We start from the raw sequence: 256,432 nt of genomic DNA, 5'->3' as shown, positions 1-256,432 counted from the left end.
GCTGAGTCCTTGCCATTATGCATCAATGAATACAAGTGCCATGATTCCCAAGATGAGACGGTTCAATTTCTGGGATATAAGACTCACTATTGCCCAATCTTGGTGAATGACACTATAATAGTTTTCCCCCCTAGAGACGTTTGTATCACCAAGAGTGTCTCCTAAATGTTAAGTTTTTGCCAAAATTCTAATATCTGTGCCCTTTCCAGTCATTGTTTTGTATTAGTGGCTATCACCACAATATGAGTGCTTTACATAGGCCAGTTCATTTGCATCCACGATAGAGCAGCTGCTATGAGAACTAACAGAGCCACAAATTATCTTGTACAGTGTACTCAGATCCTCAACCCTAAGACGCATTTACCAGATGCCCTAGTGTGATGGAATTTCAAAGCCTATTTGAGAAAATACACCAAAATAAGCAAATCTTAAATCAATGGCAACCTTCCACTAATAAACATTAATATGTTTTAGGCACTCCATTTGGTTTTTTATACAAATATTTTGTGAGAACTCTTAGACAATACAGAGCATAGTCTACACTCAAGCCACACTTCAGAACTGAAGATTTCTTCTGCACCCTTCATTTGTGAGCAACTGCATGGATTTGGCTGCAGAATTAGGTCCTCCCTTTATAAATGGGATGAGTAATAGTCTGAGAATTTTAGGTCTACATATTCAAATTTAATCACTACTCCTATCTTTGAAGAAAGTAGCTCCATGGCTGATGGTAATTAATAAATGAAAACGCTAAGGACTTCTATCACCCTTTCACTGCTGCTCCAAAGTTTCAATAATGTCTTTATAATCCAAAGTAAGTCCACAAAGAGCATAGGAAATGCATCTCTCAATTCTCATTGTCTCTGGTGCCCTTGTTCCTTCCAGACAGTTGGTGTGGCTTGCTTTCAACAAGAGGAAGAAACTGGACCAGTCTGCAGGAGTTTCCTGAAGGACAGGAGAACTAACCTATCCAATACTCTTATGTCATTCAATCAAATAACTAGAGCATTGCCCAATAAATTAGGGGAAGACAGTGTGGTCTAGTGGCCTGAACATAGGGCTGGAAGATGGGAACTTGTTTTCAACCTTGATCTGCTAATAGCTTGGGACATGAGTCTGTTTCACCCTCTTTAAAATGGGCATAATACCTCTTCCAGGTAGTGAGGACAATTTGTAATGCAGTTTTAAACAAGTACTATAGAAGTTCAGGAATATGAATTCAAGATTTCTTCCCCTGCCTCTCAAACTAACTAGGTAAAATCCAACTGGGATTTAAGGGGAAATTGTTTTGTTAAAATATTTGTTTTTAAAATTATTAGTTTCTTTACCACCCCAATGGAGGAAGAAAGAGAGCAAAAATATCTGTTTGTCTATGTCCCCTTCAAGCATTTGCAAAAAGCAGAGCACCATGAAGGTGCTCTAGGTCAACTGGCTGATCATAAGACTTACAGTTCTAAATTCAATAAGTTAAATCTTCCTAAATTTTCCTCGCTCAGGTGCGGTTGAGTGGGAGTACTTCTGACATCTCTGTATTTTTATTCTAAATCTCACCTCAGTTTAATTCTTCTATAAACCCTAGCACCAGTTCACATTAAATCTCTGGATGAACTGTTAATGCTATAATCCCACTCATACTGACTGTACAGTGTCAGTTGCCCACTCAAATACCCTCACTCAACCTCCTCCTAATTAGCTGAGCTAGTGGCTTTACCACCCACACGGGCAAACAGGTTGGGAGTAAGGGTGTGGTTTTGTGTATCTTCTCAAAATCCAGTAAGGGAATAGCTTTATGTCACTTCCAAAGTCTCTGGACCTCTACTGAGATTGCTCCAATTTTTCTAGCAGTTCCATCCTACCAGCTTTGAGGAGTTTAACATTATAAAACACAAAGATCCCTAATCAATTATTTTCCCAATATATCTAGTGGCTTTATGACCATATGAGAATCCTGTTTAAAAACTACTGTCCTAGTTTTCAATACACTGCATCTTGCCTTGTCTCTCCTCCTAACTCTTCTAGAGTGAGTCTCTCTGTTGTCCTAACTTGCCTGTTGCTACACGTGCTTTCTCTGAAGCTCACCTTAAACAGCCTCCCTGTATCCAGCTCATTTCAAATCACACCTGAGAATCTTTAATTTGTGTTATATTTGTATCTTTTTACTTTCTCTGTCCAACTCTTCACCTACTGTAGACAATTCAGTGACTTAAGTAGCTGGTCATCTAAGGCTCACAAAGTGAATGAGACTTAAGTGCTTGTCACTTTTGAAAATGGGGCCTAGGCACTTTTGAAAACTCTTACCATCTAGTGCTGTAAAATATAATTCAGTAATGCATTTTGTGATATATTGGGATAGAAAGTGGTATCAATTAGCTTACTATTGATTGACAAAGCTACCATTATCCAAGCTGTGGAGCACAATACAAATGAGCTGTTTATTGTCCAAGAGATGGAGTTTAACCTATAACTAGGGACACTAAATGGTTAAAATAGGGGTACACTTTAACTTTATTGGAAAAGATTTGTAGGTCAATTGTTTTAGGCAGACTGCTGGTTTGATGTGGCATGTGCTTCCTGTGTGCCTATATACACAGACAGGTAGCCAAGTGTCATATTATCAGATACAATAATTGTATTGACTCTGTAGAAATTAATTATAAGTTACTGATGTGCATAGGTGTTCTAAAGGGAAATAGGATTTCTGCCCCAATCAAAGAGAGCTTTCAAATTAGCTCTGAATAGTAAACCAGTGAGAGACTGCTACGGGGTTTAGAAAGTGGGATGTGAGAGAGAATAGTGGTGGGGAGAGTATGTGCTCTGAGAGGGGATTATCCTTCCCATTGTAGCTACTACTGCTTTTACAGAAGGGTATAGTTTTAAATGGCCCAATTTGAAGGAATGGGGTCTGGCTGAGCTCTTTCCTTGTCTTCAGTAATCATTCATACTCCTTTTTTCCCCTGGGCTTGTGGTCTGAACTAAAGTTGTCTAGATTTTCCTCTGACTGTGGCTGCCTCAGAGGACTAGTCTAAATGAGTGGTTTTCAAACTGTGGGTCACAACCCAGTACTGGGTCACGTAATGAAAGGCACTGGGTCACGGCGGCTCTGGTCGGCACTGCTGACCCGTCTGTTAAAAGTCCTGTCAGCAGTGCCGCCCGGCTAAGGCAGGCTAGTCCCTACCTGTTTCGACACGGTGCTGCGGCCCGGAAGCAGCCAGCAGCAGGTCCACAGGGGATGGGTCACTGGATGATTCCCTGTTCTGTTCATTCCCTCTGGGGCACCTGGCATTGGCCGCTGTCGGCAGACAGGACACTGGGCTGGATGGGCCTTGGTCTGAGCCCGTCGGACGGTTCTGATGTTCTTGAAGGCAGCAGTTGTGCTGTGGGTTTTGGTGAGTGGGCCGGGCTCGAGGGCGGGTAGGCCTTGCCCTGAGGAGGGGAAGCGGCCGGCGGGCTGTAGTGGTGGGGATGGCGCCGAAGAGCCCAGCTCTGGGCATGGGGCAGCAATGGGGCCCGAGGAAGGGGGAGCGAGGCCGCCCTGTCCCATGGATGCTATTGGGTGCTTCCATAGCCTGATGCCAACTTTTCCCAGACTGGCGCTACCGACTTCCCAAATCCGGTGACAAATTCCCAGGCGAGGGGTTTCACAGTGCTGCTCTCGCCTGGGCCATTTCCCCACCCCTGGGACTCTGTGAGTGAAATGTTACAAGTTGGGAAACGGGGAATTTTCATTCAAAACATTTTACTCACAAATGCCCAGGAGACAGAGGCACTGATGCTATTGGGCACGTGACCCTGTGCTGCCCCGCCCCCTCACCTCAGCCGGGGTTTCCAGTCTCCGCCCACAGGGCAGGCTCAGCGTCCCCCCCCCGCCCCCAGCGCGCATGCTCCCGGCCCGAGGGGGCGGGCCTGTATGCCCTCAGGGTGTCCGCGCGGAGGCGACCGTCAGAAGGGGGCGTGGTTTCCTGTGCGGCGCAGGCGAAGCAGCAGGTTTCCGGGGGCGTGGCCCCGGCATGAGGTACCTACCTTGAGGGCGCAAGCGTGGGAGCCCGTAACGGTCTGGTGGGGCGGCGGTGGGCGTGGCCCCGCGAGTGGGCGGGGCCCCGATCCGAGCGCCGCCCTGGCCCGTTGGCTGCTGCCGGCGGAAGATGGCGGCGGCCGCGGCGGCGCTGCTCTCGGCCTGGTTCTGGAACGAGCGCTTCTGGCTGCCGCACAACGTGACCTGGGCGGACTTGGCGGGGGAGCCGGGCCCGGAGGGCGGCAGCGGCACCCAGTACCCCCAGGCCGGGCACGTCCTCTCCGCCTTCCCGCTCGCGCTGGGCATCTTCGCCGTCAGGCTGCTGTTCGAGAGGTGAGAGCGCGGCCCGGGGTCGGGGTCCGCCCCCGCCACCGCCCCCGGCCGGTCCGGGCACAGGGCTGGGCAGCGCTCTGCCGAGCATCCCCAGGGGTGAGGGGCCCGCCCCCAGCGCCCCCCGGCCGGTCCGGGCACGGGGCTGGGCAGCGCTCTGCCGAGCATCCCCAGGGGTGAGGGGCCCGCCCCCAGCGCCCCCCCGGCCGGTCCGGGTCCAGGGCTGGGCACCACTCTCCTGAGCATCCCCAGGGATGGGAGCTGAGGAGCCAGGACCCCCAGGCACACCCACCCACAACCTCTAGAGCAGTGGCTCTCAAACTTCGTTTTACTGGTGACCCCTTCCATCCAGTAAGCCTCTGAGTGCGCCCCCCCCCCTTATAAATTAAAAACACTTTTTATATATTTAACACCACTATAAATGCTGGAGGCAAAACAGGGTTTGGGGTGGAGGTTCACAGTTCGTGACCCTCCATGTAATAACCTCGTGACCCCCTGAGGGGTCCTGACCCCCAGTTTGAGAACTCCTGCTCTAGAGAACTGTCCCTATCTCCAAGAACATCCCTAGGGACTAGAGCTGAGGAATTGGCCCCGCAGTGTACTCCCTCCCCTGCAGAAAGGGCTAGGGAGAACTCTCCATAGAATTTTCCAGCACCCCACAGGGTATGCTCCCAGCTGGCCAGGGGATGCTTTCCAGAGCCCACATAGGGTCTAGACCTGAGTGCCCCACAGGATATGCCTAGAGCACCCTAGGAGCAGGGTTGCAGAGAGGTTTCCAGAGCGTCTTCCAGCCCCACAGGAACCAGAGCTGTGCATCTCCCGCCCTTGGGGGTTCCACCACTCATCTATGCAGGGGACATCTTCCCCACTAAACTCAGGTACAGCTCGGGCTCCCAAATCCTCAGGATCAGAGACCTGCATCTTTAGATGTTGTATATCAGGGAATGGGAGAGGTACCTCTAGGTGTGGTACCTGGGGAAAATCTGCCTATCAATAAGGGCCAGACAGTGATATTTCCTTATGTACTAGAAATGTTGTGACAGTTCATAGCCATGAGACATTGGGAGATTTTCAGCTATATGATAGTATTCAAGCCTTATTTGTGTGTGAATTGCTGCCTTCTGACCAGCCAGTTTATATCTAATGCCTTCTGCAGTTCAGAAATACTGTTATGATTCTGAGCAGGGTGACAGAATGACATTGATAGAAATCGAAGTCCCCTTTATCCACTGGAAAAATATAGCATGGGCAATAGCAGGGCAAGCTTCCTCCACTCTGCTCTTCCAGTGTATCTCAAATCTGAACATAGGCAGGTTTCATTCAGTCCTAGGCCCCTTTTCTCAGACTGCCAACGAGGGAGCCAGGTAGTCCCAACTGTGGCACTAGTTTTTGTGATGGGGGACACCTATCCATGAGAGAGCTGATGGATACCCACCAAACTCACTTTGCACAGGTCACCACACACCCTTCAGGTACCTGTGGGTACATCTACACAGCAAAAAAAGACCTGGAGTAATGAGTCTCATAGCCTGAGTCCGCTGACTCAGACTTGCCTGTGGGACTAAAAATAGCAGGAGTAGCATGTTGGGGCTGGAGCCCAGGCCCCGAAATCCAGTGAGGAGATAGGTCTCGGCGTGTGGGCTCCAGCCCGAGCCCAAATGTCTACATTTCTATTTTTAGCCCTGCAGCATAAGCCCTGTGAGCCTGGGTCAGGTGACACAGACTCTGAGGTTTGGTGCCTCAGGGTTTGGTTTGGTTTGTTTGTTTTTGCTATGTAGAGATGTACCCCACGAATCTCGATCATTGACAACATGGCCGCAGTTTGTGACAATATCTATCCCTTAACCCTTTCATCCTCTCTTTAAAATACGCTTATTTGCTGCAGATGTGCTCTTGTGCAGTGCTCCGAGCACAGCACGTATGTATTTGGAATAATCTCTTGTTTTCACTACTTCTTTCATAGTTTTGATGATCTGAGAAGATGTAGTTTTGACCCTTGTGTTATAACAGGGGTTCTCAAACTGGGGGTCGGGACCCCTCAGGGGGTCGCGAGGCTATTACGTGGGGGGGTCATGAACTGTCAGCCTCCACCCCAAACCCCGCTTTGCCTTCAGCATTTATAATGGTGCTAAATATATAAAAAAGTGTTTTTAATGTATAAGGGGGGTTGCACTCAGAGGCTTGCTATGTGAAAGGGGTCACCAGTACAAAAGTCTGAGAACCCCTTTGTTATCAAGAGCGTACTCTGACGTGTGTGAAGACAAATGGAGATCATTAAGAATCTTCTCATCCTAATGTCTTGTTGGAGCTGCCAGGTTAGCCGTGTCGGGGACATACTCTATGAAATGTTCAGTCCACACTCGCTAATAAAACACATTTGAAATTGTGTGATATCATCTCTGGATTCTGGATGTGCAAATTAATTTTTTTGCTAATGCTCTGTGAATTTGCCATTCTGTGATGCACTTCCTAGATTTTGGATCTTCTTTACATGCAGTTCAAAGATGGATGTGGGACTTGTGGGGGTTAATTCAAAACATTTATGCTCATATCTGCACATCTCAGTGTGTGATTTAGGATATAGAGACTTCAATTGCTTTTACCACTTGGCCTGCACAACTGTTGGCCAGGCTGAACTGCTTCTTCTGTGTTACAGTTGCTAATAGTGAAACTCTTGTATAGGTTGATACTATTTAGCAATTCTCTTGTTCATTCTCACAGCTCTTTGTTACAGCTTTATCTAGACTGAAGAAAGGGAGAACCGTGGGTGTAGGAATAGCATCCTGTGTAAAAACACACAAAACCTGAAAGCATAGAATCTTATTCATATTAGAGTCAACTGCATGAAGAAAGGGAAATGTACTGAACAGTATCCTAAAGCAATTCTTTGAGGTAGCACCCAGTTAGGATTTAAAAAAATTACACACTACACTGTTACCATGTGAGGCTTTCTCACTGAAAGATGTGGGGAGTTTTGTCCAATCCCATTTACTCTATAAAACATGAAGCTTAGTCATTTCTCTTGATGCTTGCTTCATGTACAGTAAACCTTAGTTAAGTATGCATGAAAATAAAATGGAATATTACATAACACTAGAAAATGTACTGCAGGGAGCAGCTTTGAATTTGCAGGGAAATGCACAACATGATCTAGGGCTTTTCCACCTTTGAAGTCTGACATCCAGATCTGTTGATGCTTCAGGCTTGCGATGCTTCAGCAAAGTACTCTGAGAATTCAATTTTCTTTTATTTCAGTGCCTGTAAAGCTAGAAAAATGGTGATTGTAGGCTAACCCAGGATAGTTTCTTCAGACAAGTGAAATGCAATTGCTTGCTGCTGTCCTGCACTTGAATATTTTGAGTGCTTTGTCCATCACTGCATCTGACCAAAGCTAAAGTTAAAAAGTGGTTAGCTCTGCCACAGTTTCCTTGTAAAACTCACCAGAGGGCAGAAAAATAGATGACTTGCCCACCTGGTCTGTTACTTTAGTTAAACTCCTCCTAGTTCCAAGCAAATAATTGCACCCTATGTTGCATCTTGATGATGAGGGACCTGCATATGGCTTAAAAAAATTGGAGTCTTTCTCTTCTCATTAGGGATTCTGATTATTCACAAATAATAGACTTGAAAATGTTCGTTCTTCTCGTCTGGTGCATGAGTTTCCCTGATTGTTTCTCATTGTACAGCCAAGTGCAGGTCAGATTTTATTGCATAGGTGACACAGAAGGGGGGTGTTTGGCATTGTTTCCCAAAGGGCTTTTACACAGGGAGACAACAGGGGGGCACTAACCAGGTCGCTTTGGTTCTTTCAGTAAATAGTTTGATAGAAGACTGATTTGTGGTAGTTAATTTCTCTGTGCAACAATGACAAAACCTTTTATTTATGAAAAGGGCTGTAGAAGGTAACTGACTAGGGAACGAGTCAGTTTCCTTTTGTAGGCTTTATATGTAAAGTGCTATGGGTGTTGAGCTTACATAAGTAATCTAGGACATCAAAGAAGGGGGGTGGGTGAAGGAGAGAAGCAGAAAAAGGAAAAATATAGAAGAAAAGGTAGAGGAAAGTAGAAAATAGAACAAAACAATAACACAAAAAGCAACTGTTTTCCCTTCTGTCTCTCCCCCCCGCCCTTCATCCTGCCCTCAAAAAAAAAAGGGGGGGACGGACGGACAGACAGACACAAGCATTCCAGAATTCCTTTGCTCTGCCTTCTGAGGCTCCTCTTCTGAAGCATCATGCCATCCAATGCAAAGGACCTGGGGGCACAGTTCCCATCTTAGAGTGCCAGGGCTGGTCCTGGTCAAGTGTCCACACTCAGTAGCAAACAATGACAGGAAATTGTGTGATGGAATGTTCCCTGTTGCAGGGGTCAGGATGGAATCCCTCCTCCTCTTCCCGCGTACAGCACTGAATAACTGGCCCAGGGATATTGGTTTTGGGAAGAAGTGCAGAAGATTATAATTATCCTTTGAAGCATCAGGTATTAGCTACTGGCAGAGACAGGGTACCACACTTGATCTAGTACAGGAGCTTCCATGTTAACACTTCTTTCATCGTCACTATAACTTCTGGGTTATGTTTCCTGGCTTTGTGGTTCATCTACATCTGAGAGCTTTTCTATATTTTTAATGAATGTTTTCATACCTCTACCCCACTATAGGTCAGGTTTTGTTTGTATTTTGCAAAAGCATATTGTCAGAGACACCGGTCATGCTGATGCCTGGCTTGTTTTTCTAAACTTGCTGCTTATTAATTTCATTGGGTGATCCCAGGTCCTTGTGTTGTGAAGGGGTAAACAACACTGCCTTATTCACTTTCTTCACACCATTCATGATCTTATAGCTCTCTATTATATCCCCCCTTAGTAGTCTCTTATTTAAGATGAACAGTTCCAGTCTTTAATCTCTTCTCATGTGGAAGTTGTTCCACACTCCCAATAACTTTTTGTTGCCCTTCTCTATATTTTTCCAATTCTAATGTCCCTTTTTTTTGAGATGGGGTGATCAGAACTGCAGTGACTATTCAAGGTATGGGTGTACCGTGGCTTTATATAATGGCATTATAATATTTATTGTTTTATCTATCCCTTTTCTAATGGTTCCTAACATTGTTTTTTGACTGCTGCTGCAAATTAAGCAGCTGTTTTCAGAGAATATCTACAATGACTCCAAGAACTCTTTCTTGAGCTAACAGCCAATTCAGATCCTCATCATTAGTATAGTTGGGACTGTTTTCCAATGTACATTACTTTGCATTTATCAACCCTTCCCTCCTCTTCCTCCTCCTAGCTCACCACTTTGAACATATCATAAATGTTCACATTTATCTAATAAAATCCCTTTGTGCACATACCACCTTCCAGGCCTTGGGAATTATTAAATCAAATGGCTTCCTTGACACATAATTGGCAGTAACACTGATGACTCAGAGATTGAACTGTATTTGCAGTTCTTTTGCTTTCTGTGGCTTTCTCCTTCCTCCTCTCATTCCCCCATTCTTTCTTCAGTACTATGAGGAAGTGTGGGTTTTCTTCCTTGAATGGTTTGTTACAGCAACACACAAGTTTCTCTTCTAACTGAATGTCATCTTGATGCAGAGAGCAGTTTACAAAGAGATCTGTGAAACTTTAAGTTGAGTGTAAACAGGGAGGTGTCCCTAGCGAGCTGGGGAGACCTGCAATGTAGTCTTCCTATAATTTGCTCACGCTGATTACTTCAGAATGCGTGTAAACTCATAGGTGCTCTTTCAGTTCCTCCAGGGAGCTAAGGGAGATCTGCAGTGTGTTCCTGTCTGGCTAAGAAACCTCCCTGGATTTTTGCTTCCCATAAGGCAGTGTTGAAAATTAGTGTCTTGTAAATCATTTACATATCTAATACAGTGAGATTATGAAGGAGAGAGTCTACACAGAGGCTCAGCCTCTTATCTTGAGAGTGCAATTTGGTAATTGGATCCCAACTGCTGAAAGGTGCATCGGTCATAAATTTTATCTAGGGAAAGTTTTTTGTGTGTATGTCTTTTCTTTCAAGCTGGGGTGGGGACTCAGCAGGCAAAATAGAATGCTGCCCTGTGGGAGGTTGGATTTGGGAAGGAGAGCTCTCCAAAGAAGATATTTGTGCTCTTCAGGAGGAAGAAAAGACAGAATGCAGAACACTCAGACTTCCCAACATCCATTTTGTCTCCATTTTCTGCCTTGGTTGTCCATCAGACAGACAGGGAAGGTGGTTGTCTGGATATTTTGGGGAGAGTAGAAAGTTAGACTGGGCATTTGGGTGAGAATTGAGTGAACAAAATACATCTCCAATGGGATGAATCACAATGGCTTGTTAATTCTGAGAATGCTGCCCTGGCAGGTTGCAGAGTCGGTAGGACAGCTCATTGAGGTATTTTGACTTGCCATTGACTTTAAAGGGCTATATTGATACCCCCATCTCTGGAATCCAGAGCACCTGGATTGCTGCTGACTGACCTGACCTAGTCTGCATTCACCTTGTGATAGGTCTCCTGTAGCGTTAGGGTAAGTTCAGGGTTAGTAGAACTTGAGTTAGCAGACACTGGGTTTGTTAGCATTGGGCTTGAGTGTCTACACTCATTTGTAACCCCAGGTTAGGAGTAGTTGAACTCTGGGTCCCAAACTGGGGTCCAACCACCCATATCCTAGACTTCCTAGTGCCCTCCCAATATGTGGTCACTCTAGCCTTTTGTTCGAGGGAAAACTTGACTGTCCAGCAGATGAAAATAGCCAGCCTGTGGGATTGTGGAATACTTTTAGTGGACTCCCAGAGCATGAATCTAGTGGGGCTAGGTCTACACTGCAAAGCAACAGGGTTTGAACCCTGGACATCAGCTTGACTCAGGCTCAGACCTTCCACTCCTGTGGAGTCCTAGGATCTGGATTAGCATGATTTGTGCATAGATGGAAGGAGAGGTTAGGCTTGAGCCGGAGTTCAAATCCTGGGCTTACGTTGCAGTGTAGACATACTCTTAGAGAGAGAGACAGAATAGTTGTTCAGATATTTTTCCACATGCTGAAACTTCAGGCCCCTGGAATGCTTTTTGCCAGTTTTGGGCAAGTTACTAACATCTAAGTTTCCCTGTCTCTAAAATGGGGTTAATGATACTTGGTATGCTTTGTAATGTACTTTGAAATCCTCTAATGAAAAGTGCTGTTCAAGTTCAAAGTATGAAGATCACTGCACTTGTGCTCTGCAGTGACCTGTTATTGATGCCCTCTCTAGCTGTGGGTTGAGTTTACTGCAGATTGTAGTATGGATCTTGTAATGTACAGTTTGCTAGCATTTGTCAACAATAAATGCATTGTACAGAATTTGACAACCCAATTCACAAGTACAGATTCCTGATATCTGACCTAAAATATAAGTTGCATTGCTCTCTCCATAGTGAGAGTTGATTGCGTATTAGATTTATTGCTTTTGTGTTCAGCCTTCAAAGCAATCATGCTCAAATGAGTGATAAGTAATTCAACTCAGGGAATGTTCTGTGGATTGTAAGCAGACAGGAGTTCTTTGGGAATGGCGGGCAAGAGGACCAGGGGCATTTCTAAAACATTTAGTCTTGATCTTTCACCCAGTCAAACATGATGATGATTTTACTTAAGTTTCCTCCACTTTACAGCTGTGCAGCAGAATTAACAACACAGTTAATACATACAAACAGAGAAACACCTCCATTAAAACTCAAATAATCAGTTGACTGGACCTGTAAATGGTGAGAGGATAAATAACAAATATGGGACAAACAATAGTTAAATTAAAAATCAATATTTGTAGTAGAGCATCATCTTGAGGTATTTAAGAGTGGAAAGTTGGACTGAGACAGGTCTCAGAGGGGGTGGGTGGGAAAGAGTCACACATCCACCACAGCAAAGGTGCATCTGCTTGCCAACCTGAGATGCAATGGCGAGAAAAGTGAAATGCAGGCCTTTCAAGAGTGACGAGTGATTTTGGGTGTCCAACTTGAGGTGCCTTAAAAGAATTTCAGAAAGTGCTGAGCTCCTGCCCTCTAATAATCAGCTGCCTTAAAGGTGTCTCAAGATGTGTGCACAAAATCACTAGTCTCTCTTAAAAAAAATCTTGGCCGTTATTTGACTCCCTGGATCAAGATTCCAGGAGAAAGTCTTTAATGTATCTGAGGCCTATGAAGTTTAGTGCTGTAAAAATGAAACAAAAAGAAAACGAGTGTCAAATTACAATCATTCTCTCCACCTTTATAGGCACCCATTGTAAAGAATGCAGGCCCAGTATTGCTTAAACTAATGAGCAGACATGTTGCTACCTTTTGAGCAAGCTGCAGGTGGTGGAGGTTCCTTGCTGAGAGTTGCAGTAATCGTCTTGAAGCTACATGCTGCTGTTACAAGGTTGTAATGGGATATAGTGCTAAGGTTGTGCAAATTGTGAATCTGAAAATCCACTCTTGGCGCCCAGGGAACATTCTAAAGTGACATCAAGATTTTTGAGCTTGCTCCCCCAGAGTCCCCTTAAGTGGGAACGTACGAGGATGTTCTCTTTATCTTGACAACCTCTACCCAGTAGCAAGACTGGTTTTCTCAGGGTTGAGAGAAACTTATCCAACTGGCAAAACAGAAACCGTACTTTGAGCCATAGATCAAGAAAAATATAACAGCCTGCGGATAATATTTATTCTACTTTTTAATTATGGTTACGCATCAAATATGCCCACCCTGGACAGGAAATTGCTAGCAATAGCCATGTCGGAAGACGGTTGTCGGTCGCAGTTCTGGTTGAAAATGCTGTTGCTAGCAGAGTTAATAAAGATATAATATAGACAGAGCCCAAATACACTCTCTTAAAAGTGATGATGAATTCCACAGCTGTCACTGAGTCTCCCACCTGTTTCTTAGGCTTTGTCTACACTACTTTGCTTTTAGCGACACGGCTGTGCCGCCATAGCGATGCTGCTAAAAGGCACACAATGTAGCTGCTGTTTGTCAGCAGGAGAAAGCTCTCCTGCAGACAAAAGTCCACCACCACCCCACGAATGGCAGCGGCTTTGTCGGCAGGAGAGTGCTGCTGCCAACAAAGCTCTGTTCACACCGGCACTTTTCATTGGTAACACATTTGTCGTTCAGGGGGGATGATTTTTAATACCCCTGAACGACAAAAGTTTTGCTGACAAAGTTCCAATGTAGACAAAGCCTTAGACACAGCCTGCCTCTACTGCTGTCTGTACCCCATTTGCTTGTGTTGCTTCTTATCCATGTGCGTTTTGCTATGCACCCGGCATTCCTTTACTGCTGCTATGTACGTTTTCTGTGTGCTTGTCTGAGCAAGCCAAGGTCTGTTACATTCATAGCCTGGAGCAACCTTTTATTACTTCTAAAGAGTCATCTTGCCTTCTGATATATATATATTTTTAATCAGCTGTGTTTTTCCTAGGCCATTTGGGGAAAAAATTACCTTTGTTTTCAAAGAATTCAACTATCCAGGAATATCCTGGTATGAAGTTTTGGTAACAAAAGAATAACATGGCTGTCAGCTTAAAGTTATCACCATCAAAACTTTTTTTATGTCCCAAGAAATAATTTTTATCTCTTATCTATGCATCTTTCTATTAAGAGGTAGTTAGTAATTTAACGGTTTGATTTCTCTGCCCCCCCCCCCCAATGCGTCAGATCGAGTTTTAAAATAATTCCACGATGACAGTGGTGAAAATATTTGAGACCCATGTAAGATTGAAACCAATATTTGTCTCCACTTATTTGAGCCCACCTACCCAAATGTTTGTTGATAGACAATGAACTGAGGAGGAATCAAGATCTTTAACCTTAGCTTTGGCTTAGTTCTAATCAAAGATCTGCAGGTAACATACCACAAAATGAAATAAAAACACTTGAGATCTTAAGGTTCCATGTATATGCTATATAGCCACAGTTGTAACTAGCTCGTTATTTGTCTAACATCTCTTCATCCCACTGAAGAGGACAGCTGAGGACAATCAGATCAAAAGGTTGGTATGTTCCAGCAGGAAACATTGTTTTTCCATAAGAATTTGATATAGATCATGACTGCTCTGCTGGAGCCATTCTAAACTGGGCAAATACAAATGGCATGTATTTGCCCTAATGCAGCTGTTGCTGTTTGTTTTGTTCCATCCTAGAATACTCAAGGAGCTGACTGAGGAGATATTTGAGTCATTAGCAATTGTCTTTGAAAAGTCATAGAAGACAGGAGACATTCCAGAAGCCTGGAAAAGGGCAAATCTAGTGCCCATATATAAAAAAGGGAAAGAAGGACAACCCGGGGAATTACAGGCCAGTCAGTTCTGTACCTGGAAAGATAATGGAGCAAATAATCAAGCAATCAATTTGCAAACACCAAGAAGATAATAAGGTCATAAGTAACAGTCAGCTTGGATTTGTCAAGAACAAATTGTGTCAAACCAACCTGATAGCTTTCTTTGACAGGGTAACAAGCCTTGTGGATAGGAGGGAAGCGGTAGATGTGGTATATCTTGACTTTTGTAAGGCTTTCGATACTGTCTCGCATGACCTTCTCATAAAAAAACTAGGGAAATACAACCTAGGTGGAGCTACTATAAGGTGGGTGCATAACTGGTTGGAAAATCTTTTCCAGAGAGTAGTTATCAGTAGTTCACAGTCATGCTGGAAGGGCATAATGAGTGAGGTACCACAGGAATCAGTTCTGGGTCACCGAAGTATCCACAGTGACCTTTCAACTGGAGGTGCGGTCACCACTGAGTATCATGTCCAGTTCTTTGTAGAACCAGCAGCTCGTGGGCGCAGCAGTGGAGCAGCGGTTTGCCTCCTATGCCTTGTGGTAGGCGTTCCACAGCTCCTTCACTTTGACCCTGCACTGCAGTGTGTCCCAATCACGGCCCCTTTCTGTCATGCATCGTGAAATCTGTCTGTAGGTATCATAATTCCTATGGCTAGAGCGCAGCTGGGATTGGACAGCCTTCTCTCCCCAAATGCTGACAAGGTGGGACACCTCCTGGAGGCCAATCGCAGCATTGCAATTGACCAGGGTGTCTACAGTGGCACTGCGGCGCTGTAGCCCCGGCACAGAAAGCGGTACGCCTCTCATTGGGGTGGTTTTTTTACTGCACAGTTTCTGCGCACTAAGTGGCTTGGCAGTGTGTACAGCTCAGGAGTTGCACTGCAGAAAGCTGCTTTACTGCACAGAAACTTGCCAGTGTAAACAAGGCCCAGGTATTTTCAAAAGCAATGGCACTACAAAGGCTTCAGCACTTAGACATTCACACCTATGTGAGCTTTTGTTTTTCAGGCCCTCCTTTGTGAGTGACATACACTGACTAAGGCAATGTCTATGCTATGAGTGCTACAATGGCACTGCAGTGGCGCCATAGTGTAGACTCTTCATACGATGATGGAAGGGGTTTTTGCAGCGCTGCACAAATTCCACCTCCCTGAATGGTGGTAACTAGGTCAACAGAAGCATTCTGCAGCAGGGGTAGGTTGGCATGATTTTGCTCGGGGTGAATTTTCCACACCTCTGAGCATCATAGCTATGTCAACCTAACTTCTAAGCATAGACCAGGCCTAATGTTCGTATTTAGTAGCTCAGCTGGTGTCGACAATGATGAGGATTGTAGTGTATGCCAGGGTTTGTCTTCACTGTCATGTTAACTCTAGTTATAATTAGTGTTGCCCCCAACTTGAATCTTATCAACGTACAAAAACCCTTAACCTGAGTGTGGTGATGCTTTTAACTAGAGTTTGCTGACCCATCGGGGTACAGAGTACAACTTAAGTCAGCACAGCGTGTCATCTGCCAATACAGTCACTGTGCCACTTGAGTTTTATTTAGCAGTGTTGCTGGTCTCACTTGTTATCTACACTTGAGTTAACTCTGCAGTGAAAAGGTACCCTATGGCTTCAACATCACTTAAGAATTTGCCCCATTCAATTAATTTGAATATTTACATTGGTGTTTTTATTGCGCTCTGTTTTTGCTTAGGGTTATTATCTGTTTATCTGGGTAAAAAATGAGCATCGTCATAATCTCTGGACCAGAGGAAATACTGCATTTTAGGCTTTATTTATAAAATAGGGGCAGTGTTTATTAATAGTCAACTCTCCTTAGACTCTGCAGAGACTCTTAGACTGTAGGGAGGGAGCAACCTTTTAGCGCCCATATCTAGAGTTCTTTAATTCAGTGACAATTCTACACACCTCTTCCAGCCAGGAAGCAGCAGAGGCTCAGGGACTGTTTACTTTTCCTGGTGCTTGAGCTGAAAGGGAGAGTCACGAATAACCCCTCTTCCTGTTGTGAAAGCTATTGTTCCATTTACTGTGATAGTTCAGAATCTTCTCCAGATTATCTGCGGAGTTTCAATGCATGTTTTCAAACTGACTTTCTCTAGAGCAGTGTATGGAGAAGAACGGGAAAGATCATAGAAAATAAAACTGGAAGGGACCTCGAGAAGTCATCAAGTCTAGCCTCTTGCTCTGAGTCAGGATCAAGTAACTCTAGAACCATCCCTGACAAGTGTGTGTCCAACGTGCTCTTAAAAACCTTCAGTGATGGGGATTCCACAACCTTCCTTGGAAGCCTATTCCAGAGCTTAACTATCCTTATAGATAGTTAAAAAGCTTTTCCTAATATCTAACCTAAATCTCCCTTTCTGCCGGTTAAGCCCTTTACTTCTCATCTTACCTTCAGTGGACATGAAGAACAATTGATTAGTCCTCTTTATAAAAGCCTAACATATTTGAAGACTGTTGTCAGGTCTGCCCTGTTAGAAGTTACCATTTAAGTAATGAAGAAACCCTGTGTTTTGTTTACACTTGGTGACCTGTTGTCATATGTTAGAAATAAAACCTCTTATCTATCAATAAAACTAAATTATTTTGGTTGATTGGAATCTCCACATTGGACAGGAACAACCTGAAATTAATACAGTACTCTTCCCTGTTTATGACAAGCTCTCTCTGGGATTGTTTAAGACTCTTCTCAGTCATCTTTTTTCCTCTGGAGCAAGACCACCTCTAAACTGGAAATCTTGTTCCTAGAGGAAGGGTGGTATTAAATAGACCAGAACTGAAGTGGATATTAATTGAACTGGGACAATACCCCTGCATGGGGGCGGGAGGGGGGAGAGGAGAGGTTAAATTCAGTAGTGTCTGTAAAGTACTTGGAGGCCTGTGCTGGCAGGCACTGTATTGATGCATGCATATTTTGGTCAGAGTCTACATAATAATATTCTACAAGAATGATGTTCTGAAGGATGCCTTGCTTCTTTGGGCACCAATTGCAGCATCTTCATCTGAAAAAGTAGTGTGTCTGCACTCCTCTTGCAGACCAGAAGGTGCTTTTCAGAGTGTCACAGCAACGGAAAGGAGAGTGCTCAGAGTTGTGAGGGACCTACTCAAGTTTTCAAGATTAACTACATGCCTCTCCCTCTCTTCATGACCTTTTAGGTATATACTTCTACCCCAGACTTTATGAGCAACTTCTTCCATTTCTTTCTTCCTATCATTTTCCAGGATTATGTGGCTTCTGTTCTAGAGAGTTATGGATTATTGGGTGTTGGTTTTAAAATGGTGGTGATGTATACCTTTATTCACTGGACTCCAGGCTCTTTACAAACTTTAATTCGAGCCTCACTACATCCATGGCAGGCAGAGCTGGGGAAATGAGGCAGTTTGGCAGAGCTGGGAATAGAAACCAGGTTTCCCAATTCCCAATCCTATGGCTTAATCACAAGGCCATCTTTACCCTCTTCTTCCTTAAGGAGTACTCTCAAATTCTCTAACACTTGTCCCATATGTTACAATTATGTAGCCATTCAGAAGCATTTAAAACTCTAAAATTTAAATAAAAAAACTCTAGTTCAAATAAATTGTATGCTCCCTCCATTTCTAGAGGTGCTTCTTCCAGATCGCAGGTGAGAAACATTAGTGAGGAAGCTTGTCCTGCTGCAGCTGCACTAGTTCTGTGAATGTACAGCAAACCTCGGTCTGCAGGGCTCCATCTAGCATCTCTCATAAGCACTAAAACCCTCTGCTGACAAGGATAAAAATGCTATAATACAAACTCACCAAAGAGACTATCCCGTAACCCTCTGCCTCATGTGTTCTCACTGCATTACTCTGTTCCTTGGCATTGGCAGAAGGAAATCCTGGGGCCGGTGATTATAAAATACCAGCTTGAAAAAGGTTGCATTGGGCAAAAGGGGTGCATCTCTTGAAAAGTGTGTTTGGGGTATTTGGACTATTTGTGACCATTCAGAGCCAAGATAATTTAGTCACAGAGAAGGGGAATTAATTTCTTATTTTAATTGGACTCTTCCTTTTGGACTTTCAGGTTTATTGCCAAACCATGTGCCATAAAGCTTGGCATTCAAGACAATGGACCTCACAGAGCTCAGCCCAATGCAATTCTAGAGAAAGTGTTTACATCCATCACTAAGGTAAGCCACTCTTCAGGTTCTCTGAGAGGTTCAGGCACATAAATGAGAACTGGGCCTCTTTTTTCTTTTGTCGCCTTAGGGAAATACACTTCGCAGCTCACATAACTCTGATTGGAATTTGTGTACAAAAAATACCGGTTTCTCTTAGTAACTTTTGCTCCTTGCTTTAGTTCACATATGTCCACCTCCTTTCCTGTTTCCTGCAGTGACTTTAGTTCTGTCTGTGCTTGAGCCACAGTATTGCAAGCAGAAGAGTGGTTTGAAGTGAACAAAGTGAGAACGTGAGTTCTTTCAGGCCCCTGAATTTCTGCACAGAGTGTAACTCTCAAATTTCCAATATTCACTAAGAGATTCCCCTGTATTTTTCATGCTCTCCTTAGAAGTTACCACTCTCTTCCTTGGGGACCATTCTTGTGCTGGTCTTGCTGGTCAGTCCCACAGATTCCTTCTTCAGATTACTTCTGCAGACTTGGATAGCTTATCACTACAGAAATCTAGTTGTAGAAAGAAAGCAGTTCAATAATAAATGCTAACAGAAGAGTCCTGTTGAGGGATAGACTATTGAATGTTGGCAGTAGATTTACTTCTGGTTATTCTGTTGCAAAAAAGGCGAACATCATTCTGGGATGTATTAGCAAGAGTGTTGTAAGCAAGACACGAGAAATAATTGTTCCACTCTATCCTGCGCTGATTAGGCCTCAACTGGAGTACTGTGTCCAGTTTTGTACACCACGTTTCAGGAACGATGTGGACAAATTGGAGTGAATCCAGAGAAGAGCAACAAAAACGATTAAAGGTCTAGACCTCGTGACCTATGAGGGAAGATAGGAAAAAAATAGGTTTGTTTAGCCTGGAAAAGAGAAGACCAAGGGGGGACATAACAGTTTTCAAGTACATAAAAGGTTGTTACAAGGAGGAGGGAGAAAATTTTTTGTTCTTAACCTCTGAGGATAGGACAAGAAGCAATGGGCTTAAATTGCAGCAAGGGTGGGTTAGGTTGGGCATTAGGAAAAACTTCTTAACTGTCAGCTTGGTTAAGTGCTGGAATAAATTGCCTAGGGAGGTTGTAGAATCTCTATCATTGGAGATTTTTAAGAGCAGGTTAGGCCAACACCTGTCAGGAATGGTCTAGATAATACGTAGTCCTGCCACGAGTGCAGGAGACTGGACTAGATGACCTCTCAAGGTCACTTCCAGTCCTGTGGCTGAGAGGAATCATAGAATCACTCTTTCATTTGAATATCTGCCTGTTATACTGTTTCACTATTGAATGACTGAATCCTGCAGGTTGTCCATAATTTCTTGAATACTGACTGTTAAACTGATAAAATTCCAGACTCCCGTGTAAGGAAATAAAACAGAGACTTCTATATTCAGATATGGTAACATTGCCAGGTGTTCTGAGAGAGAATCCTCTTAGTGAGTGCAATGGAAGATGTTAGTGTCCCCAGTAAAAGCTAGTCTCATTGGAGCTTAATGTGGTCTGTTATGCAGCCTGAGTTGCAGATAAGTAGAAGGAGATTTGTGGTTTACCAGTGTTGAGGAGGAAGCTCGTGTATCAGTGTCTTTGAAAGTAATGTTGAAAATGAAACACGCACCCAAGAGCGGGGACTGCGCTGTTCAGAACTTAAACAAAACTTCATTTGCCTGGACTACTGTAGCTACTTACTTGCTATTGGCTTAGATCTGAGGAATCAGCATAGAGGATGACATTGATGTGGAAAAAATTTACCACCTCTTCTGAAACTAGTGTTCTATAAAACAAACCTTATGACTTTTCCTTTTAGATGAGGGCATCTGCACTCCCAACGCAGAAACATCCTTTCCAGGTAGCCCAAGCCCCTAAAGCCTACATGAAAGAGAAAATGGGTGTGATGGAATTGCGGGAAGGTGGCAGTGGTTCTAGCACTTCACCCTTAGAGCAAAGATTTTTCTGTCATTCAAATTATATTGAACAATGTGCGGTGGTCCTCTTGGCTAGTTCAGCACTCTGCATAGCAGACCTGTTTTGTAGGTAAACGTAAGTTGTGAAACCTGTTTAGCTTCTTTCGGTTGTAGCAATTCCCTGGCAGAGCTTATTAAAAGGACTAAAACTAACTTGACCTACCTCAGCAGTGGTCATTTGTAAAGGTTTAGTTCATTTTGTCTGCTCTTCTATACTAACTCATGTCACTATTTAAAAAAACAAAATCTATACCAGTGAAGACCCCAGTCAGAGATTGGGCTATTAAGTATCATATTGTACCTATGAGAGAATTCTGTTATATTTGTGAAGTTACAAACAGCAATCTACAGAAATGTCAACATCTGTGTATTATGCCTATGGAATTCATAAACACTTAAGATTGGCCAAATCTGAGCCCTTATTTCAAATCAAGAGACGTTGTCATGTCATGACTATGCACTCCTGCTACCCTAGGGGGATTCAACTCTGACTGTTCATATCAGTGGAATGCTCAAGCTTTTATGCAGATTTCTGCTGATAGACCAGACCAGCTTGCTAAAAATTCCCTATATACTATACTGTGGAATGCTAGTTAGCTGGTAAATTGTTTCCTGTGTATCAGTGCTACTGTTCTTTGTTGCTGTTGGGAGAATTGGAGGAAAAATAGGGGAGGAAACGTTGAACCCACTTACTTTTAAATACTGTATCTGAATTCTTGTTATGGTGGGTAATGTGTGTGAAGGCTAAACGTGACTATAATAATTATTTTTTACTGGTTAGAGTTCAACAGATTTCTCCTTCTAAAATTGAATTTTTAGCAGATTACACCTTTCCTAGCATGATTTTTCATTCTCTGTCTCTACATCTCAATTTTGTGACAAAGGTCAGGTTTAGAGGGGAAGTGTCTCAGACAGAAGATTTGGGAGAGAAAGAAGTCTCTGTGGAAGATTGGGGAGGCAGAAGAAATGTCTGACTTTTGTTTTATTTCTTCTCAGTGTCCAGATGGAAGAAGGTTAGAAGGTTTGTCAAAGCAGCTAGACTGGGATATTCGAAAGATCCAGCGCTGGTTTCGCCATCGTAGGAACCAGGACAAACCCACCATCCTCACTAAGTTTTGTGAGAGCATGTAGGTTTGTGCAGAGCCCAAAATATGGCCTCAATTCAAGCTCCAGTTGTGTGTTGTATTTTAACTGAAATTTTTGAATTTTTAATGTAATTTGGTATCTTCCGGTGCTATGGGAAGTGTAAAGATGTGCACGCATCTCCTTGTCAGGATACAATGTTGCATGGGTTTTTGTCCCTGGTGTCCCCTGCAGGTTGTCTGTCTTTGGATGCCACTCAGTCTTCCGTCTGAGAAGCAGCAAGGTCAGCCTCCTTTCAGGCGAACAAAATGTCCAACTGTAGTTCAAAGTCCAAAAAACCCCCCAGCCTGTGGGCCCTGTGCTCAACTTTTCCTGGAGTTCCACTGCCTTTACTTGGCTCTGGTATGAAGTACACGAGCCTCCCGCAGTCTCTGGCCCTTCAGCATTTCCCAGGATCCCCCTTTCCTGTCTGCTCTCTGCAGCTTCTCTCTAGACTGAATCCTCTCCGCCTATTGATAACTGAACAGTCACCCAGGTCTTATCACCTGATTCTTCTTTAGTCCAACCCTCTCTTGCTGAGAAGTAACTAATTAGTGCCCAGGTGGAGTGACTGTGCCTAACTGGCCTTTAACTCTTTCTCACAGGTGATGGGGGTTCACTCCATCACAGGGAGAAAAATGCCAACCTAACAAGTTTCCACCCAGACCAATAGAGAGAAAATTAGACTGGCTTTTAGCATGCTGTTATATCAATTGATATGTGTGCCATGAGAGACCAGGACAGCTCTACGGGAATATTTATGGTCTCAATGGCCAATGATCCCTTTCTAAGAGAGGCTTGCATAGTGGACCATATCTCTCATGCAGATGGTAACGCTTTACCTTGTGTATTCAACTGAGTAACTCCCCTCAAGACAAGGGTGAGCTGTCTGGACAGTCTGATTTCCTAGACAAGACCCTTTCCTGAACTAACTTCATGGCTTAGGCAATGGCACATGTTGTATGGACACTTTCTGGATTCTTGTTCCATCTCATTCTCATTTCAGTTCATTATCTTGCTCTTTGCTTCTTTCTGTCCAGGTCAGGGGTCAGCAGCCTTTGGCACGCGGCCCATCAGGGTAATCCGCTGGCGGGCCGCGAGACATTTTGTTTACGTTGACTGTCTGCAGGCACGGCTCCCCGCAGCTCCCAGTGGCTGTGGTTCACTGTTCCCGGCCAATGGGAGCTGCGGGCAGCAGCAGCCAGCATGTCCTTGCGGCTCGCGCCACTTCCCATAGCTCCCATTGCCCAGGAATGGCAAACCGCGGTCCCTGGGAGCTGCGGGGGGCCATGCCTGCGGACAGTCAACGTAAACAAAATGTCTCGCGGCCCGTCAGCGGATTACCCTGATGGGCCACGTGCCAAAGGTTGCCGACATCTGGTCTAGGTACTTACATGATTCCCCCCCCCCCCCCATTGCTGTAGTTTCTGAACACCTTTCCCTGCTCCTTCTGTGGTGGTTTCTCTTTCCCAATCACTTCCTTAATATCCTCATGTAATTCTTACCCAACATTCCCTCTCCTCCCCCCTGCAAGTAAACCTTTATATACTTAGAGGCACCCGATAAGATGAACAAATAGGAATGGGAGGAGGACTATATCTGTCTTAATTGGCTTGCAAGTGTAGTTTGAAACATGTTATGTGTACTAGGGCATCTGCTATGTGCCTACTGTCACATTTCAGGGCAACTGCACCTGTATTTCCCCTTAGTTGTCCAGCAGTGGCACCCACTGTCAGGCTTCTGGCCCTCTAGCCATTGCCTTTCTTGGGTGGAGATCCTCATCTGTCACCTCCTTGACCAGAATATTTCCAGGCTGAAGAGTTCCCTGCCTTCACTGTGTTTTTTTCCAGCCTAAGCAGGCCCGCCTAGTTTCTCCCTTTAGAGTTGATACACAGTATAATTGCAGACAGTTATAAGTTACCACACAGGACTTCCTCTGCAGGTCTATTTAATTCTTAGGTTAAAAGCACTACAGAGAAAGCATTAAAATCAATAGAACTACCTACAGTCATGCTAATAAGCTTACCAGAGATCACCCCAACTGGCTCTAACATGGCGTCTGGCAGGTGAATCCTTCAGACCCCAAAGGGCTCTCTCATGTTCCTAAGTTCATAACAGCTTTAGCTCAGAACTAGCACTCAGTCTTATGGGGCCTCAGTAGGCCAAGTGCTTCCAACCCTTTCCTAGCTCCCAGAGGTCCTGTCCAGTTTTTGGATCACAAGGAAGGCCCTGAGTGAGGTTCAATTCAGGCTCCTTATTGAAAAATCTATGTTTTGTCTGTTGGTCCCTGGAGAATCCAGATTGGGTCTTTGACCTGTCCTCCTATAACAAGGGATCATCAGACAGAAGGTCCCTTCCCTCAGGGTGAAGCCTCAAAGGCTGTGTCTGTACAATTCCACATCACACACATTGTCCCAGGAAGTGTCTGAAGTTACAATCTCTGGGAAGGGTTAGGATTAGTCAGTCCCCTAGAGAAGTTCCATACAATTCCACAATAACACACACATAATTTCATTTTAAATACAGTGGACCCCAAAGTATTTAACTTAATTCAATAATGTTAATCTCTAATTCCATAAGGTTTGTCCAGGGTATTGTCATATATATTGCACTAGATCACAATGGTTTCTTCAGAGTTGGTGCCTTAGCATATGTACATACTGAGATATATAACTTGGCATTAACCTTGGTATGTATTTCCAAGACAATCTGTAGACTTTTTTGGAGCTATGCTGTTTAATATATTTATTTTGATGGACAGATATTCCAAAGGGCAATATCAGTCAATTTGTTATGTATGGAGAATTACACAGTAGTGGGTGAAAACTCCACTCCTGTAACTGCCAAATTCGGTTCCATTTATAATTATTCCAGTTTTTGCTACACAAACATTAACCATACAATGCTCATTTAACTTCAAACGCTTAATTTTTTCCCTTTTCTCATTTCCATTCACAGGTGGAGGTTTACGTTTTATTTAAGTATATTTTCTTATGGACTCAAATTTATCTGGTCGGTAAGTTCAGTTTGTGTGTTTTTTCTTTCTCTGCTTGCTCTGAGTGACATAATATGGGACTAAAATAGCAAGAGTTCAGTGGCCTTAGATCTTCCTTATGCTTCCTAGTCAGGACCCTTGTGTATTTGAATTTAGAGTCATGCCTTCACAAAACAGGAAAGGCTGTCAGAAATGCTAGATGACTCTCTTCTCTGATGCCAAAACAGGATGGGCCTGTCCACTCTTAAGCAGACTCTGTTTTCTCACTTGCAAGGACATAAATCCAGCTCTCTGGACTGTCTTCGCACAGAGCTCTGCAAAGCTCTACATTTCCACTTTGAATTTTTATGTGATTGCATGCAAAAAAAAAGGCTTTCATCTCTGTGAAACCCCAGAATAAATGTAGCTTGGACCAAAGAAGCAAGGTTGAAGACCTTTGAAATAGTATTGTGGTTGGGAGGGAGTGATTTAATTGGCCAAAACCAGAGCATATGGGGAGAAAAATGCTAGTAGGATAATCTCTTCTTTTCACTCTAGTCACCCTGGTTTTGGGACACACGACAATGCTGGTACAACTACCCTTTTCAAGTAAGATATATATATATATTTACTAATTCATGGAGGATAGGTCCATCAATGGATATTAGCCAGGATGGGTAGGGATGGCATTCCTAGCCTCTGTTTGTCAGAAGCTGGGAATGGGCGATGGGGATGGATCACTTGATGATTCCCTGTTCTGTTCATTCACTCTGGGGCACCTGGCATTGGTCACGGTTGGAAGACAGGATATTGGGCTAGATGGACTTTTGGTCTGACCTAGTTTGGCCGTTTTTATGTTCTTATGTGTGATGCTCCTGTTTTCTGAAGTCCCTCAGTTTTGAGAACTGATCCCTTTGCGTGTCTCCAATGTTGTTCCATGTGAATGGTGTCACATTAAATTTGTGAGATCTAAATGCCTCTCACTGCCCATAGAGCAGATGCAGTACAGGCTGCAACAAGGTAAACTTCTAGTCCATGAGTTACTGCTCTGCTCAGGAAATTTCACCTCTGAGTGTGGGGGCAAAGTTCTTCCCTGGCCCATGCAGTTCTTGGCCTTTGAGCTCAGACTGCTCACAAGGGGGTAGTTGTGATGTGGTATTTTTCATGGTGTAGACACTGGTTCATCAAACTGGACTGATCACCAGCTCATATATTTTAAAACAAATTTCCCTATCTGGTACCTAGATTATTAAAAGTAGAGCAATTTTACAAATGTAATTATATCCATCACCATTAATTGCAGTTTTCTTTTTGCCCTTCATTCAGCTCAGATAATTGTAGACAGCCAATCAGGTTCCCCTCCTTGTTCCTCTACTCCAACAGGAGGCCACAGCTCTTAGGTTGCAAACACTGAAAGGGAATTTTATTCCTTTAAAAATAAATCTAAACCATAGACTTCTGTTGATTAAACCTGTTTTTTACAAAACTTAAATTTGGGACCTTTAACTTACCCCCCCCCCCCCCACCTCCACTCCTCCAGAAGGCTGGGGCCACAGGAGAGGTGGGTTGGTTGTTAGGGGTGGGGGGGAAAGTCTTTTAATGCAAATTTTGGAGTACTTTGCCTTTTAATCAAGTGTTCTGTTTTGTGTTTTTTCCAGCCCCTAACATCCAGTCTTTACTATTATTATATCATGGAGCTGGCCTTCTATTGGTCTCTCATGTTTTCTCAGTTTACAGACATTAAACGGAAGGTAAGAGAAGCCAGAATTTCACTAAACACATGAACAGACAGGGCTAACGGAGTAATTATGTCTCTCTGGCTAGTAAAAACTGCTTAAATATAGCTATAACTGCGTTTTCCTGTCACTCGTCTCTTTTCACATTCCACTTTCTTTTGTAGACCATACACAGACAGGCCTTTGGGGACTATCCTGATAAGCAACCTGGCAGCCCATCCCTATCACTCTGCAGAGGGAAGAGGGGGGAATCTATCCATATATCCCAATAGAACAGTTGATTCAATCTTTGTATAAAAATATATTTTAATTAGGAGACTTACAGGAAAATATAGAAATAAAATGCTCTAAACATTTTCTAAACATGGGTGATGAGGCTAGAATAAAGCTTTTTAGTTTTGGCAAAATAAAGAGGACTAATACTTTATGTATTATTCTATAGGGAGCATGGCTTCCCTCTGTGACTGAGCTAACCTACTTCTCACATGCTCTAGAAATTTTTATATGTAGTGCTAAGTGATTTAGGAGCATAAGCCCCATTTTAAAAGTTACTTGGGTGTGTAGGAACCTAAGTCCCACTGAAAGTAACTTAAGCACTTCAGAAGATGTTACCCTGCACCTCTTCTTTTGGGCTTGGCAAGTGATTTTGGAAATTCCTTGAGTCTCAGTTCATATGGGGAAGAGTCTCCTTGCTGTTCCTACGGAACATTGTGTGTCTTCCAAAACACCAATGATCTTTCATTCAAATACATTTAAAATAGACTTCTCTTTCCTAAGCTCCAATGTCTATATCTGTTAGTCACACATACATACAGTCCTCTGTTTAGTTACAAAAAAATAGAGGAGCTTAGTGAATTTTTTTTGGTTTTGTTTATGTGATCAAGCAAGGCTTTCTTAACTTGATATAGTTTTACTCCCTTCTGAAGAGAGAACTTCCCATCCCCAGTGAAGAAGTGAGATTCCAAGTTATTCCTCCAACCCCATAAAGCAGGTTGATATACATCTTCCCAGCCAGTTTCAGGAAGTACTGTGTTACAAAGCTAGTCACACCTTTGTCTGGGTGGCACTTATCTCACAGGTTAAATTTTGGGTATGATTTCCTGTTTTTAGTACAGTAAACAACCCATAGAGATGTAACATTAGTTGTGATTATCCGCCTGAGTAATCCCATCTTCAACAGTCTCTCGATACCCACCAAATACTCCTAGAAGATGAAGCACTGCTAGCAAGTCAGTATTGGTCTAGATAAAATGCAGAATCTGATTAGAAATTAAATCCAAACAGTTGAACCAAACAGACACTGAAAAGTACAAAGCTGAGAAGGACATAGCACAAACTGGAGACAACTTCCTTACACATTATGGTCATTGTCAAGTAACAATTCAAATTGGGAGCTTGTCAGTTAAAACCCCATCAGTCCAGATACATTATGCAGTCTTGGGAGAAATAAACAGGGATTGGCCACTGTAAAATATTACCCAGGATTTATTAAGCAGTGGAATTGAATTCAGGGGATTATGGTGAAGGAGAAAAAGTAGAACATTACTGAGCAATTATCAAGAAAATAGTCATGAGACAGCAAATGTGTAAGGTAGGAAATGAATCTTGTAAGATGTTATTTAAATGCTATCAAATCTGTGCTTGAGTGCCAACCTGGAGTTTCACTCTTAACTGTAATCTTTTAAAATTTTGCTTATGGATTTTTACTCTTATTGAAATCTGGCTGTGTGTAAATAAATTGCTGTTTATTGTCACATCACTTACCGCTTATGCACAAGAAACCTGTCTCACAGGCTCCATCCAAGCTGGATGAAACACCATAATTTGTGAATGTCAGTATGAAATGTGGTACTGTATCTAAGGGGACGCTATCAGGTTGAAATTAATAACTTCTTAAATTAAGATTTCCTGTTGCTAATAACTTTACTTTTACTGTCATCTAATTTACTTTTGGCTATTAACACTAATTAGTCTTTGTATTTCACACAGTGAAAATAGAGTGGTCAGTTTCACATGTTGTTTAGTCAGTTTCACTTACCTGTTCTTACTCTTTATGTAGCATTTTGGGCCCAGTCACTTAAACTGGGAGTGGACTGACCAATCTCTGATCAGTGTGTGCTAACAAAGTCCCTATCAGACACTTTCCTCGGAGGGCCAGAAGCTTCATCTGACAATGGGGGAAATCAAGCAATTGCTGCTGGGAGTATTATAGGGAGGGAGACAGAGTTACACAGCTGCAGGCAACAGTGTGAGTTCAGTCTTAATGTTAAGTTTGGTGGCTAGGGAAAGGGGGAAGAATGAAGGATGTGAATGAACAGCCCCACTGCTGTTCAGCTGTACTGGAGTGAGGACGATCTGTACTGAAGTAGGGAAGAGATGAGGACAGCATGGGACCATGCATACCTGGCAGTGCTGGTGCCCACCTTCACTCTCGCAGTGGGACAAATGGGCTGTCCCCCAGAGGAAGAGAAGCTGACAGCCAGGTACTGTTGAAATGAGGGACAGTGCAAGAAGAATCTTGAGCTCCTGGAGTACGTTCCCAACGTAGTGTGATGGCGCATGGGTCATTGTAGTGAGTGTCTTCTAGTCTCCAGCATGTCCCTGGGTGTTACTTTAATTCAACTGAAGAACTCAGGGAGAGCCCTAAGAAATACTTTAATTCCTCACCCCTTCCCACTTTCACTCTGGTCATGGGGCAATAGGAAATTCAGGCAGGGAGACAAGAGTCTGAAAAAAATATCTCAACTTTAAATTTTCTTGACACTATTTTTTAAATCCTTAAAATTAATTATGTAAATGGTGGTACTATAAAAGTGTAGAATGGAGCCATAAAAGGTTCCACAAGTACAAGGACTGTTGATTAGAGAAATAAATGAGAAGATATTTACTTGAAGGATCTAAGCCTCTTTGGGTAACTTGTTTAAACAGTGAAGTTTGATTTAGCAGCAATCATGTTTAACTAAACCTGGTCTTGATCCATTAGAGGGGCTTATACAGAAGAGCCTTGCTAAGGTTTGATTTGGGCAATCCCGGGTTTTATTGTTAAGTGAGAGAAAATATTGTGTGGAGGTTAAAACCCAGGAGAGAGAGATCTATTCCTAGGTCTGCCACTGACTAATTTGTGTTTCATTGGGCGAGGTATTTTACCTCTGAACTTCATTTTCCTCATCTCTAACATGACATAGATAATGCTGTTGTGGGTGGTGTGAAGCTATGCTCATTAACGTTTGTAAAATGCTTTGAGAGCTTTGGATAATAAAAGGTCTCATGAGCTACTATATTTACATTGACTGGTCATTAGTATCCATAAAATAGTGACAATCCCAAATGAGGTATGTATAGAAGTCAAATCTCCATATTGTAAATTCAGAGCAAGTCCTCATGGGTACCTTAATGCCAAAGCAGGTCAGTTGAATAAAAGTTGGTGCTAACTGGCATTTCCAGGAGCTGTGACATTCACTTGCAGTTGAGCAGCAATCCAAAAGATGTGGGAATTATTTCTACCTTAGAATCAATGACAAGATTTCCAGTCTCTTTACAACTGAATGCCTCGCTGAACAGGATGAGCAAGGGGCAGAGACGGGAGCAATGATATAAAAAAATGATCCATGTGAATAGCTGAGTGATGGCTGGTCATGATCACTAAAATCTAATTCCACTCTGCTGAGTTTTAGGCATTGGCTTAGTGTTTGTCCTTGGAAAACAAACTCACAGTTCAGAGGAAACCAGCGGTTTATCACTCTTGCTCTATAAAGTGCAAAGTAGCAAATTGTCCCAATTCTTGTATTGACTTTGTTGCCCCCCAAAAAAATTAGTCTGTAATTTCTGGATTTGTTCTGTCCTGAAATACAAAGTCAAGCATGCTACAGTAGATCTTGCAGCTGCAGAAATGGAGAGAGAAGCAATTGGGGCACTGTGTTTTATTCATTTTAATAAAGAATTCAGCACTACAAAATTGGATTAATTCCCCACTTGAAATGCCTTTACAAAGATGCAAATACAGGATGTAGATATTGGGGGGAGCTATGTCAGAAAATTGGGCCCATTTTTTGTGCTGTAGAATTTTAATGGACTGAGTTGCTGTTACTGTATTGCCAGGCATGCCCTGGTGTATGGATCATGCATTGCCTCTGCTTGCCATACTTCAGGTGGACTTTTCCCAGTTGATAGCAGTAATATCAGGTCTATTATTTCTTACTCATGTCAGTGATTTCTAGAGTGGACCTTAGGGGTACATCTGCACGGCAATCAGAAACCTGGAGCAGCAAGTCTACAGACTACGGCAGTAAAAACAGCCATGTAGGTGTTTTGTCTTGGGCTGAAGCTCGGCCTGTGAAGCCCACCCCCCTCCTTGGATTTCAGGGCTCAAGCCTGAACACAGCTATTTATGGTGCCACATCTCAAGTCTGTAGACCCAGGCTCTGATACTCACTGCTGCTTGCCGTGTAGACATAAGCTAGCAATGCAGTCATCACAAAGCAGGGAGAGTCAAAGTGCAGGCCGGATGTTGGCCTCTGGAGTTTTACAGTGAGGCCTGCAGATGTACTGATCTTTGCTACAGAGCTGCAGCCCAAGGAGACTACTGTAGACCCCAGCATGCAATGTTCCATCTTGATTGAAGCAAAACTGTTAATCACGATGCAGCATGCTGGGACCTGTAGTCTCTGTGGTCTGCACCTCCTAAGTAAAGATGATTGTGGATGAAATCTGCTCTGCTTTTTGCAAACAAGGAGCTTGAGAGTCTGACCTAAAATTACCATATGGCCATTTTTTGTCAGTCCTGGTGCCCCTGTTCTAAGCCTCTGTGGTCATTTGGCTGCCAAAGATCCCTCACATTTCATCTTCCCCTTTCAGGATTTCCTGATCATGTTTGTCCATCACTTGGCTACAATTGGACTCATTACATTTTCCTATATGAATAACATGGTGCGGGTGGGAACTCTGGTGCTATGTCTACATGATGCCTCAGACTTCCTCTTAGAGGTAAGTTTGCCTGCTGCTTCCTGTCTGAGCTTTGCATCCCTAATGACAAAGGAGCACACTCTTGAGGCAAGAGGATAAAACCTAGCCTCTCCTCTTTCACCCCTCACCTCCCCACACAATCCAGGCTGGATGGCCCATAAACACGCACTGCTGACTCCACTCTGTTGGCTTTTCCCCCATGACATCTCCCAAGTTGATAATAGTCCTTAAATGTTCCAAACTCCTTGGTGACTTAGTGGCTTGAGTGCTCCAGAACTGTTTTCCATGTGATCAAATGATTGTGTCGGGTGAATGCTGTTTTAACACTTCGTGTTTTTCTCAGGCTGCAAAGCTGGCCAATTATGCCAAGTACCAGCGCCTGTGTGATGCCACCTTCATGCTCTTTGGTGTTGTGTTCATAATCACTCGACTGGGTATTTACCCTTTCTGGTAAGTACCTGGATCTTTCTGAATAGGGTCAAGTATTTGTTCCCTCCCTCCTCTAAAGGCAGCCTTTGTATTAGGGATCCTCTCACTCATTACAGCCAGCCCCTGAGGGCAGCATGAAGCTGCAGCCCTCCCAAATGTTGCTCAGGAGCAGCGCTTTGAGGTTTTGTCAGAGCGGTTTCTTCATGTTTTGTCATCTACTTGTAGGAGCACCCCTAGGGTGAGCAGAGAGTCCAAAAGTGCAGCTGAACGCCACCCCCAGCTGCAGGGTGAGAACAATGCTGATCAATTGCAGCCTACTCTCCCAGACAGTAACTGCCAGATATTCTACAAATCAGGCTTGTCTACACAGGAAACTAAGATGAATAAAATAAAGGTCTGAAGTTAAAGCACCCCTAAAACCGTTGTGGATTTGGAGGGTTAAGCTTCAGTAAAAGCCACTTTACTTCTGACTGAGAGCATTCACCTAGCAATTTAGTGTGGATTAACTTCATAACATTAGTAAATTTGTGAGTGTCCCTGTGTAGACGAACCCATAGAACCAAAGGTGGTTTGTGTCTTGTGATTTTAAGATCTTGTAAAAGTTGAGATGCCAGTGAGGCACACCCTCCCTGAGGCAAGGTTCAGTTTGTGACCCTCTGCTTTATGGTCATCCAAAGTACCTAGCTGGTCTCAGAAGACTGTCTGCCCTGACTCCATGTTCTAGCTGTGTAGAGCTTGAAATAGGTATTGGGGTATTTTTGGATTTAGAAATTTTAGCTAAGATGTTTGTAATCAATCATTCCGTAATGAGATTCCCTTCCCGTACACACACACACGGACAGTCAGACTTGGTGGGATTTTTTTTGCTGATGATTGTATTTGTCCATGTCTTGTTTTCCTTGGGAAGGTGTCTTGTAAGGTCTGCTACACCTGGGTTTGTCATTGTCCTACATCCTTATTTTGTAAACAGCAGAGGCCTACTTCCCGTCTCTTAGGGATGTATTTCTGGGGTAGGATAAGCTCCTATTTAGTTTTGTCCCTGTGGCAGAGGCACCAAGGGCCCTTGGATAAGCATCCCTATTTATTTTTGTATAGCTCCAAACAAATATAAAGGGGTCTAGATAGGGGAAATGTTGGTCACCTCTGCCTGCCACAAATTATGCTCCCTTCAGAGGGCGGGAGTTACTGTTTTACACTGACAAAGGAGACAATTCTCTCTGTGCTCTTCACCCCATTGTCTCACATGATGCAATGTGCTCTCTGGCACCACCCTGACACTCAGTGTGTCTTATAAATCTTTAATGTGGTTTCCACTGGCTATAATGTAATTCCTCAGCTCCATAGGGAGAACTTGTGAGTCTCCGGTTGCATCTGAAGGTGCTATTCCACTCAGTACAGGTTCCCTTCCATGATCAGTGATGTAATGACATGAAACTGCATGCTGACTCCACCACAAGCTGTTTCCTAGGTAACCATTATTTTTTAACTGCAACTAAGGCTCTGGATTCGCTCCCTGAAAAGTTAATTTCTCACTTTTTCAATAAATGCTGAAAGCAAAGTGATCTTTCAAAAAATCTCTCTGCAATCTCCCCTAGTGACTACTTTATAAACAGTCATCAAACTGCTCTATTAAATTTCTTAAGTACTGCCAATAAATCCCAGTGAAGAGAACAATGCCATAGCCATCTTCAAGGAGGCACCTGGCTTTGACCCACTAGTTGGTTTTCAATTCCTTTGACTTGAGAGAAGGGACAGAGGAAAAGGCTAGGAGCAAGGGAACAGCAGCTTCACTGTCACAAATTCTTCAAAGCTCCCTGGTGGCAAAATTCCTTCCTGACCTTTACATGTGGTCAAGATCATCCATGCATGTGAATAAGGCTCATCTCTCCACTCAAAGCCATGCATACATCCCAAACAGCATTGGTGATCCAAGCAATTGCCTTCCATTCCTCTGATGCCATTGTGAATGCTGATCGTACCCTGGAGAAGAGGATGGGGAGTGGAGTTTTATATTTAACCTAAATTCTGAGTCTCCACATCTTCTCCTATTGCTGCTTAATTCAAGTGACTTTAACCCAAGTCCAGCTTCAGGCCTTTCTCTACAGTGCAAGGGACAGTATATCAGGGGCATCACACTATGAAAAGAGGAAAGCAATAGAAGCTTAAATGGGACAGAAACTTATTGTTTATCTGTCCAGTCAGCTCAGTTCAGAGTTGGAAACTGGGAATTCTAGTCAAGCAGCAAAGCAGCCAATCTAACGAGCGCCTTGATTTTCTTTCAGGATCTTGAATACTACCTTGTTTGAGAGCTGGGAGCTGATTGGCCCTTATCCTTCATGGTGGCTGTTCAATGGACTGTTGGTAACCCTGCAGGTTCTGCACATCATCTGGTCCTGTCTCATCATTCGCATTGCCTACAAGGCCCTGATGCGAGGAAAGGTAAGGGCGCCTGTGGCTGGGCTGGCTCCTCTCTCACATAAGTGCTGAGGGGATCAGAGCATCTGTTTGAAAATCAGAGGGAGCCTTCTGCATTGTTCAGTGAGGCCAGTGCTGGCTCCAAGGTAAGGGGTAGCATGTTTGCTGCTTCTGTGATTGACACACTTCCTCTAGGGATGTCCTGGTCAGTTAGGCTTGACAGGCTCTAGCACCCACGTGGCCCAAGTGTATACATAGGGAAGCACACACTCCTTGATGGTCTGGCCATACAAGTGAATAGTGCTGTCTGGCCTGCTTGAATGACATCATGCACTTCAGTTTAGTTTGTGCATTGCTCTGCTTGTTCTGGTAACTTGATCAAGGCTTTTGCCTTCCCTCTTGTGCAGCTTGAAGACCAGATGCTCTGGAGTAAGAGGCGGGGAAGGTTGTGCTCCCTGGTTTAATCTGGAGCTGGCTAGGAGCCTCTAACTATCTTGGGGAAATTGTTCATGTTACAAAATCCAACCTTACCGACATCTAGGGTGACATGAGCTCAATATCTGGATTCAGAGTAGCAGTCGTGTTAGTCTGTATCTGCAAAAAGAATAGGAGTACTTGTGGCACCTTAGAGACTAAGGCCTGGTCCCCACTAACGCCCCACTTCAGACTAAGGTATGCAAATTCAGCTACGTTAATAACGTAGCTGAATTCGAAGTACCTTAGTCTGAACTTACCGCGGGTCCAGACGCGGCAGGGAGGCTCCCCCGTCGATGCCGCGTACTCCTCTCGCATAGCTGGAGTACCGGCGTCGACAGCGAGCACTTCAGGATCGATCCCAGAACATAGATTGCCTGCCGCCAGACCCTCCGGTAAGTATAGACGTACCTTAACAAATTTATTTGAGCATAAGCTTTCATGGGCTACAGCCCACTTCTTTGGTTGTACAGAATGGAACATATATTGAGATGTGTATATACACATACAGAGAGTATGAAAAGGTGGGAGTTGTCTTACCAACTCTGAGAGGCCAATTTAAGTAAGAGAAAAAACTTTTGAAGTGATAATCAAGGTAGTCCAGTACAGTTTGATAAGAAGTGTGAGAATACTTACATGTAGGAGAACACTTTAACCTGTCTGGTTACTCAGTAACAGACCTGAGGGTGGCAATTTTGCAACAGAAAAGCTTCAAAAACAGACTCCATCGAGAAACTGCTGAACTTCAATTGATATGCAAACTATATACAATCAACTTAGGCTTGAATAGAGACTGGGAATGGCTGAGCCATTACAAACATTGAATCTATCTCTCCATGTAAGTATTCTCCCACCTTTTCATGCTCTCTGTATGTGTGTGTATATATATCTTTTCAATATATGTTCCATTCTATGCATCCGAAGAAGTGGGCTGTAGCCCACGAAAGCTTATGCTCAAATAAATTTGTTAGTCTCTAAGGTGCCACAAGTACTCCTGTTCTTTCAATATCTGGAGCTCACTACAGTAGTAACCCAGGACTAGGGCTGCCTGTGCATATCCCAACAGTGCAACAAGGTAATCCAGGTGAGGTTGGCATGGTAGGCTACTGGAAACGTAGTGGGACCTGCTGACAGTGGGCTAGTGGGATTCTGTTTATAGTGTCCAGTTTCAGTGTGCAGAACGTTCTGGTTAGAATGAATTCCTGATGGATAAGGGGTGTGGACGGCAGCTCTTCCTGTAAGAGGGAAAGATGCTGCTCTCTGCTGCAGGCCCAGTTGCCTCAGCAAGAAGGTACGTGTAAGTGTAGTTGTTAGTGCTTGTCCTAGGAGCATACTGTGCTCTCCCACTTGGAGCTTGTGCCTGTCGCGCCACTTCACTCAAAGATAAGCATTTCTTGGCCTGTCTACCACTCCAGCCAACTCGTAGAATAAAAATAAAAGGCCTTGGAGCTTGGCTCTTGGAGCTGCCGCCCTATCCCCAGCACATCAAAGCCTAGATGAGCTGTTACTGGCATGGACTCTGATGCTAGTACTGCTTTTTTGGGTTATACTGGAGTTCCCAGGATTCTTGCCTGGTCTGCTTATGGAGGGGCGACTCTGCTTCATCAAAGACATGTTCTTGGAACAGAGTGCTGCGAAGTCCTTCCATATGCCTTGAAAGACATGACAGGGAGGCAGCCTGAACTACCCCCTACTGTCTCTGATGGACATCCAGGGAACAGAAGGAAAATTTCAAATTGTGGCTTTTAGGTAAATGTTCTGTGAAGAGGGATGCTTGTACCAGACACAATCCATGGGCTTCTAGCACAGTTTCTTTCCCCTGCTGCCTGTTGCTGAGGATTTCCAGGCATCCGGGGGGGGGGGGGGGGTGTGTGTGGAAGAGACCAATCCACAGGCATTTGACTAGTAATAGGCCCTGAGTAGCTTGCTGTCAAGTTCTTCCCCATTGAATCAGTGGTTTTCAGGCCAGTGGCTGTAGTACTTTAACTTCGCTCCTGCTCCCCATTTGTGTCATGGCTGGAACAGCTTCCTTCAGAGCCAGGGAGTGCTGTTTGATCCTCTACCAGAAGGGATAGCTAGACAGTAACATGTTTGTGCCACCCTAGCTATTTGGGAACTAAGCCTGAATCCCACTTGTGGCTGCATTTTCACTATTAGACTATTGGGCTGGTCTATTTGTAGGGAACTTGTTTAGCCTAAAGGAATATTTGAAGCAGAGTTCTCTGGCAATGTGTGTTGCGGGGACGGCCTTCTGAGGGTTGGGGAAGGAGCATGTTGCAAGGTGTGTGTGTGTGTGTGTGTGTGGTCTATTATCATTTGTTACTGTCTTTCATGGCTGCTGCTAGTTTCCTAGTACAGTATCTGTCTGTGTAGCTGTCCCCACACCTGGAGGTCTATATCTCTCTCCTCTCCTTGCTTTTCTCTCCTGACCAGGTGACCTAGCCAGGAAAGGACTAGACCCTGCCTCTGTACTCTCCACTCTTTTCTCACTCCTTTTCTCTGTGCCAGATTGGAGCTGGACAGTTTCATCCCTTGCATGTAAGTGTAATCTGTGCTTTTGCTTGTAGAGTGGACCATATGTGTGTGTCTTTCTTTCTGAGCTTTAAGACATAAATACAAAACTGAGTCTGAAAAGCTGTTTGGCTTCAGATGGGCTGCATTTTGCAGCTTCCTTTAAACTGCCTGCCTCACTGTGAGTTGCTCCCAGGTTAACAAGGTGTGGTTACAGATCACAGGAAGCTAAGGTGCTGGTTTGTCTAGTGGCTAGAACAAGGGACTGAGAGCCTGTTCCCAACTCTGCCATAGTCTGGCTGTGTGACTGTCATTGGCCAGTGTATAAAAAGGTGATTCTGCACCTCCTAGATTAAGCTTGCACATGCAGCTGGCCTGTCGAAACCCAGCCTGGAAATCATTAACTGGTACTGGCTTTCTGCCAAATTTTTCCATTTGTCGGGAAACTTGCTCTCAGAGTCTGTTTTGAGTCTGTTTGCCCAACTCAGAGTAGGCAGGGCTGAGCCTGATCCTGTACTTTGCTGGCATGTTAGTCACTGAGAAACTGCTTTGCCCGCTGTATACCTGGGGCTGTTAGTTCCAGACTCCCAGGTACAGGGAGCTTCCCTTGGGCTGTGCAAGAGTAGGGCAGTGCTATACAGGCAATGGGGAAATAAGGAGACAGCTCACCTCTTTCAGCACCAGTGGCTTTATAGCTGTGGCATTTAGCCAGTTACTGGGATACTCATGTGTGATTAAATTTGAGGTGGTGACCTTTTCGCATTGTTGTTTGCAGTGTTGTAGCTGTGTTGGTACCAGGATGTATGAGATTAATCCCTTATTGGACCAACTACTGTTGGTGAAAAAGACAAGCGTTTGAGCTCCTCAGAGCTGCTCATCAGGTCTGGTCATTTCTGTGGAGCTCGAAAGCTTGTTTCTTTCACCAACAGAAGTTGGTCCAATAAAAGATATTTCATTACACACCTTGTCTTTCACATTGTCGTGCATCGTTTGGCATTATGCTGATAATACACTGCCCCCTTGTGGTAAACTTTAAGGAGCGATTACCAAGAAAGTGCATGGTTGACTTCTCCAGTCTTCAGACTTTGTTCTGAAATTGTACATCAGACTCTCTCCCCGGCCAATACCCTGTAAAGCATGGAAAGAGATTTTGGAGGATTCTAAGCTTCACACGCAAACTAGATAGATCGTATGATCATAAGACCTAAGAGTGGCTGTCTGTAGAGATGTAAATTATAGAGCCTCTCTGATTATAGATGCTTTCTGCATTCCTAGTGTCATTTGCAGGACTATGAATTAACCTTTCCCTTCTACAGACCACCATTCAAATGTACCTTGGCTCACAAATTAAGAGTTTGATGTGTACACCCATTCCTGAAAACAGGGGTTCCCAAAATGTGGTAAAGATACCATCGGTGGAACATGTGCTTGACATTTCATCAATGCACTTCACAATAACTTTTTACAAAGGTGGTACATGAATCAATAAAGTTTGGGAACTGATGCCCTAGATAACTAACCCACTGTGTAGTTCTCTGTAAACAGAGGCTCTAAAGAGGGAGGCATCTTATGCAAATGGTGATGTGCTAAATGGGGCCAGTTCCTTTTTGAAATAAAACATCAGTACTTACGATTAAACCTTAAAAACAAACACAAACTCATCCCTTTAGCAACTAAAACCGATGCTTCTTCCCACCTCCTGCTGATTACCAAAAGGTGTCTGAACAAGCTGGTAACTCATAATTTAGTATTAGAAATATGTTTTAATTTGCCATTTGGAAAGGCACCCTTTATAATCTGTGCTAGAATTTAGCTACCTGAAGAAGGATCAAACAGCGATATATTGCTATGGGCTCCTTCCATGGATCTGAAAGCACTTCAACAACACACCCATGTGAGGAGAGCAATAATACTGAATTGGAAGTGCAAAAGTTAGGTTGGCCAAGGCTGTACAACAAATCAGAGTGCTGGAAAATAACACATCTCCTGACTCGGTCCCCTATTCTGAATTCTGTACCTTGCTCCCTATATGTGGTTGGAAGGTCCTGCTTGTGAGGTTCAACTTTAAATAATTCAAAGAATATAATATAGGGGGCAACTCTGCACTGGTTGATCAGATAGACAAGACCTCTCTAATGGCTGTTTCCTGTGAATTTGTAATCTTTCCTCCACCCCTACCTTTTGATTTTAAACTTTCAGGTATCAAAAGATGATCGCAGTGATGTAGAGAGCAGCTCTGAAGAGGACGACATGACTTCAAATAGCACAAAAGGAATCTTCAGCACTTCAAGCAATGGTGCCAATCGGATTAATGGTCATGTGGCTAGTGCCCAATGGGCAGAAGAGGAGTAAGGCCGGAGGAGGTCTCCAGCAAACACGGACTTGTCTCTAAATATCTAGATGTGTTGCACTCCACATTCCTAAGTGATCTTTAATCAAGATACCCCTTCCCTCAAAAAACATCCATCAAATTGGAGATGGGAACACTCCAGACCAGTCTAAGGTTTCACACCACAGAAGGGACCGAGCCAATTACTAGTGCAAAAATGAAGATGCAAATTTCACTTTTTAAAGAAAATAAGCCATTTTGTATTTAATAGTCTCCTAGTCCCATCTCTAATATTATTTGCAGAAGTATTTTTGTGTGTGACAAACTGGTTTTTACTAAGATCAACTCAAGCTTGATGGGATGGACATTGACTGTGGACTGGTTACGGTACCATTCCAAAAATGTTTCTTGACCCAGTGCACGTTCAGTATGTTTTCTTGATGCACTCCAGGATCCATTTAGATTGTGTGGTCTAGTATCTCTCAGATCCATCATGCTGTAAGCTGCCCAGGCTGTAGCACAGAAGTTTTTTTAAATCATGTTTAAATTATCAGTCCTGCTGTGACTGTGTTACAGCCATGCATTGAATCAGATTGTGATGGACAAAGCATGTTTTAACTTGCCATTTGGATGCTATGTGCTAAAGAGATTATAGTTTATAATCTGTGCTGTTAAGATGGACCAAGTGGTATTTGCTGCCTGTTGTGGTGCTGAAATGCCCCTCCAAAGTCTTAAAAATGTTGCACTCCTGCCCCTAATTAAGAAAACTATCACAGCACATGCATACCTGCAACTCATGTGAATTTAAAGGAGTTACGGGATGTGGTTGGTTAGATTTATAAGACAGGCCATTAGCCACAGATGGAGCAATGCTGGTGGGTTATATTAACTTTCCACACAGGCAGAGTTTGCAGCCCTGCCTGTGTATTTTTTAAGACAGAAGTGAGCATTGCTGCAGCTGCCTTTCCAGCCCACTGACTTCGGAAATCAGGACAGCAGAGGCTTCACTTCTTTCTTTACTCAATGGTACTTCAGGGGCAATGGAAGACACCTGAATGTGTCATAATCATGTGCAGGACTTCAGAAATTTCTTGAGTTATTTTATACAATTGTTTACTCTTATCTGATTAAAAAAAGCTTCAGAAACTGGTTTGACTTGCATTTTTACTGCATTTCTCTAAGAAGGCAGCTGCCCCTGCTTTGTAAACATCTCACCTTGACATATTGAGCAAGTTTGGCATATAAATAAGAACTCCTATACATTGCAGAAAGTTGTAGTATTGCTCTTCTTGTTGAGTTGCTTCTAAACTAGTGAACCCCCTAATACGCTAGGCAGAATGGTGCTGGTAGGAACAGCTGAATCAAATGAGAGAATACTGTTTAAGATTCTGTGCTTCACTTAAGTGCCAGTTAGGATGCTTGGACCACAGGTCAAATGAGCTTTAATCAAGTGTCATGCTCTTCATACACATTTAGAAAATTATTCACTGTGTGCAAAGTTTAACAAATTACCTTCATGAATATTTTCATTAGCCCTAGCTCTAATGACTTTTATTCAGTGTACCTCACTGAACTCCCTTCTTGTGCTGAACTTTCACTATGCATTCTACTCAAGTATATCTATGGCAGGAGAACCTTGTGTGTACTGGGTATCAAGCTTACATTTATCAATGTAGAGTTCAAATTTGAGGTTTTTTTTAAAGCAGATACCTAATACCACTTTATTTTCTTGGAATAGACTTAGTAATCTAGCTTTAATTTTCTTTGACTCTTTAGACAAGTATACAGGATAAAACTTGTATGAAGCCTCATCTTCTTAGTTGTTCCACTCAACCAAAGTAAGATGTTTTCTTTCTAGAAGATGGTCTCTGCTGCATTTCCATTACCATGTCTAGTATGGCCAAATGCTTTCCCAAGTAGCCTTTACCAAATCTACTTCCACTTCATACTATCTTTAGAGAAATACTTACACATACTTCAATTAAGGAAATTCTAAAGTTAATAAGAGGAACTGGCAGCTGCTACTTCACCTGTTTTATAGCACTGTTACTCTAGTAGCATTGAGATAAAACAGCCCAAAGTCTTAGTGTTCAGACCAGAAACTACAGCAAACTCCACCATCCACAATTTTTTTCCAAATAAAGGAAAGTTCTTGTAAGAATTTGCCACTTTTAATCTCAGAACTGTCTAACATTGAAATGAAACTCTACAAATTAAGCTTGTGGAAGTGAGTGTCTGGCAATAGGGAGGAGGACTCATGACTATCAAATTCATGCATTTCTGGACGGTTTGGTGACTGGAAGACTTTACTGTGGCTGTCAAACCATTGGTTACAAAATCTAATTTGCTCTCCACTTCCTCAGTTTGAGTCTACACTAGGAAATTAGGTCAGTATAACTATCACTCAGCAGTGTGAAAAATCCACAGCCCTGAGCAATGCAGTTAAACTGTCTACACCAGGAGTTAAGTCAATGGGAGAATTCTACTAGACTACATCTACATTACAGCTGGGATCCACACTCTGACATCAATCCACTGGCAGTCGATTTAATGGGTCTAGTGAAGACCCACCAAATCTACAGCAGATTCCTCTACAGTCAACCCCTGTACTTTGCCGGATGAGAAGAGTAAGGTAAGTCAACGAGGGAGTTTCTCGTGTAGACCCCATGGTAACTCAACCTACCCAAACATCTGTTGGGAAAATAACACAGCAGGGCACAGATTATCCAACAAGTTCTTAGAATGTATTGGAGACAATTTTTTATTTCACAAGGTGGAGAAAACTACTGGGGGGGAGGATGTACTAGATTTGATTTTTGACAAATAATGAGGAACTGGTTGAGAATTTGAAAGTGGAAGACAACTTGGGTGAAAATTATCATGATTCTAAGGAATGGTAGGAGGGAGAACAGCACACTAAAGACAATGGATTTCAAGAAAGGAGACTTTAGCAAACTCCAGGAGTTGGTAGGTAAAATCCCATGAGAAGCAAGTCTAAGGGGAAAAAACAATTGAAGACAGTTGGCAGTTTTTCAAAGAGACATTATTAAGGGCACAAGAGCAAACTATCCCATTACATAGGAAAGAGAGGAAGTAGGGCAAGAGACCACACTGGTTTAACCAGGAGATCTTCAATGATCTAAAACTCAAATAAAGAGTCCTACAAAAAGTGGAAACTTGGTCAAATTACAAAGGATGAATATAAACAAATAACATGAGTATGTAGGGACAAAATTAGAAAAGCTCAAGGCACAAAACAAGATCAAACTAGCTTGGGACTTAGAAGGAAACAAAAAAACATTCTACAAATACATTAGAAGCAAGAGGAAGACTAGGGACAGTAGACCTGAGGGGGGGAAAAGACAACAGAAAATGTAGAAATGGCAGAAGGCTTAAGTACTTCTGTGTTTCAATTTTCACCAAGAAGGTTGGTGGTGATTGGATGTCTAACATAGTGAATGCCAATAAAAATGAGGTAGGATCAGAGTCTAAAATAGGGAAAGAACAAGTTCGATGTCTTCAAATTACCAGGGCCTGATGAAATGCATCCTAGAATACTCAAGGAGCAGACTGAGGAGATATATCTGAGCCATTCGAAATTATCTTTGAAAAGTTTCAGAATAGCAGCTGTGTTAGTCTGTATCCGCAAAAAGAACTGGAGTACTTAGAGACTAACAAATTTATTTGAGCATAAGCTTATGCAAATAAATTTGTTAGTCTCTAAGGTGCCACAAGTACTCCTGTTATCTTTGAAAAGTCATGAAAGACAGGAGACATTCCAGAAGACTGGAAAAGGGAAAATATAGTGCCCATCTATAAAAAGGGAAATAAGAACAACCCAGGGAATTACAGAGAAGTCATCTTAAACTTCTGTACCCAGAAAGATAATGGAGCAAATAATTAAGCAATCAATTTGCAAACACCTAGAAGATAAGGTGATAAATAACAGCATGGATTTGTCAAGAACAAATAGTGTCAAACCAACCTGATAGCTTTCTTTGACAGGATAACAAGCTTTGTGGATTGGGGGAAGCGGTATATCTTAACTTTAGTAAGGCTTTCAATACTGTCTTGCATGACCACCTCATAAACAACCTAGATGGAGCTACTATAATGTGGGTGCATAACTGGTTGGAAACGCATTCCCCAAGAGTAGTTATCAGTGGTTCACAGTCATGCTGGAAGGGCATGAGTGGGGACCTCCACGGATCAGTTCTGGGTCTGGTTCTGTTCAATATCTTCATCAATGCTTAGGATAATGGCATAGAGAGTACACTTATAAAGTTTGCAGATGATACCAAGCAGGGAGGGGTTGCAAATACTTTGGAGGATAGGATCAAAATGATCTGGACAAACTGGAGAAATGGTCTGAATAGGATGAAATTCAATAAAGACAAATGCAAAGTCCTCCACTTCGGAAGGAACAATCAGTTGCACACATACAAAAGGGGAAATGATTGCCTTGGAAAGGGATCTGGGGGGTCATAGTGGATCACAAACTAAATGAGTCAACAGTGTAATGCTGTTGCAAAAAAAACATACATCCCAAAATGATGATTTAGCAGGAATGTTGTAAGCAAGACACCAGAAGTAATTCTTCCGCACTGATTAGGCCTTAACTGGAGTATTGTGTCCAGTTCTGGGCGCCACATTTCAGGAAAGATGTGGACAAATTGGAGAGAAGATTAAAGGTCTAGAAAACATGATCTATGAGGGAAGATTGAAAAAAATTGTTTAGTCTGGAGAAGACAGAGGGGACATAACAGTTTTCAAGTACATAAAAGGTTGTTACAAGGAGAAGGGAGAAAAATTATTGTTTTTAACCTCTGAGAATAGGACAAGAAGCAATGGGATTAAACTGCAACAAGGGTGGGTTAGGTTGGACATTAGGAAAAACTTCCTAACTGTCAGAGTGGTTAAGCATTGGAATAAATTGCCCAGGGAGGTTGTGGAATCTCCATCATTGGGGATTTTTAAGAGCAGGTTGGACAAACACCTGGCAGGGATGGTCTAGATAATACTTAGTCCTGCTTTGAATGCAGGGGACTGGACTAGATGATCTCTTGAGGTCCCTTCCAGTTCTATGATTCTATGTTGACTCCCGCTACATTATTTGCATAGCATAGGTCAACTTACCACGGTAGTGTAGACATAGCCTTATTGACCTAGCTACCGCCTCTCAGGTAGGTGGATTACCTACGCTGCCTGGAGAACCCCTCCAATCCGTGTAGGTAAAGTCTCCATTGAAGCATTACAGGGGGGCAGCTACAGTCTCCCTCAACCTGCAGCTATTCAGTTTGCTGGCTTGGGAGAGGAGAATTTTAGAAGAACAGGTCAAGGCAGACATCCCCACTGTGAAGGGTTTTGAGTAAAATTGTGTATTGGTGTTGATTTAAATGACTTGCTCCTTCACCCAGGTGGTTCTAGTCACATATTGACAAGAGGATAAATAAGTAAAATATTTAATTATCACATGATCAAAACATGCTTACACAGAGTTACTTTGTAACCTCTCGCTAGTGCAGAGAAACAAGACACCGTCGTGTGCGGGAGGAAAACCCCGGATGATCTAAGCTAGCCCTCATCTGTGATCTGGAAGGGTTGCACTTGCTACCTGATTACTGCAGCAGAAGTAATCCCAACACAGCCTCCGCGCTGCCCATTAAATGTCTCTCAGCAGGCGGTCAGCCAGGGAGCAGCATTCAGTCTTCCATGGCCCCCGGGTTTAGCGGGTTCTGTTCAAGCTGCTTCAGGGCTTTTTGGCGCTGGAAGTAACGGTAAACTCTGGCGCTGCAGAGATAGCCCCCGTAGACGGTCAGAAGCATCATGGAGCCGGAGAAGGCCTTGTACCCGAAGTCCGCTAGCTGCTTGGCGGAGACCATCCTTGCCCCTGCAAAGCACAAGGCCGGTCTCAGGCACGCGGGGCCGGCAGGGAGCACGGGGCGCTGCTGGCCAGAGCACGCGGAGTCTGTGACCGCCCGAGGCCCCCGGGCTGCCCCTGGCCGCGGGCCCCCGAGTCGCGGCGGTCACGCCCGGCGCGCAGCCGAGGGCCCGTCCAGGGCGGACACTGAGCGCGGCTTCCCACCGCCGCACGGAGCGAGCGACGCCCCCCGTCCCCGCGAGACGCTGCCGGCGGCGCCACGAGCGGCAGGGCGGGGCCAGCTCCCCGCGCGACCCTCACCTGCTGCCGGGGCCGTCTCAGAGACGTCGGGGTCAGTTGCTGTTCCGGGTCGGACGCCTCGCGCTCACCCCGCCCTCAGCCCCCTACCTACCCCAGTGACCTTTCCCAAGAGGCGAGGCCCTTCCGGTCACGTGTTCCGAGCCTGACGGCGGAAGTCAAATGCCGTAGCGCTGCATGCTGGGAGCTGTAGTCTCTATGCGTGTCTGCCCCCCCTCAGGCTGGGCGGCACGAGCGGCGATGCGGGAGCCAATGGCGGTTGCGGGATGGCGCCCCCTGTGCGTGTCTCTGCGCTGGTAATTAGCCTAGCCAGCCCCAGGGCGCCTGGCACGTGACCTGGCCCGCCAGGCTGTGACCCCAAGTCATGCGCGCGCTCCCGCCCCCTCCGGCAGCGCGCAGCCCGCGGTCCCCACGCGGCCCCTGAGGCGCCAGGCCGGGGGGGGCCGAGAGCCAGTGAACCAAACTCTAACCCCGCCCCTGAGGGAAACCACGTCACGCCGGGGGGGCGGGGAGCACCCCCAGTTCAGCACCTGCGGCCCAAGTGACGCCCCCCCCGCCCCCCCGCTATTTATAGCCCCGCTGACCCCGCCGCCAGCCGCACTGGGGCTATTCGATACCGCGGGAGTCTGGCGCCAAACCCGGGGGGGGAGAATCTCCTCCGAACTGCTCAGCTTGTGCCCCAGCCCCTCTCGGGGGGGGGGGCGCTGCGCTCCTGCTCCCCCCCGCACTAGGCTCCGCTCCTGCCCCCCCACCCCAGGCTCCGCGGCTGCGCTCCTGCCCCCCCCCCACGCCCCACCCCGCACTAGGCTCCGCGGCTGCGCTCCTGCGGGCAGGGGCAGGCCTGGGAACCTGCCCGCCTGGGCTCCCAGCCACCCCCAACAGCAGAGCCTGGCAGATGCATGTAGGAGATTTTCTCTCTGCTCCAGGCAGCAGGGGCTCCGGCTGGGCTTTCAGCTCCAGCGCCTCCCCCTTCACTCCGCCAGCTCCCACTCAGCTCCGGTCTCCACCATCTCTCCACAGGCTCTTTTCCCCACTCACCTCCCACCGTGACGCTACTCCCTGCCCCCCCCAGCGAGAGCTGAGCTGCTGGCCTGTCTCTCACCCAGTAGTGTACCCTGCTTTCCCCGGGGTCTGCAACCCTCCCAGACTCACCCTCCACTCCTTTCTGTTGTTCAGTGAGCCCCTCACAGCACTCGCATTAGATGTACGGGGGCGGGGGGACAAGGGACTTATAGTCTCCTGCCCTAAGGTAAGTTTGCACAGCACAGTAGCAGGGCTGCTGCTGGAGGAGTTGAGGTGGCTGCAGCCTGCTTAACAGGTGTCCCTAATCACAGTAACACAGCACAGGTGGCATCCACAGTTGCCATGCTGCCCAGGATGCCAGCGGCAAGGAAATCTGCGCACTGCTGCTAGCCCTGCAGCCGGAGGGCTAGCATGCTAGTGCTGGCTTCACAAAAGTTTGCTCCACCCTGAAAGTCCCTCGCAGCCACAGACAAACTAAGAGTGGCTTCCTTGCTGGGTCTGCTGGTGAGTAAAGGTCTCCTCCTGCACCTGGGATCAGAACAGATGCACCTCTTGGAGCCACACTGACATCCAGCGTGCCCTTTGATGTGTGCTGTGTCTGCAGAACATAACTCCAAATGGCAAAGGGGAGACTTTTTATAGCCAGCGCCTGGGCAGGGTGGGGGAGCTTTTCCTCAAGAACAGTGAGGCTCTCAGAGACAAGCTCTGCCCATCCTTGCCCCAGGGGATCTGGGCTCTGTCACACCTGCAGAGCTGCCCAGAGGATTCAGGGGGCCCGGGGTAAAGCAAGTTGGGGGGGCCCCTTCCATAAAAAAAAAGTTGCAATACTATATTCTCGTAGGGGGCCTGTGGGGCTCGGGGCCTGCGGCAAATTGCCCCACTTTCCCCCCCCCCCCCCCCCCCCCCCGGCCAGCCCTGCACACCTGCAGTGACGTCTGATGGTAGGACCAAGCTAGCCACATCCCAGGTACTGGTAAAGCTGCTCAGTGCTTGCACATCAAGTTCAACCCTCACTACTAAAAAGAAACCCCCCACCACTAGCTGCGACCAGGTGACCTGGGGAACACAGGAAGCGCCTACCTGTGAAAGATGCTGCTGCAGCCACATCCTTCCACACACCCTGCCAGCCTGGCATCAGGCACTGCAGTAGCTGGACCGCTGGGATCTGGGGCATGCAAGGCCAGGGTGTAAGGAGAAACCATGATGGGAACTGGAGTGCAGCTTATGGGGTGGGGTGAGAAGCATTTCAGAAACACTCCCCCCCCCCAAAAAAAGGGCCTAGGCTGGAGCAATTCAGAGATTGCTCTGGGGGAGAAGCTGGGATTCAGCTGTGGCTGAGTGGGAGAGGCCCCCTGCATATTAATGGGCGGGGAGGGTCTCTGACAGAAGCAGCTCATGCAAAAGGATCTGGGCTTCTCGGATCTCCAAGGCAATAGGAGCAGAAAGCCACCCCCAGCATCAGGGCTGAGGTCAGGGTGTGGGAGTAAGGTTCTCTCTTCTCGGTAGCCCCAGCAGGATCAGGGAGGGGGCGCATGAGGAGACTGAAGCTGGCAGCCTGCTGTACAGTCAGTTCAATCTAAAGGTCAGAGGGTATCTGGAGATAATGAGCATCTAATAAAAGGCACAACAGTGACTAGTATCAGCAGATTAAGGTCCCCTGGCTGAAGCTTGGTGGGAGGGGGACCGGAAAGGTCACTTAGGACAAGGTGTGTTTTATAGGGAGGCAACCCAGCTGGAGGTACTTGGACAAGTTTTGCTAAGAGGACCCAGTGGTCCTGGGGGAGAATGGCATGGAGAATAATGCCACAAGGAACACACCAGGAAGAGAGCATGTCAGGGGAGCCTGGGGGAATAGGCTCTGGGGTTACAGCTGCACAAGCTTCTTACTGCAGGGTCCCAGCCCTATTCCCCCTCCCCACCCATGGGTCCCACTTATGGAGAGACTCAGAAACAGGATCCTAGTACTCTGCCCAATCCCTTCCAGGCAGCAAGATCTCAATTGCCCCAGCTCCTTTGGGTCCACCCCATCCAGCGTCTGAAGTGGAATCTCAGCAGTCAGCCAAGGCACCAGTTAGAAACCAGGCCCCGCAGCCAGCCCTGTCTCTCCTCTGGGCTCTATGCCTTCCCTCTGGGATACAGCACAGAGATTTTAAGGCCAGAAGGGACTCTGGGGGATGCACTAGTCTGGCCTCGCACCGGCCCTAGGTCCAGCCAGCACCAGCAAAAACAGAATGAAGCTGCAGAAACTGGGGGCTGAGGATTTTCCCCCCGTCCATATATTATTTTAATTAAACATTCACAATCTAAGTACTTTCATGTTCAGCCATCCAGAGACACCAGGCAAGTCCGGCGCTGGGGGGTGGGGGTGGGAGAGCATTTTGCTCACTCACACCCATGAGCCCAGCCTGGGTCATTGGGCAGCCACAACCTTGTGAAGATGTAGCAAGGAATTATCCGGCTTTGTGACAGGGTTCAGACAGGCATGTAAGAGGTTTGCTACTGAGGGGCCATTTTCAAAGGCACATAGGGCAGCCAGGTGCCTGATGCCCACTGAAAGTCAACAGGGACCCCACGTCCTCTTTGTGCTGGTGAATGTCTCCCCTCCCACAGCCTCCAGGTCAGGGGTTACGCCAGGGAAATGCAGCTCAGTTGGCCCCTATTATAGTGGACAGTTTCAGCCTCCCCAGCTGGGCCCGGCAAGAGCCCACAGGCACGAGCGAGAGGAACACCAGGAAGGGTGCAGCCTCCAAGGCACACAAGTAAAAGCAGAGACAGGCCCAAGGCACAGAATCCAGATGCTCTGGGGGCCAGGAGGCTGCCCAGGTCCAGCCCATTTCTTGATTAAAAGCAGCTTGGCCCAATTGCTTAGGAAGGCGCAATGCTAACAAGATTCACAGCCAGCACCCCACCCAGGTAGGGGAGCCCGCTGCAGTTCTGACTCGGGGACATGAGTCCCTGGGTTGCAATAGCCAGACAGGAGCAGCACAAAGCTCAGAAGGGAGGAAAAGCTACATGGGCCACAACAGGGAGCTGCGAGGCAGTGTGGCCCAACAGTCACAGGGGACAGGAGCGGATTCAGGAATCTGTGTATCCAATGGGGTTTGCTTTGAGCTGCAGAGTAAAAGGCCAAAGAACTTCCTTTGGCTGCATCTAACAATCTGCAGTGGACATAGCCCTGGGAAGCTGCCTTTTGACACCTGTGGAGTTACCCTGGCACAAAAATAAGACATCACCCTCACCAGTTTGATGGGGTCCTGGCACTCTGCCAGTCAGGGCTGGGCTGGAACCAAGGCACTGGAAGAGACTTTGGGGAGCAGGGTTTCATGTGCGGGTGCTCCCTACGCCCTGGCGCTGATTATAAAAATGGGGATCATTGACCCCTTTTAAAATCATGAAGAGTTTGGCTGTGGACAGATAAAATCTGGCAGGTATCCACACATGTTCTCAGTCCCTCGCCACGGGGAGGGTAAGCTAAAAAAAAAAATAGTAAGAAACTACCACTGCAGCAGACAACAAAGGAGGTTTGCCCTGCCAGGCAGTCCCCTGTCAGGGATGCAGCACGCAAAAGCAGACTGTCCTCACAGCCAAAGCAACCTCCACATGCTTCATCTACAGACAACTCACAAAGGAAGCCCAGAAGAGCCGCACATGAACAGGACCAGCCGCATCACTGATGCCATGTCCTCCCCAAGGAGGATATCCTGGGGACCAGCAAATTTTAGACACCCCAGAGAAGGAGGGAGTTTAATTTGTTGCTTCCATATAGAATCAAGAAAGCATCGACAGGCTGAGGGCTAGCCAGCCCCAGGGCCATGGAAGGGACCTCCCTTACCCATGGTCTGCCATGGCTCATGGAGGATCCAGTGTCTCTGTACGTGAAGGCTCATGCTGCACCAGTGGCTCTCTCCTCATCTCAGCGGATGGGGCCCAGTTACATGTGGGCAGGATGGTTCTGGAGGCACTTGATGAATTCAGCGACAGGTTTGTCCTCGTAGCAGATCTGATACACAGCAGTGAAGAGGGGGAACCTATGGGCAGATGGACAAAGTGACGTGCTAGTTTCAACCTCTGTAGCCTTAGCTGCAGGACGAATAGGGATCCCTGCACCCGACATCTTTTGCTTAGCAGCACACAGCAGTTTAGGGCAGGAAATTAAGACTGGTGTAACCAGCCGAGACTAGAGGGGGTACGCAGCGGCAGAACAGACCTGCCATTGATAGAGCACAGCCCCCATCCTGACAGCACACTAACACAAGATCTTAACACCACAGACATTTGGTGCTTCATTCAACAGGTGACACCTCCCACAGCACAGCACCCGTTACCCCTCTGCTAGGCATTGGGCTCAACACCAATCCAGGGGGAAGTGTGTCTCCTACTGAACCAGAAATGTAACACGTTGGTTTTCCCACAGGTCTCCCCTCCAAGTTCTGAGCCAAGATGGCCCTGCTTAGCTTACAAGATCTGCACAGGTACATGCACTGGCTTTATTTATGCAGGAATCAAAACCTTGCGGTTGCGGCAAGTCACTGCTGCACCAAGATGGTCTCTTCTGGGTTTAGCAGTTCTACCTGGCTTGACATGTGAGAAGAGCAGCATCACCTGCTCTTATTAACCACCATGGCCGGGGTGGTTGGAGGATACTGGAGCACCTGTCCCCACATCAGACAAGGAGGGTGCAGTTTTGGAATCCAGCATGCAGAGCAGATAATGTGCAGCCCCAAGGCAGGCCGGTCCTCACATGCACCAGGCACCTACCCAGACAACTCATAAATGAGGAACCAGACTGGAAGGCAGGAGCTGGTGACAATGGCAGACACTGCCCATAGGGCCTGACAACATTGCGGCCAGGGAGCCTCAGAAAGGCGAACTCCAAGAGATAAATGGGCAACAAGAGAGACACTGACACAGGGACAAAGCTCCAGATCAGCTAACGAGGAACGAGCTGCTGCCACCATCCAGCTGCCCAACCAGAGTTAGCAGATTGACCCTCTGTCTCCACCAAGGACCGTGATCTCTGGGGCAGACAATCCAGGCTCTGGGGCAGGTCCCCTTCTACTACACATGTGGGTGCAGAGCTAAGGCTTGGGATGTGCCAGAGACCCCGACTCACTTGTAGGTGGGGCTCCAAGGGAGACCATGGGCAAAGCCGAGGGAGGGGCAACAGAACTCACTTCTCCACCAGGTTCTTCTGTTTGAGGATGTGGTTCAGCTCGGCGGCCGTCTGGGGACCCTGCAGCTTCTGACCATTCAGCATCTCCTTCTCCAACTGCTCAATGGACTAAACAAGCCAAATACAACCCAACCGCAAGGTGAGCTGGGCCCATTCACCTGCAGCCCCCGACCCCCAGCCTGTCCTTTCTTCCCCAGGTCAGAAGGCTTCATCACAGGGGAGGATCAAATGGGCTGCAGAGAGCAGCAGCTGCCTGGATCTGACCTATGGGCTCACAGCTGTGCACCAGGGCTGTGTCAGGGCAGAGCTCTGTCCAGTTATGGGTGTGGAGGGGTTACACCTTCCTCTGCAGCATCCAGCACTGGCTGAGCCAATGCAGCAGAGATAGTGAGTGCTGATCTCATTCACCAGGGAAGTTAGGCCACCAGGCTCTGACCCACCAGGACAGGGCACCTCTTGCTACGGCCCATTTACTGCCCAGCCCCATCCCTCCTTCCCCCACGAAAGACCAGAAGGCTCAGGTCCATGGTGCCACCAACATTCCCCACCCTGGCACGCACCTTCCCGGTCCTGGCAAAGGCCTCGGCCACCCTGCGGTTCCTGCCACCATAGCAGGTGGTGATAAGGTCGGCGATCCCACAGCTCTCCAGGAAGGTGGCCGAAGTGACAGGGCCTTTGCAGAAGAGCTTGGCAAAGGTGATCATCTCCATCAGCCCGAGGCGAATCACAGCAGCCTTGGTGTTGTCCCCAAAGCTCAGGCCATCACAGAAACCAGCCCCTACAGCTACAACGTTCTGGGGGGATGACAGCCCACAGGGGCCTGTTACCAGCAGGGATCACTCTCTGTCAGTGTCTGCATGTTCCTGGAGCATCAAGGCACCTCCCTGAGGGCCCATACCTGCTCCTCCTGCTCAGCGCCTGTCAGCTAAGCAGGGCTGGATCAGGCCAGCACTTGGATGGGAGACCTAGATGGCATCCTTCCCACTATGTCCACTTGCCTCAGCATGGGCAAGCTGCTGGACTTGGTGTAACACTGAGGCACCCCCATTGCTCCCATGATGCTTTGTGCGAGTGATGACCCAGCCAATGTCCAACTTGGGCCTCTCCACTTAGTCTCCCTGAACGCCCTGCAGAGATAGCAGGCCAGGCCTGTTGCTAACCCGACGCCCTGCCCTTTCGTGCACCTTGAGGGCCCCGCAGATCTCCACGGTGTCAGCCTCCGGTACCACGGTGATCCGGAAGTTGCACGTCTGCATCAGCTCCTTCAGGATTTGCCCATGCTCCAGGTTCTTGCAGCCTAAAGGGTGTGTGTTGGGGGGGCAGCGTTACTGGCAGAGACCCTGGAGAAGGATTGTGCCCACCTCCAACCTGCCCAATAGGGGAGATGAACTCATGCCTCCACACGCCTGACAGCTCAGCCCCTCTTGCCCGGTGTTAGAGCTGGGGCCTTGCCGAGCAGTGGGGAGGGATCTGGTTTTTATCTACACTAGGGCAGCAGAGATGGCACACGGACGGTCCAGCCCATGTGCCTAGGCCCCACAAAAGGACTCCAGGGTCCTACTGGCAAAAGGAAGCAGAGGTGCCTTTTCTGGAGCAGGATTCTCTCCTCTGGGACACAGCATTAGTACAGGAACACAACTCCAGCTGCTACACACGCCATCTCACCCTGATCAGCTAAATGCAGGGCCTAACAGCCAAGACGCCTGGTTTCCGTTCCCAGCAACCCAGTTTGACACATCATAGTCACAGCCAGATGGGGCAGATGGGGAAACTGACCCACAGTGGGGACAACAGTGACCTCTGTAGGATGCGCCGGGAGTGGAGGGGCTTAATGCTTGTGAAGTGCTCTGCGACTCGCTGAGTGGACAGGGCAGAAGGGCAATGCCTGAGCCCTACCCTCCAACTATAAATTAAATCCAAGCCTTGCCAGGCCAACAGGCAGAGCGAGCCAACCCCACCGGGGTCCCTCTGAATTTCATCCAGCGCCCCTGAACATACACAGACAGTGCCCACATGGAAAGTCCTCAAAGTGTTGACCTAGGAAAGCCTTGTCAGGCAAGGAGAGAGAAACCTGCTGCCATGCTCCTGCATGGATGCTGGACAAACACAGACTGGATCAGTCGTTAGCCTTGGTGGCCTTGGGATATCATGGAAGACAGATGGTCTATCAAGGGCTGACAGCAGCGAGAAGCGTGGAGCCTTCAGCTGTTGCAGTGATAAAGAGAACCACAGCCTGGCTGTTTGACATTACAAAACCCTAAGCGCTGCCCGCCCCGTCCCAACCTATGCCCCTTGTCCCTCTGCTCCAGGCTTCGACTCTTACCCTCATAGTGGATTGACGAGTGTTACTGAAACATAAAGCATTTGCAGAGCCCTGCTGCTAATTCAACTGGAGACAGAATCACAATTTTGACTTAATAAGGAGCCTTTACCCAGAGCACGTCTGGCATGACTTTAACACGCTGAAACCTAATTAGGGACAACGTGTGCTTGGCTTTCCCTGCCTGCTGGTGAGTTGAATAAATGCCACCTTTATGTGTGAGTCACTCATCTCCTTGCGGGACCAACAAACATGAACACACATGACAGACCCCCAAGAGGCAAAGCACCTGCACTGGGTCGCTGCTTCTCCGCTCTAATCCCCCAACAGCTCCCCAGGAAAGCGCAATGGAGGCTTTGATCTCTACAGCCATAACGGCAGTTGGACCCAAGCTGCTCTTAATATGCTGTGACAGAAGCTGCAGGAAACAATCCTGCCCTGACCGAACGCTTGGTATTTGTACGACCATAACCCCCACACTGCCTCTCCAGCTCTTGGGAGGTCCCTGGTGCTGGGCACTATACAAATGCAGGGTGAGCCACAGGTGCAGCCTGGGTGTCTGGAGGGAGCTGTTATAAACAGAACAGCTCTGGTCTGTATGAGTGAGGCATATTTCTTTGTAATTAAAACAACACATTTAGCCGGGGTGGAGACTCTGAACACAGCAAATAAGCCAGGGGAAGAGATGTTACTGTAAAACATAGCTAGTAGCAGGCAAAGACCCAGGACTGGAGGAGTGTCCCAGAGGGACAGTGCCCACTTTAATAATGGTCCAGGAGAGGCTGTGATTTTCAGACATGGGGCCAGGCTCCTACATCAACATTTAGGCATGGGCAGGACCTGGCTCCATAGTCAGCAGCGCCAATTGCCTTCAACGGGGCTTGGCCCCTCTGAAAGCCAGGCCAGTGCAGGGCTCAGAGACCCTGACTCCAAGCATCCAGCTTTGAAATTTTTGCCCTAAATTAATAAATACCCATGAAGGTAACATGGTACAAGACCCATCCCAGCTCAGCCTTTTGGTTTTCATGCTGCAACACTGCTCCTCTGCTGCCTGCATTTTGCCTGAGTGGACAAGGACATGGCTGCTATGCATGGCTGGAAAGTGCCACGTTCAGGCTGTGCTGCTAGATTGATAAAGTAATAACCCCAAAATAGTTCCCAGGAGACCTGACCAATTCCAAGCCTCTCTGGTGTATCCACCAAGATATAACTGACATGCACCCATGCCATGAAAAAGGTCCTCAGTCCTGCCAGCTCTTGGATTGATACCGTCTGTGTGATTGTGTAGCACCCAGTACAACGGGGCTTTGGCTGCGAGGCACCAGCGTGATTAGCACTAAGAGCGTGATGGGTTTATAACGTTCTAGTCCGCCCCTCCCCCGCCCCCCACCCTTTGCAGTGTCTCCTCTGCTTTTAAAGCCAAAGCCACCTTTGAATCTCATGACAGAAGAGGTGCCCAAGCCAGCCAGCCACTCTGTTGATCTTGGCTGCTTTCTGTGTTTAACAAACAGGCCATACAGATGGCCTGTCATCAGCTGAGCTTTCCAGCTGCCCTACTGATAATAGAAGACTGGGAGAGTGTCACCAAAAGGTCCCTTAACATGATACCACAAGGCCTCTGCTCAGTTCTCTCTCTAGGGCTCCAGCCCCCTTGGCATCAAGAGGCTTGTCCCCCTTGCCAATGGTGCAAAGCCAGAAAATCCAGAGAGCTGGAACCCAGCAGATGTCTGTCTCCAGCACCAGGAATAAAGGGCCTGACACTGGACCTGAGATGAGGGTTCTGTCACCAATGCCCAGGGATGACATGCCCCCAGCCTGCTCCTCACACACCAGAGGAGCTGGGCTCTGTGTGGCCAACAGGCCCACACATACAGTCATGCTGGTGAAGCTGGCTGATGCTCAAAGACCCACCCCGATGGTGCAGGGATGGGTGTGGGAGGAAGAGTCACTTTTCTAATGCCACCCAACTAAGCAATGGCATCAGATCCCTCAGCATCTGACACCTGCTGAGGTTCCCTCCCTACCCCCACCCCAAGCCCTGTGCCTGGGGTGGGCAGCAGGCAGGACCCCTGCCCTGGGAGGGAAGACTGGTAGGGCCCCTGAGTAGGGTGGGGTATTTTAACCCCTTGTAACCCTGCCCCCTCCCCGGCTCCAGGCTGAGGGGGCAACAGTGGGGGGTGGCTCATTACCAATGGTCGTTTCGCAGAACTTCTCCTCTGCCACTTCGTTGGCAATGTTGGCCCCCATCAAGACGCTCATCTCGATGCCCAGCCATTCATGGATAACGTGCGAGATCAGCTTCAGCCCCTCTGGGCCCTCATCCACCCCCTGCGATGCAACCGGGCGCAGTGGTTATTCCCCAGGGGGTCAGATGCCCGGTAACTCCCAAGCTCCCTCAGTTGCATTGCACTCTGTGTCCCTTGTGCCCCATCTGCATTAAACCCTGGCCCATGGCCCACCGTCATGCCTCAGTCACCCACCTGATGATCTCTATTGTCTCCATAGTGCCCTAACCCCCACGCCCAAGGTCTATTTTCTCTCCACCAATCCCAAGGCCCGCCCTCAATCTCAATGCTTGGCCCATAGTCTCCCCTCATCCCACACGCCGTCCCTAAATGCCGTAGCAGTATACACCCCCCCACCCCAGTCAAGTACCCTGTTCCTATTCCTTCCGAGTTACTCCACTTGCTGCTCTCCCCTCCGCACCGTGGCCTGCACATGCCTGTTATACCCATGAAACTCAGTTTCCAGGTGAAAAATCCCTTAGACTCTTCCTCCCCAGCTCCTTGTCCACCTAGAGACCTGGCCCCCTCCTGCCACCACCCAGTCCCCTTCCCTACCCAGCTCATGCCCTGCCAACCAGTGCGCAGAGCCACCCCAGTGAGCCAGGCTCAGCATCTAGATGCTGCTCTTCCGCTCACACCTTGATGAGCGATACCCCGATGGTCTCCTTCTTCACATGGTCTTTGAGCTGCTCACAGAGTTTGCCGATGAACTGGTGGGGCACCACAAAGATGAGGATGTCTGCCCCAGCTGAGGCCTTCAGCAGGTCTGGCACTGCCACCTGTAGGGGAATGGGCCCATCACCAAGAAGCTGTGTCCATTGTCACCAAGCTGCTACCTAGTGCCAAGAGGGGCCTGTAAAATCCTGGGTAATGTGGTGGGAAATGGGGCTGCCAGAGGCTCCCCGTGGAGGCATGTTCTGCAAGTACACGGCCCACCTGAAGTCAGGAGCCACGCGAGTTTCTCCCCTCAACACTGGAGTTCAAGTGGGGTCTTTGGGGCAGGGTCCAGTGAGGCAGCTGGGGCTTGAAGATGGCAGAGCACCACCTGGAGGAAGGCTCAGCCCATGGCCAGGACAGGAAGAGAGAGGCCACCCAAGAGGCCAGGGAGGTTGGGGTGCGGACAGGAGATGAGGCTGATGGATGGGGAGATCACACACCTATCTGGGGGTCTTAGTTGGGTTTAACCCCGCTCCCCTGCTGGCACGTGGTTCTGTAATGGAGGTCATTGCCCCTAAAACACCACAGATCCTTGGAGAGAAGGGGTTCTTTGCAGGCCTGACACCCTGAAGCACAACCAGACATGCAGCGCCGTTCCCATCCAGTATGGTGTGAGGAGCGACTAGGGTGCCCATTGCCTCAGTCAAGGCTGCAGTAGAGCGAGCACCGTGGGTGAGAAACAGGGTCAGGCAAACAGCAAGGAGGGTAAGGGGGGCTCCATGGGGGAAGAGCAGCCAGGGATCACAGCGCAGGGCGCACAGGGCAAGCTCACTGCATGAATGAGTAACTGAGCACGCAAGCCAGCCCCGCAGCGGTTGCACAAGCCATTCCCTGCATGTCCTGGCCTCAGGGAACCAGATCAGTTAGCCGACTCTGGAGCAGATAGTTATTTATTACCTCCGTCACCAAGGAGACAAGGCTTTGAAAACAGGCCTTGCCCCCCTTGATCTTCACTCTGCTGGGAGAGAAAGAAGCCAGCTCCTCTATCCACAGCTGCATTTCAGGGCTCTGCAGTGGCGTGGCAGGAGAGGGAAGCATTTGCCCCAAGCTCTCCCCCCCCCGAAAAAAATCCTCCCGGCAGTTTCAACAGGAGACATGCCTCTGCCCAGCCTGTGAGGTCATGTGACATTGCTAGGTGCTGGTGAAAAGCTGCTGGGTCCCACCCCAGCACTGACTGCATTTCAGTGACCCATGAAGATGTTCCTGGGGTATCGGTTGGCATGTGCTTTGGGCAGTGGAAAGGGATGGCTTAGCAGTCTAAGCATCAGGCATGGAATCACTTCATTCCAATAGGGTTAGCATGTGCTTCCCAGGGAGCTGAGTGGGAGATCCAGTCAGCTTTGGAACCTGAGAATAGCTGCTCATCAGGACTTTGCTCAACTGCAGTGTTGTGCAATGTTCAGTTGCTGCCCTCCAGGGATGCTCATCAGGGGTGGCTGCAACACCACAGCCTCCGTGTGCTTGGGAGCAAAAGGTGCTAGTGAAACACCAGGAACCTTCTGTGCATCTCCCCAGCCTATCCCTGATGTGACTACAGAGCCTGCCCACTGGTGAAATAGCTTCTGCTCAACCTTGCCCTGCCCCCCCGGAAAAAATATTGGACTCACCACATTAGGTGGCAGCTTGTGCCCTGGCAGGTATTTGACGTTCTCATGTTGCATGTTGATGATTTCGGTGAGCTTCTTCCCACTCACCTCCTCCTCAAATACCCACATGTTCACTGTGGTGTCAAACTGCTCCAGCTTGGCCGCATTGTTGCCCACGATCTTGGCGATGGCTGAGCCCCTGCAGGGAGCAGAGGAGGCAGATGCATTTGGGGAGGGGGGGGTCACAGAGGGGGAGCCCAGTCAGGCACCGGAAGGGGCAATGGGTCCGAAGCAGCAGAATCTCTGAGCAGGCTCTCTCCCACATGGCCCCTGCAGAGCAAGGCCCCCTGCTTTGGCCACGCTCACAGAAAGAGGACTGGATGCCTGGAAGGAAACCTGGTGGTGGGGAGGGCTGGCAGTCTTGCTGGGGACTGGTCCCAGAGCCCCCGGCATGGTCACAGGGCACCCCACTGCGGGGGGCGGGGGCTGTCAAAGAAGGAGGCCGAAGGAGCCGGGGGTTAACAGGGCTAAGGACGCTTGGGGGACAGTGCACGGGGCTGGGCCGCTGGCTGTGTGCAGGGATAACCCCGAGCCCAGGGACACGCAGCAGGCGGAGCTGGGCAGAGCAGAGGGGACAGGCTGGCTCCGGCGGGGCAGAGCTCGGGGAGGCGCATTCAAGCCGGGCTCCGAGGCAGCTGCAGCGGGGCGCAAAGCCCCCAACGCCGGCCAGGGGGCGGCACCGGGACAGCCAGGGCACGGCGGGACCCCCCGGCCCGGACGGGAAGCCCGGCTTCGCCCACGGCCGCACCAGGCTGCAGGACTTGGCTCCATGGGCGGCAGGAGCCGGGGAGCTGCCCCGGGGCAAGCGGGCTGCAGGGGACGCGGCTCCGGGCGACGCTCACCAGTTCCCGGAGCCCACGATACAGACTTTCCGGCCGCCCATGGTCGGCGAAGCGGGGGGCGGGCGGCGACTGCGCTGCACCACCAGGACGGGGGGCATTTAACGCCCCAACATGCAGGGTGGGCCCCGCCCCTAGCCAGGGAACCACGCCCACCGAGGCCGCAAGCCACACCTCTCGCCTGGCCAGCTTCTTGGGGGGGGGGGGGGGGGGGCGGGAAGGAGGGGGCAGTGGAGACACAACGTGGGAGAGAGGAGGGTCATTTTCTTCCCCCTCAACACACCTTGTTCTTCCCCAGCTCTGCCCATTTCTCACCTTTGCAAAGCACTTTGAGGGCTATGGGAGACAAGCAGGGAGGATCATTAAGAACAGCCGTACTGGGTCAGACCAAAGGTCCATCTAGTCCAGTATCCTGTCTACCGACAGTGGCCAATGCCAGGTGCCCCAGACGGAGTGAACCTAACAGGCAATGATCAACTGATCTCTCTCCTGCCATCCATCTCCACCCTCTGTCAGACAGAGGCTAGGGACACCATTCCTTACCCATCCTGGCTAATAGCCATTAATGGACTTAACCACCATGAATTTATCTAGTTCTCTTTTAAACTCTGTTATAGTCCTAGCCTTCACAACCTCCTCAGGTAAGGAGTTCCACAAGTTGACTGTGCGCTGCGTGAAGAAGAACTTCCTTTTATTTGTTTTAAACCTGTTGCCTATTAATTTCATTTGATGACCCCTAGTTCTTGTATTATGGGACTAAGTAAATAACTTTATGTAAAAATCATTACTGCTGTGGGCCCTGGAGCAGCACAGGCCAGTCGGAGAGAAGCACAGCACTTACACTGAAGGGACAAACTGTGGAGGAGGCAGGGCTTTGCCATTCAGAGGACAAGGCTGATCCTGGAGCCAGCAAATGCACTGGGGATGCAGAGGGACAAAGGCCTTTGTGGGTTGGAACATTTCATTTTAAAGCCCAGAGACTGACGGTTGCCCCAAGACAAGCTAATAAGGTTGAACAGCAGTGCAAGGTTATGGATGAGCTATTTGGGGCAGAGGCCTGGGAGGGTTAGTTAGAAGCACATGGGCTTTGATAGCTAAGGCAGCCTGCAGGCATCTGAGAACTAAGCTGCTAGGACTCAGAGACAGGAACACTTATTATTAAAAAAAAAAAAAAGTAACAGGTGTTTCTCTCAAGCCTGAGGATCATTTTTCCTTTATCAAAGTGAAGTAACTTGCACCCAAGGTCCCAGGTGGCAGAACCAGGAAGAGCACCTCGCAGTCTTGACTTTCTCGCTCTGACCAATAAGCCACATGTCCATTTACATTTTCTTCAGCAAACATTTATACTTTGCTGGAAGGGATCAACATAGTGACTCTGAGAATTGGGCTGAGGACAGGACTTGGACACAAGAACTTTACACTAATTCCAGTGCTGCCATTCATAAATGTTTGAAGTAGAAGAAGGTTGCCTTTGGGCAAGGCAGTTTCCCTACCCTGGGGCCAGGGAGGATCTCTCCCTTACAGGAATGATGTGGGGATTCTCTCTAAAGCCCTATATAACCTGTCATACAAATGTGTACTGCTCAGACAATTTTAGTTAGTTGCAGCTTCCTAGCAGCAGTGAGAGTGATTTCATGTGTCATGCCAAATCCACGTATGCAGTGTTAGTCCCAGGCTATTAGCAAGACGAGGGTGAAAATATCTTACTGGACCATCTTTTGTGTGTGTGTGTGTGTGTGTGTGTGTGTGTGTGTGAGAGAGAGAGAGAGAGAGAGAGAGAGAGAGAGCGCAGTTTCAAGCTTACACAGAGCTCTTCTTCAGGTCTGGCAGACTCAGCTGGAGCCTGTTGGTAGCCCAAACAAATTCTGGAGACCCAGACCTGAAGAGCTCTGTGCAAGCTGAAAAGCTTGTCTCTCTCACCAACAGAGGATGGTACAATAAGTGATATTATCTCATCCACTTTGTCTAACGCCCATTTCATGGCTTTTTAGGTAGTTTTATAAAACTCAATGTAAATAACTAGGGCCCTACCAAATTCATGTTCCATTTTTGTCAATTTCACAGTCATAGGATTTTAAAAATCAGAAAGTTTGTGATTTCAGCTATTTAAATCTGAAATTTCAGTGTTGTAATTGTAGGGGTCCTGACCCAAAAGGGTGTGTGTGTGGTGGTGGTGGTGGGGGGGGGGGGCAGGTTGCAGTACGGGGGTGCTGTGGTTGGAGCTGGGCAGCTGGAGAGTGGCAATTGCTGGCTGGGAGCCCAGCTCTGAAGGCAGAGCCACTGCCAGCAGCAGTGCAGAAGTAAGGATAGCCTGGTATGGTACTGCCACCCTTACTTCTATGCTGCTGTCTGCAGAGCTGGGCCCTCAGTTAGCAGCTGCCACTCTCCAGCCACCCAGCTCTGAAGGAAGCACTGCCACCAGCAGCAGCGCAGAAGGGTAGCAGTACTGCAACCCCCCCTACAATAACCTTGTGACACCCCCCGCAACTCCCTTTTGGGTCAAGACCCCCAATTTGAGAAACGCTGGTCTCACCTGTGAAAGCTGTATGGTCCGCGGACAGAATAGATCAAAACCATGGGTCACAAATGAAATACTACAAATGTGTGACATCAGAAGAGAACGTGAGAGAGACAAGAACAGCACTGAGGAAGCTGATAAATACAGAGCAATTGGCAGAAAGATCAAGAAAGGAATGAAGGTAGCCAAGGAGATATGGATGAAAAACAATGCTCTAAAATTGAAGAGTGTATCAATAATAATATAGCAAACGAGCCTTCCAGGTTGTAAAAGATCTGACGAAGGAAAGATGGACCAAAGCTAATGCAATTCAAGACGAAGAAGGGAACAGTCTTACAGAAGAAAGGGACATCATCAATAGGTGGACAAATTACTGCTCTGATCTATACAACCACCAGCCAAATGGAGATCCTAGTGTCTTAGACAGCCCAGATTCAACAGAGGAGGATGACTTTCCAATATTATGTGAAGAAATGGATACAGCTGTGAAATCACTAAGAATGGAAAGGCTACAGGTATTGACAACATCCCAGCCAAACTGATGAAATTGGAGGAGAAATAGTAATAGATGTAGTCCCCAAGATCTGCAACAAGATCTGGCAGACTGGTGAGTGGCCCTCCATGTGGACACAGTCACTAATCATCACTCTGCCAAAGAAAGGCAACCTGCAATCGTGTCAAAATTACCGGACCATAAGCTTCATTAGCCATCCCAGCAAAGCGATGTTGAAAGTCATCTTGAACAGATTGAAGCCACAAGCAGAGAACATCATCGCTGAAGAATAGGCTGGCTTTCATGCTGGAAGAAGTACCACAGAACAGACTTTCAACCTTCGTGTTCTATATGAGAAGTACAGTATATTACACCAGCAGGATATCTACATCTTTGTTGACTTCAAGAAGGCGTTTGACAGAGTATGGCACGAAGCTCTCTGGGCAACCATGAAGTAGTACAATGTTGGTCGTAAGTTTATTCTTACCATTAAACAACTGTATGCCAAGGCCAGCAGTGCAGTTCTCATCAATGGCACAACAGAAGAGCGGTTTCGCACCACTGTTGGAGTCCGGCAAGGCTACGTTCTTTTGCCCACACTGTTCAACATCTACTTGGAGCCCATAATGACTGATTCCCTAGAAGATCTCACTGCACAGTCAGCATTGGGGGAGCAAACAATCTCAAATCTTTGGTTCGCTGATGACATTGATGGCCTGGCAGGTAGCAAAGATGAACTTGCCAACCTTGTGAAATGATTGGATGAAATCTCTGCAAAATACGGCATGGAAATCAGTGCAGAAAAAAACAAGCTGATGACAAACAAACATGATGGTATCAGCTCACATATCCCTGTCAGTGGACAAGAGCTGGAGATCGTGAAACAGTTCAAGTATCTGGGGACAATCATCACTGATGAAGGATCCAAGGCAGAAATTCAGGCAAGAACTGCGCAAACAACAGCAGCGGCAAAGCTAAAGCCATTTGGAGGAATAAGAACATCTCCCTGGAATCCAAACAAACTACTGCACACATTGGTCATCTCCATTTTTCTGTATGCGTCCGAGACATGGACCCTTACAGCAGAACTTGAACGGAAAATACAGATAGTAGAGATGAGATACTTCTGTAAAATCCTGAGCATCTCCTACTTCGACCACGTCACTAATGAAGAGGTCTGCAACATCATCACCCAATGCGCTGGGTCATATGAAGACCTCCTGGTGACCGTGAAGAAGCGCAAGCTGAAGTGGTACAGCCATGTAACAAGATCTGGCCTATCCAAGATCATCCTCCAAGGGACAGTTCAGGGGAAGAGAAGAAGAGGTAGACAGAAGAGATGGATTGACAACATAAAAGAGTGGACAGGAATGGACTTCGCGGAGACTCAAGCACTGACAAACAATTATCGGGGGGTGGAGACAATGGGTTGATTGTTCATCAGTGATGGTGTCCCAACGACCAAAGCGGTTATGGGAGTGATGATTATCATAGGATAAAAGCAGACAAAAGACCAGATTTCGGGGGGGGGGGGGGGGAGGGGGGAGTAGGAGACCAGTTTTCACAGTCCATGACGTATTTTTCATGGCCATAAATTTGGTAGGGCCCTATAAATAATGTAGCACCCTCCAAATTCCACACAATTTTAAGGTGAGTCAAATTTAGACCATATAAACAAGCTGTCTTCCTTTTAAAAGGGAGTGGAGTCTAGTGTTCCTGCTTGCCCTCCCTCAATGAGCAGAGCTCCCACTACACGGGGGTTTTGCAGGTGCAAGCAGGAAGTCATTTCACCCCTTCCACAGCAGTTATATGACAGGAGCTGTCTGTTACACAACTGCAAACTGCCATTCGCCAGCACAGAAGGAGGACAAGCGGCTTCCTTCACAGGAGGCTTTTATTAAAATTGTGTGACATCTACAAGGATACAGTACAAAAAAAATTTTGGTCCATGAAAAACCATAATCAGTTAATAAAAACAGTATTTCTGCAACAGCTACACTTGCCTAGGCAATATCCAAGCATCCTTCACTATTACTTGCCCCGAGGAGCCGGTAGTCTGCATTAACCGGCACCGGGACTTCAGCCCCTGGTGCTATAAAGGGGCAATTCTTTAAGGGTCCAAAGACAGAAGGGAGGGAAGGTTGGAAAGTGTATTACTCGCAGACAAGCAGTCTCTCTCTCACACACACAGGCTTACAGGGGCTCCCAATTTCATAGCAGCCCCTCAACCACACTCCAGGGTAGTTGAGGCTGTTTGTCAGTAACATGATTTTACAGCTAACATGAGGAGAGCACAACCAACTGGGTTCTGAGTCCGCTCATTTTACAGTCCCAAAAAGGAATCTGAGCAGAAAATTTAGCCCCAGGTGAAGAGAGCCCTCACCTCCCAACACGACCTGCTGCACACACATGGTCCTGAGGGCAAAGAGCACAAGAGTGCCACTAAATTAATTCATTAGCAATTCATTCCATGTCTAGGCTGCTACTCTCCCAGCTGGAGATAACCCATCTGCACATACTCGATCACCGGCCCTGTGACAGCCCCAGAGCCTACTCTATGCCCAAACATGGAAGACAACAAAGCAGAGGAGCCCTGACTTCTACTAATTTGCTTATTTGTTTGGGGCTGTTTGGTAGAGGCCCAGGCTGCCTCCTCACATCATACGCAAGGGAGCATTCAAGTCACCAAAGGCAGAGACGCAGGATCATCATCAGCCTGGTCCAAGAAATGACCCTAAGGCTTTATGCTCCGCATAATCCCACTGCAAGGAGGAGCAGCAGTTGGTGCGTTCCCCACTCCCTGCAGCAGGAAGAACAAGCAGCTTTTGGCAAGACTGCATTGCTGCTCAATCCTGCATGTTAGAGCTACACTTGCAGCTCCCTTGGCATGCAGTAGAGTTACCTCTTCATAGCTCCTTCATCTCTGTGCTGAACCAGTGTCTCCCTTGTGCTCCAGGGCTGAAACAGCCTCCTAGGGAACACGAAGGGAGCTTTAACTAAGGAGACAGAGACATGATGGGAAAAGCAATTCTCTACATAGCACAGAAACCCTCTCTTAGGAGAGGAGAGTCCTACAAGGAGGGATGATGCAAGAGCACCCCCATAGGGGGAGAGTGTGTGCCAACATGCAGGAGCTCTGGCCGCTGTCTCTCATGGGACCTTGGGAAGTGAATGGCCACAGGCCTCTGTCTGCATGGCAGATCCAGAAGGGCCCATGCTGAGAGGCTTTCCAGCCCCACATTCTCTGGGGTGCAAGAACTAGAGCCCAGTTTTGGAGAAGGGGCTGTGGTAAGTTTCTGAACTCAAGAGAAGTTCTGAACCTGCAGAAACACTGGATATTGGGGGCATTACAGGCAAAGCGGAGACAAGGTCAGCTCGCAGGAGCTCTGAGACTGACAGGGCCTCAGTGAGGGAGGAAACCAGGTAGAAGTGTGTGATCCTTTGAGCCTGTCTGCTTGCTACATCCCCAAAGCCCCGCGGGGCTCTGGAGTCACATTGATACAGACACTGCCAGAGGTGAGTAATGGCTGCAGGTCTCTACGCCGGAGTGGGGGTTGTGTGGGCCTAAACAGTGAACTCTGCAGCACTCCGTCTCCACAAGTAGCTGTGATGCCTTCTGACCAGGGAAGGAGTGGGGCAGCTTATGTGTTGCGGATTCCCAGTGCCTGCTCCAGCTCCTGCCGTCTCTGCTGCACCTGTGGGAGGAGAAGCCAGATCCCAGTGAATGGTCAGTCAGAGTCCGAATAACAAATGCTCCAAGCCTGGAGGAGTGAAGGAACGAGGAGTCCAAACCCATTCACAGCCCCTAGGAAAGAAACAGGACTCCTTCCTCAGCCTGGCTATGTCTTTCCTGTTGGCTCCCTGTCCCCGCCTCCTAAATCCTGTCCGTAGTACAGCCCACAGGTTACAATGTGTTCCACAGGCTAGTGAAGGATGCACTGTCTAGTGGTTAGATGAAGGGAATGGAAGTCAGGACTCCAGGTTCTAATGCCAGCTCTACCAATCATTCATTGCATGAGCTGGGGCAAGTCTGTGCTCCGATGTCCCCATTTTGAAGTGCAGCCAATACAGGGCTATGAGGGAATTAGCGCAGGTGCAAAGCACTTCAGCCTCTGACACAAAAGGCTAAGAAAAGGGCAAAGAATTTTTTTTTTTTTTAACAGTTTGCTTAACAAGAAGCCTGTGATGGGGCAGTTTCAATTCCATGCAGGGGATTTTGGGGCGTGGCTCCAGTTCTCTGCCAGGGCCCACTTCAGCTCTGCACTAGCCTGTGGGTTGCTCCCGTGCAGAGATCTGAAAGCAAAGGCCAAGCCAGCATGCATCCCATGAGAGGGGGATGGCCTCTCCTCACAGCTACATTGCACAAGGAACTCCTAGGAAGCACCAAGCTCAAGGACCATGGTTCTGGCTGCGATTTAAAAGGGATGTCTGTGTAACAACCATGGATTTAAACGGGAAGAGGCTGGCTACGTGGTGGTGAGGGCTAACACTAGTATCACCTCTGCATGACCTAGTTTCAATCCTAACTGGCCCTAAACCAGCAAATAGTGTGATGGGGTCTTTCCAGCCCTGATGAATGTTTACTGGCAGTTACTCCTGGGGGGGAATTCTGTGCCACTGTGCCTCTGCATTTATTTATTGACAAATAAAACTTGCAGAATTTTAAAGTATTGTGCTCAGAATTCTTAGGTGCAGAATGCCCTCAGGAGTAGGCAGTACAAGACCACGCCACAAAGTTGCAGCACTGTATCTGAAGCAATAGGACTTGGAACAGATGGGCTGTGGCAAATCCAGGTCCAAGGTGCACTGGTCAAGTTATGTGTGGGTATCCAGGATTGGAACAGAAGGGTGCTGGAGATCAGGGGGGGAATATATGGGGGAGGGATAGCTCCCTGTGGTTTGAGCACTGGCCTGCTAAACCCAGGGTTGTGAGTTCAATCCTTGAGGGGGCCACTTAGGGATCTGGGGCAAAATCAGTACTTGGTCCTGCTAGTGAAGGCAGGGGGCTGGACTCAATGACCTTCAAGGTCCCTTCCAGTTCTAGGAGATAGGATATCTCCATTAATTTATTTATTTTATTTTAGGACTGAGATGCATCAGCAGAACTAGGTGGTTGAAACGCCGTATGCCTGGCTGCACTACGCCCAGCTTTAGCGAACAGCATCTCCCTACAAGCAGAATAGCAGCTGCCAGGTGTGGATGGATTCCCTCAAATGGGAACGCTCACCTTGGAGTAGAAGTATCTGCACACGGCTTCCTGAGCCCAGGGCTGGAAGTAGAATTCAGCTCTACGCTCCTCTTCTGGATTCCCAACAACATCAGTCATGGTCTGGAGGCACCAAAGAGAGCAGCTTACAACCCAGAGTCATGCAGCTGCCCAAATTACTCTCACAACCCTCCCCATGTCCTGGGCTACCCACAAGCACTGTCCCCAAGCAGACTCCAGCAAGACCTGGCCCAGCCAGCGCCGTCAGATTGAAATCCTGGCACTCAATTCCAATTTTCAGTGTGACTACAGTCCTGCAAATTGTGCCCCTGCATGTGTCTCAGCTGCTAACTGAACAAGAAGAGTCTGATTGGATGGACTGAGCCTCTGTTTGCCTTCCACACAAAAGGGAAAAATCCTTTTACCTTTAGATCTCGGCACTGTGACTGGAGCCAGTCATTGATGAAGCCTTGGGGGTCACGGGCAAAACTCAGCATGAACTCGCGTTGTGTCTTCAGCTGATTAATGGTTTCTATTGTCTCATGGATCTGAGAGAGAAAAATGTAGTAATGGCGTATTGCTGAACCAGGTTATGAGGCCAACCCGACAGAGAGGCAAGACAAACCAAAGGGTCCAGCATGTTAAGATGAAAACTCATATTTCCTGGTTGACCCAGATGTGTAACATACACCCCACCCTACATCCCTCTTCCTATAGGGACAGGGTGGTAGGTTCAGACATGCACTGACATGCAGACTCAGGACATTCAGCACCTTTCATCCAAAGATCTCACTGGGCTTTAACTACCAGGAACTACTGGCAAACCCCCCCAAGATGTAGCTTCACGTTACTGCATTGTAACGAGATAGGCAAGTCACTTCATCTGTGCCTCTAAGGTCTCAGGTAGACGAGCTGGGAAGAGGATCCAGCAGCCCTGACTCCCAGTCCCCAGATCTAACCACTAAGCCAGTTTCCCTTTAATCACTCACTTTCAAATCTATTTTTTTGGTAAGTAAAAAGATTGTCACTATCTGATTTGGTTTCATAGAAATGGTGCCACCCTGGCAGAAATTTTGCCCTCACTGTTCTAGATCCCAAATATAAAGCCACTAGATGAATCCATATTGAAAGCTGCAAAAAAGCTCTCTCCTGCAACACTGTGCCAGTCAACCTCATCCCAGCACACAAACTCTAGCTGGAAGGGCAGGATCCAGCTCCTACCTTGTTATCCAGGGCAGCGATTTCCTGCTGGCTGGCTGTGGACAGCAAGAAAGAATTCATCTGAGTTTTAAGAGTATCATCCACTTCCACATCGATGTCATAGCAGGCGGTTTTTTTCTGGTCGTTTGGGTCAACACTGTGGACATCAGCAAGAGAACACCCAGAAAAAGCGAGAAGCCTGAGTCAGTGTATGAGTGCATCCTTACTAGCACCTCTAAGCTCCATAGGTTGAGGGGTGGGGGTAGGGAAGACAGGATTAACGTATGCATTACATTTGGTTTTCTGTAACAGAAGAAAGGGGTCAGTAACACTGAGGAGCAGGAAAACACTTTACTTCCCTAGTCGCACATCATACATGCAGCACAAGGGACCAGGAGCTTACAGTCTAGACAAGCGCAGTGCAAAGGGTCAACATAAGCGTGCGGATACACAGTGTGGAGGTCAGTGTTGGCAGGAGGAAAGAAAGCAGGGATTTACAGAAGGGGTGCTTGGTGAACGGGAAAAAGAGGCTGTTGAATCCACACAGGGCAGAGTGAATAAAGACATGGAAAGATGGAGAGGTGCAGAAAGGTCAGCAGCTACTGAAACGGACTGTAACAGGGAGCATCTCCCCATACAAGTCTCTCTAGCTCACTTATCCGCCCTTCCCATCAAACAGTGCCTCAGGGGCCAGTCTCACCTGATCACATGGTTAATGATGATTGGTTCTGGGGGCATGAGCAAAGCATGCAGCCTTTGAGGAATCTCAGAGAACTTCATCCGCTGAGACTCAAATATCTGCAAGAGAAAGAGGGAGTGGGGTGGAAAGCAGCACAGTGCTGGGAAAGGGGCAGCCTGGAGAATCTCTGGTTCCTGGCAACAGAAGCCAAAGCTGTCTCCTGCCCCAGACACACTGCCCCACCCTAAGTTGGAGACACTTTTACCTGCTGGAGATACTTGTCGCAGATGACATACTCCCGCTCATGGGGATCCTGTAGCTTGTGGGTCTTGATGTACTGCCACAGTGCCTGGATGATCACTGGGCGGGTCTGGGTATGAATCCCCAAGAGACGAGCCAGGCGGGGGTCCAGTTTGAACTGTGGTGGCTGAGGAGACAAGAGCATGACAAAGGTGGGGGTAAAGATGATGCAGCAGCTACAGATAGGGTTCATCCAAGTCACAACTCAGAGGCTAAGGCACTGCTCACTCCCCATCTGCATCGTACCAGCCTGCCTACCTGATAGTCCAGCATCAGGAGGACAGTACAGCGCACATTCACGTCCCCAGGCCTCTTCACCTGGAAGCCATCTGTCTCCTGGGTAGTAGCAGTTCTGTGCCACTGGAAAAAAGAAAACAGCAGGGGAGGTGGTTTAGGGACACAGACTGCCAAGTCATTCCCTCTGCTCCTGCTGTTTGCCAGGCACAACATTTACCCGTAATTGCCCTTTACTGATGACACAAACTCCTCCCCAGAAAGATCCTGCCCATTTGACAGGATGTGATCTCTGCCATGTGCCCCTGGACTCTACAGACAGTTGTGGTGGCTCTGACAACCCCTCTGAAAGGAGGCTGGAACTCCTGCGGTGAATAGTGTTAGGAGAGTTCATCAGAGGAGCACGCAGCTCACCAGTTTTAAAGTTCAAGATTACTATCATGGAGCATCCGGGGAGAATGACACGGATGAAATGTGAACTCACAAGAGTCAAGTGGCTGCAAAGGGGCTTGATTTATTTGGCATGGATCACGTTGCTGTCCCCAACACAATGGGCTTGGATGCAACAATTGTTCAATACACCTAGAAACAGCTGATAGCTAATGCCTCTGTCTTACACCTGCCTTAACAGAGAGGCTGTCTTAGACTCTCCTTTCAAATAAGTGTGTAAGTGTATTCGCGTCCTCGAAATTCCAGCTGTGCTGCAAACAGGTAGAACATAGAATTGATAGGCTTTATCATGAATGATTCCCAACAGCATGGCCAAGTTATGCATCCACCTCTGCTACATTCCCAACGCTACCAGACTTGCTCCAAGTACGGGGAACAGAGGAGACAGGCATTTGTTGTCTGTGTCTTTGCACTTCACAGGAGCATCTTTTGCCTAGAGTTTCACATACACTAATTGTGCAAAGCTAAGGGACTCTGATACTGTTCTTATTCATCAGAATGGAGCAGAAAGGGCACAAACAAAAGTTATCTTCTTACCCAACAAGCTTCAACCCCTCTGAGGGAGGTTAGCATTATCCCCATTTCACAGACTGAGAGGTGAAGCTTTTTGCCCCAGGGCTCCTAGCAAGTCAGTAGCAGTGCTGGTCTCAGCACTCAAGAGTTCCTAGCTCCCAGAATGACATGGTTGCCAAGATTCTGAACTCCATTTGGAGATGAAATAAAAGTATAGCTCACCTCCACCAGGTGATTGTCTGGGCCATACAGGTCCTTATCCAGCTCGATCACCAGAGACTTGAAGAAGGATGAGAATTTCCTTTTCTGTTTGGTGGCATCATATTTGGACAGAGCAGCCTGCAGCAGCACAGACAGGAGAAGTGTTAGGGCAGTCAAGGCCAGCAATGGAGCACACCCAGCACATACAAAAGCACTGATGGGAACTGAACCCTCCAACTCCCATTTACTTATACTAAACCCACCCCTCCTTCCAAAACCCCAACATGGAGACAATGGCATGTTTGCTGGTTGCCTTGGCTTCTTTGCTGTCTGTTCTATCCCTTCCCCCCCACATCCTCTGTCATTCATCCATTTGCCTTTCCACTAGGGGCAGGGACTGTGTCTTTCTAGGGAATCCAGGGTTATCAGAAGCTGTTCTCCTTAACACAGTATGCCTGCCAATCAGTCCGGCAGGCTATCCCCCACAGGCTAGAGTAAATAGGTCCCTCAAGGACACACACCAGATCAGCTGTCCAGCACAAAGGGGAAGAAGCCCAACAGCACAGGACAGTCCAGAGATGAAAAGTAAAGGGATTAAGTTCTGAAGTACTGGGGCAGATTTTACATCCAATACGGATGTTCCATGGGAATCCCTTGCCAATAACCATAGCACAATACCAGGTTTGACTAGCTTCCTGTGAGGCGGACTCAAGGCCTCCTCCAGGCCCAGGGCAGTCACATTAATGCAGGACGATTAAAGTCCAGGAAGCCCTATTCCAAAATTGCACTACAGTTACTGGCCCAAGAGCTAAGAAGGAACCAAACTACCCATAATAAACCCTGATCCTTCCCTTGTGTTTGCAAATCCAGTCTCGAGGCCAATTCCTCACGGCAAACTAGAGACTTTTTTGGGGGGGAAACGAACTCACAAACTTGTTATGTGCAATCTTTGTGTCTGCTTTCAGAGGTAGGGAAGGCAAGTGCCACAAATCTTCTCCCACCATCGATCCTCTTAGCTATAAAGAGCTAAGTATTATTATTGTAGTATCCTACCTCATGGAGTGGCCAACTGGTTTGGCCCTCTTACCCTCTCCCCCTTCTCATCAGACTCCTGGGCAGGTACGAGCGAGAGAGGATACATTCATAGAGTCCAAGGCCAGAAAGGACCATTGTGATCATCTAGGATAGAGGGCCCCTAGTTCCATTCTCAGACATTAAGCAGTTGGTCTTCACCTCCAACTCCAGACCTTTGAAAGCATCTTCTTTGGTCACAACCCAACAGGGTTTAGCTCCCACACCCATTCAGCTCATCTTATCTGGAGAATTAATGCTGCTCCCTCGCCCTTCCCAGAGGGGCTGGGTGCCTCACACTCACGTCCTCGAGCAGCCGCCCTTCCACCCGGAGCTCCCACGAGGCAACAGTCCCTTCGCCATCTTCCGCGTCCGACTTGGCTGGATTGAAGGTGTTGGAGATAAAAATGCGCAGCTTTCGCTTTTGCTAAGAGGAAAAGTATCAGCTAAACGTTAACAGCAAAATGCAGAAGCCAATAAACATGCTCAGGCCACAGCCACAATAAAAAAAAAACCACAGGATCTGGACTCACTTTCACCTCCTGCAGCTGAGAAACAGAGTGCCAGACCAGAGAGCAAGCCAGGCAAAGAGAGGGTCAGCAAGCACCCCTGACTGCCCTCTGAGGCTAAAGTCCAGGATAGGACATTGACCCTCAATACATCGCACTCTCAAGAGCCTTTACAGACCCACCCAAATGCCATAGAAGTCAGTCCTGTTTTCTCAGTTCAGTCACAGGTCTCTAGGCACCCCAGCAAGAAACCTGAGCACTATCCTCCCTTACCTTAATGGGTCGTTTCAAGGCCTCCTGGATATCCAGACGTTTCCTCATGATCGTCTGGTCCAGTTTCCTTTCAAATGCCAACAGATCCATGTAGGCCTGAGACTCTGGTACCAGTTCACGAATCTACGGCAAAGCACAAGCCAATCAAGAACGCTGCTTCTCTCCCCCTGAAACTGCTTAGAACTCAGAACTACAGCAGCGGAGGCAGGAAAAGTAAAAAACCTCACTCACCCTCTGAGGTAGAATTTTGTCAGCCATTTTCTTTTTCTTAGCACTGTTTAAAGAAGGATACACACATTAAGATGGCAACCATTTTTTCTCTCAACCAGTCAGAATACAAGAAAAAGGAGCAAGGATGTGGGTTTATTCTCAGATTTGGGACCCTGCTATGAGGGGCACTTGCTCCTCAACATCTGTCTCAGTCCAGTCCTCCTCTCTTTCAAAGGCTGTTTATTGTGACTGTCAGTCTCTGTACAGAAACTTTCCTTACCCACCCTTCCTCTCCATGGCCACAGCAGGATTGAAACGCCAATACTGCAGAGCTCAAAAGCACCTGCAAGACCTGAGACCACCTGATTATTTGAACATTTCAAGTCTCCCAAGAGATATGGATAGCTGGGGTTGCCCTGAGTTTGGAGAGGTGTTTGGTTAAATTTTATTTTGATACAAAGTGACTCCCAGGCTTGATTGAATATTAAGTTGGATTTTCTAACAGATAAGTTTTTTTAAGCCAGGAGATACTGTTGAGTAGTATCAAGTGACAATGACATAGAGTTAAGAAATTAAAAAAAAAAACCTTGCTCTTGCATAGGAGCTGAGTATTATTATCTGAAGCTCCCATCACTCAGTGAAATAGGTGCACAAAAAGTTTAAGTCAGTTTGAGCCATCCACGCAAAACAATTAAAGAAGAAAGTCCAAGAACGTGCTGGCAGCAAAAGAGAGACAGAAGTCCTAGATGTAGTGACCCAAACAACAAAGCATTGTGCTGATCTCTGACATCAGCAGCAAGTGTCCGAATTACTGAATATTGGCTAATCCATTTTTGCAACGTAGCCAACTAGCATCCAAAGGGGTTTATTTTGATACGATGGATAAGAATTTATGATATGATACCTATTTTCTGGAGGGTTATAAATAGCCTATTTCAATTTAGATAGTGCTTTCTCTATGAGCATTTTTCTTCCTTAACCACCTCAGATCAGGTCTGCTTGATGTGAACATTAGAATCTGCCTGGCACTTTTGTAAGGGTGGGTGGGAGGATGCGCTGGTGTTTTGGACAAAATCTGCCTGACCCTGAATGTCTATTTAGCAATGTGCTGTGTACTGGTTCGCTCCAGCCTTCCACCTCAGAGGTGGCTGAATTTTGGTGGTATTATAGTTCTACAACTTGTGAAGGACTTTGGTGTCCTTCATGAAGAGGCACTAAGTGGTCATAGAAAAGATAATCAACCTCAGAATGAGGCAAGAAATCTGGCCTCTTACTTGTGATTACGATTCTGGACCGCTTGCTGCTGGACCTGCTGGATTTGCTGAGGAGCTGGCCTCTTGCGGGACTGATCCATACCAGACTGGGCCATTCCAGGCCGGACTGAGGGACTCCCACCATATCCTGGGGGACCCATGGAGGGTCCCTGAGGTGTCATGCGGCTGCCTGGCAACATACCAGGGCGCTGAGGAGAGAAACACAGGGATCTGGTCTCCATCCGAACCAAACTCTGAAAAGATGGAGACTCCCCAATAAAGGGCAGTTAAGTCCTAAGCACAAGTGGGCTACCAAGCCACATCTGCTAAGCTAAGTGTGACCCCTGCTAGCACAGGGCCACGTGACTCATGGGCTTCCTTGGGATGGACTCAGATGGATCACTACAGGGCTAACAGCTCCAGAAGCGGATGCTTCCAACCAAGAATGAATGGGACTGTAACACAGAAACCATAACCCGCAAAGCTGGCTATGAGAGAGTTTTCTTAATGTCACACACCTCTCCTCACTGCAGGCCTTGGGCCCTAACCGCTGCCTACAATTTTCCTCCATGCATTGAATCACCACTGCAACTGCCATCCCCACAAAATACTCCCACTCTCCCCTTTCCTACCCCTAATCCCCACCTCACTCATTTCCTCTAGGCTGCCTCTCCTCTCCCTTTCCCATAGTTCAGATCCCAGCTTCTCCCTTCCCAATCAATAGTCTCTTTAGGGTCACCTTTTTAACTGAGAGTAACCCTTACTCAGGGCACCCCTGATTTCACTGCAGGGTGACCTCTTTCACTCCCACCCCGTGGAACCCCCAATTTCACCCAAACATTTCCTCCTCATCCTCAAATACACCCCCCCATAGTTTGCCAATTCCTCTCACCATGAACCTAGGCCCCATTTCCTCCCCACGTCTCCCTCGCCCTGAGCCCCAGCTTGCTGTCATACCACCCCCAGAGTATGAACCCTCGTTCACCCCAGAGCCACCGAGACAAGAGCGCGCTCAGATACATCCCACCCCATGTACTGCCCCCGCCCCGGACAAAGGCAGGTCCCGGCCCCTCCCCCACCTGACTCCCACTATCAGAAACGCCTCCTCCCCTTGTATCGTTCCCAAGGGGGCGCCCGAGCACGGAACCCCCCCTCCCCCCGCTCCTGCCTCCGAGCCCGCCCCGCCCCCTCCCCGGCCTTACCGGGTAGGCGGCGCCCGGCAGGGGGGAGCGGTAGAGGCCTTGGCCGGGAGCCGGGCCCATGCGGACGGGGGGCCCCGGGGGGCCCGGCCCCAGCGCTCCGGCTCCCCCGCCGCCGCCGCTCGGAGTCACCGACTGGAAACCCGCCCGCGCCGCCATCTTCTCCCAGCACAAAGCGGGGGAGGGGGAGCGGGACCGGAACCGGACATCGATCATAGAGCGCGTGGGGCAGAGCGGCGCCAGAGGTACCATAGAGTGCTCGGGTAGGGCACAGAGAGATGCTGGGGACGCAGGTTGCCTCCCCCTGCCGCATGGAGGCCGGCACTGCAAGGCTCTGCAGGCAGCCTAGAGCCCCGGGGAGGGACTGGGGCAGTGTCAGGGGGAAGAGCACGGGTGTGGGGTGTGGGCAGTGCAGACGGGGAGTAATGTCCAGGGGTGAGGGCGGCTGTGACCATGAGGAAGGGGCAGGGACACACAAGCAGCCTTCAGGAGGCTGCCAAAAATTAGAGCACTGCCTGGCTTAAAGCATCTCCCTAGGATGCCCAGTTGTGCTGTGATGCCCAGAACCCCCTGGCTGCACCATAGGGAGCATCAACCGCTGCTTTTAAAAATATCCTAATAAATGTTGAATGAAAATAGAGTGATTCCATCAGAACCCAGCTCCGGCCCTGCTTCAGGCATTTCTGGCTAGGGTCGAATTTTGGTGAATGATTTAAAATACTTTTTGTCTCCAAATAGCTTTGATGCAAATACTTGCTCCAAAAGGTTTGGGTAACATGTCTGGGCTATTGAACCAAACCTCCCAAGCAGCAAGGCTTAGCTCTGCTGGAAAGCACTGCTCTGCTGAAGCTTCAGGGGCTGTTTCCAAGCCAGTTAGTTAAACAGTCCACCTGCAGTGTCTGGCTGGATTGATCATCTGAGGGTATCAATTTTCTGTTTGCTCACACAAGTGTAAATCAGGAGTATCCCCATTGAAATCTATGGCGCTAGACTTGTTAGGAGGATCAGCCCCTTGGTGTCTGGTGTATGAACACTGGGGTGTGACCACCCATAGGTAAAATTGATTTTTTTAAATATCTGGTCCTGCTTGCAAGGCTGCAGGGTAAATTCCTTGCCAGACAGAAGACACCTTCTAGCTGGCGACTAAGATTTAGCTGCATTTTCCTCTGACTGGCACAAGATTTACTGCAAAATATTGTGGTTGGCTAATGTATTGTGCTTTGTTTAATGAGGTAGCTGCAGCACGTGTCAGGTGAAACAGCGCAGTGCACACTAGGGGGCTTTAGTAATGTCAGTGCAAAGTCACCTGTAAGAGTCTCTTTAGTTTGGAACAAAACTCTCTCTTTCGCTGGTTTGTTATGATGTTGGCTGTTCAGTTCTTTCCAGGTGTGTGCAGGGTCTGAGTTAGAGCTGCTGGGCCTAAATCTGATCTCTTGTACAATGATCTAACTCCATTGACTGGATTTCAGACCAACCCCCGGTTGGAAGTGCAGTGTGGAGGTATACGAGCGAGGGCCAAGCTCAGACTTTGAGAGACAGAGATACAGTTACCAGAGAGACCGAAAACAGCAAAATTCAGAGAGCGAATGATAGCTGCAGAGCTCTCTGATGTTGAACATGGACAGGAAGGGTTGGGGGAGGGAGAAAGATCAGGTCACACAGGGGTGCTTTGTTGTCTCCATCCATCGTCTCTGTAGTCCCAAGTCACTGCAGCCCAGCTAGCACCAGGCCCACGTGTTTGTGGGCATCATGGCAGAAGCACATTAGCGGGAGGGCAGAGAACCAAAATCTGTGAGTTTTTAAACTATGAGGGGGGGTCACTGAACTAGCTGCTGAAGGGAACGGGGTGATGGGGGAGCTGTTTGGAGATGGGGCTTCTCTGCATGTGAGGAAAGAGATAGGCAGCAGCATTCTGCCCATGGCAGGGGCTGCAGAGCCAAGCGTGGAGGGTGCAGGCCCCACAGCTGCAGCAGCCGGCGTGGGGGTGGGGGAATAGAGGCTGGATGAAGAGCTGAACATTGGTTGCCAGGAAATTCAGTAACCCATCCACCCCAAAACCTAGCCACTTGTTTTTGTAGGACCTGCACTATTTGGTGCTGTGCTGGCAAGTTCCAGCCCTGCTCCTAGCACAGTGCTGATGTGATTGATAGGCCTGGCCCACAGAGCAGCACAGCACAGAAAGCAGCAACAATTCTCATGAGCCTTAAAACAAAGCAATGCTTGTCAAACCAGGAGAGACCAAACACTGCCAGGGATGAGGTTTCATTTCCAAGTGTCTGGTGGGATGGGGTGGTGGTGGGAGGGAGACCCACAAAGGAACACAGGCTACACCAAACACATGTGGCCACAAATACACAGCAGTGCATGGACCATACTGTCCTTCCTGACTGGCCCAGCCCCAGCCTGTAATTACACCAGAGAAATCCCACATGGGTCAGTCTGCCCGGCTCAGGTCCTGGCCCCTCAGTGTGGTTGGGATGTGCACCTCACAGAGGACAGGGTGATTAGCCCAAAGGACCGTCATTGCCACTTGGGCCCCAGCCCATGTCAGGGCACCCGGCTGCACAGCACAGCTCTCTCCTACCTGTATGGCGCTCACTTCAGGGCTGTATCACAGCTCCTGTGTCTGCTGGCAGCACCAGCGGTGAGCGAATGGTAACCATGAATTACTGCGCGCGGGGGGGGGGGGGGGGGGGGGGGGGGGGGGGGGGGAGGAACGCAGAGGTGATGCTATCTCTGGCTGTGTTTATACACTCAGCATGATTAATCCTCACGCTGCAGGTTCACGGAGGCCACACAATCCCCAGGGTGAAAGCGCCAGAGTGCTAGCAGGGGTGGCATGGCTTGTGCCCCCTGCGCTGCAGCCAAAGTTGGCTGCATGCAGGTCCCACAGTCCCTAACAGGGATAAATCAGCTAATGCCTTCTAATCCACTCTGCCTCTCTGGCTGCCGCAGTAATGGAGCTGTAGCCTGTTTCTCTCCTGAGATGAACAGCTGGACGTGTCCACAGCGGAGTCTTAACTGAATGAGATGGGCCCCAGGAAGCCAAACTCCATTAGTGCCAGAGAGCCTCTTGAAGGGACACTTGGGACTCTCTAATCTGATTGGCTCCAAGCCTGGAGTATCCGGTGGCAAGTTTGCCGAGTACTATTTAATTAGGTAGGAGGCTAATGCAATGCTGTTCTGTAGGGGCAGGAATTCCTCTGTGGATGAAGTGTCCTGGGCTTGGTGGGCCTGTTTCCATACTCAACTCAGTGCCCTGGTGTGGGACTGCAGAGCCACACCATGGGAGGTGCCATAACCCGAGGTCCTAATCCTTGTGGTTGTGAAAGGCCCTATGATGCCATACATGAGAGACAAGGTATCAGCACCTGGCCAAATTCCCTGCTGTCTCCCTAACTGCCCATTGCAGTATTCACTGATCACTGACTTCCTCTTCACTTCCTGTGCTAAGCTGCTGTGTGGCAGCTATGTTCTAACCCAGAGGAGGCCAGGTCTTAGCAGTGGGCAGCCCATCCCTGCATAGCGACTGAGTATCTGGGGCCTTGTGGTGAAGAGTGCCCTTTTATCAGGCCTGGAGCTTTTATGTCAGCACATCAGAGCGGTGTTGGCCTCAAGGCCATTTCACAGCACCTCATGTATGTCAGCAGCAGCCTGAGCTTCCCACACACACCTGACCCCACCAACATGCCACAGCCCTACCCTGGAGGGACCGGCCTAGGAGTCAGAGGAGAGGGAAATTCCTCTGGCCCATTCACCCCTTGGCCTCTCATGGAGCTACCAACAAGAGGGCTAAGGAGGGCCCATCTTGGTGGTTTTTGTGATGTCAAAACTAGGCTGCAACCCAGTAAACTCATTCCACGGCACTGGGTAGCGCTAGGCAAGCAGGCTGAGACAGAGGGCTCACCAGCTGCCCAAGTCAGCCATTTGTGACCTGTGCACCATTACATGTCACAGACAGGCTGGGACCAAACCCCAGATCCCTTGAAGTCTGAGGATATTTAGCTCCAGAACTGGCCTTTGCAGCTGGCCAGACTCCCACGCCCAGCCCTCCCGAGCCCTGGCTATGTTGAGGCCTGAGAACAGGATGAGGTGCAAAGGGTGCATTCTCACTGCATCAGTACCCCACCACCACCCAGACGTGCCCTACCCCAGCCACGGCCCCGTGGTGGTGGTTCAGCCATTGGGCACCAGGTGCTGGGGAAGCAGGCTGGCTTCAAACGTCATGCAGAAGCCGTGAATGCCAGCAGCACATTGCTGAAGGCTGCAGCACTGGGAACATTTATTCCTTTGCTGCTAGCAAGGCCCTGTAACTGTAGAGGCCGTGTTTTCCAGCCATTTAGCTCTAGACAGTGACACTGGGTTTGTTTTGTCACCACCTGGCTGCTAGGAGGCAGCAGTGCCCACTCCGAGGGTGCACATCACCACAGCAAACCCAGGCTGGAGCCCTCCCTATGGTGCCCTGTGCTGGAAGGCAGGAGGCTCAACGCCTGGCTAGTGTGGGAAGGGAGGAGCCTAGGATTTCACTGCACTGGGCTCTAACTCCTGCCCTAAACCTCAGTGTCCCAGCCCCATGCCTGCCCATTGCTGGAATGCAGGGCCCCTGCACTTACCCCCACTCAAAGTCAGGTCCCAGGATCCATCCTTGCCTGCTCCATGCTGAAATGCAGAAATGTGTCAGAGGCCTCGTAACAGGATTCCCACTCACCACTAGTGTGCCTGCTCATGGCTACATCTGGGAAAGTAGTTCTTGTGGCACTGGGTGCCCGCTTCTGCTTTCTGCTCACTCTGCAATAGCCTATCCTGGTCCCTCTGGCCAGGCCCCTCCCGGGGTTGCAAAGTCCACCAGCACTAGTGGCTAGCAGTGGAACCCGGGCCTGCCTGCTACACCGGATTGTAGCCTAGGGGCCCTATAACCAGCAATCCAGGACTGCTCAGTCCCTGTCCCTTGGCTCATTCCTACCCAGCCTCTCTCTCTCTTCCCTTGCCTGTTTGTGGGTTTACCACAGGAGCTATACTACTCCCTGGCTATTTCACCCCCTTCTAGCCTCTTGCTAGCTAGACTCTTACTCCAGGGCAGGATTTTAGGGCTTACTCGCTCCCTGGACTTCCTGCTTGTCCCTAACAAGCTCCCTCATCCCAGAGAGCGATGGCAGATTCCTTCCCCTGCCATCCCCTTCTTGCTTTATAGCACTGCCCTAGCCTTTCCACAGCTGGGCTTCACTTGTAATTAACCCGTGTCCTTCTTCTTGCTGGTGACGCCAGGTAACCTGTCTGGCTTCTGGGGCCCTCGTTGGCCTATCAGGGCTGCAAATCCCTTTATAGGCCTGAAGCCACATTCAGTGCCAGTGAATGCTGTCACACAGTATGCACTATGGCCTTTAGTAAGTATGTACTTAAGTCATTCCAATTCAGGGCCAACACTTTGTTCTGCAGCAAGTCCCCTCTTTGGTCCTCAGTTTGAGATGCACAATGTGAGCCCTGTGGGGAGGGAGAAGCTGCCTGGGGTGCTTCTGATTTCCTACCCACAAGTATAGAGTCCTGCAGCCCAGCTGGGGAGAAAAAGGCTCAGTCTCTATCCTCTATCTCATCCATTTATAGTATCCTTTATATCATTGTTAAGGGTAGCAGGTATTGATATACAATGCATTTGTCATCTTATTGTGCTTCCTATGAAAATGTGTGTACATAGTACAGATACCAGAGATAATTCAACACTTTATACACTTGAAGGCATTCAGAGATCGGTAACAGAAAAATGGCACAATATCAAGGCCTAAATGCTACTGGATGGGTATCTACACTGATATGCCGCATACAGATATATATATATGTACACACATATATATATATAGTAATATATATTATATATTATATATAAGAAATATAAAATGAGGATGATATAGTAAAAACAGACAAATAAAAAATGATAAGTTTCAACGGGTAAGCATCAAGGTCAAATCCAAATCCAAGCCCCATCTTTAAAAGCTTTAGAGCGCGAGAGTGAAAATAAGAAAGGAAGAAAGAAAGAAAAGAAAAGAACCCGCACTAAGGAGCCATAAGACAATCTCTGGACGTGTCTGACCCGTTTGTCTTTGGGCAAGTGCTAGATACAAAGGCCTGACCCCGGTTCCTAATTTTGGTCAGGAAGTAAAATAATAATAATCATAAAGTAAATAAAGATTAGAAAAATAATAAAAATGACATTGCAAAAGCTCTTTAAGCTAAGTAGCACTTCAGCCCTGCAGAGCTGTCACTTGGTGGAGGGTGCAGGGTGGGCACGAGAATTCTGGGGCTGGCCCTGACAGTGGAACAAAAGGATGGAGGCAACCCAGGCAAGGTCTGGCTCTGGAGTTCCTGGCCTGGCTGCGGAGGGGGTTGGGTTTGTTACACACAAGTCAAACTGACCTCACAGCTCCTCTCCTCTATGTACCAGCATCCCATGGAGGGGCTATGACTGGGCTGGCTCCGCCCACACAGCCCAGCCTATGGGCACTAGTAGCAGAGACTCTGGGACACAAAGGGCCAAGGGTGGCTGTGAACAACAGGCACCGCTGAAAAACCAAGCCCAGGGCCTGCCATTTTCAGTAGCTGCCGGTGATTTGGGAATTTCATCTGGAGAAGTTGTGGGGGCGGGGGAGGGTCTGTGGGTCATTTCGAAAGGGTGGGTGTCTGTGAGTCCCCAGAGGGTTCTGCTTGGTGGAGGGCTTGGCTCAGCTGATATTGGCAGAGCTGAGGGCACAAGCAGGATCGTGTGGACAGGATCTGTCCTGCTGGAAGCCTCCTTCCGTGGGAAGTTAGCTCAGCCCATGGGCATCAGCTTCCGCAGCCAGCTCTGAGCCACGGGCTTCCCTGGCGCCAGACTGTTCCAGAGGATGCCTGGCTTCTGGCTGACTCCATGGCAGATGGGAATGCAAAGCCCTACATTTCCTGGGACAGCACCTGCCTGAAGGACATGTGACCGGCCTGGGAAAGGCATGGCTCCCCCCAGAAAACCCCTGTGTCTGACTATCATAGTGCAGCTCTGGAGTGTGTGCTGTCTTGGGCAGGCTCCCCTTCCTGGCCGATCCCACCTGCATGGGAAGTGGCAGCACGATCAGTGTGAGCTTCATCCATCAGCATTTCCGTTGCCTGTCATGCTGACCCTAGTGCTCCCCATAGCACATCCAGCCCCAGCTGCCTGGCTTGGCAGGCTTATCTGGAAAGGACTGTGCAACAGCGGGGGCTTATGGGCCTGAGGGGGATTCTCCCCTTTACGTGCCCCATTAGCTATGAGGCTTCTGCCTTAGGGGAAAAGGAGGCTGAGGCCTCTTAGGGTTTTTGGAAAATCCTCCTTGACCCTGCAGCATGGCTACTGTACGGGCCTCATTCCCCTCCCCCACCCCAAGTTGCAGTCTTTGGCGCTGTCCACACACAGGGGCCTTTCTGGACGCCTCTGGATTGTGTAGGTTCCAGATGTGAGAGTTTGGGCAGGAGACTTCTCTGGGGGTGAGGCATGTGGAGGAGGGTGGTGGTGAAGGAAGGAAGAAGGCTGTGCTTGATCACAGGTGGGGCTATCATTACCCCAGCTCAGTCCACAGAGCACCAATCGTGGTCATGTTGGAGGGGACAGGAGCCAGGGGAGACCTGGGGGCATCTGCCCTTGAGCTGAACCCACAGCCAGGGAAGGCTCCCAGGGACCATCATGCTCAGAGACTCAGTGCCAGGGGCAGGGGACTAAGTTCAGAGCAAGACTGTGGCTGCTGAATCGGCTGCAGTGCACCTGCAGTGTAGACACACAGCAGAAGCTTCTGGGATCCAGCTCTCTCCATCAGCCTCTCCCATCCACACTGGGGGTGAAATGCTGAAAGAGGGGCCCAGGCAAACATGCTGCCATAGCAATGGGGCCCCTGGCTCAGAGGACAGGCCCCGGGGGCTCCCATCTTTGTGGAGGTGATGCTCCAGTACTAACAGATTCCCCTGCTCTGTGGAGAGCTGGCTCAAGCTGAGCGCAGGGACCAGGCCTCCCCGTGCTCACTCATAACCCTCCCCCCCACCAAGTCTCTCTCCAGTGCGATGTGTGGATGCGGGATAGACATGGAAACCAGGTAAATGGACAGGAATGTGGAACATGGGAGAGGGGTTACTTCCCTCAGTGTGACTGCAGCCAAAGAGCTGATTCTTCTGGGCTCCTTCCTCTTTTTAGTTAAAAACAAATTGAGGAGCCAAGGAGGAGCAGGCCAGGTCCTGTGGCCCAGCCCGGTCCGTGTGTAGCTCCAGCACAGGCTGCAGAGTCAGAGCTGTGTGTGTGGGGGTGGGACCGGAATGTCCAAAAGTCTCTAAACTATGGGGGTGTGGGGGAGCAGCTGGCGCTGAGTCTGTATCCAGGGTCAGAAACCAACCCAAATGCCTGCCACCTGGGCCTAAACCTGAGGCCATCACTCTTGTTAATGTCCCACTGTGGCGAGGAGCAAGGGCCCCTAGGTGTGTCCCCTCCACGGACGCCCCCCAGGGACAGGGGCCGCTCTCCGGAGGGCTTTGGTAGTGTACGTTGTACATCTGGACGTCAGTTAGCAGGTGAAGTCCTCAAACGTGCCCCGGGCCGGGTGATGAGGTAGGATGTTGGCTGCATATGTCATCCCGGCTGGGTGGCCCCTTAGGCTCTCGCAGGGATTCTGGGGGCAAGGGAGATGAGGGAAGGAGAGTTAAGCACGGCAGGTGCCGAGCGCAGGGAGAAGAGCAGATGATACAGCAACAGCATCATGCAATCCCTGATAGAGGCAAGAGTCTAGCCCTCTGGTAATCACAGAGACCAGAGGCTCTGGCAATATTTGGGGAGCCTGGCAGCTCCAGGGATGCCCCAAAACCACTTAGTGCCCTTGCCCAGGGAGCCCCAGAGCATAGGAGATCTCCATAGATCTGGCTGAGTGACACCACCTCCCGTGAACAAAGACCCTGTTTAGAGATGGGCTGCAAGGTTTGTGGCTCTTCTGTAATGAGTGAACCAGCTCCCTAGGCCCAATGCCCTGGAGCTTGGCGGATCTGTGCATCTGGGTCAGAACTTTCTGGCTTGGGGCCATGGCCCTAAGAGAACCACAGTTTTCAGCGATTTTCAGCAAGTCAGTCGGCACTGAACTCCGGTGCCTAAATACCATGGTGACTGGCACTCTAGCAAGACCTGGGCGGTTTTCTATCCTCTCCCTCTCCAAAGGCTGCTAGCTACCACTCCAGGCAGTCCCAGAGGACAGGGGTACTGGGCACTGGAGCATGGGGTCCCAAGCTGGCATGCTCAATGCCCTGCTGTGGATCCCAGCCATGTCCTTTCACTGCAGGTTGCTCCCCAGCAATCCCCACAGCACAAAGGTCGTTCCCACAAGCCACTTTCTCAGCAGCCTACAGGCTTGGGGGTTCCTAACTTTGATTTTCAAGGCAGCCAGTCCTCTCTTAGCCCTCCTTGCTAGCTCAGAAGTGAAGGAGCAGGAAGAGACCAGGACAGCAAGGATGCTAAAGGGAAGGACTGAGATGCATGCCCTATGCGTGGGGACCTTGCACAGTCCCTGGCTACCCTGCAGCAGGCTCTGAACAGTGATATGGGTCTGCCTCTCTCACTAGTACTCAGCAACCTCCAAGAGAACCCCCAGCCCCAGAGGGCTCGCTGAGCGGTATGGGGGGCACTGCAGGGCAGTGTGCTGCCCTCCCCCCAATGTAGGGGTCAATGGGGATGTCAGGGAGTCTAACTGAGGCGTGGCCCAGGCCACAAGGAGAAGGGCAGGTTCAGGCACTTACATGGCGTTTCACATCGTCCATGCTCAGGGCGACGCCCTTGTCTGTGTTGTTCCTTTTGTGATTCTTTTGGCACTTGGCCCGGCGACACAGCTTGTACTTTATGACCTGAAAGTGAAAGCAGCTCCTGGGTGGGATGGCTCCCTCAGTGACCCAAAGCATCCTGCGCGCTGCTGGGGGCACATCAGGGGCACCAGTTACCGGGGGGCAGTGCTGAGGTAAGTCACATGACGAGGGACTGGTGGAAACTGCACAGGCCAGATCCTGCTCCCAGCCACAGCACAGGTAAATCCAGAGTGATTCCCCATTCTGCACTGGATGCAGAGTAGCTGAGATCAGAAACTCACCCCCAACGTATGAAGCGGCTCACAGCTCCCATGGGCAGGAGGGATTTGGGTCCCAGGGGATTGGCAGGAGGCGCCTGAGGCTGGCAGCAGCCTGGGGGAGATTTCATGATGAGTGGGAAGGGACTGGGAGGGCAGAGGGGGGCTAGCAGGTGAGACCAGGCAGGGAGCAGGCAGTGAAGTGACATGCAGAGGTGAAGGGGAGGAAGGAGCTGTGGGGGAAGCAGTGTGATAAGGGTTGACCTTAGGGGAGCATCTTGGTGCATCATGGGGGATGGTTCTCAACCCTCACAGCAGAGTGGGGTTCCTGGTGATCCCTCCTTCACTCACCTCATAGGCATAATCGAACAGCTCCAGCACGGTCAGGATGCTGGCCCCAATGAACAGCCCCATCTGCCCACCAATGTCGCCTGGAGATGAGAGGGATGAGAGCCATCAGGGCGGGCTGGCTGGGAGTGGGCGGCCCGTGTGATGAGCCTGTGACACAGACACCCCCCACCCCTCGGCCAACCAAAGCCGGAGGCCTCAGGTGATCCTTGGTCCTGACCCCAGGCTGCAGCTTGGTGAGCTCTGATCTGCTGGGCTGGTGAACCTACGAGCTCAGCGACTCTCCACATGGGCTCAGGGCATGGGTTCTGCACCCTCTGCTCAGTGGAAGTAGGGGAGCAAGTCCTGCCGCCTGCGATGAATGGACTCACCAGTGGCCAGGGCTCTGTCCTCCAATGTGAGATTCACTAGGAAGCCCCAGGGATGAGGCCAAGAAGCCAGGGAGCCTGCAGCCATGCCGGGATTTTCCCGAAGCACCAGGGTTCTGGGCTGCAGGTTTTGGCTCTGTGCCTCCAATAAACACCCCTCAGTATGGAGCCAGCAAAGCCCCCGGCCCTTGGGGATGGCTACGCCGAGAGGCCAAGTACTCACGGCACCCATTGACCCTCAGTCCCTCTAGGAATCGAGCCTTGACTCTCCCTTGGCCTCTCGAGAAGGGCCTGGGACTGGCTGTCAGGCTCTGCAGACCTGCCCCACTGACTCATACAAGCAGCTAGACCAAGTGGGATCTGCTCCATCTTTGGAGTACCGAGGCCCAAGAGTTTCTCCAACCAACGCAAGGGAAAGCTGGAGCAGGGCGGTTCTGGAGGAAAAAGCCTCGGAAAAGCCAAGTCAGGAGGGATAAGGTGTGTGAGTGTGGGCAGTGATCTGCTACTTGGAATGGGGACTCCACCCACTTCCAGGGGTACTTCCATTCCCCAGTCAGCCCAGAGGCAATGTTGACCTTTCCAAGCTACTCTCATTGGCTCACCTGCCTGCCATATAACCTTATAAACCAATCTCTCATTGGCTCACTAATCTTCCCCGAGTTTGATAAGCTTCTGTCGTTGGCTCACCCACCTGCCCTACCAGGGCCTGTCAATCGGGACCTCAGACCATCTTCTACCAGTGACAAATTGGATGACTCAATGCACATGCACCCAGGGAATCCTATATAATTTCTGCACCCCATGAGCCCTATTCCCTCAGCCGGCTAGACCAAACCCCAAAGGCTCTACACTGAGATGAAATCTGCTCATTAAATGGATCCATTACTATTTTCCAATTAGTTTATTCAAAAAGCCCTTAAACATCTGCACTTGGGTCTGCAGGAAGGAGTCTGCTGCAGAGAAAACAGATCAGGATAGGAGCTTTGGGGAAGGACTGGTAGAGATAATGCTACTTCCCGCTCACTGAAATCTGGTTCACCTGCCAGACACGGATCACATGGTTCCCCCCATCTGCCTGGGGTGGGGTGGGAGGTAAATCGCTGAGCTGAACCAGCTGCCACGGGCTAGGTTCAGAGGTGAGGTGTGCAAAGGGGCGTGAGTTCCATGCTGAAGTGGGCACACAGCCATCTGAGCTGGGGGCGATCACGCTCCCACTCATCCCATGTGATGTTCTGGGACAGGTGCACCAGATTTATCCCAGTGCCGCTCACAGCCGGGTCTGTCCCCAAGGGGGCAGCAGGAGAAGCAACAGCCCTGTGTACAAACAGCTCCCACCAACCCCCACACTGAGCCTCATCCTGGTCCCACAGAAGCCAGCGGGAGTTTTCCAATTCACAGCAGTGGGATCCGGACTCAGCTACCGCACTCAAATGTGCAGTGTCTCTGGGCTCCTTGGTGTGCGATGCCTCCCACAGCACACATCACCATGAGCCATGGAATTACCATCTGGCCCACCACTCCCCTGCACTCAGCACCAAAGACTCTGCCCTCCCAGGGGGCTCCACAGCTCATGCCCACTGGGCTGCTGCAGAACCAGGGTCTCTGACTGCCCTCCCTGCTTCAGCTTACCTCCAGGCATCACCGACAGGTGGGAGGGAGAGCCACAGCCCACTGGAGGTGACAGGCTTCTGGGGTTAGTGCTGGGGGAATCATTGGAGCTGAATGGACCCCTACCCCAAGCACTCAGCTAGCGTTGCTCAGCAGTGACCACAAGGTCTGGCTCCCTGCCTGCCCCTGAGTATGGAGGGGAAACATGGCTCACCCAGCAAGCCAGCCACCTCGTAGGCCTTCTTCTGCTCAATTGTCTCATAGTTCAGGGCTTCAAAGAAGATATCCAGCACCAGAAAGTTCTCCCTGCAAGAGAGGAAGGGAGTGTCACTGGATGGGGCTGGCTCTGTGTGACAGCCTGGAGTCGCTGAAGCAAATCCAGCATGGACAAAATCAGCAGGAAGCCACGAGACCAGGGAAAGGAGGCCAGGGATTAAGAACTGGCACCCGGCATCCCATAGATCTGGAGACTGGGCAGGTGCCCAGGGGGCCAATGGGGAATGAAACTCTTGTGGCACTGGCAATACGTGCAGCATCCTGGTTCCAATGGCTCTGCCCCCAGGGCTGTGGCGCAAGCCTCCTCCCCAATTACCCGATGTACTGCTCCGACTTGTTGTATTTCTTGGCCAGGTACTTGGCTGAGGCCTTGCTGGGGATTTTCACCATGGATAGCTCCTTGCCAAAGCGGGTGACGTTGCAGGGCATCTCACAGACACAGTAATCGTTGTCCTTCTCCAGCAGGAAATCTGGGGGGTGGGAGTGGGGGGGGGGGGGAAGGGAGATGGGCGGAAAGGAGGCGAACGGAGAGAGAGAACAAAATAAAACAATAGCAGCTCATACTCTAAAGGGGTCTCTCGACATTCCCCAGACTTCAAAGCCGCCCCTGGAAAGTGCCACTCAAGTCACTTAACAGGAGAAGAAAGAGGGGGACAATTTCTGGAAGATTTCTAGGACCCTCTCCTCCCAGTTCCCACTTGTAAGCCATTCCTCTGCCCTAGCTAAGGCTCTTGGGAGGTCAATGGCAACAAAACAAACACAAGGCGCTAACAGAGCCAAATCAAAGTAGGAGAAAGAAAATCACCATCTGAAAATGATGCAAATAGAAACAAATGAAGGGGGTGGGGCAATCAGCGCAGGGATCAGAGGGAGGGACAGGGGAAGAGAGAGGTGAGAAATATGGCACTCGCAGTCACATGTTACAGAAGAGTCTTTGGAGTCTGAAGGATGAATGTCAAGGGGGTGCAGGGTCTGCTGCAGCCAAGCCACCATCATTGCCAGCCATTGGCACGGCCCCATGGCCGAGCCTCCATCATCGTCAGCCATTGGCAAGGCCCCATGGCCAAGTCTGATGTGGCAGTAGGGTCCTTGACAGGTGTGCAATAGGAGTGTAAACCACAGTAGCAGAGTGTGAGTCTTTCTTCTCTAGTGGGTAGTCCATATATGAGAATAAGGGTCTACTGCAGCTGCCAGCTAATGGAGCTACTCCCTAAGTTCAAGCAGTAAAAGCGTGTGCTTTTAGCAGTGAATGGCCAGGGTTCAACCCTGAAGACAGCTGCTGGTGATGGTCACAGGAGCACAGATACCATCAGGATGAAGACCCAGGAGGAGTCTCAAATATAGCCAGAGTCGTCTTTGTCCTTTAGGGCTTAAAAAACTAGTTGCACCCCGGAGAGATTGCTCCATCTATGCATAGAGAGCCTGACAGGACCATGGCTCTGAGCTTCTGTAGTAGCAGGTGTGGTGCTGGACCCCAGGGGCAGTGGAAATGCACGCCTAGATGGATTGAAGGGCCTGATTCAGAGGTGGATAGAATCCTTTGGTGCTACACCCCTTCCTGATGTCTAGGGACCTGCATGGGGTTGCTGGCCTCCCCCTTAGAAACTGGAATGAGGTATGAGTTACAGTAGGGATGGGGACCTTCCTTCACACACCCCACTGCTGCTGGGTGCTCTCCTTGCCCCTTGATATGCGTGGCACAGCGAGAGCCCTGTCATCCTGGAATGGAGTGGGCCCCAATGCCCCGCTCTGGGCCAGTGGCCAAACCTGCAAAGGGAGAGAGGGGCAAGGCAGTCTCACCTAAGGCCGGGTCCGCGCACTCCTTGTACTGCTCGGGGGTGCAATAGGGGGCATCGCCTGCAGGGAGACAGAAGAGCAAAGTTTCAGTTGAACCTCTGTGCTGGGGCTGGATTTAAGGTGAAGAGGCTGATCCAGTGGGTGTGGGAGGGGGAGTGGGTGGATGACACCAGACTACACGGGCCATTGGTCTGATTTGGTATGGGTGTGTGTGTGTGGAGGGAGGATAGTGAGCTAGATGAACCTTTGCTCTGGTCCAGCATGGGTGTGGAGGAGAGGGGTACAGGAACAGCTAGACCAGCAATCTTATCCTGTGTGGCAGCCTGAGTATTTATTTTGCTGCTCCTTGAATTTGTGTGTTGTTTCCTAGCCTGCACCTATCCCCCACCCCCCCTGGACCAGGAAACCTCTCATTGATCTCAAACCCCTCCCCATAACATCCCATCAGGATCCTGAGCACACAGACAGTCTTGACTTTAACACCTCACCTCGACTGTGTACAGAATCCCCGCCCCAGATAAAGCAAGCAGCCAGAATAATGTAGGGTCTGTGATTCTGTACGTTAATTTCCATGCCTTACTTGCTACGGCCTGTTTGCAAGTGACTAGTCCCATCAGTGTAAGACCAGTGCTAAAGCCCTTGGAATAAAGGGCTAGTTCCATGAGAGGGGAAGTGGCTCCCAGCGGTGGGGGAACAGAGTAGAAGGTTCAATCCGCAGCCCCCGGGGAGACTGCTGCCTGGTCCCCCCGCCTGCCCGGAGCAGCACATGCCTGCCTCGGGATTTATGCTGCCTTATTTATTTCCTCCAAGCTGGCTTTGGCTCTTAGACAAATACTGGGCCTGCCTCAATCTTGGTAGTGCAACTGCTACCATTCAAATGCTGATCAGTCTGGTCTGGTCTGATCTTCAGAGATGGGCTTAGTGAGGGGTCTGTGGGCAGCATGCTCCAGAGTCAGCACCCTCCACGGAGACCCCCAAACCCACTGGGGAAGTACCTTCAGGGGCACTCTGGGGACCCAGCATTACCTGCCTGCACACCCCAGAGGCGTAAGTTTAACCCCCAACTGCACTGCCAGAGCCCACGTGTCTGCCCATCACCCATGGTATCCTGGCTCCAGCACTGCCCGGATATGTTTCTTGATAGGCTGAGAATTGAGAGGAATTTGGGGGATTAAATTGGAATCCAGCCTGGAGCGATAGAGCTGTGCTGGAAGTGCCAGAATAGCTGGGATTTAGGGGAGGGGGCTGCAGCAGACTCAGGCCAGAGCTGCATTAATTGCAAAGGCTGTGCTCTGAGAGCAGTGGGTCTCAGCTCATGCACTGTGAGGTGCTGTTCACCCTCAGGTATTGTTTGCCCCAAAGCAGGACATGGAACAAGACAGAGCAGTGTCCTGTTGGGGCAGGAATCCTGGAGCAAGGGAAGGGGGAGGAGGGCACTGGACTAGATGGGTCACTGGTCAGCTCTGGTACAAGAAGCAAGATAATGGACTAGATCTACTAGCAGTGTGTGGGCACCTGTCGAAATGAACCCTTGGTCTGATCCACGGCAACAATGAAGTGGAGGGTTACTGGGCTAAGTGGCCCATTGGTCTGATCTGGGGCAGGGAGGCATTGGGGGAATACTGGGCTAGATGGGCCCATTGGTCTGATCTGGGGCAGGGAGATGCTCTGAGCTGCACAGGGAGTGTCCTACCCGGGGCTGGTTTGGGCCTGTCCCTGTCCCCATTTGGGCTCACCTCGCATGTGCACCATGCGGCAGTTGCAGTTCTCCACCAAGTAGCGGGTCTCACAGTCAATGCGACAGGCCGCGATGCTGTAGGTGTCGTAGAACTCAGAGTCTCTGGTTATGGACTGGCAGTTACCCCAGGGCGGGGGAAGGTAGATCAGCTGGGGCAGAGCAGGGAGGAATGAGAACAGGTGCCCCACCCCTTCTCTCCCCAGGGAATGCTCCCAGAAGGCTCTTGTTGAGCACCAAGGTGGACCAGGCACCGATCAGATTAGGCGCAAGCTGAGAATTTCAGAGTATTGATTAACTAGGCCCCACAAGCCCCTGTGTCAGGCTCACTTTTCCCCATTCTACTGATTTTAAAATGTCTAATTTTAGCTGTTTAACATCCTCCTGAGATATCAGTGGAATGGAAAAGGTGTTATCATCTGATATGATTATTTCATGTTTTTTCCCCAAATACAGAACAGAAACATTTATTGAACGCTTCTGCCTTTTCTGCATTATTATTGATAAGTCTACCATTTCCATCTAATAACAGACCAATACCATTGTTAGGAGTCTTTTTGTTCCTAATATATTTTAAAAACTCCTTATTTTCCTTAACTCTGCTGGCCACAGTTTTCTCCTTAAAAAGAACAGGAGTACTGGTGGCACCTTAGAGACTAACAAATTTATTAGAGCATAAGCTTTCGTGGGCTACAACCCACTTCTTCGGATGCAGTGGGTTGTAGCCCACGAAAGCTTATGCTCTAATAAATTTGTTAGTCTCTAAGGTGCCACCAGTACTCCTGTTCTTTTTGAGGATACAGACTAACACGGCTGCTACTCTGAAACCAGTTTTCTCCTTGTGTCCCTTTGCTTTCCTTATCAATTTTCTACAATTTCTAGCATCTGATCTGTATTAATATCAACTGCCCCTTTGTTATATATTATTTTTAATTTTTTCATAGCTGGCTTTGCTTCCCCTCTAAACCAGGTCTTTTTTTAATAATACAGCCTTCTTCCTCGAGTGTGGGATGGTGGCTTTTGGGGCATCTAGTGGAAGTGCTGTTAAACAATTCCCAATTATCCTTAATGCTTTTCTGATTAAATTCTTTCTCCCAGCTGATTTGGCTCATGATTGTTTGTTATAATTGTCAAGAAGGGCAATGACATAAGAACGGCCGGACTGGGTCAGACCTATGGTCCATCTGGCCCAGAATCGTGTCTTCTGACAGTGCCAATGCCAGAAGCTTCAGAGGGAACAAGGCAATAATCCAGTGATCCATCCCCTGTCATTCAGTCCCAGATCTGGCAGTCAGAGGCTTAGGGACACAAAGCATGGGGTTGCGTCCCTGACCATCCTGGATAATTGTCATTGATGGATCTACCCTCCAGGAACTTATCTAATTCTTTTTTGAACCCAGTTATAGTTTTGACCTTCACAACATCCCATGGCAGCGAGTTCCACAGGCTGACTGTGTGTTGTGTGAAGAAGTACTTCCTTTTGTTTGTTTTAAACCTGCTGCCTATTAATTTCATTGGGTGACCCCTGGTTCACGTGTTATGTGAAAGGATAAATAACACTTCCTTATTCACTTTCTCTACACCATTCAGGATTTTATAGACCTCTATCATATCCCCCCCCGTAACCCTCCAGGCTCCCGGAATGCTGCATCCACCCCTTCCCCCCGCTTAGTATTTCTTCTCTGTCTGTGTCAGGCAGAGGCAGCTCAGGGGCTGCCAGCACAGAGTGCCCAGCCCAGTGCTCTCCTGCCCCTCACCCGCTGCTCCTGGCAGGACACAAAGGTTTGGAATCCAGGCGCCACCCCAAAGCCCAGCTGGTCAATTAAGGGAGGTTCATCCTGGCTGTGAATCTGCACTTTGATCCCAGCTTCAAACGAGGTCTCATCTGCAACAACAAAAAAAGTGGGAGCTGAGTATCTGAGAGGGCTGGGGAACCCAGGCATCCTGTGGTGAGAACTCCCTGGAGCCCATTTCATATCCGGAGGATACACCTATTCTGCTCTCCCTCAGGGCATATGTTAACCTAGCTTCAGAGAGGTTGTCCTGTCTGTAATGGAGCCTGGTGCGGAATTAACCCTGTCCCTGCCAGTGTGAAGAGCCCTTTCAGGCCTGGACGCGTACAGAGCCATGGGACCGTCTCAGAGGGCACCAGAAGTTCCAAGGATGAGGGGTCCAACTCCACACAGGTGTCACCTTGTTGCCATCTACAGCTGTGCAATGCAGGCATGTGACACACACAGTGGCGAAGTGAGGGGAGGGATCTCATTTGGTCACATCTCGCAGTCGCTTTGCACAGGTGAGAATGGCGCCACCAGGTCAGGGTAAGCCAGGCCCTCTCTTATATCCCTGCACGGATGAACAAAGTCAGGATTCCCCTTTTAACACTGAATATACCCTGAGCTCGCTCCACGGGCTTCAGTGGGGTTACTCCTGATTTACACCAGCGTGAGAGCAGAACTGGCCCATTCTTGGTGCCTTTCACACAGGGACCTCTAACTGCCTTGGAAAGATTAACGAACAGAGACTCAGACCACCCTGGGAAGTGGGTATTATTCATCCCATTTTATAGATGGAGAAACACCACAGAGAGGGGGAGTGACTCACCCAAGATGATAGAGGTGGGAACAGAACCTAGGAGTCCTGACTCCCAATCTCCTGCTCTAGCCTCTAGAAAACCCTGCCTCTTAGATCTGGGACACAACCCAGGAGTTCTGACACCTGGTCTAACACGTTCACTCTCATCCTACCTTCCCCAGTGGGTTTCAAAGCAACAGATGGCAGAGGCGGGTTTCTGTCTGGGCAAGTCCCTCCTGCCCAGCTGCCTGTGTAACTGTTCTGGAAGGATGCTGAGATTGGGTGAATGTTTCACTGATGGGGCAGCCGGTCATGCCCATCGCCACATGCGTGTGGCCAGATCTGCTCAGGTCTGGGGCTGTTCTCAGACATACCTTCTCCTCCACCCAGCTTTGCTCTGTGTGTGTGTGTGTGTGTGTGTGTGTGTGTGTGTGTGTGTGTGTGTGTGTGTGTGTGTGTGTGTGTGTGTGTGTGTGTGTGTGTGTGTGTGTGTGTGTGTGTGTGTGTGTGTGTGTCACCTACATGACAATCTCTCCAGTGTCTGTCTTGGGGAAGAATTCAGTGCCCGTTCCCTCTCCACTAGTCCACAGCCTCAACCCTGCTCTATATGCCCCTCCCTTCCCCACCTGCTCACTGCACCCCTCCCTTCCCCCCACCATACAGGAAGTGTTGTTTCAGGCTAGGTGGGGGTAGGGGCTGGGGCTCCTTAGGTTTATTGCATGTGCCACCCTCCCACCCGCATGCATTCCTTCCTTCCGTCTGCTTTCCCTCCCTCCTAGCCCCTCCGCTCCCATTCTCTTCTTCCCCACCACCCTCCCACTCCATGGCCCTGGGAGAGCAGCAGGGAAGTGGGTGGAACTATTTATAGACAAGTGCTGCTTAATTTAAACTGGCAGGCAGTTGCCATGGCAAATAATAGAGGTAAGAAAAAAGGAGGAGAAAAATAGATTGACAGCAAGAAAAATGGGAGGACCTGAGAAGATGGGAGCCTAGGGGTAGGGTCATGGGGGTTGGGGCTGCTGGAGACAGGGCATGGCAAGGGCCCAGCTCCAGGGAGACAACGCATGGGCCTTTATGGGGCTAGGGCTACCTCATGGGAACCGGCTGCAAGCAGCCCCAAGTGACTGCGCCTGTCCCTTCTCCAGGCCCGTCTGACCCTCCGCCCCAGGCATTATTATTGCTACTGTGGTGGTACTCAGAGGGTTCAGCTGGACACTGCTGTGCCAAGCTGGGCCCCCCAAACCAGGCCAAACCAGGCCCCCACACACTATAAACAACAAGCCATGAAGAGCTGTCATGGAAATACAGCTTGTCAGGAGACAGAGACGGGGAGGTGTTGGCAGAGTGAGGTCTGGCTGAGAGGCAGGTGGTTGAATGGATAGGTATCAAGGGAGTGGTGATGGCCTGCCACTGGACTAGGGCAAAGTGCTCTGGGTGTGGAAGCAGAGGTGCCCATCTCCGCATGGGGCAGGGAGGGAGCTGCAGACACAGCTGCTCCAGCCAGTGCTGCTGCTGCTGGAGGCCAAGGGACAGTGGTCCTGTTACCTGTCTCCCCCCAGACAGGCAGGTACTCGTCTTGCTGAATGTCCAGCATGATCTCCAGGCCATTGCCGGTGCCACCCTTCATGGTGATGCGCCGGGGCTTCCCATCCTGTCCGGAGTTGAATGTGTAACACTTGCCATAGCGTGTGAAGACCTGAGGGGGACAGAGATGGGAGGGGATAGTTAGACACAGAGCTGGCAGGCCCAGACCCTACCACCAGGCTGGGTGCTAAGCGGGGACCAAACCCATTGACTTGTGCCCAGCCAGTCAGTACATCAGGGAGTGACAAACACAGGGTGTCCCTGATTGGAGCTCAACACCCCCACCTCCTGCATGCTCACTTCCCATTGCAAGGTCACCAACCGGGGACACTGCCCCACCCCCATGCATACTCATCCCTCATTGCAGGGTCACCAGTTGGGGATATTCCCCCCATCACAGAGTCACCAACCTACCCCCCACATACCCCCCCATTGCAGGGTCACCAATCGGGTATACCTCCTGGATACTCACCCCATATCATGGGGTCACTGATTGGGGACTCCCCCACCCCCACTGCAGGGGCACCATTCAGGATCTGTTGTAATAACTGGGGCCTGATAATTCTACCCCAGTTGTGAGCTCAACTGTGGGAAAGTTATAAACTGGTCCCATCGCTAATATCCAACATTAATGGGAAAAGGGGCAAAAGGAGACAACAAACTGGATTAGTGCAAACCAAAAGGTCAACTGAGATTGCCCCAGGAGGGTGTTAAAAGCACATGTGCTAAACAAGAGATGTGTGGGACTGGAAATCAATGGACAAAATTGGTGTGTCAGAAATTAGGCTTAACTGGTGAACAAAGTAATGAGGGGATGGGCTATTCCACTCATTATTCCCTTTTGGGGGTCCTTAAAAAACCTTTGTGGTGATTATCAAGCTGGCTGCCTTGCTGCAAGATGGGTGGACTGCAAGAGGGACCTTTACCATTATGGCTACCATCCTCACCATCTCCTAGGACCTCAACATCAACCATGACACTCTTGGGTCTTTGCCATCCTGACCCAATGATGTCCTGACCAGAGAAGGGGACCCAGATGGCAGCGCCACCTCCACCAGCTCTGGCTAACTCTCCACCCGGGCTGTGAGATTTTGGTTCCTGCTGGCACCCTTTCCCCGTGTCTGTTTGTTTTGTCAAAGCAGGGAAAGTCTGTAACTCAGAATTGGACAGCAGACCTAGCCCTTTCTTTCCCACCAAGGACTGTCCGACAAAATAAAAAGATTCTAACCAATATCTCTCTCTGAGAAAGGGACTGGATAGGTTTTGATTATGTTTGTTCTGCATAACCACTCAGTTGTGATTCCAAAAATACTTGTATCTCGTTCTGATACCTTTTCTCTTGTGAACACTGATACATTTTTTTCCAAATTTTGGCATGAATTTTCCAGTATGTTTGGCCACGGGACTAAGCAGGTTGAGGTCTCTACACTTAAAATCCTGGAAGCAGTGATGAGGGGCAGTCTCCAGGCTGAACTGTCTCACTCGGCCCCTGAGCCCTATTAACTTCAGTGGGAATTCAGTGCCTCGCAGTATCAGGCCTTTGTGGGTCAGCTTTTGTCCCAGTCACTTCAGCATCACAGTCCAGGGTATTCCCTGGGGACCCTCTGCTCCCTCCTTGGTATGCATTTGCCATAACCCCTATTTATCTCCCCAGGGCTCCTCTCCTCTTCCCACCACCATTGCATTCATCTCTTCCTCAGCAGCTGGGCACTCCCCATCTCCCTTCCTGTCACCTCCCAGGTGGGACTCTTTCACTCCTGGGACTCATGGCTTTCCTCCCCTGCCAGCCCTGTCCCCAGGGAGCAAGGAAGCAGAGACGAAGCCAGTACCATTCTTCAGCTAATATCACCAGGAGCGTCCAGAAGGGGCGGCAGAGCTCCCATCAAAACCGAGATGTGGAGCAAGAGGAGTGGCAATGTGTTGAGATCAATTCAAAGCTAAGGGGCTTCCAAGGAAGGGAGTTAATCAGTCATGGACAAGACCTGTGAGACCCCACAATGGTGCAGGACAGGCCCTGCTAGGTCCTTCTCCAGCCTTCATTTCCAACGTGCCAAGTGATGGGGCTCCCCCGTGAGAGACTAGCTGTGACTGGGATGTCCCAGTAGGGGCCAGCTATGATCACTCAGTTAGGGTGAACTGCAAAGAATGGGGGCAGACAATCCCCATAAAACTGGTGGATATTCCAGTGCTTAGATTTACCAAGCCAGCTTCTTTATTACCTTACTGGTTACTCAAAAGTCCAAACAACACAGTTCCCTTAAAGTGATCCAGACTCAGGCCTCCACCCAGGTACCTAAGTCAAATATGATGATTCCTGAAAATCTTATTTCATCATATAAAAGAAAAGTTTCTACCAATCCCAAGGGATTGGACACATTACCTCCCAGGTTACTGAATAATCCAGATCTTACCCAAATACACGCTACAGCCAATTCTTATTAACTAAACTAAAATTTATTAAAAAACAAAAGAGAGAGAGTATGGTTAAAAGATCAATATACATACAGACATGCGTTCAATTCTTAAGATTCAGATTCATAGTGATGGTGAGCTTTATAGTTGCAAAGAGGTCTTTCAGAAATAGTTCATAGGTTATAGTCCAATGTCAATGCAGGGTGTTTCTGCTTAGGACTGGGATCTCAGACCTTATGGCCTAAGCTTCCCCTGAATGAAGCCTCAGGCAGAGCTGAGATGAACAGGATCAGGACCCAAGGATTTTTTATACAATTTCATGTCGTCTTTGACAAGTGGGGATTTCCTCCGGGAACAAAAGATAATTAGGATGACTTTGAAGGAGATCCATCACCAATACTTAGCTATAGAATTAACATAAAACGATTTGCTTGTTCTTCCACCATTCACAGATTATTTGCCATACATTTCAAAGAGAGATGAATACAGAGATATCCCATGTTTACAGTTCATTTAAGTGCTAGAATGTTCTTTGATCTTTGAATTAGCAGAATACAGCATAGACAGGGACTGTTGATTCCACTGTCGACCCTACTCATACATATGTAAATATAAACAAACACAAACATTATCCCTCCACATGTCTTTTGAGGATTGTTTCTTTTGCAGGATGTTTAACCTTTTCTAGCCATGTGTCACAGTAGCCCTCCCTGATATTCCCCTCCCCCACTAGCCCAACAACCCCTTTCTGCCAGTCTCTATCTTGCTATGCAGCCCGTGTCCATTTGCCCTCCCCCCCAATCCTCTAGGGCAGGTCCTCCATGTCTCGAGGTGGGATGGGAGGGCGGGGGCTCAGCTTTGCCAGTCATAGAATTCAAGGATGGGAAAAGCCCCAGAGATCCAGCCGCATTAGACTCTAAGCAATATGTAATCGCAGCAATGGCCCTGGAACAAGCATGGAACAGACGAAATAACAAATCCACTGAAACCTGCTCAAACCCAGGCACTGCAGGCAGGACCCCTGTCCAGAGGGGACATGCCCCAGCCAGTTCTCAGTTACATTTGGCTTTTTCATGTTTCCTTTGCAGACACTTGGCTAATGGCCCCATTAGAGGTGTGGGCAGATAATGAATATAAAGAGGAACACAGGGAAGGAGACTGAGGCTCTCTCTCCAGTGGCTTTTATGGAAGGAACGAAAAGTGGTTTGCAAACATTTAGGAGTCTCACTGCCCTCCCTTCCTGCACAGAGCAGGGCACACCTGTCCCCATCGCTCAGAGGGGAAACAGGCCCAGGGAAGGGAGGGGACATTTCTAAAGTTACACAGAAAAGGAGGCAGAGCCAGGAATAGAATCACGTCTCCTAACCCATAGCCCCATCCAGAACTGGACCCCAGCCCCCTATGCTCTAACCATTAGACCCCCAGACCCCTCCAGCGGTTGGGATAGAAACAGGGGTCTGGGCTCCCAGTACCTCATGCTCTAACCACTATTCCCCACTCCCTTCCATCAATGCTGGACCACTACACCAACCTGCCCTTTCAGTGCTGGATCCCATGCTGTGAGCTGTGAGACTTTCCTTTGTTCTTCGTTCGTGTTCCTGAACTTCCTGGTGTTCATGGGCAACAAGAGCAGGTAGCGGATGTGGTTAGACGACTAGGTGAGCAGCAGGGCCAATGAGGCTAGGAAAGCCAGCACCCAGCGCAGACATGATAACTGCCCCGAGAAGATGTACCATAGCCCATGATGGAAATTGGGTCTGGTCCAGGAAGATGGTGGGAAAGTCCCACAGGGAGCCTCTGTCCCTGACAGCTGGAAGCATGCTATGTCCACCCCAGCCTGGCTCCCATACTCCCTGGGAGCCCCTCAGGGAAAGGAGAGAATGTGAAAAAGGCAGGAAGGTGGAGAGGAACCAGAGGCAATGTTTGGGGTTGGGAAAGTCAAAACCTGAAGCAGGATCTCCCCTCCTTTCCTCTCCTATGCCTGGCTTTGCCTTTCCTGTGATTTGCCTTTCCAGCATCCCTCTTTCTGTGTTCCTGCCGCACTTGCTCTCTGCAGATGGCTCACTGCTTTGCTCCCAGGCAAAGTGCAGAAGGAGCCCCTGGAGCATGGGGTCTGGAGGCAGCTGTGTCTCCAGGGAACCCTGCTGTCATGTCACTCCCACTACTCCAGAGCAAGCCCCTGTCTCCCTTTCTCTGGGAGAGGCAGAGACTTGGGATCCTGCCTGCAGCCTCCTTGGGCAGCAGCTTCCACCATGCTGGCTCGGGGTGCCACAGGCAGCAGAGATGCATCACAACAAGTGACTGCAGCTCTCCTAGCTTCCCTACATCCACCTGGGAAGGCAGAGAGGGAGGGAGGGACTGGCGCGGCTCCTTGCCTCTGACCTGGGTAAGTGTGTGTGTGGGAGAAAGATGATGTCTCAGCGAGAGAGAGAGAAGCACACATGCACACAGACTCTGTATGATAGTGATACAGAGATAGACGGGGGCGTGGGGAAACAAGACCAAACAAAACCCTGCCCTGAGCAGAGCAGACTTGCTGCTCGCTTACTCCAGGGCTGCATCTGTGCCCTAAACAAAGCCAAGCAGCGATAGGGATCAGGGCACAGTAAGTGCAAGAGACCCCAAGACAGGGCTCCCTGCCCTCTGCCCCACATCAATCTCCAGGAGATGCCCAACTTTCCCATAGCTTGAGTGGCCCTCACCTCCAGCCTCCCGGTGCCATGGTTGTCAGCGCTATGCTCCAGCTTTAGTGGCCTGCCTCATCAGGCCTATCCTGTTCATGAAGCGAGGTTTCTGCTGGCTCGCAGAGGCTCATAGGGAAGGGGGTTTGATGCATAGATGTCACAGACGGGGGTCCAGGTCGTAGTAGTGCAGACAATGAAGGACGAACACTGCGCTCGCCATGGTGACAATGTCCTTGAGAAGATGGAAATGGCTTAGTCCATCGCTGTCCTGCCAGAGCTCTGCTGACCCATCTCTGTTCTCAGATTCCTTCCCAGGCTCTGTGAACGGCTCCAAGAGCTCTTCATATCTTCTGGCTTGGTGGTGGTGGGGCTGGCTTTTAGGACAGTGCTACCACCTGGTGATCTCAGAGGGTACATGCAGTTTCTGCAGCCCAGGGATCCAGAGAGATGTTGAGGGCCTGATTGGTAGGTGAAGGACGGTTTTGTGCATACAACAGAACCAACCCCATTCCCTGTGAAGCTCAATTTCACCAGGACTTGCTCCCACAGTCTGGGAGTTGTATGTATGCAGGATTTCTACAAATACAGTGGCCAGGCAGGGCTCTCTGGGAGCCCAGCATGGGGTCAGCAATTCCAGGGAGGAAGGAGGGATCCTGCCTGCAGCCTCCTTGGGCAGCAACTTCCAGCCCCTGGCTCCGGGGTGCCTCATGAAGGAGGGATCATCATAGGGAGTTTAGCCTTCAGTCTCAGATGTGAGTCCCACAAATGCAAAGTAACACACACTGGCGGGGAGATTTGAACGCCTCAGGAAACCCAGGGCTCTAAAAGGATCTGGGTATTGCTGAGGGCAACTCTGCTGAGACCTTTGCTCAGCGCATAGTTGGAGCCAGGAAAGCTCTAATCCCTGTTCCCAAATCCCCACCTCAATCCAGCACCCTTGCTCTAATCCCTGCTCCTCCAACACCCCCACCTCAATCCAGTGCCCCTGCTCTAATCCCTGCTCCCAGATGCCGGACTCTCCAGCACCCCCCGCACATACCATATCTGCAACTGGCACTTGCAGCCAAATTCCCCCTGCATTCCCTGGGATAACACCAGTCCCAAGTCCCTGCTTTCCTGGTCCCCCATCTCCAAAAGGGGCCACAAGGACCATGCTTCATAGGATCACACTAACACAGATGGAACACACAGGATGTTCTACTGCCATCTAGTGAACTCCCACTGTAACTTGCATCAAGCCACAGATGCCCCCTAAAACGTGTAAGTGCAGAGTGCCCCCTCTCCCTCCAGCTTCCAGACTGCGTAACTCTTAGGTTCGCCCACTGAGGACTGCCGGGAAAAGCTGCCCTCAAAACTCCCCTCCCTCATCCTCTTTGTCTCTGCCTGAATTCCTAGCGAGTGTATCAGTGTCTGCCTCTCCCGGCCACGTCCGACCTTGCCCAGGAGGCTGAGCTATCGACCAGCCATCTCAAGTGTCTGCTTGGCCCATGGAAGGGGAGCGTTCGGGCACGTGCAGCGTGGCTAAATGGGAAGCAATTTGTAAGAGGTGAACAGGGAGGCAAAGGCATTTAAAAAACTATTCCAGATGACAAGGAGCAGGTTCATAGCCAGGACAGAGACATGTAGGGCCCTCCACGGATGAGTAAATCCAAACCAAAGTCAAGCAACATGCCTCAGTGGCAATGGCTCTGAGTGCTGAGACCCCATGTCTCTGCTCACTGTCCCCACAAGACCTGCCACGCCCAGAATTTGCCTGGCTTTGAGAATCTAAGATTTCACTGTTTAAAAACAACAACAATAAAAGTGTTTCTAGCCTTTCTGGTTGGAAAGGAATCGATGCGGTGACATGTGCTGGAGCCTGCAAAGAGAACAGCAGCACTGAGAGGCGTGAGCGATCCCATTCAGCGCAATAGGTGGGTTAACTCTGAAACGTAATGATTTCTGCTGAAATGGCAGCATGGTTAACCATTTAATTGCTGGTAGATTTAGTAGCAACATTTAGCTAATGTGGTAATCCCACAATTCCAAACTGCCCCACCCCAGTCTCCCTATGCCAAACCCCCCAACTGCCCCCTCCTTGGATCCCAAGACCTCTGGCTTCCCCATCCCAACAACGTCTGTGATGCAGTTACATGCAGTCAGTGCATGGGGAGAAGGGTAAAATTAATGGAAATTAACAGACACATAAATCCCCAAGGGGCTGTGCGGAGCCTGTTGCCCAGGGCAGGGGTGGGGCGTGCTGCCTGGGCTGTGGGAGGGTAGGGATTGTTGCACTGAGTGTGACATTTATGACCCTACAACCCTGAATCTCCCATCTTAGCCAGAGAAGCCAGGCTCTGTGGTAGGATTTCGGACCCATGAACTGCCCAGCACATGGAGCCCTGGCTGCATCCCACAGCCCGACCAAGAAGTTAATTGTGGTTGTTGGCAGGGATAGAATCTTAGGATCTTCTTCTTTAAAAGCACAGACCTGGGCACCCGAGCTAAAGGGGACTCTCCAGTCACTGTTATTAACATAGGGACTATGAGACACAGCTGAGCTGCTCTGATTCCAGCCAGCAGAGGGCAGTGGGGTGCAGAGACACTCACATTCTCTGATTTTTTCCAGGACTGAGTCCCAGTTTCCCAGTCCCTCTGTGGGTGGGGCCATCTTAGCACACCCCAGAGCTGGGCGCCCATGAGACCCCGAGGCTGATGCAAAGACAGAGCTTCCATACGCTGAAATATCCAACTGTCCCCGACGAAGCAAGTGAGAAAGTGCCTCTCATCCACGCCACTGATTGTGTTTGGACATGGCCTAGCCTGTTACTGCTGATTGTACCTGCACTGGCACAAGAACGCGCTGAAGGAACCCGGCCCCCGTGCTGCAGCCATGGGAGGAAGCCTGACTCCAATGGGAGCCTGAGGGGCTGAGATGCTGTATCCCCCATGGACGGTCTATAGAAAGGTGGGAGGAAGGAGATGTTTCTCCCTGGCACTCCTATAGAGAGATGACAGGAGATAGCCCTGTAGGCACTCCCTCCATAGAGAGATGGGCAGGGGGTGGCTTCCAGTCCCCGTCAGCCTGTGGGGATGGGGCCCAGGAATCCCCGGGGAAAGGCTCTGCGTATCTTCCGATACCAGTTGGTCCTTCTGAACTTCTGCCTTTGGAAACAGTAAGTGTGGTGATTCTCAGGGCATAGGCTCCCCACTTCTACAGGGCCCCCTACAAGATGTTCCCTGCCAGCCACCACTGGGACATCAATAGCCCTGCTCCTATAGGGCCCTGGACCCAATGCTCCCTGCCATCCACCATTGGGGCATTAACAGCCCTGCTCCTATAGGGCCCTGGACCCAACACTCCCTGCCAGCCACCACTGAACCCTGCTCCTATAGGGTCCCGGACCCAGCGCTCCCTGTCTGCTACCTCTGGGGCATCAACACTGGGGCATTCTATGGGGCTGCCTCCCTGCCAGCTGACATCTGCCAGCTGATAAAGAGAAATAACATTTCAGTCATTGAACTCGCCCCAGGTGGGCAGCTGACAATCACTCTCTGCCTTCACTTCTCCTGCATCCCTCCCCCACCTCTCCAACCCATTTACTGTTAGTTCAGGTCATGATTTCTGCCTGTTACACATGGAGCATTTTAATTACAGCAAGCAGTTTGCCTGCCACGCAGGGAGCCTGCAGGCCCAGCTGGCACGAGTCACAGCACCAAGGGAGTGGCATGAGACATATGAAGGGCCAACCTGAGCCAGGGCCCTTGGCTGCCAGAGTTGAGAACTAGATGCTCATCCTAGCAGCTAGTACATCTGTCTCAGCAGACCCCACACTCTGGGGCAGACAGTCCCTCCTCCTCACCAGTCCTGATGGAACTGGTAGTGGTGGAGGGGGAATGGGGCCTCAGTCCCCAATGAGGGAGCTACAGCAAAGGCACATGGGCTCCAGTAGAGGCAGGGGAAAGAGCAAAACAGCTGTAACAGTCCTCTACATTGCAGAGAGCCATTTATGGGGCCACAAGCACTGAGAACCAGGTCTCCGCGTGGTGCATGAGCTCCTTAATGGTGGAAATTAAGCAAAGAGCAAGCTTGGGATATTTGAGCCCTATAAACATAGTGGGTCCCAATCACCATTCTGCAAACACCACTCAGCCAGATCCCTGTGTCTGCTCAGGTTCCCCAGGTGGCAAGGTTCCTGCTGGAGCCCAATGGCACTGCCTTGCCCCAGAATGGCCTGGTCTGTGCCCATGGTAACAGTGCCCAGTGCTGTTATCACCACGTGGACCCTGCCGTACTGGCACAGCTGAGAGACCAACAGGCTAGCCAGGACGGGCCCAAGGACAGAGACCAGCTGTGGGACCAAGCTGCCCAGCTATAGGGGGAGGGATAGCTCAGTGGTTTAAGCATTGACCTGCTAAACCCAGAGTTGTGAGTTCAATCCTTGAGGGGGCCATTTAGGGATTGGGGGCAAAAATCTGTCTGGGGATTGGTCCTGCTTTAAGCAGGGGGTTGGACTAGAGGACCTCCTGAGGTCCCTTCCAACCCCGATAATCTATGTCTATGAGGGACCCCTTGGCTTCCTGCTGGGTTTATCCTTCCCCACATTACTGAGGGGGACAAAAGCTCCTGGCAGGAGTGGGGCTTACTCACCACGGAGAAGTCCTCTGGCCCACACTCAGCCCCTTGGTAGCTGCAGCTCAGCAGCATGTCCTCCAGCTGGTGGCAAGTGCGGTTGTAGAAGTTGTACATGTTCAGGGGCTGCTCAAAGGTCTCGGGACTGAGCTGGGCCAGGGGGAAGCCTGGCTCTGTCAAGTTCACAGACATCAGGCGTGCAATGTAGAGCAGGTCCTCCTGGCTGAGCTGTGAAATCCGCAGGAGGTTGATATTGCAGAAGGTGATGGCTGGAAAGGTCATCTCAGGGCTATTCTGCTCATCCAGCAGCGTGACATGGTGGTACTCCAGGTAGGAGATGATGCGGTCAGCCACCTGGTAGAGGAACATGGAGAGGGAGAGCAGGAAGGCCAGTGCCCAGAGCATCTGCCGCACCTTGAAGCCGCCCTCCGTGAAGATGTGGCTGGCTCCGTGCAGCGTGCAGCTGCTGGCAAAAGCCACAAGGTCAGTGGCCGTCCTCTCCTCCTCCTCTTCATCCTCCTCCTGACCGTAAAGGAACTCGTCCACGCTGTCTTCTCCTCTCCCCATGGTCCCGTTGTCTCCACGGCCCTCCTCACTGGAGAAGGAGATGGTGCAGAATATCTGGATGGGCATCCTGCAGGAGGGGGGTCCTACCCCTCCTTGTTCTGCTGCTGCCCAGGGGATCCTCAAAGGCTTTGGTCTGACCCTCTTGAGGGACAAAGGAGGGAGAGCGAGCTAGGGAGGACAGAGGGAGAGGAAAGTTGAGGAAAAAAGCTAGGGAGGAGAGGGGGAGAGGGAGAGGAAATTAGAGTGACCAGATGGAGACAGGGGGTGGCAGAGGGAGAAGTGGAGACACAGAGAGAAAAAGGGAAGAGAGCAGAGACTGGAGGAGAGAAAGGGACAAATGAGGCATTATCGGAGGAGCGAGAGAGAAGGGGATGGGAGGCAGATGAGTGAGCAGGAGTTCTGCAGGGCTCCCACCCAGCCCAACAAGGAGCCTGGTCCGGATTGTGGCTGGCAGGGCAAAGAAAAAAAGTGTTGCTGGCTCCAAAAGCTTCGCTGCTCAATTTGCTAACAAGTTGGGAGCTCCCAACCCGCTGAGCTCTGAGCCGAGTTGCAGCACTCCTGTGTGGCTGCGCGCTCCGGACGATCGTACGCGTGTGTGTGAGCGCAGAGCCTACAGCCCAGTGCTGCAAGCAGCCCGGCCAGCAGAGACCGGGCCTGCTGAATAATTGATCAGCATTCCCTATCCTCGGAGCCGGTGGAGGAGGTGATGAGGGCTGGGGGGAGGGACACAGTCCAGCCTGGCAGCCCCTGAGGGCCCGATGCACCCAGGCCCCGTCTTCCCAGTGGCAGGTTGTTTCCCGAACTCACCATGTCTCAGCCTGTTCTAACACCTCACAACTGTTTATCAAAAAGTGTCCAGAGCCAGAGAGAATACGGGACCCAGAGACCCCAAACCACAGTGTGTGGGGTTCATACCGCAGAGAATCCTCTGGCCATAAACCGATCAAGTTGGAGCCTTGTGCTGGGAAGCTGGATTTCTGCTGCCCTTGCAGGACACAGACCATTTCAACCATGCCCTGGACCTTCCCTGTGTACAGGGGCTTCCCAAATCTGCTACAGTCTCAGGGTGTGGGGCAGGAAGATGCTGTTAGGTGAGCCGAGGGGGCAGCTGGCATGAGTCTTGGAGGGCAATTTTAAAGTGGATCCTAAAACGAATGGGGAAGAAAGTGCTGGAGCTGCTAGGACTGAGGTGCTTGTGCTGTAAGTGGGTGGCAGCAGGGCCTGGAGAGCTGGCACCAGGGAAGCTGCAATAGCCCAGTTGAGAAAGAAGCTCCTTTTATTCTGATCTGCAACCTACCTCATGGCAGTGCCTCCCCCCATGCAGAGCCTCACCGGTGGTTTGCCTTCCCTGCACTCAGACCATTAGAAGGGGAGTCTGATGTGGCCACAGAGTAATTTCCAGCCCATTTCTTGCACCGCAGTTGCTGCTTCCTAACCCAAGAGGGACGGGAAATGTTTAAATAGGCAGCACTTGCAGGCCTGAGCGAGCAGGCCGGGAAACTGGCCGTTTGGGTGATGCCAACTCAGCATAAAGTGGACACAGCTCATCCCTCTGGCTTCACTGCTTGTGGGCTGCCTCCCCTCCTTAGCATCTGGGTAAGAGGGTCAAGTCCTCAGCACATCCCCTGGGAGGCCTGCACCTGGAAATGCAGTCCTGCTTTCAACTCCAGCCCCGGGGCAAGGGGGAAAATGGCGACGAAAGCCTTGGCTCTGGTATAACCTGAACACGCACCTGGTCAGTGCTGCCATTCTCTGAGCTGGGCCAAAGAGAGGGCTCGTCTCAGCCAAGGGGAATGTGGGGCTGCACCCTCAAGCACTGTCTATGAAAAGAGAAGTCTCCTTCTGTGCCTTACTTTCCCCAACGGTGACACGTAGAACATTAAGGTGGGAGTTGGGGGAGCTGGGCTAGAGCTCAGCTCTGCCGTGGACTAGCCTAGGGCCAGACTCTCAAGAGAGCGCAGCACTCGACATCTCCCCTGTTCTCAGTGATGGGTGTGAGGATTCCCCATTGTTCAGTGATGCATGTGGAGGGGATTCCCCCTTGTGTCCGGTTTACCCTGAGCAGGTTGCACCATTGCTGGAGCCAGTTCAGCAGCCACTGCTCATGGGGAGGCCCTACCTGGGGATGACCTAACCAGGCACTGGCAGTGCTAGAGGGGGTCAGCAGGGGGAGATAGGGGGGATCCAGACTGGCTGGGCATGGTCCTCTGAGTAGCTTTGAGCCAGGTTCCATAGATTCATAGATTCATAGATTCATAGATTATAGGACTGGAAGGGACCTCGAGAGGTCATCGAGTCCAGTCCCCTGCCCGCATGGCAGGACCAAATACTGTCTAGACCATCCCTGATAGACATTTATCTAACCTACTCTTAAATATCTCCAGAGATGGAGATTCCACAACCTCCCTAGGCAATTTGTTCCAGTGTTTAACCACCCTGACAGTTAGGAACTTTTTCCTAATGTCCAACCTAGACCTCCCTTGCTGCAGTTTAAACCCATTGTTTCTGGTTCTATCCTTACAGGCTAAGGTGAACAAGTTCTCTCCCTCCTCCTTATGACACCCTTTTAGATACCTGAAAACTGCTATCATGTCCCCTCTCAGTCTTCTCTTTTCCAAACTAAACAAACCCAATTCTTTCAGCCTTCCTTCATAGGTCATGTTCTCAAGACCTTTAATCATTCTTGTTGCTCTTCTTTGGACCCTTTCCAATTTCTCCACATCTTTTTTAAAATGCGGCGCCCAGAACTGGACACAATACTCCAGCTGAGGCCTAACCAGAGCAGAGTAGAGCGGAAGAATGACTTCTCGTGTCTTGCTCACAACACACCTGTTAATGCATCCCAGAATCATGTTTGCTTTTTTTGCAACAGCATCACACTGTTGACTCATATTTAGCTTGTGGTCCACTATAACCCCTAGATCCCTTTCTGCCGTACTCCTTTCTAGACAGTCTTTTCCCGTTCCAGTTTGCCCCACTCCCAAGGACAGGATTCCTCCCCTCAAAGCATAGCTGCCACGGCGTAGAGATGGGAAAGGAGGTACTAGCAACCCATTCCCTTTCCTTACCAGCCTGGGACTGTGGCCTGGGGGTCGTGGTGGTATGCACATGTTGGGGGGAGAAAGGATGGCTCAGTGATGACAGCATTGGCCAGGAAGACCCAAGTTCAATTCCCAGCTCTGCCATAGACTCTCTGTGCCCCACTCCCCTAGCTGTACCATAGCCTTACTTTGCCTCCCCAGGGAGCATGAGAATAAATCTGTTACAGACTGTGCAGCACTTGGACACCACAGTAATCAGGGCTTAGTAAGTACCAGAGATAAGGGCTTTACCATGCCAAAGGTAGGTGTCTGCTCAGGGGGTGGGGCATGTTCTTTATCTAGCAGCCATGCCTTGCTCAAAGCACTGAGCTCATTACAGTGAGACACTGATGCCTTAGCAGGACAGCACCTTAAAGGCCTGTTGGAGGAGTGCTGCAGAGGATGGAACAATCCAACACCTGCAGACAGGGCAGGGGTGGGGATTTAATACTTCTTCTTGTAAATAATTGAAAGGAGGACTCCCTTAAGAGGACTGGAAGAGCCAACGCTGTAATGAAAGCACTCCATCATCAGTGGGAGCCAGAAACCAGACTTTCTACTCAGCTTAAACAACTCACGGAGATTTACTGCTTCCTTGTGCAGCGCTGGAGTTACTGCCCCCACCCCCCTTCTGCTCACGGAGGGAGGGAGGGAGAGAGAGAAGGCGGTCACTGGTCCTGCAGGTAGCTCAGCCCAAACAGTCCCCAGTCCTATGCCTTTCAAGCACTGGGCACAATCCCAGCACAATGTGCCAAATTCTCCTCTGGCAAATGCCACCCCCACCCCACTGATTCCACTGGGCGCTGCAGGGGAGTGAGCGACCTTCTTCTGCGAGTCCCAACAGGCCCAGTTCACCCCAGGGTAACCTCACTGACGACTTTGCCCCAGTGAGTCAAGTCCCTCAGACTCTGCATAGAGCTTCCACTGTCTACTAAAAGCTGCTCTGAGAGAGGCAGGTTTCATGGCCCACCCCTGACACTCCTTGATTTATTCTTTAACCCTTCTCCATCCCCTTGCCCTCCCTTTGCTCACTTAGCGCTTAGGCTCAGGTTACCCCAGACAAGAGGAGTGCTGACACCTAAGCCGAGCAGGAAGGCGAGTGCCTGCAGCACTAAGGTGACCCTTGAAACCTTAGCCAGGCTTTATGGCAGAAATATTCTGAAGGCAGGTTCCAGCAATTAAAAGCTCTTAGCACTAACGAGCCAGGCAGAGCAGCAGGGCAGGGCTTGTGCCCCCTTGCCTAATTAGTGTCCCCATTCCAGGTGGGGTGGGAGCAATGTCAGCTCCTGCATTAACCTTGGCGCAACTTGTCAGCTGGGAGACGACACTTCAACAGCATCTGTCTCTTGGGTGACTCCTGACGAAGCTAGGTGCAGAGTGTGTCCATTGCAGCTCCTCACTGAATGTATCTACACTGAGTGCAAACGCCCCTGGCTGGCCTGCACCAGCTGACTGGGCTCATGGGCTACAAAGGTGCAATATAGACATTCGGACTGGGCTGGAGCCCGGCTCTGGGCCCCAAGCCGGAACGTCCACATTGTAATTGTAGAGCCCCGCAGCCCACATCAGCTGACAGGGGCCAGCTGTGCATTTTATTGAAGTGTAGACACCTTGTGAGGCCTGGCTCTGTGGTGTACTGAGCACCCTTGACTCCCATGCAGAAGGCAGTGGAGGGCTCTGGCTGCCACACAGAATTGGGCCCTCAGTGAGGCGCTCTGTCTTGAACTAACCACTCCAAGGCCTCTTTCAGCTATGCGTTTGCCAGGAACTAAATGATGCCAGGCTGCCGCCCACATCCACACACTGGGCCGCAGCCCAGATCTAAAGACCCATGAATCCTTGTCTTGAATCACACGCCCCAGACCAGTTCACTGACAATACCATTATCTACTATGTGCTGCGTTACACTATTTCTGCCTGGGTGTTCTGGGCACGTGCACATGTGCTGTACAACGTGGCGCAGCAGGTAATTACTAGGGCCTGTGTAGCAAGAGTTGCATAGCCTGCAGCAGGGAGGGTGTTGCTGCAAACCCGAGTCTGTGTTATCCATGAGCCTTGGGCTGCACGTGTGTCTGAGTTCCTAAGTTAAGCTGCAGAAGCCTGGATCTCTGGATCCTTCCAACTCTTCCCTTATCAGGAATTATTTTTACCCTTTTTCAGGTAAGGCATTTGGGGAGGGGTAGAGGCATGTGGGAGGTGTTAAAAATAGACATGGAAACAGAACCAGTGCAGAACTTGGGTGCTGCACCAGCCAGTGCTTGTGCCAGCCAAGCGCCAGCGTCTGCACCTCTAGAGCCACTTCCATTCCAAGGTGCAGATCACTGAGCCAGTGCCCTGCGGGAGCGGGGGGAGGAGGCATATCAGGGGAATCACTGAGCCAGCCCCCTGTGGGTCCTTTGGGGCCAGGAAAGAAGCAGGCCAGCTCGGTACAAGGACAACTGCTGCTTAGGAATACGCAGAGCGGATGCTGGTTCGGAAAGGCTCCAGGAGCTGATGGGACAGGAGAGAAGCAGCAAAGTGTGGGAGCCAGAGGAGGCTTTTGTACCTCAACTTCAGCTTGAAAAGGCTGAATCCCTGCCTTTATCAACAGACTTCCAGTTCTCAGAGCCTTGGGTGAGTCCTGGGGGGGTGAGAAGCCTGCAGGCTTTCTTAGAGTCCCCAGGGTGGATGGGAGAAGCCTGGGACCAAGAGTCCCCAGGGAAGGTGGCAGATGGAAGGGGCCTGGAGTCCCCCTGGGTGGGTGGGAAGAATCTGAGGGCCTGGAGTCCCCAGGATGGAAGGGAGCCTGGATCCATGGCTGAAGTAGCCTCAGGTGAAGAGCTCCAATGACCTGCACGCACTTTCATTGCTTGTCACTGAGCAGCCAGCAAGGAGCTGGATCGAGCTCATGAATCTCCACGGCACCTCCTTAACCCAGCCACTATCTGCCCCAAGGAGGGAGGATGGTCCAGTGGTTGCAGCACTAGTCTGGGGCTCAGGAGATCTGGGTTCAATTATTTGCTTTGCTACAGATTCCCTGTGTGATCCTGGGCAAGTCCCTTAGTCTCTCCGTGCCTCAGTTTCCCCTGTATATGTGACAGAGGTGAGTAAAGAATTGCAAAGACTTTTGTTATTAGGGGACATAGAGGCCCCACACCTAGAAAGAGAATCTTGGTCCCTTCTCCTGTCCATGCCAGGCCTGCATCTCTGCCGGGCCCCTCCTCAAGCTAGCTGGGATTTCAGTCACGATGTCTCCCTCCAGGACTTGGAGTGGCTCTGGTCATGGGCCAGCTTTGTCTTCTTTGCCAGCACGATGACGATCAAGAGCCACCGAGAACTTTGCCTGGCCCCAGCTCTGACATGGCCCTGTTGCTATCATGTCACCAGCTGCTGGGCTCCATCCCCCTGCAGCTGAGAGCATCAGTAACATGAGTTAATAAGATGTTTCTCTCCCCTCCGGGTTGGAGTATGGGAAGGTAACTACCAGCAGCTGCTCAATTCATGCACAGCCTTGCTGGGAGACTGAACAGGAAACAAGCCCTCAAGGAGTGAGTGATGGGAGAGACTGGGAGGAGAGCAGGGCTCTGGAGCCACCTAGACCTAATACACTCTGCTCTGTGCAGAACAGGCCGGGCACTGGGGCACCAAACCAGCTATGTTTGCCTAGGGAAACCTCCCCAATGCTGCGGTTCCTTATCTGCCACACTTGTCCAGGGGTGCCCCCAGACATTTCCCCCAGGGTACGCAGCTCCAATCCCTGCTGCAGCTGCTGGCCCCACTGCCTCTTCTGCTGAGTCCATGGCACACTCAACCCCACCTTGCAGCCTGCCCCCTCCAGGTGCAATGTCATCCCCTTTCCTGAGAGGAGAGACAGGCTGTTGGGAAGGGGGAGAGGCCAGACCAGGTCCTGGTGCAGGAGTTGGTCCCATGCCAGTAGCAAGGAGGGGCAGCGCTGGCCACCCCACTGCCCAGTATGCCCACTTAGGTTTGGCCCTGTGGCCCTTCTAATGTGATGGAGGACCACAAGCCAAACCTGAGCAGCGCTGCAACCTTTCCCCGTGTGCCCAGGGATCACAACGCCACTCACTCAATTGGAGGAAACTGAGGCACAAGGGCAGGCAGTGATTTGCCCAAGGTTACACAGAGAGTCAGCAGCTGATTTGGAATGAGGACCCAAGAGTGCTGGCTCCCAGGCTCCTGTTTTAATCATTAGACCCCACTGTCCTCCCAAAGTTGGATAGAGAACACAGGAGTCCTGGCTCCCAGACTTCTGCTTTCCCTGTATTCTGCTCCAGGTGGGGGCTGATGGGAGAAGGGCTGTTTCCTGGCCAGAATAAGCAGTAATGGGGTATGAGGGTTCAGCCTCTGGTCCCTGCATGCTCTGAGTTTGCTCCCAGTGTAATCGGTTGTGTGGAGCAGCTGGTCTCTCTCATCCCCCGAGGAGCTGGAATCGATCAGGATTCAAGTGAACAGCTGTCCAGAGTAATCAGGAGTGGAATCCAGGGAATGAATATCTGATGGAGCAGCACGATGACACGAGGAGTCGATGGAGTCCTGCCTTCTCAGGGGGTCTCTGCCACACCACCCTGGGCTCTAGCAGAGAACAGCCTGGAGTGTGCATTAGAAGGACAGCCCCAGGGTGCAGGGAAGGGGAAGAGGCACACACCAGAACACGCCAGGCTCCATTATCCCTAGACCGAGACAGCTCCCCTGTCCTGAGACCCCTGATCTGACCCTAACCCCAGGGGCTGGGGAGACACTGGTTATATGCCAGCACTGGCAATTACATTTGCCCTCCGTAGACTCCCCAACATCAATGTCAGGCAGATCTGAGATTCTCTTTCATGTCCCATCCTAAAACTGCTGTGAGGCTGTGAAACAGCCAATATGCTCCAAACCAGAGGTGGCTGCAACAGTTCCTGACTGCATGTATGTAAATATACAGTCGCATTTATGTATATATTTTTTAACACACACACACACACACACACACACTGTTCAAGATTAGATAGATAGATAGATAGATAGATAGATTAGATACTTCTTTGGGGTGAAAGGTCCTACAATGTAATTTATTGTTGTTATGACTTATTATATGCTTAAGACCTGCCAAACTCAGAGCCTGGTGCCCGATATGTCATGCCACACAGAGCCCAGTACCACACATGACACACGGCATGGAGCCCAGTACCAGAGATGACATGTTGCACAGACCCCAGTTCCTGCCATGACACATGGAGCCCAGTATCCAACACAACACATCACATGAAACCCAGTAACCAAAATGTTACATGGAGCCCAATACCCTATTCAACACGTCACATGGAGCCCAGTACCTGACTCGACATGTCACACGGAGCCCAGTACTTGACACATCACATGGACATGACACGACACGATACGTCACACAGAGACCAGTACCCAATTCAACACATCACGTGGAGCCCAGTACCTGACATGTCACATGAAAGTTACTCTGGAGACACTTACTTCATTTTCCTGTAAACAGCCTGACAGGGAGGGGAAAGGAACAAGTTGTTCCTGTCCCCAGATTTTATAGATGCTTTCAAAATCCACTAAGTTTGTCCCTGAAGGGAGCCCTTCCCTCCCCAGACAACACTTGCAGTCAGGAAAGCAAACCAAACATTGGGCTGTTTTAAGGAATGAGATGGGGATGATGCGGAGCATATCTAGCTGCCATTGGAGAATGCAATGGTGCCCCCTCATCAGAATATTGTGTTCAGTTCTGGTCACCCCCTGCAGAAAGGATGGGGAGATTAGACAAGGGACCTTTCTCCAGCAGTGTATAGGGCCACCAACAGCCATACAGGGCTGGAGGTGAATTCCCTCCACTGTCTAGGGCAGGTTATAATTCTCCATGAGGGGGTTCCTTACATTTTCCTCTGAAACATCTGGTGCTGGCCACTGTCAGGGACGGAATACTGGACAGGCCCTTGTCTGATCCCCCACAGCCTACTTGGTCAGGTCTGGAGCGGGGATCTGGGGAGGAGCCAGAGCCGCTAGCTTTCCAGGCACTAGGGTCCTCCCAGCCCACGGTTATTTTCTGTCCCGACTAGGGAGGGGCTAGTGCAGTGCTGCCAGGAGCCCCTTCCATGCTGATAGGCTGTGACCGCCTTGGCAGCAGCAGCTGGTGAGTCAGAGCATGGGAGATCCACAGGGCCTGTCTGTGTCCAGTAGCCTCAATTCAGAATCCTCTTCATAGCCCTCTGAGACAAGTCCTGCCTGATCCCTCCTGAGGGTGCAGTGTGCTCAGGTCCAACCTCCCGATCCTGCCCTGGCTTCTGGGTGAGTTCAGCTCCAGGTCTGAAGGTCACAGCTCAGCACAGATTAAGGGGCCTGTGGCTGCTCCACTAACCTCCTTCTTCTGGACTTCCTCCCATTGGGTACCTGTTCCTCTGGAGGCCACAGGATGGCAGCACCTCACTTCTGTCTGCCGGGAGAGGGGTCTGCTGGGCAGGGGTTCGGTTGTGCCCCTCAGGCTGGCAGAACAGAGTGCTGGGCTGACACACACAAGACGCACACTTAAGAAACTAGTGGGAATCCCTGTGTCAGATCCCAGCCATGGAGTTAAAGGTGGAGGGAAGGATGGAGGGAAGCTACTGTCCCTCTACTACTGCCAAGACCTCTTTGGTCGGTTAGCCCCATGTCAGGTTGGACCCCTCACACCTCGTGCTCCCCATGCTGGGATTAGGAGGGAAATGAGTGACTCTGAAGAGTAAAAGTATCTGCCCACAGTGAGAGACAGGACACACTCCTGGACTGTACAGTGAAATTATACTAGACCCCCTTCCCTGCCTTGGGACAGGCGGGGAATTCAGTCTCTGTTCAGTCCTTGGCTAATGAGAAGACACATGGAAACCCATGTCCTAGGAACTGGGCTGAGAACGGCTCACTCATTTCACACCACCAAATGGCTTTGGGCACTAGTTACCTGAATTTAAACTTGCACCCCAAGGGGGAAAAGTTCGACGGCCAGTTTGTAAGCCAGACAGGTGCCCCCTGCCTGACCCAAGAAGCTGCATCCCAGTGCCCACCGTCAGCACCTCTGAGAAAAAAACCAGCTCATGACAGTTGGCCCCAGCTGCACCCCTGGAAGCTGCTTTGCTAATGCTGCAGCCCAAGGATGCTGGTGCCTGGGTGAGAGATGGGAATGCCCAGTGGGGCAGCAGGGGCTGCTCAGCTAGAAAGTGAGTGGATGTCCCACCCCAGTTCATCATTTCACTTGGGGCTGTCTGAGAAACTGAACAAAGAGTCCAGCACTTGTTCTCTCTCTTTCTCACTCACTCTCACACACAAAATATCTCTCATCCCCTCAGTGAGCCTGGTGAGAGTTGCTCTTGCTCATCCGCATGCCTAGCTCACCATGCTTGTGCTTCCCAGCAGCGGTTCCACACTCTAGTCAAACCATCACATCCCCTGACAGCAGAGACCTCTCTGGGGTGCATGCTGGGAGGACATAGCATGGGGAGGCCAACTGACATAGTCTCCTTCCCACATCTGACAGCTGGGGCAGCTCCGCACAACTGGACTGCAGGTGAGTTAAGTGATCTCCCGTTCAGACCAGGGGGTCAAACCATGGCATGTTGGGAGTGCGGTCCATAACTCCCTATACAGATCAGGTTTAAATCTAGAGCATGGCGCCTCTAGGGTATAACTGGGGTTCAGAGCTGGAACAATAATACACAGCAGGGGGAACCCCAGATCCATACAGGGAATGGAAGCCCTTCTGTTCCCAGGATGGTGTGAGCCCAGAACTCAAGTCAAGGATACGTCCTAGCACAAATGCAGAGCTGCTCTAGCACATTCCTGCCCCCTCCCTCCCTCCCTCCCATCAAAGCTGCAGGGATGCTGCTCCCTGACTCGCCCTCTAACGCCAGCTTGGGGATGTGGGGGCAAGGCGGGATCACCCACGCAGCTCTGATCAATGCCTGGACTAATCTTCTCTTGCCACCTACACCTCACCTTCCCAGCTCCAGGCTCCCTCTTATCAGAGCCTGCCACCTTGCATATGTTCCCTTCACTGGCCGAGCTGAGTGTGGCTTGTGTTATCCGGCTCTTTATCCCCGAGATTAGATGCGTCACAGCGGATTAGCATGTCACATTCTAATGCAGAAAAATTGATGATTAAAGAAAGTTTTTGCCCATGTATGATTCACCCTCTCCCTTTCCCTCCACACCTTGTCCCCATGGGCTCTGGGACCTAGGGGAATCCAACAGGGAGGTTCATGCACCACAGTTAGGGTAGAAATAGCTTCCCTCACCCCTGACACCCTAAATCGGGGCTGGTGAGGTTAATCCTAGTGTGCAGGAGAGCTATGCGGATGGATGGGAAATCCCCAAGGGAGAGGTCAGCAAGCCCAAAAAAGACAGTGGATGGGGGTGGGGTGGAAGAATTTGTGTGTGTGTGGGGGGGGAGCACTAAATGAACTGTACAACAGGGGTAACCCCAGCCTCCATCCCATAATAACCTAGACAGTCTTTCCTGGCCTCCAGCCCATAACACCCTGGGGGCAGCTAGCCCCAGCCTCCATAGTAATCAAACCCTAGGGGCTGCCCCACCCCTCATCCCTTCATGGATGGATTTAGCTGGTGAGCTGGAGTTACCTGGACACAGCCATGGTCCCAGGCACTTGCACCCTAACTTTGCAGACACTCTGAGCCGCTCACCATTCCACTGAGAAGTGTTAAGAATAAATTTTTTAGCACAATTTTGCAATTATTCACAGTGTCTGGTAAAGGGGGAAGCAAGAAAGCCAGCAAAACCTTCATGTTCATGGCCTGGGGAAGGTACCTGCAGGAGCCTTGAGACCCCGGAACAGCTCTGGACTATACGGACAGCTAAGAGAGCCTTATCATATGGTGCTACCCTGCAGTTCTGGGACCCTCAGCGTCTGAGCACAAAAAAAGATCCTGCAGCCCTAGGAAAAGCAGAAATCCATCCAATGCCCACAGCCTCTGTATTTCCATTCTTCAGCCTGACTAATCAGATGAGATAAGGAAAGACACCTGGGGGAGAGAGGGAGTGCAGGGGAAAAGATGCAGAGCATGGTGGGGACACAGACTGGGATTGCAGAGGCGGAGACATAGGGGATGTGGCAGGAGAGATGGGGAATGTAGAAGGGGAGAGATGAAGAGCATATGGTTGTAGCTAAGGCTCTTTTAATGCGTGTGGAGCAGGAAGTGCTGGGCCAGGCAGTTCCACTGTCCTTGACTCATTCTGTGGCCATAGGTGCAGCAGGATGGCTCAGGACAGCACCTGACATTACACACCATTGGAGCTGCAGCAGCCCCAAAGCCCCATGCAAACAGCTAAGAGCAGCTGGGCCTGAGCTGCAAGCTCCCTGGCTGTTGTGGGACCTAATACGACTTTGAGGAGATCATGCTGAGCACCGGTCCACTCTCACGAACAGAATTTGTGGAGTGCCTGGTGGGGAACAGCATCTGGCAGTGATGCATTATGTGCCTATACTCCCCTTTCATTTCCCCAGAGCTTCAGCTGTGAAGAAAACCCTGCTCTTCCTCTGGACCCCAGCCCACCTCCAGGTATATGTGCACCCAACACCCTGCCCTTGGCGTTAGCCTGTGCCCTGTGGATGAGATGCTGAGTCGGGTCTATGTGTGGGAATCACATGGGGCTGGGAACAGCTATGCCCATTCCCTTGTGGGAAGCAGTGCTGTCTAGCTGTTAGAGCAGGGGGCTGGGAGCTGTGGGAAGAGGGAGTTGATAGAGTAGGTGAATGGGAGTCAGGCCTCCTAGATTCTCTTCCTAGTGATGGCATAGAGTGTTGCCTGTGGATCAGAGCCAGAGAGGAACTGGAAATCAAGGTTCCATCCTCATCTACGGGAGGGAGTGTGCTGCCAGCCGCAAGTCAGGCCTCTGGGTTCTTGTCCTGCTGTGCTGCCTGGCAGAATTTACCTGTGGCTCAGTGAGGTCAGTTGCTAGAATTTACCAGCTTCACACTAGAGGAGTCACAGACCCAATGTGCTATCAAAGGAGCTGTTTTTATCCTTCAGTCCCAGAGCTTGAAATGCCAAATGCTGCACAAAGTTCACCATGCTGCCACCAGCACCACGTGCCCACTCTCCCCAGGGACATTCTCACTGCTTGGGGGGGAGCTGGAGATTCTCCAAACCACTCTGGGTGACCCTGGGAACAGTGATGGGTCCTGGCCTGATACCTCTCCCTGAACCAGGCAGGAAGGCAATTCCAGGATTATCAAGAGAGACTAGACAGGGTCAGAGCTGCTGGGAGCAGTGAGCATGAAGCAGGCATAGTCACCCTGGGACAGATGTAGGGTGACCAGATGTCCTGATTTTATAGGGACAGTCCCGATTTTTGGATCTTTTTCTTATATAGGTGCCTATTACCCCCCACCCCCATACCGATTTTTCACATTTGCTGTCTGGTCACCCTAGACAGATGTTCCCCAGATCTCACCCCATGGAGCCTTTGGGAGACAGAGGGAGAGGAAGGGAGATGGGTCTGGGCAGCACTGGGGCCTAAAGAGAAGGGTGTTGAGAAGACCCAGGGCTGTGGCCTCAGCAGAAATCCCTGGAGGGGAGGGGCTATGGGAGCAATGAGGCCCCTGGGAGGGGGAGGAGCAAGGCAACCCCAGGCGGAGGGGAATGACAGGGCTGTAAAGTACCAGGGACCTGTCCCATGACAGTAGGTGTGGAAGTGGTTTCCCTTTATGGCCTCTGCCCCATGTGTCCCCGGTGGAGCCCCCTGCACTACTTTGATGTCTGGATGAGCCCCAATGAGCATCTCCGATCCCAGCAGCTGGAACAGCTTAATAAGGTCAAAGCGGAGGTGAATGGTTGCATTGGAGAGTCAATCAGAAGGACATGCCAGCCCACCCTGTCTCCCCATCTATCCTGTCTCCCACTCCACTTGACCCTGTCCTGTTCTGTCCCACTCCATTCTTCCCAGCTCGGATCTGTCCTGTCCCATCCAAATCTGTTCTGCTCTGCTCCCACACTGTCATATTCCCCAATATCATCCCAATCCTTCCAGCCTGTCCCGCCCCCCTACATCTCACCCCCCCATCACCCCTATCTCCCTGCCCTCATCTTGTCCTTGTTGAACCTATCAGATTTCTTTTGGCCCAGTCCTCTAATCTGTCTAGGTCCCTCTGTATCCTATCCCTACCTTCCAGCGTATCTACCACTCCTCCCAGTTTAGTGTCATCTGCAAATTTGCTGAGAGTGCAGTCCATGCCATCCTCCAGATCAATAATGAAGATATTGAACAAAACTGGCCCCAGGACTGACCCTTGGGGCACTCAGATCCCCTATCACCCCAATCCCCCATCTCTGTCCCTTTTAATCCATGTGACTCACAGGCTGGTCTGCTCTGGAGAATAAACCATCTAACAGGGCAGGAAAACCAAACAATGATGGTTTCACTACCTGGCACTCCAGCCCACTGTGCCCCACTCCCACAGGCAGAGCTGTCTGGGGGCACCCAGGAATCTTTCTTTGAAAGCCCTGCAGGTCTTGGGGTTCCTGGAACCTGATGGGGACCTGGACTCTGAGGGCACAGACAGGCTCACAACTCCAACTCACTTCCCTGACAAAGGAGCCCATGCAGGAAAGGAATCCGGAACAGCAGTGTGGATGCTTAAGAGAGATGGAGAGGGGAAGGGAGGGAGGGAGAGAGTAAGGGGACAAAGGCGGCAGTCCGATGTAGAGGGAGAGGTTGCTCACCTTGTGCAGTAACTGGAGTTCTTCAAGATGTGTCCCCCTACGGTGCTCCACTTGAGGTGCACATGGTGCCTTTGATTGGGGATTTTCAGTAGCAGATCCTGTTTGGACTATGCATGTGCTCTTCCTTCTATAGAGATGTGTGGGCACACCGTCCTCAGTTCCTTCTCCACTATGAAGTCCCAAAGATGAGACTCCAAAGCAGAGGGGAAGGAAAGTAGGCAGTAGAGCACCCAAAGGGGGGGAGGCATCTCGAAGAATTCCAGTTACTGTGCAAGGTGAGTAACCTCTTCTTCTTTGAATAGTGTCCCTATGGGGGCTCCACTTCAGGTGACTTCTGAGCAGTATCTGCAGCAGCAGGAGGATATGGGTTGATACACATAGAAAACACTTTTTCTCCAAGGGATGAGAAATGCATTTCCAAAGATTGATGACCCAGACCTGCTCTCAAGCAGAATGTCTTGAACTTTCTGCTGGTGGCAGCTGCAAAGAGGTCCACTTTTGGAAACCTCCACATTAGAAACACATGTTTGAGAGTCCGAGGGTCAAGTTCCTGCTCATAATCTTGGGAGAAATGCCTGCTAAGATTGTCAGCCATAGTGTTTTGAATGCCTAGAAGTTAAGGATTGATTTACACCAGTTCCAGAGATTCACTGCTTTGACACAGAGGGATGGGGATTTCCCTCCCTCCCCTGATGATGATGTATGTAAAACATGCAAGTTATGTTGTCTGACTTGATTTTCATGGATTGGCCCCTGATGTTGGGGGGCAGGGAGGGGAAGTGTATACAGGGATTCCTGCCAGTTCTTAATTCCAGGAAGCTGATGTGAAAATGAGACTCTTGGGTAGACATTTGCTGGGAATGGTGAGTGTCCCTAGATGTGCTCCCCAGCCCATGAGGGATACAGCCAAAGTTATGGTGACTGTTGGAGGAGGTTGGCTGAAAGTAACTCCTGCACACTCTTTGGAAGGATCTTTCCACCTACTGAGTAAATCCGGAACCCAACAAGGGACAGAAGCCATCCTGCCTAGACTGTGTTTGTTTGGAGTCTAAACTGTTCTGAGCCATCCCTGAAAGCAGCAAAGGTGCAGCCTAGCATATTGGGCATGCTGCCATGTGTCCCAGTAGTTGAAGGCAATTTCCTGTTGATGTCTGTGGGCTTATTTGAAAACTCTAAGTTCCAAGTATGGAGAGATTCATCCGTGGACTTGGAGAAGAGCTTAAGTCCATAAAAAGGAAGGTCTTCTCAGTATTCTGGCCCTTCCTAGAAAAGCTAGACAATAGCAAAGATACGCTATGCATGACGACAGCAATAAAGAAGGAGCAGGCTGAGTGTCGGCTGCATCTAGGGAGGCTTGCAACAAGACTCTTACTAAGAGCTGACCTAGAGCTGTGATGGCCTTGAACTGCTCACACGGTTTCACAGCAAGGTGGTCAGTAAAATAGTTGAATTTGTCATAATTGGTATAGTTGTACTTTGCCATTTGAGCTAGATAATTTACAATCTGAAATTGCAGCATGAGCAAGGAGTAGCTCTTATGAGCAAACCAGTCAATGTGCTTCTGGTCTTTATCGTGGAGTGTAGATTTTGCATGATGTTGACAGCCTATACAACTGAAAAATATAGAACAAAAAATCGGGCAGTGAGAGAGTGAGAAAACGAGGTGCTCTGCTCCCATCTCTCTTTTTGGCTCCAGCCCAGCTCCTGTTTCACCCCTGCAGCCTCGTTTCTGCACAGCAGGATTCCTGTGCCTTTCCTTTGCACTTTGGATCTCAGCAGACCTCCCCTATGAGGGCCTTGGTGGCACCAACCCTCTCCTGCGGGTAGGGTGACCACGGACAGTCCCGATATTTGGGGCATTTTCCTATATTGGCTCCTATTACCCCCCACCCCCATCCTGATTTTTCACACTTGCTATCTGGTCACCCTACCTGTGGGTGCAGCCCCTGAGTGTACAAGCTCTCACACAGACATGTGAAAGGGAAGTAATGTTCTAAACTCCCCCTCGTGCCTCCAGCAACTAACAAAGAGCCTCAGCATGGCTCTGTTTCGCCCTTGCCTGGGTTATCAGCCATGGTGCCTGACATCTGCTGCAATAGACTTTAATAAAAGGCACATTATGGTGAGTAATGCGCTAAGTGGACTTCATTATGGACTCGGTGCCTCCTTGGCTCCCATTGTTTTATATTATTTTATATCAGAACAGCCTTATCTCCTCTCCAAACGCTTCCATTTAAACCCCATTAATCTTTCAAATCCTCCCTGCTTTTCCTAGCACTGCTCTGCTGAGCACTCTCCCAGACCTCCCCAGCCCACCCTGCCATGCCTCTGTCTGTGGCTACTTGCCCTGGCACTGTGCTGTGCAAAGCCTCCAGCACACAAATGTTTATGCTTCACAAATCCAGGCGGAGTTCCTCTGGGCAACGTCTGCTGGCTCCCTTGACACCTTTGAGGAGCAGTGGGCACTGCCCGGGGTTCTCTGCCTGGTGTCCCCGTCAGGTTCCCTTTGTTTAGCCCTATGACCTCACTCCTGTCCCTGTTATATCTTTCGTTGTCCTCCGTAATTAATTGAGATCCTGGACTTTGTGGTTCTTCCCCTTAGGCTGGGGGAGGTTCTTCCAGGATCCCAACAGGACCAGACTCCTGCACCCAACTGGTCTGGGTCTGTCACAAATGATCAAAGATGAGCAACACAGATCAAATTAAACAAGCTAGGAGGAGGCTCCATGCTCCCATGTCATTGGCTTCCAATCAGAGTCTCAATTTCCCGTTCACCCCAAAGCGCAGGGACTGCTTCACCCGCTGCTAAGGCACAGACGGCGCTGTCCAGCAGCACGTACGATACTGCACAATGGCTCAGGGCAGGAGGTGAACTGGAAGGGCACCTGCCCCCACCTGTCCTGCCAGCAAGCTTCAATCTTCCTTCCAAGTGAGCCCTCCTACAGGGCACATTCATGGCTCATGCTGTCTTTGGCCTTTGTGTGGAGGCGGGTGACAAGGGGTAATTAGCATCACTGGAGTTGGGCTGAGACCTGTCACACTCATTTTAAAAAGGTCAAAGCCATCAGGTGGCAATGGCTATCCATCTGGTTCCCACTCAGCAACCTAGAGGTGAATTTCTCCGTATGACCCACACCATCCTGCCTAGTGAGGCCAGGAGCACTGGCAAAAACAGAGCCATGAAAGGTCAGTATGATTTTTTGTTTACCATCCAAAGTGACAGAAGCCAGATGTGGCACCAGGAATCCTGGTTTGGGGCTCAGACACCCATTGCCAGCTCTAAGCCCCAAGCAAACAATTTTAGATGAGCAAGAGCCCCCCAAAAGCAAAGGGTTATCCTGCACGCTGGGCCGCACCTGCCAAGCTACGCTAATCCTGTGTTATCGGCCAGCTGCAGCTTTCTGAGTGAAATCACTCTCTGCCCTGGGCCTTTGTTAAACACCCTGGGATCAAATTCCCTGTGATGTTTAACGAGAATCAACTCACATCAGGAAATAATAAGGGGATGATAAAGAGAAGAAAGAGGCAGCAGCAGTTCCAGCCACTGGCCTACTGGCTGGGAGGGGCTGTCCCGAGCACTTCAGTCCCAGAACTGGCAGAGCCAGCACAATGCCATTATGGAGGGAAGCCAGTGCCAGTGTAATCCCAGAATAGAGAGAAATTAACCCCAATGTGATCCCAGTCGAGCAGCACCTACGCCCAGTATAAACCCAGTCTGAGCAGCAGCTAGGCCAGTATGAACCAGTATAAGAAGTTAATTTGAATATATAAACCCTGTGCAAACAGTAACTAGTCCTCATGTAAAACCAGTAGAGTCACCACTGAATCCAGATTGGAACTAGCATGGCTAATGCTGTCCCAATACGAAACCAGCTTCTTCAGTCTCATCTGGTGTTCAGAACAAAACCACTATGGACAGAATCAAGCCAGTCAAAAGGAGCTGATCCTGATACGAGCGATGCGTCACATCAGGACTCCAGCAAACTCCCTAGAAGGGAGGCAGCAGCAGCACCTAGTCTGGCCTCAGCAGGACAGCAGTGAGCATAGGAGGCATCAGGGTGAAGCAAGCTGTGATCGGACTAAGGCTTTGTCTATAGTACCAAGTTTTGTCACCAAAACTGCTGTTTGTCGACCCAAACAGTGAGTGCGTACACACTGCGAGGCGACTTTTGTCTGGGAAAATGTCCGGTTTTGGGGACAAAATACATCCACCCTCATGACAGATTTACATCTTTTTCCTCTACATTTTTGTCGACAAAGTGCGAGTGTAGACACCATGCTTCATTTCATCACTTTAATTGGCCTCCCGGAGGTGTCCCACAATGCCCATCCTGATCGCTGTAGTTAGCAGTTTGAACTCCACTACCCTGCAGCCAGGTAAACAACCATCCAGATGCTCCTCCCCCTTAGAAGCCCCAGGAATTTTTGAAATTCCATTTCCTATTTGCTCAGGTGTGGAGAGGTCTCATCACATCTTCCCAGGTGACTATGGTGGGTTATCGCAGCAAACGCTCTCCTGCTTGGACCACTGCAGAGCTGTTGGATCTGCTCAGTATATGGGGAGAGGAGTCTGTGCAGTCCCAGCTGCGGTTGAGCCGTAGGAATTGGGATACCTATGGGCAGATTTCTTGAGCCTGTGCAAAAAGGGTTATGACCGGGACACGCTGCAGTGCAGAGTGAAGATATAGGAGCTGAGGCAGGCCTACCATAAGGCAAGGGAGACAAACTGTCGTTCAGGTGCTTCACCTAAGACCTGCCGGTTCTATAAGGAGCTGGATGCTATCCTCAGTGGCGATCCCACCTCCATCGCCAACAGCCCCGTGGATACTTCAGAGGGCACGGAGGTGGCGGAAAGAGGATCTAACCCACAAGACGAAGTTCTTGATGAAGAGGTGGAGTTAGATGAGGATATGCAGCTCCTGGCGGGGTCGTCCGGTGGTGCAGGCAGACAGGAGTTGTTCTCCACTCCAGAGGTGTCTAGCCAGTCTCAGCAATCGCTCTCTGGCGAGCAAGAACAGGAGATGAGACTTCTGTTAAGTGACTGTGGCTTGTGTAGTGCGGAGGTGGGTTCCGAGCATAGAAATATGGGAGGCTGGTTGTGTTTCTGTGAGGTGGACATTCCCCTGTGTAGCTAATCGGTACGGCAGAACAGGGTGTTGATGCACACCGAGATCTCATGGGAATCCTTCAGAGAGATCCCCAGGAAAGTTTCCTGGAGGTACTTGGTAATCCTCTGCCAAAGGTTCCGTGGCAGAGCAGCTGTGTTCCTTCCCTCATTGTAGGAAACTTTCCTGCGCCATTCGGCAATCACTTGTGCAGGGACCAAAGCAGCACATAGGTGAGCAGCATAAGGTGCAGGGCGGAAGCCACAAGCATGGAGTAGATGTGCCCTCATTTCCCTGCTTACCCTTAGCAGTGAGATGTCTGCTAGAATTACCCCGCCTGTGGAAAAGTGTGAAAGGATTTTAGAATTTGTTCCCTAGAATGATGCACCACGACCCTCGCAAAGAGTCTGTGCTCTTTTCCCCGTGCAGAGCCCCCCACCCCCGCCAACACTCACCATGCTTTGGGTGTTTGCAGAGATGCGTGCCTGGCTAGGGTCAGTGAGACAGTGATGGCAATTTTGCAAAAGGTGTATTTAACAGAAATGTTTCAATGCTGTGTGTGAATTTAACAATCCCGCTTCTGCGCATTGTCCCCTGTGCTTCACCAGATGTGGCTTTCAGGAACACACCCCAGCCGAGCGTCTCCACCAGATAAGAAAGCATCCAAGACGCAGCAAAGAAGACATTTTCCGGGAGGTCCTGAAGTGCTCCAATGCAGAAAAAAGGGAACGAAAGGAATGCTGGGGAGCTGAACAGCAGGACAGAAAAGAGAATCACGCGTTTGTTAAGGACGCTACTGTGTGGATGATTAAAGTAATGGAGGAGCAAACACAGATGCTGAAGTCCTTAATAATGCTACAGACTGAGCAGATCAGTCAGGGCCGGGTCCAGCATTTCTGCCGCCCCAAGCAAAAAAAAAAAAAAAAAAAGCTGTGATCGTGATTGCGATTGGCAGCGGAATTTGGAAAAAAAAAAAAAAGCCGCGATTGGCGGCGGCAGTTCAGCGGTAGGTCCTTCGCTCCCAGAGGGAGTGAGGGACCTGCTGCCCCCGAATTTCCGCAGGTGCCGCCCCTCTCCCTTGGCCGCCCCAAGCACCTGCTTGTTAAGCTGGTGCCTGGAGCCGGCCCTTAGATCAGTGCTCGACCTCCACTGCAGCATATTCAGAACTCTTTTCCATGCTACCCCCCCCCCCAACTCTGCCCACACATTCCTTTCCACTTCCAGGAGTTCTCGGTTTCCCCTTCACTCCACCCCCTCGGACAACTTTCACAATGATAGATAGACTTACACACAGCTGTGAAAGCCTTCCCTTTCCTGGTTCTTCCTTTCCCACCAAGCATCTGTGTGTTTGTGTGTGCTGTTTCTTGTGCAATAAAAGCAAACTTTTATAATGGTAAATCATCTTTATATTTTTTCTACAAGGTGAGATTGCAGGCACTGCCGATACATGCACAGGCATTTTAATCACTTTATTACAGGAATATAAGGCCCTAAATGTCACCATTGCCCCCTAGGAAAACTACATGTCATGTAACATTGAAGCAACTCAGACAGCGATATATGTTACTGGTGGTCATTGTCAAAGTGCTGCCTCAAAGCCTCCCTGATTCAAATCGCTCCCCTCTGGGCTCCTCTGACAGCCCTCGTATCTGGCTGCTCAAAATCAGCGGGAAAGCGTCTGCCTCAGCACTCCACCCCTGAGCAAACGTTTTACCCTTAGCTTCACAGAGATTATGCAACATACAGCACACAGCTATGACCATAGGAATATTATCCTCAGTGAGGTCCAACATGCCATAAAGGCATCACCAGTGCACCTTTACTTTGCCAAAGGCACATTCCACTGTCATCCGTCACCTACTGAGCCTGTTGTTGTACCGCTCCTTACTGCTATCCAGGTGTCCCATGTAAGGTTTCATGAGCCTCGCCTGTAAGGGATATGCAGGGTCCCCCAGGATCACTAAGGGGATTTCAACACCCCCCACAGTAATCTTCTGGTTAGGAAAGAAAGTCCCTGCTTGCAGCTTTCTGTACAGGCCCATGTTGCGTACGTCATGCACCTTCCCAGACCAACCCACATTGATGTCAGTGAAACGTCCATGGTGATCCACAAGTGCCTGCAACACCATGGAGAAGTATCCCTTCCTATTAATGTACTCCGTCGCAAGGTGGTCTGGTGCCAAAATAAGAATATGTGTGCCATCTATCGCCCCTCCACAGTTAGAGAAAAACATTTCTGCAAAACCATCCACTATTTCATGCACATTTCCCAAAGCCATGGTCCTTCATAGCAGGATGTGATTTATTGCCCTGCACACTTGCATTAACACAGTCCAACGGTCGATTTCCCCACTCCAAATTGATTAGCAACCGACCAGTAGCAGTCTGGAGTTACCAGCTTCCACACAGCAATTGCCACATGCTTCTCTACCGAGAGGGCAGCTATCATTCTGGTGTCCTTGTGCCGCAGGTCTGGGGCGAGCTCCGCGCACAGATCCAGGAAGGTGGCTTTCCGCATCTAAAAGTTCTGTAGCCACTGCTCATCATCCCACACCTGCATGATGATACAATCCCACCATTCAGTGCTTGTTTCCTGAGCCTAAAAGTGACGGTCTACCCTATGAACCTACTCTGTGAATGCCAAAAGCAATCTAAAGTTGCTCCTGTCCATATCATGCAGAATGTCAGGTGCTTGCGAGTCTTTCTCAGTTAGGAACTTCACGATTAACTGCACTGCCATCCGCAATGTCTTCATGACAGTTCACAAAGCATAGGAGTACAGCGCGGGATCCATCCCTTTTCACAAAAATGCCAGGGTTTGAAAAAATGTGGCGAAAGGAAGCTGGAAGCCCATGGAGTGCTTGGACAAAAAGCAATGCATCACGGGACATTTAGCATTGTCCCAAGCTGCGCCGCAATCCACTCCATCGTCCCACAACACCTAGCAACAGAAGGACTGTGTGATAGGTACCCATAGTACATTGCTCACACTGTCGATGATGGTGCTCCCACCGTGGACGTGATCTGTCGACAGAGCAAGTGTGAACACAAAATTGCAATTTTTATTATGTCGACATCACTTTTGTCAAAACAAATTGGTAGTATAGATATGGCCTAAGTGTCAGTATCAAAGCCGGCCAGTCAGACAGCCTGTTACCCAGTAGACTGACAAATTCATAGAGTTAAGGCCAACAGGGACATTAAATTATCTAGTCTAACTTCCTGTATATCACAGGACATTACATTTCACTGTTAACCATGTACAGAGTTGCATAAATTGTTTGGCATCTCTTCCAGAAAGGCATCCAGTCTTGGCGTGAAGAAATCAAGAAATGGAGAATTTACTCATTCCCTTGGAAGTTTATTCCAATGTTGATCACCGTTAAAAATTGGGCCTTATTTATAATTTGAATTTGTCTAGCTTTAACGTCCAGCCCCTGGTTCTTGTTCAGCCTCTCTCTGGTAGATTAAAGAGCAGTTTAGTATATGGTATTTTCTTCCCGTGAAGGTACACTGTTATGAAGTCACCTCTCAATCTTCTTTTTAATAAGCTAAACAGACTGAGCTCTTTAAGTCGTGCACTGTAAGGCATTTTCTCCAGCATTTGAATAATTTTTTGTGGCTCTTTTTTGCATCCTCTCCAATTTTTCAATATCCTTCTTAAAACACGGACACCAGAACTGGATACAATATCCTAGTGTTGGTCCGATCAATACAATATACGGGGTAAAATCAACTCCCTGCTTCTACTCACTACTCCCCTATTTATACATCCAAGGATGAAATTAGCTCAGGAATAATCAATTATTTTTTGTCAAGGTCCAAATTTCTTGGTCAAGATATAGTCAAGGTCCAGACTCCAGAGAAAATAATAAAAAGCCCAACAACAAACAACAAGTAAATAAAAAGATTTCGGGGTCCATTCAAAAGCGTCTGGCACTCCAGATTTGGCCCGTGGGCTGCCTATTGACTCCCCCTGCATTAGCTGTTTTTGCCACAGCATCGCACTGGGAGCTCATGCTGAACTGCTTGTCAACTATGACCCCTAAATCATTTACAGAGTGTCTGCTTTCCAGGATACAGTCCCCCATTCTGCAGGCGTTCCATGTTCCTAGATGTATGCCTTTGTACTTGCCTGTATTAAAACTCATTTCGTTTGAATGGGCCCAGCTTACCCAGTGACTGATCACTCTGTATAACTGCCCTGTCCTCATCATTATTTACCACTCTGCCCATCTTTTTTAATTCTGCAAATTTTATCAGTAGCGATTTTATATTAACTTTCAGATAACTGTGAAAAAGTTGAACAATGTCAAGTCTAGTACTGATCACTGAGGAATCCCACTACAAACTTCCCCATTTGATAATGGGTCCCTATTGACACCACTTTTTGAGATCTGTTGGCTAGCCAGTTCTTAATACAGTTAATATGCTTTATTGATTTTGTATACTGCTAATTTTTAAATCAGAATGTTGTGTGGTACTAACTCAAATGCCTTACCAAAGTCCATTACATCTACGCAGTTACCTTTATCAACCAAACTTGTCATCTCATCGAAGAATGAAATCAGGTTTGTTTGATGAGACCTACATTCCATTAAACCATGTTGATTGGCATTACTCATATTCCCATTCTTTATCAATTGAATCCCATATAAACTATTCCATTATTGTGCCTGGGAATGATGTCAGATTAACTGACCTATAGTTACCCAAGTCATCTCACTTGACCTTTTGAATACTGGCACATTAGCACTCTTCTGGAATTTCCCTGGTATTCCAAAATTTAGTAAAAATTAACATCAGTGGCCCAGAGTTCTCCTTAGCCAACTCTTTTGGGAATCTTGGGTGCAAGATATCTGGGCCTTCTAATTTAGAAATGTTTATCCTTGTAGATGTGTTTTACCACAGAATTATAGGACTGGAAGAGACCTCAAGAGGTCGTCTAGTCCAGTTCCCTGCACTCACAGCAGGATTAAGTATTTTCTAGACAATCCCTGACAGATGTTTGTCTAACCTGCTCTTAAAAATCTCCAGTGATGGAGATTCTACAACCTCCCTAGGCAATTTATTCCAGTGCTTAACCACCCTGACAGTTAGGAAGTTTTTCCTAATGTCCAACAACCTAAACCACCCTTGCTGAAATTTAAGCCCATTTGTTTTTGACAAATCCATGCTGACTGTTATTTATCACCTTATAATCTTCTAGGTATTTGCAACATTCTCCTGAGTTGCTAACAATAGAGTCACTGTCACCTGCTTCCAGGTAAGTACTTTTCTCTAACTCTCAGTGCATGCAGTGTTGTTGTAGCCGTGCTGGTCCCAGGATATTAGACAGACAAGGTGGGTGAGGTAAAATCCTTTATTGGACCAACTTCTCTTGGTGAGAGAGCTCTGTGTAGCTCGAAAGCTTGGCTCTCTCACCAAAAGAAGTTGGTCCAATAAGAGATATTGACTCACCCACCTTGTAATTCGCAGTCTGTCAGTCTGCACCTAGTATCACAGCCTGTGTCACCCTCTCCTGCACCCAGTATCATAGCCTGCATTCCAGTGTCGCTCGCTGCCCACTTGGGGCTTCCCACTGCTGCATGTCTCTGATGCTGCATCTCAGCTATGGCTGAGCAATAGCTCCCTGCAATGTGATCTGTTAGCTATACCAGTCCCTCCCTGCCTGCCAGAGAGCTGACAGAAAACAAAACGGTGGGTCAGACACATGGCTCTGACACCAGGAAAACTTCACAGCTGAAAAGAAAACAATTTCAAGGCAATTCTGCAGAGCGGCCAGAATCTATTTCATGGCCCAGCTCCAGGCTGCAAGCAGGTGGCATCTGCCATGGAAAGCACGCGTGGTATGTGTGCATGGAAAACCAGTCTGACTTCTATTTATAATGCCACTGGGGCTTCTCTCTCCCTCCCCTTCCACCTCCCCACTGGATTCTCTCTTTCTGCAGCCACAGTCTCCTGCTATCAGCTCTCACAAGCTATTGCTAAGCTGGGCTGGGGCCTGCTCAGTCTCTGGATGGGAGGTAGCCCAGGAAAACCCAGGATGCTGGGGAGACATACAAACCCAACCCAGGTCCCTGGCACTGTTAAGAGTGATTCCCAGACAAAAACGGGAGCTTCACAACCCCACAGAGTCCCCATCAGCCTTCAGCTGCTACTGAATCCTATCCCACTTGCAATGGTTCCCCACCCTGCTGCCTGGGCTCCAGCGTGCCGCAGCCCACGCTTCCTTCCTCTGGGCTCAGCAGGGAAGATCCTCCCACAGGTCCACTCACTAGACACCAGAGTGAGCAGCAGCTGAACACTTCCTGGAGCATGGGGGCAGCCTCGAGCTGACAGGCCTCCCCTAGTAGGCAAGGGGTCTGCCCCACCCCCACCATCCTGGATGGCAGCGAGAGGGGTGAGGGCTTGGCTCAATGGAATTAGAGCTAGATCCAAGGTGCTGCAGTCTGGGCAGCATGAGCCCTAGGGACTGAGAGTAGAGAACAGGATGATGCAGGGAGAGGTGGGGCAGGGAGATCCTGAATGAGTCAGAGAGGAGGTGGGCAGAGTGGGAGAAAGAGGAGAGCAAGGAGGCTCTTACTCATGACAGCTGGAGCCTCATATTGATTAACCCTCTCATAGGTGTCACCTGCACCACAAAAGACACCCCCCCCCACTTCCAAAACATGTGAGTGCAGTCAGCCAGGCTCTCAGGAAAGCAGGAGTGAGGCCCTGCTCCTGATAGGACAGGGCTTCTGGAGAACAGAAGCTCCTGATCTTCCTCATAACACAAGAACAAGGGGACATTCCCTGAAACTGAAAGGCAGAAGATTCAGAATGGATCAAACAAAGGAAATACTTTTAATATAACGTGCAATTAGCCAGTGGAACTCACTGCCACAAGATGCCACTGAGGCCAATAATTTAGCAAGAATCAAAAAGGAACTGGATGTTTAAACTGATAACATAAACACTCAGAGTTAGAGCAATTAATGCTAAAAATAATTTTGGAAAGAGTATTAACCCTCATGCTTCTGGGCTGAAGCCAATCCCTAGCTGTTAGAGATCAGGATGAGACCCTCCTGGGGGACAGAATCACCCACACCAGCCTATTGCAGGGCTCTTGCTCCTCCTCCTGATGCTGGCCACTGTCAGAGCTGGGATACTGGACTAGATGGACCATGGGTCTGATCCAGTCTGGCAATTCTTACATTGCTATTGGCCCTGACAACAGCCCCGGGAGGCCCTGGTGACGTTCCCACTCGGCCATGTTGTCATCAGAGATGGGGCTAAGCCATGAAGCCCAAGCTACAGCAGATTTGGATTTGGGGTTTCCATTGAGCCCATTTCTGACACCCCTGGGGAGGGGGTGGCATCATGGCAGAAACCGCTGGCTGTGCTGGGTGGAGAAAGGGTGGAGGCCTGGTCCAGAGGAGCTCACAGGCCTTGGGGAGACCCAGCCTAGGTCCCACAGCCCTTGGGGAGCCTGGTCTGGTGCTGAAGTGCCATTCCTGATGGCTTCTCCCAGTGGTCATCCTGTGTCTCCAGAAGCAGCCGGAGAGCGTTTAACAGCTGATTGGGTTGGAAGGTGGCAAGAACCCAGTCCTATACCAATCACACAATGTGTTTGATGTGACAGTTTCTATAACTACATTATCCTTCTTGCCATGAACCTATTTATGCTGCTATAATTGAAACTCTTTGTAAGCTGAGAGGTTTCTGCAATGATTTACCCTGCCATGGTTTCTCTTTCCACTGGGAGGGGAGTGTGTGTACATGGATGGGAGGGAATTATTGGAGTTTTAATATTGTCTGGGGCACTACATCCCAGCTGCAAAATCCAGCGTTCGGATCTGATCAGGAGCTGTCAGGTATCTGGAGAAAACTGCTGAGGAGCAGCTAATTCCAGAGCCGGTGGGATTATTCCTTGCAAATGCATTTATCCAAACGTCTTTTCTTGTTTTCTGCCAATTGCGAATTATCCCTGAATGGGTCATGATTTTTACCAACATTACTCACGCTCACTCAGATGGTTTGTGCAAACAAATTCAAGCTGACTGTTTTATTGGAAAAAATATTCAGATCTAGTTTTCTTGCTACATTCACCCAGTTCTGTTCTACATGCCTCATGGTTTTCAAATCAAATCTAATCCAATGTAGGTAGCTATAATACACACAGCAGCATAGTATCTGAGTGCTAACATGTAATCTATTTTGTCACATACTGATCCTGAGCAGCGGGACAGGATATTGTGTGCGTATATGATCTGTGAAGGATTCGGTGTGATTCTGTGATGGTGAATGACTCCACGACAGAGAGAGAGAGTGAGTGTGTGTGCAGTCTGATTCTGTGTAGTGTGTGTGTGATACTGTGATGCTGAGCAATATGGTATCTCAATGTGTAAAGTGTGGGGGGTGAGAGAGAGGGCGAGGGAAAGCAATTGTTTGCCTGGGTATGAAAGATGATGCTGGCTTGTGGGGTAACAGAGTTCAGAGAAGATAGACAATCGCATTTGGGTCTTACAGCCCGTCCCTCTGTCTTAACCAGGCCAGGCAGGCCCAGGCCCCAATAGAGAGAGGTTGAATAGGATATTAAACTGATAGAGAGTGTGAAATGGGTCTGGGCCTCCTCACTGGTGCTGCTGCAGTCCAATGGAATCCTCTGTTCCTGCAGCTGGGCCACAGGTCTGACCTGGCCTGCCAATTCCTCAGTTCCGGAGTCTGGAATCCCTTCTCCCTCTGGCACACATTGAGCCCGGGGACCCTGCACATACAAGTGCAGCATGCTGGTTACCCTCTGGGGGTTGCCACAACAACAGTACTTCTTCATACAGGAGACAGCCAGTTGGACCATGCTACCCAGAACCTTGAGCAGGATGCATTGCAGGTGACAAAAAGGTGGATCATGAAAGTAAACTGGTATGTTTCAGGCATTCCATCAATAGAGCACAGAGAACACCCCTAGTGCACACCCCTGGCCACACATCGCTTCTCTGTTTCTTCCTTCAGTGCAGCACTAGCGGCTCAATCCTGAGTCACTCTAGAACAGGGACTCCTAAAGCAGAAGTGGATAGTTCAGGGGCCCTGCTGGAATGCAGATGAAGGTCTGAGCTGGAGTAGAGGTGGCTGGAGTGCTCTAGAACAGAAGCAGTTTTGGAGCATGGTGGAGATTTGTCCCACATGGAGTTTTCTAGACACTGCTCAGCCAAGGGAGAGGGCACTGGTGCCTCAAAAAGGAAGCACAGATGGAGTCCAGGGATATGGGCACACACAATTCCAGGCCTCCCCATTTTGTTCCCCAGCCATTAGGGCACCTCTCCCCCAACTCCCAGGGCTTCACGCCAGGGCAGCCCTGCTAGAGTCAGACCCAGCAGGATTTTGCAGAAACCTACTGAGTTTCCAGTGACTTCCCAGTCAGGAGTGTTTCTCTCAGGGATGTTTTGGCACTTTAACAATTTGAGTCCCCAGGGGCCTGTGAATTCTGTGTCCCAGACAGTTTCTTAAAATGTAACCCACAGCAAATTGACCTACTACCTTTTTCCTGCCCTGTTCTGAATCCCCTCTTCTAGTGTAACCTGCAGGAAACAGACCCTTCTCCACCCCATCAATGCCCTGTTTCAGATCAGCTCCTCTCCTGTATTATTGCACACAGGGCCGGCTCCAGGGTTTTGGCCGCCCCAAGCAGCCGAAAAAAAAAAAAAAAAAAAAAGAAGCCGCGATCGCGATCTGTGGCGGCAATTCGGCGGGAGGTCCTTTGCTCCGAGCAGGAGTGAGGGACCGTCCGTCGAATTACCGCCGAATAGCTGGACGTGCTGCCCCTCTCCGGAGTGGCCACCCCAAGCACCTGCTTGCCAGGCTGGTGCCTGGAGCCGGCCCTGATTGCACAATCCACAGCAAACCACCTCCCTTGTTCCAGATCAGCTGCTCCCTACTACATTATAGTCAGGGGTCAAACTGTGGGAGGAGCCTCCAAGCTCCTCCCACAAAACAAGCTCCACCCATGTGAGTCACCAAGATGAGCCAGCACTCACACTATATTGTGCAAACATTCAGAATACCATTAACCCAAGTGGTTAGCCAATATTTGGGGACTTAAGAGGTTTTTTTTTCATGAGGAGGAGAAACTGATGATAGTCAGACATCTTGATCTATCCTGTTTATTTACAAAGAATGTACAAAGTTCTGTTTCCCTGAACACAAGAGGAATCAAACAACACAGGGCAGTTTTTTTGCTCACAAATTCAATCCTCTGTGATTGCATTCAACCTCAGTCAAATCCCTCTGCTCACAGCCTCTGCCCTGCCCCGCATGTAGCCTGTGTTTTGGGTGGAGGCTCCTATTGTTTTAGCTATTTCCCTCCAAAGAGAGCTTAGCTGCTTCTTATATTTATCTTGAAAGAAAGCCGGTGATTATGCCCACCAGCTTCAATGAGGTTTCACATAACTCCCAGCATGACAACAGGATTGTGCAGTTCCCTGGACTTGTCTCATTCTTGATGAGGATAGAGCAAGCCCATGGGCTCTGACTTCCTCCTTGGTGACACAAGCAACCTAATAGTTAACAACACTGAGATTTACATTAGCATTGGGCATCGGAGTTAACCCCTCACTGAGATGAACAGGGAATTTCACACGGCCAAGTGCTATATTTCCAGGCATTTTGCAAACTCAGGCAGATACCTGCATCAATTACTATCAATCAATCAATCAGTTCACATTTTTGAGGCTTTTTTCTGGCTTGTCTACACTTGAAAAATTACCAAATAATTCTTCCAGAAGAGCAATTTTAGTAAAAGCCCCTGTGTGAACACTCTTCTTCTGGAATAAGACTATAAGAGTGTCCAGACGGGGAGTGACTCCAGTACATCTCCAAGTGTAGGCAAATGTTGGTAAGCCCTTCACAACCAGCTAGCCATAACTTATTTTTTTAAAGGAAAGCTGGCAATTCTGGAGAAGAAGACAGCAGCTTGAGAAAGGTGCCAGTACTGCACTGCCACACACTGGCTCAATCTGTCTTCTAATTATAGCGTAATCCACAGCAAACCGCCCAGTCGTCTCCTCCCCCCGCCCCTCTTCGAATTGCACTTTTAATTTTACAGGAGAGTCAAACTGACCTTTCCCAGTGTTCAATATGTTTGAATTTCCCAGGGCTAGGAAGCTGCGCTTGTGAATTAAAAATCCATTATAAACACTAGGTCCTTTCACAGCTGGGACTCCAGCAACACATGCTTCCTCACACCAACCCCAGCTGGGATCCAGTGCTGTGGGCTTCCCTCTAGCAGTGCCTGGTCAGTACCAGCTGGGATACAAGCATTACAACCTTCCTCACAGCAATGCCCTCTCAATGCCAGCCAGGACTCCTGTAGTCATCACTGTATTGTCCCCAGCCAAGATGACAGGGATGTGGCTTTATTCCCCAACCCACAGAGCTAGAGCAGGGGGTGTGGGGAGGGGACATGCTCCTGCAGTGAGAAATTCTCTGCTCCAGAGTGGTCTTGGAGCAGGTCCCTGGGAAGTGGCCACCCTGCTCTTCCCCCTTGAGGAAGTAGCATGCCCCTTTCTTGCTGCAGACGGCTGCATTCGCACACATCATTGCATTCCCCACTCAGCAACCTGGGCCATGCAGGCTGGATCTCCCCACCTCCGCTGCCTCTTTGTGTCTCTCACAAATGGACATTATCAATGGGAGCCAGCAGGCCTTTATCTCCCCATGCTAATGCCACTGCTGCACTGCCTGCCTGCGTGGAGAAGGCTGCTGCTTTAAGTTCAAACCCTCACTGCTCCCTCCCTTTGACCTGCCCCATTCCACACTGCCCCAAATGGGTTGGTCCTGCAAATCTCCAGGCTCAGAAGTCAGGACTCTTGGGTTCCACTTCCAGCTCAAAGCCAGGATGCCTTTGAAATGACAGCCTATTGACCCGCAAAGGATGAAGCAGCTTCCTTTTTGGGGAGTGACGTTCACTGGTCCCCCTGTCCCAAGCCAGCCTCCCCTTCTGGTCCCCCGCCCCAGCTGGCAGGCAGGAGGCTGTGCAGATGGAGAATGTCATTCACTATGGATGGCAGACGTAGCTGCCATTTTCTTGCTCACGTTTTAGGGCTCCCTGGAACTTGGGCGCTCTGGCAAGATGCTGAAATTACAGGCCATCGGTCACGGGGACGGGGCTGGCAGGCGGTGAGGCCCAGCTGCGGCTCAGCAAGGATTGCTTCCCATTCACATTCATCTCGTTAATCATCAGTCAGCTCTGAGCAAGGCAGCTGCCTGGACAGCCACCACTGCCCCCCACCAGAGCTGGGGCATGGCAGAGAGAGCCATACACCTGGGCTGACAATACCCCTGCGCCCTGCCAGAGCCGGGAGATGGCACAGTAACCAACCTGCCCAGCCTGGCACCATCCCTGAGCCCCACCAGAGCTGGCCAGAGGATGGGACAGCGAGCCATGCACCCAGCCTGGCACCACCGACCCGGGAGCCCCACTAGTGACCAGCCTGCCCACACCACCCCGGCACTTCTACGAGAGCTGGGGTTGGGACAGCAAGCCACCTGCCCAGCCAGGCACCACTCCCCCCTCCAACCACAACCAGGGGAAGGGACAGTGAGCTTTCTGCCAGGCCAGGCACTGCCCCTGCCCCTCCCGACTCCACTGACAAACACACACAGATACCACAATCACACATACACACCACAGTTACCCAGCCCGCATCCATGCATGTCACACCCATACAACATGGAGGGGGTGGGGCGCCAGCATGGGGGGCACAGTGAGGACAGGCAACAGGGGAGGGGGCAGCTGCACAGTTACTTGTTGCACAGTCCAGGCTGAAGCCCTGCAGAACCTTCTGAGATCCTCCTGCCCTGTCTCCAGCCTCAATCATTGCAGTTTCCTTCTCCCCGGGATGCCTTGGTGCGGCTGTGCTACCTGCATGCACCTGGGGGAGCAGACAAGAGGCTCCAGAACTGGGCTGGAGCAGCCGGGAAGGCAGCATCAAAGGCAGCTGGGGAGCACTCCTGCGGGGGGCAGGAGTCTGGCAGCTCTCTCCCAATCTCCACTGCCCCTCCTGGGTGCAGGGTTAACCAGGGTCAGATGCTGGAGCTTCAAAGGGAGAGAAAGTGAGGGACAAGTGAGGGGACAAACACACTGCGGGGAGGGGGAAATGGGAGAGGAGCTAGAGGGGATTATGGGATGAAGGGAAAAGCAAAAGGAGGGGAAGAGGGGAGAGCAAAGGGAAGGGGGATTAAGAGGAGGGAGAAGAAGGAAGTGAGGGGTGGGAGCAGGAAAGAAAAATATGAAGCAGATCAGATTGCAAGGACTCAAAAGAGGGGGCCTGTTTGATTGAACAGATGAGGCTGGGAACAGGTTGTAGCTCTCAGCATATGGAGTGAGCAGAAAGATAAGGGCACCTCTCTAACACACACACACTCCCCTCAGTATCTTGCAGCTCACAGCTTGTAGCTCAATCAAAGACTCCAGTTACGATTTCCCTGATAGGTGGATTGCAGGGAATGGGCTGCATTTGGTATGCATGAAACTTTAAACATTAAACTGGTGACTGGCAGCAAAACACCCAGATAAGGCACAGAGGAGACTGTCTGAAACAAACACATCTTCCCAGCTGCCACGCTACAGCCCTGAATGGAGCCCAGACTGGAGTAGGCTAGGAAACACCTGTGTCCTGCTACAGAGGACACAGCAGGATGAACCATGCCAGTGAGTGCCTCTGCCTTGGTAGAGGGGCAGAGCAGGTCGTCCCACGCCAGGGAGCACCTCTGCCCTACTGGAGGGGCAGAGCAGAACGTCCCACACCAGGGAGTGCCTCTGCCCTGCTGGAGGGGCAGAGCAGGACGTCCCACGCCAGGGAGCACCTCTGCCCTGCTGGAGGGGCACAGCAGGATGTCCCACACCAGGGAGTGCTTCTGTCTGCTGGAGGGGCAGAACAAGATGTCCCATGCCAGTGAGCGCCTCTGCCCTGCTGGAGGGGCAGAGCAGGACATCCCACGCCAGCTGACACCAGGGAACAATGTCCCCCCTTTCATTTTAAATTCCATTCTTAAATCTGAAAAACGCTGGAGTGGGGAAGTGAAGACCCAAACCAACCATGCAAAGGCTGGATGGAAAGAGCCCTGGAGCCAGTGGTGAGCTGGAGCCGGTTCGCACCAGTTTGCACGAACCGGTTGTTAAATTTAGAAGCCGGGTTAGAACCGGTTGTTAAAGGACTGGGCAAACTCTGGGGCGCAGGCCACATCCGGCCCGCGGGACCATCCTATCCAGCCTGCCTGAGCTCCCGGCTGGGGAGGCTCCCCCGGCCCCTCCCCTGCCTTCCCCCCTCTCGCAGAGCCCGGTGCCAGCGCTCTGGATCGCTCCTGGGCAGCTCTGCAGCTCCTGCCGCTTTGAGCGGCATGGTAAGGGGGTGGGGCTGCGAGCTCCAACAGGCCGCGTGGCATCAATACACGTTGCCCTAGCACCATGGTAAGGGGGCCAGGGCTGGGAGGAGGGGTTGGATAAGGGGCAGGGAGTGATTGGAGGTGGTGGAGGCTCGGGGGGGGGGAGGGCAGGGGACGGGTGTACCGGGCTTCACTAGGCGGCAATTTAAAGGGCCTGGGGCGCCCAGCAGTGGCTGGAGCCCCAGGCCCTTTAAATTGCCGCCAGAGCCCCGCTGCTGGAGCCCTGGGGTAGTGGCAGCGGGGCTCCGGGGGCTATTTAATGGGACGGGGCTCCCGCTGCTTCTACTGCCCTGGGCCCTTTAAATAGCCATCAGAGCCCCGCCGCCGCTACCCCAGGGCTCCGGGGGCTATTTAAAGGGCTGGGGCGGTAGCAGTGGCTGAGCCCTGCGCCCTTTAAATAGCTGCCGGAGCCCTGGGGTAGCAGTGGCAGCTGGGGGCTGCGGTAGCAGTGGCAGCTGGGGGCTGCGGTAGCAGTTTAAAGGGCCTGGGGTGGTAGTGGCGGCCGAGCCCTGGGCCCTTTAAACTGCTGCTGGAGCCCCCGGCTGCCACTGCTACCCCGGCAGGGGAGAGGGAGGGCACTTACTGGTACAGGGCAGGCCGGGGCTGGCTCTCACCCCCCATCCCCGCCCCTTCTGCCTGAGGCCATGCCCCTTCCGGGGGCCAGAGCTGGCCCCAACCCAGCCCCATACCGGTAAATCCCTATTTCTACTTTCACCCCTGAGGGCGGGGCAGTCAGGGGACAGGGAGCAGGGCAAGTTGGGTAGGGGGTGGGGCCCTGGGGGGCAGTTAGGGTGGGGGGTCTCAGGCTTGTACTCACCGGGTGGTGCTTAATAACTGGTTCCCTACCGGGTCGGCAGCAGCACTTTGGCAGCGGGTCGTTCACTCGCTCTGGGTCTTTGGAGGCACTGAAGGACCTGCCCCCAAAGTTCTGCCGAAAACCCGGAGCGAGTGAGGACCCGCCGCCAAAGTGCCGCCGAAGACCCGGTAGGGAACCGGTTGTTAACATTCTGGCAGCTCATCACTGCCTGGAGCCCTGCTACTGCCATACACAAAATATGGCTGTAATATCCAATTGTGAGGGCCTCATATAAATAAATAAATTTCCAAAATGGCGAGAAGCTTCTTGAGTCCTGAGTGTTTCAGGAACTGAGAGGATGTCTGGCGTTTAAAGGGCCCTGACTCTGGCCAAATGCTCCATGGGAAATAAAACAAAGAAGGCGTCTATAAAAAGCACAATAAATTAAACTCAAAGCAAAAGACTGTGTAACTATTAATTTACGGTTTCCATCTAAACAACCAGTACCTGCCTCCCTCATCTCTCCAAATCCACCTAATGACCTGTCCTCGCCCCTGAGCTGGGGTTCCTGTATAGTTTTAAAGCAGCAGAGAGATGGGGAAAACAACACAAATGTGTTTCCTGGATGGGTTCTAAAAAGAAAAGCAGTCTTGGAATATTTCTTCTGCCTTGGCTGGAATCGCTGGGCCTCAATTTAGATAAAGAATAAAAAGAGATTAAGGAGGAACAATTTAAAAAATCCTATATTGTGTCTTATCAGCGTGATAGAGGGAACTCTCCCCACCCACAGTATGGAGGTAAATCACAGCCGCCCAGTGGCACCACCTGCTAACGTGCCTGCCAGGAGGGGCAGCCTGCCTCAAGGACCGGGTGACAAGAGAGTAGAATGGAGGTGGAGTGTGGGAGGGCTTGCCTGGGTGAGAGACTCAAGGTGTGTGTGTGTGAATGGGGGGTTATGTGGGTGGGCTGTTGCATGCCTAGGTTTGGGCGAATGTGCATAGGGAGAGTGGGGAGTTTGTGCTGGAGACAGAAGTTAAGTGTATGCATAAGAGGGACTATGGAAATTTGTGGGAAAGCATTTCTGTGAGACAACAATTCTCCCCCGCCTTGGGTCACCATCCACTGGGGGAGGCCAGAATGGGGAGCATTTTGCACTCACTTTGCACAGGGTGATGCCAGGTGCTGGGCAGGGAGGGAATGAGACCTATTCTGTGGATGTGTCGTGCACCAGGCCTGTGTTTGTGTATGTGTTACCTTTCCATATGGCTCTGTGCTGCTGTTCCATGGGGGATGCACGCTCCTTGCTAGCAAAGGGCTCGGTGTCCTTGCTCTATGGGGGGTGCACACTGCCCACTGGTACAGGGTTCACTGCTGGTTGCTTCTGCTTAGTCTCTCAATGCACGGTTACAGCAAGGAAAGTTACACTAGATTAATTAGTCCCTGATGCTGCCTCACCTCTGCTCCAAGTAATATCTATGATCTTCAAAAATACCTACAAGTGTTTGCTCCTCTTATCCCTGCAGGGGGCAAAATGTGTGGGATTGGGAGCTGAAGGCTATTCACACTCATGCATGCTTAACTGCCAGCTAAATTCCTCCTGTAGCATCTATAATGGCTAAAGGAGGAGACTGGAAGTCAGGACCCTGGGTTCTATTCCCAGTTCTGGGAGGGTAGTGGGGTCTACTGGGTTAGAGAAGGGATGTAGGTTGGCATTCAGGATTCTTGGATTCTATTTCCATCTCTGGAACAGTAGTAGGGTCTAGTGGTTAGCACGGGGAGGTTGAAGTTGGGAGTCTGGAATCTGGGCTCTATTCTCAGCTATGGAAGTGGAGTGGGACTAATGATTAGAGCAAAAAACTGGGGGTCAGGACTTCTGGGTTCTATTCCTGGTTCCACTGTGCTGTGTAGCCCTGGGAAAGCCACTTCTCTCTCTGCCATCCTTAAATGGGGATAGGAATTCTCACAAGGCAGGTGATGGGTTTTGCAAAGAGCTTTTAGATCCTCCGGTGGAAGGTGCTAGTAAAGTGCCATGTCTTATTATTGTATCTTTTATGATTAATTATTCATTACAAGTAATGATGCATAATAAGGAGCAGGAAGAACCCAGCGGGGCTTTGAGACCATGTCTGATCTACTGTGTGTTCATCGCCATGGGATTGGGTGATTTCAGGAGAGGTTTGCTGAACCGATGGTTTGTCATTTAGAAGGAATGGGAGCACACTAGATCTGCAATCCCAGAAGGCCAACAGGTAAGAGACACCCCAACATATCTATGTTCAAGCTCTTGCCCCCCGTGGTCTGGAATTGGCAGAAGGAAAGCACTTCCCCCTTTGGCTTCTCATATGCTCTTGTACGCTTGATGCTGCACCTGGAGGCTTCAGCTGGGTGACGTCAATGAAATCAGGGAAACAGAAATCAATGTGGCTTGTTTGTAAGCAGCAAAGCTGAGGCTCGTGCCATATACTGGGGCATGGGTCTGTGTCATAGAATCATAGAATATCAGGGTTGGAAGGGACCTCAGGAGGTCATCTAGTCCAACCCCCTGCTCAAAGCAGGACCAATTCCCAACTAAATCATCCCAGCCAGGGCTTTGTCAAGCTTGACCTTAAAAACCTCTAAGGAAGGAACCTGCAACCTGTTTGCTCCCAGGTCCCCAGGATCAGCAGGGTTAGTGAGGGGAAAAGATGGGCTTCAACATTTGGACTGCCGCCACACATGGGACCTCTCAGAGGACCAGAGGCACTTAATAGCAATAACACCTTGCACTGCTATAACCTCCCTCTCTGAGGAGTCCATGGGATTTGGGGAGCTAATAGAGAGGAGGGCCATATAAGTACATGGATGGAGGGATGGAAAGGTTGGTCAGTATCATCTTCCCCATTTTACACATGGGGATATTTGGCACAGAGAGATGAAAGGAATTGTTCAAAGTCAGTGGTGGAGTCACGAATAGAACCTAGGAGTCCTACATGCCATATAGCCCCTGCCCCAACTAATACACAACACTCTGGGAATAGAACCCAGAGTCCCGACTCCCAGTCCCCGGACTTAAACTCTGCCTTTTCCTTCTCCCAGCATAGTCAAGAAAATGAGTAGCTTGGGGGGGAAGAGTGGGATTTCCTGATAAAGACGCTGCTGTCCCTCCACCTGTGTCCGTGCTCCAAGGCCCCGGCTCCCCCTGCCCCCAGCACTCACAGAGGGGACCTGAATCCATAAGGGATCATGGGAAATTCTTGTGCTACTGGGGACAGAGCAAGGCTATAAATGGACCTCCATGGGGATCCCCTCTGTGACAGAGGGCCACGTGAGCAGCTCTGCCTTTATCTCTGCCCCTGCCTGCCCCACATTCTCCTTTCCCTCACTGGTATCTGCTTCACTCCTAGTTCCCCAGAGGCCAAAAGCTAATGAGCCATCTTGCTGGTGTCAGCCTGTCAGCTCAGCAGTTCTCTCCTGGCCTTGTGGCTCCAGACAGAGCCCCACCCTCCCCAGGAACAAAGTACCTGAACCAATCAAAAGGCAGGGGTGGGGGTGGGGACATTCATCTGAAAGGAAAAAACCCTGCGAATTCAGAGAAAGAGAGAACAGCAAAGCAGAATAAGCAAGAGAGAGACAATGATGGGGCCAAAGGGATCAGCCTATTACTCTGGCCACGTGCATTGCCAGGGCTGGGGACTCCCTGGCTAACAGACCCAGAAAGCAGGAGCAGGGGAGGGGTGAGACCCAAGGGTCCGGAGGAGGAAGTCTGAAGCAGGGGAGTGGGGTATTCGGAAGTGTGAATGAATGGACACCAGAATTTCATCTCTCATTGGAGGGCAGGAGCCTGGGACAGCACTGGTAACATACAGAGGTGAAGGAAGAGAGAGACGAAGTAGGTGTGGTAATATCTTTGATTGAACCAACTTTTGTTGGCTGAAGGTACAAAGTTTCAAGCTACACAGAGCTCTTCTTCACGTCTGGGGAAGGAAATCAGAGTGTCTGTGTAGAGCTCTATGTAGCTTGAAAACTTGTCCCTTCCATGACAGAAGTTGGTCCAATAAAATATATGATCTCACTCACCTTGTCTTTCTCATATCCTGGGATCAACACGACTACAAAAACATTGCTAACCATGGGAGAGGAAGAAAGTAAGCCAAAGTACTCTGAGGGCTAAATATGACTGATTCTTCCTGGCCAGCATCTTTGCTTATGGTATTAGTCCCAAGGAAGAGAGAGGCTGGAGGAGCAGCTCCCCTTGTCATGTTAGTGAGCCCCCACACTCCACAGATATCAGTGCAGGCACCAGGGCATTAAACTAGTGATACAATAACATTAAAGCTAGGAGATACTGCAGGATAGGGCCTGGGGATGGAGCGGGTTAGAAGTAAGGTACAGAGGAAGGTTAAGAGAGAAGAATTAGGGACAGAGTAAGGTTAAGGGCCAGAGACAGGGCCAGGAGGCACCACCATGCAGGAAGTGCAGCAGCAGCAGGAGCTGGAGCAAGGGCAGGAGATACAGTAGGGCCAGGAGAGAGGGTTAGGTGAGTCCATATTGCGGGAGGTTAGGAGACAGGATATGGAAAGGTGCAGAACTTGCAGATCTCAAAGTGCTTTACAAATGGAGAAACTGAGTCACAGAGCGCTGGAGTGACTTACCCAAGGTCACCCAGCAAGCCAGTGTCTGGCTTCCATATGTCACCAATTATAGCAGCACCTCAGATAGCAGAGTGAACCCAAGGATCAGGGTTACACCTCCTGACAGGCGGCAGTGGTATGCCGTATGCTCAGGCTAATAGATGGCACAAACCTCCTAGCAGACTAAAGGAGGGCCTTGCATCCTCTCAAACCTACAACCCATCCAACCAGACCCATCCTCAGCGATGAACCTGGCTCTTTGAGGGAAACCTCCATTCAGGCAGCCAGAGTCACTCTGGAGCTCATCCCCACATGGTACCAACACAAGCAGCACAAGCCTTTCATTAGGGGATACCCTTGCTTGAGTACTGTGTGCAAGAGTGCAGGGATGTGGGTGGGTGTATAAAATACCCCACTACACACCGAGTGAATGATAAAATGCCAAAGACACTTAGGCTTTGTCTACACTAGCACTTTTGTCGGTAAAACTTTTGTTGGTCAGAGGTGTAAAAAAAACCACACCTTGACCAACATAAGTTTCACCAACAAAAGCTCCAAGTTGGACAGCACTATGTCAGCGAGAGACGCTCTCTCACCAACATAGCTACCACCGCTCGTTGGGGGTACTTTAATTATGCCAGTGTGAGAGCTCTCTCCCGTCGGCACAGAGCGGCTACATGGGAGACATTACAGCGGTGCAGCTGCAGTGGTCCAGCTGTGCCGCTGTAAGATCTGTAGTGTAGACATGGCCTTAAACACTGTGCATGATTATGTGAGGACAAGAAGAGGTTAGTGTTCCAAAAGCCACCCCAGAGCATCATGGGAAAATGACCCAATTAATCAGGGCTCTGTGAGTGGAGACCATATTTTATTAGAGTCTTGGCTTTCCAGTCTGTGGCACATGTCAAGAGGCTTAGTTTTGGGATGAGAAGGAGTGTTGTCTAATGATTAGAGCGGGGGACTTGAGCCATGGTTTATGGGTCCAAAGGGGGCTGAGGGCTTAACAGGGGTCATTGGATGTGACTGGACACGGACATAAAGAGGTGGGCACCTGGGGAGCTGTGGGTAGGACAGGACATATGGGTGCTATGAGAGACTGAGGGCAGGGCAGTTCTCACTGCCTGGGTCCAGCCAAGAACTCCACAGGCCTTTCCAGAAACAGAGTCTGCATGGAGGGGGAGGCAGGAAAGGGAGATGGGAATCTCTTACAAAGTCCCCAGGAAGCTGCACAACAAACGGCAGGGGAGAGATGGCAGACAAAGAAACTGCCCCCAAATGCTTCCAAACTGCCCCTCTCTTCACCTGTGTGTGTGTGTGTGGGTCTTGTTCCGCCTCCTCCCATCCCACAGAAGTCCAGGCCAATTCCCCTCCCGGCACCTTGCATGTCTCTCACTCTCCCTTCCTAATCACCTTGCTAGAGAGCTGGAGCACCGTGCAGTCACAATAATTGCCCTAACCAGCTTGCCGCCAGCGCTGCTCACGGAACTGGCTCCTTGACAGCAGAAGAGAAGTAGGACAGACCCCTTCCATTAGGAACAGGAGTTCATGAACAGTCTGTGTTCCAGCCCTCCCTACTCCCCTGTGCTCCCCCATCTCTACTGCTGCTGCTGCCCAATCCCCTCTCCAAATGGATGAGAGGAGGGCATCCCATGGGAATAGGGCCCAGCATGGCTTTGCCGCCATGAACCTTGGGTCAGCAGTTCATGGGACAACTAGAAAGAACCAACTGCCGAGCTGCAAGGGGGGGAGAGGAGAGAGGGTGGATCCTGGGAGAGGATCCACAACGCCTTAAATGCAGAGGGAACCAAACTGCCCAAGGGAAAATCTCCCATGTTCCAGCTGGAGTGGGATGATGCCCTAGGATGTTCTGTGTGCATCAGTGTCAGAGGCAGGGTGCAAATTACTACAACTGCCTCCCCGCAACTCAACACTAGGTGAGACAGACAAGCCAGAGCCAGCTGTCTCCATCCAGGTAATTACCCAGAAACTCTACCATTTCCCATGGACACAGGCAGAGAGAGGCACCAAGGGATGCTGCCTCCAATCCAGCTCCAGCCCCAGCTGGTATCAAGAGCAACACGACAGAAAAGAAAGACAAACTCCTTTAAAAGTACCCTTCAAGATGAATGGCTGGTCTGATTCTTAGCCTGTCCTCAACCAGGTAACATCCAGGCTCATTCACTTACCTCCACCTTCTCCCCTGCTCTGGGCAGGGGGCGGTGGGCCTTGTGGGCCTGGGTCTCCTTCCCCTGCACCTGGGACAGTCATTCACACCAACGTACACCCCTGTGCGCTGGTGTCAATGGCTGCACACGGTGCTGGGAAACGGAGACTCAGGCTCTGTGCGTGCATTTTAGTGCATTTAACCCTTTCATGTCTGAACACCACTGAAGCTTCTATTTTGCATTTTACAGCTAGATTGGCCTTTCCACAGAGGACTAAGCCAGTTTAATCAGGGGAGCATTGGGGTGGAGTTTGCTAGTGGATCTGCTACATAAATCAGGGCTGAACAGATCAAAATTAGTTTCTAGAAGGTTAGCTTTGAGCAAACAATCGTAACATGTAAGCCTCTAATGAGTTGCTGGAGCCAGTGAATTCCTTACTACCATCCTCAGACACACCCGAGACTAATTAATAATAAATAACATTATCTTATATTTCTAGAGTGCCTTTCATCCACAAGGATACCAAGTGCTTTGAATTGTACAGACCACATGCTATACATAGGGATCACTTCCTTCATCACTGAAATACAGCTGCCTCTGGGGTGGAATGCAGCAGATGCTCAATAGCAAAGCTAAGCCAAGGTTCAGGACAGGAAGCAGAGAAGATTATTATACCCCCAAAAAAGTTTATATGTAATAAAATCAGGGAGAATACAATTTCTAAAGAGGAACTTTAAGAGGACACCAGAGGTAAAAGTCCTCTATTGCCAAAAAGGACATAGAGGGTACCATTTTCCAAAGCATGTAAGGAGCCTGTGTGCCATTTTCAAAAATGATTTACGTACTTGGCTGCTAAGTGTTTAGGTTGCTTTTGAAAATGGGACTTATGCTCCTAAGTCACATACGTGGTTCTGAAAATTTTACCGAGAATCTTTAATGATCCCAAATAGTCAAGATGTCAGTTTTACACCTCATCTGAAAGACAACCCCATCTGGCAGCACAGCACTACCCTACCCTGCACTGGGACATGGGACTCAGAACTAACTCAGATGGGAACGTGCCCCCTCCCAATACCAACACCGCTCCCTGCAGTACAGAACCCCCAGCACTACACTGAGCTATTGCCTCAATGCTAACTTATCACTGCCTCCTACTGAATAAATACCAGATCGCAGCCCAAGGCCTACACACACAGGATCATTAGCGTTTCTCCTGAAGCCTCTTGCCAGCCCGGTGACTATGATTCTCCCCAGCACCCAATAGACAGAAGGATCAGCTCACATCAACCCAGCCTCACTCACTTTTTGGGGCTGCCCCTGAACAAGGTCTTTATCATAAATCAGTTGCATGAAGGGTTGTGGGAATCCTGTCTCGAGCAGCTTCTTGTATAACCCATCCGTATGTAAATGCACATGTGAGAATCTGTACATATACATACTGTGACAAGTGTCTGGGCACCTAGGTACTTCATGGTCATCACCATGGCCACAGCAACATCAAGGACAGAGTTCAGATCCTCCTGCTCTGAAAACCCACGCCCCTATCACCCGAGCTAAAGGAGACTTCTCTGTTAGCAGCCAGGGCCATGACACAAAAGGAGTAGTTCTGATTCCAGCTAGCAAAGGGCAGTGGTGCACACATATGCTATATTGCAGCACAGACATGTAACACACACACGCACTGCCAAGGGCTGCTTTTCTGCACTGAACAAGTCAGACAGTCCATGTGATTTATTGTCTCTGTAGATTCAGGAAATATCTGGATATTGGTGATTCCGAAGCCTGTTCTCTCCAGCTGCGTTAGAGCTGCCTCTCACTCTGGCTCTATGATTATCCACTAACGCGTCACTGCAGGGGCTCTCCATTCACTGCTGGGCTCCCAGTGTGTAACTGCAAGTATTGACTCTCCAGACCAAGAAGCACGGTCACCAGGATGGCTAGAGCAGGAAGCAGCCCAGGCTGTGCCATTAGCCTTGCATGGTGGAGGCACCAATAGGAATTGGGTTCCTCTGGCATTTCCTGAAGATGGAGCTTCAACCCCCCTGCGTCTAAAATTAGTCTCTGAGAAGAGGGTGAAAGCTGGGGACAGAGAGGGAGGGGGAGAGGCAGTCCCTGTGTACAAAGTGGTGTGCTCCCACTAGTATCTGCTCACAAACTAAAGGGACACATACTCCTGAGTCTACTTAGCAAAGCTTTGCCTGAAGACAGGAGGGTGCAGTGAAAGGCAGTGTGCGTATTGGAACGGGGGGTATAAGAGGCGTGTGTGTGTGTATTGCGGAGGGGGAAATACAGGAAGCTGTGTGTGTTACTAGACTAGACTAGACTGGGGTGTGGCTCGCCTGGTGTTGGTGCAGCACTAGTGTAGAGAGGGAATAGGTGGTTTAATAACTGTGTTGTATAGATCTGCTCCCTGCAGGGTTAGATGACACAGCAGCACCACAGCTGGGCTGCCTTGTCCTGCCTGTACCAGCGCTCCCACTGGGGCTAGTCATGGAGGAGCAGCACCAGTGGTGGGGAAGCTGACATGTCTGAAATTGACGTCTGAAATTGAAAGGGCTGAAATTGCTTTTTGGAAAGGGGATGCATGACACTTAGCTGCACAGCAAACACTAAGCAGAAAGTGCCTTTTAGGCAAAGCTGTCCCTTGACTGTCATTCTGGTGGGAGCGGGGCTGATCTGCGGGGCTGCATCAGCACCAGGTAACACAGAAACGGGTGCTCTAGAAAGAAGACAGGTTCACTGGAAGCAGCCATGCAGCAGGAGACACCTGCACACCAGGCTCCGGAAAGCTAAACATGTCCTAAGCCCAGAGAAGGCTCACGATCCAAGGAGACGCCCGCCATTCTAATGACACTATTGAGACAGTCTCATTCAGTCAGAGTCTTTCGCTCACTCACATACCTTCCTGCCAAGCAATTATGCAACTGAACAGCTGTGTCAAACTACTTGGGCTCTAGGGCCACATCCCTTCTGTTCCCCAAAGGGCTCCTTCTGCACTTACACCACCAACCTTCCCAAGGGTATCAGTGTCTTTCCTGTAAGGCCGCTATGGGGCCCATTCTGCCCTTGAATGTGAGTATCAGAGCAGGATTTGTCCATTAACTTGAGGAATCTGTCACGCGGCTGAGAAGAAGCTGGACCCCGTTAGTGTCAGCCCCATTGCTCTGGGTGCACACGCTAATATTGGAAACACGTCCTTGGCCCCAAGACATCACCACGCACCAGTTCTTTCATGACGTCTCAGTTAAGAGCCTGCCATGCTGCACTAAGTGCAGGAGAGGGGCTACCTAGCACCCGGACATGACTCTGTAGCAAGAGCAGACTTTAAACACAAACTAGTGCTGAAGTACTGCTGGCATGTAGAGCATGCTCATAATGTGTCCGAGGAGCCATTTCTGCCATGGGCCGTAGGAACCAGGAGTCAGGAGAGACTTCCACTACCACCCAATGCAAAGCACACCTGTCTGAGAGGGAAGGGTAGCTCTCTGGCATGACTCTTCCTGCCCCTAGGACAAAGCACACCTGCCTGGGAGGAGGCAGATCATACTCCAGCCCTTTCTCCCGTGAAGGCAGTGGATGACTCCACATTCACAGTACTGTACGTGGGAGCAGTATCTGGCTCCAACACATGCAGGCATTTCTGTTAACCTTAGATTTTGCCAAATCCTTTGTTAATAACAAGCCCCATGTTAATGGGTGGCTGGCCCCACTCAATGAACTGGGTCCAGTTCCTGGGTGTCAGAGCAGATGCTCCCGGTTTGGCCAATTAAGGGAGCAGGGCTGACCTGGAGCTACAAAAGGTTTGCGGGAGCCCCAGGGATCGGCTGGCAGTGGGAGCAGAGTTGCAGGAAGTAGGCCTAGCAGGACTGGGAGAGGAGGCAGTGAAAGCCGGAGATGCAGAGGGGGAGCTGAGGAACTGAATTTGGCTAGTTGGTTGGTGGAGTTTGAACAATTAAAAACCGGCCTAAAAGAGACCATGTGCATGGCAGCAAGGCTTTGGCAAGCTGGGGAGAAGCCCTGCCTTGTGACAAATGGTGGAGAACACGGGCACCTTACTCAGCCTGACATAATGGGAGAGTACGGAGGATCACTGGTGGAAAAAATCTCCCCAGCACACATTGTGCAGCACACACCCTGCCCCCTCAAACACACAAAGTGTAATACAGCCCTATTGTGCTGGGTGGTAACCTGGGGACTGTCTCACTGGTTCCCTCAGAGGAGCTGGCCACAATAGGGATCAATGGCTCCATGTCTAGTTTGCAGCCGGTATCAAGCAGAGTGCCCCAAGGGTCGGTCCTGGGGCCGGTTTTGTTCAATATCTTCATTAATGATCTGGAGGATGGTGTGGATTGCACCCTCAGCAAGTTTGTAGATGACACTAAACTGGGAGGAGTGGTAGATATGCTGGAAGGTAGGGATAGGATACAGAGGGACCTAGAAAAATTAGGCCAAAAGATTGGGCCAAAAGAAATCTGATGAGGTTCAACAAGGACAAGTGCAGAGTCCTGCATTTAGGACAGAAGAATCCCATGCACTGCTACAGACTAGGGACTGAGTGGCTAGGCAGCAGTTCTGCAGAAAAGGACCTAGGGGTTACAGTGGACAAGAAGCTGGACATGAGTCAACAGTGTGCCCTTGTTGCCAAGAAGGCTAACGACATTTTAGGCTGAATAAGTAGGGGCATTGCCAGCAGATCGAGGGACGTGATCATTCCCCTCTATGTGGCATTGGTGAGGCTTCATCTGGAGTACTGTGTCCAGTTTTGGGCCACACACTACAAGGAGGATGTGGAAAAATTGGAAAGAGTCCAGGGGAGGGCAACAAAAATGATTAGGGGGCTGGAGCACATGACTTATGAGGAGAGACTGAGGGAACTGGGATTGTTTAGTCTGCAGAAGAGAAGAATGAGGGGGGATTTGATAGCTACTTTCAACTACCTGAAAGAAGGTTCCAAAGAGGATGGATCTAGATGGTTCTCAATGGTACCAGATGACAGAACAAGGAGTAATGGTCTCAAGTTGCAGTGGGGGAGGTTTAGGTTGGATATTAGGAAACACTATTTCACTAGGAGGGTGGTGAAGCACTGGAATGGGTTACCTAGGGAGGTGGTGGAATCTCCTTCCTTAGATGTTTTTAAGGTCAGGCTTGACAAAGCCCTGGCTGGGATGATTTAGTGGGGGATTGGTCCTGCTTTGAGCAGGGGGTTGGACTAGATGATCTCCTGAGGTCCCTTCCAACCCTGATATTCTATGATTCTATGACAGGACTCTGAGAGACTTGCCAGTGCTCAGCCCCACCAAAACTCTCCCCATTAATTGTCTTTCTTCCGGGAGCTAAAAGGGTCCAGAGGACCAAATGCAGAAGATGGGCAGTGTGATCCCCATAACATATCTGATTCTTTCCAGTATAAACTCAGCTCCTGAAACACATTTCAATGGCCCAGAATTTTTAATCCTTTCAAGTATCAGAGGGATAGCCGTGTTAGTCTGGATCTGTAAAAGCAGCAAAGAGTCCTGTGGCACCTTATAGACTAACAGATGTATAGGAGCATGAGCTTTCGTGGGTGAATACCCACTTCTTCGGATGCATGTAGTGGAAATTTCCAGAGGCAGGTATAAATATGCAAGCAGAGTGAGTCAGGCTAGAGATAACGAGGTTAGTTCAATCAGGGAGGATGAGGCCCTCTTCTAACAGTTGAGGTGTGAAAGGATAAATGGACACAAGTCAGATATTAGGAATGGCAATATACAAAAACCTGTAGGAGAACACTTCAATCTCCCTGGACACACAATAGCAGATTTAAAGGTAGCCATCCTGCAGCAAAAAAACTTCAGGACCAAACTTCAAAGAGAAACTGCTGAGCTTCAGTTCATCTGCAAATTTGACACCATCAGCTCAGGATTAAACAAAGACTGTGAATGGCTAGCCAACTACAAAAGCAGTTTCTCCTCCCTTGGTGTTCACACCTCAACTGCTAGAAGAAGGCCTCATCCTCCCCGATTGAACTAACCTCGTTATCTCTAGCCTGACTCACTCTTGCTTGCATATTTATACCTGCCTCTGGAAATTTCCACTACATGCATCCAAAGAAGTGGGTATTCACCCACGAAAGCTCATGCTCCTATATGTCTGTTAGTCTATAAGGTGCCACAGGACTCTCTGCTGCTTTTAATCCTTTCAAGTTTATCTCAGTGTCTGTGATGCCCCTCACACCCAGTCCCAAAGGATGACACCGAAATCCATTCCCGCTGGCAGCAGGATTAGCCTCCATCTCCTCAAGTATAGCTAACAGAACTGATGGTGAAAGCGGGTCAGAGAACATGGCTTTAACTCACAGGCTGGGGATACATTTAAAGGGACACTGAGGTAATGGCCCATATTTAGGTTTTTGAACAATGGATTTAAAGTGGCCACAAAGAAAGGGCTCTTTCTGTCTTTGACTGACGCTAGTTTGTAACAAATTAGGATCAAGAAACCTTGTTTGTATTTATTTATGAGATCCCTTCAACAGCAACTGGCCCCCTCATTCTTATCAGAGATCTTTACGTATTTTTGGTTACATATACATCTCCATCTGCTTGGAACAGTTAAAAGGTGAATGGCCCAAACTGGCAGATGTGCAGGCCCATATTTTACACTTGAAAATACATGTGCATTTGGTGATCAAATTCAAGATTGAAGTTATCATGAATACACATGCAATCACAATAAATATGTGGAACTGACCAGATATCTAGTGAGTCATTTATAAGTGCAGTTATCACAGCTGTGGTGCACTCTCACTAACCACACACATCAAGTGTGAAAACATACATTCTTGGCCTTGCCCAATGCTGAACATCTGGACCAACATGAGTCACAAATGTGCTTGTGATTGTTCCTAAATGTAAACAACTTCTATTTAAAAAGGAAACCTTCCTCTCTGCAGCTTTGGCAACAGAAACACAACACAGGCTTGGGCCACAGTCTGTGTAAACAAGGCAGGGGAAGTGACTAGAAGCTAGTTGTGAAATAGGCCAGTCTACTTTCATAGCCCCAAGCTTTCAAAGAGAGGGAAAAAAAGTAAACATCACTATTTAAAGAATAAATGAAGAAAGGGATGTCTCTGCCTGTGCCATGTGTCATTGCTCACAGCCGCATAAAGAGTGTGTAAAACTCTACTAAGCCAGAACTGGCATTTAATGACCGCCGATGACACTGGTGCCTGGCACTGGAGTACTCCAGTCCTCAGCAATGGTCCAAAGCCTAGCAGCTTACCAGAGGGGTATTATTATTCATATTACAACCAAGGACCAGGGCCCACTGGGCTGGGCATTGTACATATATCCAGGAAGAGACAGTTCCTGCTCCAAAGAGTTTACAAGTGGGAGAAAGGGAGTGTTGCTATTCTCAGTTTACAAATGTCACACGGAGGCTCACTTGCAGAGCTGGGAACTGAACCCAAATTTCCTGACTCCCTGTCCAGTGCCTCAACACTGTAGCATTATTAGAGGGGTTGGGGAAGGACCACAGAACAATGCTGTTGTGTATATTTTTAAATAAATAAGGACAAACAGCATTACTGGCATCAATGGAATTAGATTTTTTAAATTCCTTCAATTTTAATCAAGGGTAATAATTGATTTTAAAAAAACCCATGGACACCTGATGCGTTGTTTGTGAAGTGCCCAGCACAACAGGGACTCAACATCAACTGAGCCAACTGGTCACTACCACACTACAAATAACAAACACAACAAGAGTCCTACGGATACATTAGCCTGACACCGTCCCTTTAATTCATACAATTTGGCTACTGCAAATCTAGGTCCCTTCATGGTCATAAATTGTAATGAAAGTGCCGGTTTCAGAGGGGAGGAGGAAGATTAACTGCAGGTAGGATTAAAAGAAAACACACACACACAAACACACACACTTTAATGAACTGCAGCCAGGTTGCAGGCTGTGTCACCTAATTAAAATGCAACATCAAAAGAGAAGACCTGAAAGCACAACTTTTCCTTCTGCCTCTGATTGTCTCAAATGTGAGTATCAGCACTTTCTGGCCTCATGAAATATTGAGCCTCCGAACTTCCAACCGCAGCACATTCTGTCAAGTCATTTCTGAGGGAGTGATAGGGGTAATAAATGTGCTGCTGCCACATCTCCAGAGAAAGCATTGTAAAACTCTGCTCCTTGCCTGTGATGTGGGAGGGGTTCATGAACAGGCCTGGTGATTGACATCGCAAGAACTGACAGCAACCCTCTTGGGTTTCATTCTCCATGGCCTTGGGACCCAGCAGAAATAGGGCATTGGCCTTCAGAAGACCTGGCAACCTGCACCCGGGGGCTTCAACTCTACTCTTACAGAAAGCGAGGATGCATGTGGCATAACAGCCATGCACAGCATTCGTGAGCAAGATGCCTGCCCCACTTCCCATGCACCAGCTGTCCCTCCAGCACTCCATTCATGACCTGGGCCCTAGGACACACTTGTGTGTGCCCTTGCCTGGGGCAGGCCCACGCGACACTGATAGCAGACTGACAACCCTGAAGAATCAAGTACAGCCTTCACTCAGCCAGCATGTTTCAGCCTGGCCTGGCTTGCAGGGATGCCTGAAGAGAGTCATTAATTAGATGCTAATATTAATTCTTATTCTGCCATGATGGGGCAGAGGGAGAGAGTCAGTCTGCTGACACTGCCAACAGGGCCCAGAAGCAGCTTTGTAGGTGGTTTTTGATGATAGCACCACTGGAAATCAGACTGGGCCCACCAAATAAGGCTCATGTGGGACAGCAGGTGGGGTGGCCAATGACCTGGACCAGATTCAAACCAGCGAATCAGAAGCCAAAGGAACCAGAGAAGAGGAACCCGGCAGCCCTGCAAGGGAATCCTCAGAGGCTTTTGCTCTAAGGGCAGCATTATTGAACCTTTGGCCTGTGCTTCCCATCAGCTAAGGCGATATATTCAGTCCCCTAACTGGAGAGGGACCTCCCCACTCCCTTACAGCATCTCCTGCTGGGAGAGGGAGTGACAGGGGCAAATGAGAGCTCTCCCAACAGCCAGTGCTACTGACAGAAAATCTCTGGTTCTCTTTGTGGCTGCCACTAACCCACTCCCAGAGGGGTCAATTAAAAGGCTGGAGCAGCTAGGGATGGTACCCAGTAATCTGGAATTTGTCTCTCACCTTGAGGGGGGGGGGAGGAATCCATTAGCCAGGTGGTCTGAGCGTGGGTGGAACCCCATAGACAGAAGCTGCATTGGGGGGGAATCCCAGCTGGGGATGGGGTTCAAACCTCTGGTTACTGTCCCCCCTTCCAGGCTGGCACAGACCCTAGGCCGTGCTCCCATCAGCCCCTGGAGTCCCATCCCACTACCGACCCCCGCTCTAGGGCACAGACCAATAGTTTCTAGCATGAGCCCTTTGGCTCCATCAGAGCTTCCAGCTGATGTGGTGACCTCGATCTCCAGCCTGGCCTTGGCTGCTGGCCAGCAGTGCATGCCACGGGGATGCCATTGGGGTCTGTCATACAGGCAGCTGGCCGGCTCCTGCTCAGCACAGACCAAGCCACAGCAAGGCCCATCGGAACAGGAATATTCCCCCCCCCCCCAGATTACCTGGGATTCTGGGAGGAGGGGGGCAGCTCCACTGGAGCCAGAAGAACCAGCAATGAGGACTAACTCATCCCCATGTTTTCCTTCCTGTTGGGTTTGCCCCACTGGAGAAACAGTAGGGACCGGGCCTCTGGCTGGGCCAGGCCTTGAGGTACAAACCTGTCAAAGATCTAGTGATGGTCCAATCCCTTAGTCCAAACCTCCTGCTTTGGGATCTGGAACAAGAGTGAAGACATAAGACCGTCTCCCCCTCATCCCTCAGTATGGGAGGAGCTGGGGTTGGGGGTACAGGGACTAGAGGAAGGATGGGGAGCTTGGGTACAGGTCAGGGATGCAGATGAGGGGCAGTGGGCTGGGAGCTTGGTTGTGAATAGTAAGCTGAAAATTCTTGCCATTTTCTGGATTTATCATCATTTCCTGAATTGGAAAGAAGGGCACCAGAGACTAGAGAGTTAGAGCAGGGGGAGCTGGGAGTCAAGCATCCTGGATTCCATTCCCAGCTCTGGGAAGGGAGTAGGGTCTAGTGGGTTACAGCAGGGGAAGCTGAGAGTCAGGACTCCTGGGTCCTGTCCATGGCTCTGTGCTGACTCACGTGAGGTTAGATGCCAGTATCACTACATCCGCAAATGCTGGCCCAGCTCCCTCTCCCCTGTGGAGTATGGTCCATGTTGCCTCTCTCCCCTCCCCCTGCACATGAGCACCAGGTGGGCGCCAAGCCAGCACACTGTGCTCTGGTTACAGCCCCTGCCAATGCTAAAAGAGAAACATAAAGCAGACAAAACTGTCTCTCCCTCTCCCTTCTGTGCTTGCAGCAATAACAACGATCTAGGTCTGGGAGCCACATGAAGAAGCTGGATTCAACTACATGAGAAGGGAAAAGATCCCAGCCAGACCTACCGCTGTTAACCCTTTCAGGAGCATGCTCCTTCTCCCCACCAGAACACCTGCACTGTCTGTCCTTTAATGCAGGGTGCTCTGTGTACTCCTCCTTCTTGCTCAGCTCCCTCCCTTCAGCAGGCATCCCATCTCTCCAGAGCAGGGGTCTTGGGTTACTGCAGAGAGGGAGCCGGGGCTGTAGTTCATGAATAATGAAGCAGCAAGTGAGCAGAATTGATCTGAGCTGCTAATGAGTGTCTGAGTGCAGGAGGGGCCGAGATGGGGCGCATTGCTCTCTTAGTCCCAAATCAGGGGGAACCTGGAGAATCCTCTCCACTCCACCCCCCACTTCCTTTTACTGCATGTAGAGTGCCCCCTGTGCATAAAGTCCCTGCCCCTCGCCCTCACTCACAGCAGAGCCAAGCATTTTATATGTCTAGTGTGGTGGTGTGAATGACAACAGGTTGGGCAGGGCCAACCTGGCCCGTACAGGTATGTCTACACTGCAATAAAACGCCCAGGACTGGCCAGTGTCGGCTGAATGGAGTGCCCCATTCTGCTCCCAAGGCCTCCAAACGTGAGGAAGGGTCCCCAGTGAGCAGCAAAAGGCAAGGCTTGCCAAGTCCTGCTTGGGGGAAGCGAATGAGTCACCAGCTCTGTTGCCTTCTCTCGGTAATTAAGTGCAGAGCAGTGGGGAGAGGAGCCAAGCAGCTGCCTCCTAGACAGGCATCACACTTTGGTATCATGTGCCCACAGCCAGATGAGTGGCTGCAGTGGCAGCTCCTGGCAAATGGGGCAGAGGTGTCTAGCCAACTGGACCCTAGCCCCTTAGAACCCCTGCCCTTAACAGTGTTGTCAGCTCTTGTGATTTAATGGGAAGTTTCATGATATTTGCTGTTTTTCTTAAGGCCCCAGCTTCTGGAGTCAGGGGTTACTAGAGAATCTTGGATTTCATTTGAAAAAACGTCAAGTTTCTAGCCCTCGGGGTTGCACAGCAAAGGCTGAAAACGTGACCCAAGTGCGACCAGGTTCAAACACTAGAAGGCAAATCTAAAGAACCAACAACGTGTTTTATGTTTAAAATCTCATTATCTTGACATCAATATCCAGACTTTTTGGGGACTGACTCATGATTTTTAAACACTTGGGGTCTCTCTCCGTCTTCCCCTATGCCTCCCTAAAGCCCCCACCCCTCACATCCGCCTCTGCCCCTACCTAAAACCCGTACAGGCACCTGCCTCCAAACCCCACACTATCAGCCTAGTATTCAGCTCTTGCACTACAATACCACCCGTGCCCATCCTCAGTATCCGTCCCCTAGAGAGATCGAAGGGTTCAGGGCCTCCTCCCCTCCCCTCCAGGCAAGGGGCAGTGCCCAGGCCCAGGAGGAAGTACAGCTGCAACAATAGGACCTTCGGCTTCAGACGCAGAACCAGCACTTTTGGGAGCCGGGTCCCTGTTTCATCTGAGCTTTTCTGGTAAACCCCAGAAGATCAACAATCCCCTGGAGAAGCCTGGGCCTCAGGTGAGCAGGAGATTTATTATTATTACCACCCACAGTAGGAGAACAAGCCTTTCTGCTGGAGCATCAGGCAGGCTGAGAGCTGCGGGGGGGAAGACTGGGCCAAGACTCACACCACAACAGGACTCCAAAGCAGGAGTGACGTGGGGCTGGCAAGCATGGACAGCCCCACCCCATGAGGGCAGGAGACCAGCCAGAGGGAGAGAGCCCATGAGGGGTGGGGGGTCTCCCTGCTTGCCAGGCTGCTGACATCACTCCTGCTTTGCCTGGTGTGGTGAGAGTCTGGGCCCAGTCTTCCCCCAGCACAGCCTGCCTGATGCTCCAGCAGAAAGGCTTGTTCTCCTACTGTAGATAATAAGAATAATGGTAATAAAAGCCAGTGCAAACCCTGCAGCCCCGCCCTAGGCACAGGGCCCCACAGATCTCGGCTGGCCTTTTCATTCAAGCACAACATTCTCCCTCCTAGCACTATAAACAGCAAAAGCAGCATGATCTGCAGCCCCAGAGCCCTTCATGCAGGCTCCATACAAATGGCCCTCAGAAGAGACAATGAGACCAGTGAGATGTCAGCAACAGATGCAAACAGCAGCCCTGGGAACTTGTGGGGTAGAGGCTGGAACTGCACTGGTTAGTTCTCAGCTTGTCACTGTACAGCAGAAGTCTCCAATGGGAGTTTTATTCCTCCCTCCCACACATAGATGGGGCACAGCTAGAGACACTGCTCTGTGCTACTGGAGACCCCTTCATATCCTAGAGCCCCAAATCTCCTGAAAATCAGTATGGGCCTGTGTTCACACTCACCAACCAGTAAGGGAACCCACTCCAGGCACCAGCTTAGCAAGCAGGTGCTTGGGGTGGCCACTCCAGAGGGGGGTGGCACGTCCAGCTATTCGGCGGCAATTCAGCGGAGGGTCCCCCACTCTGGCTCGGAGTGAAGGACCTCCCGCCGAATTGCCGCAGATCACGATCGCGGCTTTTTTTTTTTTTTTTTGGCTGCTTGGGGCGGCAAAAACCCTGGAGCCGGCCCTGTCCACCTGCCTTGTTACCATCACAGATCACACACACACAGCCAGCCACAGACATGCCTGCTGATTAGGACAATGAGGGGCTGCAAGGGTGCCCCTAGTGCCGCAGCCCAAGCCAGGCAGCCTCTGCGCTGCATGGAGCTGGCAGCAGCTCCTCCATTCATTCCCCTGAGGCTCCTTCCGCTCTCCAGCTCTGTTTAGAGAGTCATCAATTTCCCACTTTGAATGTCTGAGAAGTCCAATAAGTTCAGGGAAGAGCTTCATCTCCTCAAGCCAAGGGAAGGCGGGAGGCTGCATCCCCGGAGAGCCCCAATTACCCTTACGTGATGATAAACACATTCCCCTTTGCAGCAGCCACAGCTGGCTCTGCCTGGCACCTGCTGCCTAGGGCACAGCTCTCCTTCTCCACCAGTGGCAAAGGGGGAAGTGCTGGAACCCGGGGGGTGGGAGTGTCCACAGGCACAGTTAGAAAATTACTTTCTCTGAAGACTATCTGTGAAAAAGAAGCAGCAAGGCAAGAAGCCTCCACTTCTCACAGGCATGGCTGTTCCTGTGGCCAGCCCTCTGCATCTGGGCCATGGCAACCTTCTTCTTCTGGTCACTGCTGGAGGCAGCATGACGGACTGGATGGATCAATAGTGGAGGAGGAATGCCAGGCTGACAGGTCTCCCATTTCCCTTCAAGTTCCAAAGCATTCCCAACTCAACGAGAGCAGCGAAAAGGCACCCAAAGCCAAGGCCAGGGTGGGAGATTCCTTGCAGCCTTCTGAAACCCTTATGTCTCTCAGAAATGTGGTCATGAAATAAGTGGAGCCCAGAATTTTCATCCTCTCACTACCCTGCCCCTGATCACAGAAGGGTTATGTCTAGCAACACAGGGCTGGAAGTACTTCATCAGACTAACAGTCAGTTTAGTCCATATCCCACCTCCTGCCATCCCAGATGAGATTCTGCCTCCTAACATGCTGGGTGTGCCCATCTTCTCCAGCAGTGTCCAGTACAGGAAACTTCAGCAGAAGATGCTTTCTCTGACCCACAATACTTTTGGCCTATGGAGCGGTACTAGGCAGGGGCTCCTTTCTGACCCATGATCTCCGTTGAAGTTGAGGATGAAGCTGAGCCTTACAAAGGCCAGAGGTTCCTTTTCTCCTGCTAAATTAAATACCCAGAGCAGAATCATGAGTTCCTGGGAACAAGGAACATCTCCATGAGCAGCTGGGCACACTCTTCACCAGTGAAGCCAGCAGGATGGTATCAAAGCACAGCTGCAGCATCCCTTTAAGGCTGAGCGAGCCAAGGCCTAGCTGGCTCCATTACCCTGGCCTCTCTCTCTCCAGAGGCAGGAGGTTACTTACATCAATTCTGTTACATTAATGGAGAGATAAAAATCAATTAGAGCAGCACATGGCATCAAGCCGCTGACACAGGCAATCCTGGCACCTGCAGGGCCCTGGAGGCAGTTTAGTCCCCACTGGGCAGAGCAGAGAGTGGGGAGAGCTGGGTGCAGAGGGCAGAATTGAGAAGGGTAGACAATTGGGCAAGGAGGTGGGTGCTAAGGGCAGAGCCAAGGCTGGGACTGGGATATACGGAGCTAGCTTGGAGGAATGCAAATGATGGAAGGGGCTGAGAACTCCAGATTGGCACTAATGCATGATGCAGCTCCAGGGCAGACCCACGTGGAAACTCAGTGGGGACAGACATACCCTGAGTACCCAGGGTGCAGCCATGCAAGGGAGCCTGGCAAGCCTGGCATTTCCAGCCTGTAGCTTTGTTGTGGTTTGGGGAATCCTCATCTCCCACGGTGGAAGGGTGTGCGAAGTGGTAATTGTGCTGCTTGTAGCAGACGGCAGCCATATGAACAGATGGCACCTGCTCTGAAAGAGATTCCACACACATGCAGCAGGGGCCCCACACAGCTCCCTGCAGAGACTCCAGATCAGCTAAGGAGTGGGATTCAGAGATATTAACTGCTCGGTGCAGAGTGCATGTGCATGGGGGCAGACAGGAAACACCATGGGGTCCACATCCCCCGACGGGTCTCCCTGGCTTTGAGTGCAAAGGTGTCCTCAGTGCCACCCTCCTAACCGATGCTAATGGATTCCTCAGCAGGGAGGTTGGGATGGAATGTGCCACAGAGACTGAGTGCCCCTCTACATTACATGCCCCCAGACCATTCTCATATTATGGGATGTTTGATCTGGGAGGTGTCTTCTTCTGGTTTCCCCCTCCCCATCCTCCCCATGCACTGCAACAAACACATGCCAAGGGTCCATGACAATACAATAACATGACTGCGACTGCTGCCTTCAGGGCTAGTATTCTACAATATTGCATCCCAGGCACCGAAAGGCAGATGCAGAGCACTGCAATATGGGCAACAGAGCATGAACACAGAGCTCCGCACAGAGGGCATTGCAGCACAGGAACAGAGCACTACAAGGCAGGCTCAGAGCATGGGTCTTACTGTATGGTCATAGAGCACCCCAGCCACAGGGACCACAGGGCGGGCACATAGTATTGCATAAGAACGGCTATATTAGGCCAAAGGTCCATCTAGCTCAGTGTTCTGTCTTCCAACAGTGGCCAATGGCAGGTGCCCCAGAGGGAATGAACAGAACAGGGAATCACCAAGTGATCCATCCCCTGTCGCCCATTCCCAGCTTCCGGCAAACAGAGGCTAAGGACACCATCCCTGAGGTGCCATAAGGTGTGTGCTGAGTACCTCAGGGCAGAAGCAGAGCACCACAGGACAAGCATTGCAATAGAGGCACAGTGCACTGCAGGCGCCACAGGGCAGATGCAGAGCACTGCTGGTCCCGCAGGGCAGGTGCTGAAGAGAGGCAAAGAGCATCGCAGGGCAGGCATAACAGCATGGATGTAGAGTAGGGTGCTGCAGTATTTTATCCCCCGAAGGGATGCTGTTCCATCTGCCAAGATCCCTGAAGCAGTCCCCTGGGGGGCAACAGGTAGGAGGCAGCCGGTGCTGCCTTATCAGCTTCCATGGTTATTACAGTAATGACAGGGCCTCATTTGCATTCTTTGTGTCTCACCCAAGCTCTCCCTTCTGCTGGGGACAGATAACACAGCAGCTGTGATGCATGGCATGAGAGCTGCTGAGCTTGGCGACGAAGTCACAACTCTTCCTGTCTCCCCCCACATGCTGCTCCTTGACAGCAGATAGCCAGCATTTCCCCATTCGTCCTCAGCTGTCTCTCTTCCTCCCACCAAATCCCCAACTCTCCCTGCTTGGGAACAAAGGCACCAAAGTTGAATAGCTGCAAAAGGGACCAATGTAAAAAAGCAACCGGCCCTGTTGCCACAGCAACAAAGCCCAGCATCCCTGGCTGGATGCATTCAGGCTTCCAGGCTCTCTGCAGAGGTCTGTGCAACTGAGGAATTACCTGGAGTGCCCACCTGCACAGAGCCACAGGGGATCAATCTGGCTCTGTCTACAGCATGTGGCTGGATGAAATATCTCTTGCTCCTCAAATGGGTGACCCTGGGAGCAGGGCTCCCACCCAACCAGCCAAGGAGATGAGGATGCTTAGAGTCACAGGCAGTATGAGCTGAGAACTCTAGGGTTGCAACTTTACTCTGGGAACCAGGGTATGTTATTGTTTTGACCACAGGCCTGGTAGCTAGGAGCTCCTGGCTCCTAATCCTAGCTCTACGGAGCAGTGTAGTACAGCAGACAAGAATGGGAAAAGGAGCCGCCTCTGACATTAACACCTCCTCCGTCATGCTAGGAAAGGCCTTTATTCTCTCTGCACATCAACCTGCATGTCTGTAAAATGGGGACAAAAATATTCACCGACACCTTCTCAGGGAGAATGAATCAATGAATTCTCACAAAGCAGGAGGGTGGCACTAGAACCACCCCATGATTGAAGAAACCAATGGGCCATCTTGTCTGGACTCCTGTCTCAAGTAGCTGCCAGTGCTAGGGGAAGAGAATAACCTGCCTATGGAGAGTGGGACTCCCCACAAGAGTGCCTCCTCATGGCCAAGCAGCTCTCTTCCCATTTGGGGCCCCTAACAACAGCCACTCAGGCTCTCCAGTCGGTCTGCCTCTTCACATGACTCGGCCCTTCAGCCAGGTCGCAATTTAAGTCTGCCCCTTTTCTGTGGTCTAAACTCAAAGGAACAGAAACACTTCTGTAAAAAGCAACAGGGGGGCCTGTGGCACCTTTAAGACTAACAGAAGTATTGGGAGTATAAGCTTTCGTGGGTAAGAACCTCACTTCCTCAGATGCAAGAGAAGGTGTCGGTGAATATTTTTGTCCCCATTTGCATCTGAAGAAATGAGGTTCTTACCCACGAAAGCTTATGCTCCCAATACTTCTGTTAGTCTTAAAGGTGCCACAGGACCCTCTGTTGCTTTTTACAGATTCAGACTAACACGGCTACCCCTCTGATAAGAAACACTTCTGTCCTTCCTAGAATCAACCCTCTGCACACTCTTCACCAGGCTCTGCTGAGCTCTTCCTTATTCTGTCCCAGAGTGCTGCCTCCTAGGACCTTCTCCCTGAATGCCCAGCTCCCCCTGCGTTCCTGACCCTCAGGGCTTCTTCTCTGGAATGTCTCTTCCCCAAGCCTGCTTTAGGAATCTCCTTCTCCCCAGCTGCCCTTTCCCTTCAGAGACAGTCTCAGTACCAGAGGTCTCCTGCAGGCCCCTCTATTGGTCCTTTTCCCTTTAGTCCAGGCCTTCTTCTAAAGTCCAGCTTTCCTAGTTTTGTGCCTCTTTCAGGACTTAAATCCCTTTTCGAAGCCCGCACCCAATCCTGCCCTTCTCTCAGGGCCTGCTCCCCAGGGGTGCTCCCTTCCCCTGCAGGTCAGCTTTTCTTCCAAGCCTTCTCTCAGGGTCCCCGTCCAGGGATGTTCCCTTCACCTACAGCCCAGCTTTCTGATGCTTTTCCAGAGCTTCCTCTCAGGAGAGGATCCCAAGGCCTACTTTCCGCCTGACCCTGTGCCACCTGTCTAGCCTCAAGCCCTTCACTTACAGTAGCCACCAAGCTCTCCCCATTGGTCCTGGCACCTCCTCCAGGTGTGCTCTCCACTGCCTCTTACCCCTTAAGTGCTTGTGTGTGTGTGTGTGTGTGTGTGTGTGTGGGGGGGGGGTTATTTCTTGTCACATCACCCTTCTAATTCACCTCACTCTGCAATACTATCCCATGCTTTCTGATCTCAAGCTGCTGATCCATTTATGTGCTGAAGTGTGAGAACTGAGGCCCCTTCCCCTTCATTAATCCCAGCTGGTTCAACTGCAGAGGCAACCCTCCTTCACAGACATTTCATATCCTTGACCGAAATTTGCTAAGCTATGTGCCGCCACATTATCCTGCTGCTATGAGTGCTGCAGGTTACATATGCATTGTGGAAAGAAGCATTTCCTTTAACTGTCCCCTGTTTGATGTCGTTTAGGGCCCCTCTGCTCCCTCTTGTGATCCTATCATGGGAAAGAAAAAGCAGAGCACCTACGTGGTCCTGGCCAATGCAGCTGGGGATCACAGACCTTCTCCACAGCAATGCAGATCCTAGGGTTCCCTTAGAGCAGGGGTAGGCAACCTATGGCACGCGTGCCGCCTTCGGCACGCGAGCTGATTTTCAGTGGCACTCACACTGCCCAGGTCCTGGCCACCAGTCTGGGGTTCTACATTTTAATTTAATTTTAAACGAAGCTTCTTAAACATTTAAAAAACCTTATTTACTTTACATACAACAATAGTTTAGTTATATATTACAGACTTATAGAAAGAGACCTTCTAAAAACATTCAAATGTATTACTGGCACGTGAAACCTTAAATCAGAGTGAATAAATGAAGACTTGGCACACCACTTCTGAAAGGTTGCCAACCCCTGCCTTAGAGGGATGAGAGGAGAAGCAGACCGGAGAGGATCTTCTCTGGTTTAGGCAGGTGCCTGATGGATCTTGAGGACAACGGATGCATCCGCAGAAGCTGGAGGCCCATTCTGAAGTGGGTGGTGAAGAGACCCACAAACTTAAAGAAGCATTGGTTTCCAGCAGACACCAGAGTACCTCAAACATGCAGAACATTAGAGACTGCAGAGGTCCCAAGAGCTCGTCCTCAGGAGTAACAGCACCTTAGAATGGCTGGGAGCAGAGGTGGGTCTGTCACCTGGCATGCAAGCGAGTGGGAGCTGGCCAGTTCTGGCGCAGGGGAAGCAGGCACAGGTAGTGCTGAATGTGATGGGAAGAAGAGTTTGGCTTCCTCTTTCCCAGACAAAGTGAACGCAGGGGGAGAGAGTACACAGCCTGCAGAAGGGGAAGATGGTGTGGTCTCCAGCCAAAGCAGGGTCCAAAGGGAGCATCCCCTTCCTTCCCCACTGGCAGCAGAGATAGCTCCCTTCTTCCCCCAAGCTCAGGCTTTCTGCTGCTGCTGAAGTTGCTCACCTGTTAATTCTGATGGGCTGAGTCAGCAGAACAAGCTTGGAGAAAGACTTATCCAAGTATTTAGACAGAAAAGCAGTGAGAGAAAAAAAGAGTGGCGAGAGTGAGCAAGCGAAGAGCATGAGAGTTCAGAGCAGGAGAATGATCGGTGAGAGCTCAGAGTGACCAAGCGTGTGCAGAGACAGCAAGAGCATGAGAAAGAGTGGGCCCAGTGGGTTCAAGGCAGGGGGCATTGGGAGCCACAACTCCTGGGTCTGCTACTGTCCTGCTGTATGACCTTGGTCAAGTCGCTTCCCCTCTCTGTGACACAATTTCTCCATCCCTTGTATGGGGGTAGTTGATATCTCCCAGAAGGATGAAGTGTTTATAATGCTCCATGTAAGTGCTAAGCATTGTTATTACATTAGCTCTGTCCTCTTGCTTCAGCTGCTTCTAACTGGCACTGTCTGACAACTCAGATAAGTGCACAGCGTTGCGAGAAAAGGACCAAGAGTCCTACTGCACGTGTTTGCAATGCTGTTAGATTCACACGCTGGCATCTGCAGCTGGTCCATGCTGTGATTAGAGCAGGAGCTTTGACATCTCATGGAGCAATCTTATTTCCCTGGATTGTTTGCTCATGAAGTGCATTCCCAGGCAGGGCTGTGTGTGTCTAAAGACCATTTGTCTTGAAATTCAGCCATCAGGAAAACCAGAGGATGGCAGGATGTTTGCATGAACAGCCAGTGAGGATCAGGTTGACAAAGAAGAGGCTTGTGGAGCTTCTGCTCCATCTCTCATCTGGTTTGTAAGACTTTACAATCAAGTCCTCTATCCTGGATGAAACCACAGGGTGACCTGAGCCTGGGGCCCCATCTCCTGCAGTCCTGGATGAGATCACCCAAGCTTGGTGCACCATTCCCTGTAGTCCCAGATGGGGCCATTGGTTCATCTGCTGCAACTGTTATTTATCAGGGATTTGAAGTTTACAAAATGGCTCAAGTTTAAACGGGGGGAAAGCTTGCCATGTTCAGGGACCTCAAGGGGGAAAAGGTACATTTTTGGGGTGATAATAGGACACCTGCATGTCTCAGATGCATTGAAATATAATTTCTCTTTGAAAAGGTAGCCATTCCACAATTCCATGGACATGAACTTTCTGGGTGCCAGGAACAGGCCCGAACAAAGGCATAAAAGTAGTTGCAAAGAGTGTTGCCAAGAATTTCTTGCCAGCTTTTAGCCAGTCTATTTAATGTAGAGCATTATTTGCCACAGTATGTTGTAATGTCCCGGGGACATTAATTCACACGTGGTCGAATCCCATCCCATTCCTGACCTAGGATTTGGAATAACCAAAGACCCATTTCCTACAGACACTAATGCATTTGTGTAACTTTGTTCACATGAGTAGCCCTATTGGAGACAACAGAGCTACTCATGTGAGTTAAGTATTGGCAGAATTGGGGCCAAAGAGATTAACTGCAGAGAATCCAGGAGGTTTCTAGACTGAGTCCACTGTAGGCTGGGCCAGGAGTTTGGGAATTTAGCCAGTGCTGTGTGGATACTCAGGCAGTGAGATGTGATCGATACAGCACACAAATACAGACCTCACTATCAAATCTCTGTGCTTTGATCATAGTCACCTCCAATATAAGCACTTAGGGATCTGGGGCAAAATCAGTACTTGGTCCCGCTAGTGAAGGCAGGGGGCTGGACTCGATGACTTTTCAGGGTCCCTCCCAGTTCTATGAGATAGGTATATCTCCATATTTATATATTTATTTATTTATATAAGCAGAGCTGGGGAGATGGTACAAACTTGAATTTTTAAATGAATTTGCTGTGACTATGTTCATGTGCCTTTTGCATTCATTTTCCCAGGAAGACCTCCATGAACAATCTCAGCCACAGCTAGTTTTAAAGGAATGCTGGGCCAACATTCTCAGAAAGGGAATCTTGAATCTCAAACGTTTAGATGGGGAGCCTGACTGTAAGAGTCACACCCACCCGCCCCATCCAGTACCATGTGATCTGTGCGGCCAATCAACAATAGCTTGTATATCAAATGCTTGTAACCAAGGAGTTACTAGTAAAGAATTCTATGGCAAACAATTTGGAATGAGAAAATAAATACCAGAAAATTGAGACAAATTCATCTACAGGAAGAGGCAAAATGCATCTGTGAAAGGAGTTATAGATGATTCTCCAAACTCTAGGTGTGACAGAGAAGCTCTGAGCAAGCAGAGCCAGGGAGGTATGCCCCAACTCAGACATGCGAAGTTCAAAGGTGAGGGGAAGCAGAGCTCTGCAGGAGGAGCCTGTATCCAGGCTGTCTGTCTGAAGGGTGGAAAGAAGAGAGCCAAGCACACAAAAGAAGAGGAAGAAAAAGGAGCAGAAAGGGGAGGGGTTATGCAGGACCATGACAAGCAGGAGGAGCAGTGGTGAAGGGTCCAGAGCGCTGTCTCTGGCATAAGAGGAAGGTGCTAATATGCAACCCATGATAAGAAAACTGTACAGGGCTGTACATGGGATGGGAGAGGGGGGTTGTTTGCCACAGGTGACTGGCTCTAATTAATTAATAATTCATATCCAGATCTTAGCAAGCACAGTATTACATCGCCAAATTGCTCAGCCATGGCAATAAATAACTCAACCCCATTCCCACATCATCCCTGCAGAACACTCAGAACCAGATTCTTGGTTCTCTGCTACCAGCATCGTCTCTTTCCTTTCTCTCCTCTTCCAACCAGCCCTAGCCTCCCATTCCTCTTAAAGAGGCAGAACCCCCAATATCAAAGCAGACAGAACTGTTTCAACCAAAGCACAATGCACACTTGACACTGAGGCTACTATAAGAGCACCATACACCAGGCTTAAATTTGCAAGTTGCTGAGTGCCTGAGAGATGCTGACGGTAACAGATCAGAGGTCTGAATGTGGGCCTGGGCCCAGGGCTGCAAATGGTCCTGCTCCCCTCATTACTGCAGGCAAGGGAAGAAGGCTGCTGCTCAGCTCCCAGAGACTTGGAGGGAGGGGGGTGCAGACCGTGGTGCGAATGAGAGGGAATCCCCAGAATCTGCAGCGTGTTTGTGGCCATGGTACGCCGCAGTGTTAGATCTCACAGGAAAGGCTCCTTCAGATGGCCCCAGGCCCCAGCACAAACTAACCAGTTCTTTTAATGCAGTTGAGGCTGCAACTGCCCATGCAGAAAGAAGCCTGTGGCACCAAACCCAGTTCAGTACAGCGCTGGTGGAAGTGATCCAAGCTGGGAGAAGGGAGGCAGAGGCAGCAGAAATTAACCTTTAAGAAAACCTCTTAAAAAGCCTCTGGCAGGTTTTTCCATCTTTCATATTAAAAAACAAAACCCTCTGAATGTTCCTGCTTCTCATTGTCTCGAAAAAAAAATCTCACTCCTTTCTTGGATTACTGCTTTTTAAGGCTTAATACAAAGCCAGATCCTGATGTGATGCTCTGGGAAAAGCCTGCCCCAGGGTTCATTCCAAGATAATAGGATATGAATTACAAACTGGATAAACAGCACTAAGTGACACCACAATCCCCTCAAAGTGTCTCCAGTGATCTACGGCTGCCTTTAAGGGTTTTTTCCCTTCTGTGCAGATGGGTATTTCCCAGCACAGCTCTACCGTTACTTGAGCAAACTCCCTGGAGAATCAGCTTGGGGGGGGGGGGGGGGAGAGGGCGAGTGGAGAGAAAAAGACAGTGAGAGGAGGAAGCAGATGAAAAGTGGGGGGAAAGATAGAGGGGGGGGGAGAAAAAGAAGAGGTAGGAACAAGTTGATGCATGAGAGGCTGGGAAGGAAGGGAAGAGAGTGGAAAAGACTGAGTGAGTGGAAGGGGGCTGACTGGATGGAGAGAGAGAGAGAGCACGTAACAGACATGGGAAGGGAGAAATGGATTGCTACATCATTTTCCTCAAGTGAAATGATATTCTGCATTAACACAAACACCCCTGACAAAGCCCCTGGAGCCCATGTGCAGGGAAACATGGCCAAATATTTCATAACTATTTCAGCGAGAGGGGCTGCAGGAACTCTAGTGATGCAAAGGCAGTGACAGAGCAAAGGCTTCTTCTAACATATTATGCACAAAACCTGCATGTTCAAGGCTGCAAGGGGAATGCAAAGAGCAGCATAAATATAGCACGGAGCCAGCTTTTTGTAATCAAATCCATTAAATCATATCAACCTGCTCACAAGAAATAATCCAGGAGGTAATAATGAAACAGCCACTAATATAGTCTGGTTGTTCTTCGTCCCAAGTGTGAGATGCAAAACAGACTATATTCTAGAGCAGAACCCTCATAAAGAGAACGGACTAATCCAGTGTCACATTGAGCAGCTTAGACCTTTCACAGATAGACTCAGATCGCCCTGTTCCAAAGGTACCAGACCCAATGTATAAGCTAACAGGGACTCTCCATTAGCTATTAGCAATACAGAGCCTAGGACACACAGTGCAGCAGCTCTGATTCCATCCACAGGAGGGCAGTGCTGCCCATGCAAACTAGCTAATTCACCACACTGTTCAAAATTACTGATTAAAAAAAAATAGCTGCAGTTACCCTCTCTCGATATACACTGTCCCATCTGCAAACACTGACATTGAGATACCGTTGCATTCAGGCCTGAACTCACAACTTCCATCGTGGTTTATCATCACCTGCTGCAACCCCCATGACAGGGACCATTGACTTAGCATTGGATACAAAAACCTCCTTGCATATTTGCAAATCTACTGTCAGCTAAAAACAAATGTGCAGGATGGCTCAAAGGCCAGCACCTCAATGCTACCATCAGTCCAATTCATTCTGCTGAGAAACTGTCAGTCAGAGGCAGCTTGTACCACCTACTTCTGGGAAATCCAATCAGTAAGCCCAAACTGATGGAGAGGTGGAGCTGAGGTTCCTCAAGTCATTTGGAAATGCTCAGCCTGGAGTACTTATTGCTGTCATCAACTGCAAAAATAGAATAGTTTGTACTTAAGTAAGCACCTTTCGTTGAGGGTCTCAAAACCCTTAACATACATATTAGAGTTAGGTATTATTAACAACACACTTGAATGCATTATGTTTCATAACCATCCTCCTCGTATGATGTGGGTAAATGTGAATTATCCCCATTTCATAGATGGAGAAACTGAGGCTCAGGCAAGGGAAGAAAGTTGCCCAGTGTCAAAATAAAGCCTGGAGTTCTCTGCTCCACCTACCGATGACACTACCGTGGGTGTACCAAAAACACATGAAGAACAACACTCAGCTGAGTGAATGTCTGAGCTGCTCACTGGTGTAAGTAGTGCTCAGGTCACACTGTACAGACTGCAACCCATGGCCTGTGTTTGAGGACCCAACAGTGCAAGATTGATGCTGCAGCAACCACCACTTTCCACTTCTGTTGTTCCTGTCATCTGAGAATGTGAGGCTCTTTATAAACATGAATTAATTCTCACAATATCCCCACAAGGAAGGAAAGGGGAATATAAAGATGGTTTCACCCCCCACTGAAATGCAGCCATCTCTGGGGTGGAACATAGCGACTGTTTAACAAACTAAACAACATGGGAGTTAATGAAGTTAATGGCAGTTAATGAAGAGGAATCTTGTATCCAACTGAAACTCTAGAGGGAATTTAATGAGGCACAATGGAATAACTTGGGCTGGAATGTGACGTGGACACCAGCACTTGAGCAAAGTGTCATGGGACCTCTAATGACAATAACCATCAGTACCTCAGCTTTCTGAGACAGCAGCAGCTCATCTCATTACTCTCGATGTAGTCCTCCCAAAGATTCCCTCTCCCCACTTGATACAGACTCAAGAAGCAAGAGTGCCACCTATAATGTCACAAACAACACCTTCTGCAACATCAGAGGTTTACCAACCAAATACCAACCCAGGCCCAACCCTGCTCAGCTTGTGAAGAATCCTAGCATGAGGGATGGCTGACGTCTTTGGAGGTGGGTGGGGGGAACCTACCCTGGATTTGTGTTTCTTCCAAGAACCATGAAGCCAGAGAAGTAGGACCATGTTCCATTAGCAGCACCACAATTGAGCCTGTTCTCAAACAAAAAGTGCCAGCTCTCTCCACTGAACTTATTAGCCAACTTTCAAAGTTCTAGTATTGTATAATTTACAGATGCACCTGAGAAAGAGGGAGAGACACCTATCATAGAGGCTCTATTGTGTATCGGATCTATGTGTCAGCATGAAACAAACACTGCACAGTACAGAGGGAGATGACAAAGCTCGAGTGAGTGACTGAAAATTATATTCCACTGATACATGGAGCGTCTGTGTGTCTATTTATGTTTCTCAGTCTTGTCATTTGTCTCGCTCACTCTCCCCAGATTTTCTGCTGGTGACATCTCATTACAGTGCCGCTCAATGGAAAAGAGGCTCCAGAATAGAGGGCAGGGGGCTGAGATCTGGGGAGAGGGATTTCCTCTTACTCCATGAGAGTCTGCACTCCTTGGGCAGATACTTTCTGAGACTGCCCCGAAGGCTGCTCTTGCAAAGGGGAAATGGCGCAGAGGACACACTGGATAGTTCACTTGCCATGGATGTACTGGCAATTAGAATTCTAAAATGTAGTGCTAGAGAGAAAGAATCTAGACTAAAGAAAAACTGATAAACGGAGAGAGAGAAAGGAGAGAGATAAAAAAGATAGAGCAGGAGAGACACACACAGATTGAGAGAGAGATTAAATATAAAGAGTACAGAGAACCAGGCATGATCTGAAATTTGTTACTCAGAGCAAGGAGCACCATCAGGTCCCATAGAGCTGGCACTAGCCCCCAGCACTTGACTTCTGAGACAGAGGCCTTTAAATTCTGCTGCCTGTTGACTCTAAGGGGTGTCAAGCCCTGGGCCCCTCATGCCCCACTGGCTTGGTTGGTGCTTCATGTGGCCTAACACAACAGTCAGATTCTGAAGAATCCCAGCTTTAGTCTTAAAAACCAAAAATAAATTAAAACCCTTATATTGCATAGAAAATATCCCAAATGTGACCCAAGTCTAACCGAGGTCTGCACAGAGCCTGAAACAGTGCGCTGGTCCGCCATGAATTTCACTGAGTTGTTAGTTCTAAACCCTAATGATGGGTCTTTAATAATGTCAGTATTAACTATTTCACTGCTGCACATTTTAGAAGATGGAGTGGTAGAGAGAGAGGGAGGTGGCTACAGGCAGGCAAATATCATATGTATAGCTGGCAGCTCCCTGCTTTCTTGGGCATGTCAATTCAAACACACAGAAACCTGGGAGATCCAAGTTGGCGTCACATAATTTCCCTCCTCATACTACCAATGCTTCCTGCCACATCTGCAGTTGACATGATCCCCATCATTGGAGGTTTTAAGGACAGGTTAGACAAACACTTGACAGGGATGGTCTAGGTATGGCTTGGTCCGGTCTCAGTGCAGAGGGATGAACCAGATGACCTCTTGTGGTCCCTTCCAACCCTACATTTCTATGATTCTTTGACATGTCATTCTGCTGAGCGAGAGCCCCCCACCACATACACGCCTCACCACTCCAGAATCATTGCAGTCTCTGTACCAACCACTCTGGCTCCTGCAGCACAGCATACCCACTTTGCTCAGTATCACTTGAGCCATCGGTTACCACCAGGATTTGCCCACTTCCAGGACCTGCCCACTAAGGGCTGGAAAATTTGCCATGATATGTATGTACATGATTATGGTGTGCCACCCTCAACCCCTCTGAATCACATACCATGTTCAACTACAGAAATATCTACACAAGAGTCACAGAAATACCTGCCAAAGGCTACACAATGTCCACAAAGAGCATGGATGGATGCAGATCCAAGTGTATCCTCTCTTGAAAAGTTCCCCCTCCTTTTGTAATACCTGCTATTTGGTGCAAGCCAGTTCTTGTCAAAGGCAAAGGATGTGCTATTCAGACACATAAGAGAGTTTGCATAGCCACTGACAGAAAAATTCTCTCGGTCTCTTTTTCAAGTCCTCCCTCCAGCATGTCAGCATCAGACATATCCACCCTGGACATATGACTATTCCATATCCACAGTAATTCCCATCCTAGAAGGTGGCCACTGAAACATTCACCACAGAGAGTCGACGTAATGTTTGCAGAGGGTGCCCACGAGCAGCACCCACCATGGGCCACCCCCATAATGTCCCACATCAATTCCTGTTGTGCTCACAGCAATGCCAGCCACAGATCCTACACACAGTGTAAATTCACAAGACACCCTCATCTCAGGATACAAATCTAGATCAGAAAAGCAGTGGCATGATCCAGATTGCTCTAGGCACAGCATTATTACAAAGGATCAGGAGTAGAGGAAGCCCACAGCACTTACCACTTTGAAGTCCTCTGGGTTGCATTCCATTCCACGGAAGAAGCAGGACAGCAGCATCTCCCGGATATCATGGCCAGCCCGATCATAAAACTCCAGCATGTTGAAGGGCTTTGGCTTGAAGTTTCGGAAGTTGGCCTTATCATGTAGGATCTCCAGCTGCTTCTCATCAGCCATCTGGGTGTCTGGGATCTCATACCTGGGAAAACAGGGCACAGAGACTTCTTAATCCTTGTTGGAGCGAGTCCTGTCCTCGCATATACAGGTGCAACTCCCACCAAGCTAATCTCTGCTCTTAATGTCACCGATTACTTCAAAGGAGTTATTTCCACATTGACACCAATGTCATCAGTGATAGCAGAGCTGGCCCACTAACTTAAGTGGGATGTCTATAATTGAAGGACAGAATGTAACCTTGTAGTACAGCACCAATGCCCAGCATCCAGGCACCTCCAGTACTGACACAAGACTGTGTCTCCTCTGCTGTAGAATAACACAGCACCCTTCAGCACTGAGATATGCCTGTGTCCCTTGTGCTACAATATAGCACAGGGCCTAGGCCCAAATGCCAAGTTTTGTGCTGCTCCATGCGTGACATTTTAAGAACATTTTTTAATCACACGAATTGCATATTTGCAAATAATTTCCATAGAACCATAAATTTCAGCATATGACAATGCACCTTGCCCCAAGTAGGGTGATCAGCCATGGGAAGGGCTTACCAAGGGTCATAGTGGATTGTCCATCACTGGCAGTGTTTAAATCAAGTCTGGATGTTTTCTAAAAGAGGCGAGGTGAGACCAGATGATCACAGTGGTCCCTTTTGGCAGGCCATGGAGCTGCACAACACGTGCCAGCTGTGATGGGTGCCTGTGAGGAGGGGATGGTGGGTGCTGGTGATAGCTGAAGGTGCTGGGGGCACTGGCAGCATGGGTGCTGGGGTAGGAGGCCTGGCCATGCTGGGGTAGCTGGAGGTGGAGTCTAGTGCACTTTGCCCACCCACAGCACTTTTCCACTAAGCATCTCAAAGTGATGTATAGCAGTAACTAACAAGGATAAAAAATAAAAAATCCTCCATATCTGTTGGCCCAGAACAATCTCAAACCAAGATCTATTTACATGGTGCAGCCAAGAGGATCTGAGCACCATCATTGCCAAGAGGCACTGGACACGGATTGGTCATGTGCTTCGGATGGCAACTGATTCCATCACCAGAGTAGCAATAAGATGGACACTTGAAGACAAGCGAAAACAAGGCCACCGGAAAACATCATGGCAAAGAGCTGTGGAAGCTGAGCTGAAAAACCTGGGGCACAGCTGGGGAACCATTGAAAGACTTGCCAGAAATAGACAGGAGTGGAGGAGCTTCATCACTACCCTAAACGCCAGAGGTGGAATGGAAACACGATGATGATGATGAAGAAGGATAAGCAGGGGTCAATCGTTCACCACTGATACACAGCCAATCTGCATTTCATCATAGGAAGCCATGACACTGGGCTAGATGGACCACTGGTCTGACCCAGCCTGGCCATTCTTATGTTCTCATGTTGCACCTCTAGGGCAGCATGACAGCTGCCTAACAACAGACTTGCTAAACAAAAGGCTAGGACAGGAAATGAGGAAGAAAACTACATCTGACTGAGAAGGGGGGGTTGTGGAGAAAGAGTTAGGGATGCTGAAAGTAACTATCAGAAACGTAAATGGCCAGGGCACAGGTTTTACCACCCTCTTACAACCACCAGCATGGGATCTTTTCATTTAATCTGAGCATCCTTCTAGGACTATACTGGGGCACCGGCTCAATACTAACTCAGAGGGAAGGCTGCCCTCTACTGAATCACCAGCATCTCTCCCTGCAGCTCTGGAGCGAGTCAGTCCAACCTGGCTTAGCTTGTGCGATCTGACAGGCTGGCAGGAGGTGCTGATACAACTGCAGGCAAAACAGGTTTTGCCAACCTACTTTAAGGTGCAGCCTGTGTGTGTCTCCATGCCCCCTTCCTTCCCGTCTTATAACTCATTCACTTACTCATCCTAATCACACAGCCTTTCTTTTATTCAGTAGATGAAAATGTCTTTCCTCTGTTGCCTTGGGTCCAGATCCTGCTCCCATTTTTATGTCGGTGTGAGTTTCCCTGTTGACTTTAGTGGGAGCAGGATGGGCAGGGCCGGCTCCAGGCACAGGCGAAGGAAGCAGATGCTTGGGGCAGCCAATGGAAAGGGGCAGCACGTCCGGGTCTTCGGCGGCAATTCGGCGGCGGGTCCCTCAGTCCCTCTCTTCCTCTTTGAGCTGCCGCCGAAGTGCCGCCGAAGAGGAAGAGAGGGAGCGAAGGACCGCCGCCGAATGGAGCAGCACGATTGAGGTGCCACCGGTCAGCTTTATCTTTTTTTTTTTCCGCTTCGCCGCTTCGGGCGGCAAAAAAGCTGGAGCCGGCCCTAAGGACGGGGCATTTATTTGCATGTACTAGGACCTGCTTGAACATTGACTGAGGATTCACACAACAGATTGGATCAAATCTGCAGCCACTTTGGGCTTGTCTACACAGTGCAGCAAAGTGCTCTACAGAGGTATTGTTTGGAGAGAGCTCTAACATGTTGCACTCCAACTGCCCCAGGTAGATCCTGCTGGCACACTAACATGAAACTTTTAGAGTGTGCCAGCAGGGTCTACAAAGAGCAGTTGGAGCACAACACATTGGAGTGCTCTACAGATCACACTCCTGTACAGCACTTTGTCACACCGTGTAGACAAGCTCTTAGGGTTTCATGTTTGTGCCTCTGCTGCACACAGTGGCCACAAGGATCTTCACAGCAACAGCCAGGGTATTACTCCAAAAGCGAAGACCCATGATATCAGCTCTTAGCAGTACAGGGCCTAGGACACACAGCTGAGCAGTTCTGATTCTATCCAACAGAAGGCAATGCTGCACGCGTGTGCACACACACACACCAGTGGCTGTCACATTCTGCAGTGACGTGCACAGGGATCATTAGTTTTCATGCTCTCAGGCATATTACAGAGAGCAGTTACAACAGCAGCCAGCTCATTCAAAGAGCAGGAGCTGCTGCCAGTTTAGAATGGCCAAGAATTGTCACTGACAAAGGCTGGGGACTGGGCAGGGAGCTGCCACCAACACAGCACAGATGCTGGATAACACTGACAAGCCTGGAAGTGGAAAGCAAATGCTTAATGGGAAGAATTGATAGTGACCCATGTAAAGAGCAACAGAGGGTCCTGTGGCACCTTTAAGATTAACAGAAGTATTGGGAGCATAAGCTTTCATGGGTAAGAACCTCACTTCTTCAGGGCTCTGTACCAACATGGGGAAAATCCAGTGGCACTTGGACTGAATGCTAATATGGGGAAAGTGCATAAGAGCCCTTGGGTCCCATACTAATGTTTGGCAGAAGCATCTATGGGAGTCCTTTCCTACACAGTGTGGGCGTCCAGGCATTATATCATGGGCACTTCCTCACTGTCCCAGCCCCAGCTGGCCAAGGGAGTTTACATCTCCCTAAAGTATAGATAAAAACACTATTGCCATCTGTCCTGCCATCTCCTTGTGGTACTTTGGATCTGCCTGCATGTGCCACTCATCCTGTGGACAAAGAGACTCGCCAATATGTGCAGAGCTGTTTTGCTTTCCTGCAACCGACCATCCATGTGGGGCATGGGGTGCAGGAAAGCAATCCATGCCACACCCTCCCCTAATATACCCACCAGGTCTACCAGCCAAGCACCCAGGGTAGCACTAGCATCTGAGCCTCAGCCTGAGGAGCAGTGTGTTAACGGGATCACTTTGGGCTCCTGCTCTCAGTCTTTTCCTTTGTTGGCAGATGCCAGGAGGACCCCAGGCCAGATTCAGCTGTGGCTGTTGACTTCATTGGGGTTGTGCCCATCCGTGCCAGGGCTGTACTCACCCATCATCTCATCTTTCACTTGCATACACACAAAAGAAGTCCTTATTATAGCAGTCTTAGCACACGGCTGCTGAGGCTGCCCACGTTGGTGTGCCACCACCTCCCCTCCCCAGCTACTCACACAAGTGGCAGTTCTTTTTTCCCATTGGAAAGTGCCATTTTTCCCAAGTGCCAGCGGTGGGGTGGGCATGAATGTGATCAGGGTATGAATGTTATCTTGGGCATTCAGGAGCAGACAGGTATGCATTGCAGAGGGAACTGCTTTAGATGCAGAGTATGGGACTAAATTAGGCCTGAATATTTAAATTAGGCCTGAATATTGGGGTATCATATCTCCAGGAATGTATACAGGGAAGTGCACATGTAGTGTGTGTAGGTCCACATGGTGCATGGAGCCATGTGTAGCTTATGCAGGTGCATGGATGTATCTCTAGTGCTAGAGTATCGTGTCTGTCGAACACCTAGGTGCAGATGTGCACACAGTGCCCTGTTGGTTGTGTGCACATAGATGTCAGCACATTCAGATGCATGGTGCTGTACTGTCCCATCTAGATCAGCAGTGCTGAGCTCAGGCAGCACCCTCAGGGCTTGGCTTCCCTGGACCCACCTGTTATTGAGCAGAGCGAGGAGCTCCCCAGCATGGTACAGGTCATTCTTTGTTACACGGCTGAAGCGGAATTCATTGAGGTTGCAGAAAGTGACAGCAGGGAAGGTCAACCTGGTTGTGGCCACTTCATCCAGCTTGGTGACATGAGGGTAGAGGAAGTAGTATTGGATCCTCTCCGTGCAGACATAGGCCAACAGGGCCACAGAGCCCAGGAAGCAGAGAGTCCAGAGGATGCGCTTGAAGGAGAACCTCTCATAGGAGATGATGTGGGACAGGCCATGCAGAGTGGAACTACTGGCAAAGGCCTGGATACTGACTGGATGGCCATTCTCCACCTCCTCCTCGTCCACTTTCAGGTCCATCATAGTCAGGGCTGAGATACAGAGCGGGCCACTCTATGAAGAACAGAGAAGCCCATTACTCCCAGCACGGACAAATGGACAGGCCAGCCTGGATGCTGCTGCTCCTCCCAGGCGAAGGACCTCAGCAGGGACAGCAAAGATGCCATAGCGGGAGAGGCAGTAATGAAAGGTGCATTCCCAGTGGACTCAACATCCCAGGAAATGGAGCGAATGACGGGAATCCTGGGAGAATGCTCCCAGCTGCCTCTGAGGGATTCCATCCCAGGCACTGGGTTTTTGAACACAGTCCCTTGTATTTCTACATCCCTCCCACCCTGTTTCTGTCACTGTGATGTCCATACACCAAACCTAGTTACCATTCTCCCCCAAACTCTTTCACCGGCTTATCAGATCCTCCCCCTTTCCTCCACCTCCCCCCCCACCACACACACAGCACTAGCATGTCAAGAAACAGACCAAAGAAACAAGAATCCAAACCTGAAGGCAGGGTCAGCGTCCAGGGCTGGGTCCACACTGCTCCTGTAGGGCTGGTCCCAGCAGCAAAGAAGACAGGTCCTTGCACTAGGGTGGACCTCCCTCCACCTCTCGCCGTCTGGATGAGAAGAAGGGAGCGAGGGAGACGCATGCACGGAAGGATGTGAGAGTCACAGAGACTGGCAGGTGGAGGAAAACCGGAAAAAGAGGGAGAGAAATAAAAATAATCCTAACCCCTCAAGTATCTTAGGAGGGAAGGTGCGATCCTGTGGGATCTGGGCTGCACCAAGGAGCCTGTTCACTGCAGCTGCTCAGGGAAATCAAAGAAGATCATAGCTGGAAAGGAGGCAGCTGAAGGGAGAGAAGAGCGATTGAGAAAGAGAGCGAGCAAGCGAGCAGGCGTCTGTATCCCTGCCAAACACATGGATACCTCCCCTTGTGGCTATTCAGAAGCTTGTTATTCCTTCAGATGCATAATCCGCATGAATTCATTGTCTCCGTGCTGGTGGGGCCCAAATGGCGAGCGGACGGGTCCTGCAGGGGCTGATGGGGAGCTCAGTGAGAGTGAGCGAGGGAGAGAAAGACAGACCAGGGGAGAGGAGGAGGAGGAGGAGGAGAGCAGCTCTGGAGGTACCGAGGCAGTGATTGCAGTCTGGCTGTGCTGTACTGGCTGGCAGAAGCTGTTGAGGCTGATGCTGTGTGCATGTGGATAATGTGTGTGTAAGACACTCTCCCATCCCCCCTTGCTCTCTTAATCAATGCTCCGCTCCTCTCTCGGCTGATGCCACTGCCTGCCACAAACACACCATGTCCTGGTCAGGGAACAATCCTGCATTGGCTGAGGCATGAATCCGCTGATCTAATAGGTCTTTGCCATACCGTCCCTCCTAGGATTCTCAATCACAATTTTACCAATTCATCCCAAACCCAGTGGCAGAGCCTAGTCTGTAACAGGAGTGTTGCTGTGACCAGAGCAGTCTCTATGCTTTTGCCTCTGTTCAGTCTTTGTGATGGATCAGTGAGGCTAGAATAAGGAGGAGCTGAATAGCCACTTGTCTAAGTCCCTCTCTCTCCCCGAGTCTGGCAGGACAATAGTGTATCTCAGTGATTTATTTCTATCCTCTGAAACTCTCTGGGCCTGATTCTCTATCCCCTGCACTTTGTGTCATCATTTACTCCAGTGCAAAGTGGGTGTAAAACACTACCAAATCAGAATAAATATGCACATTGCACTTACAGCTTTACAAGGAAAAGGGCATAGAGTCTCAAACACTCTTTTTTCCTAGCTCTACAAGTTCAATCATTTCCCAGTCAAGCAATTCCTCTTCTTCCCCGCCCTCCGGCCCGGCCCCATTTTTCTATAGTTTGCAGAGCCTTGCAAAATAGTCACGAAAATTCTCTCCGCAGCTCAAAAACCTGCTCATCTGCCCTGACCATGAGGATGACAACAGAGAAATAAAACCCCAAAGACAGCTTTACTTGATCATAAAAAATAACACATTAGACTTTTCCCCAGATGAGCAGCCAAGTGGAATTCTGCAAGGAAGGCAGAGTGGAGGTAGAGGAGGGGACTGGTGGCCCATGATTCCTGGGTTCTGTTTGTACTGATGAAAGTGTTTAGGGTTCTCACAGCTCAACATCTCCATGTACATAACCATGAAATTGTGATGCCTTTTGCTTTCCATCCACTGCACCTTCAGATTTTTAAGTTCTCTCTTCTTGCACAGAGCTCAACAGATATTTTGTTCTCCAAACAAATACTGTTCTCAGACTGTTACTGAGAAGACACACAGACACTGTGCTCTCTCTCTCTCAGAGAGACTTGATTTTTGTCCTTTCTAAGGATGCTCTTTTGAGGCATATCCATACCAGGAAAAAAAGGCGAATTTTTAACCATGTTACCTAACGTGGTAAAATCCGAATGCAGACAAGGCACTTGTAGTTTTAACGCCTGTTAGTAGGTCATGGTAAATGCTAAGTTCCCCATAGTCTTTACCTCAACCTGAAAATCACAAATGACCTTGTCTTCATGAATTTACCCCATGTTAGTTACTACATGTTCGCTACTGTGAGGTGAGAGAACACAGTTTCCTAAAGAAGATTCATCCTGAATCTTGGACAGACAGGCCTGCCTGGTTGAAGGGTCATTGGCTAGCAGGTAGTAATGAGTCCAGCATGGCAGAGGAGCTGATTCCTTTTCACCCTGGGAACCTTGGATTAACTCCAGCTGGTTCTCTCTCTCCCACTCCTTCCCAGAATCAGGGCGGTCATAACAGGATGACACGAATAGGGAATAGTCAGATGCAAGGGGGTAATGAATGGGAAAGAGGGCTTAACAGGGCTTTCCCAGTTCTAGCGCTGATCTCAATTCCCACATCCTTCAAAGAGAATCAACAAGAAGCAGTGATTGGTTTAATGGCAACATTTGATCAGAGGTGGAGAGTCAACACAGGAGAGGAGGCAGGAAGAAACAGAAGGAGACAACCACACCACCAACGTTATGGACATTGTTTTCATAGCCGCCTGTGTAACACGCGAGATAAATGTGTGTGATCATGGGTTCACATGTGCATGTAATTGCATATGCAAAAGTATACATGAAACTGTGCGCACAATTTGCAAACCCAGATACCACAATAGTGTATGCACTCAGGTATTTGTATGTGCTAATCCCTGATTTGTACATGTAGTGACACACAAGTTAAGCACACAATGGCACACACATATTTACACTTGTAGTTGTGAAAATCTGCCCCATAAAGTTCCCGTTTTTCATTCCCAGTGCGTAAGTCTCCCTCCCTCAGAAACGATGGAGGCTTCCAACATACAGACACCAAAGTTGTTAAAACCCTGAACATGCAGGTGAAAAGCTGCACATGCAGTGTTATGCAGTCTTCACCCTGGAACTTTAAAAGCTTAGCATCAATGGCATCTGTCCTCTTCCTCGGATCCCAAAGGGTCAGAGTCCAGCTCCTTTAGTGATCTGGCAGCACAAGAGGACTCTGAGGCCAAGTTAGCTGTTGCTCCATCCCATCTACTGTCTCATCCCAGGAGCTGTGGCTGTGTAAGGCCATTGCACAACTGTAACTGACTGATGTGGAGACAAGGTACTTGGGCTATTTCCCTGGAATCTCAGCCACAGAAAGGGGACTGAGCAACAGACTGTTGCACACTAACAGGAATGAAAGTGGATTAACCCCCCACTGATGGATTCTTGTAGGCAGAGGATAGGACAAAGGCCATCTGTAGACACCCCACTGAAGAGGATGTGCAGGAGTGGTACCCCGAATGTCCATATGAGCCCAAATGTGAAGAGAAGTGCTACTTTCACAGGAGCACCGCCTATGGTGGGATAGTCCTGATTTTCACACATCTGTCCACATTGATTAAGTCCATTCAGAAATCTGGGATTTTATTTCAGGGCATTACATTGGCAATGCAACATCACAGAATGATGGGGATAAGTGAGCGCATAAGGCCCCAACACCATTATTCATGGGGGGCTCATCTTCTGGCTACGTTCCAGAGTGGGAGTCAGGCCTCCACAGCTCTACTCTCAGCTCTGCCACACCCTTGAGCAAGTCACTCCATCTGTGTGCCTCAGCTTGCCTGTCTGTACAGTGGGGATGCTCTGTTTCTCAGGGAAGTGCAAAGGGGTTAAATTCATTAATGCTTGGAAAGCACACTGAGGACCTTGGACAGAAGGTGCTACATATGGAGAAAATAGCATAACAAATCTGAAACCAGCGCAGTTGTCTGTCACTATGCTACTCCCTGTGGCCTGTCAGAACTTCATAGTGACTGCAGGGATAGAATTCAGACCCTCCTCCTCCAAAAGCACAGACCCCTACCACTTAAGCCAAAGGAGAATCTCCATTAGCTGCTAGCTGTACAGGGCTATGAAATACAGTTGAGCAGTTCTGATTCCAGCCAGTAGAGGGCAGTGGTATGTACGTACACACCCACTCTCAAAGCTATCTGTCAATACTGGTTACATCTACATTATGAGTTATGGGTGTGATTTCTTTGCTTGTGTACACATTCTCGTGCAAGCTCTCATTGAGCTAAGTCCAGTGGTTCTCAAACTTTTGTACTGGTGACCCCTTTCACACAGCAAGCTCTGTGTGCGACCCCCCCCTTATAAATTAAAACCACTTTTTTATATATTTAACCCCATTATAAATGCTGGAAGCAAAGCGGGGTTTGGGGTGGAGGCTGACAGCTCGCAACCCCCCATGTAATAACCTCATGAGCCCCGAGGGGTCCCAACCCCCAGTTTGAGAACCCCTGAGCTAGTGCAAGCATAAGTAGCAGTGTAGCTGCAATATCACAAGTAGTGGCAGCGGAGGCATGACTTAGTCATGCCAAGCATGTACCCACCAGTTTCAGGCGGGTTTGTACTTGGCACAGCTAACCCTTACCTCCACTCCTATTACCTGTGCTACATCAGCTACACTGTTTATACTTGTGCTAGCTTGATGAAAGCTCGTGCAAGTATGTGTACATGAGCAAGGGAATCCCAACCTTCTCTCAGATGTGGACTTCCCTATCATGGCCTTGGCCTTTGCAACCTCCAGGCTAGATCATCACAGTACACTTGCCACATAGGGCTGCTGGTGAACATCACTTAGAAACTTCAGGTGGTACAGGGTGCATCTGGTTCTCAGGTGGTGTATATCACAATTATGGTTGCAGTTCTATTCGGGTGCAACGCTAGGTTCTGATTTATTAAGCCATTTGGAGTTTGGGCACTGGATATTTTTGGGCCAAAAGGTCTGATTTTCCTCTCAGATCTCTGAAAACCAGGAACAATTTGCTTGTCTTCAATGGAGCTTAAGTGGTGTACACGGGGGAATCAGACCCCTTCTCTCTCCTTGCATTCTAATCCAGCACACGGGAGCAGCCGGGACAGAAGCTGACAGGCATTAGCTTTGTTCATGGGGGGGCAGGTTCCTCAACTCTGGAAATTGTCAGACCATGAGGGAGAAGCAAAAGTCTGAGTTTGCTGAACATCAAGGCACTCTGCAAGGCTATTGCTCAGGCTTTTTCTGGGGATTCAGTTGAGGAGCAAGGCTCTCAGCTCCAGGTGTGTTGGGGAGTTTATTGCTGAAAAGCTTATATTTACAATACAACTTCACACATGTCTTGCATCTTCCAACCAAGAATCTCACGGCCCTTGACGGGTTTCACAAGTTAGGGAAGCATCATCTCATTTTACAAACCAGCACACAGTGATGTTATGTGATTTACTCCAAAGGTCAGACGGTAGGGGTCCTGCTTCCCAATCTCTGCACTAACCCCTTGAACCTACTTTCTAAATTGGAAACTGTTTATTCATTTAGACAAGAAAAAAATGCAGACAACTCTATTTGGGGATGCAGAAGCATTAAAACTTTCATTGTATGAATCTCAGCCTGTTCTTTGCTGAAATCAGTGGGGCCAGTGAAAAGAGCTACAAACCAGGGCATGTTCTAACAGACCCTGTTCGCATGTGTGATAAGCAGCAGGATGCATGCAAGCCTACCATTTCATCCAGGCCATGTACCAGTTCTGCTCCTTCTCCCTCTCAAGTTTCTTTAAGCCAAGTCCCCCGAAACCTTTTGGCTACATTTCTCAGCCTGGTGCTCATCTCTCTCCCAAATTAGTAACTATAATATCCTGCTCTCCACCCTCCACACATCCACAATGTCCATTCAAAATTCAGCTACTGAGAACCTTTTCTTGCCCTTGCTTTGATCACGTCATTCCCCTCCCTCCCCTTTGTCACAACATCAGGCTCAAGCTTCTCTCCACACCCTCAGGGCCCTACCTAGTGGTGCCTACCCCTCCTTCCCCCATCTACCACTGTCTCTTACTGAACCCTTTCCCATGTTAACCCCCCCGCCCAGCCACCCATGAAACGCCTTGCTCAGCTGAGTTATAGGAGCAGTGCTCTCCATCCTCCTTCAAACCACCCCTCGAGACCATCTTCCATGATGCCTATACAGAACTCACCAGCTAGTAGCTGATGGGCTGAGAGGCAACTGGGTATGGCTGAGATGTACCAATATTGCAACTGTCTCCCTCCTTCCTACCCTTCACATCCCTCCGGTCTTCTTAGACTGTAAGTTCTTCAGGGCAGGAACCACAGTGTGTTGTGTTTGTCCAGTACTCAACACAAAGGGGCACTAACTAGCATCCTGGGTTGCAGCTTCAGTGGAGATACCAGGGGCTAAATGGGCCTTAGAGACTGATCTCCCCTGATACTCAGAGGTGACCTCTTTGTCTAATCCCTGGGGCACATTGGCAGGGAAAGCGTGCTCTGGCAATGCCCAGGCAGCTGCAGTGTCCACAGAGGATTCAGTCTCCAGCGCTGTAAATCAGGAACCTTTCATCAGTGCAAAAGTCACAAGCTTTCAAGAAAAATCATATTCTTCTGGGCCAGATCCTTGGCTAGTGTAAATCAGTACTCGTCCATTGAGATCAAGGGGGCTACACTGATTTACACTAACTGAAGATTTAGCCCATAATCTGGACATTTAAGGTTTCAAAGCAGTTTTCAAACCATTCTTTTATGTTTCTGGTGGAAGGTAGTATAACTATTTACAGATGGCACCATGCCGTTACCTTCCCCTGCTCCCTTTTGCACATGGAGCACATTACCCATGCAGGAGAGATGACAGTTACGTGTTGATAGCGGTTTCTATATTACATTTTCTGATGAAAATTCAGAGAGAACGCACCATTAGGATAATTTTTTTTCTCCTCTACTCTCTTGCTGGTTTTACTGTCATATTTATTTTTGTCATCCTCTGCTGTATTTTTACTGACAATAAATTCACCAATGGTTGTAAGGAATAGAAGCTGAACAACTTAGGCATGTATTGTTTCAGATATCCGAGTGTGTGTGCAATACCTATGTGCCCTTTCCCTCTTTTGGGTGGATTCTGAACTGCTCATCTGTATGGCATAGGCCCTACATTAGCAGCTAACAGAGAGTCTTCGTCACATCAATTGGTCAGTGCCTCTGGTTTTGGAACAGGAGGACCCACGTGCTCTCCCCCCTGCTGCCATGAACCTCCAGGGGCCACAATGACTGCTAAACTTTGGGAGTGTTTGGTAGCCATGGGTCCTTCCATCAGCCTGACCAGCCTCTGACTATCCTACAGACCTCACACACACACACAAAAAATAAGTGGGACCTTAGTGACATGGGATGGCTTCGCACTGCCCCTCAAAGTTACCTTTCCCTACATAGGGAGGATGACAATTGTGGCTTTTCCCTAAAGGGAAGGAGAGCAGCTGCCCCACAGAAGTGGAGCTGCAAGGAGCTCTCTCTATCTGGGGAATTCATACCCTTGCTCAGGGGTGGGGGGGGCATCCTTCCAGAAGGGCATCCCCCTTCTAAGGAGAATGCAATCCCTGAGGAGAACAGCAGAGAAAGATATGGAGAAGTCTAGGCCTTACTCTGCCATTCCCAGGAGAGGGGAAGCAGCTCTAATTGGGCCTCCACCTTCCGCCTGCTCTGCTGCCTTAAGATATCTGACCTGGTCTTTAAAGTGCTTCATGGCCTGGGCCCAAGATAGCTAAAAGATCATCTAAAGCTCCAGGATGGACTGGGATCAACAACTACACTCCTTTGGCTTAACAGGGCTCTCATTAATAAGATTAAAGCTTGTCTGTGCAGGAGACAGAACCCTTTCTGGGGGTGGTCCAAGACTATGGGATGAACTCCCCCAAGAACTATGAACCATCCCAAACCTCACCACCTTCCGCTCCAAGTGCAAGGCACATTTCTTTGACCCGGCCTTCTCTAATACAAACACATAGCAACAGCTGTATTTATATTTTTAAAGAAAGCCATACACTGCCAAAATAAGACACTCCACTGCACATGCTTCTTCCTCTGAGAAGAGGATGAGAGAACAAACTGCACTACTAGAAGGTATCCGATGCTACGGTGATGAGCACAGTATAGGAAACCTACATAGAATGGAACCGACCAGAATTCTCTTCAGACTCGCAGGCATGCAGAACAGATCCAATTAACAGGAAAAGAGTAATCAAGAAAAGGTGTTAATGTGCCAAACGGTGATTAGGGCTCTTAGCACTGTTCTTAGGAAGTGTGTGTATGCGCACCTGTGAGCGGATGGGAAGGGGTGTACTGAGGCAAGGGTGAAGGCTTCTGGCTAAAAATGTGTGAGGTAATGAGCGAGACTTCCATGGGCATATGGTTCAAATGCCTTCATCCAATAGTAGGGCAGATTGAGACAACTCCCCTGGCTCTGGCCCTTGGTTCCATTCCCCACTCGCCTCTCTGGCCATTTAGGCAATTCAGGGCCTGAGTGGGGACCCACATGACTTCACCTCTGAGCTCTGGCCCTACTCTGCCTTTGATCGGCGTGGTAGAGGCCTGTCACCAGGCAGGGCTTCTCCCTGACTCCAAAATAGATACTGCCACATCCAGGCTCTTTCAAGGAGATTTCTCCCTCAATAGAAGCCAGTGAACAAACAGAAAACCAGCCCTTTAACTCAGTCCTTACTTTCAGGTTTCAGTTCCACCCCTCTTAAGAGCCTCTGGCAGCTTCCTAGTTCTGACCAGCATTGCCCCCTCTCAGGGACAGCAACCTCAGAGCTGTCTCTCTCCCTTGTCTCAGGGGACTCACCACAGACATTAGTTCCACTATGCTGAAGTCTTTCCAGCACAGGCACTGCCTGTCCCAAACAATTCCTCCTCTTCCTGCCCTCCCTAGCAGAGGTGTAGCCAGGCTGGTGCAACCCATTAGGCGACCTAGGCGGTCGCCTAGGGCACTTGCATTTGGGGGGCGGTATTTCAGGTCCTTTGGCGGCGACCGGATCTTCGGCCACCCTGGTCATCATCAGCATTTAGGGGGAGGAGGGTGGCACGCAGCGGAACTGCTCCCCGCCCCAGCTCACCTCTGCTCCGCCTCCTTCCCTGAGCACACCGCCCAGCTCTGCTTTTCTCCCTCCCAGGCTTGTGGCGCCAAACAGCAGTATCTATTTTGGAGGAGGCGGAGCAGAGGTGAGCTGGGATGGGGGAGCTGCCGCACGGCTCCCTGGGCTGGGGGGGGGGGGGCATGAAACATCCTTGCACCTGCCCGGGTGTAGCCTGGGCCCTCTTGAATTGGCTGCATTGGATTCACATGCTCTGCTCCAGGGGAGCTGGGCCTAGTCTGTCCATAGGGACCAGCTACCCTGAGACAAGACTCCATATACATGAGGTGTCTTCCGGGTCCCAGCACAATTCCTCTGTGGGCAGGCTAAGGCCTCCCCCCAGAACACCACTCCCCATCTTTATGTGGGCTGGAATTGGTCACAGAAGAGGGAGGTCTCAGACCACCACCCGCATCCTAGCAGAACACTCTGTGTGGGGTGGGTTTATCCCTCCCACCAGTGTCCCATGGCAGTGAGGTGCCCTCCCTCCCCAAAGCCTTTGCTGGGATGGTGTCAGCAGGGGTGCCACAAAGCAGAGGGTCTGAGCTATTGTCTCAGGCTCTCTGCAGACTCAAGGAGATGTTACTGCATCAGTTACACTCAAGTCACATTTGCAAGGTTACCCTCCCAACCATTAAGGCTAGAAACAGATTTTTTGAAAGGTGACATGATCTAAGCATTCCATCACGTGATTCAAGGAGCCAGGGTCCCCTATGCACAGGCCCATTGTGACTATGCCCTAACATGACCTTGCTTAACAGTTATTCACTCTGAAGAGCTCCTCAAGTGTAGATCCTAAACAATCCCCTCAGTGTTCACTCCAAATTGCTCCCCGGGTACTCACCCTAAAAAAAAAAAAAAAATCCTCTCAGTGCTCATCTCACACCATTCCCCAGGTGCTTACCCAAAACAGCTCCTGTCTGAACACTCTGGGGACAACACGAAGTGCTCCTCCTGGAGTGCTCATGCAAAAGTTCTCCCTGAGAGTCACAGTAAACTTATCCCCAGCTGCTCAACACAAACCATTTTCCTGGACCTCACCCTAAAGAACTTTTCAGGTGCTCATATTACACCACTCCACGCTAAAGAATACTCCTAAACAATTTTGCAGGTGCACAATCTAAATTGCCTGCCATATCCTCATCCTGTACCACAGCTGGATGCTCTCTCTTAACTATTCCTAAGTGCTCTCCCGCAATTGCTCCCCAGTAGCACCAGATTAAGGCAATCTGGGGCACAAAGCACTCCCCACATAAGGAGATTTGTCTGCCCCTGCTCCCACACCATGGCCCTGTCCTGCTTGCAGTAGTAGTGCCAAGGGCCATGTGACGGGTTGGATCACAGAAACCCCCTTGGGAGCTGCCACCCAATGTGCAAAGACTACCCCTGCTTCTGTTTTCCCTGCCAGCTCAGGACTCCAGCACCCTGTCTTGCTGAGCCAGACTCTCCCATCTGCTCCAACACGGACCCAGGGTCTGAATCACTTGCCCCAAAGCTGCAAGTTTACCTGAAAAAAGCTCACAGAAGTGTGCTTGTCTTTAGCACTCAGATGCCCAACTCCCAATGGGGTCTAAACCCAGATAAATCTGTTTTACCCTTGTCAAGGCTGCTTCCCCACTCTGAACTTTAGGGTACAAATGTGGGGGCCTGCATGAAAACTTCTAAGCTTAACTACCAGCTTAGATCTGGTCCGCTGCCACCATCCCAAAGCTAATTCCCTTCCCTGGGTAGCCTTGAGAGACTCTCCACCAATTCCCTGGTAAATACAGATCCAAACCCCTTGGATCTTAAAACAAGGAGAAATTAATCATCCCCCCCCTCCTTCCTCCCACCAACTCCTGGTGGATCAAGATCCAATCCCCTTGGATCTAAAAACAAGGAAAAATCAATCAGGTTCTTAAAAAGAAGGCTTTTAATTAAAGAAAAAGGTAAAAATCATCTCTGTAAAATCAGGATGGAAAATAACTTTACAGGGTAATCAAACTTAAAGAGCTCAGAGGACCCCCCTCTAGCCTTAGGTTCAAAGTTACAGCAAACAGAGATAAACACTCTAGCAAAAGGTACATTTACAAGTTGAGAAAACAAAGATAAACTAACACGCCTTGCCTGGCTGTTTACGTACAAGTTTGAAATATGAGAGACTTGTTCAGAAAGATTTGGAGAACCTGGATTGATGTCTGGTCCCTCTCAGTCCCAAGAACGAACAACTTCCCAAACAAAGAGCACAAACAAAAGCCTTCCCCCCCCCTCCCCTCCAAGATTTGAAAGTATCTTGTCCCCTTATTGGTCCTTTGGGTCAGGTGTCAGCCAGGTTACCTGAGCTTCTTAACCCTTTACAGGGAAAAGGATTTTGGAGTCTCTGGCCAGGAGGGATTTTATAGTACTGTACAAAGGAGAGCTGTTACCCTTCCCTCTATAGTTATGACAACCCTGCATAAAGCTTATGCAGGGCAAACTCAAATTGTTCGCCCTCTATAACACTGATAGAGAGATATGCACAGTTGTTTGCTCCCCCAGGTATTAATACATACTCTGAGTAAATTACTAAATAAAAAAAGTGATTTTACTAAATACAGACAGTAGGATTTAAATGGTGCCAAGTAGTAACAGACAGAACAAAGTAAGTCACCAAACAAAATAAAATAAAATGCGCAAATCTATGCCTAATCAAACTGAATACAGATAATCTCACCCTCAGAGATACTTCAGTAAGTTTTTTCTCAGACTGGACACCTTCCAGGCCTGGGCACAATTCTTTCCCCGGTACAGCTCTTGTTGCAGCTTAGGGGATTCTTCATGATGGCTCCTCTCTCTCCTTTGTTCTCTTCCACTAGGGTTACCATACGTCCGGATTTTCCCGGACATGTCCGGCTTTTTGGGCTCCAAATCCCCATCCGGGGGGAAATCTCAAAAAGCCAGACATGTCTGGGAAAATTGGGGCTCGGTCGGCCGGGCCGTGGGCTCGGGGGGGGGGGCGGCGGGGCTCGGGGGGGGCCGGGGGTGCTCGGCCGGGGGCCGGCAGTGCTGGGCGGGCTGACCCAGGCTGGAGATGCGGGGGAGGGGGGGCGCGTCTCCTCCCCCCACACTCCCCTTACCTGCTTCAGGCTTCCCGCAAATCAAATATTCGCGGGAAGCAGGGGAGGGGGCGGAGTTGGGGGGCGGGACTGGGGGCGGGGCCGGGGCCCCGTGGAGTGTCCTCCTTTTGGAGGCTTAAAATATGGTAACCCTACTTCCACCCCTTTATATATCTTTTGCATAAGGCGGGAACCCTTTGTCCCTCTGGGTTTCCACCCTCCCCCCCCCACCCCCCTGGAAAAGCACCAGGTTAAAGATGGATTCCAGTTCAGGTGACATGATCACATGTCACTGCAAGACTTCATTACTCACTTGCCAGCACACACATATACAGGAAGACTCACAGGTAAACAAAGCCATCTGCAGACAATGGGAGTCATCAAGATTCCAAACCATCATTAATGGCCCAAACTTTACATAATTACAATAGGCCCTCAGAGTTATATTTTATATTCCTAGTTTTAGATACAAGAGTGGTACATTTATACAAATTGGATGATCACACTCAGTAGATTATAAGCTTTGTAATGATCCCTTACAAGAGACCTTTTGCATGAAGCATATCCCAGTTACATTATATTCACTTATCATCATGTTTTTATAAAACCATATAGACTGCACAACGTCACAGGCCATTCATACAAAAGCTTTCTGTTGGAGGCCCCACCACCTCTCCTCTATGACCCAGCCAGTACACACCTTTCGGAGTGACTGTGTCGTGCTGTCTGAAGACTCAGGCAGACACTGCTCCATCCTCTATGCTCAATTAGGTCTTCAACAGTGAGGGATAGAAACATAATTTAAAAAGGAAAAAAAAACTGAGATGCTAATATCATAATATGACTCCAGAAACTGAGGCCCTAGATATGTCCTTACTATGACCACTCCCCTATCAAGCTGCGTGCCCCCTGATCTAGCCCTTTGCCCCATTCCTCATTCTCTTAACAAGCTCACATTCTGATGCAATCCCATTCCCCTACTGAGCTGACAATCTAGTCTATCCAAAACAAACGTATAAACATTTCCAGCAAATGTACTTAATATAAACTTGATTGCCAAGGGTTGTTGTCATAGTCCTCAATAATTAGCGACTGTTCAAATGAGAAAAACACAGGAACAGAGATGCCTCCACTCTGTTGCAACCCAGCCCCCAGGACACAGACTGGAAAGAGGAGACATTATCTGTGTTGAAATATTGCCAACATGCTTGTGGTCAAAAGTCTCTCTCAAGAGACCCGGGAACCCAGGCTGAGTCCTGGACAGATTCCACTCATTCTGGAAAGCCTCTCCCATTCCTGGAACTGCTGGATCTACAGAAGTCAAGAGAGGCCCTGTGAGGGAGAGTCTACAGAGATATTGAAACAAGCCTTCCTCCCAGGAATTCTCTCAGAGGTTTACTACCCCAAGGCCACTCCGCCAGTGAGAGCAGTAGCAGGTCCTAATGCAGAGCAGATAGGCACAACATGGGGTAGCACCCCCTGCTTTTAGCACTGGAGGCAAAGGGTTCAAGCCCTGCTGAGGACCCAGGGTGGTTACAAACCAGCAATGAAATTTAGGCTGTCAACAAAGCAGAGGGGTTCTTACCCCTCATCTAATAGCCACCTGACTACATGCCTTTGCAAAATGGCTTGGTGTTCAGGCACCACTTTCTCCTAGGATGAGGTGTTCTGCTTTCATTAAGCAGAAGCTAAGGGCACCTGCTGAGTCTGACTGAAGAAACATGAGCCGAGTTTTCTTTCAATCTTCTTTTTAAACGAACAGCACCAGAGTTTTCACCACTTAAAAAAAAAATAAATAAATAAAAGGATGGTTTCAATTTCCAAAGAAAGAGGTTGGGATGTGATGTGGGCCTGAGGAGGAAGGACAGGGATCCTTCTTCCGAGGGGCGACAGATCAAGCAAGCTGTCCAAATGCTATGCCAACATCCAGGAAAATATTTTCCCGGAGGAAGTACTGGCAGAGGCACTGCCCATGCTGGGCCGGTCTAGCTCACTCAGCTGCAGTCAGCATGCATTAGGGTCAAGAGCCAGAGAGAAAAATTAAAGAGAGAAAGGAGAACAGAGAAGAAGAAATGACAAAGGGGACAAGAAAGAAGAATGATCAAGATACAGAGGGAAAGGAAAAAACAAAAAGCACTAGCAAGAGCCACAAAATCAGAAAGAAGAGGAGAAAGGAGATGAGAAAATGCAAAGACAGATAAAGAAAGCTTGCAAGGTGGGATGTGTGAGATGTAATAGAGACAGAGGAAAGGAAGAGACAGAGAGAGCCTGAACAGAAGAGAGATGACAGGGAAGAGTGGAAGATTTAAAGAGAAAGTGACAGAAAGAAAGGGGGGGGGGTTGCTTCCACTCAGCGGAGATGACAAACTGTCAGCGGTGATTGGTGCCATCCACAGACATGTAAATTATCTGGGCACCTGCAGTTCCTGCCTCACAGGCATCTTGGGCTAATTTGGAACTTGCTCTGCTCATGCCACCACCCCATCACTTTTGTGGCTACTGAGTGCATGACTCATGAGACCCAGATCTCCCTCTCTGCAGCTCAGTGACTCTGGCCCAAGCAGAGCACAAAGCAGATCACGGGTCACTTGCCTGCTGTCCATGTAACAAGAACAAGCCAACTGGGGAGCTGGGATTTAGATTAAAATTTCAGGAAAAACTTCCTAACTGTAAGAACAGTGGGACAATGGACAACCTTGGGAGGTTGTGAAAGCTTCTTCACTGGAGGTTTTCAAAAGGAGGCTGGATAGCTATCTGTCTTGGATGATTTAAACACAACAAACCCTGCATCTTGCCTATGTGTTACAGTGGAAGACCTTTGCGGTCCCTTCTAACCTTATGATTTTGCCCCTCACTTCCCCCCAATCTCCATGCAATCCTGTCAAAAACACTGATCAGCCAAATTGAAGAGGATTATCCACAGGATAATGAGAGGCTGGTGGGAACATAACTCCAATCTCAATGGCTGTGGTTTTACATCCCTGCCTAAAGCATCAAGTTCACCTGTGCTGCTTCCATGCCATTGCAGAGGCTGGGGCAGCAATACTTCCATCCAACCCCACCCAATCATCTGAACCTCTCTGCAGACTAAGCTACTTCAAGGGAGAGGAACACCCAAGTGGGCTTCCATCCTGGGCAACTTTGCAAAGCTAAGCAGCCCGGTGAGGGATCTCTGATCAAAGTTAAAGTGCAGGATTCCCCTAGTGAGTCTCCAGACAGCTGGCACAGAGGAAGATACCTGTGCACAGCCTTTGTGTTGTGTGTGCCTAGTGCCCCTCACCAATGCACCCATTGCATGCTAGGCATGCTGCATATACAATCTCTACAGGTCCTGTGTTTGGAGTCTCCATGCATTGCAGGACCCTAGGAACAACAGTTGAGCTACATCATAACATTGAACTAGATGATTATGTTGCACCTATAACTGGTACTTGTATTGTCCAACCATTAGGGATTCAGTTCACTACCCACACCACTGCTGGTCCTGGAGCTTTTCAGTTATCCTTTGTGTGCTCAATCCTGCAAGGAGCTGCATGTCCTCGATTCCTAATGAAGCCCTTTGGAGCGGAGTCAGACCCTTGATTAGTTCCCTAAGTTGTATGAGAAGAACCTTAGAAGGGGAAAGCAAAGTTACCTTGGGCAGCCAGCAGGTGGCAGCACAAACAGCATAGTACAGTACTACATTGCAGGGATGCATCCAGTCCACACAATGCAACACCATGCTCTTTTGCACCAGGTTCAATATTGCTCACCTCCTGAACATGAGGAAAATACAGGCTGTTCCCTTGCTGCAGTGCCCAAATCACTAGGCATTAGGTGCCACACCAGGCATAATCAATGAAAAAGAGCTAGATGTTTGGTACAGAAGTCTATTGTGTTAGGAGCGGGTAGTTTGATAAAGGGTCCCTGGCCTCCTCCACCCTGCCATGCACAGACTCCTTTGCCTCCCTACTGAGATGACTAGCAAGGACAACAATTGTGCCAGGGATGCCACTGAGCCCGCAAATGGCCTGAGATCCTCCAATTTGTTCCATATGTGAGGCAACCAAACAAGCAGCAGACAGTGACACCTTTTACAGCCTGGCTTCCTCTCTCACATTACTGGGAATCAAGGGTTGCTCCATTGAAGTTACACTGGTGTGAGAGAACAATCAGTCCCCTTATTTCTATAAGCCTGAGATGGATTCAGCTGGTTGTCCCAACGCTGAAAGGCTCCATACCCTATCGCCCAAGCCATCAGCCATCCCCACTGCCCCTTTTGCACTCTCAGCCAATACTTGGCTTCCTGCCTTAAGAGTTGGCTCTTCAGCCCTTTGGGATGCCACATATCCTGGCTTTAATGGCTCCATCTCAGTTTTGATGGGGACTCCCCTGCAAGCCTTAACAGCAACTCCACATACCTCCAGGGCTACTGTGGCTCTGTCATAGCAAATTGAAGCACCGGAGACATCCATGCTGCACTGTCACAGCACTGGGTCATGGTGGTGTGATAGTGCAACAACCAGGCAGAGTGAACCACCATCTGTCTCAGGGAACAACTTTTCTTAGCAGCCCATAAACCATGCACTTTTTTAAAAAACATTATTTCCTTAGACTAGGCAGCCCCCTGCTTGCAAATTGCTTCTTTATCTGGAACCACAGTCCATCTGTCGTATCCGAGGCAATTTAATTCGTATTGGTCTATTAAGTACTGCAGTCGCTGGAGGTGCTTTGGTGGTGCTGTGCAATGCAGCTCTGTAATTCCTTAGAAGCTAGTAAAAGCTCTCATTTTTACAGGGCTGTTTTTCCACCCTAACAGTCTAAGACACTTTCTTATGCATTCCCATAAACTGTGTGACCCCTGTGGCCACACAGGCCGAAGATAGAGGGTCACTTAAATGCCAGCTATTCAGAACAGAGTCCTCATTGTTCACTGCTGGGACATTTAGAGTCTTTGCAGCAATGGGGGTTGCAAATGGCAGCAATGTCTGGTCAAGTTTGGGCTTTTATTGCTTAAGATGCAGGGACTGTTATGGCTTTTGATGCCAGAAAACAATCACCCACGCTCATGTAGTTGTCAAGAGGCAAAAGCCTGAAGTCTGGCTAGGTCATGGGTCTATCCCTCCCTACTGTGGAAGTGACAAGAGTGACACCAGGGATGACTATGGCCCATACTGGCCACATCTACACTAGAAATCTCATCTGTTTGTGACCAACTTGGTTATTCATAGATTCTAGGACTGGAAGGGACCTCGAGAGGTCATTGAGTCCAGTCCCCTGCCCTCATGCCAGGAACAAATACTGTCTAGACCATCCCTGATAGACATTTATCTAACCTACTCTTAAATATCTCCAGAGATGGAGATTCCACAACCTCCCTAGGCAATTTATTCCAGTGTTTAACAACCCTGACAGTTAAGAACTTTTTCCTAATGTCCAACCTAAACCTCCCTTGCTGCAGTTTAAGCCCATTGCTTCTTGTTCTATCCTTAGAGGCTAAGGTGAACAAGTTTTCTCCCTCCTCTTTATGACACCCTTTTAGATACCTGAAAACTGCTATCATGTCCCCTCTCAGTCTTCTCTTTTCCAAACTAAACAAACCCAGTTCTTTCAGCTTTCCTTCATAGGTCATGTTCTCAAGACCTTTAATCATTCTTGTTGCTCTTCTCTGGACCCTTTCCAATTTCTCCACATCTTTCTTGAAATGCGGTGCCCAGAACTGGACACAATACTCCAGCTGAGGCCTAACCAGAGCAGAGTAGAGCAGAAGAATGACTTCGTGTCTTGCTCACAACACATCTGTTAATACATCCCAGAATCATGTTTGCTTTTTTTTGCAACAGCATCACACTGTTGACTCATATTTAGCTTGTGGTCCATTATAACCCCTAGATCCCTTTCTGCCGTACTCCTTCCTAGACAGTCTCTTCCCATTCTGTATGTGTGAAACTGATTTTTTCTTCCTAAGTGGAGCACTTTGCATTTGTCTTTGTTAAACTTCATCCTGTTTAACTCAGACCATTTCTCCAATTTGTCCAGATCATTTTGAATTATGACCCTGTCCTCCAAAGCAGTCGCAATCCCTCCCAGTTTGGTATCATCCGCAAACTTAATAAGCGTACTTTCTATGCCAATATCTAAGTCATTAATGAAGATATTGAACAGAGCCGGTCCCAAAACAGACCCCTGCAGAACCCCACTCGTTATGCCTTTCCAGCAGGATTGGGAACCATTAATAGCAACTCTCTGAGTAAGGTTATCCAGCCAGTTATGCACCCACCTTATAGTAGCCCCATCTAAATTGTATTTGCCTAGTTTATGGATAAGAATATCATGCGAGACCATATCAAATGCCTTACTAAAGTCTAGGTATACTACATCCACAGCTTCTCCCTTATCCACAAGACTCGTTAGCCTATCAAAGAAAGCTATCAGATTGGTTTGACATGATTTGTTCTTTACAAATCCATGCTGGCTGTTCCCTATCACCTTACCACCTTCCAAGTATTTGCAGATGATTTCCTTAATTACTTGCTCCATTATCTTCCCTGGCACAGAAGTTAAACTAACTGGTCTGTAGTTTCCTGGATTGTTTTTATTTCCCTTTTTATAGATGGGCACTATATTTGCCCTTTTCCAGTCTTCTGGAATCTCTCCCATCTCCCATGATTTTCCAAAGATAATAGCTAGAGGCTCAGATACCTCTTCCATTAGCTCCTTGAGTATTCTAGGATGCATTTCATCAGGCCCTGGTGACTTGCAGGCATCTAACTTTTCTAAGTGATTTTTAACTTGTTCTTTTTTTATTTTATCTGCTAAACCTACCCCCTTCCCATTAGCATTCACTATGTTAGGCATTCCTTCAGACTTCTCGGTGAAGACCGAAACAAAGAAGTCATTAAGCATCTCTGCCATTTCCAAGTTTCCTGTTACTGTTTCTCCCTCTTCACTAAGCAGTGGGCCTACCCTGTCTTTGGTCTTCCTCTTGCTTCTAATGTATTGATAAAAAGTCTTCTTGTTTCCCTTTATTCCTGTAGCTAGTTTGAGCTCATTTTGTGCCTTTGCCTTTCTAATCTTGCCCCTGCATTCCTGTGTTGTTTGCCTATATTCATCCTTTGTAATCTGTCCTAGTTTCCATTTTTTATAGGACTCCTTTTTATTTTTTAGATCATGCAAGATGTCGTGGTTAAGCCAAAGTGGTCTTTTGCCACATTTTCTATCTTTCCTAACCAGCGGAATAGCTTGCTTTTGGGCCCTTAATAGTGTCCCTTGGAAAAACTGCCAACTCTCCTCAGTTGTTTTTCCCCCTCAGTCTTGATTCCCATGGGACCTTACCTATCAGCTCTCTGAGCTTACCAAAATCTGCCTTCCTGAAATCCATTGTCTCTATTTTGCTGTTCTCCCTTCTACCCTCCCTTAGAATTGCAAGCTCTATGATTTCATGATCACTTTCACCCAAGCTGCCGTCTACTTTCAAATTCTCAATGAGTTCCTCCCTATTTGTAGTCTTTAAGGTGCCACAAGTACTCCTGTTCTTCTTTTTGCGGATACAGACTAACACGGCTGCTACTCTGAAGTCTAGAACTGCTTCCCCCCTAGTAGCTTTTTCAACCTTCTGAAATAAAAAGTTGTCTGCAATGCAGTCCAAGAATTTGTTGGATAGTCTGTGCCCCGCTGTGTTATTTTCCCAACATATATCCGGAGAGTTGAAGTCCCCCATCACCACCAAATCTTGGGCTTTGGATGATTTTGTTAGTTGTTTAAAAAAAGCCTCATCCACCTCTTCCACCTGGTTAGGTGGCCTGTAGTAGACTCCTAGCACAACATCACCCTTGTTTTTTACCCCTTTTAGCCTAACCCAGAGACTCTCAACACTTCCATCTCCTATGTCCATCTCTACCTCAGTCCAAGTGTGTACATTTTTAATATATAAGGCAACACCTCCTCCCTTTTCCCCTGTCTATCCTTCCTGAGCAAGCTGTATCCATCCACACCAACATTCCAATCATGTGTATTATCCCACCAAGTTTCAGTGATGCCAACAATGTCATAGTTGTACTCAGAGGCGTAGCGAGCGCCCTCCGTACCCTCCGACCGGAGGGGGCCCGGCAAGGAAAGGAGCCCCTAAAAGTGGCAAAATAAATACCACATTCCAGTTTCTGCATGGTAAGGGGCCCCGCCCGGACATATGTTCGGAAGGGGCCACCGTTCGGAGGGGGCCACGTTCTTTGTTGCTACGGCCCTGGTTGTATTTATTTATTAGCACTTCCAGTTCTTCCTGCTTATTACCCATACTTCTCGCATTTGTATATAGGCATTTAAGATACTGGTTTGATCTTTCCTCCCAGTTTTGTCCTGACCCTTCTTTCTCTCTGCCAATATAGCCCACACTCCCTCTCATTTCCGACCCATCTCCCAGGTCTCCATGTTCTCCACTTACCTGTAGGCTTTGCTCACCTGTCCCCGTCGAACCTAGTTTAAAGCCCTCCTCACTAGGTTAGCCAGTCTGTGTCCAAATAGGGTCTTTCCCATCCTCGAAAGGTGAACGCCATCTCTGCGTTACTTTGGATAGACTGAAGCACAGAAGATTCAAAATGCCGGTCACATTAGCTATGCCAAATTATGTTAAGGTCAGCTGGGGGCATTGCCCTGCTATAGAACTGGCACTTTGCTAGACTGACTCAGCTGCAATACCCTCTAGTACACGTCACACAATCCAGAGCCCAGCTTCCAGGAGCACGGTCTGGGAGACGTGTCAGAAGCCATTGTGGGACACCTAAGGGAATTGTGAGAGAAAGTGTCTAACTTCCACAGCCCCTGGGAAACTCCCATAATTCCCCAGGGTAGCCCATAATGTATTTGGTGTCAGGGTGATTTTTAAGGTCTAGTCTTCACATTACCATGGTATTTAGATAACCCGCTACTGGAGCGGCACTAGATTTCAATGGCAGAAGCCATCAGAACCTGATCTTTTGCAGCAAGAAGTGGTTTAAGCTCATGCAGGAGGCTAAGGATGGTTTTGGGTGGTGAACAACTTTGTCTGAGCCCAGCAGCAAGAGTTTAGTGATCCTCACTGAGACTAGTTTTACACATTTCTTTGCAGAGTTCATTCAGATCTGGATTGAGTTCACGCCACACCAGCTGGATCCATTTGTGGTGGCGGGAACAAACACAAAGCCTTCTCTACTTGGATTTCAGCCCATGGTATTTGCTGGAGCTCTGCAGATGGTAGGATATATTTGAGATCAAAGGGTTCCATTTTGTCACTCCCTCTAGTTCAAAGTCTATAGTGGGGCGTGGGGTTTGGGAAGAAACATGGGTTCACATGTCTTGTATGCTGATGGCACCAGCTCCCTATTTCCATCTCCTCCCAGAAAGGGTGGAAAGTCTTAGAAGACTGGAGTTTGGATGCGGGCTAGGCAGCTCAGGCCAGGATGAGATGATGTATAAATTGGAGGAAATGGAAGTCATTATGCATGATAAGGTATATAAACCCCGCACTAGCATGGAAGGGGGTAAGGAGCTGATTTGGACCAGAGTGGCTGTGGCCTCACCCACAAATCATGCCACAACTGGAGGAGGAGCTAAAAAGAGGGAACCAGGGGAGCCCTGGGATGGAAACAGACTGGTGAGCTTCTCCAGACCTGGAAAGAGAACTGACAGCCAGAAGGAGGGTGCAGAATCTCTCAGGTGTAGGAGAAAAGAGCTGAGACTTGCACTGGAAGCCAGTGGACACTGATACTCCCAGGGCTCCTCTGAAGTAAAAGAGGCCACAACCTGAAGGAGCAGCTTACCAGTTTTGCTTTGCCTTCTTTTGCTTAACCCCTTTTGCAGACTATGGCCTGTTTGGTGGCATCATGGGGCACACAGAGAGGGGATGAGCCAGACAAGCAGCCCTAGCCAGAAGTTGAGTGCCAGCCCACTAGAAAGACCCCTCCAGCACCTGCTGAGGTGGGGTGGAGCAATTGGACTCACATGCATGTACTCCCTATGTAGTCTAAAGGTGATGTCCTAGTGAGGTCAGATTTGTGACACTAGGTCAGCACAAATAGGACATATCCATCCCGTTTCTAACATCAACAACACAAGGATCTTGATGGATCCTTTACTGCAATGAGATTCTGAGGTAGCAATGGTTGCCTAGTGCATTTTTCCTCTGTGCTTGACAAGGGGTTGTGTCTTTTCCTTTCACATGCAGGACTCTGCTACATGTCACCTTGAGAATGGTTACTGCAATGTACTCTCACATCTTTAGAGATTGCATGCAGTGCAGAAACTTAGTCTTGGTAAACAGAGGGTCAGAACAACACCACAGATCAACACATCTGTATACAAAGATTAACACAGTGTTCTGCAGTGTATTCTGTGTATACACCCAGCCATACACACACACACACACACACACACTTGTAGGGTACACACAGGGCCGCCCAGAGGATTCCAGGGGCCTGGGGCAAAGCGGGGGAGCTGTGGCCAGGGCCGGCTTTAGGCACTGCGGGGCCCGATTCGAAGGAGCTGCCGCCGAAGTCCTGTAGCTGTCTTCGGCAGCAGCTCAATCGCTGCCACGGAGGAAGGTCCCTCCACCGAAATGCTGCTGAAGACAGTGGCAACGATTGAGCTGCCGCCGTCAACGGTGCCGGGACTTCGGTGGTAGCTCAATCGGCTGCCGGTGCGTTCGGCGGCACTTCAGCAGAGGGACCTTCCTCCGAAGAGAGCAGCGGGACTTCGGCGGCAGCTCCTTCGGGATGTTGCGGGGCCCTCTTAGGGGCGCGGGACCCGATTCCGGCCCTGGCTGTGGTGCTTGTACTGACCCGGCGGTGGTCCGGGTCTTCGGCAGCATTTCGGCAGCTGGGGGCCCTTCAGATGCGCCGCGTCTTCGGCAGCACTGAAGGACCCGCCGCCAAAATGCCGCTGAAGACCCAGACCGCCGCTGGGCCAGGGCTTGCGTGGCCCCTGTGGGGCCCAGGGAAAATTGCCCCACTTGCCGCTCCCCCCCCCCCCCCGGGGCGGCCCTGGGTACACATGTGTATGTGTTACCTGATCCAAAGCCCGAAGTCAATGGGAGTCTTTCCAGTTCGTTGAATGGGCCTGGATCAGGCCCAATGTGTGTGCACGTTGCCCTGCTAGTTCCCCAGCAAGCTCTGGATTTTTTTTTTAATAATGGAGATATCCCATCTCCTAGAACTGGAAGGGACCTTGAAAGGTCATCGAGTCCAGCCCCTGCCTTCACTAGCAGGACCCAGTACTGGATGCTGCAGGATAATGATAGAACTTAGCATTTATATAGCTTCAAACATGTAACACTCACAGTACATGGCACAAGCCCTGTATCAGCATGATGCACAGAACCCCATATGTATTTGTGCTGCAGAGCAGGCTAAGGTGGTGATCGCCCTTGTCCTATGTCTGTCTTTGGAGTTGGTGCTCCCGGGTATGTGCTCTGATCCCACCACTTCTGGGTGCATGCGCCATAGTATTTCATCAACAGGTTTTTTTTTAGATATACTCTGTAGCTCCTCCTATCATCATTTTGGGAGGGGGTGAATTTTGTACCTATCCATGCCCCATTTTGGGAAGCTCCTCTCCCCATGTCTCTGCTTCGCATTACATATTATTTAGCCCCTCACGCCGTCTTTCTAGGGTGCAGGTTCCCATTCATGCCACCCCTTTTTCAGATGTGCACCCTCCACTCCTGCTTTGAGGAGAGCTGCTCCATCTCCCCATTGGCATTTTAAGTAGTGCTATCAATTCCAGATTAAAAACAGAGAAAAAAACAGGCCCCCTCACACAAGGGCTGAGTGACATGTAAAACGTCTCATTTGAGGATGCTCCCTGCTAATGGATTGCAAATTGCTTCAATCAGCTCCGATATTACAGATTGCTCGTCTGAAATTGCTGTAAGGAGCTCATTCCGGGGGCCAAATGCACTTCCCAGCTTGGGCAAATAACCATCACATAGTAGCAATAGTAAGTTGTATGCAAATGAGGCACTGACATAGGCCTCACTGGGGCTTTAGACACATCCCCTTCATCTCCAGCTAGGGGCTGCTTGGGGACACAAACACACTCTCTCTCTCTCTCTCTGCAGTACTGGGCTCGGATATCGGTTACAGATTACAAAGCCAATTGCTGTGACAGCTGCATAATTCCACAGTAAATGTAACAAAGCGGCCCTCCTGGACTCAGAGAACATCGTCACCATTTAATCAGCTGAAGGCACTTTTAAAATCTCACACTGGGGTTGCAGTGGGACAGCCGTGCTAAAAGGGGACGAGGGAGAAGATTTGGATTTTTGTTGCATCACATTGCCTGCTTGCCTCCCACCGCACAGCAGTAGCAGACCCATGGATTTCTGGGTAACAGAGACTAGGGCATTGGGTCCAGGCAGAGTTGACGGGCTGTGATTAACCACCTGCCTGAGGCATACCCAGCTGCTTGACAGACAAGAGGCAATAGGTACTTGAATAGGGCTAAAGGTCAGTGGTTTAATGGGGCTACTGCTTTCTATTCAATAGGCAGGTGGGCGCAGCAGCCTTGACACAGAGGTGATTTTGTACCAAACAGATGACAAGTAGAAATAATTAATTAGACCAGCCAACAACAATTAAATCCAGTTAGCAAGTGGAGACAATCAGAAGGTGCAAGGGTGCAGGAGGGAGGCAGAGATGAAAACCATGTCTGTACTTACAAACCACTGGATGGGCACTTTCACCATGCAATATCTGTACTATGTTTCACAGCCATCCAAATGTTCTGCATGCATTGGTCATAATGATTGGTTGTAATACCCAGGACAAGGTCTTGAGCTCAGGCCTGACTGAACTGGTGCCATCTACAGTGGTTTCTTCCCAACATGCTGCACGTTATGGACACATGTACTGGAGCATTAGCCCCCTCAATACTATCCCACAATGCAGTGGCTTGCGCTTTTACCCAGAAGCCAGTTCCCAGCACAGCTTACCTGTCTGGTGGAGTCTTTATGTTACGGGAGGTAAAAGTGCATCTACTGCATATTTCAGGGATTTGGAGATAGGCAGGGGGCCTTGTTAAACCGCCCCCTACCGTTTCACATAGGCTGCTGGGCATCATAGATCTTCATGAATCTGAAAGGACAAAAAGGAAATGCAGCCAAGGCAACAATTTACAGCAGAAGTCCAGACCATTTACCTGTATTGACTCCAATGAAGAAACTGCCCTTCTTGATATTACTCTAATGTTATATAAGACTACTACTAGCAATGTGATTTCCTACCCATGTGGCAGACACCTGGTAATATGTCCACTCAGCCTTGGATACAACCTACCCTGTCTCCCCACCTCCAATTCACACACACCCCGAGAAAGGGGAAGGGGAGAAGGACCTACCACAGAGGTTATAGCTGCCCTTGGAACAGGGGAGGCAGTAGCTGTAATGGTTAGAGCAAGAGTCTGGCTATCAGGACTTTTGGATGAGAACATTATGAATTATCTGCTGGAAGCCAGAGCTGATGCATCTTGTTGAGACTAACGAGGCTATTGGCAGAGACATATTTCTTGCAATTTCTGGTTCTGGCAGAGGTGGACTGTTTGTTATGATCTCAGTTACAGAGAGCCTTGGCAAGCCTCATACAAAGCGCACTTACACTTGCTATTAGTTTTTTAAAAGTAGTCCCTGACCACAGTGCCTAACCATTGAGTCCTAGATTTTCAAGTATTTCTTTTCTATCTAAATATTAAATAGGGTCCATATCCTGTAATTAAAGCTTTAAGGTTGTTTTTTTATTTAACAATATCTTAGTGAAAGTGAATCAGCAAGGTTCACATGGCTATAGAGACAACAGGTCAAATTCATGGAGGTCAGTGGAGCTGCATCTGCTTAGCTGCAGGCCTGACCTACCATTATTTGTATTATGGTAGCACCTACCTACCTACCCCAACTCAAATCAGTGCCCCATTGTGCTAGATGCTGTACATACACAAAGAAACAGACCTGCTCTGAAGAGCTTACAAACTAGCTAGACAAGATAGTAACAAAAACCGAGGCAGAGAGAGTTTCAGTGATTTTGTCACAGGGAATGTGAGACAGCCAGGAATTAAATGCACATCACCTGAATCCTAGGCCAGTACCTTAAAAGCAAGGAAGGCCTTGTGGTTATGTTTAACTTTTATTATTATTTTGAATGTGGTAGGATTAACAGTGTTATGGGCACTTCCCAGACACAGGTGGAAACACAGTCCCTTCCTCAAAGACCATCCAAGCTAGAAAGACAGTCAGATGAAGGGTGAAGGAAAGGACTGTAATATACAAGTAAAGTGATCAGCAGAAGTAAAGGCACATGACATTGTAAACCTATTAAATCGCCTTCCTTGCGCAATTCACCCTTTGGGCGTTTCTTCCACATCAGTTGTAATATTCTCATGAAACTGAGACCGCTTGGGCTGACAGCGGCACTGCTGCTAACCATTGAGATTTTGGAAGTCTTGCAATATTTGTTTTTTTTTTTTTTTAAAAAGGTTCATGTGATTTTTCTGATTTCTGTTTTCAGACTCACAAAGTTTTGCCCTTATCCAAAATTGCCACCATCTCCCATGGCACAGACTGCCCTCAGCAAGATGGTCGCTATTTCCCTACAATCTTTTCAGGTGAAAGTGAGGCTCCTCCCTCAGGAATGCTCAGTCCACACTCTAGATCCTCTCTCCATAGGGGCCTCCTCCCACCTCCTTGACATTCAGGTGCAGTAACCAGTCATTTGCCTCAGCGAGTCAGCACTTACCAGTACCCACTTAGCCCTTTCCTAGCAGGCCCTGCACTTGCTAATAGTAGCACTCACTTGTGTCATAGCATAATTTCTGCTCCCTGACAGGATGATTTCGTGTAAAGGTTTCAAGATGACCACACAAACACTTGCAGCATGAATACTGGTGCAAATATGTATTCATATGAGTATTTGTGCAACAAGACTTCCCTTATACAAATGTTCATGAAAAACAAACAAGAGTTGCTAGTACTAGAGTGAACATGTGCGTTGTATTCAAACAAATGACTGCAACTTCTGTCACTCGCCCTAGATCTCCATATTAATAAGGAAAGGAATGCTCTGGCTGCACACTGAGCCCAATCAGCAAAAATCCCCAAACAAGTCACTTCTCCAGAGCAGAATCTTTTAGAGTCTGAATATTCCCCATCAGGAGCTCTGCACGCTAGGGAGACCAGATGGAAATTAAGCTCTTGATGGGAGGAACATTAAGGCATTAATTCAGTTGTCAGGCTGCATCTAAAAGAATCATGTGCAGAATATGGAGGTAATAACGAAGGCTGCAGTGGGGGCTGGCTGGTTGGGCGGGCGGTCTCAGGAGAACATTTTGGTAGTTTAAGTTCAACATGGGGTCAGCAGCCAAAATCTTGAGTTTGGCTAGTCCCCAAAATCCAGCTAAAAGCCCCAGTCCCAGCACTCTGGGCTTCTAAAGGAATCTGAACTCCAGAGTCAGATCCATATTTTGCAGATAGCCAGAGTGGGCTGAACAACCTAGACGTGATGGGAGGGAGTGAATGAGAATGGAAACCTGAATGTCACTGCAGAGTACTGTCTCCTAGATTGGACCCATAATCAGAGGCTATTCAGAGTGCCGACCCAATTGTGTGGCTTTGGGCCTCCCCTATATCTGAAATCATCACATTCCCTACGGTCTCCTTCTGCCACCAGAGCTTGGCACACATTAGTCAACTTCTCTGAAGCTTATGAGGCTGGGTGCCTGAATGTGGACTCCCTTTGGGACAGGTTTCCATGAAGGGAGGGCAGAAAACAACAGGTGGGCCCAAGTGGCCATGTTCAGACTAAAATTCAGAGTGCCCCAATGTTCCAGAAGTTGTGGGAGTTTGAACCTTGGGTTCTGTTTCTGGCCCATTTTCACTGAAATCAAGAGGAACTGGGGATGTGAAATCCCCAAGGAATCGATACATGGAAATTGTCAAAAATAGAAAAACTGGGGTTGTTTCATCCCCAGAATTCAGAAACTGTCAAAAATGCCTATCTTATTAATACCAATGCAGAAAAGCTTGGGTAGAGATGGGCCACAGTCCAAATGGTTAATGCACCTGTTATTGCTTTATTATACACTATTATTTAATATCAGCGCTCCAACAGGGGCTGGAAATCCCTTTATAGCTTGTGTAAATATTTTATACTTGTTACTGTAAATAGAAAAGCTTAAGAACAGGCAGAGGAGGGGATGGGAGTTGGGCTCTGGGATTGCAGTATAAAGAGCACAGCGTGTGGATACAGATAATTCTATCTGCCTGCATCAGCTGCCAGTGCTCCCCACAACAGGGACGGAAAGAGGTTTCAGTTAGTCTTTCCTGACAGCACACAGAAGAGAGAGATGAGGATTCAGGAGGAAGAGCGACTTGACAGCCAGGCCCTGGGGAGCTTATCCAAGAGCTCCTGGGTTCACTGGAGTCTGGGTGAATGAAAGCTGGTCTACACAGCTTCTACACCCTTATAAGGGATAGCTCAGTGGTTTTGGGGGAAGGGATAGTTTAGTGGTTTTGGGCATTGGCCAGCTAAACCTAGGGTTGTAACTTCAATCCTTGAGGGGGCCATTTAGGGATCTGGGGCAAAAATCTGTAGGGATTGGTCCTGCTTTGAGCAGGGGGTTGGACTAGATGACCTCCTGAGGTCCCTTCCAATCCTGATATTCTATGATTCTATAAACCAGTAAACTGATCTAGTTAAAGTGGTACAGCCCCTAGAGTGTAAAAGTGCTTATATTAGTACAGCTTATTCCCCTAAGTATAGGGGCTAGGGGTATAAACACCTTGATACAGGTATAATTGCATCCATTGGGGGTTGTACCACCTTAACTATTAGTTTATATACTGATACAGCACTACAAAAACCACATAGAAAAGTTCTTTGGGACACAGAGGATTTCATTTCATTACCTGTTCAAATCCAGACCACATCAATAGCGACTGAAAGCCATTCCTGCCCAATGCCTGGTCAGTGGTCCTTTTGTGAAACAAGTTGGATGCGTCTCAGTCCAGCTCCAAGTGGGACAGGTGCCTACATCACAAAAAAAGCTGCCAACAAAATTCTATGTCCCCCTGTTAACAATTGCAACAAAGAGGCATCCAAGGCAGGTCTGAGGTGCATGGATAGGATGGTGTGGAGGGCAGGCTTGCTACCCATACTGCACCCATGTTATGGCTAAAGACAGGCCTTCAAATTCCGGGGCCATCTAGCCAGCAGTACCTGCCACCAGCATCTTAAAAAAAAAAAAAAAAAGAACAGCAACCCCAAGAGCAACATGAGATGCCTACAGAGATAACATCCAGCATCCCCAGGGAGGGAAATATAGCTGATATAGCTGTAATCTGCAGCATCTCCTCCCAGAAAGTAAACAATGGCATCTCCAAAGGGGATGTTACCCCAGCCCTGTGAATCCAGGGCAGGGGATTATGGGATCTTACATAAAAGTACAACCCCTCGCCTGGTATCTGAGAATACAGATTGCAGCTGGTTTTTCGCTTCTCACATGAATGTGATCTCAGGGCATGAAGTGAAGGGGAAAACCTCATAACAAACAGAAACAAACAACAGGCCCAAGGGCCCTATTATGCCTATGTTTGCAAAGTGGAGCAGGCTGTGATGCCGCTGGGGTCTTTAGCATATTAAAAACTAGGCTCCAAAGCCTGTAAATAAGTGAAGGGATTTGCAAGTTTGCAGGATCGCATGGTGGGGTGCTCAAATCCTGTAAATGTGATGCGATCAAATCCCTCAGCTGAGGCGCCACATAACTCTTCCCCCACCCAAAGTATGTTCCTTTCAGCAGAAACTCCCCTAGGGTCTCCACGGTTGGAAAGAGGCTGCCATTTACCACACCAAGGGAAGCTGGGATGGGATGGAGTGAACTACTTTCAGTGGCTTAAGTCACAATAATAATTCTTAGTGCTTTCAGGTAGCTTTCCTGTGAGGATCTCAAATCCCTGAAATACAAACTCACAACCTCCCTAGGGGAGCAGGTAACGGATATATCAAAATATAGGGATTGCTTCACCCACTTCTGAAATACAGCACCCCCTGGTGAGGGATGCAGCAGCTGCTCAACAGTGCACAGTAACACTACACAGCAGCTTGGGACAGTATGTGGAGAAGAGAGCACTTGAACGAAACCAGAGGAGGGATTTAAGGCCGGCAGAATGAGTTGGAATCTGGCCAGGTGAACTCCCCTTTAACATTATGGAGAGATTCCACAGGATCTACGGGGTATGTCTACGCTGCATTTTAAACCCCCCCAGCAGCAAATCTCAAAGCCCAGGTCTGCAGACTGGCTTGTGCTATGGCGCTAAAAACAGCTGGGTAGACACTCATACTGGAGCTTGGGCTCCAAAGCCCAGGGAGGGGAATGTGTTTCAGTGCCTGAGCTCCAACCGAAGCCACAACATCTACATAAAAAGAACAGGAGTACTTGCGGCACCTTAGAGACTAACAAATTTATTTGAGCATAAGCTTTCGTGGGCTACAGCCCACTTCTTCGGATGCATCCTTTTCCTTTTCAGGGATGCATCCGAAGAAGTGGGCTGTAGCCCACGAAAGCTTATGCTCAAATAAATGTGTTAGGCTCTAAGGTGCCACAAGTACTCCTGTTCTTTTTGCGGATACAGACTAACACGGCTGCTACTCTGAAACATCTACATAGCTGCTTTTAGCACTGTAGCACAGGCCCTGCGAGCTCGAGTCTGTAGACTTGGGCTCTGAGATTCGCTGCCACACAGCAAAGACATCCTTAGTGATCACAATGTTGTGGGGGAGGGGGCACTGAGGTAAGTCAGAGGGGAGAGCACCTCCTACTGAGTCACCAACATTTCTTGCTGCAGCACCCATACAATGTTCCTAAACTGTCTCCAATCCAACCCTGGCCTAATCCTGCTGCGTTTGAGAGTTCTAAGGCCATCACAGAGCAGAGATTCAACCAAAGCCATTAGCATAGAAATCAAGTTCCTCTAATTCACTTTATCCTTTTAAATCAACACAATTTTAGTAAAAGCTACTAAACCCCCCAGTGCCACACAATTTCCAATGTCTCTCTTGGAGGAGATGGTTAGCTCTGCACAGCACCAGCTGTAGTAAAAAGAGAGCCCGAAACATAAGGCCTTGTATTAGAGGCCCGGTATGAGGCCCGAGGCCTAGTCTAAAGTAGTTGTCAAAACTTTGCTGATATAAAGCAAAGTCAGGGTGTGAGCTAGAGGCAGGGCCTCACAAAATCTGTAATATTATTCTGTAATTAAATCTATAATAAATCTGTAATTAGCCTGGGCAAAAACAGGGCTAATATTGCTTAGGGTTACCATATTTCAGCAAGCAAAAAAGAGGACGGGAGGAGCCCCGCCCTAGCCCCGCCCCTGCCCCTCCCACTTCCCGCCCCCCCAGAACCCCCAACCCTCCCCCCGTTCCTTGTCCCCTGACTGCCCCCTCCTGGGACCCCTGCCCCTAACTGCCCCCCAGGACTCCACTCCCTACCTAAGCCTCCCTGCCTCTTGTCCCCTGACTGCCCCAACCCTTATCCACACCCCCACCCCCAGACAGACCCCTGGGACTCCCACACCCCATCCAACCACTCCCCACCCCCTGACAGCCCCCCCCAGAACTCCCAACCCATCTAAACCCCTCTGCTCCCTGTCCCCTGACTGCTCCGATCCCTCTCTGCACTCCTGCCCCCTGACAGCCCCCCCCAGAACTCGCAACCCATCTAAACCCCTCTGCTCCCTGTCCCCTGACTGCTCCGATCCCTCTCCCCACTCCTGCCCCCTGACAGCTCCCCCCCAGAACTCCCAGCCCCCCACCCCCCCGCTCCTTGTCCCCTGACTGCCCCCTCCTGGAACCCCTGCTCCTAACTGCCCTCCAGAACCCCACCCCCTACCTAAGACTCCCTGTTCCTTGTCCCCTAACTGCCCCCTCCTAAGACCCCCCCCCAACTGCCCCCCAGGACCCTACCCCCTACCTGTACCCTGACTGCCCAAAACTTTCTCCACTCCCCCCAAAAAGCCCCCCCCCCCGTTTCTTGACTGCCCCCTCCAGAACCTCCCTGCCCCTTCTCCTGCCCCCTGGCCCCCTTACCCTGCTGCTCAGAACAGGGTGTTGGGCTCTGTGCGAGCCGAGCCGGACACGTGGCTGCGCTCCCCAGCACAACAAAACCCGGTCCCTGGCCCTGCACAGTGCTGCTGGACCGGGCTGCAGGGGAGAGCTGCCGGCTCAGAATGCAGGGCAGATCCAGCTCCTCTACAGCTGCTCCGGAGTCCAGCCCGGGACTTTCCTGCAGCCCTCCCAGCTGCTCGCTCTGCTCTGCCGGGGGAGGGGGGAAATCCCGGACATTTTGAGTGCTTTACAAATTCCCCCCGGACGCTATTTTTAGAACAAAAAGGAGGACATGTCCGGGTAAATCCGGACGAATGGTAACCCTAATATTGCTGAAAAACTCATTCCTATGAATTGCTAGGTACAAAACACTCATGCAAACATTCCAAAAGGGCAGTACCAGAACATTCTAACACCAAGAATGGTACAAGTACGCTCCCCATAGATAAGAGGAACATGCTGACCCATCTTAAAGATAAGGTCAGGATGATGAATAAAGATATTTCAATCGAACTAACAGGTACAAGGTAATAGGTGATAGCGAGCCACGTCAGAGGGTGGCACCTAACCACGTCAGAGGGGCAATACATAACTTGTTTATATTGGGGTATGAAAAGGTATCTTGGCGGGGGGGGGGGGTGTTGGGGTCTGGCCGAGGGGATAGTGGAAAGTCCCACTACTAACTGAGCCAGTCCATTGCAACAAGCATACATGGGATAGTGTACCTGTAACCATTGAGCTGGGGCGTTACCATCATGCTTCGTCAGCAATAAACCTAATCAAGTTCCTTCACTGAAAACCAAGTCTGTGAATTTATTGGGCAGTTCAATCAAAGTCTGCTGTCTCCGCTATCTGCGCAGAGCTGGAGCAGCATACAAAAAAAATCCCACACATGCAGCCAAACATCTGACACCACCAGCCAGCCATGTGTTGTAAAACAGCCCTAGTCACTGAGGCTGTTAGTCAGATACAAATGGGGTGAAATGCAAGTTCCTCTGGAGCCATTGCAGCTGGTCACATCACACCTATAGTCTGAATTCAGAGAGCCCACTGGGTCCCACCGTCCCAATAACCTTCCCCTGCTAGAACTAGTCTCCTAACTAGGCCACCGTTCAATTTCCAGTAAGAGCTCCACTGGAACCATCCCGCTCCTTGGTCTGAACAGGATGCACATTAAAGATCCCCATTCCAGTGCATTCTTCACTGCCAACCCCATAACAGAGACATTACCGACTTTGGTGCCAATGAGGCACAGATTAGGGAGTCCCCAATTGTTTAAAGGTAGGCGGAATATCTGGTACACACCACCAGTGAGATGGTAACAGCATCTCTGGGACAGGAGTGGGGAAAGGGGAGTTGGGAATACCTCAGACAGTTTATTTCTTAAAAGTACCTACCCATCAGGGTAACCTCATGTGCAATGAGATAGGGGAAAACCTGACCGTTCAGGAGCACAAGAGAGTAAGTCAGAGCAGGAGTGGGAGCCAGGAACTCTGGCTGAATTGCCAGGACCTCAGGCACTTTATGTCTCTCTGTGCCTCAGTCTTCCGGTCTGAACAATAGGAATGACAATACTGTAATGAGCCAGTGAGTATATGTGCAGCACTGCCCTCTACTGGATAGAATGGAACAGCTTCAACTGCTGGGACCATAACTAGGCTCCTTGGGACTTCAGTAATACAAATTAATAAATAAATAATAATATATTGTAAATAGAAAATCTCCAATAGTTCAATGTGAAGCCACCCCACCCCACAAGTCAGATATCAGGAATGGCAATATACAAAAACCTGTAGGAGAACACTTCAACCTCCCTGGCCACACAATAGCAGATGTTAAGGTAGCCATCTTACAGCAAAAAAACTTCAGGACCAGACTCCAAAGAGAAACTGCTGAGCTCCAGTTCATTTGCAAATTTGACACCATCAGATCAGGATTAAACAAAGACTGTGAATGGCTATCCAACTACAGAAACAGTTTCTCCTCCCTTGGTGTTCACACCTCAACTGCTAGCAGAGCACCTCACCCTCCCTGATTGAACTAACCTCGTTAACTCCACACTGATATATACCTGCCTCTGGAGATTTCCATTACTTGCATCTGAAGAAGTGAGGTTCTTACCCACGAAAGCTTATGCTCCCAGTACTTCTGTTAGTCTCAAAGGTGCCACAGGACCCTCTGTTGCTTTTTACAGATTCAGACTAACACGGCTACCCCTCTGATACTTGACACCATTGTACTGGGAGCTAATGTTCACCTGATTATCGACCTCCCATCCCCAAAAGTTTCTCAGAGATCCTGCTTCCCAGGATAGAGTGCCCCACCCCATAAGCAGGGCTTACATTCTTTGTTACTAGAAGTATACATAAAATTTAGCCACATTAAAATGCATATTATTTGTTTGTGCCTGATTTACCAAGCAATCCTGATCACTTTATATTAGTCACCTGTCCTCTTCATTATTTACCACTCCCCCAATTTTTGGATCATCTGCAAGCTTTCTGTTTGATGATTGTGTTTTCTTCCAGGTCATTGATAAAAGTGTTAAATAGCCTAGGGACAACCAGGGTACAGCGACACTGCAATCAAACACCCATGGCTAGCCCGTGTCAGCTGATCAGGCTTGCCAGGCTTAAGGTGGGGAGCTATAAAATTGCAGCATAGACATTCAGGCTCAGGCTGGAGCCCAGGCTTTGGGCCTCTGTGAGGGGGAGGGTCCCAGAGCCCAGGTGCCAGCCCAAGCCCACATGTCTACACTGCAGTTTAATAGCCTTGCAGCCTGAACCCAAGTCAGCTGATGCAGGCCAGCTATGGATGTTTTATTGCAGCTTATACACAAACAAATCCCTGTGGGACCACCTTAGAAACACCTGCTCAATGATGATTCCCAATTTACAATTATAGTGGAAGAAACCCAGCTTATTAGGGCTTGAGAATCAAGGCATGCGGAAGCAGAGCTGTTAGCTATGTCACTGATGAGGGAAAGCATCAGCAGATGAAAGGCCCTGGTGAGGCAACACTGAGTGAGCCGCCATGTTTGGAGGAGATGAAACTCAACATTTAGAGACAGGTGCTGAGCTGATCAAGGTTCCATGACAGCAGCAGGAAGCATGGCAGGTGATCAAAGTGCTGAAGCAGAAGGGGAGAATGAGACAAGCTGGGCCACCCTCTGTGACATTGCACTCTATGATTTTATGAAAATATGCTAATGTAACTGGGATATGCTTCATGCAAAAGGTCTCTTGTAAGGTATCATTACAAAGCTTATAATCTACTGAGTGTACAAAGCTTATAATCTACTGAATGTGATCATCCTATTTGTATAAATGTACCACTCTTGTATCTGAACCTAGAAATATGAAATATAACTGAGGGCCTATTGTAATTATGCAAATGGTGGGCCATTAATGGTGGTTTGGAATCTTGATGACTCCCATTAACCAGGACAATTGATTGCAGATGGCTCTGTTTTACCTGTAAAAAAGTCTTCCTGTATATGAGTATGCTGGCAAATTAACCCAGAGTATGTATTAATACCTTTTGGGGGGGGGGCGGGGGGCGCAAACAGCTGTGCATATCTCAATCAGTGTTAGAGGCCAAACAATATGAGTTTACCTTGTATAAGCTTTATACAGGGTAAAATGGATTTATTTGGGTTTTAGACCCCACTGGGAGTTAGGCATCTGAGTGTTAAAGACAAGAACACTTCTGTAAGCTGCTTTCAGTTAAGTCTGCAGCTGTGGGGCAAGTAATTCAGACCCTGGGTCTGTGTTGGAGCAGACAGGCGTGTCTGGCTCAGCAAGACAGGGTGCTGGGGTTCCGAGCTGGCAGGGAAAGCAGGGGCAGACGTACTCTTGGCACATCACTTGGCAGTTCCCAAGGGGGTTTCTGTGATTGAACCTATCACACCCCCTTCAATCTGATAGAGAGGAGACTCCAACCTCACAAAGGAAAGAGCCTTAAATATCCAGCTACTCAGAGCCATCCCAGCTACTCAGCTCAGAAACCCCTCAAGGCATCTTTACAACCAGGGCAAAACCTAAAAGGGTACGTATATCCCCCACCCACCCCAAACATCAGAGTCACAAACACAGGGACACCAGGGAGAGATGGCATCATCAGAACTGTAACTATAAGAGGGGGCAACAACAGTGGTTTCCTGCCACAATTCCAATTGCAAAGGATGGTGGCTTGGAGGTTGCAGTAAGGAACGGCAGTGGTTTTCCTGTACTGCATGGAAAGATGTTGAGAAGCACTGTGTTAGAAGAGAGACATCTCGGTTCTCAATTTCTTTCCACCTATGCCCCCAAGGCAATCCGTGGTTTCTTATGCAATCCTGATTCCATGATCCTTTTTGCTCTCAGAGAATTTGGATCACAAGAAACCTCTGTCTGATTTTGGAAGGGAGAGCGCTGGGTTTTCAGAAACAGGTATTCAGGAATTTACAGATGGTCCCTCAGCTCCTTGAGGCCTTTAGGTATGCTCCCTGGGAGAGGCCCAACTAGCATCATCTCACAGGTTTCCAAATCCTGATCACTAGAGCCCTGCACGGATATAAAAGTTGAGATCTACATCCGATCCACAATAATTAACGTGTATCCAACCTACACTCCACATGTAACCCCCACACTGCCTGGGTGTGGTGTTCTGTCCCATCAAATGGCACAGAGACCACTTAGGCCTGGGCTACACTAGCAGGGGGGTTCGAACTAAGATACGCAACTTCAGCAACACTATTCACATAGCTGAAGTCAAAGTATCTTAGTTTGACTTACCTGGCTGTCCTCACGGCAGCAAGTCGACTGCTGCGGCTCCCCCGTCAACTACGCTTACTCCTCCTGCCGAGGTGGAATACGGGCGGTGATTTGGGGATCGATTTATCATGTCCAGATGAGATGCGATAAATCGATCCCTGATCCATTGAACACTACCCGCTGATCCGGCGGGTAGTATGGACGTACCCTTAAAGAGAGATTAATGAGTTTACTTTATAGCCTTAGCTAAGAGGCTTATGGCTTTTAGCTCATGCAGTACAGCCTCATGCATTTAGCACCAAGAGGTCCCAGGTTCAATCCCAGCCACCGCTGACTGGGATCTGTCCGTGTTACACACACTCCACCTTTTATATATATCCCCACCAGTCTATCTCACTGTTAGAGCCCTGCCCAGCTACAAACACTTGGAGCCATATCTGATTTGTAAAGATGATAAACAATACAACCACATCCACAGCTGCAGATATCCACAGATTTGCAGGCTCTGTTGATCACCACTTCTCCTGCTGCATGTGTGTGGGGAGCTCATATGCACCTGGGGACATGACTAAAGTCCCCAAGGGTTTACTTTACATGATGATGTCTCCCACAAGGTCTGTAATATCATGTAGCCACCCTCCCCCCTGTAAGCACCCCCATGGCCAGAGGTACCTCAGCACTGCCCCGATTCCTCCCTCTTCAGGACCCTTTCAAGAACTCATTCAATTCAAAAGGCAGTTCATGCAAATCCCCTCTTGGGAGTCCAATTTGTCGAGTCCTCCAGTACATACTAGACCTCAAGCAGTTCAATGTGTCTCTCGTGATTAATCCAAAATAAACTCACACTCATCACCCCAGGTGTCCTTTAGAGTCTCTCCTAGATCTCCCCACCTGGAGCACTTTCTCCTGTTTTCCCCCTACTGACTCAGGAGCCAACTTTTTACTCCCTGCAGTAGCTCTAGGCATAATTAATCTGCTAACCTTCCCCCCCCCTTCAGTGGCATTTCCTGCTCTTTTTATTGGGTGAGCACCTGATTCAACCCAGATGTGACTCATTCTGTAATCAGGGCTGGCTTAGCCCCAGGCTCTCCAATCCATGGGGCAAGCCACCCTATGACAGGGTCAAACAAGGGAAGAACTTGCATCACTGAAGTGCCCCATCTGGAGCTGGGAGCTTGCAACTGCACCATGGTGTTCCTTGAGCCCTAAGCCTGGCTCCTACCACATGGAAAGAACACTGTGCTCCATGCCATTCCCATTGGATTAACCGAGTCCCCAGGGAATCACTGGAGGGGTCTCATGGGGCACATCTGCTATCCAGATGCCTCTGCTTATTAAAGGGGAGCTTGTAATAGTGCCATGAAAGCTTTTATCTGCTTGTGTTAAAGGCACTAATATCACTGTGCTCTGTGTGGGTGGGGAAATTAGACAAGAGTTCCTCCATGCTGACGTTTCCCCTCCCCCACCCCCCATATTCATCTTTCTCAACAATTATCTTTTATTTTGATATCTTTCTATTTAAATCTGCAGAACCTCTTTCAGGATAATAGAGAGGCTAGATCTCTTTAATAACCAATCACCTCTCTGTGCCAGTTAGGGGGGGAACAGAGCGTGAATGGGAAAGGGGAGAAGATGGCTCAATCATCCCTCCAGGCGTCTGCAACAGGAACCATCCCCAGGGATCAGGAAAAAAAGTTCCCACCCCGCACAAGCTGCAGAGACCCCAGGGCATTCTGCTCCCTGACAGAGTATTGGGGGGAAGACAAGAGAGGGAAGGAGAAGCACGAAGGTACCTTGGGACTAGTTGTAAGAAAAAGAGAATCTTATTTCCTGGCCCCCTTCCTGGATAAGAGGAGTGTTCAGTCTACATGGCCCTTTCAGTCCTTGGTCTCTGCCACCCAGGGGCCCAAGTTAGTGCCAGTTGTGATGTGGACACCTGTCCACTAGCAAGTAGGCCAAAATGCCCCCCAACTCACTTCACATAGGGGGTCACTGAACAGGCATGAGATGGGAATGACGTAAGAACGGCCATACTGAGTCAGACCAAAGGTCCATCCAGTCCAGTATCCTGTCTGCCGACAGTGGCCAATGCCAGGTACCCCAGAGGGAGTGAACCTAACAGGTAATGATCAAATGATCTCTCTCCTGCCATCCATCTCCACCCTCTGACAAACAGAGGCTAGGGACACCATTCCTTACCCATCCTGGCTAATAGCCATTAATGGACTTTACCTCCATGAATTTATCTAGTTCTCTTTTAAACCCTGTTATAGTCCTAGCCTTCACAACCTCCTCAGGCAAGGAGTTCCACAGGTTGACTGTGCGCTGTGTGAAGAAGAACTTCCTTTTATTTGTTTTAAACCTGCTGCCCACTAATTTCATTTGGTGACCCTGTAGTAGTTTTGCGCCGAGGTTCGGCCCTCAGCGGGGCTGTGGGGTATCCCACCGCCTTGCTCTGGTCTGGCAGCGGTCGGGGACTGCAGACCCACAGTTAGGGGCTCTGGCCCATAAGCAAGGGCTGAGCCAAGAGGTCCGAATGCAGACCCTTAAGCAAGGGCTGAGGCAAAGTCTATAGCAGCCCGGGCCTTAAGTCAGGGCAGGGCAGTAATCAAATAGTCAATCAGAGGCCCAGGCCCTTAAGCAGGGGCTGGGTCAGTTTGTAGCAGGACTCAGGCTTTTTAGGCCAGGGAAAAAGGGGGGAGTGTGCCACCCACTCCTTGGGTGGCAGGGGGGGACGGACGCAGGCCCTCCCACTCCACTGCGTCCCAGCCCGGGGCCCTAGCAGCAACGGAAACTTACTGCTGTCAGTGGGGATCCTGGCCACAACACACTGACATCGGCTCTGGCAGTGCAGCAGCCAGACTGGGGTCGGCTGCCCCCGGGCTACTTCCACACTCCCCCTCGTATGGTACCTGGGCCATCTTAGTGTCGTCGGTGCTCTCCACCAGCATTGGCTCCTCTGGGTAGGTAGCGAAGGGCAGGCTCGGCTCCTCCTCGGGGTACCAGGCACGGGGCAGGCTCAGCCGCTCCTCCTCAGGGTAGCTGGCACGGGGCAGTCTTGGCCAGTCCTCCTTAGGGTACCGGGTGAGAGGTAGGCTCAACCGGCCCGGTGAGTCAGCAGGCCGGTCACGGCCTGCAGCTGTTTCCCAAGCAGGCTCGGCCATGGACGTCTGCTCTCTCCGCCGGCCTGGGCTCCACTGAGCTCTGCAGGCGGGCTTTTATACTTCCGGGTCGGGGCTGTGACCTCGGAGGGGCAGGCGCCGGACCCGGTGGCTCCGCCCAAGTTGGTATTAGGGGAGGTTCGGCCCTCAGCGGGGCTGTGGGGTATCCCACCGCCTCGCTACAGGCCCCTAGTTCTTATATTATGGGAACAAGTAAATACCCTTTCCTTGTTCACTTTCTCCACACCACTCATGATTTTATATACCTCTATCATATCCCTCCTTAGTCTCCTCTTTTCTAAGCTGAAAAGTCCTAGCCTCTTTAATCTCTCCTCATATGGTACCCGTTCCATACCCCTAATCATTTTAGTTGCCCTTCTCTGAACCTTTTCTAATGCCAGTATATCTTTTTTGAGATGAGGAGACCACATGTGTACACAGTATTCAAGATGTGGGCATACCATGGATTTATATAAGGGCAATAAGATATTCTCTGTCTTATTCTCTATCCCTTTTTTCCCAGGATAGAGTGCCCCACCCCATAAGCAGGGCTTACATTCTTTGTTACTAGAAGTATACATAAAATTTAGCCACATTAAAATGCATATTATTTGCTTGAGCCTGATTTACCAAGGAATCCTGATCACTTTATATTAGTCACCTGTCCTCTTCGTTATTTACCACTCCCCCAATTTTTGGATCATCTCCAAGCTTTATGCTCCTTAAACATGATTGAGTCAGCCGCAAGCTTTCGCAGACATTGCTCCATCAGTGAACCTAGCCCTGGTTTAGGGGCCCTTGTCTGCAGACATGAGCAGCGAATTCATCCTCTACGTTCATCCATCCCTAGGGATTCCCAAAATATGCACCAATCAATGGAGCTCAATCCTAGCCCTGGGTAAGCCTCCCTCTGCTGGGATGCAACAATCCAACTGACAACCCCATGGCATCACACTTATGCTGGGGCTGGGTTTTGTAGGTGAGGGTCTGCAGCGCAAACTCATCTATTTAGCGGTCGTGCCAAAGATTAGCAGAGAGACAGAGAGGATACCTGTGTGTATGAGAGAGAGCACTAACCCGTCTATTGGAACTCCTACGAAACACCTTTCTGTACACAGGAAATGGACTGCATCATGCTGTAATCATGGCCTTTCAGAGTGAGTGAGAAGGCTGTGGGTCAGCTTACCTGGTCACACCCCACTGGACAGAGGACATCACCCCCTGAGGGAAGGACAGAAGGTTATACTGTAGGCCTATTCTAAATAGGTCATTCACCACCCTCATCACTCTGTGTTATGAGGCGTAGAAGTCACATTCAGCCTTCGGACACACCCAGCTGATCCATCCTGAGCTGCATGTGCCTCTTTAAGGGCAGACCTAGTCTTGGGACCTTTCAGTCCATTGCATGAATGTGTTACCTGGGCCTCTCCAGACCCTGAGCTCCATCCCTTTTCCTAGGCTCTCTTTGAGACTTTGGGAGATGTCTGCAAAGAACTGAATGGATCCTCTTAGGGTTTACATGGACAAAAAAACAACAACAACATAACAAAACAGGGAAAGTCACTGCTGTAATACTATGGCAAGTCAGTCTCAAATCCCAGCTGTGCCACAGCCTATCCAGCATCAGGTGGGTTAGCTCAGCTACGAATGGGTAATGAGAGCTTGGTTTGTTCCAGCCCTTCCCAGGGGCCCACAATTCCTGCACTGTGTGCTGCTAAGTAACTCTTTAATTGTCTTTGCTTTTGCTGAGATAGCACCTCAAAACTCAGCCACGGTCTGCTCCTTGCATGCCGTATTTATGCACAGCCTTAATTGTACCAGGGCTTTGGAACCGAATCCTTTTCAGACTGAGGGCTCTTGAAGGATGTAATACACCATCTGGCTTTCTGTAGCTGAGGAAGGCAAAGAATGGACTGCATCGGAGGCGGGTGCACACAGTGCCCTCTGCTCAGTGGAATCAAAATAGTTTATCTATGTATCATAGGTTCTATGCTGCTAACAATTAAAAGCCAAACCTCCTCTCATCTGCTCTGGGGCCCCACCCAGCCCCTCCCTAGGGACTGCTGCTGCATATTGCCCTTGTATCGGTCCTTTCTAATTTTGTCCCTACATACTTGTGTTATTTGTTTATATTCATTCTTTGTAATGTGACCTAGTTTCCACTTTTTGTAGGTCTCTTTTTTGATTTTTAAATCATTGATTCAGAGTAACAGCCGTGTTAGTCTGTATCCGCAAAAAGAAGAACAGGAGTACTTGTGGCACCTTAGAGACTAACAAATTTATTAGAGCATAAGCTTTCGTGGACTACAGCCCACTTCTTCGGATGCATATAGAATGGTTCCATTCTATATGCATCCGAAGAAGTGGGCTGTAGTCCACGAAAGCTTATGCTCTAATAAATTTGTTAGTCTCTAAGGTGCCACAAGTACTCCTGTTCTTCTTTTTTTAAATCTTCTTTTTTTAAATCATTGAAGATCTCCTGGTTAAGCCAGGGTGGTCTCCTGCCATACTTCCTTATCTTTCCTAAGCAGTGGGATAGTTTCCTCTTGTGCCCTTAATAATGTCTCTTTGAAAAACTGCCAACTATCTTCTATTGTTTTTCCCCCTAGACTTGCTTCCCATGGGATCTTACCTACCAACTCCCTGAGTCTACTAAGGTCTACTTTCTTGAAATCCATTGTCTTTATTTTGCTGTTCTCCCTCCTACCATTCCATGAACTCTTATTATTTCATGATCACTTTCACCCAAGCTGCCTTCCACTCTCAAAGTCTCAACCAGTTCCTCACTATTTGTCAAAATTACATCTAGAACAGCCTCTCCCCGGTAGCTGTCTCCACCTTCTGAAATAAAAAATTGTCTCCAATACATTCCAAGAATTTATTGGATAATCTGTGCCCTGCATTCGTGTAACTCAGCTGGGTGTGTCCTGTCTGTGGATGTCTGTGTAAGTGCAGTACCTGGAGAGATTTGCAGCTTGTCACAACATCACAGTGTGAGAGGGAGCCCAGGTTGGCAAGCCAGAGGGCTCAGTGGTACCCGTTCCAGGTTGCACCCTGGGGATCCCATCACCCTTACCATGGAGCCTGAGATATAGCACAGGTAGTGGCAGGGCTCAGCATATCTGCCCTGTGCAGAAAGGGCCCCTCAGTCCAGTGCTAAATTACTTTTGAAGAATTAATCCTGGGCCTCCCTGGAAGGTACCACTCCCAGAGGGAGAGGGGGAAGTATGTTCCCTATGGCCTATTCTTCTTTCTCTGATGGGGCTGACATTTGGTGGTGTGCATTGTGTGATGCAGACCTCTATCCATTAAAAAGTGGGTGGAGTTCAGCTCTCTTTAGATCATCTTGTTCACATGGAAGAGCTCATCCTAGGTGCACGTATATGATACCCCTTCTCAGCACCCTCTCCCACAGAAAGGAGAGATGGCACAAGGATTGGGCCAACTGCAGGTGTCCTGATGAGACCTGCAGATGCACAACCTCCCAGCTCTCGCTCTCCTCCCTGCCTCTGGTCTCCACTCAACCTGAACATCTTCACGCCAACTGGTCTTGTAGCAACAGCATTCTGCTCTGAAATACTCTCCCCAGGCCATGTCTATCCTAGATAATAAGCCTCTTCCATATGAGTATTAAACAAGCAAGGCACTATCAGCAGAAGGAACCAGACAAAGTGGGATTTATGAGCTGAGAAAACATGTAAAGTGGATCATGTAAAGTTCCTAATACATACAGTTTAGCCTGAATGCACCAGTCTGCAGCTCTACCAACCAAGGCTGCTGCCTCAGGGGGAAATATCTCTCACCCGCTGAGGGCACAGTCTGTGAGTGTTTAAAGGCTCACCTTCCACGCAGAATCCAGGCCTGCCCCACAGGCTGGGGGGCGCAATGCGAAAGGCCCAGGAGCAGCAAGGGGAAGTGTGGGGGAAAAATCAGCCAGGGCCTTAAGTCTGAGTAGGATAAAGGAGGAGTTGTTGTCATAGATACCACCAGTGCCTCACTCAGTGCATGGCATTGCGGGGGAGGCCTCGGGCATAGCCTAGTACCCAGCTCTCTCTGCTCTGGAGCTCGCCTCTCCATGTCGAAACCAACAAATTATTGGGCAGCCGACAGGCCAGGCATCTCTTGAGACATGGAGTCCTTCGGTTAGTGCCCCTCAAAATTCCAGCCCAGCCCTAGGGCTGCTGCTAGGCCTCTGACATAGCCCTGGGCGAGCATTTGTGTCTGTCGGTGTCCCTGCATCTCCTGGTTCTGAGAAGTCTCAGACGTGTGTAACCCTTCTGCCAGGCCGAGTTGATAGCAGCAAAGGCCAGGTTCAGTACATAGGGGTCCCCTCCCAACAGCGTAACACAAAACCAGCTCAAGCCCCCACCCAGTGACCTGGGAAAATCTTACACACACCCCATGGTGCCTCGAAGAGGCAATACTTCCCCTCTTGCAAGCACAGAGTCTTGGTGTAGCACAAAATGTTTAATAACATGAAGTAAAAACACCGCAACTAGAGTTCATAGACCAAACCATGAGCGAAGACCCACGCCAGAAATTGGGCCGTGTCCTTTCCCGTTGGTTCCTGAAACCAGCAATCCAAAAATCACCCAAAGTCCCAAAAGTCCAACAACCCCCAAAGTCTCTGTCCCTGGTCAGTGCAGCCCCAGAGTTCAAAGGGGAGGGGCACGCAGGGTGTTATGGGGCACCTTACGTGATCCGAGGCCGACCGGCCGCCTCTTCGTGGGGTTCCGCCGCAGCCTTCACCACGAGCCACTCCACTCCCCCAGCTATCCCATGAGCCGCTCCTGCCGTCCCACAAACTGCTCTGCTCTACCAGCTGCTCTGCTCCGCTCACTGACCTGTAAGCCGCTCCAGCCATCCCCACAAACGGCTCCGCTCCGCTCGCCATTCCTTGGGCCGCTCCAACCGTCCCCGCAAGGCTCTGCTAGCTGCTCCTCCAGTCGTTCCCGCAAACTGCTCCGCCAGCCGCTTAGCAATATAGCTTCAGGCTCCCCCACTAGTTGACACAGCACTTAGTGATCTCAGCTCTCAGTAACTTTGGCTCTTTTATGATTTCAGCTAGTAGTAGGGGAGCCCCAGTGCTAGCACACTATTAGCCCACAGTGAATTCAGCTCAGCAACCTGTAGCTAGACTCCTAATAGAATCTAAGTTAGCTCTGACATTCAACAGTGGAGAGAGAAGGAGATGCAATTGGTGTTTCAGGCTCACAAAAGAAGGGTGGAGCCAACACCACCAGAAACTAACTAACTAACTGCCTACCACCTACCCCCCCTCTCTCTATTCACTAGGTTTTGTAACCCATGCCCCTTGTAAAGCAAGTGCTACTTAGTTAATGGTGAGTCCTTCTGTCATACAACAGTTCCACTGGCCTTGATTCACAGAATCAGGGTAACAAAACTTTATTCTTCCTGCACCAATAACAGAGGAACTGGGGATCCCACACCAGCCAAAGTAACCACTTTCAGTTGGTGTTGTCTCATGGCAGGCGGGTGGGTGTGCCTATGCAAACAAGATCAGCCCCTGGAGTTCTTTTCCACACTCGCCATAATTCACCACCAGATGTCAGGGTAGAGCTCATCCTGACTCTGCTTACACTTGGCTTCATCTTTCCCTTTCCTGGTGCGTCTGAGGGAGAATTGCTGCAGTGAAGCAGATCTCCAGGGGAGATCCCAGGCCTGAAGCTGAGCTGAGACCGGTCATAATGAGCCGTGGAGGCTGGGCCACTGACAGGTAAGTGACCTGTATTGATTCAGAAATTTAATCACAGGGAGACCCAGCTAATTATCCCCAATCACTGGGCTAGTTGTATCAGAGCACAGTAGTGGCCTTGAAGCCACAGACAATCTGTGGCTTTCTATCCAGCCTTCCCAGGCGGCAATATCTTTAGCATAGCGAAGGCAGCAGGATTCAGTGGTTGGAGGCAGCCTTGAAACCAGGACTCCTGAGTTCCATTCCCAGCCTGGGGAAGCTGTGTAGCCTAGTGGTTGGAGCAGGGATTCTCTGCTCTCCTCTCAGCTCTGGGTTCTCCTCCCAGCTCTTCCACAGATTCACTGACCTTATAAAGTCACTTGCACTCTCTGTGTCTCACTTTCCTTCCAGGGAAGATGGTACAAAAGTGACCCCTCCCCCCAGCCATATTGTGAGGCCAAGTTAACATTTTAAAGCCCTTTGGAGGCTAGAAAGGCACTATAAAAGGGCAGAGGGTTGTAAAGACAAGCATATCATGTATCACTCATAGTAACCCCTGCGGAACAATGGCGGTGGGTTCAAAATCCTAGTTGCCCTTAGCTAGAGAAGTGGTGGCTGCAAAGTCTTGTGAATGGGATTGTACAGCAGAAGGGGAAAAAAATCAGAGTGTGAGGTGGTGCATGCTCACAACAGTTCAGTGAACCCTCTGGAAACTCCTCTCCCCCCCCTTCCCCACATACTACTTGTGCCATAGAAATGCTGTTGTTTCACTGAAAGTAGACAAAACTTTAATTTCTACGTCACCAGTAAAACCTGGACCAAGTCAGTATTAAACAAATGTCATACTAAACTGCTCAAGATAGTTAAGACCAAAGCAGACTGTGAAGAACTTCAAAAAGATCTCACAAAACTAAGTGATTGGGCAACAAAATGGCAAATTAAATTTAATGTGGATAAATGTAAAGTAATGCACATTGGAAAAAATAACCCCAACTATACATACAATATGATGGGGGCTAATTTAACTATAACTAATCAGGAAAGAGATCTTGGAGTCATTGTGAATAGTTCTCTGAAGATGTCCACGCAGTGTGCAGCGGCAGTTAAAAAAGCAAACCAGGGCTAGGTTCACTGATGGAGCAATGCCTGCGAAAGCTTGCGGCTGACTCAATCATGTGTTAAGGAGTTTGTGCATGGATAGGAACTGTGTGAAGAGTCAACTGTTATAACCCGGTTACAAACTCAGCAAAATTTGGTAGTGTAGACAAAGTCCCATTTCTACCATATTAGGGGATATGGTTACAGCACCGCTATTTCCTCCCTGCTCAAAACATGACTTAGCCTTGCTGTCTACCTTGGACCAAACTAAGTTTAACCATGTTCCCCAAAGTCTTGGACTTCTTAACGAGCTTTCATGTTGAAAAGATAGAATAGCTTTGTCCCATCTATATTCCAAGACTGAACTATGTCTTAACTACTTAGCCACAGCAGAAAAAAACTTAGCCTAAGGTCCAGTACGATCAGATGTACTCATTTCAGGCCCCCCCTGCAGTGTCTAGTGGGCTGCCTGAGCATGCAGTGTTAAGGACCATGCAGCCTCTTTCTGCTCCCAACTGGTGTCTGTTTATCCTCCTGGGCTCTTCCCCTCTGCTCCCCATCAACTGAGCTAATAGAACTTGGGCTCACTAGGCTTGTAAATGGCTTCAAACTCAATTGCCCTGGGCTGGCACACAGCTCTGATGATCCCCCACCCCCATACACTTTGCCAGCTTGTCTGGGAGATAAGGATGGCAGTGGCTTTAATTCCTCACTACGCCTTGACTGCCAACTCCACTGCCGACTCACCCTAAATAAATGCTGTCCAAGGATTTGTTTGCCAATGCTCTGGAGATAAGGGGCCAATTCCACCAGATCTCCTTCCTCCATTCCTTTTATCTCATTATTTATCGAATTTATTAGACAATCCACCTGCAGCAGGAGAGGGCCCTTTTCTTTTCCTTTTTTTTCTCCTATTAAAATCTCTGAACAAATCTTCCTGCACAGAACCTGGGCTGGATATTTAGGAATAAAAATGTCTCTAGCAGCTATTACTAGGCCTTGAATTACCATTGATCAAATGATCAATAACAGAGGCTGTCTCTGCTCAACAAACCTTCCTGTGTTTGTGGCAGGATCCTGTTTGCTGGGGCTCTGCTGCTGCCTGGGGCTGTTGTGTCATCAGCAATCCACTCTGTGACTGCTGGGTCCATGCCAGGGCATAAGAAGACCTTGTGTGGAGACTCTAGACAGCACAGAGAGAACCACAGCGTCTGTCAGTGTCCAGCAACCTTAATAAACAATCCCTTTTACATTCAACTTGTCTTTTCTCTACTGCAAGTGAGGGATGGAATTGGGACTGCAAAGGGAATGGCTTGGGATTTGGAAGCCTTTACTGGGACATCAAAGCTTCCCTTATATCCTGGCAATCCAGCATTCCACCTATTGGCTGACTGATATACTGATAGCAAAACATACCCCTGCTGTGATGTAGGTCAAGACTATACCCATTTTGCAGGTGCAGAACTGAGTCACAGAAAGTGCAAGATCTTTTCCAAACTCTCATAGCAAGTTAGATGCAGAGGTAGTGGAAATCTAAATCACACCGTCTCTCAAAGCTAGGGATGGTACCTGTGAGTCCTGAGTAGAACCTGGGAGACCGAGTACTAGTTCCCTGCACTAACCAATGGACCACCTTCCCAGCAAGACCCACGATTAAAATCCAGTAGCTGCAGTTTGCTGTCCCCTGATCTAACCACTAGGTCCTAGATCCTCCCTGTATCATTGCCTTGATGCAGCATATTGTATCAAGTTTATGTTTCTTACCCTTGATGCAGTAATTCTTCTTGGCTGGCTCCTCCCTGTCCCCACATCCAGTTCAGGTGATTGTAGGGGAGGACTGTAGGGGGAGAGGGGCCTGGCAGGAGAAGGTAGAAGAAGCAGTTACCTGTGAGAGTTCCAGGGGCAGCTCAGCAATAAGAAAACATTAAAGCCGAAGGGCCCAATTGTGCTGCTAGTGATTCAGAAGCAAAACTTCAGTGGGTGCAGGATTGGTCCCTTATCCGTTTGCTGATTTTTGTTTAAATAAAAAAAGGCAGCAAACTGGGGCACCCAGCTCTCTTAAAGGGATGGATGCTCCCAAGGGCCAGAACTGGGGATCTGTCAAGAGTTATTGTAGGGGTCCTGTGCTGATACTTGCTGATAATGAAACAGGCACGAATGTTTGACTCTTCCCAGGAAACAGCTGCAAGATTAAAAAGCATCAGAACAAAATAAAATATATTTTTTTTAAATGCTGGATTCGGATTCATGATGTTGCAAGGGGATTAGTAGAGCCTGGAAGCTGGTTCCCCCACCGTAGCGCTCGGGTGCGCTAGGCCTGTTGACAGCAGATGCTGACTGCTTAGCTAAGCAGCTAAGCAGCCATTAGAAGAGATTTTCCTCACCTCTACCTGGAATCTAGCCTTTCTAATAACCCTGTGTTTAAGCTCCCAGCCTCTGGTAAAAACCTGCTTGCTCTTTATTCTAAACTGGCACTGCCTGATGAAGCAGCATCTTGGAGGATGGACGGATGGACAGACTAACCATCTAAGGTTGGCTGAAGTGCATCATTCATTCACTGCAATGATGTTCCCATTCCAGGCCATGTCCAGGGACTTCAGAAGAAGAGAAATGGTTAGAACATGGGAGTGGGAGTCACTCAGTAGCACTTCAGTTCTTAACTTAGCTCTGTCACTGATTTTCAGTATGACCCTAAGTGAGCACCTGCCATACCTAAAAAAACAACGAAGAGTCCGGTGGCACCTTAAAAACTAACAGATTTATTTGGGTCTCAGCTTTTGTGGGTAAAAAAACTCACTTCTTCAGATGCATGGAGTGAAAATTACAGATGCAGCCATTATATAATGACACATGAAGAGAAGGGAGTTACCTCACAAGTGGAGAACCAGTGTTGTAAAATGGGTTAAGGAAACAAACCAACCTCACTGAGGGGTTATGAGGCTTAATTGATCAATGCATGTAAAGTGCTTTGAAGATCCAGGACCACAGCCATCTGTAATGTGAGTGCAGTTTATCCTGAAAACAGGGAGTTAGAGCAGTTTATGCCACAGAGGAATTTGGCATTAACACTAACTCATGATATCCGATTATTGTCACATAGGAATTTTGTCAGCCCCAGTGGTAGTGTGGGCTGCTGCCCAGCTTACAGGACTCATGGCCTCCCCAATTCAAAGTTGGTTTTTGGAATGTGGCTTGATCACAATCACTTCTACAGGCATTAAAATGTCATCTAAAGTGCTACAAATAACCCTCTTATTATCTACTGGCTCTTAATGCTACTCCCCAGAGATAACAAGCTGTGATGCTTCCTCTGGGCCATATAATAATCACCCCAATTAGTCCCAAGCAGCAGTTATTAAGCTCATGGCAGCGCTTTAGTTTACAAAGCAGAAATAATTAAGTGGGTGCTTGTGATAGTCATGTGGCTGGGAGTGACCAAGGATATTCCATGCTTTGTGGCTTAGGAAAGGAAGCAAAACTCATTTGCAAGAGATCCCACCACATGTATAATGCAGTGCCCCCACAGCACCCTGCACATGAAAGTCCCTCCACACCAATAGGCTTGTTTTGTTGCAAAACCAATGGATAATTAGCCAAAGCAAATGCAATCAGTTGTTAATGCTGGGAGTTGTTAATTCCTTGCATAGATCTCTCTTTCATCCAAATACCCTGACTATTAAATGGGTGGAGGATCAAAATCCAGATCCAAACCCAGCATTCATGATTGGTGCTTCTCTTCACAGGCCCAACTAGGCTAGTCCGTAGCAGTTTGGTAAACCTTTTTCCTGGAAGCTGTTATTTTCTGTCTTAGAATCTGTTTTCACTTTTTATCTTAAATCATTAACCCTTCTGCTCACAAAAATAACCTTCTAAATGTGATGTGAGTGTAAACCAATGCCAGGAGGTTGGCCTGAATCTGCAGACAGCCTAGAATACTAGTTCTGAGAGAGCTGTAAACTGCCCCTATTCATATCAAAGGATACTTAACCATGGAATCTAATGATGACAATCCAATGTCTATATTGATAATGATTTAAATTATCAAAACCATTTGAGAAAGGAGAGAGACAGTTATATTATGAAGAGCTACTGTGTGGAGTCTGGGCTTGACTTCCCAGAACTCCATTTTTGTTTTCTCTCTTTCTGATATTTTGGCCTAATTTTGAAGCATTTGCAAAGGTATTTCAAGCAATCATATCTAGGAAAGAGGTAAACATCTCTACATGTGCCTGGTGAAAACGCAACAGGTTCCAGTAGCATTCCTTTGTGGACCACATGGGGCTGTGATTTCCCTTCTGGGATCACTGTCTCTTTGCTGTGATGCTTGCAGGAAAGGGATTAACTCCGGGGTTCTCAAACTGGGGGTCAGGACCCCTCAGGGGGTCATGAGATTATTACATGGGAGGTTGTGAGCTGTCAGCCTCCACCACAAACCCCACTTTGCATCCAGCATTTATAATGGTGTTAAATATATAAAAAAGTGTTTTTAATTTATAAGGGAGGGTCACATGCAGAGGCTTGCTATGTGAAAGGGGTCACCACTGCAAAGATTTGAGAATCACTGGATTAACTGTTGTACAGGGCTTCACGTAGAGCACCATGATATGTTTATAGACTATGGAAGTCACTGATCATAATCATGTGGCTTGAGCTGAGTCAGCATGATATTTAATTAGTCTTAATTGGTACAAGGCATGAGGTGAACTGGAAGTGTTAATTTCATGATTTTTGGTACTTAAACCACTATTGAGTATACTAGTCTAAGTTGTCTACCAGTATCTGTCGATCCATCCATCCAGTTATCTGTTTTTCTATCAGATCTAATCTACTCTATTTCTGCATTTCTCTTTATCTAGGCATTTATACTACATTCATCACTCTGGCATCTCCAGATCAGACTGCCTTTTCTGGTGGCACATCAGCCCATGAATCCCACAGACTGCAGAGAAGGGGGTTAATGGAATTTGCAAGTCCATTATGACAACAGGCAGAAATACTTGGAGGAGATGAAGCAGCAAAGGGATTTAACTGACACCTCAGTAGGTATGTTAAAGCATTATTGCCAAATGCTCCTGAATGTATGTCCCACTCTCCTGCCATATTTCAAATGGGAGCATCATTTGAGAGCCCCTGGACACCCCTTGCTGTGTATTTTTCTTGTTATCTTCCCCCGGTCTCTGAAGTTCACGCTCTGTAGTTTTACATACTTTGTTTTCCTTGTAAATGGCTCTGATTTTAAATATATTCCTCTGCACTGGAGCCACAAGGAGGTCTGCTCTGCTCCGTTCACTGCGTGTGGGTACAGATGGCTTATCTTCATCATGTCACATCTCAGGATTTGTGGTGTCAATGTGTTGTCTCCACTCACGTGGGGAGGCTTTGCTGATCCCTGGGAACTGAGACAGGAGAAAAACAGTGAGAAGAGAGAGAGAGAGAGAGAAAATCCAAGTCCCCCCATCCTAGTGAAAACCTCCAACCTAAATAGATCCCAATCCTTCATGTTTCAGAAGAGTTGTAGATTTTTACAAACCCCTATAGCAGTATTCATTCATTCACTTGTAGGTGAAATGAAATCTGAAAATTATTTATAGATCACTCAAGCTTCACTTAAGCAAACTGACCAGGGATCCAGCCATGTTTGAGATATCATTTGTAATGTGCACAGAATTAAAAACCTGTCAGATCACCGTGAGAGGCTGTACATTGTATATTCCCCCAGCTGTGCAGGTTCCTTGCACCCTGTCTTTGTAAACCCCAAGGGTGTCTCTACAAGTTCTCTCATAAGATGCTCCCAGGAAGTCCATCTGAAGTGGCTCTGCTGGCCTTAGTACTTTGTATTACTGTGGCACTAAGGCACATTTCTCACAATGCCCCCTACCATGGGCATTTGCAGTGCAGAGGGCTGACCCAGCACTGGCACTGCAGCTGGATGCAGTGGACTATGTGCTGACTCGGCACTGGATTTGTGGTTGGATGCAGTGGCTTGTGGCTTATGACGTTAGCAAAGCGTAGCAACAGAATGATTGATTATCCAAAGGTTACAGAATCTTTTGAATTTTCAGATCTTCCTTCTGTCTCACATGGAATAAGAAGGTCCATGTAATAGCTCAGATGTGATGTGAATATACTCAATAGTCTATATAACTCCCCCTAGTTGATGCACACAGCGCTTTCAGGATGTGAATTTGATTGCTTGCACGTACCTGATACTGACATGTGACTCCATGGCAGAGGTCAAGGGATCACTTTGTTCTTGCAGGCATCCATTCTATAACAACATCTTACATTTTTAGATCCAGGTGCACAAACTTGTGAACATACACATGGCTGTAAGCACAAACACAGCAGCATAAATAAACATTCCGACATAATCATAATCACACACCAATATGGACAATAACGTACATGCACACAATCACAACCCGCCACATTCCAGCAAATAGAAGAATATGCAGTTCCACACTAGCACACTTCAGGATTCTCGTGCTCTCTGACACTCACATTCATAGTCTTACATGTGTGCATGCACACACACACACTTGCATCAACAGAGACATACAAACGCACTTACAATTCCTGAGGATTTTCAATTACTCTAGGAGTCAAGCAGTTAAAACAAAGAGACCAATGATCCAGACTCTGGGACATAGAAATAAGCCCATGCGAAGCCAGGGGAGGTGATGCCTGGTGAATTATGCATGACACAGGAAAGCCTTTATCTGTGTGGACAAAGGCCTATGCCAGGCGGATAGGCTCTCTGCTGTACCTGTACTTTCCTTTCGCTCGCACTTTATCTCCACTCCCAGCTTGTAATTCAGCACAAATATCAGAGGAGGCTGGAAGATTAATTTTCTCCATTTGCATGGCAAAGGGGTGGGAGGGGGGAATCTCACTCACTCCAGACTCCCAGCTGCTTAATCCTCAGACAAGCACAGCAGAAGAAAAAGGCAAAAGGCAAAATTCTATCAGTGTTGGCAAGAGAAAAAAACCAAAGGCAATTTCATGGTTTAAGAAGTGGTGTTTGGACCTTGGCACTAACCTGGCCTTAATGTGCTTTGCAGATGGCAGCCATCCAACACCTATATGAACACAAGAGGCACCCCCATGTGAGGCAGTTCACAGACTCATCCCTCATGCCTTCCTCGCACAGTAGTTCCTTGCCATGTCCATTTATGAGCTGGCCACACCCACTTTTCTAAGTGCCTCCGTGGAACTTTGATCCCCCTCTAGCCTCTGGTCCTCATAAGAGAATAAGTGTCTATTACAAGTGGCAGTGTAGAGAGTTGCTCTTTTAACTCAAGTGGTAGAGGCTCATGTTGTTAGTGCAGAAGGTCTCTAGGTACAGACCCTGCTGTTGACCCAACTAAGGTTGATTAAAAATGCACATGTGGAGAGCTGGTGCAATGTGCCAGTCCTGTGGTTGACTGTGTGCTGTGTGAAGAGTTACTTCCTTTTGTTTGTTTTAAACCTGTTGCCTATTAATGTCATTGGGTGACATCCTGGTTCTTTTTCATGATTTTATAGACCTCTATCATATCCTCCCTAAATTGTCTTTTTTTTTCAACTGAACAGTCCTAATCATTTAAATCTCTTCTCAAATGGAAGCTATTGCATGCCCTTAATCATTTCTGTTGCCCTACTCTGTACCTTGGGCATACCATGGATTTATATAGTGGCATTATGATATTTACTGTCTTATTATCTATCCCTTTCCTAATGGTTGCTAACATTGTTAGCTTTTTTGACTGCTGCTGCACATTGAATAGATGTTTTCAGAGGACTGTCCACAGTGACTCCAAGGTCTCTTTTTTGAGTGGTAACAGCTAATTTAGACCCTCTCATTTTGTATGTATAGTTGAAATTTCGTTTTCCAATGTGCATTACTTTGCATAGGCCCTATAATGCCAATAGCTAATAGAGATTCTCCATTAGCTCAAGTGATAGGGATACCAAGCTGTAGGATTGGAGTTCTATCTCCTTTGCTGCAGTGAAGTTCCTAGTGCTATGGTGTGCAGCGTGGTGACACTCTGAAGTCTGAGGTGACCACAGATATGTTACAACAAAATCTATATTTTTAGGAGGTTTTTAAATTGGGTTAAACCTTCCCCTGCCATGTTTGTGACCCAAACATTGCAGTGTTATGCCAATGCATGACAGCTAAAAAATGTAGTTGATTACAAACAGATTAATCAGTTTCACATTTGTTTGCAATGTCCAGTATAAATGAGGTACCACAAAAGTAAATATTGTAAAGTTGAAAATGATGATGCTCTCCCCCACACCTCCTGATAAAGTGCAACGGGATTAATAATGAACAAGGGCCAGGGATTATTAGTATTATAGGAGGACCTAGAAACATCAACCAACATTGACCTGCATTGTGTTTGTACAACACACAACACATTAAGAGACAGTCCCTGCACTGAAGAGTTTACACTCTAAAGGAAGGATTTTTACAGATAGAGACATGACTTGCCCATGGTCTCATGGGAGGCCTATAGTAGAGCTAGCAATTTAACCTGAATTTCCTGAGTCCTGGATCACTGCCTTAACCACAAGACCATCCTTCTTCTCCTAGAGATCAGTGCAATTTATTAGAATTGATTAAGGCTATGTCTACACTAGCACTTTTGTCAGTAAAACTTTTGTTGGTCATCATCATCATCATGTTCCTATTACGCCTCTGGTGTTTAGGGCAGTGACGAAGCTCCTCCACGCCTGTCTGTTTCTAGCAAGTCTTTCAATGGCTCCCCAGCGGTGCCCCAGGTTTTTCAGCTCTTCGTCATGTTTTTGGGCGGCCTCATTATCGCTTGCCTTCAGGTGTCCATCTTATTGCTACTCTGATGATGGAATCAGTTTCCATCCAAAGCACATGACCAATCCATGTCCAGCGCCTCCTGGCAATGATGGTGCTCAGATCCTCTTGGCTGCACCGTGTCAATAGATCTTGGTTTGAGATTGTTCTGGGCCAAAAGATACAGAGGATTTTTCTGAGGCAGGCTGTATGGAATGAAGACAGTTTGGACATGTCATAATTTCTCATTCCCCGGCATTCTGCACTATAAAGTAGTGTTGAAAGTATGCAGCTCTGACAACATCAAAACCAAACTCAAGATTTATAGTTGATGATTTCCAGACTGTATTTAAGCTCCTGAAGATGTTCCTGGCTTTACTGATTTTGTTCCGGATGTCCTGACTTGTTCCATCGTCCTGGCTGATGGTGCTGCCCAAGTATGTGAATGTTTCTACATTGGTGAGAACATAATCCTCTATCTGCACTGGTGATGGTGAGGCAATATTAAAGGTCATGATATCTGTCTTATTGCGGTTGATTTTCAGACCAATTTGCAGCTGAACGCGTTGAGTCGAGTTGTTTTTTCTTGTATATGGTGTTGGGTATGTGATAGGAGAGCGACATCATCTGCGAAGTCCAGGATTTCAAGGGATGAGAAGAGTGTCCATTTAATGCCTCTTGGCATGTCTTCTGTTGTATGCTGCATTACCCAGTCGATGGCAATGTTGAAGAGGATAGCAGACATGACACACTCCTGACAAAGTCCTGTTTTAACTTCGAAACTGAGCTCACTGTGATCAACATTGCAAGTAAAGTTGAAATAGAAGCTTTTGATGATGTTGAGTATATGAAAAGGAATTCCACATGCCTGCAGAATGCACCATAAGCTGGTCTTACACAATACTTTGCTTGGCACAAATAAAAGTGTGATACCACGCCAGTTATTACAATCACTGAGAGTTCTTTTCTTTGGTATCTTCACTATAACCCCGTTGGTCCACTCATCTGACACTTTTTCCCTTTCCCAGACTAATGTAAATAGAGGGGTCCCGATAGATTCTGCTAATTTAGGATTTACCTTGAACAATTCTGCATTCAAGTTATCCTTGCCAGGAGCTTTCCCATTTTTAAGGATTTGATGGCTTGAATGATCTCTTCCTTAGTTGGGGTGTGTCTGTGTTGATATCAAGATCTTCTTCTGCCTCCTGGATGTTTGCTTCCTCTTTAGGTGGCTCCTTGTTCAGCAATTCTTTGAAATGCTCTGTCCAGCGCATTTCTTGTTCTTTTTCGGTTGTTAGTAGGTGTCCTTGTTTGTTCCAGATGAGAGTGTTTGTTGGTGTCTGCCGTTTACCACTGATAAGACATGTCATTTTGTAGACGGTTCCTTGTTCACTATGAGCAGCTGCATCCTCTTCTTGTGTTGCCAGATTATCAATATAATGCCGTTTGTCTGCTCTCACAAGGCGTTTGACCTCCCAGTGTGCCTTGCTCTACTGCTTGTGGTATTTGTCCTTTAGCTTCTGGGATTTTGTGTCTAAAACTTTTTTCTTCAGGGCTCATCTGGTTTCTATGGCGTTCCATGTGCTGGGTGTAATCCACTCCTTTCTTCTCTTCTGCCTGTAGCCTAGACAGGCTTCACTGCTCTGTTTACAAATTGTTGTTACTTTGTCCCACTTCTTGTTATATTTGTTGATCAGGAGCGTGAAAAAAACGACATCCGTTTCACTGACAAAAATGCCGGTGTGTACAGCGCTGTCGGTGGGAGACGCTCTCCTGCCAATATAGCTACCGCTGCTCGTTGGGGGTGGTTTAATTGTGCCAGCGGAAGAGCTCTCTCCTGAGATTGCCCCACCCCTATAGACTCTGGCTGCTCAGGCCACGCTGCCCTGCACCTAAGGGCTGCTCTATAGACTCTGGCCACTAGGCTGTGCTACCCTGACCCTAGGGGTGTAGACCATCACAGGGCCCCAGGGAAGTCACATCAGCTTCCCTATTTGTAAAGGGAAAGTAAGGGGGCTGGCCCACCCCGCTCACATACAGTCCTCCACATAAATACATAACATAGCAGGTACACATACATGCGTGTGCACATGTACAGTATGCAACAGCCACTCACATCATACACACACCATACATACTTAACACACCAAATGTATGTACACATGTGGGCACACACACAAACAGTTCACAAATTCCCTTGTTCATTAAAGCTGATTCTATTTCTGTCAGTTTCAGGCCTTTCCCAGCTGAGCCTGATTTATTGTAGAAATATCAGCAACTCCTCTTCCTTCTGCACTGAAGGCTCCAGGTCATAATTAGTAATTTATGCAGCTTCTAATCAATGCAAAATGTGAATTTTTAATTCTCCTGGCTTTCCCACAGGAGCCATCTTCTCTGAACTTGGCTTTCTATGAACAGAGAGGGATACAGGCCTCAGCTGTGGAAAATACCATACGGCTGCAGGCACCGGCACCTTCCTGGAGATGCTTCACTGCCTAAGCCAAGCACCTGCCAATCACTGAAACATAGGCTGAAGGGCAAAGTGAGAAGCAGGGCTGGTTCCAGGCATGCCCTCACTCTCACAGACCTTGGGAGGCAGGCCAGTCCTTGCTTACAGACAGCCCCCCAACCTGAAGCAAATACTCACCAGCAACTACACACCACACCACAGAAACCCTAACCCTAACCCAAATCCGACAACACTGGTGCCACACTTAACGTCAGCATCACTCCCATTCACCACCCAACAGTACTTATGACTTCTCATTTATCCATCACAATAGATGGGCCTACTACTTTACAGACATAGCCCAGCCCCAAAGATCTTAGTCTCCTTTATACAGATAACGCTGTGGGTGACAATGTCATTAACATACCGTGGAAGGAGGAGTGGGGATTGTGAGGAGATGCAATGGGGGGACATTTGTATGAAGTGTGAACTTTGTGTTGTGATCACTTGACTTATGATGTCAAGCTTTGGTGTGTGTTTGTTTGATAATCCCAGTGTGGGGCCTGATCCTGTATGACACTGAATGTTCTTAACGCTTCTTGACTTCAGTGAGAGCAAACAGCACCCTGCACACCTTATTTCCTTGTGGCCCTGCACGTTATGCCATAATTCATAAGTGTGTGGAGAGGAGGTAAACAATTGCCGGTGTGACTGACACAGTATAAAAGACTATGCATGGTGTAGCAGGGTGGTAATCCCACTCCGGTCCAGAGGGGGCTGTGGCTGGAGAAAGCAGCTTGTAGGCTGAGCTGATTGGGGGAAGTGGCTGCAGCTGGGGCCACGCCCCAAACAGACTCAGCTTTTCGGTCTATAAATAGCCGTCCGGGGGGGATTTTAAAAAATCTAAAAATGTCCGGGATTTCCCCCCAGTCGGCTATTATAGATAGAAAAGCGGCGGCCAAGCGCCGCTGGGCACCCAAAGCCCCTTCCCGGCTCCCCCCATCCCCTGCAGCCTTACCATGCTGTCCGGCCCGCAGCTGTCTTCCCACTCCTCCCCTCCTCTGAACGCTCCGCCCCCTGCTGCTCCCCCTCCCCTGCTTCCCGCGAATCAGATCTTCGCGGGAAGTCTGAAAAGAAGCAGGGGCAAGCAGGAGGCAGCAGCAGGTAAGCTGGGGCTGAGGCTGGGGCGGGGGGGGCGCGAGGAGGAGAGCTCCGGGGAGGCCCGGCCCGGGCCCCGGCGGCGCCGGCCCGGCCCCGGCGGCGCCGGCCCGGCCCCAAGCCCTGCAACCCCGGCCGGAGCGCAGCCCGATCCCTGGGCTCTTTAAAGCCGGCCCTGGTCAGGGGACAGGGAGGGGGGGTTGGATGGGTCTGGGGGGGCTGTCAGAGGGGCAAGGGTGTGGAGAGGGGTTGGGACAGACAGGGAGCAGGGGGGATTAGATGGGTCTGGGGTTCTGGGGGGGCTGTCAGGGGGCAGGGGTGTGGAGAGGGGTCGAGGCAGGCAGGTAGCAGAGGGGGTTGGATGGGTCAGGAGTTCTGGGGGTCCTGTCGGGGGCAGGGAGCAGTTGGATAGGGCATGGGAGTCCCCGGGGGTCTGTCTGGGGGTGGGAGTGTGAATATGGGGTGGGGGTGTGGATAAGGGTCGGGGCAATCGGGGGACAGGTAGGGTCGTAGGGCGTTCTCAGGAGTGGGCAGTCGGGACAAGAAGCAGGGCGGCTTAGATAAGCGATGGGGTCCTAGGGGGCAGTTAGTGGCAGGGGTCCCAGGAGGGGGCAGTCAGGGGACAAGGAGCGGGGGGGGGTTGGGGGTTCTGAGGGGGGCAATCGGGGTGGGAAGTGGGAGGAAGTGGATGGGGGTGGGGCAGGGGTGGGGCTAGAGCGGGGCTCCTCCCCCCCAGTGTCCTCTTTTTTTGCTTGTGGAAATATGGTAACCCTAGCAAGTGTCTGACCTGCAGCATCCCCGCAGCACAGCCAGGGCCTGAGAAGGTGGCCTAGGACATCTGAAGGACAGACTGTGAACTTCCCTTACATTCCAGAGACGCTGGTTGTGATGTCCCCGTGCCACAGAGCGGGGTTATGTGTTTTCTTTTAACCTTTCCCATTTTTTCCTTTTTTTTTTTTAATTGGTTGCTGTTTAATAAATTGTATTTGCTTTAACGGTATGTAATGATCAGTGGGTCAAGGAAGCATCCAGTGCAGAGAGAGCACCCCAGAAGGGGACACCCTAGCCCCTACCCTAAGTGACCACAACAAGGTTGGGGGTTGAGTTCTCCAGGAATCCTGGGCCCATCCTTGTTGGGGTTATGAGGACTCTGCCACACAGGAGAGTGGAAGGGAAGCACTTGAGGTCAGGCAGACCTCTGGGTAAAGGAAGTGTGAGCGAGAACTCGGAGCCTTTCGCTAGCCCATTTCACTGGGGTAATTTACAAGCCAGAAAAGTCCCCCATAATAGCGGGACCATTCCCCTGCTTACACCTCTCTCCTCTGGCAACATTATTGCCAGACAGCAAATACATGGCAGTACAGATGCCCCCCGACTTACGCAATCGTTCTGTTCCAGAAAGCCTTGCGTAACTCCAATTTTGCATGTTGGAAACGTATACCCGTACATTATGCAAAAATTTCCGAACTCAAAAATCCTATTTCTGGCTTATGGAACTGTTTCCGTAAGTGCGAATTTGCGTAAGTCGGGTCTTGCATTACCTGGGGAGCATCTGTGATCTTTTTTTCATTTCACTTGTCTACTCTAGGATATGACCTCCTCTCAAAGTCTTAAAGGCTGCAGAGTTCAGGGGATCCAGGTGCTGAATAAATGTTTTTCCAAGAAGAACTGTTCCCCTCAGAGGGAAAAAGTGGAGAGCCAAGGTTCTCTCCCCAGTATAGTGCGAAAAGCCCCCACACCTCCAAGGCCCTGTGGTAACCTGCAGGCTGGCCTAAACTAAGTGCAGGAAAGTTTACTGGCTCTAGCCTATACTTGCAAGCAGTAACTCAGATTAAAAAAAAAAAAAAAACCAACAGTGTGACACTTGCTATCTTCCAGTCAACTGGTACAGAGACTGATTTAAGCATTAGGTTCCATACCGCAGTCAGCTACATATGTCCCTCTCCCCATGTGTGCAGTATTCCTCCTACTGTCCCCAACAACATCCCATGCCCTTTCTGCACAGTTCCCCCAGTCCCTGCTGTGCCATATCTCCTGCTCTTTTTGTTAAATCTCCTCTCTTTTTCCTTAGTCCTGCCAGTTTTTATTTCCCCAGCTGATATTTTAAAACTTTGCAATTCACCTGGTGTTCAGAGAAGGGCCCTCTCATCAGGAGAGATTTTTGGCTGGCTAATTGGTAAATGACCCCACTGAGGGAGGCCAGATAGTTCTGAATCCTTGCTGCTTGCTCTGCCTCTACTACAGGTTTTAACAAATTAACAGGCACTTTCTGTCTCTCTGAGCTTCCACCAGCCCTGTCAGATCCCCACATCCAGGGCTTTCTAAATAGCCAGCTGCCCCAAACATTCCAATCTGCAATGCTCTTCCCAAAGAGGAAAGACTCCAACACCCAAATAGGAAATAAACCTCTGAATGCAACTCATTTCCCACACTCTCCATCTCCTCTCAGCTTCTGAAGGGCAGGGAGAGAGAACATAGGGACTGGCATTCTGACACCACAACCATGAATGCGTTAGAAAAAGAGAGGTGGGCTCCTGTGATAATGGATACAAAGATACATATGGCCATAGATACATACACCATATAAATGGGTACCTATGATGACAGATAGATGGCTCTATATGGTGATAGCTAGCTAGTAAAACTGAGCAATGACTGCAGGAATTCTGATGCTCGGTGGGATCACTCCTGGAGTACGCTGCTGTTCATTGAAGGTAGGGTACAAGACTGTGGCCCCAAGTGTATTTGTTGTGACTCTGCTGTGCCTCTTTCATGTTCACTTTTCACAGAGATTTGTGCAATTGGGTTTCACTGGAACAGACACTAATGGAAACCAGATTCTACATTCACCTAAGTATTGTTTGCACACCCATCTAGGCAGGAACAGAACTGATACTGCTCTACTTGTCTGACCAGTCATGCTGAACCAATGGAGAGTGAAATGACAGAATCTCACTGAGAACCATTCTTAAAAAAAAAAAAACAATTGGAGGAAAGCTTGGCTATCCTTTGAGGAGAAAAAAGGATTTAAATTTGTGGGATACATTATTAATCATGATTTATCTGTTCAACGGAGACAGATGTAGATAGATTCCTAAAAGAAAGAAAAGGAGAAAGAGAGAGAGAGAAATCCCCTGAGAGAGAGAGGCCAGAGAAAGAAAAGTATAAAAACATAGAGATAAATAAACACCCTCCCCCCCAGAACAGATTGAAAGCTTCCAGAGAGACAGAGAGAAATAAGATTGATCAATCCTCGGGGAGGGAGGGAGCAAGATAGAAAAGCATAGAGGTAGAAAGGCAGAGCTGATGAAAGGGGAGAATCTTGTCTCTAGCTGGGTTAGAGCTCCCCACTACCAAAGCTCTTGCTGTCTCTGGTGTTCCTTGCCTAGAGATATGAAACATCCCTCTCTGCAGAGGAGGTTAAGGGATGCTGCTGCTACATGGTGCCCACTTCCCAGAGAGAAGGATATGAACTCTTTCAGGAGGTGACAGGACTAAGGGGTGCACAGTGTGTCTAAGAAAAGGCTGGCCTCTCTTGTTGTTCAAACACAACTTACAGCAGGACAATAGGAGCTGTAGGAGACATGATAGGATAATGGGGAATATCTAGCAAAATTCATCAGGATCTGAGATTCCTTTTGACTTGGATAAATACCCATGTTCAAACCCTTTTCTGAACTGAATCTAAACTTCAGATGGGGGCCCAAGGTGCAAAATCTGCATCCATATTTCAAACACTCCAGGAAGTTGGGGTCTCAGCTTTTGGTGTGGCCCATTATAAAGCTTATGACCCAGACAGAATCTGTGTAGTATGTAGGCTGGAGCTGAGTGCTGGCCAGGACTTGGAGAAACCCTATGTGGTGTGACACTTGTCAGCAGTGGCTAGGACCTAGACAGCCAAAGGGAACCCCGGGGTCTGCCTGTGACCAGCAACCTCAATAAAGAATCCCTTTTATATTCATCACAGCTGAGTACTGTCTCGTCTCTGCTGTGAGGATGCTACATTTGTCTATCATTGCCTGAACTATATGCTGCATGTCTCTCTTTGCATGTCATTTTCATACTTAAATCCTCAATTTATGGGCACCTCAGTGACCATCTGGAAAGGTGCAGTTATCGTGCAACAATCTGAAAAATCAAACCCACCAAAATGTAGAAGTGTTTGCAAAAGAAATACCTGCTGGGGAGTTATTTAAAAAAAGTTCTTAGAGAAATCTGGAATTACGTTAATAAGGTATCATTATGCCACATTTCAATAAATCATGGCTATAGTTTGTGGTGCTTAAGAGCTATGTTAATCACAATGATAATGATCTTACATTTATGTAGTGCCTTTCATCCACAAGGATCCCAAAGTGCTTTGTGGACTGTATATAGAAATCACTTCACTCACCTCTGAAATCACACGTCTGGGGTGAAATGCAGCAACACTAAAGAACAGCTGAGGAGAGGAACAACACTGTACATACTTGAAACAACAGAGGCATTTTACGGCTGGCAGAATGTAATCTCTGAAACTTGAATTTGGCCAGAACACTGCTACTAATGCCCCTGCTCTTCCAAAAAGATGTGCTATGGATCCTGCCAAGGATGTGCAATGACTATGTGAAATAATAGTCCTGGTATGCCATTTCATTTGAAAGATGGCACCTCCAGCAGAACAGCGTTCCTAGGACTGTACTGGAGCATTGGGGTCAATAGTGCCCCAGAGAGATCAGTGCCTTTTACTGTCACCTACTCCATTTCTTGCACTGAGCACCCCCTAAGCTTTGGGACATCAGCATTGAGGCAAAGAAAAGAGCGCCCCCTAGAACTAGTACTGCACTGTAGCATTGGAATCAGTACTCTCTCAGTGGTGATAGCACCCCCTACAGAGTTAACTCACAGCATTCCCTACTGCAAAGGGTACCCTACTACCAGATTTGGTATGGGGGTCACTTCTGACTCAGAACAGAGGATACCCTCCGTTGAACCACCATTTTCTCATTCTTCAGCACTTGGGATTTTCCTGAAGATTTCTAATCATCACAGCAGACTTCAGTCAAGCTTCTGAGACTTCCAACATCACAGCCTCAGTTGCTATATCTCAGGGGTTCTCAAACTGGGGGTCGGACCCCTGAAGGGGTTTCGAGGTTATTACATGGGGAGTTGTGAGCTGGCAGCCTCCTCCCCAAACCCTGCTTTGCCTCCAGCATTTATAATGGTGTTAAATATATAAACAAGTGTTTTTAATTTATAAGGGGGGGTGGCACTCAGAGGCTTGCTATGTGAAAGGGGTGACCAGTACAAAAGTTTGCTATAGCTTCTAAATATCTTGCATTTGTGATGAGGATCCCTTAATACACTGTTACTTGTTAGTATTGTTTGATATTTATAAAGCAGCGCACAAGCGACCAGGGAGCTTTTGCGAACAGGGGCTGCTAACAGGGAGTTTCGCAAGGGAGTTTGGAAGGGGAGTAGGAAGGGGTGAGGGTCCCTTGCCGGTTCTATCTGTTTTCCCTTTATTCCCCTTAAAACTTTAAACTTCTTGCTTAAACAACCCTTTCAGCGGACAGGGGGCTGCAGACGGGAGTTTGACAGAGGGAGGCTTACGATGGTTAGGAAGACCCGCAACACCTGTGCCAGCACTGCTTCTGTCTCCTCCACCTGCGCCTGTAGCCAGACAGAGCGCCTGAGCATGGATGCTTCTACCCAGATCCTGGTGTGGTTTTGCAGAGACTGTAACTTGCAATTTCCACTTACTGATATCCAGGCTGGGGGGACCATCCAATGTGAAAGGTGCCTGCTGGTGGAATCTCTCAGGCAGCAGGTGGGAGAGCTACAGGAGGAGGTGGCTAGGTTGAGAAGCATCCGAATCCATGAGCAATTCCTGGACAGTGTCCAGGTGGAGACAGCTGAGGTAGCTGTCCCAGTACACAGGACTGCTGATACACCACTGGTGGAGGAGGAGATGGCTCAGGGTGGACACTGGCAGCTGGTTACTTCTGGCAGCAGGCAGTGCTCCACCCCTGCTCCGAACCCTCCCGCTGTGGTAATAGGTAATTGTTATGCTCTTCTTGATACAGGAAAGAAGGCATCACCCCCTACAGTAAAGGAGGAGAAGCCTCGTACCCCTAAGGCTGGGAGGTCTGCTACCACCACTGCGAATAGGAAACGTAGGGTAGTGGTGGTCGGAGACTCTCTGCTGAGGGGGACGGAGGCGCCCAGCTGTCGCCCTGACATTTCATCTCGGGAGGTATGCTGCCTGCCGGGAGCCCGTATCCGAGACGTTACGGAGGCATTGTCGAGGATTATCCAGCCCTCTGACTACTACCCCATGCTACTCATCCATGTGGGCACAAATGATACTGCGCGGTGTGACACTGAGCGGATCAAGAGTGACTACAGGGCTCTGGGAGTACGGGTGAAGGAGTTTGGAGCGCAGGTGGTATTCTCTTCGATTCTTCCTGTCAAAGGTAGGGGCCCGGGCAGAGACAGATGCATCATGGAGGTGAATGCCTGGCTGCGAAGATGGTGTCGCCAGGAGGGCTTTGGCTTCCTAGACCATGGGATGCTATTTGAGGAAGGACTGCTAGGCAGAGATGGCGTTCACCTTTCAAGGAGGGGAAAGACCCTATTTGGACACAGACTGGCTAACCTAGTGAGGAGGGCTTTAAACTAGGTTCGACGGGGACAGGTGAGCAAAGCCCGCAGGTAAGTGGGGAACATGGAGACCTGGGAGATGGGTCGGAAACGAGAGGGAGTGTGGGCTATATTGGCAGAGAGAAAGGAGGGTCAGGACAAAACTGGGAGGAAAGATCAAACCAGTATCTTAGATGCCTATATACAAATGCGAGAAGTATGGGTAATAAGCAGGAAGAACTGGAAGTGCTAATAAATAAATACAACTATGACATTGTTGGCAACACTGAAACTTGGTGGGATAATACACATGATTGGAATGTTGGTGTGGATGGATACAGCTTGCTCAGGAAGGATAGACAGGGGAGAAAGGGAGGAGGTGTTGCCTTATATATTAAAAATGTACACACTTGGACTGAGGTAGAGATGGACATAGGAGATGGAAGTGTTGAGAGTCTCTGGGTTAGGCTAAAAGGGGCAAAAAACAAGGGTGATGTCATGCTAGGAGTCTACTACAGGCCACCTAACCAGGTGGAAGAGGTGGATGAGGCTTTTTTTAAACAACTAACAAAATCATCCAAAGCCCAAGATTTGGTGGTGATGGGGGACTTCAACTCTCCAGATATATGTTGGGAAAATAACACAGCAGGGCACAGACTATCCAACAAATTCTTGGACTGCATTGCAGACAACTTTTTATTTCAGAAGGTTGAAAAAGCTACTAGGGGGGGAAGCTGTTCTAGACTTGATTTTAACAAATAGGAAGGAACTCGTTGAGAATTTGAAAGTAGAAGGCAGCTTGGGTGAAAGTGATCATGAAATCATAGAGTTTGCAATTCTAAGGAAGGGTAGAAGGGAGAATAGCAAAATAGAGACAATGGATTTCAGGAAGGCGGATTTTGGTAAGCTCAGAGAGCTGATAGGTAAGGTCCCATGGGAATCAAGACTGAGGGGAAAAACAACTGAGGAGAGTTGGCAGTTTTTCAAAGGGACGCTATTAAGGGCCCAAAAGCAAGCTATTCCGCTGGTTAGGAAAGATAGAAAATGTGGCAAAAGACCACCTTGGCTTAACCACGAGATCTTGCATGATCTAAAAAATAAAAAGGAGTCCTATAAAAAATGGAAACTAGGACAGATTACAAAGGATGAATATAGGCAAACAACACAGGAATGCAGGGGCAAGATTAGAAAGGCAAAGGCACAAAATGAGCTCAAACTAGCTACGGGAATAAAGGGGAACAAGAAGACTTTTTATCAATACATTAGAAGCAAGAGGAAGACCAAAGACAGGGTAGGCCCACTGCTTAGTGAAGAGGGAGAAACAGTAACAGGAAACTTGGAAATGGCAGAGATGCTTAATGACTTCTTTGTTTCGGTCTTCACCGAGAAGTCTGAAGGAATGCCTAACATAGTGAATGCTAGTGGGAAGGGGGTAGGTTTAGCAGATAAAATAAAAAAAGAACAAGTTAAAAATCACTTAGAAAAGTTAGATGCCTGCAAGTCACCAGGGCCTGATGAAATGCATCCTAGAATACTCAAGGAGCTAATAGAGGAGGTATCTGAGCCTCTAGCTATTATCTTTGGAAAATCATGGGAGACGGGAGAGATTCCAGAAGACTGGAAAAGGGCAAATATAGTGCCCATCTATAAAAAGGGAAATAAAAACAAACCGGGAAACTACAGACCAGTTAGTTTAACTTCTGTGCCAGGGAAGATAATGGAGCAAGTAATTAAGGAAATCATCTGCAAACGCTTGGAAGGTGGTAAGGTGATAGGGAACAGCCAGCATGGATTTGTAAAGAACAAATCATGTCAAACCAATCTGATAGCTTTCTTCGATAGGATAACGAGTCTTGTGGATAAGGGAGAAGCTGTGGATGTGGTATACCTAGACTTTAGTAAGGCATTTGATACGGTCTCGCATGATATTCTTATCGACAAACTAGGCAAATACAATTTAGATGGGGCTACTATAAGGTGGGTGCATATTGTTATTAATGGTTCCCAATCCTGCTGGAAAGGCATAACGAGTGGGGTTCCGCAGGGGTCTGTTTTGGGACCGGCTTTGTTCAATATCTTCATTAACGACTTAGATATTGGCATAGAAAGTACGCTTATTAAGTTTGCAGATGATACCAAACTGGGAGGGATTGCAACTGCTCTGGAGGACAGGGTCATAATTCAAAATGATCTGGACAAATTGGAGAAATGGTCTGAGTTAAACAGGATGAAGTTTAACAAAGACAAATGCAAAGTGCTCCACTTAGGAAGAAAAAATCAGTTTCACACATACAGAATGGGAAGAGACTGTCTAGGAAGGAGTACGGCAGAAAGGGATCTAGGGGTTATAGTGGACCACAAGCTAAATATGAGTCAACAGTGTGATGCTGTTGCAAAAAAAGCAAACATGATTCTGGGATGTATTAACAGGTGTGTTGTGAGCAAGACACGAGAAGTCATTCTTCCGCTCTACTCTGCTCTGGTTAGGCCTCAGCTGGAGTATTGTGTCCAGTTCTGGGCACCGCATTTCAAGAAAGATGTGGAGAAATTGGAAAGGGTCCAGAGAAGAGCAACAAGAATGATTAAAGGTCTTGAGAACATGACCTATGAAGGAAGGCTGAAAGAATTGGGTTTGTTTAGTTTGGAAAAGAGAAGACTGAGAGGGGACATGATAGCAGTTTTCAGGTATCTAAAAGGGTGTCATAAGGAGGAGGGAGAAAACTTGTTCACCTTAGCCTCTGAGGATAGAACAAGAAGCAATGGGCTTAAACTGCAGCAAGGGAGGTCTAGGTTGGACATTAGGAAAAAGTTCCTAACTGTCAGGGTGGTTAAACACTGGAATAGATTGCCTAGGGAGGTTGTGGAATCTCCATCTCTGGAGATATTTAAGAGTAGGTTAGATAAGTGTCTATCAGGGATGGTCTAGATGGTATTTGGTCCTGCCATGCGGGCAGGGGACTGGACTCGATGACCTCTCGAGGTCCCTTCCAGTCCTAGAATCTATGATATTATAAATGCAGGGAAAAAAGTAACTGAGTAAATATATTCAAATGGGTAAAAAGGCCTTTGGTGAGGATGGATTTATATGGTGCATGTAGCAAAGTCAGCCTGTTAGTATTCTCTTGCTTGCTTAAGTCCACTTTGGACTCAGTAAAAGATGAATGATCTGTGGTAGATGTCAAATTCAGTTTGGATAAGTCAATAATACACATACTACGTCCTGGTTTTTAACAAAAACTCTTCATTTTCTTTACCATGTTAAAATATTGTATTAACTTATAGTGTAAACAGAAGTTATGGACTTGATGCAGAAATTACTGGGTGAGATTCTATGGATTGTGTTATACAGGAGGTCAAACTCACTAGATGATCATAATCATGCCTTCTAGCCTTAAAATCTATGGATCCCCTGAGCTTAAAACAGAAAGCTTTCTCTCAACAATTTTTAGACCTCCTCTTCCACTTAGTTATATTTTGATTGGAGTTAAATCATAAGTTAATTTTAAAAAACATAACTACCCACCACGTTCCTTTGATGCTGCACACAGCTATTGACAAGGATTATATCGTAAAAGGCCTGATTCAGAGCCAGTTAAGTCAATAAGAAGATTCCCATTGTCTTTTATGGGCTTTGGACTGGGCCCTTGCTTCTCTGCTGATATTGACAAGTAATTTTGCTATTTAGAATATTTACACCAGTTTAATTCAGCTTCCGTAGGATTATTTCTGATTTCCACAGGTGTGAGTTAGATCAGAATCAGGCTCTAGGTTCTTTAAACAAATCAATAACACAGAACGCAAAGCGAAAACCTCTCCTTAGACATAGTTGTTTAAAATAAGTCTGGACTACACCATACAAGAAAACATGCTGTAGGGAACAAGCCTGCCTGAAGATTCATACCAAAGACTGTGACACCCCCTAATGGTCTGTGACAGAAATCATCCTAGGAAGGAAGAGGTGAATTAAACTCCAAAGCAGGCAAAACTCATACGGGCTAAAACCATTGTGTTCCACCAAACTTAGCCTCATAATTTTAAATCACATTTTTGTTAAGTGTTGTTTGTAATAATAACCCATTGAGAATATGAACCTAAAAATCTCTTTTCCTCCATTGTTTTTGTGGGGTTGCTCATAGGTGCAGTGCCATACAAACTAGTTTGTTGTTATAACGTTCCTTTCACTGCTTTGTTATTTTTGAAAGGTCACTCAAAGACAGTCCTGTTTATAATTGTAGGTTGGTTAATGTAGAGCTATGCAGGTCAATTTGTTATTATAAGGTTACTTGTGAGCATTAGGCTATACACACTGGTTTGTTACTGTAGATTTGATTAGTATGCAGCTGAGCACACTGGTTTGTGTTTGTAATGTTGCTCCTGAGTGTGGGACTGTGCATAATAGTTTGTTATTGGAGGGGTGCTCAGGAGATCTGGATAACTGCCTATACGTCCCCCACCACTTCTTATTCAGAAAAGTCAACTTAGATCATAGAATCATAAAAATGTAGGGCTGGAAAGGACCTTGAGATGTCATCAAGTCCGTCCCGCTGTGTTGAGAATGGACCAAGTAAACCAAAACTGTCCCTGACCAGTGGCATAGCCAGCTTTTAAGAGGAGGGGGAGCAAACCTAAAAAAGGTGCCCCCTTGGCTCCTCCTACGGCCACGCCCCCCCATGGCTCCTCCTCCGGCTGCACCACTGACCGCCCCTCCCCCTGCTCCTCCGGCCACCATGCTGCGCCCCCCTGCTCCTCCAGCCGCGCGCCCGCCGCCCCCTCCATGGCTGCCAGCTGTGCTGCGGGCGGCCAGCCTGTGCTCCCTCCTTGCTCCTCCAGCCGGCAGCCGCCTTTGGAAAGGCGCCGCTTTTGGGAAAAGGGGTGAGGGGAAGCGACTGCTTCCCCTGCACCCTGCTAGCTACGCTACTATCCCTGACTGTTGTTTATCTAACCTGTTCTTAAAAACCATTAGTGATGGGGATTCCATAACCTCCCTTGGAAGCCTATTGCAGAATTAACTACCCTTGTATTTATAAAGTTTTTCCTAATATCTGACATAAATCTCCCTTGCTCCAGATTAAGCCCATTACTTCTTGTCCTACCTCGAATGGACATGGGTAACAATTGATCACAGTCCTCTTTATAACAGCCCTTAACATATTTGAAGACTGTTATCATTTCTCCCCTCAGTCTTTTTTTCTCAAGAGTAAACATGCTCATTTTTTTGTAACCTTTCCTCATAAGTCAGGTTTTCTAAACCTTTTATAATTTTTGTTACTCCCTTTTGCACTGTCCAATTTGTCCACATCCTTCCTAAGTGTGATGCCCAGAATTGGACACTGTACTCCAGTTGAGGCCACACCAGTGCCAAATAGAGTGGGATTGGGGAAGTCAATAGGTGGAATGCGGGCCAAATCTGGACCACCAGATACTTTGAACGGACCACAAAATATTTTTATTTACTTATTATTATTATTATTGTGATCATCATTATTGTTATTTTTATATTATTTTCTCTGGAGTCTGGACCTTGACTATACCTTGATCAAGAAATTCGGAGCTTGACAAAAAATAATTGATTACCCCTGGAGTGGGACAATTACCTCCCACGTCTTACATACAACATTACTGTTAATACACCCCAGAATATTAGCCTTCTTCGCAACTACAGTGCATTATTGACTCTCATTCACTTTTTGATCCTCTGTAACCCCTAGATCCTTTTCAGCAGTACAATCATCTAGCCAGTTATTCTCAAATTTTAAATTTTCCTTCCTAAGTGAAGTAATTTGCACTTGTCTTTATTGAATTTCATTTTGTTGATTTCACACCAATTCTCCAATTTGTCAAGATCATTTTGAATTCTAATCCTGTCCTCTACTCCCGCAAAAAAATTAAAATTGTGTGCCCCCCCAAAAAAATTCTGCACACAATATTTTAGAGTTCTGCAAATTTTATTTGTCAATAAATAAATGTTTAGGCTCCAGAATGGCAGTGGAGAACACAGGCCACTGTCTGCACAGAGGTGGGAGGGGCATGTGACCACTCTTGCAGCTTCCCTTTGCTTCCTCATCAGAAAGTCATTTTTCTGAGGGTGTCAAAGAAATCAGTGGGGGACATAAATTCTGTGTGCATGCAGTGGTGCAGAATTTCCCCAGGAGTATAGTCTACAGCAGTGATTCTCAACCTTTTTTAACCCAGGGACCCCTAAACTTAAATAGACAAATCTGAGGATCCCCAACCAGAGGAGACGTGGGGGGAGGCATGCAGGGTCATGTGCCCCCCCGATATTACCTTCTATTTGGCCCTGCTCCTTGAAGTGCTGATGTAGCAGGGTAGAACAGTTGTGCATCTCCTTGGCTAGCTTCTGCCTGTTCATGGAGTCAATGGCTGTGAGGCAACATCTTCTGATGGCAGGGGAAGAGCTCTTTCTGCAGTGATACTACAACTTTTGGTTGCACGCCCACCTCCCTGACAGGTTGGGTGGCCCCCTGAGGTGAGTCAGGGGGTGGAGGTGGCACTCCCTGCCTGAGCCCCGCCACCCGGGGGAAACAGTGTTTCCTAAATTTATGTCCCCCGTAGATGTCTTTGCTTCCCCACAGAAAAATGACTTTCTGATCAGGAAGCAAAGGGAAGCCACAAGAGCGGTCATGCGACCCTCCCCAGCAGTATGTTTTGGGTGCCCAGTGAAGCCGGCAGAGAGGTAAATCACTGTGGGGCAGGAGGTGGGACTGGGGAAGACCCGGCTGGTGGCTCCTGCCCTGCGCCGGGCTCAGCTGCTAGTCCCAGCTGGGCTGGGGAGGTTGTGACTTCCTCTTCCCCTGCACAGCATCCAGGGCCAGGTCAGATCCACCCCCAGATTTCTCTCATGGTTGTAGTAAGCTCTGCAACTCTCTCTCTCCCCCTGCATCCACTGCTCCTCAGCTGCAGGGGGAGGGATTCCTGTACAGGGAGTTGCTCCTCCATCTGCCCAACCCCCATGCATCCAGACCCCCTCATATGCAGACCCTCCCACCAAGCCTCATCCCCCTGAACTCAGAATGCCCCCGATGAGCCCCACTCCCCCTGCATCTGGATCACCCCGATGAGCCACACACACCTGGATCCCCACCCCACTGAGCCCCATTCCCCCAGCATCTGAACTCCCCACTGAGCCCCCCACACCCAGACCCTCCTGCTGAGCTCTCTCCTCCACACACACACCCTGCTGCTGAGCCCCAACCACCTTCACCTGGACTCCCTTGCAGAGTCCCATTACTGTTGCACCCAGAACCCCCCAACAAGCCCCTGTGCATCCTGGATCCCCCACTGAGCCACCCGCACCCAGATTGCCCCATACAGAACCCTCTCAACCCACACCTGGATCCCCCACATTAAGCTCCTCCACATTTGGATCCTGCCTTGCTGAGCCTGCCTGCCCACACAGAGGGGCAGGGTCCTGGGGTGTTTCTGGGGCAGAACGGGTCCTTGCGCTGTGTCAGGATTGGGTGCCACCTCACCACTGAATCCAGGTCCCAGGGGGAGTTGCACAGTGATCTCCCACCTCTGTGCAGCCACTGGCCTGTGCTCCCCAATGCCATGCTAGAGCCTCCACATTTATTTGACAAATAAAATTTGCAGAATTTTAAAATGTGTGCAGAATTTTAATATTTTTGGTGCAGAATGCCCTCAGGAGTATTTCCACCTTCAGATTCACAGCCATTCCTCTCTGTTGGGAAGAATCAAGTCTAAAATGGTTGTCCTCCTGGTTACTTCCTCCACTTTCTGAAACGAAAAGATTCCAAGAACTTATTGGAAATGTTGTGTTTTGCCCTATTACTTTTCCAAAAGATGTATAAGTAAGTAAAGTCCCCCATTACTACTAGGAAACACTTGGTCTGAATGACAGTCCAAAACTTTCAGTGGCACAAAACTCTCGCCCCCCACCCCTTGTGATACCACTCCGTACTCTGAGGGCATAACCTCGTGATACAGTCAAATAGTGTCATAACACAAGGAGACTAATGATACCAACAGGCACAGGTTCTGTCTCAGGGTATGTCTACACTACAAAATTAGGTCGAATTTATAGAAGCCGGTTTTATAGAAATCGGTTGTATACAGCCGATTGTGTGTGTCCCCACATAAAATACTCTAAGTGCATTAAGTAGGCAGACCGCGTCCACAGTACCGAGGCTAGCGTTGACTTCCGGAGCGTTGCGCTGTGGGTAGCTATCTCACAGTTCCCACAGTCTCCACCGACCATTGGAATTCTGGGTTGAGATCCCAATGCCTCAATGCTGCAAAACAGTGTCGCAGGGGGTTCTGGGTACATGTCGTCAGGCACCTCCCCCTCCGTCAGAGCAAAGGCAGACAATCGATTTGCGCCTTTTTACCTGGGTTACCTATGCAGACAACATACCATGCCAAGCATGGAGCCCGCTCAGCTCAGCTCACCGTCACCATATGTCCTCTGGGTGCCGGCAGACGTGGTACTGCATTGCTACACAGCAGCAGCTAATTGCCTTTTGGCAGTAGACGGTGCAGTATGACTGGTAGCCTTCATCGGCGATCTGGGTGCTGGCAGATGTGGGGCTGCATTGCATACAGCAGCAGCCCCTTGCCTTTTGGCAGAAGATGGTATATTACGACTGGTATCCGTCGTCATCGTACTGCAGTGGCTGTCAATCATTGGCACCTGGGCAGACATGCTCAGTCCTATCGAACTGTCTCAACGATGATGGCTATCAGTCGTAGTATGCTATTTTCTGCCAAGCGCCCAGTATTTTCTGCCAAGCACCCAGAAGATGCCGA

At 49.1% G+C, this 256,432-nt stretch overlaps 5 protein-coding genes and 1 long non-coding RNA gene across 16 annotated transcripts; 1 reads left to right on the top strand and 5 right to left on the bottom strand.

Moving 5' to 3' along the window:
• Positions 1 to 3,891: 3,891 nt before the first annotated feature.
• Positions 3,892 to 40,812, top strand: CERS5 (ceramide synthase 5). Of its 5 annotated transcripts, XR_256932.5 has the most exons (11): positions 4,019 to 4,345; positions 18,665 to 18,770; positions 21,711 to 21,841; positions 24,795 to 24,852; positions 25,369 to 25,419; positions 26,469 to 26,561; positions 31,401 to 31,529; positions 31,852 to 31,958; positions 34,220 to 34,376; positions 37,260 to 37,364; positions 39,537 to 40,812. XR_256932.5 is itself a non-coding variant. In XM_024110406.3 (10 exons), exons 1-10 carry the CDS (start codon positions 4,008 to 4,010, stop codon positions 39,687 to 39,689), a joined length of 990 nt encoding a protein of 329 aa, XP_023966174.1. In that variant the 5' UTR covers positions 3,892 to 4,007; the 3' UTR covers positions 39,690 to 40,812. The 5 variants fall into 5 exon arrangements, 4 of the variants coding, with proteins under 4 accessions (XP_023966174.1, XP_005308421.1, XP_005308419.1 ...); XM_024110406.3 differs by lacking the exons at positions 4,019 to 4,345; positions 37,260 to 37,364 and adding an exon at positions 3,892 to 4,012; XM_005308362.4 differs by lacking the exon at positions 37,260 to 37,364 and having other exon boundaries at positions 4,021 to 4,345.
• On the bottom strand, positions 26,132 to 38,468 carry LOC135977205 (uncharacterized). The gene is made up of 2 exons (XR_010594526.1): positions 38,385 to 38,468; positions 26,132 to 26,220 (listed from the first exon to the last, which is right to left on the bottom strand). It is a non-coding gene; the product is annotated as an uncharacterized LOC135977205 (long non-coding RNA).
• A 4,300-nt stretch (positions 40,813 to 45,112) lies between the features above and the next one.
• On the bottom strand, positions 45,113 to 47,108 carry LOC103306530 (cytochrome c oxidase assembly protein COX14). Of its 3 annotated transcripts, none has more exons than XM_065576565.1 (2): positions 46,997 to 47,108; positions 45,113 to 45,556 (listed from the first exon to the last, which is right to left on the bottom strand). In XM_065576565.1, the coding sequence occupies exon 2, from the start codon at positions 45,546 to 45,548 to the stop codon at positions 45,369 to 45,371; it is 180 nt and encodes a 59-aa protein (XP_065432637.1). In that variant the 5' UTR covers positions 45,549 to 45,556; positions 46,997 to 47,108; the 3' UTR covers positions 45,113 to 45,368. The 3 variants fall into 3 exon arrangements, with proteins under 3 accessions (XP_065432637.1, XP_065432638.1, XP_023966161.1); XM_065576566.1 differs by lacking the exon at positions 46,997 to 47,108 and adding an exon at positions 45,939 to 46,048; XM_024110393.3 differs by lacking the exon at positions 46,997 to 47,108 and adding an exon at positions 45,848 to 45,989.
• Positions 47,109 to 50,583: 3,475 nt separating this feature from the next.
• GPD1 (glycerol-3-phosphate dehydrogenase 1) lies at positions 50,584 to 60,008 on the bottom strand. 2 transcript variants are annotated; one of them, XM_008173845.4, is made up of 8 exons: positions 59,851 to 60,008; positions 58,970 to 59,147; positions 57,284 to 57,424; positions 56,550 to 56,688; positions 53,225 to 53,337; positions 52,601 to 52,834; positions 52,042 to 52,148; positions 50,584 to 50,895 (listed from the first exon to the last, which is right to left on the bottom strand). In XM_008173845.4, exons 1-8 carry the CDS (start codon positions 59,946 to 59,948, stop codon positions 50,799 to 50,801), a joined length of 1,107 nt encoding a protein of 368 aa, XP_008172067.2. In that variant the 5' UTR covers positions 59,949 to 60,008; the 3' UTR covers positions 50,584 to 50,798. The 2 variants fall into 2 exon arrangements, 1 of the variants encoding a protein (XP_008172067.2); XR_010594525.1 differs by having other exon boundaries at positions 50,719 to 50,895; positions 51,981 to 52,148.
• Positions 60,009 to 64,734: 4,726 nt separating this feature from the next.
• SMARCD1 (SWI/SNF related, matrix associated, actin dependent regulator of chromatin, subfamily d, member 1) lies at positions 64,735 to 80,969 on the bottom strand. 2 transcript variants are annotated; one of them, XM_065576561.1, is made up of 13 exons: positions 80,770 to 80,969; positions 74,979 to 75,166; positions 73,726 to 73,768; positions 73,495 to 73,617; positions 73,017 to 73,139; positions 71,663 to 71,779; positions 70,502 to 70,603; positions 70,209 to 70,370; positions 69,965 to 70,062; positions 69,286 to 69,421; positions 68,490 to 68,612; positions 68,086 to 68,187; positions 64,735 to 66,553 (listed from the first exon to the last, which is right to left on the bottom strand). In XM_065576561.1, the coding sequence occupies exons 2-13, from the start codon at positions 75,155 to 75,157 to the stop codon at positions 66,500 to 66,502; spliced, it is 1,362 nt and encodes a 453-aa protein (XP_065432633.1). In that variant the 5' UTR covers positions 75,158 to 75,166; positions 80,770 to 80,969; the 3' UTR covers positions 64,735 to 66,499. The 2 variants fall into 2 exon arrangements, with proteins under 2 accessions (XP_065432633.1, XP_008172065.2); XM_008173843.4 differs by lacking the exon at positions 80,770 to 80,969 and adding an exon at positions 76,160 to 76,372.
• A 3,477-nt stretch (positions 80,970 to 84,446) lies between these two features.
• Positions 84,447 to 182,145, bottom strand: ASIC1 (acid sensing ion channel subunit 1). Of its 3 annotated transcripts, XM_005308356.5 has the most exons (12): positions 181,821 to 182,145; positions 180,982 to 181,376; positions 176,457 to 176,652; positions 96,493 to 96,643; positions 94,131 to 94,258; positions 92,375 to 92,525; positions 90,642 to 90,698; positions 89,158 to 89,311; positions 88,780 to 88,871; positions 86,593 to 86,672; positions 85,922 to 86,026; positions 84,447 to 84,810 (listed from the first exon to the last, which is right to left on the bottom strand). In XM_005308356.5, exons 2-12 carry the CDS (start codon positions 181,344 to 181,346, stop codon positions 84,706 to 84,708), a joined length of 1,584 nt encoding a protein of 527 aa, XP_005308413.2. In that variant the 5' UTR covers positions 181,347 to 181,376; positions 181,821 to 182,145; the 3' UTR covers positions 84,447 to 84,705. The 3 variants fall into 3 exon arrangements, with proteins under 3 accessions (XP_005308413.2, XP_008172064.2, XP_065432634.1); XM_008173842.4 differs by lacking the exons at positions 92,375 to 92,525; positions 94,131 to 94,258 and having other exon boundaries at positions 84,559 to 84,810; positions 181,821 to 181,962; XM_065576562.1 differs by lacking the exons at positions 176,457 to 176,652; positions 180,982 to 181,376; positions 181,821 to 182,145 and adding an exon at positions 106,258 to 106,887 and having other exon boundaries at positions 84,559 to 84,810.
• Between the last annotated feature and the right edge of the window lie 74,287 nt (positions 182,146 to 256,432).

Source organism: Chrysemys picta, chromosome 22 (genome assembly GCF_011386835.1).
Source record: "Chrysemys picta bellii isolate R12L10 chromosome 22, ASM1138683v2, whole genome shotgun sequence".
NCBI lineage: Eukaryota > Metazoa > Chordata > Testudines > Emydidae > Chrysemys > Chrysemys picta.
This window is presented reverse-complemented; position numbering and strand designations above follow the sequence as displayed.

What these genes read in the sequence shown, in the direction of transcription:
- CERS5 (XM_005308362.4), top strand. Translation starts at nt 4,143, where the DNA reads ATGGCGGCGGCCGCGGCGGCGCTGCTCTCGGCCTGGTTCTGGAACGAG. An exon ending in TTACAGACATTAAACGGAAG is followed by an intron (nt 26,562 to 31,400) that starts GTAAGAGAAGCC and finishes TTCCCCTTTCAG; the next exon opens with GATTTCCTGATCATGTTTGT. An exon ending in CCTCAGACTTCCTCTTAGAG is followed by an intron (nt 31,530 to 31,851) that starts GTAAGTTTGCCT and finishes TGTTTTTCTCAG; the next exon opens with GCTGCAAAGCTGGCCAATTA.
- LOC103306530 (XM_065576565.1), bottom strand. Translation starts at nt 45,548, where the DNA reads ATGGTCTCCGCCAAGCAGCTAGCGGACTTCGGGTACAAGGCCTTCTCC.
- GPD1 (XM_008173845.4), bottom strand. Translation starts at nt 59,948, where the DNA reads ATGCCCCCCGTCCTGGTGGTGCAGCGCAGTCGCCGCCCGCCCCCCGCT. An exon ending in ATCGTGGGCTCCGGGAACTG is followed by an intron (nt 59,148 to 59,850) that starts GTGAGCGTCGCC and finishes TGCTCCCTGCAG; the next exon opens with GGGCTCAGCCATCGCCAAGA. An exon ending in AGATCTGCGGGGCCCTCAAG is followed by an intron (nt 52,835 to 53,224) that starts GTGCACGAAAGG and finishes TCATCCCCCCAG; the next exon opens with AACGTTGTAGCTGTAGGGGC.
- SMARCD1 (XM_008173843.4), bottom strand. Translation starts at nt 76,372, where the DNA reads ATGATCGATGTCCGGTTCCGGTCCCGCTCCCCCTCCCCCGCTTTGTGC. An exon ending in TGCCGGGCGCCGCCTACCCG is followed by an intron (nt 75,167 to 76,159) that starts GTAAGGCCGGGG and finishes TTCTCTCCTCAG; the next exon opens with CGCCCTGGTATGTTGCCAGG. An exon ending in TCCTGATGCTGGACTATCAG is followed by an intron (nt 70,371 to 70,501) that starts GTAGGCAGGCTG and finishes TTGTCTCCTCAG; the next exon opens with CCACCACAGTTCAAACTGGA.
- ASIC1 (XM_065576562.1), bottom strand. Translation starts at nt 106,872, where the DNA reads ATGCCCATCCAGATATTCTGCACCATCTCCTTCTCCAGTGAGGAGGGC. An exon ending in CCGCATGGTGCACATGCGAG is followed by an intron (nt 90,699 to 92,374) that starts GTGAGCCCAAAT and finishes GTCTCCCTGCAG; the next exon opens with GCGATGCCCCCTATTGCACC. An exon ending in AAGTCGGAGCAGTACATCGG is followed by an intron (nt 88,872 to 89,157) that starts GTAATTGGGGAG and finishes CCTCTCTTGCAG; the next exon opens with GGAGAACTTTCTGGTGCTGG.